The sequence below is a fragment of the Dermacentor variabilis genome, chromosome 1 (assembly GCF_050947875.1).
Source record: "Dermacentor variabilis isolate Ectoservices chromosome 1, ASM5094787v1, whole genome shotgun sequence".
Lineage (NCBI taxonomy): Eukaryota > Metazoa > Arthropoda > Arachnida > Ixodida > Ixodidae > Dermacentor > Dermacentor variabilis.
In genome coordinates this window covers 92,252,272-92,540,629 of record NC_134568.1, presented here as the reverse complement: position 1 = coordinate 92,540,629, position 288,358 = coordinate 92,252,272, and the positions used below count along the sequence as shown (strand labels likewise).

Below are 288,358 nucleotides of genomic sequence, written 5' to 3'. Positions count from 1 at the left end.
TTCTTCAGTCCCCTGTATCTCTCAAGTTGCAGCTTTATTAAACATTGGTAGGAAAAAATAGATTATGCAGCAGCTATATGAGACCCAGTCTTTCTCATCGTATAAGAGCTTTCCGCCTTTATTTATCTCATAAGATTTATCATGTCATTATTTAAGGATAGGCTATTAAGAAAACCATCCTACAGTTCCACACGCATTGATCACCTTCATAAAGTAGGTATGCCATTTTCAAACACTAAATATTATCATTCTTGACTCATTTGTTCGCAGTACACGTTCGTGTTGGAATCGCTTTCCACACAATGTTGTCGCCATTAGAGATATTAATGCTTTTAGAAATACTTCTACGAGCCTGTTTTGTCAATAACTACGCAACTGTTGCATCATCCCTGTTATGGTTGTCAGTTGTATTGTTTCTATTGTTGCTGCTATTGCATTGCATTTATTAACATTATACCCACTCCCCTCTCAAATGTCCTAGGGCCTTGAGGATAAATGAATAACTAAGTAAATAAAACTGGGCGCTAAATATGCCGCCAGGACGAATCCTAAGCGAAGAATAGTTGGCAGAGCGACACTGTCAACGTGCCGAAAAGGCTCCACAACGTTATACTGTCAAGATGTGTGCGGAACGGCGGCAACGACTGCAGCAAATTAGCGATGCAGAAAGTAAGCAACTATCTTCTATTGCAGCGTTGACAATTAAAGAAGTACTTCGTTAATGGTGCTTTCAGTGTGCAGTGCGCGATCGACTGTATAGTTGTATTCGGGCAGTCAGTATCGATAACGTGGGTAAAAATAAACTTACATCAGTGTTTGCTCCACCAAAACATTTGCCTTTAACCATCCAAAACACTACAGAACACGTCCATGTGCGTATCATTAAAAAATCACTGAAGCCTTAAGTATGATGTCTTCACAGTATTGCTAGTACATCCGTCGAGTTTCAGTGATCTACGGACCGTTCAACGGTATCAGAAGGCTATTCGCTTACTGATACTCACGGACAACTGAAGGGAAAGCTACGGGCGGCGTGCCTGCTGGACCTGTGTTACGGTGCCAAGTAGTGCGTGCTTTGCCTCCGTCGCTTTCCCTTCATTACCACAGGAAGTTGTCCGCGAGTATAGATAGTTATCTTCAATAGTTCTTGCATATTTTTTTTCTGAAACGGGCAGTATAACAACTTCATTTTGGACAGAAACGCTTAATTAATGAATAATTGCGCGCTTCTTAACGCAAAACTGTTTGAGAACCTTTCAACGCAAGAACAGTTCGAATGCAACAAAATAAGCGCAAGTACTACGAGCTTTAAATCAGTAGAGACATACCCATCCATTCCGCATCCAATCTACTCGTGCCTATGTGTCATTTAGCGCTTGCAAGATAGCAGATGCGGTGGAAACAAATGATCGGCTCAACAAGCCGCGTGTCCCTTACTTTCGCCTGTGGCGTTGTGAGATGAATTGATGTATCGGCTACCGAGACGTGCACTTTCGATCAAGGAGTGTTGTGCGAGTATTTGCTGCAGTCAAGTGCGGGGAAACCGTGAAATAGTACAGCGAGGTGAGTAAACACCGTTTCACGTAACTTCGTTGCGCGCGGCCATAGGCTAAGTAAGTGCGTGGTGTTTCACGCAGAATGTACTGATATTGATGTTCCGTTTCTAACTTCCTTTTTATTAAACGCAACGAAATCCGTTCTCGCTATCGGCTCCGATGTGCTGCAGCGCCAGACTGATCGGCGGGCAGCCATCTTCTTTTCGAAATTGGGCAGTCCCCGGCCATTTCATTAAAAAAACAGTCATTTTGATTGGCATAATTAGTGCATGTTTAGTGCGCACACGTCAAACTGACGTGGTGAGTTCTCGCTGCCTGTGACGTCACTTGACAGGCAGGCGAAGCTGGCGCGGCCAGAAATGTTTGAGCAATCGCGGAGGGCTAATAACGGAAATGGAGACAGATCGGAATACAGCGTTACGTTATAGCGCCCCAGGCTTGCACAAGCTTGCCTCCAGGCACATGCGCTGCCACGTGTTGCTGTAAGTCGCCAACCTTTTCCCACGATACACCAGCGAAACGGTGCTCTCATCGTGCTTTGTTCCGTTTCCACCACGGAACGAAAAGGCGCGACTGGATGCGCCGTGTACACCTACCTGCACGCTGGGTAGCAGTGCGCTGCAGGCGAGCTCGAAGCGTATCTGGTCGTTGCCCTTGCCCGTGGCGCCGTGCGACACGAAGGCGGCGCCTTCCCGTGCGGCCACCTCGGCCAGCGCCCGGCCGATGCAGGGCCTGGCTAGCGCCGTGCCTAGCAGGTAGCGCTCCTCGTAGACAGCGCCCGCGCTCAGGGCTGGAAACACAAACTGCTCCACGAACTCACGCCGCAGGTCCTCCACAATTACCTGCAACCCAACACTAGCGCTTCTGAGCGCTGTCACTGGGAGGTTACGTGGGCAGCTGGCGCCCTTTTGATCTCCTTATCACTTGGACAGAAGTCAAAACGAGCGCTAAAGTGCATATGCCGGTCGGTGCGGGTGCATAATCGCATCAATTAGCATATAATTGAAGATATGTCGAAATATCAACGGAATTTTTTGCAGCTATCCCGCAGCTGTAATTTTGTTTTCGTATGGCTTGCACTGCGCGTGTGTGCGTATGTGTGTGTGTGAAAAATACACTCGCGCAAACAACACATAACACTGTGCCAGATAGTATCAGAAATGCCACAAAAGAAATCTCAGACACACACTCTGGGGCACTTGTCCTTGACATGGACACTGCTTCACGGCGATACCGAGAATACGAGGAGTAATGCGCGCTCTCCCCAAAATTGACAGCGGCCGTAACACATTTCACTGCAGTCGAATTCGCCATCTCTATTGTTCTGATTGGCTTAGAGGGCGGTCATGTCCTCTTCGATATGCTCAAACGAAGCAGTTCGCCACAACATAGCGAATACACGCAAAGGGCCTCGAGCGGCCAGTCGCGCGGCAATTTTGCGTGCATTTCCGGGCTGCTTTCACGTTCCGAAAAACATTTTTATGTAGCACGTATTGACCAGCAGAAAGCTGTATCGGGAGTTTTTCATGAAGCTCTACAAGTTTCTCATTGATACTTTTCATCTAATTATAGTATTTGAGAAGTTCATTAATTAATTAAGACTAATTTTTCAATTCGGCGGAATGAAAAAAGTTGTTAGAATATCTACAAGCGACGGCAAACAATATTACCTTTGTGCTGTCCAGCTATGTGGCATTTGCATATTTGTAAACTCAGGCTAAAGTTAGCTGGGACATCCTGTAATGTTTTGCGAACACAATAGAAATGCTTCGGCGTTTGTTGAGCCATAAATATTGCCCTCTTTTTTTTTTTCAAGACCGGCTAGAAAGGACGGAAAAAAAAAAGTAAAAGCTGCTGACGCACGCGGACGATGTTCATGGAAAGAAATTGTACTTTGCTTTATACTGGGGCCCAAAATGTGCTTTGAAGCTTCCTTAGTAAGAATTTTGAATGCGCCGTATCAAGCGTGAATGCATAAAAAATGACGTATGGCATCGCAATACGTTATGGTTTCATCACAGCAACAAAAAACAAAGATCAAAAGGTGGTCGCAACACCGCGGCAGAACACAATTCTTCTAAACAACCCCAACATCGTTCCTAAAGAGGAATCAAACGTGTCGTATACAAGGAATAGAAACAATAATGGCAGGCAAATGGTTTCACTGCTAGATTGTTCTGAGGAGGGGTGAGTACCTTTATAAGTAGGGTTTAGCTTTATTAGTTTTTATGTTTCCGAAATTTTTCATCTTTCTTTCTCGCCCGAAATAATTCAACAATTTTTTTCATGCATTTCTTTTTCGGAGAATAATTTTTTTCGCATCGAGCTCATCGTTCTTTTTTTTTTTGCGTTGAACATATTCACTAATTTTGTTGAAGCTCAAACGTGCTGTATAATTGCAGATTATGTTCTTCAACACTGTATAGTTTTATTCTATACACAGCATATGATGATGATATTGCCTTGCTTAATACCTCAGGGGACCAATTGCAATGCATGCTCACTGACCTGGAGAGGCAAAGCAAAAGAGTGGGTCTAAAAGTTAATCTGCAGAAAACTAAAGTAACGTTTAACAGTCTCGGTAGAGAACAGTAATTTACAATAGGTAGCGAGGCACTGGAAGTGGTAAGGGAATACATCTACTTAGGGCAGGTAGTGACGGCGGATCCGGATCATGAGACTGAAATAATCAGAAGAATAAGAATGGGCTGGGGTGCGTTTGGCAGGCATTCTCAGATCATGAACAGCAGGTTGCCATTATCCCTCAAGAGAAAAGTGTATAACAGCTGTGTCTTACCAGTACTCACGTACGGGGCAGAAACCTGGAGGCTTACGAAAAGGGTTCTACTTAAATTGAGGATGACGCAACGAGCTATGGAAAGAAGAATGATGGGTGTAACGTTAAGGGATAAGAAAAGAGCAGATTGGGTGAGGGAACAAACGCGACTTAATGACATCTTAGTTGAAATCAAGAAAAAGAAATGGGCATGGGCAGGACATGTAATGAGGAGGGAAGATAACCGATGGTCATTAAGAGTTACGGACTGGATTCCAAGGGAAGGGAAGCGTATAGCAGGGGACGGCAACAACACCATGCGGCGATGTGGCAGTGCGGGGAATTAAGAGTGAGTGCATTCGATATTCCAGCACGGAATGAGACTTTATTCGTAGCATTACGAGGGCACGCTGCTCTTACGAATATCGCCGAAAAAAAAAAAAAGTGGCTAGGCAGTTACGACCTTGCGTTACGCTCAGTGAACCGTCCCAGTTCGTCCACTGCAGCGGTCGCAGCTCGACGACTGCAGGACCTGGACCAGGACTCCCCCGCCCCTTCGCCGCTTCTCATTTTCGTGGCAGCAGCAGGCAAAACAGGCACACATAACAAATAAAAAGGATCTTTGCTTGAGCGGCAGGTTGATGAGGAATCTTGCTCTCGCCAGGCTCATTGCATCGGAGCGCATGTATACAGGCTCGGGCAAGCGGCGCCGCCCCCCACCCCACGTCGATCGCCGTGTTAGCTCTCTGGTAAACTTCACTGTATGGTGTATTGCGTGCAGCAAAGGTGGTGCACACGGGAACACAAACACGAAAAACAAGAGACCTTGCTATCACTGACCCACTTCGATTATAACCGAATTCCGGCAATAAATATTCGGCGCACTTTTTTTTAGTTATCGATAACGCTCAACTCCAAATGTAGTGTGTGACGCCTCATAGTCTTAAATATTACTTTCATGATCAACGCGTACCGATGTGTAAACGTGTGGAAAGATGTAGCGCATTGTACTGCATTTACCATTGCTTTACTCATTTATTTTATTTATTTAACTGGCAATAAGTTGGCGTTGAGCAGTCGTTCCCGCCAGTGTGACGCCGCAGTGAGCTGCCGTTGGTTGTCTGACAATTTTTTCTATTAAATGACATTATTTCTTGCCGCAGAACGTAGCACTGCATGACATTGGTAGTAATTAAACGCTACATCACCATGTCCTTGAACTCGCGCGGCATTTCACATATACAAATAGGGGAAAGCGTGTCACCTTCTTGGCTCCGATGCGTTTCGCCTTCTTTTCAGCCGCAGCGAAGTCTTCGTCTTGCCCAAGGTTGGCCTGCGCAAGAATACGCAGCGTCGTTTTTAATACCCCATCCATAGAAAATTTATTTTGCTTTATTTCCGCGAGATCTGGCGTCATTTCCACTCTTCAAATAATAATAATAATAATAATTAAGGGGAAACAATCCATGGCCTCATCAAACTATCAGCTGAGAGCGATACAATAATAATGCAATAGCGTACAGAGGATTCTGTCAATTGATGATTTCCTATCAGGCATCCGCATTGAATAGAGCTAAAATTTACCATAAAACACTGGGAGACACTTTATGCGAACATCCCCGAATGTTTTATTTTGATTATTTTCTTACGAGCAGTATTTTGGAGTAAGATTATGAGAGACAACAGCATTTATGAGAACCAGTCTATCACTTATACACTACAAGCGTGTCCGAAGTTGTTTTCGAAGAACCAACCATTGAATTGCGCAAACTGTGAATGGTCATTGCGTGTCCTTCTGATTCCGCTGCCTCCTCGCGGCCACATACCCAATCCCGCATCCTCAATGGCCCATGCCCGCGTCAGACAGGTTCGTTGAAAAGCGGCACACAGGGGCACAGTGCCACATACCCAGCAACCCTAGATGGTCCGACGGTTGGTTTCGAAGCCAGTTCCCGCAGCATAGCTGCCCGACGCGCTACCCATTCGACCATGGACTACCCACATACCCAGGAAATGAACTGTACTAGAAGGGAAACTTGGACGAGTTGGTTGTAATTTATGTTTGAAAAGTAACAGCGCTGAACTGACAAGGGCTTCATGGGCAAGTGAACAGCGACAGTGTCGTGTTGTTCTTTGCCCAAGTCCTTGTCCATTTAGCGCTGTTATTTATCAAAACAGATATCAAGGTTTGCGAGAAAACGGTGAGAACAGACAGACACAGACAGACAGGTACGTGACGTACCCCAAGAATGCTTGTCGCATTAAACATCCGCTGCATTTCGTGTTTCACTCATCATTTCTTAAGTCGAGACTGCCTTCGGCAGTCGGGTTCTGGTGACCACACAATCCCTCTGAATTCACTTAATGCTATAACTTTCGACGCACCAGTTATGCCGCACTGAAAGCTTAAACATTCCCAAAAATCATATTTAGCGGATGTGTGTGCACAGAACGTGCTCTTCAGATTATTTTCCGGCGTGCGAACTGGCAGGACTTCCTTTTAACCTCAGTGTATGCGTCGAGTAGCCTTGACGATGTTATTTTGCTCTGTCCCGTTGATTCGTTCTAACCGTGCTGGCGCGGCGGCCAGGTCGTTTTAAGTGGTTCGCGCTCCATATGCCATTTGTTCTTTTCTTTTTTAATTCCGATAGCAATTATATGGGCACTCTAGGCGGAATCCCGCCTTCATCGTCGACGTCTCCGTGAGGTTCCGTACTAAATGCAAGTGCGATAAGATCGCGCGCCGTATGCTGTAGGTGCGAGAGAAAGCGTGCGAGGGTGAGACGAGAAGGAAGTTAGCTTGATGCGGCAGCGTCTTTCCGCGCGCGCGTAAGGGAGGAGGGCGGGGACGGTGCGCGCAAGCTAGGAAGAAAAGAGGGAGGGAGGGGGGAATATTAGCGAGGTTAGCCAACGCCCCCTAGATAGCAGGTCTTAGCACTCTGCTTTATGACGTCATGCTACTTGGACCGAAATTTCCACGGTCAAGCCCGGCGTGCCCGAAGCGGTGGCGTTAAGATCACCGCGGCTTTTTCGGGAGCATCCCTAGTAGATTCTATGACAGTCGGGTAGAAAGCATGATGTCATGGATCGAAGTGCACAGGCTTTGTGCTACCTAGGAGGCGTTAGGTTAGCGCGCATCTCTACTACTGCGGTCGTGGCATCGCATGACGCGCCTGAGCATGGCCACCCGTGCCCTATTTCGAAGATATATAATCTGCGGGACATCGCTGGCTTCGTGTGCACTGTGTTCTCGCGCGCCTAGTTCACGTTGAAGCGAGAGGCAGCACGAAGGGGAATTCGCTTGCCGCTGCTGCCACTCTTCATCCCGCCACCATTCTGGCCGCGAGTTTCCGCGGCCTTCGAGTGCGATGTGTTCTTGTTCGCCTGTGTGCGCGTGACACCATGCTTGTTAATTTAGTTAGTAAGCGAATGTTTACAGCAGTTTATACAAACGATAAAACTGCTACACTTCGTATAGCTGTCTAATAATCTGGTATCGCAATCAATGTTTCGTCTTTCGGGCAAAACGGAGACTTTGCCCGAGAGCTTATACCAAGTGAAGTCTCTATAACTGAACTATAGGCTGTACCTGCGGATCTCAGTCGGATCCCTTCTTCGTGTGTTGTTTTATTCGGCGCCGTCTTTGTAGTCGTTTGGCGTTAGGAATAAGAAGGAGTGCATGAAAAGTTTGCGGTCTACCTCAAAATTGGGAAGCAAGTATGAAATGTTGGGTTTTAGGCAATGTACTTTTTAAACAACATGTACTTAGGGAAAGCATTGGTTATAACGGTGGTGGAGTTTTGCTTGTCAACCTTTTTGTTAAATAGATTACACAACACTTTTCATTAGTGCCAACAAGTGCCATCAACAACAAGGGCCATCTTGATATGGACGTAATATTCACGAACGCCACAACCTAGGCTTTGCCTTCCGCACTTCGAAATGCAGATGTCAGCGACGCTATGATCATCACCCAGATGGATCACCAACCGCACGCTGTGCCTTCACACTTGCCTTATGCGGGTTCAACTCCCGGCTGCGGTGGCCGCATCCCGATGGGAGTCGGATGCAAAAAAAATCTCGTGTACCGAGCATTAAGGGCCCGTCAAGGAACCTCAGGTGGTCAAAATTAATACCGAGCACCCAATTACGGTGTCTGTTATAGCCAATGAGTTGCCTCGGTACGTTAAACTCCTTAATTTGGTTTTAATCGTTCCGTATTGACCACTGCGATATAGTGGGGCGTGAGTTTAATATACCCTTTTAACTGCACAACGTCTAGCAAAAGCACAAAGCCGACAATTGTTGCACCTGGTTACCCGAGACGTTGAGCGACCTTCGCGTTATCGGTGGTGGCTGAGAATGATAGGAAAGACAATGAAAAGGTGGAAAGTGCGCTTAAGATAAATGCCTATATGTTCTTCTTTGCGATCTAGAAACGGCCACAAAGCGACACTTTTCGCTATAACTCTGATATACGCTTATATTGTATAATAAAAGGCGTGCTCCTCGTAATGTCCGACGTCAACATATATATACTGGGTGTTTCTACGAAGACTAAGTAATATTTAAAAGTAGCTGTACTGAAATAAAAGGACGCTTCCTTCAGGGACATGCCGTAAGTGGTGGTAACCCCGGGTATGGCGGGTGACACGTGGTGATTAGACGCTAATTAACAAAAATATGTTGATAAACTTTACAATTTTTAGTGTCAGTAGGCTCATCGAGATTGCGAAATTGAAGCAAGCTCTCCGTGCAAGCCCTATTTCAAGCGGACATAGTCTGTTTTTCTTATTCCTTTTACCTATCCTGACTTAGACACTGGTCTGTACTCAAAGACCGTTTAGGTTCTTACTGCTAGATTCGTTCAATTTTTCTCAAATTTATATTTGGGCTATATCATCGCCTCATGCTATCCTTGAAGAAAACAAGACGACGCCAGCTTGCCAAGTAAACATTAGAATCCGAGTGCTAGAAGAAGACTAATGAAGGAGAAGCAGACGCGTTCAATCATTTTCTTCACATGTAGAAGAAGTTATCTTAATTTAGGATCGCCTCCTCAACTGCAAAAGCTACGTGCTAGAACACGAATTCGCGGACGCCAGCTCTAGTCAGTACCAAAACGAACAGAGGAGCGAGCCCATAACAGCTATCACTGTAAAAAAAAGTCGCGTAAGGATTTAAAATTTGCTTTCATGAGTGATTATGAAGTGGCCTCCCAAACACATCGTCACCCAAGAAGAGTTGGAAGAGCAACGAAGGCGCCGACCGAGCAAGAATGCCTCCGGTATGGTTCAAAACAGTCAGCTATTCGCTTACATTGAGAATCACCTTCAATGGCTACTGCACAATTTTTTTCTTTCCTTTAACCAGTCCTCCTACTCCCTCCCTCCAGTAGCCAACGAGGGCCAAGTATAACCACAAAAACTTTTAAGCGAGTGTCATACGTCCATTGGTCATCGCCGCAGTGATCTTGTTATCCATCCGACCACTATCATGAGCGGCAGGCAGGTGCTTGATTCGCGCTAAAAATGACGAAACATGTTTGCAGAAGGTTTGTGAAGTATGGTCCCAGAGCTTTCTCGGGCTTGTATCTCTCTCTTTACTCATTATTCTCGCTCTCTCAAATATCCTCATTGCCCTCATCGTCGTCTCGTGAGTCATCTGTAAGGGCTCTTCAAAGGACTTCCCAGATAGTGTTTCCATAGCGGTAGGTCGCTGCACGACCTTCAACGCCAATTCGCAACTCCCGTTACTTGTGTAAGCAGCATTGTCCAAATAAACAAAAAAAGGCCACGATACCCAGCATCGTGGCGGCACTTTCGCTTGGTGCTGTGCTCAAGTTTCTCAATAGTGGCGTCGAATCAAGGTGCTTCGTCGAAGCCGAAAGGATCCTTGCTGCCGATCACCTCAGTGTATTGATCGATCGCAAGGACCTCGGCGACGAAACTGCAGAAATAGTTGCGCTGTGCGTGGAAACGTCCATGCAGCTTGCTCGGTGAGCCGCATAATTTTTTTTTAAGACAAAGAGCCTTTCAAGCAAACCGCAGGTTGAACAAGGCAAGTGTTTTATGTATATAGCGGGTCTCTCCGAAAGGTGCAAGCTCATGCACGCGGCGTTGCTCCACTGCTGCAGGTGAGACAGTTGACCGTTTTCGACCTTCGTGGGGCATCTCCGCGCTGCGACTCGTGTTGCAGTGTATCACATAGCATCCCACATATGTATGCACTAGCGCCTGTCGTCCTTCCAGAAGCTAAATACTAATATTGCGCACTGATAGAACAAGTCTAAAAAACTGTAATAATTGCCTGGTCAGTGTCTCTTTGGATAAAAGCAAATGAGAGTTCCGTTTGTGAGTCGGGGTGCATCTTTCATTTTCGTTCACTTATCCGCGTGATTAGCTCGCCTGCGTCCTAAGACTGGCGCTTGTTCGTGTTCGCAGTACATAGTGTTCCCAGTATAGGTCCCGGGCTTCCGAACAACGCAGACACTCGCCGCCCGCAGGAAGCCTCAGACCCCGGTGAAACCTGAGATGTAAGAAGTGAATAACAACAATCAATCGGACTAAGTTGTTTCTTCCAACGGGTTTCCGAAATTTAGCGATGGTTTATTTTGAACAAGGTCATTGGTATTAGTGTAAATGCATGACTTGTAAACGAAATGAACCAATGGCAACGGATTTTAGCTGCGTGCACAGTGTCGGAAAGCAAACCAGCGGCGCTGTGCGCAGGTCGAATGCTCCAAAGCTGGAACGAGCGCTGTTTGCAATTACTTCTAAATTTCTTGCGAGCAAATAAACTGACAACTCACCGCGTGAAATAAGAAAACAGCATCTTCTGTTGCTTACACCGAAAAAAACTAAAACATGTTATCAAAACGATACGTCACCTCGCGGCATAACGTGTGTTATGATCTACTTCAGGCCTTCCGAGCTAGTTATCGCTCACTGTTACCACGCCTGCGTACAAAAGCATTAGTAACACTAATGCTCGGGCAGAAAGATAAACTATCAAAGCCAAATTAAGCGTAAGCATACATCACTGATTTAATTAAGCGCCTGCCGAAACGAAAGCACACCCTGCAATTTAATACAGCCACGTGATATTTAAAATGTATAAAAAGAAAACAATGTTCTGCTTTCCGGAAAGAAAAAATTACCGACGATTACGTTACTTCCTAATGCGAAATTTGAGCGCAGCAAATAAGCTGTTTCACCTTTTCGATAGATTGAGGCAAAGAAATCGAGCAACACATGTATGCGCTATCACAGAATTTTTTTTTATTTTTCACACGTATTCCTTTAACAAAGACTCCACTAGGTAAGCTTCTGCTTCGGCGGCACGCACCTCTGGATTCTGACGGCGACGGCGCTGGGCCTCTGCTCTGGCAGCTCGTTTAGCAGCAGCAGCAGCAGCAGCAGCAGCAGACGGAGGACTTCCATCGGTCGTCTCGCTCATGGCTCAGAAAGAACTGGCAGATAATTTCGCAGTGGCGAACGGCAGCGGCAATTTCGGCTCGGGCGGTGCACATATACAGATCCGCCGCCACCGATCTGGCTCTCTGATTGCCACCGCACAGGGCGAACGGCAGCGGCAATTTCGGCTCGGGCGGTGCACATATACAGATCCGCCGCCACCGATCTGGCTCTCTGATTGCCACCGCACAGGGGTTGCATTGGAGGAGGAGCGAAGAAAGGAATTAAGTTCGAGCCGGCGCTTTGACAACCGGAGACTCGCAGGAAGAGGGGGGAGGGGGGCGGCGTGTACACCCAGCGGCAAACGATGGGGGCAGAAGCGCGCGCAGCAAGCGGACAACACGATAAAGGGAGGAGGGAAGAGATAGCAGCGACTAACTGATGCCGCTGACGCCGACAGTGAGTCAACCCCAGCTGCGGAGTTGGTTTCAGGGACAACGCCGCCGATGCCGACACAAACAATATGATACCCTCGCTTCCGCAGCGCTAAGAACCAGATCTAGCCGTGGGAAGGTGGTCACGTATTCGTCGACGTGCCGGGGCCTACGTGAAATAACCGGCGCGTCGGCAACTAAAGAGCACCCTATCCGCCACACAAGAACAGGGGGGGGGGGGACCCTTTCCTCCTCTTTCTGCATGGCGGCGACGGTGTTCTATGCAGTCACGTTATCTTGACTCTCTAGCGGCGTCAGCGGCATCCAGCGGTATCAGTCGGTCGCTGCTAGCGCTGGGGGGATGAAAGGGGGGCGGAGCTGGTTACGAGGCCGACGACAACGCCGACGACGACGCGAAACCCAGGAACGGACGCCAAAGAGCTGCGCTCTAAAAAGTCGTGCCGAGTGAAGTGTTTCGAACAAATCGGCATAGTATCAGCCACTTGTTTCCCAATGCGCAAGTTTCTTATACATGTCGCTCACCGATGCGCGTCGGTAAACTTCTTTCGGTAAACGAGGCAATGATATATTGTAGTTTTTCCACCACGATGGCACGCGTAGCGACTCGCAGCAAAAGTATTTCAACATCCGTGTTTCATTTCTTGGGCTTGTGCGCGGCGGCACCACGACGATTTGAGAACTTCGAGGCATTAGCGCACGCCGTACAATAAGAGAACCTCTTTCGCTTCAAGCCTGAACCTGGATAGGCTGGTTCGCCGGGAGGCTACTAGGAGGCGAGCGATGGCATGGGGTCACGAATAGAGGTACCCATATCGAACCTTATCAATCCCCAGGGTCAACGCTAGAGGCCACGTCGAAGTGCCTTAGCATGAAATTCTCAAGGATGGCGATGAATGAGAAAGATCGCGTAAACAAAAAACAGCAGTTGAGCGAATCCACACAAGTGAATTCTTCATACAAGGCGCCCATAAAAAGTCTACCAAATGCTACCACATCGTTCGGAACATCGTACGATTCCCTTTAGTCTATTACGTGTTTAAAGCCACTCTACTGCACTATCCTCCTCAATTTGTCCTGTCTTGCTGCAATTTATTTGGTGTTAGACACACCAACATTTCTGACCTTTTTTTTGTTTTTGCAGCTTTGGCAAGTATGATGCTATAAAGCACATGAAGGCTTCCCCATGTGTCCTGCACAAAATTATCTAAAGTCCACTTTCAATTCTCTTTTTAGCTCCGGCGAGGTCCTCAGGGAAAATGTGCTCTGGGGCAAGGCTACCCACCATGAATGCGACCACGTCGTATCCTTGTTCGATGAGCCAGGCCAGGATGCACGAGGTGTCCAGGCCGCCGCTGTAGGCGAGCACGACCGTCGGCTTCGACATAGCGTGGCAGGCTAAGCTTCTGGCTTCAAATTCAAAATGAGTACGCAGCCTGAAAACGGAAACGCCAGCTAGCAGCTGCAGTGCTCTGACAGCGCCACTAAGCTCACGGCGAAAAAAAAAAGTCAAATATCGCGCATCAGCCGCTATTTACCATGCAGTCCTTGCGTCGCAGCTTTCAAGAAGTCTTTTCGAGAGGTCAGATAAGACTTATCCTTCACGCTTCATTCGCAGACCGCTTCGAGAGAGATAGTAAGTAGTCATGTGATGCTGCTGCGTATTTACAGAGACATATCTCCTTATCGACTCCTTATGAAGGAGTAACTGCCACTGAAAAGGTGTGCGTGCGTGCGTGCGTGCGTGCGTGCGTGCGTGCGTGCGTGCGTGTGTGCGTGTGCGTGTGTGTGTGTGTGTGTCTGTGTGTGTCCAAAAAATAACTGCAACAATTATGAGACCCTGTTCCCATTACAAGAGTGTCGAGAATTGTACCACATTAACAAATTAAGTGTCTATATTAGAGGACACTGCATTTCGTCCAATTAAGGCAGTATTGGCATAAAAATTTTCCCTAACCTTTTTTTTTCCTTTATTAGGTAGCTATCCTGACCGCAGTACGGGGCCTCATTTCCTCTAATGTGCAACATATAATTAATTGTATCCTATTTTAATGCGAACAATTCGATGTGCACACCAAGCATAACGCGACTTTGGGCTAGAAACAGGATTCCTCATATAGCATCACAAAACTCGGAGCGGGTATTCACGTGATATCACAAACAAATGACGCGCGAGTCAGTCTTCCAGGATAGCTCGGCTGGAAATTAGCTATTACTGCTAGGAGTCGCAAGCCCAGCTGGCGAAACCAGATGATGAGGCTTATCACTTGCCAAGCATGAAGTAACATAGTTACGTAAAATGGGAAAATCCCAGAGACGGAAAAAGATTGGCCAATGGGCGGTTGACGCGGCGCCCAGCTGTGTTCTACTTTAGTGTAATTATCTTTCCGCGACAATGCTGCACCGGGCTGACTGAACCACTCGTTAGTTGTCGGTCATAACACGCTACCACCACCTCCGATTTTCGGGATTTAACGAGGAGTCCTGCTTCAAAGCCAAAAGCGTACTTCACTTGACATGTGTTTTCAATTAATTACATTCAAATGCGACGTAATTAATAGAGAGCTTTAGATTATAGGGTGCTCAAGCGTTGGGGGACGCGAACTACCGGGCGTACTCAAAAGAAAGCAAAGCGAGCACGAAAGAGCGCGAAGGGTCTGCAATGAAGTTTGCGTCCTCCGACGCTTGATGTAGCCTGTGCACTCTATTCTAAAACTCTCTAATTGTTCAGAATTCAGACTTCGTACTGTGGTTAACGGAGACAGCTGTCCATTGAATGTTTTTTTTTTAATACGCAGATCCAACACACGTCTTGCAATCTATGTGAAGCGAAGTCTTCGTGAAGTGGTTAATCAAATGATAAAGCACAGAATGGTGCGTACAGCTGTCTTTATTGCCATCCTATATGCAACGCGTAATCTCGTGCAGTATTCAGGTTTGTGCACCGCACAAGTCGCAACGTTTTAGAATCCAGACTGATAGGCACGGAAGAACTCGCGCTATAGAAACCTGACTGGATTGATAAAGTGCCACGTAATGTCGGCCGCAGTTATACTGACGCATCCGTCAGCGATGTCGATAATACAATTCACCGCAGCGGCAAGCACGCGGCAAATCGCGGCATGAATGTCGAAGCACTCCGCGTCAGCCGCATCCGTGGGAAAACAGCACGTTTGTTAATTCACAAAATCATTACTAATGGTTGGAAACACGTTGCTACAAAGCATTTTAAAACAAATCGTGGTTCGAATTATTAGGACGTCCAGTGTGCAAGGCACCCATCTCACAAAACGCGAACAAAGCTGTTGTACCGGTGTCACGTGGTCAGACTTTGCAGCTAGTCAATGGCTGCATGAATGTACACCACACTTGTTTTGCATCTAACGAATTTTGAATTTTCCTTCAAAATGCAGACTTTCGATGGGGGCGAAATGCGAAAACAGCCGTGTACTTAGATTTAGGTGCACGTTAAAGAACCCCAAGGGATCAAAATTTCCGGAGTCCTCCGCTACGGCGTGCCTCATAATCAGAAAGTGGTTTTGGCACGTAAAACCCCATAATTTCAAAATGCAGACTCATCTTCGCCAAGAGGTGGTCTTCGCGTGAAAGCGTTAGCTCGCTCATTCGCCCCTGCGCATATGCAATTTGGGGTCCAATTACTGTATAGTTCAACTCGGTTTTTCCGCGCAGCTGCCACTTGACTGTTGCTGGCGGCTGCGAGCACTGGCGTGTCAGAAACGGGGTGCCGTGACGTCGAGCCTCCAGGATCTCCTGATGCTTTAGGGCTCACGCGCGCTGCGCAGCAGAGCATTAGAGGCCGTCTTCGCGGAGGACACCGATCTTTCTGCCCCGCATAGTATAGGTACGCGTGCTCCCTAGACCCACGCTGATATACAATGCCGGACAAACATGCCGTTCGTGCTTTCACCACACCATTGAGCTGATCGCACTTTGCACTCTTGCATTCGCCCCTTTCTCTCCTTATCTATCTTTTCCCCGCTCGCGCCCCCTCCCCCCCCCCCCCCATGTAACGACAGATGTAGCCACCGATGGGTGATGAGACAATTACTGCGGTTTATGCGAATCATTCTTTTCCTCTTCAAATAGCCACTTCCTTCTCCTACTCTGTATGGTGGTGACGGACAAAAATTATCTCTGCTCTGAAGGAAACAGTAATTCGGATAGGCGGTTACAGGAGGCAGCAGAATAAAAGACATATATACCGGGTGTTTCAGCGAATACCTTCAAAAAAAATTTTTTTTTTAATTACCTGTGGCAGATAGCACAATTCTAGTCATCGGCTGGTCTACTGGAAGAGGCGGACGTTACTTGCACAAAAAAAATGAAATCCGTAATTAAGTACCAACAAAAAATCACTAATTAACATTTAACTAATTACCTTATGGCGCATATGGCAATTTACAAATTCTAGCAGGGGAGTTTGCGAGGCCGATCCATTTGGAAATAATTCTCGGGATGACACCAGTTTCGAAATATTAATTCTCGAACTTTGCGGAGAAATGCATTGGCGTTCCAGTTACTTTTGCGTTTCAATGCATAAAACGACATTTTCTTAAGAAAGTAAGTGGAACGACAGCTCATTTTCACCGCAACTTTTACGGTGCATATCTCGTAAATGGTGTCATCCACACAATTATTTTCAGGTGCATATGCCTTCCGGTCTCACCTGCTAGAATTTGTAAATTGCAATGCGTGCACTAAGGTGATTAGTTCAAACGTAATTGGGGCCCTTTTGTTAATTAGTCGATTATGCATTTCAATTTTTTTTTGCACGTCCGTCTCTTCGAGTAGACCAGCTGATGAACTAGAGTTGTACTATCTTCCACAGGCAATCCCAAAAATATTTTGAAACTGTTCGCTGAAGCACCTTGTTTAATATATATATATATATATATATATATATATATATATATATATATATATATATATATATATATATGTGTGTGTGTGTGTGTGTGTGTGTGTGTGTGTGTGTGTGTGTGTGTCCGAATGGGCGGTCGACTGACGCAGCCTTCTCCTTTTCATTGGAAAGGCTTATTTCGTCTCCCACGCGCACTGTGTTCGGTGCCTCGGTAAGACCATGGTGTCGCTGAAATATGGAGTATGGAGTACAACCGCATTCTCGGCAATGAACTACTTTTTTTTCCCCTTACCGTTTCCCACCTGCCCTGCTACTGCCATTGTAAACGGAACCTGGGGCCAGTCAAGCTGCTTCTCCGCAGCTTTTTTCCCCTTGTTTTTCCGCCACAACCATGTACCTCCTTGCTTGCGGAAACAAATAAATGAATAATAAAAAAAAAATAAATGAGATGGGTTAGTGTCAGCCAACCATGGTTTGTGCTCACTCAGCCTCACGTTGACACACCTTCCGCTTTACCCTATATATATATATGTTTTTTGTTTTTCTTAATGCAGGAAAGTGGTACCTGATATGCTGTGCCAACATTGCAGTCGACATACTTAGTCGCATTCCTAATGCCGCGGGCATTTTAGAGGAATTCTGTTTAACTGCTTAGTTTCTTATTTACCTTAGCACTTATTCCCGACAATTTAATGGGTGAAGACAGGACGACGTCAACTCCATAACGCTTCACAACTTCTTCTTTTTTTTCTTTTTTTTTTAACATGCGAAAGCTTGCGCGCGTATGAAATAACCACACATTTCGGCCTTCAACCGCTTTCTTTATCTTGTGTTGCTTGTTGCTTCGACTTTGTAGATTTGGTCATTCTTTCGCAGGCACTGGAGATAAAGTGATCCGGAAAGCCTGCCTGTCTTAGCCTGTCTATCTGCTCTCCAAATCTAACACACAGACGTACCTTCTAAACACGTTTTCGTTTCTTTTTTTTTTCTTCTTTTTGACGCTGAGCTGATACAAGAAAGCACCATACCTTGACTGATTATCTTAGAGTGGCTGGAACTGTAATTCAATAACGGTTTCAAAGATCTAGGTAGGAATTCCAATTTTAAGTCCAGGAACTGAATTTTTCTTTCTTGCAGCATTCCCACGGTAAACTTAAGCCCCAGTTACATTCTCTAAACACTTTTAGAATGTCCACACAGTGCCGGCTATAATCTAGGCTGCGCAAAATTACCAAGAAATCATCCCCATACCGAAACACATGTTTCACCATTCCGTCAACGCTCACAGCCACCTACCTACCAACACGGCTAGAAAAAAAAATCTCCCTTAATACTGGTGCAACCCTAGATCCTATACACACACCTCTTTTCTGATTGTAGTACATGTGTGTTGAACAACTGTGAATTTGAGGATAAAAGATAACGGCTCGATAAAATTCCCGACGGAAATGCCGCAACTTTCATAAAACGCGTATTCGTTGTTTGAATCCCACCGATGGCAACGGTTGTTGTGGTCGCACCGTTGGTACGACCTGTTGGGAACTCGGCGCTGACGCCCGTGGTTGCACCTGGGTCGCAAGCCCCAAGGGTAGCGTTGGCCTGGCGGCCTGGGGTACAACTGGAAGCATCCGAAGGTCCCGGCAAAGCGTGAGTCGACTGGTAACAACAAAACAACTTGTTTATTTTAACATCGCAAAGAGTTGGCGGTCAGGTTGACCGAAGTAGAGAGACGGGAGAGCACTTTACTCAACAGAAGAAATCGGAGCCCTCCTTTGGCGTCCGGGGGCAGCTGCTTTTATACTCTCGCAGTTGAGGGCAAGAAGGAACCCCTCAATAGACGAGCACGTGATTGTACAATGAGATAAGGTGACGCATACTGTCGTAGCGCCGCCGGACGGGCACAAAGACTGGGAGGAGAAGGTAACTCCTACTCTCGTAGCGCCTTCGGTCGGGCACAATGGCTGGGAGGAGAAGGAGACTTCTACTCTCGTAGCGCCTTCGGTCGGGCACAATGGCTGGGAGGAGAAGGTGACTTCTACTCTCGTAGCGCCTCCGGTCGGGCACAATGGCACATACACTCACACACGCACATGAAGACACGTGGCATCGGAACATGCCTGGACGCGCTTGGCGGGGAGCGTAGCGGCGACGCCGAACGGGCCAAAATGTCTGCCGCTTTGTTGCAGTCGCGCCGGCTAAACCGCGCGTCGTAGGCGAAACGTAACAGACCGCCCCGCCGGGGGAAGGAGATCCCGATGGACAGGGGACTGCATCCGCTGTCCGGAGGGATGTCGCTCGATGATGCTCATAACCGAAGTCGGGCGTCCCTCGACGTTTCTTGAGCGCAGCGCACATGGAAGGCCTCGTTCTCTCGTTCAGGTTCGCACGGGACACTGCAAAGTGACTTCGGGAGAGTTCACATTTTTGTTCTCGTTCCCGGCAAGCGTTAGAACTACGCTGAAACTCAACCGCTCAGTCAGCAAGCACGGCACAACCCTCACTAAGCCCTGCCAGGCTCTTTCCCCTTTTATACCACTGCCTAGTTCCTTACAGTAGTCTAGCATCACTCAGAACGCGTCCACAAATTGGAAAATTGCACTAGAAAGCATATCATCACTTCGAAACACTAAACAAAAGCAATATGTTAAAAAATCCTGCCTCAGGAAGAAAAACATCAGTAACAAACAATTATGAGGCTGATTCCTACGTTAGGGGCTTCGACTTAAGCCATCGGCGTTACCGTTGAGACTCCCCTTTTTGTAACGCACCTCAAAGGAATATTGTTGCAAAGCGAGGCTCCAGCGCAGGAGGCGGCCATTTTTGGGAGAGATGGTCTGCAGCCATTGGAGAGGGCAGTGATCCGTCTCAATGATAAACCTCGAGCCGGCTAGATAGCATGACAATTTCTGAACGGCCCACACGAGACATGCACACTCTTTCTCGGTGGCGCTATACGCCTGCTCACGACTGGTCAGCTTACGACTAGCATACAGGACGGGGTGTTCTACTTCTCCATTTTCCCGTTCGCACAGTACAACGCCCATGCCTCGCTCACTAGCATCGCACTGAACAATGAACCCTTTTGTATAGTCTGGCGATCGTAGCACAGGCTGGCTTGTTAGGGCACTCTTTAGGGCGCTAAAAGCTCTTTCCTTTGTCTCGTCCCAGGCGACTGTTTGAGGCTCTGTCTTTCTTAGAGCATCCGTCAGGGGAGCCGCGATATCAGAGTACCTGGGGATGTACCTCTGATAGTAGCCGGCGACACCTAAGAACGACCGAATATCGGTCTTCGTGCGCGGTTGCGGGAAGTCTCGCACAGCGGCCACCTTTATTTCAGAGGGGCGGCGACAACCCTGACCAATCACGTCACCGAGGTAGACAACCTCGGCCTGTGCTAACTGGCACTTAGGAGCCTTGACTGTCAAGCCCGCTTCGCGCAGGCGGGTTAGCACTGCCCGCAAGTGTGCCATATGCTCAGACCAGGATGCGGAGAATATCGCTACGTCGTCTAGATACGGTAAAGCGAATTCTTGCTGTCCCCGCAACACTTTATCCATGAGGCTTGAAAAACAGTATGGCGCGTTCTTCAACCCAAAACTCAACACTTTAGGACGGAATGTTCCCATTGGTGAAATGAACGCCGCATACCTACTAGCCTCTTCTGTAAGAGGAACCTGCCAATAACCCCTGACAAGATCTAGGGTGGAAATAAACTGAGCGCTACTAACTTTCTCAAGGCGCTCCTCGATGTTAGGGATCGGATAAATTTGATCCTTAGTGATGGAATTAAGCCTGCGGTAGTCGACGCAAGGACGAGGTTCCTTGCCCGGTACCTCAACTAAAATCAAAGGGGAGGTATAATCACTCTCACCTGCCTCAATAACACCGAGCTGTAGCATTTTCTTTACCTCAGCCTCCATAATATCGTTCTGGCGGGGTGACACCCGATACGTCTTGGATCGTACTGGCTCTGGGGAGGTAAGTTCTATATCATGAGTCAGTACAGAAGTCCTACCAGGCCTCTCAGAGAACAGACCTTGAAACTCTTGTAATAGCTGGTGTAGTTCGGTTTTCTGCTCAGGCGACAGCGGTGCTTTACTGATAAGGTCACTAATGACTTGACCGGTGTCTTCCCTGTTCGTCACTGAGCCTAGTCCCGGAAGCTCGACCGGAAGCTCTTCAGGAACGTTTACCATCATGCACACCACTGCTTCCCTTTGTCTATAAGGTTTGAGCAGATTACAGTGGTAAACTTGCTGTGCTTTCCGCTTTCCTGGCAGACTTACCACGTAGTTAACGTCCGACAGTTTCTGAACAATTCGTGCTGGGCCCTCCCACTGCACGTCTAGTTTGTTGTTTAGCGATGTGCGCAATATCATGACCTCATCGCCCACCTCAAAACGACGGGCCCTGGCGGTCCGATCATAATAAACCTTGGCCCTCTGCTGGGCCTTTGCCATTGCTTCACCTGACAACTCCTGTGCCCTTCTTAAGCGTTCGAGGAGCTTAAGCACGTACTCCACCACGACTGGGTCGTCGCCCCTGCCTTCCCATGATTCTCGAAGCATGCGAAGCGGAGACCGAAGCGAGCGACCGTACACCAGCTCAGCTGGCGAAAACCCCGTAGCTGCATGCGGCGCGGTCCTTAATGCAAACATCACCCCAGGCAGACACAGCTCCCAGTCAGTTCGATGTTCAAAACACAATGCTCTCAACACGCGCTTCATGACGGAGTGGAGCTTCTCAACGGAATTCGACTGTGGGTGGTACACTGAGCTGTGTAGCAGCTTTACCCCACACCTTTCGAGAAAAGTTGTCGTCAAAGCGCTAGTAAACACTGTGCCCTGATCTGATTGGATTTCCGCAGGAAAACCAACTCGCGCAAATATGGACAGTAGTGCATTGACTATCTCAACTGAGCTGAGTTCTTTAAGCGGCACTGCTTCAGGGAACTTTGTCGCTGGGCAGATCACAGTCAAAATGTGTCTGTACCCCGTGGCTGTTACCGGCAGAGGTCCCACTGTATCAATAACGAGCCGTCTAAAAGGCTCCGTAATGATAGGTACCAACTTCAACGGCGCCCTCGATTTGTCCCCTGGTTTGCCCACCCGCTGACAGGTGTCACATGTCCTCACGAAATGGTCTGCGTCCCGAAAACACCCTGGCCAATAGTACTCTTGCAAGAGACGGTCCTTAGTTTTCTTAACTCCAAGGTGTCCGGACCACGAACCCCCATGCGTCAAGCGCAACAGATCCTGACGATAGCATTGAGGCACGATCAGCTGATCGAACTCCACTCCTCTGCGGTCTAGATACTTCCGGTACAGGACTCCACCTCTTTCCACAAAACGCGCATTTTTCCGGGCGATACCTTCCTTGACATTGCAGCGCACGTTTTCTAGGCTGCCATCCTTCTTTTGCTCGGCTATCAAAGCCGACCGGCTGACTTTTAGCAACCTATCAAGTCCGTCTGACGTAGACGCGATGAGCAAATCTGTAGATAGCTCTTCTAACTTTCCCGTGTCGGGCATTTCCTCTCCAGTATCTGGCGCCTTCAACGCTACAGGCTCAATTTTATTCAGTTCGTCAGCTTGCTGCACCTCTGACCCTTTTTCATTGTTCGATAACGTCGGCCCCGCAACTACCGCCTTTGCAGCGAGCTCCCGAACCTTCGATCTGGTTAAGGCCTGAACGCTAGCCTCACCAAACAAAAGCCCCTTCTCGCGCAGGAGGTGATCGGACCTGTTTGAAAATAGGTACGGGTACTGGGGGGGCAGCATAGATGACACTGCCGCCTCCGTCTCAAGCGCTCCGAAAGGTCCTTCAATGAGCACTTTTGCTACCGGCAGACACACGCTATGAGCTTCCACGGCTTGCTTGATCCACGCGCACTCGCCCGTGAACATATGGGGTTCTACGTAAGACGGGTGAACTACATCCATCGTAGCTGCGGAATCGCGAAGCACTCGGCACTCTTTCCCGTTCACGAGGAGGTCTCGCATGTAAGGCTCGAGAAGCTTCATGTTCTCGTCAGTGCTGCATAATGAAAAAAACACAACTTTTGGTGTTGTTTCCGGACACTGCGCCGAAAAGTGACCCGGCTTCTGGCACGTATAACACACGCGCGCTTGCCTCATCTCGAACCGCTTTCTGCGTTCGGCTTCGGCTGCCGCCGTCTCTTTACGTTTGGTCGGACTGCTTTCACTCGCATCCTCACTACGCGTGTTCCCCTTTGCTCTCATGGGTGTGAACTTCGGCCTCTCAAACTTCGAGCCAAATTCACCCTTTTGACCGTCCTTAGCTCCGCGAGCCCGACGCGTCACAAACTCCTCGGCTAGCTCAGCGGCTTTAGCCACCGTACAAACGTCTGGCCTATCCAAGACCCAGTACCGCACGTTCTCAGGTAACCGACTATAAAACTGTTCTAGCCCGAAACACTGTAGAACTTTATCGTGGTCACCAAACGCTTTCTCTTCTTTGAGCCACTCCTGCATGTTTGACATAAGCCTGTACGCAAACTCTGTATATGACTCACTTTTGCCTTTCTCATTTTCCCGAAACTTCCGACGGAACGCCTCCGCTGACAGCCTGTACTTTTTTAGCAGACTCGATTTTACTTTGTCGAAATCCTCTGCCTCCTCTCTATCCAAGCGAGCGACTACGTCGGCCGCCTCGCCGGGTAACAAAGTGAGCAAGCGCTGTGGCCACGTTTCCCGAGAGAACCCCTGCTTCTCGCACGTTCGCTCAAAGTTAACCAGGAACAAACCAATGTCCTCTCCAAGCTTAAACGGCCGCATCAGGTCAGTCATTTTGAACAATACGCGTTCTCCTGCACCGTGTGCCTGACTTCCATTACGAGCGCGTTCCATCTCTACCTCTAGACGCTTCATTTCCAAAGCGTGTTGACGGTCACGCTCTTCTTTTTTCTCTTGTTGCTCTCGCTCTTTCTGTTCTTTACGTTCACGCTCTTCTTTTTCTTTCTGTTCTTTAATTTCGCGCTCTTCTTTTTCTTTCTGTTCTTTAAGTTCGCGCTCCTGTCTTTTTGCAGTCTCCCTCTCCTCAATGGTCTCAAGGCATTCCGACAGCTCGTCATCCTCAGCTTCTAACTCAAGAATAGCCTTTAGCAGTTCAGGTTTTCTGAGTTTGTCTGAGACATCCAGACCCAACTCTCTTGCAAGCTCCAGCAATTTCGGTTTGCGCAACGACTTCAAATCCATGGCTGCTCTGAATGCTGCTTTCTCTACTGCCTATTATTGTCTTGCCGCAAACTAACCCGGCAGCAACGACAACCACAATTACCAGCTCTGTTTCTAACACTAACAAAAGCCTGGCAAAGCTCAGAAGAAGAAAGTCCCGCACTCACCAAACCTCGCAGGCAGGAATTCAGCGCAGTCGTTCCGCTGCAGGCAACCAGTCATCACACAGGGCTCGTTGCACTGCTCCCGGATCGTCGTTGAGCTGTTCAGCATGCAGTCAACTGCATCTCTTCGCTGCTGGCCTCCGTTGTCGCGATCTCACCGCTGGCAGACAGTTGTTTGAATCCCACCGATGGCAACGGTTGTTGTGGTCGCACCGTTGGTACGACCTGTTGGGAACTCGGCGCTGACGCCCGTGGTTGCACCTGGGTCGCAAGCCCCAAGGGTAGCGTTGGCCTGGCGGCCTGGGGTACAACTGGAAGCATCCGAAGGTCCCGGCAAAGCATGAGTCGACTGGTAACAACAAAACAACTTGTTTATTTTAACATCGCAAAGAGTTGGCGGTCAGGTTGACCGAAGTAGAGAGACGGGAGAGCACTTTACTCAACAGAAGAAATCGGAGCCCTCCTTTGGCGTCCGGGGGCAGCTGCTTTTATACTCTCGCAGTTGAGGGCAAGAAGGAACCCCTCAATAGACGAGCACGTGATTGTACAATGAGATAAGGTGACGCATACTGTCGTAGCGCCGCCGGACGGGCACAAAGACTGGGAGGAGAAGGTAACTCCTACTCTCGTAGCGCCTTCGGTCGGGCACAATGGCTGGGAGGAGAAGGAGACTTCTACTCTCGTAGCGCCTTCGGTCGGGCACAATGGCTGGGAGGAGAAGGTGACTTCTACTCTCGTAGCGCCTCCGGTCGGGCACAATGGCACATACACTCACACACGCACATGAAGACACGTGGCATCGGAACATGCCTGGACGCCCTTGGCGGGGAGCGTAGCGGCGACGCCGAACGGGCCAAAATGTCTGCCGCTTTGTTGCAGTCGCGCCGGCTAAACCGCGCGTCGTAGGCGAAACGTAACATCGTCATTGTAGTCACGAATGCACATTCTTACGCTTTTCATGGGTTCATCGTGTGGAAGGGAGTAAAACAAACGAAGAAATCAGCGAACAGTAGGGGGAACGATTTGGGAGGTAGTCGGTGGCCAATTTTTTATTATTATTTTATTCATTTTTAATTCAAACATAGTGTGATAATAGACAACAGTGGTTGGACGAATAGTCCAGGGTCCACTAACAATCAGCATGAACGCGACAGACTTTGCATTAGTAAATCACTTAAGTGAGATGCAGTTTTGAGCAGTGTGCTTAGGGCAATACGATAACATATTGCTGAAGCTCACAGAGCGAACTAAGGAAATAAATGCACTCAGGCAAATTTACAAACAATGCACACACTTACTATACGAAGAACATGAAGACATGTTCAACAACCAAACGTCTCCAGAATCTCAGGAACAGTTTTTTTTTTAAGATCAAGTATTTTTAACTAAAATTTCAGATAGCTGGGTGTACCATTTCTTACTAATGCGCCACAGTTCTGGTTACACGTGCTGGGCATCTGAGTAATTAAAAAAACATTGAATCATTATAGAGCACAGTAGTGTTAACTGTTTTAGCTAAGTTTAACTTATATATAGATTTTAAAGGTAAATCACGAATTAATTAAGATATTTCTTTACTCTATTGCCTGCGGATAATCGGCTCGATGTAAGATACGTATGTATATGCATGGCCCCAGTCCCCCAAACAGCAGCATAATAAGTAGCTATGCTATATAAAGCACTCGCAAGATGTTTAAGATAAATCATTGATAAGTCTTTGGTACACGTCAAACCATAAGCTTGCTTGTTACACATAATAATGTGACAGTTCCAATGCCTATCTGGTTCTAACCATATAACAGGACACACGTATATAGCCGCGGCGTATGTTGCAGACGCACAACTAAGATTCGATAACTTTTCGTCTTGAGTGGAACACCTAATAATTCGTTTTTTAATATTAATAGTAAGGTGATTATTTATAAACCAGACAAACACTGTACATATCTAGATATATTTTAACCTGGAGGTCCTCCACTGTTCCCCCTCCCCCCGGGAAATATAAGACCTTGACATCAACGAACGATGACACTTCTGGATACAGTAGAACAAGAAGGAAATTTATTTACAAGGAGACATGCAGGAGCCAGAGAAAAGTCCCCCTGTGAAGCCCCCGGTGCAACGCTTTACAAAGTATAGGTGAGGTCATTAATCATCACCCGATATCGTTGGCCAGAGAAATAGCTTTGCCACAAATCGCGTACTACACCTCTGAAACCATACTTATCTGTTTTCTGCAGTAATAATTATCGATCAACGCGGAGCTAAAAGCTGGCGCCAGCGATACAGATATTTTAGATGCCCTGGACAATTCCTTTTCCAATTTCCTTTGTGAGTATCAAAACAACGCCTCTAAAAACACTTTGTGGAGCCGCTTCAAAAATCTGGTTACTTTGTGCATAAACAATTTCGTTCCGACAAAACGCTACGTGAAACGACCTTCTAACACCTGGATGACGCGGGAGGTTGTTCGTCTAAGGCGCAGGGTTAAAAAAGGCTCGAAAAAAGCACTAGCTACGCCCTTCATCGTCTACCGTTGATAAAACGCCATTAAAAAGGCGAAAGACTACTGCCAAGCCGTTCGCATAAAAGGGTTTCTTGCTTCCTCGCCGCACAAATTCTGGCGTTATCTATTCCCCTGGAAAAAACCACCCATCAGTCTTCTTTTGCAAGGGATAGGTGTGACTGATCAGGCGCTAATCGCTGATGCGTTCAATGATTACTTTTGCTCGGTTTTTACCCGTGATGACAGCAACGTTCCATGCTTCGCTGGTTTCGACGACAAACTACCTATTGACGATGTTCATATAAGCGAAGAGGGTGTCTTTTCACTCTTGCTTAAGTTGGATATCAAAAAGTCGCCTGGTATTGATGGTATTCCTACTGTCTTTCTCTACCGATACGCTTAATAGTGCTCGAAATACCTATGCCTAATATTTAGAACATCGCTCGCCAGCGCTGAACTGCCCCACCATTGGAAAAAAGCCATCATTACTCCCATTCCAAAGGCAGACGACAAGTCACTTGTGTCATCATATAGGCATATTTCCCAGCTCTGTATTTGTGCTAAAACACTTGAGCATATCATATCCAAACACCTGTCGACATTCCTTGAACAAACGACATAATTGACAATCGTCAACATGGCTTTCGCCGGGGTATGTCTACCATTACTCAGCTACTCGAAACTATTCGTGACCTTACGTTGGCCATCGACAAGTCCAGTCAAATCGATATCATATTTTTAGACTTCGAGAAAGCTTTTTACCACATGTCTCATTCTAAACTGCTCTCAAAATTAAGACCAATACTCAATAATGATTCGTTACTCGCATGGTTTGCAGCCTACTTATCCAACAGGTCCCAGGCAGTCACCGTTGGCCACACAACTTCTAAATCTGCCCCTGTGCAATCTGGAATCCCTCAGGACTCTGTACTAGGGCCTTTATTGTTCTTGCTTTTCATATATGATTTGGTTAGGGATCTTCTCGTTGTGGCACGGCTTTTCGCAGATGACAGCATTATTTATCAAGAAATCCGCACTCCGGCAGATCAGGAATTATTAAACAACGCGTTAAATTGCATACAGACATGGTGTTCCATGTGACAAATGAGTATTAACATTAAGAAACCAGTGGCGATGCAAGTAACACGTAAGGTTCAATCTTTTAAGTTCACTTACGTCCTCAATGGTACCAGTCTATCTGAAGTATAGAGTTATAAGTACCTAGGACTATTAAATAATCATGACCTTCGTTGGAATAATCACGTGACCTACATAATTAGGAGAGCTGTGAAACGCTTAGGATATTTACGATAATTAGACACATCAATGACAGAAATTAAACTGTTGGCCTATAAAACTTATGCGAGACCGATCCTCGAATACGCCGCAGTAATTTGGGACCCCCATACAAAAACTAACATTCAAAAACTCGAGAAAGTACGGAGGAAATCGGTCAGATTTATTTATAACTCTTATAGTTGGAAAACAGCCCTTTTACACAGAGCCAATTTGGAGAGCTTGGAGACAAGGCGGTATCGTGATAGACTAAAACTCTTCTATTTGCTGTATCATGACAAATTAGGAATAGATTAGAATTTATACTTTCAACCAATACAGCGACGGCAAACTCGATCCTTCCACTTCAGGAAAGTCGGTGAATATTTGGCCAAAACGAATACATTTAAATACTCGTTCTTCCCGCGTACAATCCGTAACTGGAACGACCTGCCCGCTGAGGTGGTCGAAAGTCCCATTTTTTCGTCTATCATGTGCGCGCTTGATTGTTTCGGATAAGTAATTGCCTTCTATTTATCAAACGTTTTTTTTTTCTTTCATGCGTTTTCATTCATGTGCGTTTGTTCTGAGCTGCGATATCGAATACTCACTTTGTCATGCGCAGTGCCGAGTGCTGTCATGCACAACGTTAGGATGCTGTTCATCCGGAGTTTTTGTATCCTTGTATTGTTTCACTTATTCTTGTATTGTTTCTTGCTTTATATATATGAGCTGCGATATCGAATACTCACTTTGTTATGCGCAGTGCCGAGTGCTGTCATGCGCAACGTTAGGATGCTGTTCATCCGGAGTTTTTGTATCCTTGTATTGTTTCACTTATTCTTGTATTGTTTCTTGCTTTATATATATATGAGCTGCGATATCGAATACTCACTTTGTTATGCGCAGTGCCGAGTGCTGTCATGCGCAACGTTAGGATGCTGTTTATACGGAATTTTTGTACCTTGTATTGATAATTTATTCTTGTATAAATTGTATTCTGTACGTTGTATACTGCCCAAGGCCTGGCGCTCAGGCCGCTAGTATGTACCAAATAAAAATAAAATGTACCAAATAAAGACATTCCTTGCATCTATAGGAAAATGTTTGATAAATGCGATTCGCACGCTTGTGGACAACTCGAATACGCCAACAGCTCGAAGTGCAGTGCGAGTGTTGGATGCCCTGAGCCCAGTGGTTGCAAATCTTGCGTAAGCATGGCAATGGCTCTTCCACTGCCTTCACTTATTGATGAAGTGCGTAGTGCGACAATTTTCCAGTGGAATGCCAGAGGACTTAAATCCCGGGTTTCATATCTCCGCCAATACGTTTTTAAGAATCGATTTCCTTGATTGGTAATATGTGAACCGAACGTGTCAAAAGCGCTAAAACTCTCTGGGTACGAAGCCTTTATGGCGTCTACGCGCGGACAACCGAGCAAAGTAATTGTTTACATCCGTACAGAACTAGCTTACACCCCCCACTCGGTGCATGCAGCCTCATAATGGAAACCAGTACATGTGTCACCGCATTACAAAGAATAAAGTGGCCTTTCCACTTATCGGCGCCTACCTTCCCATCTAGTCGGTTCGACGGCGACCGACTGCGAGACATCCCGACGGCGACTCTGGACACTGGATTATAATGGGTGACTTTAATACTCATCACTTGGCTTGGGGAAGCTCCAGAATAGATTCCAGGGGCCGGAAACTTGTGGAATTCGCTTCCGACCACGAACTCAGCATTATGAGCGATGGCAGTCTGACGAACTTGCGTGGTTCGACCTATAGCAGTTGCTTAGATTTGAATTTGGCGTCACGGCATCTAGGTCAAAATGTTCGATGGTTCTCTGACATCGAGACCCATGGCAGTGACCATATTCCCACTTACTTAAGAATCACTGGATTTGGAAGCTTCTCCTTTTCTACTTCCCGACAAGTAAGGTGATCAACATAAAGGACAAAACGACAGAAAGCCGAGCTAGTTGGTAAGGATTCATTATGCACAAAAAAGAAGTGAGGCGTGCAGACAGGACACAAGAGTAGAGAAGTGCACAACACGAACGCCGGACAAAGGTGGAAGAGGCATGCAAAGGAGGATTTACTTGCACCATCTAGAACCATATTATAATTGTACTGGAATCATCAAAGTACAGCTTTACATCCGCAAGAAAACGTACGGATTTCAACATGGAACTTGAGCGACTTCGAACGATTCGCCGAAAGGCCGAGAGGCGATACAGGCACACCAAGTCAATTCATTACCTTAGAGTCGCTCGACGTATACAGAAGAAAATCCAACATGGTATGGACAGGCTGGAGGAACAATGGTGGAAGACGTTCTGCAAATCACTCGACCCCCGCAAGTCACTGTCTATCATATGGAGGACGGTGCGCGGCCTTAGCTCGTCTCCACAGCAACGACACCCATTCTGCGCCCTAGCCCTCCATCAAGGCTGTTCGCAGGTTGATGTAGCCGAAGATTTCTGTGTGAAGATTGCGGGCAGGGGGGTCACCATCAGTAGCGAAATTCTGGGTGAGGTTCCTGCGACACGCTTCCCAGAATTAAATGTGTCCTTCTCACTTGAGGAATTGGACGCTGCTCTGGCCACATGCAGGAGCTCATCGTCGCCTGGACCAGTCGGCATCACCTACGCTGCTTTATGCCACCTAGGTGAAGATGGCCGAAGTAGACTTCTGGAATGTTATAACCAGTCATGGAATGATGGCGTCGTTCCTGAGCGGTGGAAGTCCAGCCGCTTGATACCACTCCTGAAGCCTGGAAAGTCGCCACTTGACCTAGCGTCCTACCGACCCATTGCGCTGTCCAGCTGTGTTGGGAAGGTCATGGAAAGAATGATTCTCCCACGCCAAGAGTGGTATCTTGAGCGCCACAACGTATAACCCGAGGCCATGGCTGGGTTTTGAAGAGGCCGTTCCTCTACTGACAACGTCATCGACCGCGTGACGTTTGTACAACAAGAAAAACACCACAAGCGTACATCGGTTGCACTTTTCCTTCATGTGAAAAGCACCTATGATAATGTAACGCATGAAGCCATCCTTGATGCCCTGGAAAATAATGGAATTGGTGGACGCATGCTTCGGTGGATTCGGAGCTATCAATTCAAAAGATCCTTCTTTGTGTACAGTGCAGATGGCCCAACCGCTGACCATTACATTTGCCATGGCGCCCCGCAGGGTGCGGTTCTTAGCCCCACTTTGTTCAACCTTGCAATCCTTGGACTTTCCGACGTTCTACCACATACAGTAAACCTTTCCATATATGCTGACGACATACGCATATGGGCCTCGGCAGTTACACGTCTCCAGGTGCGTGCACGGCTCCAAAAAACAGTGACCCTAACAAGACCCAAGGCAGCGTTCTCCAGATCGGTTGCGGCTAACAGGCACTCTTTCATTGAGGCACTCACCCACAACAAGAATGCCATCCCCTCTGTGATGCTTGAAAAGGCCTCCTGTGTACCTTGCGGTTCCAGGAATAGTGAAGAAAGCTAGCCTGACCACCGCGGCTCTCAAGCAGATCACATTGGAACTTTTGCATTGTTCATACGCTAACCAAATCCATGTTTACACGGATGGTTCCGTTTAGGAAAATTCGACGGGCATCATTGTTATACCATCTCAATCGGTCGTCATCAAGTTTAAGACTTCACACGTAACGACATCTACGGGTTCCGAACTGGCCGCTCTTCACGCTGCTGTCGAATACAATGAAAAAGAACCGCCTAACAAATGGGCAATATTTTGTGACTCGAAAGCAGCCCTCCAGAGCTTGCGAGGTGTACGACATGGCAATTATGAACAGCTGGTGTCTAAAATCAACGAAACTTGACATTGCGTTTCTGAACGAGGACATGACATCATCTTTCAGTGGCTGCCGGGACATTGTGGCATCGTTGGTAATCACCTCGCGGATGACGCTGCCCGACCTGCCCAGGCTGGCGCACCGACACTCCTTGTACCTTTCTCGAGAGTAGACGCGGCAGGAGAGCTTCGCAGTCTCGCTCGTACCATCACGTTAAGTTACTGGCATACACCACAGAACTCTAAGCGTCGTTTATACAGCCTCGACCCATCACTGAAACTTAAATCACCAGTGAATCTTCCACGACGTGACGCAACACTGCTGTGTCGGCTGTGGGTAGGAGTAGCATTCACCAACTCCTACAGTTATCGTATTGGAATGGCGGACTCACCAATGTGCGCTAAGTGCAAGTGTGAAGACCATCAGTCATCTTCTGTGCCCCTGTTCTGGCTTTGACAACCTATGTCAGACTTTCCAGTGTGCCTTGAATAGACTGGATGACAGGTCATTTACAGAAGCAAAGATCTTAGGAGCCTGGACTCAGAGTTCATTAGCCCAAGGCAGTTCGAGCGCTTCTTCACTACCTGAAGGCAACTGACTTGAGTGCCCGACTATAGATATCCTACACCTAACTTAGTGCGTGTGAAAGTGCGGTATGGACTCATGTTTTCTCTCTCTCTCTCTTTCACTCCCCATTCCCCTCCCCACGTGTAGGGTAGCAAACTGGACTCAGTCTGGTTAACCTCCCTGCCTTTCCTTCTTCCCTTCTCTCTCTCTCTATAGGAAAATTACGACGTAAAATTTATTATTACCCAATGCAGCACATTAATAAGTTGTGCAAGCTTATAAGAACAGCAGAGGACATACATTTACGGGGGCTTAAAGGGAAGCTGAAAGGCTTTCCAGAAAAAATGAGTGAACATGTGTACATAATGGTTCTCAACCCTCCGAATTCGAATATCGTATCGAAATTGAGCGAAAAAAAGCGCAAATATATTTTATTTCGACGAAAAGTGCAGCAGCGGACACGCCCAGCTCGCGCGTCTCGTTTCCGCCTGTGATTGGTCGGGCGCCTCGTGACGTCAACTCTAGTGACCGACCGCTGCCGCTACACATGAAACGCGGAGCCAGGTAGTTTGGTGCTGTAATGGAAAATTAAGAGGTAATGGGAAATTGCGTTTTCTGATGAGTTCGGCGTTACTCCCAACATGTACGAGCCGATTGCGAAGAGCCGGCCTCTCGAAGAAGCAAACGATGCTGGTGCGAGCAGTGCTTTCGACGCGAACGAAAGCGAAGTCTTGGGATCTCCTCGTGTTGGAAATGCTCTTTGGTGAGTATGTTTTTCGCAAAGCGATCTAGTGATTTCGCCGATCTTTGACCAATCTAGTGAGCTCGTTTCCGGTCAAACAACTGTAGTGTTGTGTTCCTGCATGCCTCCTTGTGGAAAGTAAGCGGGGATGCGATCGTCGGCATTTGTGCGCTGTCCAAAGCTGTCGGCAATCTACAAAGACGGTTCAAACGCGTGAAAAGCTTCCCGGTTCATGCAGTACGTGTAGTGACCTTCATCTGTGCGCCATCCGCACGCTACTCGTAACCGAAGTCGTAAAGGCGGCGAATTTATTCCGTCGGCTACGTGAGACCACTCTACATACACGCAGACGCACCAACAAAGGAATCCAGGGTCGATCGAAGCAGATTACGATGGCACGCACGCAGAAACAAGCACGGTCAGGCACGGTCGCGCAGGCTGCGAAGGAACAAAACACTAGAGTTGACGTCACAACGCCGCGGTTTCCGGTCTCCGCTCGCATCGTCAGCGTCAGCAGCAGCGCGCGGCATTCGACGGGGGGCGGAGCTACAGCGCAATTTTAGCTGCTCGAAACGGCGAGCTTAAGAAGACATTGTTTGGTCGAAAATTTCAATTTCTTTTATTTTGCCTTCCGTTGATAGTGCATGTCTTTAGCTTTAAAAAAAATATATGACACTTGTGTGAACACGGCTTCTAACATGCTTACTTATGTGATTTCAGCTGTCGCGTCTGCCGGAAACTGCGCATGCCTTGTCGTGGAGTCTGGATTCCGTACGAATATTTCATCGCATAAAAAAAAAAGAAACTTGTGTTTCACACACGCTCTAGTGTTGAATTCGCGACTTTCTTTTTCTATGTAGCGCATCTTACAGTCATTAAGGATGTTGCTTTAGCTCCCGTGCGCTCCTCTTTTGTTGGTTTACGGTGGCGCATGCCCTTCGGAGAAGCACGTCGGGTCCACGAAAGACGACTTTCGTGCCTTTTTCGGCGTTGCTGATGGTGAGAACGCAGAGACTGACACGAAAACGCTAGTTTTATAGCAACCGCTATAATTCAAGCGTGCTAAAGCACTGTTGCGTTTCGCCTGCGACGCGCGGTTTTGCCGGCGCGACTGCGGCGGGGCGGCAGACATTTTGGCCCGTTCGGCGTCGCCGCAACGCTCCCCGCCAGGCGTTTCCAGGCGTTTCCAGGCGTTTCCAGGCATGTTCCGATGCCACGTGTCTTCATGTGCGTGTGTGAGTGTATGTGCCATTGTGCCCGAACGGCGGCGATGCGACAGCAGGGGGTCACCCTCTCCTTCCAGTCATTGTGCCCGACCAGAGGCGCTACGAGAGCCGAAGTTACCTTCTCCTCCCAGTCTTTGTGCCCGACCGGCGGCGCTACGACAGTGTGCGTCACCATTAGCCCATTGTACAATCACGTGCTCGTCTATTGAGGGGTTCCTTCTTGCCCTCAACTGCGAGAGTATAAAAACAGCTGCCCCCGGACGCCAAAAAGAGGGCTCCGATTTCTTCTGTTGAGTAAAGTGCTCTCCCGTCTCTCTACTTCGGTCAACCTGACCACCAACTCTTTGCGATGTTAAAATAAACAAGTTGTTTTGTTGTTACCAGTCGACTCATGCTTTGCCGGGACCTTCGGATGCTTCCAGTTGTACCCCAGGCCGCCAGGCCAACGCTACCCTTGGGGCTTGCGACCCAGGTGCAACCACGGGCGTCAGCACCGAGTTCCCAACCGATCGCACCAGCGGTGCGACCACAACAACTCGCGCCATCGGTGCGATCAAAACAGCACGTGGGAGTTACTCCTCCACATCCCTGTGCTTTCACGTGCGCGCTATCGATGGACTCGCGGCGGTAAAAAAAAAGCGACTTTAAGCTAAAAGCAGAAGCAAAACAGCAAAGAAAGGACCGCAGGAGCAGAGAGGAAGGCTACAGGATAATGTAACCTTCCTATATAATGTATAATGGGCGGGCGCCGCCCCCACCCCCCCTTCTAGAGGCCGCCCGCCCCCGGAGCCTCGCGAGCGACGGAAGACGGCGCGCTTCCTTCCCTCCCTTGCGTGCGCGAGATTGAGCCGCGATCGTTGGCTCACCTTCGCACGCTTTCGCTCGTACATACGGCGTGCGGCGACGATTTTATCGTCCTTGTACTTTATACGGAACCTCAAGGCGACGGTGACGGAAGAAATGCACCTGGATGGTACATATAATGGCTATCGCAATAAAACGGGTACTGTTACTTTATTTTCTCTCCGCTAACAACACTCCTTGGTTGGTGCGTGTCATTCATTTTTCGGCAGTCGCATCTGTATGCAAACAATCATTTCTTTTTGTGTGTGTTAGTATGCCTCAGAAACATGACCGTGATCTTTTGCACAACCGATTTCAATGGCTTTCTACACTGCGGTCAGATTTCTCACCAGGCCCAAGCATTTTACAAATAAAACTGCGCCAGAGAGAGAGAGAGAGTGAAAGACAGAGTCAACTTTTATTGATGCCAGCACCAAGGGGGTGGACGCAGCCACCCACCGCCTAGAAGACGGCCGAGATCCCCTGAGTCACAGCGGCGGCCTCCGCTAGCTGGATGGCCAGATCTGGTCTTGCTGGTCTGAGCTGAGCAGCAGGGTCTCCCACTGCTGCCGGTTTTGAATTTTGAGGCCCTTGAAAACACCCGCGTTCGAAAAATTCCTGTTGTGTCACTATAACGCCCTTCCGCTTTAAAAAAAAAACTAAGCGTTAACCCTTGTTAGATCTTGCCGTTGAAGTGCGGGAGTTGGCCGACGTTGAGGTAGACTTTGAGAACGAAAGGCTTATTTTCATTAAGTACAGGACTCAGAAACAAGTAAAATAACAGTAAATAGTCATCGTCAGCCGGCAGCAAATCGTACACTGCGGCTCACGGCAAGAAGCACGTCTGTGAACGTCCTTCCTTTTCCATGGTTCGCTGGCTTATAACCCGTTCAGTCCGTCGGGGTCACGTCGCTTTCAGCCAATCGTCAAGCCCGTACAGGTGTCGTAATTTTCGTCCAATCGGCGAGCCCGCACAGGTGTCGTCATGTTCGGCCAAATGGGGACACTCCCAGGGCTCTATCCTCCATTGGCTGCATCCGTCCTTCGTTGCCTCCTCACCTGGTCGTCCGTGAGCGAAATTTCAATGCTTCAAAGCAACTTTTCTCGGTACTAAAGTCAACCACCTCGAAACCTGCTGCCCTCCATGTACACTTTCGAGAAGCGTCACCCAGGAAGGGGGGTGATGATAATGATGATGATGATGTAATGCGGCTTCACCCTTTCCAACAGGCAGGCACGTCAATTGCACGCCCTGGCCATGAAGAAAAACAAAAAACAAAACATAAATAAACAGAACAGTAAACAAACGACCCGGAAGTAAGGGGGGGGAGGGAAATGAAGGGCCACAGTGGTGCCCACAACCCACAAGTGCAGGAGGGAGGGAAACAAAGGGCCACAGTGGCGCACACAACCATCAACACTTGAACGTTGCTCCTCTTCAACACTCAAAGCGCGGCTTGGTCAGCATTGCAGCATTGGTGTCGACTGCCCCATTCGTTTCCGCGAAACCCAATGCACCTTCGAGGCTTGTTTTCGCCATTACGAGGTCGCCTAGCTGGTTGCAGTTCAACACCACGTGTTCGATCGTTTCGTCTGCACTTCTGCATGTGCGGCACAACACACTAGTCACAGCACTGTCATACATTTTCACGCTCGCAAATGTCCGAAGGGCTCCCGCCCTCTCTCGAACAGCAGCGCGGTTCCCAAGCTGTTGTCGTACAAGCGCGCAGCGGCAATGTTGCTTTTGTGTTAACGGTATAGGGCGAGTGTTGACTTGTCATCTTGTCATTGTTGCCAAATGCGTCCCTTTTCTTCAGCGCAGCTTGTGTGCGTAAGCCTACCCGCCCTCCGCATTCAGCGGTTCCTTGAAAAAAACCGAACAGCTTCTCCAATCGCTGGACACGCCTCACCCACGCCGTACGAAGGCATGTGATCGTCAGATATTCGAACACACGTCGTGCCCATCGATCTCGCTGCATGAAGAGCAGGCACCCGTGAAATGTCAGCTTACTGGCCGCCTCCCGCGCTTCAAAGCTCGACCACCCCATGTGCCCTTGCACATCTTTGTTAGCTACTTTCTTATGACAGCCGAGCGCAACACGTTCCACCTCGCCTTGCCGCTGCTCAAGCCATCCACGGGTGCTGTCGGACAGACAAACAACAGCGTTGGCAAATGGCACGCTGGGTACGTGCACGAGTTTCCATAACTCTCTCACTGTGACGTACTGATTACAGCCCCACAAACAACAGCGACGAAATATGCCCTGGGCCCTGAGTCCAGTGAGGCGAAGTTTTTCGTCATACATATCTGCTGCCGTGGACAGCTGCACACCAGGACATTTGTAGACAGATTGGCGGATCAGCTGCTCTCCATCCTATAGGCCACCGAGATGATGTCACCTGTCGAGTCACCCGCAAGTTAGACCACCGCAGTCTCTTTGGCGCTGAAGAGAAACCTTAGGACCTGAGATCTCCGACTGGCAGAGCAAGGCTTGAAGGTCCCGCGCACACTGTGCCATCTCCACTAGGTCATCTGCAAAAGCCGAGGCCGGCAGTTTGTTGTTCTCCTCTATCCCCGTGGTGGTGCACCTGCGACGAGAGGCGAGGCCCGAGTTCAAAAGCTTTCTCTCAATTCTGGAGACATAAATGATGTACAGCAGTTGCGACAGCAGGTAACCTTGAGAAGACACCTGACCACTGTGACAGGCTCGGAATCAACAGCTGCAAAGTGCGCCGTGACGTAGTGTGGTGATGTGGTGTGCGTGCAGCCGTGTGTTTGGACTGTTTGTTCTATGTTGTGGGATGGTGTGGGTGTGGTCGATGTTGGCCGTGCAGGTGGCAGTTATGCAAGCGAATAGATAATCCTGTTGAAGTTTCCGGCGGTATGCGGTTTCCAGCGGTCACGCCTGTTGCAGGAGTGTCACTCGACGAGGTTACGAGTTAGAAGCTCGAAGCTGTGGTCAGATTCTCTTCGCACGGGCGCGGTATGTTGCAGAAGCTGCTGTCGCGATCTATCGTCGCGACGATAAATCGTTTTTTTTTATTATTACAAGTACTGATCCAGCTGTAGGGCACATGTAACCGACAAATGGAAGTCTCAGGAGAGCACCTGAGATTATAAAAAAAACAGGCGGCGCGGGAACTCCAGGGCACCCAAGGGACAGTGGGGGGATCAAAGCTCGAGGCAGAACGGTACGTAGGTTGGGGCCGCCGAGTCATGGAGTGTTCGCACGCACAGCTCCCCTGGCACGCGCAGCGGTGCCTCGCAAGGTCGAGATGCTTTAAAGGCACCTGCGCCCATGATCTTTCTTTTGCCTTGGTGCTGTGAGCAAGATTAACCAGAATAATATGGAGGGCATCCGGTGCAGTCGCGAATGCGAGTCATGGCAAATGTAGCTCGCGTCGCCTGGCGTGTGTAGTAATATCAGAGTTAGTTGTATGAACTTTATGAATAATACGCTTTGTTGCGATACCTTAAAGGAATGGGTCTAGAGGACGGTGTAGGTACGTTTTTTCGTACCGCCCCAATCCTATATCCCCCCCCCTACAAACACACACATGCCCCCTTTTTTTCCTATATGTATACATACAATTTCTTCCCATGACGGATTGACCAGTTCAAGTTGTCAACTTGTCAATAACTGTCATAGGAATTACTGTAGTAAACACAAATCTACGATCGGATTGTAACAGTGAGAACTACATAGAACCTTATTTTGTATATGTGAGAGAAGTACAGGCCTTTTGCACATGTGGATATCGCAAGCTTAATCTAATGTGCAATACACAGACAAAGCAGCTGCTACAACATGAACTGCATTGAGGGCCACACAACACATATGTAATTAAAGGTGCGAAATATAGAGGAAAGCTTCAAAATACGCTCTGTAGCACTGCAAAGTATTAAATATATTGTACGTGTGCACTAAATGTTCAAAAAGCAATGCATCAATGTCCCATTTGCCTTCAAGTTTATTATCAAGTTCAGGTTTACTGAAGTTTATTATGAGCATATGTACAACAGGAATCTGCTGACACACCCGCAGTCAAGGTGGCTGTTCGAGGTGTGCTGGCTGCCTCAGTGTAAGAAAAAGAAATAATAATAATAATAATATATGGGGTTTTACGTGCCAAAACCACTTTCTGATTATGAGGCACGCCGTAGTGGAGGACTCCGGAAATTTAGACCACCTGGGGTTCTTTAACGTGCACCTAAATCTAAGTACACGGGTGTTTTCGCATTTCACCCCCATCGAAATGCGGCCGCCGTGGCCGGGATTCGATCCCGCGACCTCGTGCTCAGCAGCCTAACACAAGAAAAAGAAAGAAATTAGGTGAATGTCGACACCAGTGTCACTGCTTCTTGCCTCTGACCTGCACGTGCCTCCGCGGCATCTTTGTTGGCGGAGTCTGCACAGATGAGCTGGCGTGGCGAGGCGTAGGAGTCATTCGAGAGAAAGAGTATCGTTTACACGGAGAAGTGGCTGTTCACATTGCCTGTCGCTTTTCCTCAAATGCTTCCATGGCGACTAGGGTGACACACCCGCGGTCAAGGTGGCTGTTCGGGATGTGCTGGCTGCCTAAACGTACGAAAAAGAAAGAAATTGGATGAATGTCAATACCGGTGATATTGCTTCTTGCCTCTTACCTGCATTTGCCTCCACGGCCTCTTGGCTTGCAGAGTCTGCATGGGGGAACTGCTGTGGCTAGGCGTAGGCATTGTCTAAGCAAAAAGAAAAGGTCATTCAAATGGGGAATTATGAAAATAAATGCAGGTCTTATGCCTGCTTCTTGCACTCTTTTTGCCTAAAAGTTTTCAAACATAGTGCCCAGAATACACCAGCACTTTGATTGCTTTTGTTTTTACCTGTAAGTGTTGCTGTGAGATCCTTAGTATGGCTGCGTGCAGCATTGTGACACTTGGTGGATGCATTTGAAGTGGTAGCCAAAAATATAAAGAATCATCCTTGTCTGCATGAATGCTTTCAATTTCTTAATGCAGTGGTAACTACCACTATTGGTGCAAGGCCCCTGACATCTATGCGGCAAGTGCCGTAGCTCGAAACTGAATTTTTCCTTTAGTGTTTCACAAGGCGTCTGATACGTCCACATTAGATGTGATCCGTTTCGTTTTATTTATCCCAGTGTAGAGAGAGCATCATTAAATTATTTTTTTTATTTTTGAGTGTCTTGGTTTTTTTTTGTTTCTGAATTTATCAAGCAGCAGTCTCATGATGCTAAAATGACTTATTAATGACAATCATCAGCTTTTGTTTTGCAGAAAAACCGCATTTCCTGACCCATTGTTTGCCATCCCATCACTTGCATAATTTTGCAGAGTATTCTACCTATAGTGACTTGCTCGACCTCCACTAAAGAGTCTTGCATTTTCAAATACCATTCTTTCCTTAAAATAATTCGACACTTCTCATAATTTCAGTACCTGGGGCTTCTGATACTATGCATTCACCATTTTTGCTTGTTGTTTCTGACTAGAAATGTCTTCTTTAATTTAGAGCTTAAATTTTACCTTTGGAACACACAGAAGGGCTTGCCATTGCATATATATCTACATAACAGGGAAACATGTTTCATTAGACATTTGCAATATCCAATAGAAAATTGATGAATGCAACTTGCAGTGTGGTTTGACTGAATGAGCCATAAAAGTAACTCGTCTCACTTGGTAAATTAAAGCACATATTAGTGTGATGTACAACATATGTTGTACATCACACTAATATGCACTAATGGACAGGACATGTAATGAGGAAGGAAGATAACCGATGGTCATTAAGGGTTACGGACTGGATTCCAAGGGAAGGGAAGCGTAGCAGGAAGCGGCAGAAAGTTAGGTAGGCGGATGAGATTAAGAAGTTTGCAGGGACGACATGGCCACAATTAGTACATGACCGGGGTTGTTGGAGAAGTATGGGAGAGGCCTTTGTCCTGCAGTGGGCGCAACCAGGCTGATGATGATGATGATGACAACATATGTTACACTAACGTGGTGGGTTCTCTTGCTTATACAGCAAGATAATCGGTGGGCGAGAAAAAAAGTTATTTTTGCATACCCCTTGTAAACACTGATTTAAGGAAAATGAGCTGGAGCTGTCCACATGGTCCACTTATTGGATGTGTCCCAGCTGCTTAGTGGTATTTGAGATTATATGTCAGTATTGCATATGTGCGTGTTGCCTAAAATAATTGAATATTGAAAATGCTCGTAGGGATCTGATGTGCATATCTTCAGTTTATGGATACAGGTAAAAGACTCAGCATAAGGTGCAAGTGAACGGTCCCAAAGGCCCGGAGTCGATCATGCAAATAGATTCGCTGCACAAATTTGTGACCAGAAAAGATATGTCACATGAAATGGCATGCAAGGAAGTGTTGATAATATTGCACAGTTAATAAAACGCCTACGCTATTAATATGTGAGTTCATGCACTCGATTTCGTCCGTATTAGGCACTCGCCTCTTGATTGCTTCGTGGCACACAAATACTCGGCATCGGGCTGTTTTTCTGCTGTGGCCTTTGTGGAAGCATGATTGTTCAAAGTGCAACAATTACACGGATTCTAGGACTTGCTTGTCGATTCGCCAGTACAATTCCGGTGCGCTGGTCCGCCTGTACAGCAATTTCCTACAGAAGGGAAACCTACAAATAAGAACACCGCTCCGCATGTAAAAAAAAAATGCTTCTCAAACGATTGTGATGCATCACAAGAGCTGTCTACTCGCGTGATGTTCTGAACAAGAAGATACATTCGTTTACGTACATGTGAAGCTATATGCCAGAGCACTTCGGGGCTTGGGTGGCACAAAAGGCATGAATGTACGTACATACCATAGCGCCCGATGTTGATGCGCGATCGCATGTCGAACCTAAGCTGTACGAAACTACTATGCATCCAAAAAACAAAGATTCGAAACCGAAATTCGTGTCATCCTTTATTGCATGAATGCGTACATCGTGATTTACATAAGTCACGCACTTAGCAGGCGCTTGCCGTAAACTTAATATTAACGCATCACCTTCATAAAGCCATCAAGTATGCGTTTTTAAATGACAAAGCATAAGGTGACCTGTACTTGGTTTCAGCTCTTTCAATAATAACTGCGCTGATCACATTGACCAGTAGCAACGGGGCGGCGCCCAGGCGGTTCCCACTTTTTCGGGCCAGCTTTTCCTCTAGAGTTGGTTATACTAACTCTATGCATATGACCAGTGGCGTAGCAACAGGGGGGGCCGGGGGCCCCGGGTGCAAGGGGCCAGTGGGGGGGGGGGGGGGAGGTGACAGAAGACCCATGGGCCCCGGGTGCCAGACGACCTAGCTACGCCACTGCATATGACATACATCACCCAACTGACGTTAGTACGGCGAGCTATCCGATTGGCCGCCCAGGTCGCGTCATCGATATTTTTTCTATCTTTCTGGGGAACAAATGACGTTCGTAATAGTTGGAATGTTAGTTCATTTGTTTCCATATAAAGACAGTAACAAAAAGAGAATGCAAAAGAACAATTTCTCACTCCGGCACACAGCAAGCGTCGTCTGCTTGTGTTACAACCTGACCCATTTTGACGAGAGCTCCGCGGTCGGAGCCGGTCTCAGTCTTTTCACGAGCACTATGATTCGACTTTGTTACGCCGTAGACTGCAAACGTAGCGACTGGCAACATGTCAAGCTGCGACATCGTGTCCCTCTGCAAGGCAGCTGACGAGTGGACTGGCTATCGGACTGCCGCTATCCGATCAGCGCCAGGATTTGCGCGTTTGCGGCCGCCACTTTACACCGAAAGATTACTAACGTAATAGCGTTTCGCGAGTCCGTAAACGCAAGCGCAAGAGGACAGGGCCTGGCCGTTTGACAGTGCCCTCGTTTCAGGTGATGAGCAGAAGCGCAAATGTGAACGGGCTGCACGGTGCAGCCACCTGGTGGCACAGAGCTCAACCAGAAACAGTAGCAGTAACGAAATGTATTCTTTGCTGCTGGTGTAAATTTTTCGCAGGAGTGTAATCCTTAACACTTTGTTACTGTAAATGTTTAAAATTTTTACACTTGGTCAGAGCAATATTAGCTCTTTGTTTGGCTCATAGAGTTAGTATAATAACTTTATGGCGCATGCTTTGCAGTGAGGCGCGGGACGACGGAAAATACTGTGGCGGCGCTGCGATCGAAGTGAATTGGGCCGCTTCAAGGTCGCGCCGCTGGAAACCGCTGGCGATTCTGCTCGGCGGGGTCGTTCGTACTGCTTCGCGCGCTGGTATATGCGTTCAGAGCGCACAAACAGTGTTTATAATTGCATATGCCATGTATTTATGTCTTCGGAATAAAGGTATTTCTTTCTTTTCTTTATTTCATTTCTTTAATGCCGCTTGGTGATTGCGGCCGCGGTGTCGGCTTACCATTCTACTATGTTAGTGTACGGTTCCCTTTGGAGAACAAATATTTTTCTTGTTCTTGAAGCAGCATCTATCTCTCGTGTGTGCTTTTGCGGATATAGTTTTCCATCAGTAGGTCTTGCGAAACGCAGACGAAAAAAACATGCAAACTTCCTGCTTGCCGTTTCATACAAATAAAACATAATAACTGCAACATCCGGCACCCTGTACTCAGATTTACGGAAATTGTTCTTTAAAAGAAAGAGAGAGAACTGCAGTGCAACATTCCATTCTTGTTTCCATCTTCCTCGCGTAACAGAATGCAGAGTAATTGGTACGGGTTCTTTTATTGCGGTCGGACCTCGGGCGCCGAAAACAGTTTCAGACAGCCATTATATATGCTAATCATTGCCCCGTAAGTCGCGTAAAGTTCTTTGTCACTTCGATGCTCCACAATAAAGAAGGAAAAAAGTGACGCGGTAGCCAGTGGCGTAGCAACGGGGGGTGGGGGGGGGGTGCAAGGGGCCAGAGGGGGGGGGGGGTGTCATGTACGTCGTCTGAAGACACTTCTCTTTCCGCAGGCTTGACTGGGCGCAAATGGCAAAGAATGCTCCGGTATCCAGAAGCCCGAGCTCATGTACCCGATGCGTTGGGCCGCAGATATTGTCGGCTGCAGCTCTAATCAACACCCCACGAAATAATTGCACGAATGTGCGGGCTAAAAAATTTAATTCGCAAAATGATCGCTAAACTACTCGCCTTAGCGGAACGTTTCATGTGGGGAGCGCCCGTGCCGTGCGTTCATGCTGGGAGCAGGCGTCGCTAAACATACAGTAAGGTGTTGAGGCTCTTAGGTCCCTCTTTCGCTCAGAACGCGCAACGAAGACAAACAAACTTCAAAGACAGCAGTGCAGAGTGCAGACCAACAGTAGTGCAAGCTTTCGCTGGCACGGGCTTCATCGCGGCCTTTTCTTTTCTTTTCTTTTCCTTTTTTATTGCGAAAGCAATACTGCTCGAGGTTTCCGCTCTTGGCCGTCGTCCCGAAGAATCCACCATTGAACTTTAGAGTGACCTATGTGTGACGTCATACTAGCTGTGGAAAAGCGGGGCCCCAACTCGGCTCGTCGCGATCGTCCCAGCGAATCCTCCATGCTGCAGCTGCGCGCCGCTGCCGCGAGGGGCGCTCGCTGTACCTGACATCATACCAGCTGTGGAAAAGAATATTGAATGAAAAGAATATTGAATGACAGCTAGCAATTTGTTCAGAGCAGAACCGATTAGCACCCGCGCGTTCTCTCAGGAACTCCATGATGCGCCTGGCTGATGTCGTGGCTGTTGCGCCATGTAAGGATTGGGAGGTCAATCCCACCATTCGTAACCAGTTGTCAAGATTGGAGTCTGGCATGAATTATAGATGGTAGCTGGCCCATGCCGTCGTCCAACTTATCCACGCTGATGACGTTGTTGAAGGGATCCAAGGACTGCTTCTCATCGAGAACGAGGAATATGGGTTTATTTACAGTATCTACATAAGGACGTTGCAGTTCATCAGTCTAGCATGACTACGAGAGAAAAGTACGCTGAGCAGCCGCACAACAGCGGTTTATAAACACTCGGTCCTCCCTCGATCCCTAGGTGAGGGAAACGTTCGACCAGCCATCGTAAACGAGCCGCCTCTCGGCGGGAAGGCTTACACACACACACTTCCGCACAGGTTCACGGTCCCCACCGACGTCAGACGGTCTTCGCAGAACTCGGGGCTTACGTCAGGAAAGGAGCATCTTATTCCCCGAGCTGACCCCCGCAGCGCGGCCACCGGTTCTCCATGGTCTGGCGTCTTGAAAGGCGCGTGGGAAGGGGCCTCCGTAGACGTTCCCTCGGGACCTCCCTTGCTCACGGCAGACCGGGTCGGCGGTGGCGTGTTTAGTCACAAAGCCTGGTTCGTCGAACTCATCTTGGCAATCCCGCGACGCAGAGTGGCGGACGCGGCGCATTGTCCTTGGAACACAGTAGACTTAGTGACGCCGTGAGGCTAGAGGGTTGCGATGGCTTTCAAGGAAAAGTCGACGCTGCTGTCGCAACTGGCTGGCAAAACTGGCACCTCAGCGGGCCGTTCTTAACAGCCAGCGCAACAGCCAAGACATCTCCAGCAGCACAATCATTCGGGATAAGAGTCCTCACTTGCATCGGCCCCTCAAGGCTTCGAGACTTCAAAAGCGCTGTTATTCGTTACATTCGAACGCAAACGGCTATTCAATATTTTTTAATGGTGAATTCTGAAGTTGAATACGATCTGAATAGCAGTGTGAGTATATAGGCACTATATTGTCCCTAACGCTGTTGTTGATATTTACGTCCAATAATTGCCTCAATTGATTCCTTTTCTCGGAAAGTCGATTGATTCACCTGAGGCTGGTGTAGCTTCTAAAAGAAAGACGTTTATTCCAGTCGGGAGCTCTCACTTTTTCAATCAGTGCATTTAGAATATTTGATAATTTTTCTCTTGCATATATGTCGTGGATATATATGTATATGTACCTTTAGATTTTTTTACCTAGAAGTGCATTGGTCATCTGCATCTCTTCGCACCACGCAGTTAATAAACCTGGGCTGTTTCACTATAATATTGTTTTCTTTGGTCCTTGTCCCGTATCAATATTCCACCAACAAGAAACGCACGTAAAATGACACGATAACAATACATTTTCTTACGTAGCTTCATGTTGCTGATAGGCGGCTTCTACGCCAAAAAATGCGTGTTACTTTTAGAAAATAGTGTTAAAAATAGCAGCTTACCTGGCTAAAACCACAATTGGTACCAGTCCAGAAGAGTCGCGGGCGCACCAAAGGAAGTAAAACCATTAACAAATTTTACCGCAGAGACCTTTTGCGAGAAAAACTTCTTCTTCTTCTTCGTGATTTGAGGAGAGGGAAAATACGCTCAGTTCTGCAGCCCATATGGGAGCACCGAGAAAAACTGGGCGTCCGCCAGCGTCCGCGCAACGAACGCGCCCTCGCTAGCGGACGACGCACTTGACAACGACAGCGAATTCGAAGACGTCAAATTGTATAACCCATGCCTCAAATATATATACGCAGCAAAAAAAAGTGTCAATATAAATTTTCAGTTGAAGTAAAGCACCATTATAAGAGCGTACGCGCGAAATCGGTCTCAGTGCCAGCAGCGAAATTACGTTTAATATGCTGCGAAGCGCGTCTCAGCCTCAATCTAGTTCGCTCGCAGCGCCCTCCCAAAATTTTTCCACACGCGGCGCCTCTGTGGGAGAGCGCCGTTCGGCCCATTCCACTATTGTCTAATACACTCTACCCCCATTGCTTTGTTGGTTTTGTCTGGTTCGCGAACGCCAACTGTTTGAATCGACCGGTACTTTCTTCTGTGAATGAGCCATGGAGGAATGGAATCAACGTATTTTATGCGTTCTATTTCTAGGTGCCATAGTTTGATGGTTGTTCTGAGTACACTGTGCCGATTTGAAGAATGGCGAGCCGGTACTGACTACTTATTGTAATTGTGCTTTGTGTTCAAGTCTACGGAAATGGGTTTGTGATGGCGTTAGTTTTAGACCTTTTGTTTTCGAAAGTGCTATCGTCGGCAGAGCTACTGGAGTGGCTGACAAACCCGGAGTACAAGGCAACTATTCCCGAACTACACTCGCTCGATCCGGAGAGGAAAGACTTTATACGAGTTTTCATCGGCTTCATTCATGACCAGTGTCCGCTTATCCAACAGACGCCGTTGCCCGCAAAGCTACGGCAGCCGACTTCGCCGCCCACGAGAGTCGCAAACTGTGACAGCGTCCGTACCCTCAAGCATGAAAGCGTACTTTGCACGAGATCACGATTTGCGCCTGTTGGACGTCGTCAAACTACTGTCAGGGTAGCGGGCAGTTGCAACAAACCGTTGACGCTCCCGACAACTGCCGTCCAACTCGACTCATCCCTTGTTCGTGCTGAAATTTCGTGCTCTGAATTTGCTACGCCGTGCCGTAACGACAAAAGACAAGTTTCCGGGGACGAACTAACGCAGCTGGCAGTTGCTGTGTCTCAGAATGCGCCCGACATTGGCGACCGCACCGTATTTCCTACCGTCAACGCGGTTGTCGAACACACAAAAAGGCCGATCAGACGAATAACGCCAACGCCTGTGAAATCGCATTGGAGAAAGCTCACGCTGAGTGACTTCTTGCCTCCGGAGGTTACTCACGAGAATCAACGAAAGGATAGCCATCGATCACCTAGGCAACCGCACAAAGAAGCCAAGGAGTTCGCAAAGTTCCATTTGAAGAAAACGGATGCGTTGCAGTTGCGCCTGAGCTCAGCATCACAAACCGGCAGCTCTACGCAGCGTGGAAGTGGAAAGCATGGGGCCGTACCAGAGTTTTCCGACGTCGCCATTAATAGGCAATAAGACAATAATAGGCAGTAGAGAAAGCAGCATTCAGAGCAGCCATGGATTTGAAGTCGTTGCGCAAACCGAAATTGCTGGAGCTTGCAAGAGAGTTGGGTCTGGATGTCTCGGACAAACTCAGAAAACCAGAACTGCTAAAGGCTATTCTTGAGTTAGAAGCTGAGGATGACGAGCTGTCGGAATGCCTTGAGACCATTGAGGAGAGGGAGACTGCAAAAAGACAGGAGCGCGAAAGTAAAGAACAGAAAGAGCGAGAGCAACAAGAGAAAAAAGAAGAGCGTGACCGTCAACACGCTTTGGAAATGAAGCGTCTCGAGATAGAGATGGAACGCGCTCGTAATGGAAGTCAGGCACACGGTGCAGGAGAACGCGTATTGTTCAAAATGACTGACCTGATGCGGCCGTTTAAGCTTGGAGAGGACATTGGTTTGTTCCTGGTTAACTTTGAGCGAACGTGCGAGAAGCAGGGGTTCTCTCGGGAAACGTGGCCACAGCGCTTGCTCACTTTGTTACCCGGCGAGGCGGCCGACGTAGTCGCTCGCTTGGATAGAGAGGAGGCAGAGGATTTCGACACAGTGAAATCGAGTCTTCTAAAAAAGTACCGGCTGTCTGCGGAGGCGTTCCGTCGGAAGTTTCGGGAAAGTGAGAAAGGCAAGAATGAGTCATATACAGAGTTTGCCTACAAGCTAATGTCAAACATGCAGGAGTGGCTCAAAGAAGAGAAAGCGTTTGGTGACCACGATAAAGTTCTGCAGTGTTTCGGGCTAGAACAGTTTTATAGTCGGTTACCTGAGAACGTGCGATACTGGGTCTTGGATAGGCCAGACGTTTGTACGGTGGCTAAAGCCGCTGAGCTAGCCGAGGAGTTTGTGACGCGTCGGGCTCGCGGAGCTAAGGACGGTCAAAAGGGTGAATTTGGCTCCAAGTTTGAGAGGCCGAAGTTCACACCCATGAGATTAAAGGGGGACACGCGTAGTGAGGATGCGAGTGAAAGCAGTCCGACCAAACGTAAAGAGACGGCGGCAGCCGAAGCCGAACGCAGAAAGCGGTTCGAGATGAGGCGAGCGCGCGTTTGTTATACGTGCCAGAAGCCGGGTCACTTTTCGGCGCAGTGTCCGGAAACAACACCAAAAGTTGTGTTTTTTTCAATAGGCAGCACTGATGAGAACATGAAGCTTCTCGAGCCTTACATGCGAGACCTCCTCGTGAACGGGAAAGAGTGCCGAGTGCTTCGCGATTCCGCAGCTACGATGGATGTAGTTCACCCGTCTTACGTAGAACCCCATATGTTCACGGGCGAGTGCGCGTGGATCAAGCAAGCCGTGGAAGCTCATAGCGTGTGTCTGCCGGTAGCAAAAGTGCTTATTGAAGGACCTTTCGGAGCGCTTGAGACGGAGGCGGCAGTGTCATCTATGCTGCCCCCCCAGTACCCGTACCTATTTTCAAACAGGTCCGATCACCTCCTGCGCGAGAAGGGGCTTTTGTTTGGTGAAGCTAGTGTTCAGGCCTTAACCAGGTCGAAGGTTCGGGAGCTCGCTGCAAAGGCGGTAGTTGCGGGGCCGACGTTATCGAACAATGAAAAAGGGTCAGAGGCGCAGCAAGCTGATATTCAGAGCACGCCCGAACTGAATAAAATTGAGTCTGTAACGTTAAAGGCACCAGATACTGGAGAGGAAAATCCCGATGCGGGAAAGTTAGAAGAGCTATCTACTGATTTGCTCATCGCGCCTACGTCAGACGGACTTGATAGGTTGCTAAAAGTCAGCCGGTCGGCTTTGATAGCCGAGCAAAGGAAGGATGGTAGCCTAGAAAACATACGCTGCAATGTCAAGGAAGGTATCGCCAGGAAAAATGCGCGTTTTGTGGAAAGAGGTGGAGTCCTGTACCGGAAGTATCTAGACCGCAGAGGAGTGGAGTTCGATCAGCTGATCGTGCCTCAATGCTATCGTCAGGATCTGTTGCGCTTGACGCACGGGGGTTCGTGGTCCGGACACCTTGGAGTTAAGAAAACTAAGGACCGTCTCTTGCAAGAGTACTATTGGCCAGGGTGTTTTCGGGACGCAGACCATTTCGTGAGGACATGTGACACTTGTCAGCGGGTGGGCAAACCAGGGGACAAATCAAGGGCGCCGTTGAAATTGGTACCTATCATTACGGAGCCTTTTAGACGGCTCGTTATTGATACAGTGGGACCTCTGCCGGTAACAGCCACGGGGTACAGACACATTTTGACTGTGATCTGCCCAGCGACAAAGTTCCCTGAAGCAGTGCCGCTTAAAGAACTCAGCTCAGTTGAGATAGTCAATGCACTACTGTCCATATTTGCGCGAGTTGGTTTTCCTGCGGAAATCCAATCAGATCAGGGCACAGTGTTTACTAGCGCTTTGACGACAACTTTTCTCGAAAGGTGTGGGGTAAAGCTGCTACACAGCTCAGTGTACCACCCACAGTCGAATTCCGTTGAGAAGCTCCACTCCGTCATGAAGCGCGTGTTGAGAGCGTTGTGTTTTGAACATCGAACTGACTGGGAGCTGTGTCTGCCTGGGGTGATGTTTGCTTTAAGGACCGCGCCGCATGCGGCTACGGGGTTTTCGCCAGCTGAACTGGTGTACGGTCGCTCGCTTCGATCTCCGCTTCGCATGCTTCGAGAATCGTGGGAAGGTAGGGGCGACGACCCAGTCGTGGTGGAGTACGTACTTAAGCTCCTCGAACGCTTAAGAAGGGCACAGGAGTTGTCAGGTGAAGCAATGACAAAGGCCCAGCAGAGGGCCAAGGTTTATTATGATCGGACAGCCAGGGCCCGTCGTTTTGAGGTGGGCGATGAGGTCATGATATTGCGCACATCGCTAAACAACAAACTAGACGTGCAGTGGGAGGGCCCAGCACGAATTGTTCAGAAACTGTCGGACGTTAACTACGTGGTGAGTCTGCCAGGAAAGCGGAAAGCACAGCAAGTTTACCACTGTAATCTGCTCAAACCCTATAAACAACGGGAAGCAGTGGTGTGCATGATGGTAAACGTTCCTGAAGAGCTTCCGGTCGAGCTTCCGGGACTAGGCTCAGTGACGAACAGGGAAGACACCGGTCAAGTCATTAGTGACCTTATCAGTAAAGCACCGCTGTCGCCTGAGCAAAAAACCGAACTACACCAGCTATTACAAGAGTTTCAAGGTCTGTTCTCTGAGAGGCCTGGTAGGACTTCTGTACTTACTCATGATATAGAACTTACCTCCCCAGAGCCAGTACGATCCAAGGCGTATCGGGTGTCACCCCGCCAGAGCGATATTATGGAGGCTGAGGTAAAGAAAATGCTACAGCTCGGTGTTATTGAGGCAGGTGAGAGTGATTATACCTCCCCTTTGATTTTAGTTGAGGTACCGGGCAAGGAACCTCGTCCTTGCGTCGACTACCGCAGGCTTAATTCCATCACTAAGGATCAAATTTATCCGATCCCTAACATCGAGGAGCGCCTTGAGAAAGTTAGTAGCGCTCAGTTTATTTCCACCCTAGATCTTGTCAGGGGTTATTGGCAGGTTCCACTTACAGAAGAGGCTAGTAGGTATGCGGCGTTCATTTCACCAATGGGAACATTCCGTCCTAAAGTGTTGAGTTTTGGTTTGAAGAACGCGCCATACTGTTTTTCAAGCCTCATGGATAAAGTGTTGCGGGGACAGCAAGAATTCGCTTTACCGTATCTAGACGATGTAGCGATATTCTCCGCATCCTGGTCTGAGCATATGGCACACTTGCGGGCAGTGCTAACCCGCCTGCGCGAAGCGGGCTTGACAGTAAAGGCTCCTAAGTGCCAGTTAGCACAGGCCGAGGTTGTCTACCTCGGTCACGTGATTGGTCAGGGTCGTCGCCGCCCCTCTGAAATAAAAGTGGCCGCTGTGCGAGACTTTCCGCAACCGCGCACAAAGACCGATATTCGGTCGTTCTTAGGTGTCGCCGGCTACTATCAGAGGTACATCCCCAGGTACTCTGATATCGCGGCTCCCCTGACGGATGCTCTAAGAAAGTCAGAGCCTCAAACAGTCGTCTGGGACGAGACAAAGGAAAGAGCTTTTAGCGCCCTAAAGAGTGCCCTAACAAACCAGCCTGTGCTACGATCGCCAGACTATACAAAAGGGTTCATTGTTCAGTGCGATGCTAGTGAGCGAGGCATGGGCGTTGTACTGTGCCAACGGGAAAAGGGAGAAGTAGAACACCCCGTCCTGTATGCTAGTCGTAAGCTGACCAGTCGTGAGCAGGCGTATAGCGCCACCGAGAAAGAGTGTGCATGTCTCATGTGGGCCGTTCAGAAATTGTCATGCTATCTAGCCGGCTCGAGGTTTATCATTGAGACGGATCACTGCCCTCTCCAATGGCTGCAGACCATCTCTCCCAAAAATGGCCGCCTCCTGCGCTGGAGCCTCGCTTTACAACAATATTCCTTTGAGGTGCGTTACAAAAAGGGGAGTCTCAACGGTAACGCCGATGGCTTAAGTCGAAGCCCCTAACGTAGGAATCAGCCTCAAAATTGTTTGTTACTGATGTTTTTCTTCCTGAGGCAGGATTTTTTTTAACATATTGCTTTTGTTTAGTGTTTCAAAGTGATGATATGCTTTCTAGTGCAATTTTCCAATTTGTGGACGCGTTCTGAGTGATGCTAGACTACTGTAAGGAACTAGGCAGTGGTATAAAAAGGGGAAAGAGCCTGGCAGGGCTTAGTGAGGGTTGTGCCGTGCTTGCTGACTGAGCGGTTGAGTTTCAGCGTAGTTCTAACGCTTGCCGGGAACGAGAACAAAAATGTGAACTCTCCCGAAGTCACTTTGTAGTGTCCCGTGCGAACCTGAACGAGAGAACGAGGCCTTCTCTGTGCGCTGCGCTCAAGAGGCGTCGAGGGACGCCCGACTTCGGTTGTGAGCATCATCGAGCGACATCCCTCCGGACAGCGGATGCAGTCCCCTGTCCATCGGGATCTCCTTCCCCCGGCGGGGCGGTCTGTTGCGTTTCGCCTGCGACGCGCGGTTTTGCCGGCGCGACTGCGGCGGGGCGGCAGACATTTTGGCCCGTTCGGCGTCGCCGCAACGCTCCCCGCCAGGCGTTTCCAGGCGTTTCCAGGCGTTTCCAGGCATGTTCCGATGCCACGTGTCTTCATGTGCGTGTGTGAGTGTATGTGCCATTGTGCCCGAACGGCGGCGATGCGACAGCAGGGGGTCACCCTCTCCTTCCAGTCATTGTGCCCGACCAGAGGCGCTACGAGAGCCGAAGTTACCTTCTCCTCCCAGTCTTTGTGCCCGACCGGCGGCGCTACGACAGTGTGCGTCACCATTAGCCCATTGTACAATCACGTGCTCGTCTATTGAGGGGTTCCTTCTTGCCCTCAACTGCGAGAGTATAAAAACAGCTGCCCCCGGACGCCAAAAAGAGGGCTCCGATTTCTTCTGTTGAGTAAAGTGCTCTCCCGTCTCTCTACTTCGGTCAACCTGACCACCAACTCTTTGCGATGTTAAAATAAACAAGTTGTTTTGTTGTTACCAGTCGACTCATGCTTTGCCGGGACCTTCGGATGCTTCCAGTTGTACCCCAGGCCGCCAGGCCAACGCTACCCTTGGGGCTTGCGACCCAGGTGCAACCACGGGCGTCAGCACCGAGTTCCCAACCGATCGCACCAGCGGTGCGACCACAACAACTCGCGCCATCGGTGCGATCAAAACAGCACGTGGGAGTTACTCCTCCACATCCCTGTGCTTTCACGTGCGCGCTATCGATGGACTCGCGGCGGTAAAAAAAAAGCGACTTTAAGCTAAAAGCAGAAGCAAAACAGCAAAGAAAGGACCGCAGGAGCAGAGAGGAAGGCTACAGGATAATGTAACCTTCCTATATAATGTATAATGGGCGGGCGCCGCCCCCACCCCCCCTTCTAGAGGCCGCCCGCCCCCGGAGCCTCGCGAGCGACGGAAGACGGCGCGCTTCCTTCCCTCCCTTGCGTGCGCGAGATTGAGCCGCGATCGTTGGCTCACCTTCGCACGCTTTCGCTCGTACATACGGCGTGCGGCGACGATTTTATCGTCCTTGTACTTTATACGGAACCTCAAGGCGACGGTGACGGAAGAAATGCACCTGTATGGTACATATAATGGCTATCGCAATAAAACGGGTACTGTTACTTTATTTTCTCTCCGCTAACAACACTCCTTGGTTGGTGCGTGTCATTCATTTTTCGGCAGTCGCATCTGTATGCAAACAATCATTTCTTTTTGTGTGTGTTAGTATGCCTCAGAAACATGACCGTGATCTTTTGCACAACCGATTTCAATGGCTTTCTACACTGCGGTCAGATTTCTCACCAGGCCCAAGCATTTTACAAATAAAACTGCGCCAGAGAGAGAGAGAGAGTGAAAGACAGAGTCAACTTTTATTGATGCCAGCACCAAGGGGGTGGACGCAGCCACCCACCGCCTAGAAGACGGCCGAGATCCCCTGAGTCACAGCGGCGGCCTCCGCTAGCTGGATGGCCAGATCTGGTCTTGCTGGTCTGAGCTGAGCAGCAGGGTCTCCCACTGCTGCCGGTTTTGAATTTTGAGGCCCTTGAAAACACCCGCGTTCGAAAAATTCCTGTTGTGTCACTATAACGCCCTTCCGCTTTAAAAAAAAAACTAAGCGTTAACCCTTGTTAGATCTTGCCGTTGAAGTGCGGGAGTTGGCCGACGTTGAGGTAGACTTTGAGAACGAAAGGCTTATTTTCATTAAGTACAGGACTCAGAAACAAGTAAAATAACAGTAAATAGTCATCGTCAGCCGGCAGCAAATCGTACACTGCGGCTCACGGCAAGAAGCACGTCTGTGAACGTCCTTCCTTTTCCATGGTTCGCTGGCTTATAACCCGTTCAGTCCGTCGGGGTCACGTCGCTTTCAGCCAATCGTCAAGCCCGTACAGGTGTCGTAATTTTCGTCCAATCGGCGAGCCCGCACAGGTGTCGTCATGTTCGGCCAAATGGGGACACTCCCAGGGCTCTATCCTCCATTGGCTGCATCCGTCCTTCGTTGCCTCCTCACCTGGTCGTCCGTGAGCGAAATTTCAATGCTTCAAAGCAACTTTTCTCGGTACTAAAGTCAACCACCTCGAAACCTGCTGCCCTCCATGTACACTTTCGAGAAGCGTCACCCAGGAAGGGGGGTGATGATAATGATGATGATGATGTAATGCGGCTTCACCCTTTCCAACAGGCAGGCACGTCAATTGCACGCCCTGGCCATGAAGAAAAACAAAAAACAAAACATAAATAAACAGAACAGTAAACAAACGACCCGGAAGTAAGGGGGGGGAGGGAAATGAAGGGCCACAGTGGTGCCCACAACCCACAAGTGCAGGAGGGAGGGAAACAAAGGGCCACAGTGGCGCACACAACCATCAACACTTGAACGTTGCTCCTCTTCAACACTCAAAGCGCGGCTTGGTCAGCATTGCAGCATTGGTGTCGACTGCCCCATTCGTTTCCGCGAAACCCAATGCACCTTCGAGGCTTGTTTTCGCCATTACGAGGTCGCCTAGCTGGTTGCAGTTCAACACCACGTGTTCGATCGTTTCGTCTGCACTTCTGCATGTGCGGCACAACACACTAGTCACAGCACTGTCATACATTTTCACGCTCGCAAATGTCCGAAGGGCTCCCGCCCTCTCTCGAACAGCAGCGCGGTTCCCAAGCTGTTGTCGTACAAGCGCGCAGCGGCAATGTTGCTTTTGTGTTAACGGTATAGGGCGAGTGTTGACTTGTCATCTTGTCATTGTTGCCAAATGCGTCCCTTTTCTTCAGCGCAGCTTGTGTGCGTAAGCCTACCCGCCCTCCGCATTCAGCGGTTCCTTGAAAAAAACCGAACAGCTTCTCCAATCGCTGGACACGCCTCACCCACGCCGTACGAAGGCATGTGATCGTCAGATATTCGAACACACGTCGTGCCCATCGATCTCGCTGCATGAAGAGCAGGCACCCGTGAAATGTCAGCTTACTGGCCGCCTCCCGCGCTTCAAAGCTCGACCACCCCATGTGCCCTTGCACATCTTTGTTAGCTACTTTCTTATGACAGCCGAGCGCAACACGTTCCACCTCGCCTTGCCGCTGCTCAAGCCATCCACGGGTGCTGTCGGACAGACAAACAACAGCGTTGGCAAATGGCACGCTGGGTACGTGCACGAGTTTCCATAACTCTCTCACTGTGACGTACTGATTACAGCCCCACAAACAACAGCGACGAAATATGCCCTGGGCCCTGAGTCCAGTGAGGCGAAGTTTTTCGTCATACATATCTGCTGCCGTGGACAGCTGCACACCAGGACATTTGTAGACAGATTGGCGGATCAGCTGCTCTCCATCCTATAGGCCACCGAGATGATGTCACCTGTCGAGTCACCCGCAAGTTAGACCACCGCAGTCTCTTTGGCGCTGAAGAGAAACCTTAGGACCTGAGATCTCCGACTGGCAGAGCAAGGCTTGAAGGTCCCGCGCACACTGTGCCATCTCCACTAGGTCATCTGCAAAAGCCGAGGCCGGCAGTTTGTTGTTCTCCTCTATCCCCGTGGTGGTGCACCTGCGACGAGAGGCGAGGCCCGAGTTCAAAAGCTTTCTCTCAATTCTGGAGACATAAATGATGTACAGCAGTTGCGACAGCAGGTAACCTTGAGAAGACACCTGACCACTGTGACAGGCTCGGAATCAACAGCTGCAAAGTGCGCCGTGACGTAGTGTGGTGATGTGGTGTGCGTGCAGCCGTGTGTTTGGACTGTTTGTTCTATGTTGTGGGATGGTGTGGGTGTGGTCGATGTTGGCCGTGCAGGTGGCAGTTATGCAAGCGAATAGATAATCCTGTTGAAGTTTCCGGCGGTATGCGGTTTCCAGCGGTCACGCCTGTTGCAGGAGTGTCACTCGACGAGGTTACGAGTTAGAAGCTCGAAGCTGTGGTCAGATTCTCTTCGCACGGGCGCGGTATGTTGCAGAAGCTGCTGTCGCGATCTATCGTCGCGACGATAAATCGTTTTTTTTTATTATTACAAGTACTGATCCAGCTGTAGGGCACATGTAACCGACAAATGGAAGTCTCAGGAGAGCACCTGAGATTATAAAAAAAACAGGCGGCGCGGGAACTCCAGGGCACCCAAGGGACAGTGGGGGGATCAAAGCTCGAGGCAGAACGGTACGTAGGTTGGGGCCGCCGAGTCATGGAGTGTTCGCACGCACAGCTCCCCTGGCACGCGCAGCGGTGCCTCGCAAGGTCGAGATGCTTTAAAGGCACCTGCGCCCATGATCTTTCTTTTGCCTTGGTGCTGTGAGCAAGATTAACCAGAATAATATGGAGGGCATCCGGTGCAGTCGCGAATGCGAGTCATGGCAAATGTAGCTCGCGTCGCCTGGCGTGTGTAGTAATATCAGAGTTAGTTGTATGAACTTTATGAATAATACGCTTTGTTGCGATACCTTAAAGGAATGGGTCTAGAGGACGGTGTAGGTACGTTTTTTCGTACCGCCCCAATCCTATATCCCCCCCCCTACAAACACACACATGCCCCCTTTTTTTCCTATATGTATACATACAATTTCTTCCCATGACGGATTGACCAGTTCAAGTTGTCAACTTGTCAATAACTGTCATAGGAATTACTGTAGTAAACACAAATCTACGATCGGATTGTAACAGTGAGAACTACATAGAACCTTATTTTGTATATGTGAGAGAAGTACAGGCCTTTTGCACATGTGGATATCGCAAGCTTAATCTAATGTGCAATACACAGACAAAGCAGCTGCTACAACATGAACTGCATTGAGGGCCACACAACACATATGTAATTAAAGGTGCGAAATATAGAGGAAAGCTTCAAAATACGCTCTGTAGCACTGCAAAGTATTAAATATATTGTACGTGTGCACTAAATGTTCAAAAAGCAATGCATCAATGTCCCATTTGCCTTCAAGTTTATTATCAAGTTCAGGTTTACTGAAGTTTATTATGAGCATATGTACAACAGGAATCTGCTGACACACCCGCAGTCAAGGTGGCTGTTCGAGGTGTGCTGGCTGCCTCAGTGTAAGAAAAAGAAATAATAATAATAATAATATATGGGGTTTTACGTGCCAAAACCACTTTCTGATTATGAGGCACGCCGTAGTGGAGGACTCCGGAAATTTAGACCACCTGGGGTTCTTTAACGTGCACCTAAATCTAAGTACACGGGTGTTTTCGCATTTCACCCCCATCGAAATGCGGCCGCCGTGGCCGGGATTCGATCCCGCGACCTCGTGCTCAGCAGCCTAACATAAGAAAAAGAAAGAAATTAGGTGAATGTCGACACCAGTGTCACTGCTTCTTGCCTCTGACCTGCACGTGCCTCCGCGGCATCTTTGTTGGCGGAGTCTGCACAGATGAGCTGGCGTGGCGAGGCGTAGGAGTCATTCGAGAGAAAGAGTATCGTTTACACGGAGAAGTGGCTGTTCACATTGCCTGTCGCTTTTCCTCAAATGCTTCCATGGCGACTAGGGTGACACACCCGCGGTCAAGGTGGCTGTTCGGGATGTGCTGGCTGCCTAAACGTACGAAAAAGAAAGAAATTGGATGAATGTCAATACCGGTGATATTGCTTCTTGCCTCTTACCTGCATTTGCCTCCACGGCCTCTTGGCTTGCAGAGTCTGCATGGGGGAACTGCTGTGGCTAGGCGTAGGCATTGTCTAAGCAAAAAGAAAAGGTCATTCAAATGGGGAATTATGAAAATAAATGCAGGTCTTATGCCTGCTTCTTGCACTCTTTTTGCCTAAAAGTTTTCAAACATAGTGCCCAGAATACACCAGCACTTTGATTGCTTTTGTTTTTACCTGTAAGTGTTGCTGTGAGATCCTTAGTATGGCTGCGTGCAGCATTGTGACACTTGGTGGATGCATTTGAAGTGGTAGCCAAAAATATAAAGAATCATCCTTGTCTGCATGAATGCTTTCAATTTCTTAATGCAGTGGTAACTACCACTATTGGTGCAAGGCCCCTGACATCTATGCGGCAAGTGCCGTAGCTCGAAACTGAATTTTTCCTTTAGTGTTTCACAAGGCGTCTGATACGTCCACATTAGATGTGATCCGTTTCGTTTTATTTATCCCAGTGTAGAGAGAGCATCATTAAATTATTTTTTTTATTTTTGAGTGTCTTGGTTTTTTTTTGTTTCTGAATTTATCAAGCAGCAGTCTCATGATGCTAAAATGACTTATTAATGACAATCATCAGCTTTTGTTTTGCAGAAAAACCGCATTTCCTGACCCATTGTTTGCCATCCCATCACTTGCATAATTTTGCAGAGTATTCTACCTATAGTGACTTGCTCGACCTCCACTAAAGAGTCTTGCATTTTCAAATACCATTCTTTCCTTAAAATAATTCGACACTTCTCATAATTTCAGTACCTGGGGCTTCTGATACTATGCATTCACCATTTTTGCTTGTTGTTTCTGACTAGAAATGTCTTCTTTAATTTAGAGCTTAAATTTTACCTTTGGAACACACAGAAGGGCTTGCCATTGCATATATATCTACATAACAGGGAAACATGTTTCATTAGACATTTGCAATATCCAATAGAAAATTGATGAATGCAACTTGCAGTGTGGTTTGACTGAATGAGCCATAAAAGTAACTCGTCTCACTTGGTAAATTAAAGCACATATTAGTGTGATGTACAACATATGTTGTACATCACACTAATATGCACTAATGGACAGGACATGTAATGAGGAAGGAAGATAACCGATGGTCATTAAGGGTTACGGACTGGATTCCAAGGGAAGGGAAGCGTAGCAGGAAGCGGCAGAAAGTTAGGTAGGCGGATGAGATTAAGAAGTTTGCAGGGACGACATGGCCACAATTAGTACATGACCGGGGTTGTTGGAGAAGTATGGGAGAGGCCTTTGTCCTGCAGTGGGCGCAACCAGGCTGATGATGATGATGATGACAACATATGTTACACTAACGTGGTGGGTTCTCTTGCTTATACAGCAAGATAATCGGTGGGCGAGAAAAAAAGTTATTTTTGCATACCCCTTGTAAACACTGATTTAAGGAAAATGAGCTGGAGCTGTCCACATGGTCCACTTATTGGATGTGTCCCAGCTGCTTAGTGGTATTTGAGATTATATGTCAGTATTGCATATGTGCGTGTTGCCTAAAATAATTGAATATTGAAAATGCTCGTAGGGATCTGATGTGCATATCTTCAGTTTATGGATACAGGTAAAAGACTCAGCATAAGGTGCAAGTGAACGGTCCCAAAGGCCCGGAGTCGATCATGCAAATAGATTCGCTGCACAAATTTGTGACCAGAAAAGATATGTCACATGAAATGGCATGCAAGGAAGTGTTGATAATATTGCACAGTTAATAAAACGCCTACGCTATTAATATGTGAGTTCATGCACTCGATTTCGTCCGTATTAGGCACTCGCCTCTTGATTGCTTCGTGGCACACAAATACTCGGCATCGGGCTGTTTTTCTGCTGTGGCCTTTGTGGAAGCATGATTGTTCAAAGTGCAACAATTACACGGATTCTAGGACTTGCTTGTCGATTCGCCAGTACAATTCCGGTGCGCTGGTCCGCCTGTACAGCAATTTCCTACAGAAGGGAAACCTACAAATAAGAACACCGCTCCGCATGTAAAAAAAAAATGCTTCTCAAACGATTGTGATGCATCACAAGAGCTGTCTACTCGCGTGATGTTCTGAACAAGAAGATACATTCGTTTACGTACATGTGAAGCTATATGCCAGAGCACTTCGGGGCTTGGGTGGCACAAAAGGCATGAATGTACGTACATACCATAGCGCCCGATGTTGATGCGCGATCGCATGTAGAACCTAAGCTGTACGAAACTACTATGCATCCAAAAAACAAAGATTCGAAACCGAAATTCGTGTCATCCTTTATTGCATGAATGCGTACATCGTGATTTACATAAGTCACGCACTTAGCAGGCGCTTGCCGTAAACTTAATATTAACGCATCACCTTCATAAAGCCATCAAGTATGCGTTTTTAAATGACAAAGCATAAGGTGACCTGTACTTGGTTTCAGCTCTTTCAATAATAACTGCGCTGATCACATTGACCAGTAGCAACGGGGCGGCGCCCAGGCGGTTCCCACTTTTTCGGGCCAGCTTTTCCTCTAGAGTTGGTTATACTAACTCTATGCATATGACCAGTGGCGTAGCAACAGGGGGGGCCGGGGGCCCCGGGTGCAAGGGGCCAGTGGGGGGGGGGGGGGGGAGGTGACAGAAGACCCATGGGCCCCGGGTGCCAGACGACCTAGCTACGCCACTGCATATGACATACATCACCCAACTGACGTTAGTACGGCGAGCTATCCGATTGGCCGCCCAGGTCGCGTCATCGATATTTTTTCTATCTTTCTGGGGAACAAATGACGTTCGTAATAGTTGGAATGTTAGTTCATTTGTTTCCATATAAAGACAGTAACAAAAAGAGAATGCAAAAGAACAATTTCTCACTCCGGCACACAGCAAGCGTCGTCTGCTTGTGTTACAACCTGACCCATTTTGACGAGAGCTCCGCGGTCGGAGCCGGTCTCAGTCTTTTCACGAGCACTATGATTCGACTTTGTTACGCCGTAGACTGCAAACGTAGCGACTGGCAACATGTCAAGCTGCGACATCGTGTCCCTCTGCAAGGCAGCTGACGAGTGGACTGGCTATCGGACTGCCGCTATCCGATCAGCGCCAGGATTTGCGCGTTTGCGGCCGCCACTTTACACCGAAAGATTACTAACGTAATAGCGTTTCGCGAGTCCGTAAACGCAAGCGCAAGAGGACAGGGCCTGGCCGTTTGACAGTGCCCTCGTTTCAGGTGATGAGCAGAAGCGCAAATGTGAACGGGCTGCACGGTGCAGCCACCTGGTGGCACAGAGCTCAACCAGAAACAGTAGCAGTAACGAAATGTATTCTTTGCTGCTGGTGTAAATTTTTCGCAGGAGTGTAATCCTTAACACTTTGTTACTGTAAATGTTTAAAATTTTTACACTTGGTCAGAGCAATATTAGCTCTTTGTTTGGCTCATAGAGTTAGTATAATAACTTTATGGCGCATGCTTTGCAGTGAGGCGCGGGACGACGGAAAATACTGTGGCGGCGCTGCGATCGAAGTGAATTGGGCCGCTTCAAGGTCGCGCCGCTGGAAACCGCTGGCGATTCTGCTCGGCGGGGTCGTTCGTACTGCTTCGCGCGCTGGTATATGCGTTCAGAGCGCACAAACAGTGTTTATAATTGCATATGCCATGTATTTATGTCTTCGGAATAAAGGTATTTCTTTCTTTTCTTTATTTCATTTCTTTAATGCCGCTTGGTGATTGCGGCCGCGGTGTCGGCTTACCATTCTACTATGTTAGTGTACGGTTCCCTTTGGAGAACAAATATTTTTCTTGTTCTTGAAGCAGCATCTATCTCTCGTGTGTGCTTTTGCGGATATAGTTTTCCATCAGTAGGTCTTGCGAAACGCAGACGAAAAAAACATGCAAACTTCCTGCTTGCCGTTTCATACAAATAAAACATAATAACTGCAACATCCGGCACCCTGTACTCAGATTTACGGAAATTGTTCTTTAAAAGAAAGAGAGAGAACTGCAGTGCAACATTCCATTCTTGTTTCCATCTTCCTCGCGTAACAGAATGCAGAGTAATTGGTACGGGTTCTTTTATTGCGGTCGGACCTCGGGCGCCGAAAACAGTTTCAGACAGCCATTATATATGCTAATCATTGCCCCGTAAGTCGCGTAAAGTTCTTTGTCACTTCGATGCTCCACAATAAAGAAGGAAAAAAGTGACGCGGTAGCCAGTGGCGTAGCAACGGGGGGTGGGGGGGGTGCAAGGGGCCAGAGGGGGGGGGGGGTGTCATGTACGTCGTCTGAAGACACTTCTCTTTCCGCAGGCTTGACTGGGCGCAAATGGCAAAGAATGCTCCGGTATCCAGAAGCCCGAGCTCATGTACCCGATGCGTTGGGCCGCAGATATTGTCGGCTGCAGCTCTAATCAACACCCCACGAAATAATTGCACGAATGTGCGGGCTAAAAAATTTAATTCGCAAAATGATCGCTAAACTACTCGCCTTAGCGGAACGTTTCATGTGGGGAGCGCCCGTGCCGTGCGTTCATGCTGGGAGCAGGCGTCGCTAAACATACAGTAAGGTGTTGAGGCTCTTAGGTCCCTCTTTCGCTCAGAACGCGCAACGAAGACAAACAAACTTCAAAGACAGCAGTGCAGAGTGCAGACCAACAGTAGTGCAAGCTTTCGCTGGCACGGGCTTCATCGCGGCCTTTTCTTTTCTTTTCTTTTCCTTTTTTATTGCGAAAGCAATACTGCTCGAGGTTTCCGCTCTTGGCCGTCGTCCCGAAGAATCCACCATTGAACTTTAGAGTGACCTATGTGTGACGTCATACTAGCTGTGGAAAAGCGGGGCCCCAACTCGGCTCGTCGCGATCGTCCCAGCGAATCCTCCATGCTGCAGCTGCGCGCCGCTGCCGCGAGGGGCGCTCGCTGTACCTGACATCATACCAGCTGTGGAAAAGAATATTGAATGAAAAGAATATTGAATGACAGCTAGCAATTTGTTCAGAGCAGAACCGATTAGCACCCGCGCGTTCTCTCAGGAACTCCATGATGCGCCTGGCTGATGTCGTGGCTGTTGCGCCATGTAAGGATTGGGAGGTCAATCCCACCATTCGTAACCAGTTGTCAAGATTGGAGTCTGGCATGAATTATAGATGGTAGCTGGCCCATGCCGTCGTCCAACTTATCCACGCTGATGACGTTGTTGAAGGGATCCAAGGACTGCTTCTCATCGAGAACGAGGAATATGGGTTTATTTACAGTATCTACATAAGGACGTTGCAGTTCATCAGTCTAGCATGACTACGAGAGAAAAGTACGCTGAGCAGCCGCACAACAGCGGTTTATAAACACTCGGTCCTCCCTCGATCCCTAGGTGAGGGAAACGTTCGACCAGCCATCGTAAACGAGCCGCCTCTCGGCGGGAAGGCTTACACACACACACTTCCGCACAGGTTCACGGTCCCCACCGACGTCAGACGGTCTTCGCAGAACTCGGGGCTTACGTCAGGAAAGGAGCATCTTATTCCCCGAGCTGACCCCCGCAGCGCGGCCACCGGTTCTCCATGGTCTGGCGTCTTGAAAGGCGCGTGGGAAGGGGCCTCCGTAGACGTTCCCTCGGGACCTCCCTTGCTCACGGCAGACCGGGTCGGCGGTGGCGTGTTTAGTCACAAAGCCTGGTTCGTCGAACTCATCTTGGCAATCCCGCGACGCAGAGTGGCGGACGCGGCGCATTGTCCTTGGAACACAGTAGACTTAGTGACGCCGTGAGGCTAGAGGGTTGCGATGGCTTTCAAGGAAAAGTCGACGCTGCTGTCGCAACTGGCTGGCAAAACTGGCACCTCAGCGGGCCGTTCTTAACAGCCAGCGCAACAGCCAAGACATCTCCAGCAGCACAATCATTCGGGATAAGAGTCCTCACTTGCATCGGCCCCTCAAGGCTTCGAGACTTCAAAAGCGCTGTTATTCGTTACATTCGAACGCAAACGGCTATTCAATATTTTTTAATGGTGAATTCTGAAGTTGAATACGATCTGAATAGCAGTGTGAGTATATAGGCACTATATTGTCCCTAACGCTGTTGTTGATATTTACGTCCAATAATTGCCTCAATTGATTCCTTTTCTCGGAAAGTCGATTGATTCACCTGAGGCTGGTGTAGCTTCTAAAAGAAAGACGTTTATTCCAGTCGGGAGCTCTCACTTTTTCAATCAGTGCATTTAGAATATTTGATAATTTTTCTCTTGCATATATGTCGTGGATATATATGTATATGTACCTTTAGATTTTTTTACCTAGAAGTGCATTGGTCATCTGCATCTCTTCGCACCACGCAGTTAATAAACCTGGGCTGTTTCACTATAATATTGTTTTCTTTGGTCCTTGTCCCGTATCAATATTCCACCAACAAGAAACGCACGTAAAATGACACGATAACAATACATTTTCTTACGTAGCTTCATGTTGCTGATAGGCGGCTTCTACGCCAAAAAATGCGTGTTACTTTTAGAAAATAGTGTTAAAAATAGCAGCTTACCTGGCTAAAACCACAATTGGTACCAGTCCAGAAGAGTCGCGGGCGCACCAAAGGAAGTAAAACCATTAACAAATTTTACCGCAGAGACCTTTTGCGAGAAAAACTTCTTCTTCTTCTTCGTGATTTGAGGAGAGGGAAAATACGCTCAGTTCTGCAGCCCATATGGGAGCACCGAGAAAAACTGGGCGTCCGCCAGCGTCCGCGCAACGAACGCGCCCTCGCTAGCGGACGACGCACTTGACAACGACAGCGAATTCGAAGACGTCAAATTGTATAACCCATGCCTCAAATATATATACGCAGCAAAAAAAAGTGTCAATATAAATTTTCAGTTGAAGTAAAGCACCATTATAAGAGCGTACGCGCGAAATCGGTCTCAGTGCCAGCAGCGAAATTACGTTTAATATGCTGCGAAGCGCGTCTCAGCCTCAATCTAGTTCGCTCGCAGCGCCCTCCCAAAATTTTTCCACACGCGGCGCCTCTGTGGGAGAGCGCCGTTCGGCCCATTCCACTATTGTCTAATACACTCTACCCCCATTGCTTTGTTGGTTTTGTCTGGTTCGCGAACGCCAACTGTTTGAATCGACCGGTACTTTCTTCTGTGAATGAGCCATGGAGGAATGGAATCAACGTATTTTATGCGTTCTATTTCTAGGTGCCATAGTTTGATGGTTGTTCTGAGTACACTGTGCCGATTTGAAGAATGGCGAGCCGGTACTGACTACTTATTGTAATTGTGCTTTGTGTTCAAGTCTACGGAAATGGGTTTGTGATGGCGTTAGTTTTAGACCTTTTGTTTTCGAAAGTGCTATCGTCGGCAGAGCTACTGGAGTGGCTGACAAACCCGGAGTACAAGGCAACTATTCCCGAACTACACTCGCTCGATCCGGAGAGGAAAGACTTTATACGAGTTTTCATCGGCTTCATTCATGACCAGTGTCCGCTTATCCAACAGACGCCGTTGCCCGCAAAGCTACGGCAGCCGACTTCGCCGCCCACGAGAGTCGCAAACTGTGACAGCGTCCGTACCCTCAAGCATGAAAGCGTACTTTGCACGAGATCACGATTTGCGCCTGTTGGACGTCGTCAAACTACTGTCAGGGTAGCGGGCAGTTGCAACAAACCGTTGACGCTCCCGACAACTGCCGTCCAACTCGACTCATCCCTTGTTCGTGCTGAAATTTCGTGCTCTGAATTTGCTACGCCGTGCCGTAACGACAAAAGACAAGTTTCCGGGGACGAACTAACGCAGCTGGCAGTTGCTGTGTCTCAGAATGCGCCCGACATTGGCGACCGCACCGTATTTCCTACCGTCAACGCGGTTGTCGAACACACAAAAAGGCCGATCAGACGAATAACGCCAACGCCTGTGAAATCGCATTGGAGAAAGCTCACGCTGAGTGACTTCTTGCCTCCGGAGGTTACTCACGAGAATCAACGAAAGGATAGCCATCGATCACCTAGGCAACCGCACAAAGAAGCCAAGGAGTTCGCAAAGTTCCATTTGAAGAAAACGGATGCGTTGCAGTTGCGCCTGAGCTCAGCATCACAAACCGGCAGCTCTACGCAGCGTGGAAGTGGAAAGCATGGGGCCGTACCAGAGTTTTCCGACGTCGCCATTTCTGTGCAGTCTGCTGAAGAACTGCAAATGGAAAACTACATTATACCAGCTCCAGATTGCATTACTGAACGGGAAAAGCTTGACGCTCTGGCTACTGTGTATGCTGCACTCTTAAATAAGGGCCTTGTAGTGAACCTGACCATTGAGCTTTTCTTCCTGCTGCAATTGTTGACAGTGAAGCAAAAAGTTAAACTTGATGAAAAATGTTCTACAAAACTTCTACATTCGGTACACAATTGCACTCACTTTGCAGCTGCTGTATTACAGAATATTCTGCAGTGGCTTTGTTTCTTGGACAAGCCAACATTAAAGCTGCTTTCAAATGTCGAGCAGATAACTACGTTTGCACCACAGTTGTACTCAAGTCTTGTGAAGCTTGTGGAAGGTGTGGAGCCAGTTTCAAGAGGCTGGTCCTCTTCAATTCAGGGTGTAGCTTTTGACAATTCTACTGACAGCCAGAAGCATTTTGCTTCTGACAGCAACTTCCGGGCATTCAGAAAGCAAAGAGACCTGTTCTATAGCCTTTTTCGTGACTGGCAGCGACACCAGTTTGGCTCTAGCAAAAGCTTTGGTAACCAGTTTACACATAGGGTTGCAGAGATTCTTGATATGTGCAATAATCCATGCAACTTGTCACACTTGGCTCGCCTTGTTCTTGGACAACTCATGACTAGCTGCTGTGGAGGTCTAGAATTTGATGACCAAGGAAACCTTGATGAGAAGTTTCTTTATGACTTGAAAAGCACCTCCCCAGGAAAGATGGAAAAGTTGGAAGAAAGATTTCTACTGCCTTTCAAAGTTGGAGGCCCCTGTCCAAACCCATCATTTACAGGTTCCCAAGTTTTCTTCTATGAATTTATTAGGGCTGCCACAAATTCCATCTTTTTACAGCACTTTAAAGACCAGTGTATAGCAAAAATTGTGGAATTTGAAAAGGATAATCCTTTTCAAAATTCTGAGCAAGTACCAAGTGACGATGTTAGGAGAGCCCTCATCGCAGCAGTATACAAGTTCAAGTTACTGGGTCTCTTTCTTGGTGTTGTAGAGTTTCTTCCATATAGTACCATTGAAAGCTTACCTAGGCAATATCAAGATACACAACAGGCCATCAGAAACCTTAAGCCTTTACCTCTAAACATTACTGGTCTCATCAAGGAATCTGTACAGAGCAAGCAGCTTGCTGCAACATTGACATGGGTTGTCAACTTTCTTAGCATGATGGATCCTATTGCAAGGACACTCACTGCTTACAAGGATGTGCTAGGTTTGCTATTTTCCATTTACAGATCAACTGCATTGCAGCAAACTAGTAGTGCTGCATTTTTTGCTAGGGTATTGCTTGGCTGGTTGTTTGAGGTGCAGTCCATTCAATCTGATGTTTTTGCTCATACCTCAAATGGCATTCTTAGAAACGTTGGGTCACTGGGTAGCTTTGTTGATGGCTCCATTATTTACATGTGTTGCCCATATCTTCGTGAGTTGCGCTGCATTCTGCTAGAGCATCTTGCTGGCAGGAAAACTAAGTTTGGTGAAATTCGCAAAATCACCCCCATTTCTGCAAGTGAAGGTGATTTGAAAGTGCAACTTGCAAATCAACTTGAAGAAAACTTTTTCCATATTCACCCTCTGTCTGTGAAAAAAACTGTTGAATTTGTTGCTGACAGAGTTTCCTCCACTGTTGCAAAACGCTTGAAAAAAGATGTGCAAGATACCATTGCATGCTCAAGAGACATTCTTATGCAAATGGACCTTGCAGCATATGATGAAAATGAGGAAACCAAAAACATTGCCAGGATTTTTCAGCAGATGAGTGAGAAAACTGAAAAGGCAGCACATGAGCAATGCAGCAAGTGCATCCAAAAGCTACTACCTGCACTACTGCCTCCTGACATGGAAGATCAGGCTGTGAGAATGTGCTGCAGCCTGAGCACAAAGAGTGCAATTTCGAAAGTACAGCAGTGGATAAAGGCAAATGTCACAGAGAAAGCTTTGAGGCAAGGAATATCTGCTGCATCATGCACAGCCAATTTGGGACAGGGCTCCTGCAGGGATAAAAGCAGCATATCTCACTACACTGGCACATCAGCCTCCACTGTCCTGGATAGCCTGCAGGACCACATGCAACAATTGCATTCTGGAGAAGGATGCACAACTGAGGAAGCCACAAAGCTGCTAGGGTTGTGTGTGAAATCTATGCACCTTAGACTGGAGTGGTCACCAACTGCTATTTCAATCTTGCAGCAAGCATCTTTTGACTTTGTGCTTTGCCTCGCAGTTTGGTGTCCAGATGTGTGCACATGTGAAGTCTTTAATGCTGCTCTGCCATTGTGGGAAAACAGCTCTGCAGTCAAGAAGGCTTGCAAGAAACTCTACTGTGCCAGGAATCTACATCTAGCATTGATGAGTGTTGATACCCATAGTACGATGTTGAAGTTTGGACAGCTAGCACAGATTTTGCTGCACTTCGGCTTAATGACTGTAAAAGACCTGGAAAAAAGCCTGAAGGACGTGCTTGATTTTGAACTGCCTGGTGTTGTTCTAGAACCAGCTGTGTGTGTGATCAGCAGTGTTTTGGAACTTTGTAAAATCAGTAACAACTGTGCATCAGTAAGACCAGATCAGCATCACTAGTGTTTAACTTTCAATTCTGAAAAGTGCCTCTAGAATCATTGCTGGTAATTGTATAGGCTGCGACTGTGAAGTGGTATGTTGTGTGTCCTGCATATGCACATGGGCAAATATAGAAATCATGAGAACAAAAAGACTGGGAAACATTTTTTCTTCACTGCTGTTAGTACAAATAGTCAGCTGTCCACAATAGCCAAGGTAAAACAAGCTTTGAAACTAAAGCATTCTGCATTCTTGTGCATGCATGATTTCATTTGGTAGTTTTAAGAGCCAGACCAGCGACTTAGCTCACGAATGGAACTGTCAAATGCCAAAGTAGTAATGTACAGCCTGCTTGCTCTTTTATTTATTTTTAATTTCTCAATACTGCGGACATCTGTCCAAGCAGGAGGGGGCTACCTGTGTAAATAAAACAAAAAGCAAACATTCAAGTTATACAAGGGTCACGAAAAGCGAGAGTCAACAAAATGCATCAAGTGAGTGGTCGTAACCAGTGGAAATTTCCGAGCGAGGCATTCAAATCATCGATTGTTTCTTTTTTAGAAAAAAGAAGAGAGTACTTAAAAAAGTTTGTCGTGGAAATATCGGTTTAATATACTGGCTGTGTTTGCAGCAGGAAATTCATGATGCGTCCTTAATAACACTCTTAGGCAAAGTTACACCCTTTGGGGTGTATCTCTGCCACACAACAATAATCGTCATCTTCCTTGCTTGCGTTTCCTTTCTTGAAAACGCCGCACCTGCTACTTTCCTGTCGGGAATGCTATGTCATGCTGATAACGCGCATGCCATTTGTTACTGGAAAGTACCGGTCTCGCCGCGTTAAAAAAAAGGAAATGCGGACAAGACAGATGATGATTATTGTTGTGTGGCAAAAGGGTTTTGCTTAAGAGTTAATATAGTCATGTGGTTGTATTCCTAGCTTCCCATAATATCTATATTAAGTGTAGATATTTTTAACCATTTCTGTGACATTTTCATCTTGTTAAAGGGACCCTGAACGACCCCTTGGGCTTGGTGAAATAAAATAATCTGCAGGTAGCATATGCTGCTGTAAAATCTCAGCCAAGTTTTGCTGTCGTACACGTTGCGTGGAGCTCGCAAGTGGATTGCGAAGTCACCTTTCTCTCAAACGCTCTTTCTTCAACAAAAGGCCCTGTCCTCACTCTCTTCTGGACGCTTTAGTTCATCATGGGATGCCTTATTTCGTCATTCTCATAGATGGCTGCTATTGGTCGATAGCTGACATTAAGCTGTAGTAGGCTACATGGTGTATATACCGCGGTCGCTGTGGTGTGCCGCCACGAGTCCGCTGGCTAAGTGCACTGGGCTCACTGAGGACAACCGTGTTTGGCTTATGTTTAACGTGTTGTATGCACCAAAGGCGGAAGTCGTGGTGTCTATGTTAACATCCAAAATGAAATTTGAACTGTGTGCCACGGTGACACTTAGAAGGCAGAGCGCTGTGGGCACGCCCCACTGCGCCGTAGCCTTCGCAGTGCAAGGCATTGAAGAAGGAACAGGAGCAGAGTGGAGGCCATGTTTGATTGCCAATAACTCCACTTCTGCTGAACGCATCGAAGTACTTTTCGTGGCAAAGTATTCCTGAAATAACCCATTTTCACTTCAAATGCCTTTCTCCACTTCGATAAAAAAATGGTTCAGGGCTCCTTAAACAGCAGTCAGGCCATGCAAATGAGTAGTGCATCAAGCGTTTGCATACACTAGAAAAAAAAACCTGCTGACTGTTCATGGTATTGAAAACTGAATGGAGACAGAGACAGGACAAGCATTTCAATACCATGAATATCTACAAACTAGCTCAGCTGTCTACCCTTCTACACTCCTGACTGTGCCAAGATGTTGCCCATTGTTTTGTTAATTGTATAGGGGAAGTACTTAATTTTCTCCGAAATTTGAGGTTTTTTTAGGCATTCAAAATTCACAACTTTCACAGGTGGTGGTGGTTCCACACAGTTTCTCCATGACCCAGCAACGCGATTATCAGCCTCTATGGAATGAGCTACTGCTGCATTTTCAGGCACATATAGAAGTGCCAGCGGCTTGCTTGTGAGTCGCATTTCTAAAAATTGAAGGATATTCCAAGAAAATGGATATCAATTTGTACATTAAGTCGGCAAAAAAATTAATTTGGCAAAGATCGAGTAAACAAAAGGAAAGTCTCGGCGGCCAACATACCAAGGATGCCTCATATAAAAGGAGGCATTATGAAAGGTCCACAAAGGTAGCCTTCTTGTTCGCTTCAGTTATATCACAGCTCTAGAGGCACAGTGCTGCCATTCGTCATAAAATGAACTGGCTATGGTAGCAGAGGCTTGATGCAAGTAGAGACTGTTCCTAATGATTCTGCTGTTGGAGTGCAGCTGTTGAGCTGAGAAACCAGCCCCTGATTGAATGCATGGGACATATAACCTCTGCTTAATTTCCTGCTGTTTAAGAATGCCTAGTTTTTAGGCAGCCTAATTTGTTTTCTCAATTAAGGCAAACCAATTTATTATTAGGAGAGTCTCATCATATTTGCAGCCATCAAAAACAATGTGCAATGCTGTTCACACTTCTCTACTTCAACAAGCACAACACTCGAGGTGCACCTGGTGATGTACAGTTTCCTTGTTTCATTACCATCATTATCACTGCACACCAGAAAGCTGAAAACAGCTGTTTATAATTTACAAACTTCTCAGTCAACCAGATGTCCAATTGTGAAAGGTATTACATGCTTGTATCAAATATTGTAAATTAGCCTCTTTCTTCGCCCTTCTTTTTTTTTTTTTACCGGATTACCTCTGCATAAACTTTACATTTTACTTTGTTTAGAAATTATGAAATTTTATTATTTGAACACCCCTAAAAATAAAGCATACACATCTTTTGCAGTGAGGCTTATGATAATGAACTCTACCAGACTGCTAGGGTAAGTTGATGCTTTGAAATTGCAGCGGTTTGGGTGCAACACCATACAGACATACACAACGATGACCAGGAACAAGGCAAAAATGCGAGGCATTTGCTCCCATTTGTTTTCTCTGTATGTGGTGTCATGTCCTATCTGCCATGGCAGCATGGAATTGGCTGAAACTGACCTTATTTTAAAGCACCTGCAAAATCTGCACACCTTTCAACACTATTGCCTACCCACCGTGGCTGCTTAGTGGCTATGGTGTTGGGCTGCTATGCACAAGGTCTTGGGATCGAATCCCGGCCACGGCGGCCGCATTTCGATGCGGGCGAAACGCGAAAATACCAGTGTACTTACTAGATTTAGGTTCACGTTAAAGAACCCTGGTGGTCCAAATTTCCAGAGTCCCCCACTGCGGTGTGCCTCATAATCAGATCGTGGTTTTGGCATGTAAAACCCCATAATTTAATTAACACTATTGCCCATACAGTCGCTGGCAAGAGCAATGCCAGGTTCCTTTATTTTAATAAGAATATGTGGCCATGTCTCTATAATTACCTGCAGCATGCCACAAGGAGCAAGAAGAATCCTTAAATAGAAATTACGGCAGATGCACTTCTTTGCATGTGACAACAGTGTCCTTTTCTAAAGCCCAAGACAATAGTACAGCCAGAAACATTAACATGGCTGGGTGGGGTTTGAACGCAGTTGTGTTTAGCTTTCTAGGTTGTTACAAAATGGGCTTCTTAGATAAGTCGCAAGAGCAGAGCGCAGAAAGGTCAAGCATGGCAACAATGCAATGCAGTCATTTGACAATCTGAGAAGCCAGTCTCGGACTTCACAGCACTGTGCAAAATGCAAAATTTGTGAAACTGTGTTAGTCTTGGAGTAGTCAGCAGTGGGCAGCCAAGGAAAGTTTCGGGTTAGAGCCATTGTTTTGACAAGGGCATTTGTCTTCATCAGGACATCAACTGCTTTCCTAGGTGGCATTTATATACGTAGCTCACTCTCCCCCCATGTGTGAGGAGCATAAGCTGATACAAAAAAGTATGGTGAGGGAACTTGAAAGGATGGATTAGTTATGGTAGCTATGGGAATGTAGTGCAGGTTCTTTTATTAAGTAAGAATGACGAAACAAATGGTAAAAAAATTTGACATGTAAGCAGGCATTGTCAACTTGGTAGGCGTAGTTTTCCCAGAAAGCAGGAAGTAAGCAGAGATAGGACTTGGACAGTGGAAAAACGTGCCATAAAGGAGTTGTATCAAAATTTATCTGGTTAAAGAGTGAAATGCATTAATAGGACAAAAAGAAAAGTAGAAGTACATGTCCTATTGGAAATAGCCTCACTCCTTTGTACCCGATTATGCTCCTTGCCCCTGGGGAAAGAGTGAGTTATGTATACTATATATGCTGCCAAGAAAAACAGTTGTTGCCCGACGAAGACAAGTTCCCTTGTCGGAACACTGGCTTCAGCTCAAGAGTTCCCTTGTTCACCCACTGTTAATCACTTCAAGTCTTCATCTTCCTGTGAACCCTTTGCGCGGCAGACTGGGAAGCCTACGAATTTGTTCCTGCTTGCAAGGATTTTTACTGCATCCCTTGCACCATTGCATGCCGCCTGCCGATTTTACAACTCCACTATAACTGCAATGATTACCAACATCTACACTGTCAGTATAATTCAGGAGATCGCTCCGATTCTCTACATACATATGACATGTGCAGCTAAGCAACACAGCTTTTAACAAAATTTGAGATAGTGGAGGGTTTAGCACTTGTCATAGCCCTCCAGTACACTTTGATAAATCCATGATGAAACATACGTAATGGTGACACCAATGAGATCACAAGCTCTATATATTTTAACTCTACACAACTGTTACAGAGTTCATCTGCACAAAGTTTTGTAACCGCAGAATACTTAATTGGCACTAATCATTGCGACGCGCAAGCAAACAGTCACATAGTGTTCCAATGCAGTATCAAAAAGAAGGCTTGGCATCTCTATGGTTGCACTTCACATACAAGGGCCACCGCACCACGTTTTTATTTTTGTTTGAACTTTCAAATTACAAAATTTGTAGAATGTCCAGCAACATATTGCCGCTAAATAGCATTTCATTTTTAAAGCCTCATCATGTGTTCATCATCATCAACAAGAGCAAGAGCAGCAGCCTATTATTATGTACACTGCAGGACGAAGGCCTTTACCAGCAATCTCCAATTACCCCCGTCTTGCATTAGCCAACTTGAACATGCACCTGCAAATTTGCTAATTTCATCAACCCACCTAATTTTTTGTTGTCCTTGACTGCGCTTGCCTACCCTTGGCACCCATTCTGTAAATCTAATGATCCACCAGTTATCGACCCTGTGCATTAAATGGCCTGGCCAGCTCCATTTTTTTGTCCTAATGTAAACTAGAATATCGGCTGTCCCCATTCGCTCTCCGATTCACACCTCTCTCTTTCTGTCTCTTAACATTATGCCTAACATTTTTCATTCCATCGCTCTTTGCCCGGTCCTTACCTTGTTCTGGAGCTTCTTTGTTATCCTCCAAGTTTCTGCCCTATATATTAGCACTGGTAGAATGCAATGATAATGTGTTACTTAGACCAAAATTAAATTTGTTGCATTTTGGAAAATTACCCAGTACCCAGAGGGTTAAACAACAAATACAAGTGAATGCCTTTCACACTGTCAAGTATATATTGGCCATATTATGAAAAGAGAATTGCGCTGTTTTAAAAGCAAGTCGCAGTTTCGTCCGAAAGGTGAAGCATAGATTGTGATAACAAATTAGTCGGCAGCTAGCTATACAAAGTAAAGATAGTTGTTTTACCGGCCGTATAACTTGTAAACATAGGCATACTAACTAAATGGTGTCACGCACGCACAGGCAAACGTGAACGTATCTCTCTCGATGACTGTGGAAACTCGCTGTCAAAACATTGGTGTGAGGAAGCGCGGCAGCAGCAGCAAGCGAATTGACCTTCGTGCCTAGTTGCGCATCAACGCAAACTAATCCGTGAAAACACAGCCCGCGGCCGGACTCTGTCCCCGTTGCAGATGGCTTTCAAGTTGCTATGGCCCACCTCCCTACCCTCTCCCGGGATCTTTGCACACGACGGAAAACGGCACACTTCCTCCCCACTTCACTCGCTTGCATGCGCGAGATTGAGCTGTAATCACCGGCTCACCCTCGCACGCATTCACTTGCACATACAGCGTGCGGTGGCGATTTTATCGCCCTTGGACTTTATACGGAACCTCACGGCAACAGTGATGGCAGAAATCCACCTGGAGTGTCCATATAATTGCTACCACAATGAAAAAAAAAAGGGTGAACTTTAATATTAACTTTAATTTATGGCAAAGCTTAACTTATACACAAATGTAAACAGTGGGAAAATTCACTACAAGACACAAAGTGCTGCTGAAGCACCACTATGACTGGTTGGCTTTGTGTGCAAGCAGCTTGTGTACTGATGTTTTCACAAGTCCTGACACGAAGTCGCTTTGATAGCACTGTGTCGCAAGGGCCTCCCGAAATAACTTGGCCAACTCCTCTCCAAGAACTGAAGTTTTCATCCACTGGCTCACATCAACAAGTAGCAATAGCTCCTGCCTAAGACACCGACTTGGCAGACTTGACAGGGCAAATATCAGTGCCAGAAGAATTTCATGTAGATCTTCCTCTGAGAGCTCCTTCGTCATCTTCAGGCACTCCTGCAAGCAATCAATGGAGGTTCAGCTTTCACAACTCACACAGGCACATACAGTTTTGTCTGTCTTAGCCACAGCAACCTACAAGTGAACATTACAAAAATTTGCAGACTTCTCAATCCTGGTGTACTGTTGCTAGTTCTTGTTCCAAAACACATTGTAGTACAGTCCAGTAAGTAATGTAGCATGCTACATTGTTCCTTAATTGCCATGTCACAAAAACATTCATGGAGTTTTCAAGCTAAAGTGCCAACTACAATAGCATATTTTAAGTGCACTACCACCTGCAGGGCCCATTGCTTGCCCCCCCCCCCCCAATTGCTCACTTACTCTAAAAAAAACTCTTTAGACCTACTCAGTATCTACCCTACACTGTAAGTTCCAATATAAAGAACACAACCAATATGTCATGGAGAACACAGTAAGCATGCTGATACTATACCTCTGACAATGCAAATACATATTCACTTGTCAAAGAGCACAGAAAGCACTTCCAAAAGGCACTACATACGTTTCATGTTGCACTACCTTATGCTGCAAACTCGCTACACTATAAATCTAAGAAAGCAAACTTTCTAGGACACAGTACAGAAGTAACGCAGGAGTGCAAAGCCTTCAATGATGACAGACAAGACTAGGTCATCACGCTTCAGTTTCATTGCCTATGACACCAATATGTGCCACAAATGCCTTTTGCTAACATCCTTTTACATTTATTATACTCGATTGAAGTTGGAGTGGCATTAGCATACATACCTTAAACCACTGAGGCTCACCACTGCACATGTACGGCAGCAATTGAATGTTTAATTATTTTTTTTTTCAGAGCAAAGTGCCGTCTAGCATTGCTAGGGAGGTAACTTCTAGAAAAAATTCTCATTGTGCTGCCACTCCACTCCTCAGCTTCCACCCAAACTGATTTATTGCTTCACTTTATGGTGGCTGCCACCATGGTAGTGTGGGAGTGTTCTCACTTTGCCTAGTTTACTGCTGCAAGCTCAGGCCCGCTCTTGCGAACTTTATAATGGGCGTGCTCGTACATTTAATCTTGACTTACAGGTGTCAAAAAAAGTGATTTACATTTTGTTTCTTATCACTTACAGCGTTACCATGAGATGCTTGCCAGCATGGCTCTCCAATAGGCATGCAATTACTTTGGTTACAGGCGGGCACTCACAAGCCGGGGATAATGCCGCGCATGCATCTCTTTTTGCCAGACACAGGAGAATTGATAGAATCTCCTCTAACGATCAAACAATTGATTACAGCAAGTTTCCCACTCTGTCCTTCTGATGGGTACATAGTACTGAGTTTGCATGCGGCCGCCCACATGGCATGGTGTGTTTTTGCTATGCATGAGCGAGAGTATTGGAGCCTTATTATCTAGCAATCCATTTAATTTTCCTTTCTTCTGGCCCTGTGTCATTCATTCAGACCTGGGTTGGTCGTTGCAGCAACACCGTAGATGCTGAGGTCGCACCCTCGGCATGGCACATAATAAAAATGGAAAATTACATGGAAAGTTTTAAAATACAAGCCCTAATTGTGACAAAGCTATTTAAAACATAAAAATAGGCTGTGTGAAATTTATTACATTTGTAAAAAAATTATTTATGCAACTTCACGCATGTAGTCAACAATAAGCCATGTATAAAACTGCATACATTTAACACAATTTTTTCACTCGTCACTTAAAAAAATTATTTCCTTGTTTCTTTCTCAAAATAAGTCACTCTGAAGAATTTCGATCTGCAATAAAGAAATGTGTCCTTGGGGGGCCGCATTTCCCGAAAATAATGCGACCCTCAAAGGGTTAAGAGGCACGAGGCACTGCCATAAACTTGTGGAAGAAGACATAAAAAATCCCCAAATTTCAGTGACTCGTTTTTTCCTTTAAGGGGAGATATGGTGCTAAAATCGTGATTTTTACAAGAAAAACACATTTTCTATTTTTTTTTTTCGATTGCTAAACATATAAAGAAGCTTTTCACCAAATTTGGTCATCTGCGCAGTAGAAAAAAATTTTAAAAATGGCTTTTTTTTTACTCGCTGATGGCGCTCGTTTCCCGTCAAAAGCGCCTCCGAATGCTGTTTTAAGATGTGGCTGTAGAACGAGAGAGGAGCCTCACGTAAAGTAAATTCACGTTTGTTTTTCGCGCTTTCTAGTGACGGAGGACCTGCTGTTGAGAGTATTAAAAGACATGAAAAAAAAAAGAAAGGCACATTTCTGGACTGCCTGCGAAACTGAAACTGAAGTATGGGTTGGTAGGAATATAACACGACATCTCAGTTTTCTCACCAGCAGCGTTTTTGTGCCCAGCCTTGTTTTCGTTATTGAGAAGATACATTGGAACGAGAAGAATGTGGGGCAGAAACTAAGGCCAGCATCTCATGAGCCCAGACAAGAGTGCTAACAGCTCGAAAGCTTTAGAGAGAGAGAGAGAGAGAGAGAGAGAGAAAGCTTGAAGCAATTGCCACTGAGAAGCACTAAGCTAAAGGGAGTGCCTAACCTATGCAGCAGGGACATTCAATTGAGCACCGTTGCTTGGAGAATAAAATAGCATGATTTGAAATATTTGAATCGATTTTTCTGTTTGCACTTTTTATTTAATTTACAGCTTTAGGAAAACTATCGCTTTAGGCTGAAAATTTGTGAGGGACAAGACTAAGGATGTCTTTAATTTCGAAACTGTTTCTATCAAGAAAAAAAAAGGACAGATTTATCGATTTTTGCCAGCAGCAGCAGCATTGTGTACACATCATAACTGTACCTCTGTGAATTTGCAGTTGCCGCTCAGCCGTGCAGTTACACTCAAATTGGGTCTTCTTCGTGCCTATGGCTATCGCCTACAATCGCCGAATTCCTACTGAGATGCTTCGAAGTGCCTGCCTTCATCATCGTTCTTCGCCTGCCCTGCGGTGCCCTTGACTGCGTAAGCACTAGGATTCTACCAGCCCCAGATAAACCCCGTCCCTTGGCTAGGAAGCCATTTGGCAGCAGCAGCAGCAGCGCCGTGTACACATTGTAACAGTACCTCTGTGAATTTGCAGGTAAATGCACTGGTTTATTTGCCTTGGTTACACTCCGTTCTTGCCGCGGTTTCTGCTGCTGCTGCCACTGTCATTGTCTGCATGTGTGCTCTGCGACCCTGGCATATGATACTACACTACTGATAGTGCAATGTCAGACACATGTGCATCATGCGAAAAGTCCATTTCCACTAAAGGAGTGAATGTGAAGTGCACCGAATGTGGCCATAAATACCACTTCGGTAAATGCGCCAGACTGACCAAAAAATCCTACAAAGGCAAAAAAGAGGCTGACAGAAAAGCCTGGCGTTGTCCGACATGCCGCGCTGAGCAGCATTCCAGTTCTAGTAAAGATGGTAATTGTGACACTGATACGACGCTGATTCTTGAGTCTATCAAACAAAACCTTGAATGCTTACCTGCCCTGAAACTAGCAGTTGAGAAAATGGAACAAGCTATCGGCTTCATGTCAGATAAGTTTGATGAATTTGAAAGAAAATAGACAGATAAGAGACCTAGATAAAAGCACTGAAAGCGAGAGTTGCAGACCTAGAACAGGTAAATGATACCAATGAAGTCGTGCAAGCACAACTCTACCAAGAACTGCATGAGCTCGAATTCAGAAGTCGACGTCAAAATTTGGAAATACATGGAATTGCAGCGATACCAGATGAAGACCAAATTGCTTTATTAAACACTGTCGCTGAAAAACTTGAGGTTCCGCTCATCACGCCATGTGACGTTGTTTCCGTTCACAGGCTACCCTCTAAAGGAGATAATATTCCAGGCATAATAGCTCGATTTGCAAGGCAAATGACGAGAGATGCATGGTTGGCAAATAAAAGCAAACTTAGAGAGAGTACACCACGTGTATACATTCAGGAAAACATGACTCGGCATGATAAGGGACTACTAAGATCGATAAAGGTTGCGGCCAAAGAAAAAGCCTATCGCTATGTTTGGCATGTAAATGGCAAGATTCTGGTGCGAAGAACTGATGGAGCCAGAGCCATACATGTCAAGAGCACCGAGGACTTCAATTGACTGTAATGGGCATGCACTTTTATTTGCCACATGGACTAAATGCTGTCGTGTCACGGTTATTACCTGCTTCTGTAAAGTGCATACACCTAAATGCTAGGTCTGTTAGAAACAAGATGTTTCCCTTAGAAGAGATGTTTGCTGAATTCGATTTCTTATTTTCGGCAACCATGTTGAGTGAAACCTGGTGCACAAATGACCAAGATGTTTTTAGGCTGGAGCATTACAAAGCATTCTACCTAAACAGAGTCGATACGCGAGGGGGCGGAGTTGCTGTCTTGGTTCACGAAAATATTGAATATCAACTTATGGATTATTACTGCCTGATGACGTCTGACTTTGAAGTGCTTATGCTGCATACGGGCAAAACAGTACTTTCTGTCTGTTACCGCCCACCGAACGGCAGCGTTACTAAGTTCTTGGAATTTCATGACTCTTTTCTAACCTTTATTACTGAAAATAATTTTGTTCTAATTGCCGGTGAAGACTTTAACATTGATATGGGCTCTAATGACCAACACGCAAGAGATTTTTGTACTGTTATCACTTCCAATGGTTTCGACAATGTAATCACTGAACCCACTAGAATCACTACTGAGTCCAATTCCATGCTAGACCTTCTTATTACAAACTTGCAACTATGTACAGCGAAATCTGGAGTGATATCGTACCATATAAGCGACCACCTGTCTGTGTTCATTTGTGTGAATGGTAGTAGACTACACACAAACAATAATGAGGAAATGTACTATCAGACAATAACAGATACTACATTTTACAGGTTCCACGAAGAGGTTCTAAAGGCTGACTGGACAAATGAAAGCCAGTTAACTGACGCAAATGAAGGGTATAATGTATTTCTTGATCAATTGAAAAAGTTATATTTATCTCACTTTCCTTTAAAGTCTCACCGCAGAAGTTGTAAAATACGGAAGCCATGGGTAACAATGAAATTAAGGCACGAAATAAAAATAAGGGACCAGCTTTACCAACATTTTCTTAGTCCACAAACGTCTCGTGACCTAGCCATTTTTAAAAAAACACTGAAATAGATTGGCCATGAAACTGAGATGCGCACGAAAACAGTACCACCTTTCTTTTCTAAGCGTGGAACATGACAGACATGATCTACTATGGTCTCGACTTAAGATGCTCCTACACCGCCTTAAGTTTCACACCCAGCCTCCGATACTACAAGTCAATGGCCAAGAATTACCTGGAAACAGTTTAGCTGACACATTTAACAACTTCTTTTGTAAGACTGGAACAAGGAGTGGCTTGCCTGACGCCTTAGAATACATGAACATTCTGAACAGTGACTCTATATTTCTGCAGCCTGCGACAGCTCAGGAAATATCTTTGATACAGAGCCTCAAAAATAGTACATGCCGTGATATTGATGACCTCCAGGTGCGCCCTGTGAAACTTGTTGCTGATATCATAGCACCAAGTCTTGCTAACATATTTACATTCTTTACGATAAAAATGCAGATAGCAAAGGTAACTGTAATATATAAAAAAGGCAACCAAAATGCTTTGTGCAAATATAGGCCAGTGTCTATACTGCCTGCGATGTCAAAGGTGTTTGAAAAGCTTTTGCACTTGCATTTATCCAAATTCATTAACAAGTACATCAACATGGCTTCATCACAAATAAATCAACTGAACTGACACTTCTTGCACAGAAAGAATTTATACTTGAACAGTTTGAAAAAAAGTGTATGGCACTTGACGAATTTGTCAATTTTTCAAAGGCTTTCGACTTGGTGGATCACAACATATTGTTATGAAGAGTGTTATTGCAAAAATTACATGAATATGGAGTTCACGGTAAGGCTTTACAACTAATATGGTCGTATTTATCCCAGAGAAAGCAAGTGGTTCAGCTACCTAGTTCCTGTTCTGCAGTTAAATCTATCCAAACTGGTGTACCACAAGGTAGCACACTAGGACCTCTCCTCTTTAATTTGTACCTTAACGACATTGTAAACCTAAATCCTGATTTAAGATTTATTATTTATGCAGATGATGCCACTATGTTCTTCTCAGGAAAAAATATCTCTGAAATATCCGCATGTAACAATATCTTGACCGCGCTAGGAAAATGGGCAATATCAAACTTTATGCGTATAAATGAACAGAAAACTAAGGCAGTCATTTTCCGACCAATTAACAAGATCATGCCACCACACCAACCCGTAGTACTGAACTTCCGCAACATAGATATTGTAGAGAGTTTCAAATGTCTGGGCATAATTTTCTCTTGTCATATGTCTTGGGACGATCACATAAACTATCTAACGACAAAGATAGCCCCAATCACCGGTATGATAGGTCGATTAAAACATCAGCTATCAACATGAACTAAATTGCTTTTTTATAACTCCCTTTTTTATTGTCACCTCAACTACTGTCAACTAGTATGGAGAACCTCAGTGCCCTCTAGCCTGCAACGCATTCATCTTTTGCAGAAGAAATACATTCGTCATGTTTATAATACACTGTATAGATCCCACACAGCTCAACTTTTTCACAATTCCAGAATGATTAGTATAGACAACTTATATCCGACTGAGCATGAAGTTCAAAACAGAAATAAGACATAACCTCAATAGTTTACAACTTCTTGCAAATTTGCAAAACAAATTAGCATACTACCCAACTAGATATGCAGAAAGCTGGTTAGTAAATACTTCTCGTCTTACTATTAGACAACAGTGTTTGTCCTACACATTACCCTCTCTTTTGAACGCCTACAAAGCGGATAACTTTGATTTATTTTCTTGTTCTTACCAGAATCTTCGCCTTATGTACAGTGCTTGAATCTGGATACTTCCTTTCGCAGTGACTTCATGTTATTCTGTGGTTTGTATTGTGATTAGAATCTGCTCCTGTTCGATCATTACCCTGTATTTATATTTGACTCAGTAGCAGCAGCATCAGCTGCTGCTGCTTTGTTTTGTTTGCGTACTTTTGATGTTTTGCTGTGCTTGCCAAAATAAACAGACCAGGGGTTGTGGGCTCGTCAAGCTGCCTGCGAGCAGCCTTTTTGTTTCCGCCCTCCCATCTAACATGTATGATGGCAAATAAACATTATTATTTATTGTTATCCCAGTAACCACAAAAAAAAAAAACACACACACACACACACACACACACATAGTTCTCAGGTGATGCGTTTCATACAGAAAAAGGCATAAAATTACAAGTGGCTGCTGCTATCCTGTAATATAATATAGGGTGTTGAGAAGATAGTTATTCAGAAAAATTTTAACCATCTTTAAAATTTTTTAAATGATAGTTTTCCTAAGGTGACACACTCATTTGCTCAATGGGACATGCACAACTTTTTTTTTCCATTTATGCTGGGACAGTGAAATTTATTACATGTTTTAGCGACAACGAAACCAAACATGCGGCCAAATTTTCTTAAAATCAGCATGTAAGTTCAAAAGCTGACCTTTTAGCTTTGCATCCTCCTAAACTAAATGACTGTAAACAGCAATTATGAGCCCAGACTTGATATGTGACCACGTGATCCGCTCAGTACTTTTGGAAAACTGCAACAAAATTCCAGTGCCAACTGAATAATTCCTGGACAACATTAAGAGGCTCCCCTGGAAGCTAAAAGCTGCATGCAGCCTACATTCAGCAGCAGATGCACACTGGTGTTGCGTGTGTGTTTGTTCTTTTTCTTCACTTTTTTTTCTTGTCTCATTTAGTGCAGCTATTGCATTTGCTTCACAAACCTCACAAATAGCAGTTGCACCGCAATGCAAACACCAATAGAGGGGAAGGGGAAGTGTGATGCAGTACACGTGCATTAACGTTACAGGCTCCGCATCTCAATCAATGCTACAGTATAGTGGACTAGATGAGTCCCCGGCAGAAAACCAATGGCATTTGTCAGCACCCAATTCAAGCATTAGCTGTTCATTCACACAAAGTTGCCATTGTGTATTGGTTAGAATGCCCCGCTTGAAACCACAACATCATTGATTTGCTCGCATCTGCTGTTTGCAATTAAAGACCTACAATCAGCAAAACAAAAGTGCACCAGCACAACCACTGAGTGACCTATCATGCTGGATTTCAGAACTGCAGAACAGAAGTTGGAAATGTGTGAAGAATGTTGCCCTTACAATCACACCCTTGTAGTCTGCATCAGTGGTAAGCCACTGATGCAGACTAAGCCATCCTAAGCCAGAAGACATTAAAAGAGTCATGCTTTCAGATCACCAGCACAAAATGCAGCTCAAATTCGCTTGTGAAGGGCCTTCCTTAAAGTTCCTTAATGCATATATTGCATTTAAAGATGCACTGCACTCACCATGACAGTATTGGCAAAGCATGTGAACAAGTAGCTCCAGTTCCCTACGGCAACATAACTCTTGCAACCAATGAGGCACATCACAAGTTCCTGGATAAAAACGGCAGCAGACACACTATGGCCTGCATCAATATTCAGTGCTCTCCTGAGCTGAGCTGATAAAATCTCCCATTCCTCAGAAGTAGCGCCTGCAAGCCACTGAAAATAAATAAAAAAGTTGCTATACTAATTCAAACATCTTGGACAGGCTGCACAGCCATACACAATAGGCTTGTTTCAATCATGCTAATTACCTGAATAAATTCCTCCCATAATTATGTGGCTTACAGCTGTCGCTGGAACCGTATACCAGCTCAGCAACACTTTTTGGACACAGCAAATAAGCTATACCAGACACAAGTTAATGCTGTCATGAACATGGGAGCCAAATACTCCCTTGCATGTAGCAAAGACACTGTTCTAAAGACTGCTCATACTTTCCTGGAGCATTTTTAAACCACCATTAGTTGGTCTGCCTGCATGATAATGCCAGGGTCACATTTTATGTATGTTAGCCAGATTCCCTGAATACATCACAAGAAATCATCACAAAAATCGATTTCATATTCTTTGATGCTACCTCAAAGGGGCCCTGAAACACTTTTTGAACACAGTAAAAAAATGTTGCCAATCTGTTGACGAGGCTCCTGTGAACATGTGAGCCAAATATTACACTGCATGCAGCAAGGAATTTACAATCTCGTGTCAAAAGCAGTGAACAGATGCTTGCTCTCGCATCCGTAATGTTGTCATCGAAAGCTGATTGAAAGCAGTTGGCCAACCAATGCTGTTGGCCGATTTCTTGATTGCAAGAACATTCTCAGTAATACATAATAGCTAATTTTGAGTTAAACAAATGAATAATATGTGTCTGTTATCTCAAAAAGACAGAAAAATCATTTCATCTTTAACGTGTGCGTTAGCTGCATCTGTTGCGTGTGGTCTCCGACATGGCAGTGGTGTGCTGTGTAGTGTAGTCTACCGTGGCCACCACAGAGTGCGGCGATGAGCCCTTTCGTCGGAGCAACAGTAAACTTTTGGCCAGGGCTTTGCCCCTTTTGGCTTCTCTGCTGTGTAGCTTCCAGCGTGCTAGTGGAGATGAAAAGAGAGAGAAAGCCAGGCATCGGTACGATAACTCCACTTATAGATTAAAAATTCGAAAAATTTTCCGGCCAGAACTTTTTCACAGTGCGAGATTCATGGGACAACATACTGTAATAGCGAGGCTATTCTATGATTAGTTAGAAATGTTTCTCCGGGCCCCTTTAAACATGACCTGCTAAATCCATTTTGCAATTCAGAATAGTAAAATTACAATGCATATCCGCCCTGCCTTTTTTTTTTTTTTTTTTTTGTACAGGCAGTGCAATGTCATGGGGAAGTATCACAGCCGTGCCTTTACTGGTTGGAACTGCAACTGTGAGAAGAGAATAACAATCTTGAGCATTGCTTAGGCAAATTGGGAGGTATAACAATTTCGAATACAATGACCAATATTGAGAAGGATCCAATTTCATGCGTGGTGCACCTTTCATATTTTGCCTCACTGTGCTGTGCTTTTTTGTACAGGCAGTGCAATGTCATGGGGAAGTATCACAGCCGTGCCTTTACTGGTTGGAACTGCAACTGTGAGAAGAGAATAACAATCTTGAGCATTGCTTAGGCGAATTGGGAGGTATAACAATTTCGAATACAATGACCAATATTGAGAAGGATCCAATTTCATGAGTGGTGCACCTTTCATATTTTGCCTCACTGTGCTGGCAGAATATGAAAGGTTACACGATTTTGAACCAGACATGATTGGATGAGAAAAGAAGACAAGGTGTGCAGTTCATTGTTTAATCTGCCCTTGTGTACTTAAATGTACAATACCAACAAAAAGAAGTTTCATATTTTTATGCTACCTTTGTGTGACCATAAAAAGCATTTTCTAGAGCGCAGTAGGATTTATATCAATTGTGGTGTTTAAGACCCCGAAACAGCACAGTGGGCTACAAGGGAAGCCATAGTGGGGCTCTAGAGTAATTTTGACCACCTCAGGTTCTTTAACGTGCATCTAAATCTAAAAAAAAAATTATGGGGTTTTAAGTGCCAAAACCACAATTTTATATAAGGCACACTGTAGTGGGGGACTCCAGAAATTTGGACCACCTGGAGTTCTTTAACGTGCACCTAAATCTAAGTGCATAGGCATTTTCGCATTTCACCCCCATCGCACCTAAATCTAAGCACCTGAGTGTTTTTGCATTTCGTCTGCTTCAAAATGCAGCAGTTATGGCTGGGAATCAAACCCGTGACAGGTCACAGTAGAATTATAAAGCAATTATTTTTACAGCAAAGCTGTACATGACTAGCCGATTCATCCATCCGCCCATCCGTCAGTCCGTTTGTCACCTGTATGCCGAAAACTCCTCCGGCGCAACCCCATGCACATGCATGAAAAAGAGAGAGAAAGAGAGTTGTGCGATTGGCTGTGCCAGTAGTGACGTCATTGCTCTCCGTCACAGCCGAGCGCACGCGCAGCAGTTTCTCTCCGGCTCCAAAATGGGCAGGCCACGCGTCATATGTACTCCCAAGGAGCAAACAGCTTTTGATCAGCAACGCCGCGAGCAGAACCAGGAACGAGCTCGTCTACACCATGCCGATGCTGCAGGCTGGGCACAAGATAAGGTTCGTGCAGCCGAGCGCAAGCAGCAACTGCGCACCGAGGATCCAGCAGCCTACCAAGCCTTCATTTAATGAACCATTGGGATTAATCCAGTGATGAACACCGGGGCTGCACGTTTCAGCTTCACTAGTTAACCATCTGTACGGAGTACTTGGGCGGTGATATTTCCTTCTTCATGAGATGGGAGAACAAGACAAGGAGGAGTGCTGCTTGCTTGGTTGGTCTTTGGGTACATTTAAGGCATAATTTCAACAATGAAAGAAATAATTTTGTATTTTCAGATGCGCCATTTTTTACTGCGACTCATTCAAACCATTTTGTGAATTCAGAGTGTGAGCCCATAACACAACAAATCTTTACCTGGAATGAAGTGCAGTTGTGGAGCAGTGCTAGAACACCCACTTCAGAGTCATGGGGCTCTTGGTTCGAATCCACACAAATTCGTGAACTTCTTACTTTATTTTAGTTTCTGAAGCTTTGACCATGATTTTTCAAGCAGCCATGATGTTACAAGGATGCATGATGATAGGAGGATACCTGGATACCGAGCTCATAACTGCTTAGCACAGTAAAGCATGGTAGCACTTGGCAGCTACAACTGTTTCAGAACTTCTTTCATACCTGAGTCTCAGTCTTAATTCCAGACATGCAGACATAGGTACATGGCTGAGGAGAAGGGGAAAAAAGCCAGTCGCAGCTTGACGGTGCTCCCTTCCCCCATGTATAGATCGGTACAGCGGTATGCGCAAAAACATAGCCAGCACAGGCCAAAGCTTTTACAATGAAGACTCAAAACAAAAAGAACATGCAGTGCAGCATAAAATGAACCACACAACAAATACAATAACACCTCATTGCAGACATTCAATACAAATTAGAGAGAAACAGCAGCCAGGCAATGCAGAGAAAAAATGAACGAAAGATATTTTGAAGGGAATTATAAGAAAATTCATGGATCGAGGTGTAAAATAAGCCAAACCTGCTCAGTAAAGAAGGCAAAGTATGTTTTAGAGCTTGAAAACAGTAGTTTGTACGCAGGTGGGACAAAGACCAGCCTTCATGGTCTACTCAGATTCATACAGGGAAATATGGTTCACATATTCTCTGACTCACACATGAGAATATGTGAACCAACTTCAAATTCTAAGTATCCAAGACATAAACATACGAATTCTTTCACATGCAGAACATTTCAGACATACAGTCAAACCTCTATAAAAGAAACATGGATGTAACGAATTATCTGACATAACGAAGTAAATCTAAAGAGTTTATTGCTGCTATCAGTGTGCAGTGAATATATGCTTGTAACGAATATCAGATGTAAGGTACTTTTGCAACAGATCTGACTTTGTTATAACGAGGTTCAACTGTATTAAGAGAGAGGACTTAGTACGAGCTGAGTAAATGAAGAAAAATAAACTACTCATTTTATTACTCAACATATGATTTTGATGGATCGCTTTGTCAAATGAGATTCAACTCTGCTACTGCCACATGCTCATACATGAAAGGTAAAGCAGCTAATCTTTTACATTACGAAAGTTACATCATTACACTACTTTCCCTTTTGACATACTGAAGTGCTCCTGTAGAGCTATGGCTTGCAGTTACGGCTATTTTCGGTGTTTACCATGTTTATTATTATTGCCTTTTCTTCTTTATCAGGCCACAATCTACAATAAACCATAAAATACATTCAGTGTGCTGTAACTTAAGAAATATAACAGTACTGCCTAGTTCTACAATAGTACTGCACATCCATGAAGTTAGTTTACCTTGTCTGAGGAATTAAGAATGAAGTGACAAGGTCCTTTTCTCAGACGAGAATCAGAGTAAAATGGGCACTCTACAGCCATGATGCAAGCAGTTCCCAAAACATTTGGCAGATTCAATCACAGATGACAATTATGTAATGCGAAGCATTACACAAATTGTTGCAGCATGAGATGCTGACAAGTGCCGAGCTGGTAGGGCCCGACCAACCCAAGATGCACTTTGTCATTTTCCTATTGCATAGTGTTTCAAGACGAGGGGAAACCGAATCAAAATTGGGCTGATGGGGCCCTAGTGGCTCGAGACACGCATCCTCGTTTTCCTATTGCCTAGTGTTTTAAGACACTGTGGGGGAACCGAACCAGCTCATTCGCAGCTAATACAAACTAGTGGCTAAAAGGGTGCGATGCCGGAACATGATGCCACCAGAGCGAAACTTCCAATTCACTTTGTGCCATGCATCAATGCCACTTGTCAACACCGCTCATACTCAATTTGCTTGGCTGGTTCTCCCTTGTAGTCCCACGAGTGGCCACCAACCAAAGCGTCAGCTACTTCCTATCCTTGGTTACAGATGGCAGTAGTTGTCTGTTCATTCACCCACGAAAATGACAAGACAAGATAGCAACGAACTGGCTTGACTCATAGAAGAATGCTTCACATTAAAAGGAGTTTAACGCAAATAAATACTGTTGCAAATGACATTACACTGTTCGTTACCTTCCATGAGTTTGTACAGTTCGAATAAAAAACTTTAGTGTAACTGTCAAACGTCAGCACAGCATCCACTTGTTCCTACTGTATCAGATTATTATGCTATATATAAAAATTATTAGGAAACCATGTGCTAATCAATGCACAATCATTATTACTCTAACCTGCCTAGTGTTATTTAGTAGATGATGAAAACAATTTTGGCGAATTAATATGTAAAACACAGATATGTAAAAATCTGACCACAATACTTACAACACAGAAGTGTGGCATCAACAGCTCAGTAAGGGAACACTCAGGAAACTGAGATGCAACTTTCTGGCACAAGTTTCCCCATTTTTTCGCATCTAACAGCACCAATTCCTCCTGTTCAATGGGCACACCTGGTTTGACAACAAGCACACATAATTATGGAACACTTAATTTCTTGTACAAAAATAAAACATACAACAGGCACTCTTGAAAGACAGAAATAACAGCAAAGTTTACCCCATTAAAGGGACCCTGAAACGATTTTGACGATTTTCTACAAACTTACTGAGTCGTTAGAGTAGCTCCTTCTGATCATTAATTGACACATCTAAGTGCTCCACGTAAAGCGTGTAATTTATTATAAGGTTTTAAAAATGCACATCGCTACCGATTACAGCACACTGCTCGGCGGAATTTTAAGCCGCCCCTACCTATATGACGGAAATCGCCCATATGACGTCAGTGGGGCAAGCTATCCGATTGGCTGACCAGAGCGCGTGATCGATAATTTTTCCAACTTTATGATAAACAAATGATGTTCGTAATAGTTGGAATGTTGGTTAACTTGTATTTATAAAAAGAAAGTAACATAAAGGGAATGCACAAGAACAACTTCCGGCACACAGCAAGTGTCGTATGCTTGTGTTACAACGTGCTCCGTTCTTGACGAGAGCTCCACCGTCAGTGTCGGTCTGTCTTTTCGGAAGCGCTATGGTTCGACTTTGTTGCGTTGTGGACTGCAAACGTAGCGACTGGCAATATGCCCAGCTGCGACATTGTGTCTCTCTGCAAGCCAGTAGACGAGCGGACTGGCTGCAGCGCATCGGACTGCCACTATACGATCGGCGTCAGGATTTGCGCAATTGCGGCCGTCACTTTACACCGGAAGATTACTAATGCAATAGCGCTTCACGAGTACAGTATTAGGGCAAACGCAAGCGCAAGGTGACAGGGCCTGGCCGCTCGACTGTACCGTTTAACGGGTGAGCAGAAGCGCAAATGTGAATGGTCTGCACGATGCAGCCACCTGGTGGCATAGAGCTCAACCCCACACAGTAGCAGTAACGAAACGTATTCTTCTTTGCTGGTGGTGTAAATTTTTCACAGGAGTGTAATCATGAACACATTGTTTTTGTAGATGTTTAAAATGTTTTCCACTTGGTTAGAGCAATATTAGCTCTTTGTTTGGCTGGTTAAGCTCTGCGACAACAAGCGGCTGGACCGTGCAGACAGATCAGGCCGCTCACGTACGTCTACGCCAAAGTTCCTTCATCAGCTTGAGTTTATGCCTACAGCCATCTGCCGAAACACCTAGCCTGCCTGTGGTTACCTGAATACCAGACACGGTCGGCGCTACGACAGAATGCTCGCAACGCACGCTGCTGCGATAGCTCTCGCTTGAGGTCGACGGCCAAGCGGGTAGCGGAGAGGTTTCGCGCGGGCGGGGGCGGGCTCCAAAACAACCGGAAGTGGAGATGTGACGTCGCATCGGGACGCAGAACCAGTGAAGGCGGAGCTTAGCCCCGATCGCTTGGCGAACGAGTTGAGGAGGAAAAGCATGGCTAGGGAGGAGGGTAACTAGTAATAGCTTGTAGCTTCATTAATACGTAGCGCTTCACTGAAATTGTGGTGCGACTGTTGTACTTAAGCTGTACCCTACGCGTCTACAAAATTTGTGTGAACCGTTTCAGGGGCCCTTTATATTTATGTAGAATAATAAATATCAGACAAGCTACTGAAATTTGCCTTTCAAGTGGTGCGATTTGCTTCGCAAAAAGGGGTGAAAATAAAAACGAGGCTATTTCAATCAAATAGTAACTCAGTGAATATTTTTCGTCATCACTTTCTGGTTGGATATGAATTAACAAATACCCAAAGCTGCTTATACTAAACCCAGATGTTCATAACATTTCCCATAAAAAGCAGGAAAAGTATGTACTCAAATATTCACTGTGGAAGTAAAGATTTCTGCTCACCCTCATTAAGCCTCAATTCATAATCGCATTGATTGTAATACTGCATTATTGCACTTTGAGTGCCTTATTAAATTACGGATGGGACGGGCATGTTACATAAATGCACTATCCAAAGTCGCACCTGGAAACTACGTATGTTACAAACGCTCCAAATGTAAGAATAACAGAAGTATGAACAAACGTTCTCAGAAACACAAGAGAAAAATGTTTGTGAAATATAAAAAACATATACTCAAATAATAACCATAACCGAAAAGGCAGCAAACCAGAGGCTAACAATGAGAACTACTCTACACTATGAATAATAGTTATAGTGTTCCTAAAACTTAATGAATAAATTCAAACGAAACAAAAGGTTCACAAAAAGGCGGAGACTTCAAATAAAAACCTATGGGTGACCAAGTGAAGCCTCAACCTGGAGCTAATGCTTCAACAAGGAGACTCACCTTCACTATGGCAACAACTGCTTTCCTTAGCAGCATTTCTATGCGCAGCTCACTCTGCCTCGACCCAAGGGGCGAGGCACATAAGTGGATACACAAGAATGAAGTGAGAGTTCAGGAAGTTGAGATGTTCAAAAGGAGGGATCATTTATTATAGTGAGTGGGGCGAAGAGGTAAAAAATGTGATGCAAGTCCTCCTAAGAGGTGGGGATGACAAAAAAAAAAAGATAGTGATGGTAAAGAACTCTGACGTGTAAGTAGGCAGTGTCAATTTGGAAGGCTTCTTTCTTTTAAAAAACAGTAGGTATGCAGAGATGACAGAGAGAGAACTGTCTCATAACATATCAATTAAAAGCAAAATGTTCCAGTAGGAAAAGTAATCACTAGGCACAAAATACAGTCGAACGCCTCTACAATGAATGCCTCCACAAAATGACCTCTATAACAAGGAAATAATTATATCCTGAACAAATTCCCACCTTTCATGTGGATTGTGAATGTCTCCTAACGAAGGCTACTACAACGAATTTGCCTGTACAACGAAGGAATTTAGGCATCCACGAAGGCTGAATTGTTGCTGTACAACAAACACCACATACACTGGTGCTGCCACTGCCATCTGCAGATGCCATTGAGCTGGAATCAGCACTAGCACTAACGGCAACACCACAGATGCACTTGAAGAGTGTGCCAATGTCAGTGAAGGCCTGCTGTACTGCTTCAGAAATCGCTCAACTCATAAGCTGCTAGTTGTAACACAGCAGCGGGTGCGATGGCTGATAAAGAAGTCACACTTAATGACGACGCGATGATCAAAATCATAACTAACCACCGACGAGGTCTTTAAAGCCATCTAGGGCAGAAAGGATGTGAATGTCAACGCAGGCAACAGTGATGAAGACCCTGCAAACAGACCGAGAATTTTCATGCCAAGGGAGGCAACAGCGACATTAAACAATCTGCAGCTTTATACAATGCGTATCTCCCATGTTTTGCCAAGCTGCACGCCCTGAACTTCAGCAAAATAAGGTCGCTTGAAGTTGCACATTCTGTCAGATGAAGTGTACACAAAACAATTAGCGACTTATTTCACTAAGACTCTCTTTAATTCATGTTAAATAAAGCTTTCTCTTATTGAATGTGCTCAATCGCACTATTGTAAGTGCAGCGGTGCACGATCTTTACAATAAAGTGAGCTGCACAACGAAGGATTTCGAGGGTCCCAAGCAATTCGATATAAAGACTGTAATGTCTTGTTAACCCTTTGAGGGTCTATCTTCTTTCGCCATATGCGACCGCCCGGGGTCGATTTCTTTTATTGCAGGTTTCAATTCTTCTTAGGGACTTATTACGAAAAAAATTTACCGTAATTTTTTTAGGGTGACCGTAAAATGAGAAAAAAATATCTTGCGTTGGTATATATGTAGTCTACATTCATGAATAGCAACAATAAAAAGCAAATAAAGTTATAAGAATAAAAAATGTGATGCATTGTTATACACATAGTTCAAGGCACTGAAAATGCGCACACAGAATATTCCACAAATCTCACCTGTTACTCCTCTTACACTAATATTTACGTTCATATCGTAATCGAACTGCGTAGGTGAGCGCACTCAAGAAAACTGTGTGGTTGTGTACCCGTCAAAAAAGCAAAACGTGTGATAAATTTCTGCTAATCTTCATCTTATCGCCAACCAGAGGCAATTAGTTTTCGTGCGTCTCCAAAAAAGAAAAAAAGAAAAGAAAAGGAAATGCATGCACGGCGGCATCCTTCCTATGCGCACCCCTGTGAGCACTAAACGAGCGAGAAACAGGTGGTTGCCCTTTGAGCAATTAGTAACGAGATAGCGATCAGTTCTGCGAGCGCAAGAAGCCGAAACTGCCTGTGGAACAAAACCCAAACTGCCGCCCCCCCGCGCTCAAGCCAACACGCAAGCGGTAGTATATAGATGAGCCGGAGCAAACTAGGTCTAAAACAAACCATGCAATGAAAACCGAGAGGGAGGTGTGAGAAAAAAATTCCCTGTATTCCCACGTAGTGGCTGCACATGCCAGAAAAGAAAAAGTTAGGAAATAGGCGCGCTTTATAAACGTGTGGTCGGCGCCGTTAATATATGGCATCGACCATTTTGGGCCTGTTCGCGGCGCCGTATATTTACGTCACTGACCCTCAAAGGGTTAAAGAGAAGGAAAAAAAAGTAGATTGTCCAAATATAACTACTAAATGGCAAAAAAGACACTAACATTCAAAGAGGGATGATAATAGATTCAAATAGAAATTAGTAAAAAAAGAAAGAAGCATGCATAATAACGCAATAAAATATAACAAATAGGGATTAGGGGGATATGATGAGCTCTGTTCTGACCAGGCGTAATACTGCAAAAAGTTAAGTGCTGCTGTTGAAATTCTTGCCATTAGTATAACCAGTAGATTCCAGAGTTCCATTTGAAACATTAATGAGTATTGGTTGCAGTGTGCTGAACTTGCAGATGAGATATAGCTCTGTAATTTCTGTCACAGGAAGAACAAAAGTATGACTACAGAATATAAAGTTATAAGTTCCTTGATTGGGACCAGACAGTTTGAAATGTTCAGTGACTGCTTTGGGAAGCTTCCTGACTGTATCTGTATGCCTGTTTAATGTAATATTACATTAACATTATCGTTTATTAAACAGGCATCATACCGATTAAGCCAACAAATGTTCCAAAGTATTAGTGACAGCAGACCTGGATTATGAAAAGTAATTTTCCAGATACAAAATAAAAGAAAAAAAGAAAAGAAAGGTTGGAGCACATATGGCAGTTGCTCCCAAGTCATGACTTCATGACTGGCAGCTCATCAATATCCTCAAATAGGAAAGTAAGCAATCAGAGCAATCTACCAGAACCAACCTATGGGACTGAAGCTTAGACCGTAACAAAAAAAGCTTGAGAAGAAGCTAAGGCCTGCACTATGAGTCATGGTACAAAAAATTATAATCATCCCAACAACAGACAGGAAGATGACAGTATGGATTTGAGAGAACAGGTGTAGCTGATATTTTAGTTCACAGTAAGAGGAAGTAGAGGTGGGCAGGTGATGTAACCTATAGAGATGATAACTGGTGGTCAATTAGAACAACAGAATGAGTGTAAAAGGCAGAAAAATGCAGCCGAGGACGGCAAATGACTAAGTAGTGTGGAAGGATTAGAAAATATGCAACCACAGGATGGTGCCAGCCAATGCAAAGCAGGGGTAATTGGAGATTGCTGGGAGAGGGTCAATCAATAAATTAATCAAACAATAAATTAATCAATTAATTAATCAATCCTTAATTTATGACTGCCCAGGAACATCCAGGGGTCTGAATACTGGCACACATAGAAATACTAAAAGAAAGGTAACACAACTATGACCAAAAGTTATTGCATAAGAAATAGAATGAAAAGAACAGGCTAAATAGATACATAGTGAGCAAACATTCAACAATAATACAAAATTGATACATAATAATAATATTAATTCATTAATTCATTCATAAGCCTCACAGGCTCCAAAATGAGTATTACGTGAGGGGGCGCAAAAGAAATACAAGTGATATCTTTACACAAGGTAGACATGATACATTGTTCCACAAGAGGAACATCGTGAACATACAAGAAATAAGTTGTGCAATAGTTAGCAAGGACTAGAGTGAAGTAAACAAACAAGGCAACTAAAAGACTATAAAATATTATGGAAATATGGTAGTAGTTACTTTTGATCTAAACATCACAGGGTTGTGAATGTCAACAATATTGTCAGGAAGACCATTTCATAGCTTAATGGCCTGTAGGAGGGTTGACAAATTAAATGCTTTTGTGAGCTCGAAGATGCGCTTGAAACTACGATGATTGTGTAAGCGACACAAAATACAAGGTGGTTAGGAGAGGGGTAGGGTACATGAATGATGGCTGGAAGTTATCTTATGCAGTGTACTAAGGCCCATTTTTCCATGTGAATCGAAAGAAGGTATTGACTGAGACTTTATGTTGGTAATATTGGACTACTGGCTGCAGTTCTTGGCAATGAAATGCACAGCACAGTTTTGAACTGCTTCAAGTGTATTAGGTAGTCCTGGAATAGAAACCAGATGGCCAGTGCATAACCAAGATGGAGACAAATAAATGTTTGATGTGCAAATTAACAGGTTAAGGTAGCGGTTCCATGAAGGTTAGGTTTACCTATCTATTTTATCTATATGAAGCTTCTGGGACAGGCTTGGTGTTAAATGTATGCCAAGATATGGGATGTCACATGAGATGAGTCGCAATTATTAAGTGAGTAGTTGTGAATAAAAAAGTGCTGCCTGAGGGTGAAGGTCATTACTTTACATTTTTTCACACTAAATTACATTTGCCAGTGTGAACACAAGTTGGTCATAAGACCAAGATCATTTTGGAGAGCTAGGTGGCCAGAAGATGAATGGATTTTACGACACATTATGCAGTCGTCAGTGAAGAGTTGATTATTAGAGAAGACAGGAGATGGTAGGTCATTAATGCAAATAAGAAACAATGGCATGCCTAAAATGCTTACTTCGGGAACACGTTGATATTACATCTCTAAGGGGAACTGAGAAGGCCATCAACAACAGTAAACTACTGTACGAAAGAATGATTTCTCACCTAGGATGATGCTTTAAGGAATTCATGCTTAGCTAGGAATTTAGCTGTTAGTCGAGAGTGAGCAACGCAACTGAAAGCTTTCAAAATATCATTAAATGTGATACAAACATCCAGATTCTCATCAATGTAGATAAACAAATTGTTAGTAAATTCTATGAGTTGTGTTTCGCAAGAAAAGCCTTTTCTAAAGCTAAGTTGATTTATGTGGTGAATTGGGCGTGTTGGCACATATTTGAAAAGGCGGCAGTGCAATAAAGACACGGACAGAGACAAGACAACAAAGACAGGTGCTGAACTTCCAACAACACGATTGTGAATGGTTCACCAATATATACGTGCTGTCCGAGCCAGGGGTTATCATCTGCACATGCGTAAATATGCCAGCTCTTTGTCTGCAAATGTGATGAAGACCATGCTGACACATCCTTTGCCAAGTCTAGAAATCCATATAGGTTCTGTGATTTTCCTTATCACACACGTTTTACTCTTCTTGATAACAATAGGTTCGCCCGACCTTGTAAACACTTCTGTCATCAAGGAGAGGCACACCTTCTGGTGGGCATATTTACTGGCATATTTACGCATGCACAGATGATAACCCCTGGCTCAGACAGTATGTATATATTCATGAATGACTCACAATCATGTTGTTGGAAGTTCAGCGCTCGTCCTTCTCATCTTGTCTCCGTCCGTGTCTTTTTTGCACTGCAGCCTTTTCAACTAAGTTGATTTTGATGGAAAAAGTTGTTTTGGAATGCTGAGCAATGTCACAGGCAATTAGATCTTCGAGAAGCTTCATTTCATTTCATCATGATCTTTCATAAATACGAAAGATGGTGAAAAGGTGTCACTCACCAAAGGCTTCATGAACAATGCACTTTTTCTTGAGAAGGCATTTTGTTGCTGCATGACTTAGGTTGCTACTGCACAGCACATCTGTTTGGGAAGTACATCTATCTGTAAAAAGGAAACCATAAGCAAAACACTCATTTATTAACAAATTCATTGGAAATTTCAAGCTTCCTCCGTTTCCTTCAACCTTAAAACCGCCATTATCCATACAAGTATAAACTGGCACTAAACTGCCATATAAGTAAAACGAAAGAAGCGTTATAAGTTTCTAATAAAAAGGCACAAGTTGCTAAGGAAATAAAGTATATCCTTCCATCACAACCAACCAGTTTCATACTGTAAGACAGCACAGACAAATCGTGAGAACATTTGTTTCACAGCAAATACTAATCTCTTTTGTATTTCCCAAAGAGTAATAACCTGACACATTTACACAAGATACAAAATAGCCAATGAACTGCTACTCCAGCTAAGTATATTGCTTCTAAACTTATGGTCTCCTGCATAATAAATGTGCCACAGTAATGGTCATTAAACTTAGAGAAAATAATTTGTATGTTGTAAACTTGAAATAATTGTATAAACTAATTAATTTGTAATTAAGCTTTAGAACTAAAATTAATTTACCACCTATCTTAAAAAAATAATTAAATGTACAATGTTTTCTTTGACACATTACCAACTATGTTTAATTATTTACTTCGTATGGAAACAGACTTCCCAGTAAAATTTAAATCAAAGCAGAACATTAAATCAAACAACACAAAGGACACCCAAACCATTTAATCACAAAACAAAACACATTAAGGGCCAAGATTAAACAACTTTTGTGCAATTTAGTGCAGCGTCGTGTCAAGTAGATTGATTAAAATCAAACTGGTAAAGAGTTCTCAACAATTTCATGAAGGAAGACACCACAGTGTTCAACAACCCCTTACAGCTGACGCAAGGCAGTAAGGTGTTGACTTGGGCTAGATGTTTCAATGTTTAGGATCCATAGTGAAAACAATAAGAAAGACGGATGAGTGAAAAGACAACACACACACTACTGGCAATTGAAGGGTTTATTTTGCATTTAGCAAAATATAGTGGGACAGAGACTGAGAACACAAAAAGGAACACATACATGAAAAAGGCAATCATCATGGTCACCCACACCAGCAAAGGGGGCACCACATGCCTGCCTTCACAGAATGCACATTTGTAAAACATCATGAGGCCATGCGAATGCTCAAGATCATAAAGGCATTCACAATGGACAAAAAAAAAGTCAGTCATGTGTTAGTAAACCTTTTATTGAACTTCTATAGACGGATGCTACACTGTCACTTTCCTAAAAATGTTGTTACATTTTGTAACCATGTCTTTTGTTACTCACTTTAACCACAAATCTGCTGTTTTGTCCTCCTTTTCACATGTATCGTTTTCTGTCCTCCTGTCACAGTAATTTCCTTTTCCTATCCCCTTCTTATAACATGTTTTTAGCCTCTTCTCTCCTCTTTTCTTTTTATCGTTTTCTCTCATTTGTTTTTATTCGCTGTTTCGGCTTTCTCAGTTCTTACTGTAACAGCTGCTTTCTCTGTTTTGTTCTTACCTAACTATCTAGTGTCCATTGCGATTCCCATCGCAACCGCATCATCTCCTCCCAATTATTATTCAATGGTGCCCTACTGCTGTAGTGCATTTCTAAGCACCACCGCAGTAGGGCACTTAGAAACGTTAGATGATGCGTTTCTAAGCATTCACACACACCGACGCACCATGCATTTCAGAGGCCACACACAGGCTTGGCGGCGGCGACGCTAGATGGTGGCAAGTGTTCTTAGGGAAGCGCAAAAAAGGAGTCGCGCTGCAGTACATGCCTCATATATAACCTGTTTCGGTGGTGGCAATACATTATACCACTATACTGATTCATTGCTAAATGCATTACCATCGACAGTCATCGTGAGATGGGTGTTTTGCCAAATTTTTTTTCTTTCTTTCTTTGCCATCCATCCATCCATCCATCCATCCATTCATCTGTCCGTCCATCCATCCATCCGTCAACCTGGCTCACTGTGTAGCCCATGGTTGAATGGTTATAGCATCACGCTGTAGTGCTAAGGGAACATGGTTCGAAACCAACCACTGTACCACTGCCAATTGGCCATTGCTGCAAACGGATGCAGGAATTCGATGAGGAAGAAGAAGACCATCTGCAAGCAGCATCCTGAGCTTGACTAGCCTTTGTCAAGTAAGTCTGTTTCCTAATCGTCAAAAATATATGCACGTGAGACAGGCGGCTATATACTGTTCTCGATCGCGCGCACCTCGTGGTTTTTCTTGTTCACATGGAATCCAGGGGCCAGAAAACGTATAACAATCACAGTCTGCAGCAGGGAACGGTGGCACGTTCCGGTTATCGCCTATTAAAAGCTTGCGGTACGCTTCCGACGGCACCACGCGCTGTGAAACAGATAGGCGAAGATGCTTATCATGATAGGATTGGCGGTGACAGGTGTGAATGCTGTGTGCAATGACCCCAGAGATTTGCTGGTACCGAAATGAGAAACTGTGTGCACGCCAATGTTTTCACGTAAGACGGGTGGGCGACTATAGCGGTGAAGCTGCCGCGGCGGGTAACTACATACTGTTCTTGATCAAGCGCGCCTCACGCATTTTCTTGTTTACGTGGGATCTAGCAGGCGAAAAACATATCGTACAATTGCAGTTAGGTGACGTACTGAACGTCGGTGCCGAAAAAAATGTGTTTTCCGGGAAAGTATGAACCAGTAAAAAATTAGCAACTCTATTGGATAATTTTTTGTGTTCTCGATTGCGAATGTTGGCGCCGGGAAAACGTACGTAACGGGAACGTATCAACAAAATTCTACCGTATATGTACACATTGCCATATAGTCCAATTGTTGGTTTCGAACCTTGTTCCCTAAGCACAGCAGCCCGATGCGCTACTCATTCGACCACACACTACCCAGTGAGCCAGGTAGGCTGGGAAAAAGGTTAGATACAAGCACATATAGATATAAGCATACATAGATACTTGGCCCCTGGAAAGTGCGTTGGTAAAGTACTCAAGCATTAAAATTTCTATGTTACCCTGATCTATACTTTCTCTTTCAAGTTTTTTCTCCCTCCCATCTGCTTAACCGCCAGCTTCTTGGCCAATCCCACGTATTGGGTAAGCATAATGAAATGAGGAGCAACTAAGCTAGCAAGTAAGGAATTGCACAATGCTGTCTCACATGCCTCGCTCAAAGAAGGTGCTTAACACCAAAAAGTTAAAAAAAGGCAGCAGCACGGCTTCGGCAGGCTATAGTAGTTAATATTTGCCAAATTGGCCATTCGCACAAGCATTAACAGGAGCTCGTAGAGGAAGAAACTGTTTGCAAGCATGCAGTGCGAGCGCAAAAAGGAAGATAAAAGACTCCATGGCCACTACCACCACTGCACTGTGCTGTCCGCCATGCATCGCCCAAAGGAGGTCCTTACTGCCAAGGAATTGGAAGAATGCAAGCAACAGCGTGCCGAAGCCATTTGCCGCTGCTATGCAGCAAAGACGGTGAAAGCACATGGCGCTCAGCTGGAGCAAATGCGGTAATGCAAGCGCCACTGCCACGTCAGGGAGATGGACGAATGGGCAGCAGGTTGCAGCAAGCATGGACTACCGAACACCAGCGCTGCACCACGGAAAGAGACTGTACAGATGTATAGGACATACATATCATCTCAATATATTCGAATGTATATTATTGTTCTTAAACATGTATATAGAAAGCAACTAAACCACATAACAATAAAGAAACATTCTGCAATTGAATAAATAATGCAACCCTGTCTCTGTCTCGTTAATTCCACTTTACAAGTTTTGATAGCACATAATCGCTAATTACAGACTGGTCACGATAAATAATGCTAATTCCATTACCATCGCCCAGCATCTCTGTAGAATGAATGCGCCATCAATATTTTGTTCCTCGTACCTTTCCTGGTTAATGACACCATTGGCGCTTCCACTGCCATTACAGCAGACCTTGCACTTGTCTTATATCCTCCCATCTCGCTGTGCTGCCATTCTCGACAGTGCTGAATTTGTTAGTTTGTGTCATATGCCACTTTTGCTGGTGCTGGTGACAAAGATGACTGCCTGTATAAGTTCCTTTGTGCGCCCTCATTCCTTCTTTCACAAATCTTGCCAAATGCAAAATAAGTGCTTCAGCTGCCAAGAGGGCTTGTGTTGTCCTCTTGTTCGTTCACATCTTTTGCAGTTTTCCCAAGATAAAAGCTGACCCAAAACAAATGTTTTACCTAAGCTTAGGTAGGCATGCAAAAAATGAAGGACTTTCTGTTTTCTTGCTCCATTGAGTTCAATGCAGGCCTTATCCAACATGTGAACCAATATCCGAGCCACAGGAACAATATAGTGCATAGAAATTTTTGGTGCAATGGCCTGAAACACAAGAAGTATGCACAGTTAAAAAAAAACAACACAATTTTTAGCAACACTAAAGGTCTCCCACCAACACTCCAAATGTTGCATTAATATTCATAAGAGCAGTTCTGAAAACTTTTCCACATTTTCTGTTTCCCATAAACACTACAGCCCAATGTGCGTAGCACCTAATTTATTTCATGTAGAAGCATACAATAGTCAAGCACTGGAACTAGAATGAACACTATTCGTCACCTTAAAGCACTGAGTAAACTGCACATGCTGTAACACTATGCATTTAAACTACATCACACATGCAAAGATTAAAAATAACCGACAAGTTCTTACCATGGTGACTTGAAGAGGAAAAAAGCTGTCAAAGTATTGATCACCAGCACCAAACAAGTCAATGCAGTAGGTGATTTGAACCAGGAACCAGTCACAATTCAAGACGTCACTGTGCTCAACAAGTTCTTTGATTAAGCACGTAAAGTTGTCCTGGTGCCTTGATGTTTCGCTGCAAAGCCTTTGAAATGTATCTAGAGCAATGCTTCCAAGGAGGTCTTGCCCAGTATCACACCACTGTTGTTTATAGTGGCAAACAACTCTAAGGTGTATGAGGAGCTGCAAATGTGGTAGAGAAAGGTATGCAGCAATGTGAGAAATCTATAAAAGTAAGCATCTCAAATAACACCTTGCTCGATAGTAGGTACCTTCAACCTTGCACAACAAAATGTAAAAATGAATGCACTGTAAGCCTGTGCTAAGTCACATAAGTGGGTAAGCACATCACAGAGAAGTAGGCCCTTAAGAGGAAGCTTCAGCTCGGGTGCTATCCAAATACATGTAAAACGAGAATTTGTTTTTCTCAGCAACCACTGCACCAAACTTGACGAGGTTTGCTGCATGTAGAAGAAAAACATAAAATCTAATGACTGTTGGATTCGAATTTTCGATTATGTCACTTTTTACTAAAAATTGGCAACAATATACACAGCATCTGTCTCGACTGGTGCATATAAACTCTCTTGCAAAAACAAGTGGGGTGGGCTAACTGTAGAAGGAAAGCTATTTTGTTTAGCCTGAAGAATTTCTTCACTCATGCACACCCAAAATTCTTGAACTGTTTCGTTCTCAACCAGCAACCTCTTTATTTTTTGCAGGTTTGCTGCAGGTACTATACAAGAATATTGGTTCAATTTTGGGTTCGGTTTCACACTGATTCAAGCACTTAAAGATGCAATGGTTTATTAGGCATTCAGATGCAAAGTCCCGAATCTCCTGCATTTAAGGGCAGAGATTGTATTGCCACGTTTCATTGATAGATGACTTCTAAAAGAGGCCATTAAAGCAGGAGTCGTCCAAGGGGCAGCGCAGCACCGACAAAAGACCAAGGTGCGAGGTCATGAGCCAGCCCGTCCTCGTCTTCTTCTGGGAGCAAGTGGCCCAAGTGCGTAGCGTAAGTGCGTGGTGCAAGTGCGTGGCATTACCCCTCCTCCCAGAAGAGCATCGACTCGATGCTAAACAAATCGTTGACGGGAAGAAAGACTTGTCCCAGGACAAACGTAATGGTCCGAGCACCATGACTATTATGGTGTGTGATATGGTTTTAACCGCACAACGTGCACAATCTCGGGCCACAGTTATCGGCGGCGTGCTGACTGGGTGCCATCCAGAAGAACTTCATAGTTGAGGTCACTCACTCGCCGAAGCACTTTGTAAGGGCCGAAGTACCGACTAGGAAGTTTTTCTGAAAGGCCTTTACAGCGGACGAGGGTCCAAACTAACCCTTGGTCACCCGGTTGGTAGTCAACTTGTTGGCGGCAGAGGTTGTAGTGTCGCGCGTGAATACACTGTTGTTTCCTGATGTTCACGTGAGCCAGTTGACGTGCTTCCACGGCACGCTGCACAAAACTCTTGGTGTCTACATAAAGACTGTCAGAATCGTCACATGGTAACATGGCTTCTAACATCATCTGAACTTCATGACCGTAAACAAGAGAAAACGGCGTGAAGTGTGTGGTCTCTTGCGTAGTGGTATTGTACGCAAACGTGACGTACGGTTGTACCTCGTCCCACGTCTTATGCTGCACGTCTATGTACATCGACAGCATGTCGGTCATCGTTTTGTTAAGCCTTTCCGTCAAGCCATTTGCTTGCGGATGACAGTCTTTCGGTGTGTGGTGTAACTCAGTTGAAAAACTTCTTCAAGCAGTCTTGCTGTAAACGCTGTCCCTCAATCTGTGATGACACATGTTGGGGTGCCATGATGTAGTACGATGTTCTGTACGAAAAACTGTGCAACCTCAGAAGCTGTACCTTTAGGAAGAATCTTTGTTTTAGCATAGTGGGTTAAATAGTCTGTGGCGATGATGATCCACTTGTTTCCGGAAGTAGACAACGGAAACGAGCCCAGGAGGTCCATACCGACTTGATCGAAGGGCCCTCGAGGCGGCTCGATAGGATTCAGCAATTCCACAGGTTTCACATTGGGTGACTTTCGGCACTGGCATTCACGGCAGGCTTGGCTTTTAACACAATTGTCGAGTTTCAGCCAGTAGTACGATTTTCGTACCCTAGCAAGGGTTCGAGTGAAACCCAAGTGGCCGGACGCAGGCTTGTCGTGACATGCAAACAGGATTTTATCACAAAGCTCTGCTGGTACGACCAAAAGATAGGTTTTGCTGCTGGCAGCAGAATTCTCCTTGTATAAAATTCCCTGTCGAAAAGAACTTGACGACAATCCACGAGCAATTTGTAGGCGCAGACATACGTTGCGGCCTTCTAGGTGTTCGATGATAGGTTGCAATTCACAATCTGCTTGCTGCTGTGTAGATATGTCTCCCTTGCTTATGGCACTGAGAAAAGCGCTGTCAACTTTGTGTTGATTGGCAGGTTCAACAGGTGCGCGCGACAATGTGTCGGCATTTTTGTGTGTGCGGCCTGACTTGTACACGATGGTCATGTCATATTCCTGCAGGCGCAAGCTCCACCATGCCAGTCGTCCAGAAGGGTCTCTTAGGTTTGCCAGCCAACATAACGAGTGATGATTTGTCACGACCCGGAATGGGCGGCCATAGAGATAAGGTCGGAACTTTGCAAGTGCCCATATGACGGCAAGACACTCTTTCTCTGTGGTAGTGCAATTGGACTCAGGTTGCGATAGGGTGCGACTGGCGTAAGCTATGACCCTTTTGTCGTTCTCCTGCTGCTGTACGAGCACCGCACCCAGACCAATATTACTGGTGTCGGTATGAATTTCCGTTTCAGCTTCCTCGTCGGAATATCCAAGAACAGGGGGCGATGCCAGGCGGTGTCGAAGCTCAGTGAAAGCCGCTTCCTGGTTCGGAGCTCCAGATGAACAGCGTATTGTCTCTAGTGGTTCGGCAATTTTAGAAAAACTGCATATAAAGCACCAGTAGTATGCGCACAGTCCCAGGAAACGTCGAACGCTTTCCTTGTTGGTAGGAGTCAGGAAAGCAGCTACAGCGGAAGTTTTCTCAGGATCGAGACGAACGCCTTCCGAGCTCATGACATGCCCAAGGAACTTCAGTTCTTCATAACCGAAGTGACATTTCTGAGGCTTTAAGGTGAGGTTGGCCGATCGGATTGCCTCGAGCCCTTGCTGCAGATGCTTAAGATGTCCAGAAAAGCTGTCTGAAAATACGACCTAATCATCCAGGTAAACGAGACAAGCTTGCCATTTTAGGTCAGCTAGCACAGTGGCCAGCATCCGTTAGAAAGTTGCCAGAGCAGAGCACAACCAGAATGGAAGTACTCGGAACTCGTAAAGTTCATCCGGGGTGACAAAGGCTGTTTTCTCCTGGTTGCGCTCGTCTACCTCAATCTGCCAGTACCCACTTTTCAAGTCAAGGGAGGAAAAATACTTGGCTCGCCGTAGCCGGCCGAGATAGTCATCTATGTGCGGCAACGGATAGACGTCTTTCCTTGTGACGTTGTTCAGTTTTTTGTAATCAACAAAGAAGCGGAGAGTGCGATCCTTCTTCTTTACCAGGACAACCGGTGACGACCACGGACTGTTTGAAGGTTGGATGACGCCATCGTCCATCATCTCCTTGACTTGTTGAATTTCTTCGCATTCTTTCTGCGAAACACGATACGGCTGCTGGTGAATAGGATGTGCATCGTTGTAAGTAATTATCCTGTGCTGCGTGATTGGCGTCTAACTGACTTTAGACGATCGAGCGAAGCAGTCCTTCAATTCACACAACAGTCCTCGCAGTGCCTCCTTATTGTCCTCTGACAGCTCATTGTTGATGTCGATATTTGTAACGCTTTCTTCATCGCTGCCACTTTCCTCACAAGTGAAACACTCAATGACATCCTCCAAGGCTTCAGTGTAAGCTACAGCAGTGCCACGGAAGAGGTGTCGGTGTTCATTTGTGAAGTTAGTGATCAAGATGTCAGCTTGGCCATTCCTAACGTCAACGATTCCCCGAGCCACGCTTATCCTGAGGGTAAGTAGAAGGGAGACGTTGCACTCTGCGAGTACTTCGCCTTCGCATGTGCCCTCGGATGTTACTGGAATCATTACACTAGCACGAGGTGGTATCGTGACACTGTCGTCAGTAATTCGAAGAGTGGCTCTATGGCGGCAGGCGTCTCGCGTCGTCGCTTTCTAGAGAATGATATACAGCATCGGCGGAGGTCAATGATGCCACCATACTCTCAAAGAAAGTCAATTCCAAGTATCAATTCACGAGATCATTTTCAGAGAACAAGAGAACTGATCAGAAACATATAATTTTGAATTTGTACACGAGAAGTGCACACACCAAGTGGTTTGACGACATGTCCGCCAGCTGTCCGTATGTACGCCCCTGTCCAAGGAATAACAACTTTCTTTAAACTGCTTGCCAGCTTTCCACTGATAATCGAGTAGCCAGCGCCAGTGTCTATTAAAGCAGTAACATTTCGACCGTCGATCAAGGCAAGTATGTTCATTGAAAAGTTGTCTCCAGCCTGAGACACCGGTGTCGTCAGGTACCCGTCTGTCTTAAGTCGTGTCGATTGGAGATTTTGCGCACGTCGAGTGTCAGTGGCCTCACCTCGAAAGGTTGCTTACATTAGTTTTCCAGACGAGGGCTCGGAGATCGTCCTTGCGACATCTGACTTGTACCTCTCGAACAGAATGGTCGTGCTGACGGCGATCGCGGCTGGCGCCTTGATCACGGTGGCGCGCGCTGTTGGCCGATAAAATCTTCCATCTCAGGTGGCCATTGTCCGAAACGGGGTCGGGGTGAATGAACAGGAAACCCCTGGAGTCCAAGGCAGCGGTACTGGCACTCTCGGTAGACATGACCCGCCTCCCCACAGTGGTAACAGAGCGGTCATCGGTCGGGCATGCGCCAAATGTCCAATTTACGTGCGGCTAGACGAGCCTCTCCAAAATAAGGAACTGCATCTGCGCTGACTGAAGCATGGCATACAGGGTGACGGCATGTACTGGCGCTGGTGCAGGGATAGGGTGCCCTAATGCGTCGGCATAAGTGACATGCTGGTATTCGCTCACAGTAGAAGGTGTCACCGGTGATAGGACGGTGCCTCTTAAAACGTCAGTGTATGTTGTGCGTCATGGTTCAGTTGAAGTTGTGAATGCGTAAAGCGGTGTAGCGGCCTGAAATGGTCCAGGGGGCTGAAGTGGCGGAGCGGCCTGAAGTGGATGCTTCGTAACATGGTATGCCGAGCGCATGCTGCACTTGGTCACACACAACGCTAGCTATTAAGTTGGCTGAAAGCTGCTGCAGCTCATGAAGCTGTCACAGCTCATCGCAGACTATCGATCAAATAATCTCGCGAGGTGACTCGACGTCAGTCGTGAGAGCTACTAGTCCGCTGGTAACGGAGGAGAGATTCACTTGCCGATCGTACTGGTGTGAGCGCTGGTGCAGGGCCTTCTCCATGGTGACGGCTTCAGTGAGAAACTCTGCAACCGTCTTGGGTGGGCTATGAACGAATCCACCAAAGAGCTGCTCTTTCACGCCTCGCGTCAAGTGACGCAGCTTGTTGTCTTCAGACATGGTAGAGGTCAGCTCGCCTGAAGAGATGCACTATGTTTTCCACGTACATAGCCACATTCTCACTGGGCTTCTGAATGTGAGATTGTAGGGCCCATTCTGCTCATTCCCGGCGATCGGAGATGGCGCAGGTGTCCAAGAGGCTGCGACAGAACTCACGCCATGATGTCAGAACACCTTCGCGGTTCTGGAACCACATGCGAGCACCGTCCAAAAGGCTGAAGTAAACGTTTTGGAGCTTCAACTCGTTGTCCCATCCACTGAACTCCGCTACGTGCTCTAAGTACGCCAGCCAGTCTTCCACGTCTTCAAGAAGGTCGCCATGGAAGGGAATTGGCATGCGTGGTTTTTGCAGCGTGTAATGAGGAGGCACCAGAGCAGCCGTCGCAGGGTTCATTGTGGTAGTATGGGATGTAGCATCCATACCTGCCGTCATTGTCGTTGTCCTTGCAGGTAAAGGCTCCAACTCAGGCACCAATCCCAGGGTTCTCCGGCTGACACGGTGTACTGGCGTGAGCTCCGGTATCGGTCTAGCGTTCCTGCTGCTAGAAGGGGTCTGTTGCATGGGTCGAGATTACCCAGCACCTCCATCGGAAAAATGTCATGTTTAATTGATAGACGACTTCTAAAAGAGGCCATTAAACTACCAGTCGTCGAAGCAGCAGCACAGCACCAACAAAAGACCAAGGTGCGAGCTCGTGAGCCAGCCCGTCCTCGTCTTCTTTTGGGAGCAAGTGGCCCAAGCACATGGTGCAAGCGCGTGGCAATATGGCAATCACATAATCGCTACTGTGTCTAGTCACTAAATCTGGCTTGTTCAGTCATATGTATTACACCATATTGGCACCCCTTGCTTTACAAAATTTTGCTATCTTTTTTTTTTACTTTATGGCCATTAATTGAAGAAAACAGCTTTTTCTTTAGAACATAAAATGATCTTCTGCATCTAATCTGGGATAAATAATTACACTGTATATGTAGATGGTTTACTTCTGTATAGACCAAACACAAAAGACTGACAGACCTAACATTTCAAAGCAACACAGAGCTTCAACCTTGGGTTCTTTAATGTGCACCCAATGCTCCATTCACAAGTGTTTTTGCATTCAGCCTTGTTTAGAAAGTGGCTGCTGTGAATCACTGAGCCATCGCAGTGGGACCAGGCCTCTTGAACTACTAATAAAATGTATTTGACGAAATAGCACTGATATAGCCTAACTTAGCCTTGAGGCATATACAATGACACCATCAATTACACCATCAACCCATTTGTGAGTTTCAGCAAAAATGCAACACGTGACATGGTTCATTTGCGCTAAGTAAAAGAGCACTGGGCTTTTTGGTATCATACTGTACTTCCTATAGCCTACCTTTTCAACACTTGGAAATGCAAGGTGTCTATGATTTGCTTTAAAAGAGCTCTACACCATTTTTCAAACATGGCATATAAACATTCCCAGTCAGAAGACAATGCTGTTTTTAACTCTTGAGCCAAATATAGTTTCTGTACAGGCACAAAGGGCAGATGAGGCATGCTTGCTCATGAGTGGTTAAGTATGTACAGCGAATGCTGCTTCAGCCTGGGCACACCATTTTGACCATAATGAAAGAAAAAAAGACAGCACAGGGAAAGTAAAGCAAAATCTAAGTAGGAAGAAGTGCAGCAAGCACCTTTAAGTAACATCACAAGAAGCTTGTGATTACAATAACAGGCATACATACTTGTGAATTTGGCTTAATAACAACTCACCTGTGCAACAGCCGTGGTGCACCCATCAGTAACAGCCATGTCAACAACTGCTTCAACGACTTCTGAGGGAGATTGCATGCAGAGGCTTGCAAACTCACTTAATACCTGTGCTTTGTCCTTTTAACCAAATAAAAAGAACAAGAATACAGAGCTGACATCAGCAACTTTCTACCTGCATTACTCCCAAGTACTTCGTATGTTAAAACACTAATACTAAAAGAAGGTCACAGACACGGCACTTCGAAAAAAGAAAAAGGGAAGAAGGCTGTACAAGCACAATACAATAAAAATGCTGAAATATAAGAGGGGGGTGGGGGGGAACACAGCAGGAATTAATTATCCCAAGCTGTAAAAAACAGTGTCAACCCACAACACATTAAACAAGAGTAGCAACATGAGTAGCTCTGGTGACTGTAAACATAGGACAAAGAAACATACTCACAAAAATCCCATATACTGTAACCAGATGGCAGCGTTCTGCCCCTATATCAAACCCTCATTAAAAAAAAATTAAATTGTGTGGCTTTACATGCCAAAACCACGATCTGATTGTGAGGCACGCCGTAGTGGGGGCCTCCGGAATAATTTGGATCCCCTGGGGTTCTTTATTGTGCACCTAAATCTAAGCACACGGATGTTTTTACATTTCACCCCCATTGAAATGCGGCTGCCATGGCCAGGATTTGATCCCACGACCTCGTGCTTAGGAGCCCAACACCATAGACACCAAGCAACCACGACAGGTGGCAAACCCGCATTATCTGCACAAATAACCAATCTCACAAGATGCCAGGGCTGCATCAGGCTAGCCTTCTCAAAGTGCTTCTATTGCACTGCCATGACTGCTAATCACATGAAGGAGCTGCCTTCAAACAGTGCTAACAACACTACAAGTTTTCCCACTCAATTTAATCTGTACGTCAGTCATTTAATCCCACGTGCCAGCCAATTTACCCTAAGTGCCATACAAATTAATTCAAGAGCTGCTCATTTTAATTCAAGCACCAGTTAATTTAGTGCCAACACAAATAAATTTAATCCATACACCAGTGAACTCAATCTAAACACAGTATAGGTAAAAAGCCTTTGAAGTTCAAATCAAGTGAATTTTTGTGGAACTGTGAGGAGTTGATACTTTTGCTTTAAAATACAAAGGCAAGGTGGATGACCAGTAGCTTTCTTCCCACATGACCTGACAATATCTTTAATTTTTTTTTTTTTAAGAGCGGCACAGCAGGCGGCAACTCATGTGTAAGAAACTGCTAATAAATGTTAGCATGAAACTAAGGAGAATCCAGCTGGTTTTCAAAGAAAAGAATAGCTTGAATAATGAGCAAACCTTCATTTCTTCTGACTATAATATATAATTGCCTTGAAATACCTGCACAGACACCTCACTGATAATGGAGCTGATTGCAAGCATAGAATCAAAACAGAAATGTCAATGCGATAGAAGCAGTGTGTCATCAATCTGCTTGTAGTAGATTGATGGGAAGAAAGCCGTATGGTTTTTCGTAATACTGTTTCGTAGCCCTTCCTCGCATCATCCATTATGCCAGAACTCATTTGGAATGTTAATGTGCTAAAATGTTTTCAGACTGCCAGGAAGCAATTGATGCTTCTGCTTCATTTGCATCCAACGTTCGATCTACCAAACATCACCCAGGATATATGGGGCACAGTAGAGGAGGGCTTCTGATTCCTTCTGACAAAATAGGATTATTTAACCTGCACCTGAATAGCACATGAGTCTTTTCTATTTTGCTTCCACCTAAAATGCTCTTACCATTGCTAGAAATCAAACCTGCACCGTCATGTTCAACAGATCATGATGGCCACTGAACCACTGCTGAGATTAGCCAGTAATTCCAGACATTATTAATTCTTATAACAATCTTACACTAGCATTTCTAGCAAGTCTTCAACAAGTTGTCATCGGCTGTGTTGCTCTAATATATTTTTAAAAAAAGCAAAAAGTTTGTGTCACATGCAGGCTGCCCAGAAAGCATACCCAAACCGTAATTCTAGCTGAAACTGAACTCAAACCCGAATCGATATTCTTAAAACATGCCTGAACCCAAGCCGAACCTGAACCAAAAAAAAAGTAATAATGGTTACAGTTTAATCTATGCAGATCACAATCGATCACGCTTAGGATGCTTCAGACGAGGTCATATCCCTCCCGAAGTTTCTTAAGCAGGATTTCTCCAGAAATTGACCGACAGTGCCCGGATTGTGGGCAGGTTAGCACTCTACCTCATATGCTCTGGCAGTGTCCTGCGTTACGGGATACGTCCCTCACCAGCGAACGGGACTGGGACGAGGCCATATCTAGCACGCAACTTAAGCTCCAGTCCATGGCCGTCCAGAGGGCCCGTGAAAGAGCGGAGAGGCTTGGCCTCCCCATTCCGACATGGGAGCAGCCAGCGGCGAGCCGGGGGCCCCAACGGGTCTCCACCGGCTAGTCCCTCAGGACCTGAATAAAAGTTCATTGTCTGTCTGTCTGTCTGGTTACAGTTTGGCACAAAACGGTTCAAGCATATAGGGTGCAAATGGGTGCTAAATACATCAGTGATTCTTAGAAGTAATTACTTTCAAGTCGGCGTACCCCACAAGAAAATTCTTACAGCTCGCAAGTTGCGTTTATGAGCAAGAATTTGGATAGACAATAGGCGTGTGCTGATGGCTATATTACCACCTTGGCAGAGACGCTTGCACTTCTGAACTGGGCCATGCCAGTTGTGCTTTGCAGCTAAAACATTGCTTCAGGGGCACTGCATAACCACTGTTTCTGCTGAAGCACCCACTTCGGCCGTTAGGCCAGCTCGCTACTATTGCTACTATTACTAGATAAACAGTAAAACACACATGCCAGGACACACAGGGAGCACAAAAATATGGTGACCTCAAGAACGGAAAATAAGAAAACCGCTAGTTGATCTGCTCGGCTTGTAACAATAACACTGAGGTCGCTGATGGACGCCATCATCTTCTCAGTGCGCAGTGAGAACGGCTGTAAACAGCACAGGAAATTTGCTCTTGTTGTGTGCCATAGTTCACTGCACATCTGACACCTCCAAGCAGAGTAAAATGCACTCTTCGATTTCTAAAAATCAGTCCTGGGATACAATGTGCTCTGTTTGGACAATTTTGTCCGCGTTTAGTCAGCACAAGGCTCTGCACCACGTGTAATTGCACAAAGAAGATCACTGCAGTGTTTAGCACAAACTGTTCTTGTTCACTGTTCCAAAGCATCAATGTCCTCACATGCTTTTATTTTAAAAGGAACTATAAATTGAGGAAAATCTGACTTCCTTGATTCTTTCTTTGTTACAGACTAGAAGTATGGAGTTGTAAGTTATGTAATACAGTGTGAATCTGCCCTGTGTCACATGCCACAGTTAACTCACCAACTGTCCCAGTAGTAAGAAACAAGAGAGAGAGATAGTGTAATGTTGCAAAGCTGGAGAGGTCAACCTGAAGGACATGCTTCTGACTTGCTGATCCACACAGAGGTAAGGGGACGATAGGGACAGAAGCGGAAGAAAAAGAAAAATTTCCTGACTCTGTTGCTGTCAAAGCGTGGAAGTTTAAGCTCACCCTATGCAGGCACAGGCATTCTCACTAATTATAAGTCTGTCTTTGATATGTACGTAACAATTTCTCCATACCCGTGCACTCTATTTGTAAACTGCGCATAGTAGAGGAAAATGTCGCTACTCATTCTTATCAAGGGGCTTCTTGCTAAAATCGTGGTGGTGGAGGCAACTTGAAAAGTTTATCCAAACAGCGTGCCTCATGCTTCGAATGAGTGCATGAAAAAAAGAAAGAGAGAGAAAAAAAAGAAAGGGACCCAGCAAGGAACCACGCAGCCACTACCCGCATTGTCAGCACCTAAAAGCCCATACCTACATTGCATCCTCGTATTCGATTCAATTAGTAAATTTTGCTGTTTGAACCCCCCTATAAGCTTCCACTGTTTTCCCCATACTCAGTATAGATTACAATAAAAGCAAACGCGAAAAAGAGTGACAACACGTCAAAGCACCACCAGCAAGTACTGCACACTCTTGTGATGACATTGCCTAAGATAACCGTCCTTATGTGTATGGCTGCTGTAGCTGCACAGCAGTAAAGTTCATTGACATTCACACATAAAAAACATCGATTTCTGTCCCCCATGTGCCAGGGAGCCCACTTCTTCCACCTCCTGACAAAGCCTGCATGTGCGTCGTGTGTACAAGTCGATAGCACTCTGCAGCATGTCGCCATAGGGCAGATAAGGTTTACTGTGCCGAACCGGTTCCGTGTTGTGAACCAGTTTGCGAACTGATAACATTTTTATTTCTCAGAACCAGAACGAAATTGAAGCGCACTGAACCTGAACCAGTACTTTTTCCAGTTCAACACCCTGGTCATGTGGGAAGAAAGCTACTGGTCCCCCATTTTCCCTTTTATTTTAAAGGAAAGATACCAACCCCTAACAGTTTGAAGATAATCGCTCCACTTGACATTCAATTACTTTGAGTTACAATCTGTCTGGATTAAATTCACTGGCACTTGGATTAAATCGACTGGTGGAGGGACTGAATTAACTGGCACCTGGGTTAAAGTGACAGGCAGTTGGATTAAATTGAGCAGAAAAACTTGTAGCTGCATGACATTGACCAGAATTTTTCTGCAGCTCCAGCCATGTAGACTCAGTGAAAGCATAAGTTGATAGTACAAGAGAGATGTAGGCAAAAACAGGAAGGGGCAAGAATACCAGAGTCATATTTTGAGAAGTGAATGCACAAGGAATATCCATACACAATGGATGTCTCACACAGCCTGTGCTTGTATGTAATTGTTCTATGCATAGCACATGTGTTGTAGTTGGTGGCTGAGGTGGAAAAGCCAATTCCACTGCCCAACACACTGCAAGTCATGGGTGCACTGACAGACAGATTACAAGTTATTTATATTTCACACAGTAAAATTTCATCTGTCACAACATCCACAAAATACAAGGCATGCACAGAAGTTTCAATTATATCTCCCATGAGCATTATACAAGGTGCGGTCAAAAAGAGACCAGCATAATTGCACAGCGTCCAAACGAGTGAACAAAATGCACAGTGGCTAGTGGCACTGACTAGCATCAGCCTTTGGTAATACGTTTTTTGCCGCATCATTCTGTCACCGCCAGTAATAAGCAAGCAACAGCCGCTGAAGGAATCAGGTGCAGTGACCAGTTTGCGATTTTTTGAGGCAGTGAAAATAAAGGACTTCGAAAAACAATGTGTGTGTGTGTGAAATCCTGCTTCAAACTTGAGAAAACTGTGACAGAAATGTGAGAAACACTACAAGCTTTCGGGCCCAAATAATTCAGCCAATCGCAGTGTGCTGAGAGGTACGGTCATTTCAATATGGGAAGAATGTCAACTAATGATCCCCAAAATGTACAACCTTCCACGTTAACAGGTAAGGTTCACATCAATGCAGTTCATAATTTGGTTCTCCAAAATTGCCATTTGACTGTCAGAGAGATTGCTTAAGATGTAGGCATCAGCTTCAAATTGTGCCAAGCAGTTCTTACAAAAACCAACACACATCGCAGTGTAGCAATATTTGGTTCCAGAGGACTAGAAAGCGAACCGTCTTAACATCAGTCAAGAACTGCTTGATCGTGCCAGGTTTGATAAAAATTTTTTGAAAGCTATCATAAAAGGAGACAAAACCTGAGTGCGCAGGTGCGAAATCAAAACCAAGGCCCAGTCATCACAGTGGAACAAGCATTGCAGTAAAGCCAGCATCACAGCGCAGCAAGTATCGCCCTGACTAAAAAAGCTCGGATGAGTCGATCCAACATGAAGGGCAACGAGCATAAGTTGTATCTACCAAAAAGTTTTTATTGCAACCGTCTGGACTTCTTTTATCACACCTTGTAAATGCAATAAAAAGTGACACATTCATATGCTTTGACATCTCCTTATTGGTTAACACTAAAAACAAAGGTCTATAGTCTGGAACAGACTAAAAAGCCAATAATAAAACAATATCCATCTATCTTCAGTGAGCTAGTCACACATCTGCAACATGCAGCCCTCTGATGCTATTTTTCCCATGAACTCGGAGCACTCAGCGGCATCGATTGTTACAAGCAGATTTCACACCCTGAATTTATTTTTGACTCTCTAATACCTTGTCAGCTTTATTACAGCAGTCTATTCTGGTAGAGACAAATATAGTGTCTGTATTTTATCTTGGCAACTCTACTATGTGCCTTCAAATCGCAAAAGAGCTACGTACACATAACAGATGTAATAAAGTATCACCTCAGAATCCATTCTCAAGTCGGCATCAGAGATAAGGTTCAGCTTCTCAGTAAGCAGGCTTTCAAAGTCCGTCAGCTTCAAAGGCAAAGAGTCATCCCTGAAGCTCTTGGAGCTAAATACATAAAACAACATAGCCTCTTGCAACTTCGGTGGTGATGCACTGCACATCTTGAGCACCAGCTGTAAATAACATGCCAGAGTTGATTTACAACCATAGTTTGGCTTTTCTTTCACAAGGAATAGATGACATGTCCCCATTTGTCTTATCAAGGGCAGGTGTTAACTAGCAAAACATATTCAGCATGCCCAGGTTGCCTTTACAGTTGAGCCATTTAAGACCAGCCTCCTCAGCAACTACGAAGGCAGACAAGGGTAGGCAGGTTACCACCGACAGCCACAAATGAGAAAGTTACTTACTGGGAGAAAAAACTTTTTCATTTATGAGAAATTAATGTATGGTTATATACATACCTCGCTTGTGAATCACTGTTGCCATATGAAAATTGTGGAGAACTAAGTGAGTAACGCTGCCACATGCTAAACAGCAAGACCTCTGTCACAAAACACCGCCACTTCCTCCTGTTTCTCACAGACCGAAAAGGTACTAGTACCATCACAAGAATGCCCAAGACACATGAGCAGCTACGATGCTTTTTTTTTTTTAATTCGCTTCGCTCAATGCACGCTCTGCTGCCAATTTTGTTTCCTTTCACTACTTTCTTCCCACTCAGTTGCTTTTGATGCCAACTTCTTCGCCTTTAAGTAGCAGACTTCTTCAATTTTCTATTGCAGACTTCTTCACTGGTTGGTCTCTTGTTCTGCTTGTCTATGCAGACAATTACAGTGTCTCATACCCATTCTGGGGGGTTGGCCAATAATGTTCACCTATCCAGTGCCACACGCCCAGTGGCGCATGCCAGTGGCACATGCCAGTGGCCCAAGTAGTCTACTCGGGCACATAGCCAGTGGCCGAAGTTGTATAATCAGCAAGACAGCAGCAGCCAACAACCAGCACCCGCAATGTGTGGGGAAGAGGTAAAGAAGGTACTTAAAAACAAAATGTGTGCCAATCCCCGTGTTTCCCCCCCACTGTCCCCAAGCCAACACAACATAATTGAGCCAAGTTTAAAGCATTGCAAGGCACTGCCAGTGCCTACTGTAATGAATATCATTTGTAGTTATATAGCACATCATCAGGCATGCGAGCGACACAAATGGCCATTTTTTAACACAATATTATTTAAAAAACATGCATTCTAATGATCTTATGACCCATAACATGTGTTGTAGAGACACTGAATTCAATTTATTGAAGTAATTTAGATTAAATACAGCGCTGTCTTTAGTGCATCTTTTAAGAGCTAGGGCATCATGGCAGCACATTCACATGCTGCTGGCTGTGCAACAAAAGCATGCACAGAAAACAAATCTGTAGAAAAATTTCCTCTGGCACCTTTTTTATGCACGTGTTTGCATCACTGCACAAAGCAGCTTGGCACAGGCGACGAAAGAGCTCTGGATGACTTAACAGCTTCTGATGGTCGTTCAGTATATCACAGATCCTGGGAGAGCAATAAATATATGTGGTAAAGTACGATATTCTGGAAATAAGGTTGGGTGCTGACACTACAACTGCATACCGAGTTTTCTAGCTTGTGAAAGGAACAAGCAAGTTACCCTAAACACCAGGCTGTAATGACACACACACCTTATACATCACTTAAATTTATATGAAATGTCTAAATCATGTGGTTCTCTGTTTTGCACCAATCAGAAAATCCGAGATATTTCGCAATACACTATAGTTATTCTAACACTAGTACTACAACTTACCAGCAATGATACTTAAAGGGGCCCTGAAGCACCTTTTCTAAGACCTGCGAAAATTGATTGAATGTGGGGTCTTTCAACGAATGTAATGCCAAGAAAATGTTTTAAGAAGACTTACTATGAACGGAGTTATTGGCAGTGCAATATTTCCATTCCCCATTTTCTTTACACTTATCTGTGCTTCTCAGTAGGAGTGGTGTCGATAACAATGCCCAGCCTATCATGCCTCCTATATTTCTTTTATTCTTTTATCTTTTTTGGGCATGCTTATGGTAACCATTCAAGATGGGCCTCTGACAAAGATCCCAGTGAATGACAAACAGGCAGCTACACATTTACAAAAGTTGCTTTCCCATTTCCTAGTGAACTTTGAAAGGACTGGCAGGGTGTACAGTCGAGTGCAAAAGTTTAAAGAGCAGATTTGGCACTAAATTTTTTTTTCGTCTGTCTAGGCATAAAGGCTGAAATCAAGTGTACTGCCTATGTGCACCTGCTTGACCAGCACCATGCTTTTACACAATTTCATGTTGCATGGGTGTGCTAGAATTGACTTTTTTTTTTTGTATGTGCCGTGGTCTCTAGGCTTTTGCACTCAATTGTACATGCGTGCAAGCCTGTGCACACAAGTAATTTGTGGTCAAAAATGGTCACCCAACCAGTGTCTATGAGCTGCTGCCCGCGACTTCAGTGTCCGAGTCTTTCAAGTGCCTTCTTGCGTCCCTTCCCTGTATGTGCTACAATAGTACTCCAAGTCATCTGGCAGTCAGTCAGCAGTTTCAAAAATGGTGAGGAGGAACCCTCTGTTCAAAAAGAGCCGGAGCTGTCTTCACATGCTGTTTGTTAGCTCCATACTCCACATTTTTAACTATAACACTCGGCTTCAGTGAAATGTTTGCAGCTCAGTTTTTTACCCGCAATTCGTGTTTGCTCAGAAAGTACTAGGAGTGGTTAAGAGCTCCTTAAATATCACACTGGCATTATTATTTTTTTTTAATGCAAGACTAGGTCTTTTAAATCAAACTCCCATACAATTCCACAACAATGCCCACTACAATGCCACCACAAGAAAAGCCTTCGAACTTGTATTAAACAGCCTTTAAGCAGCGCAACACAGGACACAGCAAAAGAAAGACAGGACAGGAACCTTAGAAATTTGTTCTAGCCATTAAAAAAAACTGATCTTACCATTGATGTGTCAGAAGTGATTCATGGCTTACAATCCAAATTATCAATGCTAGAATAAAGGGAGGGCAAACGATATTGCAATGACAAATATCAGTCTCTATCACATATATTCAATAACAGACCCTGAACATTCACATATTAGTGTTGTCATTTTGCTGAAATATCACAATAGGACCACGAATGGTAGTGCTGGCACTGACATCTTCTGATTATATGTTCAACCAAACTATAAAAATTTCTTATGTCATGCCTAAGTGTTCTTCTATCTGCTGTTGCAAAAGGTCTGCAGCAGTAATAGAAACTTTATTTCTCTATACCACCAAAAGTGTTGCACAGCAGCAAGAAATTCCAGCACATTCTAGTTGAACACAAAGTCGCAAGATGCCACGACTAGTGTTGTTGCTCATGGCTCTATCTTGGTATTCCACTAAAACTGCAGCTTTAATATGTGCACATCTAGGCTAAAACACTTCAATAAGCCAACTTCCAAAGTGGTGTTGCCTCAATGTTTCAATCATGCAACAATCAGTAGTACATCAGGTATGTGTGCACTACTGTTCATGATATTTGCTTTCTGTACTGCAGCATTTTGCAGCTGAAAAACAATCTGCAAGGTAGCACACAGCCTGGAGGGAATACTGCTTACCAGCCAAGCAGCAAAAAAAAGCCAATATAGCTAGCTGCCTGTAAACAATGAAATACTAAGATGACAAAAGGCAGTCCAAGAACAAACTACACATTTGTGAACCACAACAACAGGATTAAGTACAAAATATTTTGCAAAATGTTAGCACCTTGGCTGAGAGATGTTTTCCCCATGAGAACCTCCCATAAAGAAAAGGCCACGAGACAAGGTTGCGCATTTCAATTAACTAATGCCCTACATTGCAAGTTTTGTTGTCATATGGACGTGTATGAAAATATACCAACTCCATTAATTAACTGATTACAGACTGGCAATTGATCACATTTTAAATATTAACCAACACCCTACATTATCAGTCTGTTGCTTAGCCAGGCACTAGGCAAGGGTGTCAGCTTGCTCTGCAGGTGGTGCGTCTGTACGAGTCATTTACAGATATGCAGTGTTTCAACATTACAACATTACTAGATATGCATTTGCTTTTCTTGGAAAATTTGTATCTTGTTTTCAGCTTAAGTCAACATTATATCAACCTTTAAGAAATGCTTCCATAGATGCAGGTGAAAATATGATGCCACTGTTTCCCACCCCCACCCCCACCCCCCAAAATGGCCCTTTACATAGAAAATAGGCCACAGGATCTGATTAAAAAAATTGTTGTGAGGCTCACAAATACAAACCACACATCAGATTAAGACTTAGGGAATGCACAAGGCCTTAATTCTCAAATGAGCTAAATTTAGAGTTTGGCCTCTGCCCCTAGGGAAGAAAGAAAGAACTGCATGAAAACCAACCTGAGGTAGGTGGAATAGTTCCTTGCTTGAGAATGCTTTCAATGGCACTAATTTGAGTCTCTTTATCACACACAGTTAAGTCCACTCCTTCATGATCCCACTTCTCAACAAAATCCTTCAAGCCAGCTAGAAGGGGGCTCTGTACTCCACAATGTTCCTTCACAGTTTCAAGTGAGTTGAGAAAACATTGCATCTTTCTGATCAAGTGCCACAGGTCTTCATGTACCCAAACCTTAAATGAAGCTTTCCTTTCACTTCCATCAATCAAACTAAAAGCACAAAAATCATGAGTCAGACACAGAGAATGCCTAATGCTCTGTTCTTGAGCCAATGTCTCTCCAAAGACTATGAGGGCCTTTTTAACTTCCCTAAAAAGCAAGCAATCAGCATGGCTCAGTAGCTGGCAAACATCTGGCCATTCAAGGCCATTTAATATACGAAAGCAGCACAGCGAAGTTAAGTAGAAATCCTGCTCTGCCTTTTTTTCTGTGTTTCCAAAGTTTGTAAGCCAGAGATTAGGGTTCAAAAGACTGAACTCTGTTGGTTCAAACACACTTTCCAAAAAATCAAGGCTAACATTAACAAGTGACAAAGCCCAATCCACCATTTTCATATCAGACGAGCTGAGATTCCCTGACAGTTGTACAAGGAACTGAACACTGTCTTCAAGAAGGCATTCTTCTGTTGGTGAAGCTTCATTTGATGAAGGCAATGCCTGTAGATTGGAAAGGGCAGAAAGTATTTCATCTTGGCTCACGCTAATTCCTGTAAAAACAAAACAATAATATGTTAACAATAAACTGACTAAAAACAGAATACAAAAAAAACATCACAGGCTCAGAAAATAAAACAAAAAACATTTTTGCTACAAGTACCAACATGCAATGAAGGGCCTTTAAAAAGCAAAAGCCACTCATTCGAAAAAGTTAGACAAACGTGGTGGCTCTGAAGCACTGGAAACTATGAGGCAAGAGTATAGCTGTTTTCAAACCCTGAACGTGCTTTGAGGGTCTTTATGTTTCTTGAGCAGATGGCACTACAGCATTAAAGTAACACTGCCTTGCAAACATTAGCTTGCTCCATTTCCGTATTTAACCATTGATGTACGCTCAATAGTCTGAATATATTAAACAAGACTGTTCAAAGTATATTGCCAATTGCAGGTTAAGTTTGATGGCAACTGAACTTATTTATATGGGTCAGTCATTCAAGTTTTCAGTATTATGACCCAGACAGCTACACTGAAGATCGAACAAAGGATGACTAAGTGGCATTTTTAACTTGCACAATGTTTTTAACCCATGCCTTAAAGCTTAAATAAAAGAATCAACATTTGTATAATCAACATTTGTATAATTGTCTGCTTGCTCGAATGCTACTTCAATACTGTAAAAACAACATGCTTCTTGAGACGAAGTTGTTCAGCTATCGTCTCACAATTGTGTTCAATAAATTACTTAACAACTTTAACACAAATTCATTGATTACAAGATTCTTATTAATAAATTTATCATTACATTTGCATATAACTCCAATTTCCTGCTGCCCAAAGTTCACTCTATGAAAAGTTGACACATTCAGAGCTATAAAACTGCGGAATGGTTTACCATATTTCCTCAAAACTTCATCATCCTTTCATGCATTTAAACTTCGGCTGAAGCATTATCACTGTGTGATATTTGTATGTATTGTGTTAATCTTCTTTAGAGCACAGCTCTTAGGCACCCATTCCTGCATTGAGTGTCGGTGTGCCACATCCTCCCTCGGCGTAACCGAACAAACGAGCACAGCAAACGATGAAAGAGCGAACTCGGAGTGCAGCAGCGGATGAAAGACGGCACGAGCAAAGAGAGCGTGAGGAGGAAAGCAGAGTAGGAGGGTGCAGCGGAAGCATGAGGAAAGCGGAGGAAGCCACCTTGAAGCACCACCAGATGGCGCTCACATCTGCGTATCCACGGTAGCAGCTGCCGCTGCTGCCGCAGGGGACAGAAATAAACGAACCAGAAAGCTCGTCTTCGCGCACAGCGTTTGCCGCAAGCATTATCCAGTAAATATAAGCTACAGTTGCGGGGAAGTGGCAACTGTGCGGCCAGCCTATATATAACGCCGTGCGTCGCAGCTCTGCCAGTTGGAGCGGTGATTGGTATGATGGCTCAATATATCACGAAATGAAAACACATATAGAGCTGTGCTCAAATTTCACAATAGAGAGTATCGTAATCTTCGATGAATTTTTCATGTAATCATAGCATTGTATTTGACTTCGTTTGTGGAACTTTTGTTACTACATATATCATGCGATGGCTTTGGCAGTCCGCTACTAAGTACGAAGTTGCGGAATCAAGCCCCGGCCGCGAAAGCCACATTTCAATGGAGACGAAATGCAAAAATGCCTGTGTAACAAGAATTGAGTGCGCATTAAAGAACCCAAGGTGGTCCAAATAAATATGGAGTCCCCTACTATAGCGTGCCTCATAAACAGATCGTAGTTTTGGCATGTAAAACCCCAGAATTTAAATATCACGCATAGTGTTTCTTCTCATTCTTTTTTTCTTTAAGTTTTTGCTTGTAATGTTGTTAAAGTTTGCAACTTTTTCAATATGTTTCCACATTCTTATTATTAACCGAGAGTCCCACTGCAGTCTCTGACTTTGGGACCCTCGTCTGTATTTTACCTATAATCCACTCGCTGTATGTTGAATGAATAATAAACAGAAACTGAATTATCTTACAAAAAATATATATACCACAAAACTCAGACACAGGTACAGCAGGCAAGCCCCCAGCATCGTCATCTTCAGAATAAAGCTCAAGCTCTGCTTACTCATATTCAGGCAAATCATTGTAAAGATCATGGGCTATGAGAAGACAGACAGTTGCACTAATGCACATTGATGTCTTAGCTCAGTACACAGTCACTTTCACAAAACACTTATAAATTTTATTCTGAAGACTACTGATGCGTTCCTGCACAGCAAAAATGTTTAGCTCTTATTACTCATCTATGTCTTTTCTAGAAATACACCTACCATGGCTTGCATGTATTCCTACTAAATTTGTGCCTCATTCACTAAAGGAGAGACAGTGCATGAGGTGTGCCCGTTAGATGTTCCCTGCAGATTCAGCATCTCCTCAGAGCGACAGGCGACAGGCCCAGCAACGTGCCCCGTTTAGGTGTTCTATGGTTATGAACATGTATGCAGAGTGGACCCCAGAGGGGCTGGTGTTGCAACAAGTGCAGGGGCATAAAGTTGTGTCAATACATGTCCAAAAGTCCACAGACATGAAGAAACACAAGCAGAAGGTCCACGGTCTTTACTCAACTGAACTGGTGGCCTTCTTTTTACATCATAGGAACTACAGTTTCCTACAAAATTTCTAAATGGAACTCTGGTGCTAGTGTCTATGGAATAGGGTTGGTAATATCGATGAATGAGTAACTGATTAATTGTTTAAATGTATCCCACAACACGGGATACAACACGATTAACCCTTTCATGGTCAATGAAGTAAATATACGGTGCCGCAAACAAGTCCAAAATGGTCGATGCCGTATATTTACAGCGCCGTCTGTATGTTTAAAAAGGACGCCCATTTCCTAACTATTTCTTTTCTGGCATGTGCAGCCACTACATAGGAATACAGGGAATTTTTTTCTCGCGCCACCCTCTCTCGGTTTTCGTTGCATGGTTTGTTTTATAGCTAGTTTGCTCCAGTGCGTCTATATACTACCACTCGCGCATCGGCGCACGTGCAGGTGGGCGGCAGTTTGGGTTTTGTTCCGCTGGCGGTTTCGGCTTCTTGCACACGCAAAACTGACTGCTATCTCGTTACTAATCACTCTAAGGTCGGCTGCCTGTTTCTCGCTCATTTAGTGCTCACAGGGGTGAGCATAGGAAGGATGCCGCCGTGCATGCGTTTCCTTTTCTTTACTTTTGGGAGGGGGGGGGGGGGGAGACACGATATCTAATTGCCTCTGGTTGGCGACAAGATGAAGATTAGTGGAAGTTTGTCACACGTTTTGCTTTTTTGACGGGCACACAACCACATAGTTTTCTTGGGTGCGCTCACCTACGCAGTTCAATTATGCTATATACGTAAATATTAGTGTAAGAGCAGGAACAGTTGAGACTTGCGAAATATTCTCGTGTGCGCATAATTTAAGCCTTGAACTATAACGATGCATCAAATTTTCAATTCTTGTAAGTTTATTTCCTTTTTTTATTGTTGTTATTCATGAATAAAGAGTACATATATACGAACGCAAAATATTTTTTTCTCGCTTTATGGTCACCCTAGAAAAATTATGGTAATTTTTTCTCGAAATAGGTCTCTCAGAAGAATTGGAATCTGCAATAAAAAAAATCGACCCTGGGCGGTCGCATATGGCAAAAAAAATCGAACCTGAATGGGTTAAACTTCATTGATGACCACCTTTTATTTAGTAGCCTTAATCAATTAGGCCTGTTCCGTTAATCATTTCCGACAGTTCTACAGGAGTGGCGCAAAAATGTTGAAATCGTACTGGAATGGAGGCGCACGAGCAGTAACTGTGCGGCTTTTTTTTTTTTTTTCAGTGATGCCAAGCCAAGTGCTTCCCCTCTCTTCCCCCACAAGCCGCCTGAAACCAGGTACTTGAAATGCCCTTGTAATTCAAGGCACACTATAGCAACCCAGTCATTAATCGTCGTGCCCCTCCCAGTCTACTAAAGATGTGGCACAGCATGCATGCTGGTTTGGAGTATGTATTTGACATAGCGATGGAGTTCACATCAATTTGAGAAAACCAATAGCATCCGAGCATCTATTCTCGCATGCTGGTTGTGTGGCCATTTAAAAAAGGTGAAGGTATCGGTTTCACCAAAACATCCCAGTCGATTCTGTAGAAAAGAGCACGAGGTTTAAAATCCTGAACCCATATTTTTTTTTTCCCCTGTTCATATTGCAATTTCTTGCAATTTCAGTTGGACTTCACCTTACACTTTTGCCATTTTTCTTATTTCTTGTTTTACTGTACTGTACAGGTATTCACTAGTGTAATGCATCTTATTAATTCTGCGCTGCCATTTTATAAGATATATTGTTTATCTTTTCAAAAGCCACTACGGCCAAGTATCATCATCATCATCATCAGCCTGGTTACGCCCACTGCAGGGAAAAGGCCTCTCCCATACTTCTCCAACAATCCCGGTCATGTACTAATTGTGGCCATGCCATGCCTGCAAACTTCTTAATCTCATCCGCCCACCTAACTTTCTGCCGCCCCCTGCTACGCTTCTCTTCCCTTGGCACCCTTATTGACCATCGGTTATCTTCCCTCCTCATTACATGTCCTGCCCATGCCCATTTCTTTTTCTTGATTTCAACTAAGATGTCATTAACTCGCGTTTGTTCCCTCACCCAATCTGCTCTTTTCTTATCCCTTAACATCACACCTATCATTCTTCTTTCCATAGCTCATTGCGTCGTCCTCAATTTGAGTAGAACCCTTTTCATAAGCCTCCAGGTTTCTGCCCCGTAGGTGAGTACTGGTAAGACACAGCTATTATATACTTTTCTCTTGAGGGATAGTGGCAAGCTGCTGTTCATGATCTGAGAATGCCTGCCAAACGCACCCCAGCCCATTCTTATTCTTCTGATTATTTCCGTCTCATGATCCGAATCCGCCGTCACTACCTGCCCTAAGTAGATGTATTCCCTTACGACTTCCAGTGCCTCGCTGCCTATTGTAAATTGCTGTTCTCTTCCGAGACTGTTAAGCATTACTTTAGTTTTCTGCAGATTAACTTTTAGACCCACTCTTCTGCTTTGCCTCTCCAGGTCAGTGAGCATGCATTGCAATTGGTCCCCTGAGTTACTAAGCAAGGCAATATCATCAGCGAATCGCAAGTTACTAAGGTATTCTCCATTAACTTTTATCCCCAATTCTTCCCAATCCATGCCTCTGAATACCTCCTGTAAACACGCTGTGAATAGCATCGGAGATATTGTATCTCCCTGCCTGACGCCTTTCTTTATTGGGATTTTGTTGCTTGCTTTATGGAGGACTACGGTGGCTGTAGAGCCGCTATATATATCTTTCAGTATTTTTACATACGGCTCGTCTACACCCCGGTTCCGTAATGCCTCTATGACTGCTGAGGTTTCGACAGAATCAAACGCTTTCTCGTAATCAATGAAAGCTATATATAACGGTTGGTTATATTCCGCACATTTCTCTATTACCTGATTGATAGTGTGAATATGATCTATTGTTGAGTAGCCTTTACGGGGAATCCTGCCTGGTCCTTTGCTTGACAGAAGTCTAAGGTGTTCCTGATTCTATTTGCGATTACCTTAGTAAATAGTAAAACAAGATAAATAGTAAATAGTAAAACAAGATAAAGATTATTCTTTATTAAATGTTTATATACTTGCGCTTCAAACTTATTTCTGCCTCTCTAACATTAAAATATGGCCCTACAATATATGATAACTATGTTTCAAGCTTTTTAAAAGTGCCTGGCAAAAATTTTTATTAACCAATAATTCTATGAAAAATCCCACGATTAATCGATTAAAGGCTAAAATGATGAATGATCAATCGTTCATCAAATACAAAAATTAATCGACCATCCCTAGTATGGAAGTGGAAGTATGGTGGTCAAGCCAGCGTGAGAATAATGGGCATTATGTACATGAATTTGCCTAAACTTCATTTTTCTAGCTGCAAATGGATTTGCGTCTTTACAAATTGATCATGTTCAACAAAATATTGCATTATAAATGCAATTATTTGCAATGATTACGCATGTGGGCAGTGACTAATTGCCTTAATGTGTTTAGTAAACTATTTGTGCTTGGAAATTTAGAATGATAAAGCGTAATAGGCCACGTCACAAGAACATTTAAAGCCACAAGCACAAAGATCACACAAATACATGTGCTAACCACTGTTCTTATGGTAGCTGAACGATCACAATGTCGGTGTTACTTCTAGTAATTTTAGTAGGAAACTCAATGTTAAGAATCAACCAAGTATCCTCCAATGCATGAGAATCAACGTCTTTAAGAAAAAAAAAATTATGGGGTTTTACCTGCCAAAACCACTTTCTGATTATGAGGCACGCCATAGTGGAGGACTCCGGAAATTTCGACCACCTGGGGTTCTTTAACGTGCACCTAAAGCTACGTACATGGGTGTTTTCGCAGAATTTCACCCCCATCGAAATGCGGCCGCCGTGGCCGGGATTCGATCCCGCGACCTCGTGCTCAGCAGCCCAACACCATAGCCACTGAGCAACCACGGCGGGTGTCTTTAAGAAAGTCCACAGGCTACCATGATGGGCATAAGCATCACATATAGAGAAGAAAATATTGCTTTGTTGCTAAAGTTTCTGAATACGTAAAAGTGAATCTTGTTAATATTCATTCACTACTTTAGGTGTACAAAATATGCACTTTAAAAATCTGAATGTTTATGACATTGGCTGAATAACCTTACCGATTTTTTAAACAAGGACGTAGAAGTATACATACCCTTTATAGGTGAAATACACAATGACCATGTTAATGCAGACACTATACAGCTCCAAATGTAAGGCAAGGTCTTAGAAATGTCATGCACTGCTTCAAGCACTCTAAGCCTAATTCTCGGAGAAAGTGCTTTCAGATTCTGCAACAAATGCAAATACAGTAACAAAAAACATTTAAGAAAACAGCACAAATGTTGAGAAATGTGTGAAATATCCTAGGATAGAGGGGCACAACCAGGTTCAATTTTGTCAGCATAGAAGAAAATGGGGAATGGAGATGTTGACAAAGTTGATGAACAGCCAACAAATCGAAAGAGGACTGCTTAATTATTGACAGCCCAATGAAAAGCCCAGTATGCACCTGCTGGTTGAAACTAAACCAAAAGGAGCTCATGCACATGAGCTTAGACACACGGCATAGCAGATCCACACAGCAAAGCTCCGATTGGTTTAATTTAATATTCCATTACCCAAGCAATGTTCCTCGATTGGCACACATTTTAGCCCACAAAAACCAGGCACCAGTCCACATCAAGAAAAATTGGAACAATGCGTTCATCTTTATTTCTGACCATATTGAGTACACCTATAGAAAAAGGAATTAAATGTTACTTGCGCAAGATATTTATTAGTATAGTAATTAATTTGTAATTGGTTTGCTGAACTGACAACTGACGAGTCCCTCCAGCATATAAAAAATGTTATTGTGGACTTTGTCTAAAGTTGTTGCCCACACTTAAGAATTTTGAGGTATGAAACTCGGTGTAGCAAAAACAATATGGTGATCTTTGTGGGGTTAAATATGCTGTAGTGCCCATGTTGCTGCACTGGATACCGCGTCATGGCACATTAAGGAGTGAAAGCAATTAAATTAGAATCGGCTGCCTAGCCTAACACAGCCCACTTAGGTCAGCCTTCCTTGCAGCATGAGTTAGTTTGCCCAAAGCAACATATTCCATGACAAAAAACTTCAGTAACTATGCTAACCAGCCTTTCCAGAAGCATAAAAATATTGTCACAATCTTTTTTATCTAAAAACTGTCATCTCAACTTAAACCAAGCCCAGAAGTATGAAAGAGACTGAAGGTGCGTAGGAGTGCCCCTGTTCTAATTACCTGAATAAAGTACTCTCTCCAGCCACATGCTGATACAAGTTCCGCATAGAAGTGCCATCCAATACGTGGGAAGTCATCGAGCACAGACTCAAAATACTCCAGTTCAGCCTCTCCTACAATGTCATTGGCCCTAAAAACAACAGTGTTGAGTTTGTCACAGTGCAACATAACATATTTTTATGCAGTTCCTACATGCAAATGATCCGACAGCTGCATTTTTACAAAACTGTGCAAATATTAGGTTGAGCTAAAGCACACAGTGTAACAGTCATGGCAAAATATAGAGAGAGTACATACACCAATCTCACAGTATAAGCTGTTCCAGAACATGCAAAGCCAAGCGAACACTAAACAATCTATGACTTGGTAGCTACATTGCAGTGTGCAAGCACAGTGCTGAATTGCACAGTAAGATATGCATTGAAGTTAATGAAACAAAGGTAAATCCCACATGCTTTCTTATGTACACACATGCTCCAACAATAAAGTGTAGCAGGTTGGCACAGAATTTCAATCCATTGACATGTTGTGCAAAGCCCATCTTACTGACAATAAACTGTGGAGGGTAACAAGCCCTACAATAGAGGTGACATATATGTTATGCTGGAAAGGACATATCAGTCTCGATGTACACCTACCCTAGGAACCATAAAAGTAGAGAAGAAATTTTTCTTTTTAATGAAAATAAATGCACAATGAAACAAGGAAAACAAATACTTCCAGGAAATCATATAATTTGTCATTTGTATACACAAATGAACTAATGCACATCATAGAGAAATTTCATCATGTATAACACCTGGTTACCACATTTAGAGCAGCTCTTAGGCGTCCGTTCCTGCGGCGAGCATCGGCATGCCTTGGCATCGCAGCTTGGCGTAATTGAGCAAACGAGCACAGCCAAAGACAAAACTGAATGCATAGTGCAGCGGCGGATGACAAATGCAAGGAGGAAAGTGGAGGAGGCTATGGCGAAAGCGTGCAAAGAAAAGCTTCATGTCGCAACAATGACTACGAGATGGTGCCAGAGTAGTGCGCATCGTCTGGGAGGTCTGACGGCAGCTGCTGCTGTGAATCACTCCGGCTCTCGCAATCTCCCTATCAGTGAGGCAACCATGCCACACTTCACTCCATTTGCAACATGCTGCACGAGACAGATTGCCTGTGGCAGCCAATGTATCACGAAATGAAAACACGTATAGAGCTGCGCTCAAATTTCGCATTAGGGAGTACTGTAATCGTCGGTGAACTTTTTTTTACATACATTAACACAAAATGTAGAGACGTAGTGTGTGGAAAATTCAGAATGCTCGAAACTGACAAAGTCATACAGAAAACAATTCATACTCCTTAAAGGAGCATTGAAACGCATTTCTTCAAACCTGAGAAATATGCTGGAATGAGTGCAACGACTTTCAGTTATACTATATTCCCAAAGACATTTTTTTAAAGACCCTAACTTGAATGACGATACAATCAGCACAATATTTACTATCACATTCCCCCTGAACTAATCATAATCAGTTCCTCTCAGCTGGGGCAGTGCTGCTTTCTTTTTCTTCTCTTTGTAGTGCACTTATGGTAACCTTTCAAAGTTGGCATCCGACAAAGGTGCCTGAGAGCAACGAAGGAGAGGTGACAGGATGGGCAAGACATGTTAACAACTCCCACTTCCACGTGTCCTACAAGATCTGGAAGTGTGGGCATGTGTGCATGAGCTTTTGTTTGTGAGTAATTAATTGTCATGGATTAACCCATAGATGCCAAATGGCTGGCGTCCATGGGCCATCACAGTGGCTTTGACATCATCACTGACATTAATATATGACGGAAAAGGAGTGACGCTGCAGGAGAGAGCAAGCAATCTATTGTGCAAGATTGCGGGTTCCCTGCTGCATGCCGCATATTCACTTCACATTCACTTCCACAGGACCTTAACTTTGAGTTCTTTGCAAAGTCAGTTTTGAAACCCACATAAGCCTCCCCAAGACCCCTAAACAAAATCAAGATTAAGATTGACATTATCTAAGCAAATGCATATAGAGCAGCTCAAAGGCAATGAGCTTTCACTGCTCACTATTTTACTCACATCAGTCCTCTAATCATAGACGATAATTTGATCCCTTCAAAATACAACTTAGATATGCTCCTTACAATTCTGTGTGTATCCACTATCAGTAAAAATTCAAATGTGAACAATTCTGAAAGTACTCTTATGCTTTGCTCTATTTCGATGTTCACCAGCATTTGTAACAGTGACTTAATACAGACTCCAAAACATACACTTGGGACTACTCCATGCTTATAAAGCAGCTGCAGAGCGATCACACATTGCACTTCCATATAATTACACATAACAAAAGTTCTGACCAGTTATTTCTTGTGCATGTTTCAATTTATGCTGGTAGCACATTTAGTCAAGAAAACATAAGCAATCATGGTGCTTGGCACACACTCATGAAGGTTGCCTAGAAAGGGGAGAACACAGAAGGAATGTCTAAGGTTTCTGTGATAACAATACACCAGCCAAGTTTAACATATAAGGCAGTGTACAACTAGCAACGTTGCGTAGATGAAACAATTTTAATGACAAAGCATAATGTTCAGAAGATGAATTTATGAGCAAATAATAAATTACTAGGTTTCAGCGCAGAAGTGAATGACCAAAAAGAAATAAACAGAGAAACGGGACAGGTGCTGCTAACAACTATTTATACATTCCATAAGTCCCAGCCAATATCATCAATGTCACCACCTTTGCCTGTTTCACAAAACATATCACTTCAATCCTGTCCTCAGTGTTTACCTTTTTCTCCAGCCATCATACATTTTGTTGCGCAACGACCACTAGCATAAAGTAGACAAGCCAAACAGTCTTACTAATCTGCATTCATGCTCCCCATAGTCCCCAAAACTAGCACTGACTGGAACCGCCTTCGCCCCTCTGTCACTTCAGAAACCAATATTACTGCCTTCAAGATCCCCATCTGGAATTACCTTAACCCCTTCATATGCCAATTAATTCTGTTCACTGAAAATTTAGTTTCACCCCATCTCCTGTATCTCCAGAATCATAAGATGCGTACAGATGTAGAATGGTTTGAGAATTTTTCCGTCCTTTGATGGAATTTTGTCAAGGTTACAGAACATGGACCCCGTGCGAGAATTCTCTACAGGGATGTCAGATATGAGAATGTAAACCGTTTCTTGTCTAGCATACTTGGAAAGCACTTATCCGGCCACTTGAAAAGTATATCTGATGTAAAATATTGTGAAAAACAATCACTGAAGAGATCCCACTACATGACAAGATACTGACACCCAAATGTCTGCCTTCCAATTCATTTTACTAAGACACTCTACAGATATTAGTCAAACTTGCAGCATGGGTCCAATCATAAGTGTGTTGAAATGCATATGCCAGGTTTTAAATATCAGTATTTTCTTCAGTGAACTGGCTTTTGATGCATTTTCATGGCATGCACAATTGTGCACATAGCACCCAAAGAGGTTAATTAACTTGATTGCACACATATATATGTGTGATATACGATATGCCATGTGATACATGCTGTGATATGTGTGCGTATTCGTGTATTTATATATATTGTCTTTTTTCATAATTTCCCAATCCTCTTTGCAACGTTCTATGTCCTAAAAAAATAAATTAATAACTAAATAAATTAATTGCAGTGCAATGAAAATGAATTGTCAGCATGTGCTTGCGTACAAAGGTGAATACACGTTCGCTAGCTTGCTTTCAAATAAGCCCTTGTTAGCAGCACCTGTCCTGTTTGTGCATGTATTTTTGTGGTCACGTGCTTTTGCATTGAAGTCTAGTAACTCATTAACATGAACTGAATAGTCCAGGAGCAGGTTCTTCTTGTGAGTAGATATCAGTTTTGCATTCTGTAGTTCGATTTTTTTAATGACTATTACACTCTGTAAAGTGTTGGCTTAGATGGTAGACATATCTAAATATGTAGCTGAAATCACTATCCTGATAGATACGTGGAGCAACAAGGAAATATTGAGTTGGGTTATCAAATCCAGGGGGTGGTTAAGGTGGCTTGGCACACAAGCCAAAGCGCAAAACCACATGGACAGGAAGGACACAGCACTGTGTTGCTTTCACGCATGTTACTGTTATTGTGCTGAGTCATTGCTGCTTGTCTATGTGGTTTTGTATTATAACCTACAAAAGTGTGATACCAGCAAGGCTGAAACATTTGACAAGGTCCCACATGGAAGGCCGATTCACAAGAACAAAATGTTGTGTCGAATATACAAGAGATGGTGCAGTGAACAGCCACCTGCAGCAAATTAATGTGAAATGCTGGCACATTATACCAATGAGGGGCACAGCACTGCAAGTTGGCTGATACAGACCTTTCACCTCTTGCCTACAACTGCTAGCTAGAAACAGCAAATATTAAAAAAAAAAAAGATGTGTTTCATATGTTACAGGAAACACTGCAAGAGTTCAACTGCATTAAGACTACATTCATGTAAACAAGCGCATGTCAAAAGCAAGGATGATGCATTCCTTTCTTGACGTGCAAGACAGTCAACACACATTCATATGAGTGCATCTACAAAACCTACAAAGTTTCAGCTCAAATGACTAAACTAATGGCGAGTTTCCAGAACAAACCAACACCATGCATACAGGTCACAATCCCACTTACAGAAGCACATTTACAAAAATTGCAGTATGCAGCCTTGAATTGGTAACAGCCAACTCAATTCCAGCACTGCCGGCATTTTGTATCCTATTTGACACAGTCACTGCTGCAGTTTTAGAGTGCCTGTGGTCCAGTGAAAACAAAGTCTGGCTTGCATCCTGCAGAAAGAAAGGTATACATACTTCAGCCATGTTGATTCTTTCAAAGTTGCTGAGAATACACACTATACCCAGAACAGTGGCAACCTTCATGGCAGCAGCCTGACACAGTAAATAAATCACAGCGAATGCAAGGAAAGTTCCTTGCAGAAGAAACAAAAGATAATTACCCCGATTTATCCACATGCATGAACCAATTCGATACTGTGTCTAGCAGCATGCATACATTAATGGTATGGTGTACTTCTTCTCTGAGATAACTCAATAGCATTCTGCTAGTGCACCATCCATTCAAACACAAAGTAAAAGCAGATACAACTGCCTCATGCTTGGCCAGTAAAGGTACACACACCTATGATTCAATTACATGCGTGCTGTAGAGATTCTGAGGCATGTTAATTGGATAATGTGAGAGGCTCGCAAATTCTTCATAGGTGAGCAGCCCTCTGCTGTCTTTGCAGTCACGGTTGGGCCAACGTTATTTGCTAATAGGAACACCTATAAACTACATAACATGAAGGGCTTCTAGAAAAAATTATATAAAAGTTTAATTATATTTTTTTAATCTTTTCATCGGCGGCAAAAAACGTGGTGCCTTTGTCATATCCAAGAATTGGAAAGCTTGGCCGAAAGCGCTTGTTCCATAACGCCTCGGAACACCACGAATGCCACGCTCCGGAGCCAATCCAGGTAACGTGCGCATTGGCATTTCTTCGTGTGCATTTATTGTTCGCTTGAATCAGAAAAGGACAGTGGGGAAGGAGAGTGGACGCACTTTACACAATTTTTCACCGTTTCCCTTCTGACATTATACACGTCTTTTTTTTTTTTTTTTTTTTTTTTGTACTCTGTAATCTGGTGCAGCCTTCCTGGTGCTATCACGCAGGTTTTCACACTTGCTTGCAACAGTCCAGCGCAGTTTACAGCAGATTGGACAGATGTCCACGAATTCATAGCATACTTACCTCCTGCTGAAGAATGCGCTCCGCAAAACGAAGTGCGCTTTTAAGCAATGAAATGTCCCGCCCGTATTCAAAGCTGCGAAAAGCAGCCATTGCAAACGGCGACGTTTCAAGGAAATGGGACAGTGAAAATGGTCGAACTGTGGCCTTTGAGATTCGTTTCTTTGTTACACTGAGGGACGATGAAGCACAACGTTCCCTACTGAAATTTTTGTAGGAAATTCTATGCATTGAAATACACTGTAACTGAGGTGCGGTAGCCATTATAACAAAAAATAATGGTATGCCAAAAATAATAAAGTCTACAACATGGAGTCTATGACTTACTTATAACGTTTGCAATCTCAAAAGCAAGGCCTTTGAGATTTGCATTTGTTACCCAGAGAGAGCCACGGCTGTGGCGTGGAATTACCACATAATAATTACAACTATATTTTATTTTTACAATTATATTTTTAGTTTGTGTTTAATTTAAGAATTAAGTGCCTTTTAAGAGGCACATACACGCAAAAAAAGTGTTGAGCGATGGTGGCGATTCATCGGTACTGAGATCGCTGCCTGCTGCTTGCTTTCCTGCATTGATGCAGTAGGAAACTGGTGGGCGAAGGGGCATCGGAGGCGATGGATTGCGTCCTAAAATTTTTGCGCACACGCTTACCATAACTCTAGTCAAAACGTCAAAAAGCAGACACTTTAGATCGATCCCTCCTCACCTCAAATGGCATCTTCTAATAATACTATAGTGGCGATTGCTGGCATACTGATGTGCATCGTCGGAACCACTACCGAAGCCGTAACCACGGAAGAGAGAGTCGAATTGCGGTGAGTTCCTCGAACACATATTAACTTTCGCTTGCGTACTATTAACGTCATTGTCGTAGAGCATAAAGCTCTTGCAATTTTGACGCGGCTGTTTCCTTGCTGTCTGATATGATGCTTCTGAATCGGTCATCGAGCCCTGCACCTGTCAGTCTCTCCTACTGATGACGTCTCGCGTTTTGCTAAAGCGCACTTGTTTGCCCGTTGTTCACTTGCTACTTCGCGGTGTTCATGTCTGCTGGTCAAATAATTTGTTGACATAAGTGTTGTGTTGTTCTTATTACTTCTCAAACCTCAGAACCAGTGTGTATTGCTTCGAGAAAGCAACGCAATTCATGTGATATTAGAAAGAAAAAGTAGAAAAAGAAACAAGCTTAATTGGGAATTTTTACGTGCTCGACATCCTAATAAACGACCGTGATGTGAACGTGCATTTTCGCGCCTGTGCATGTGCTCATTGATAGGAAACAGGGCACCTTGCAACCATTACAGATCTCTCCATTTTTTTTTACTTTTGTCTCTTCTTGCAGGGAACAAGTTAAAGAAATGTTTTATCACGCCTACCGGGCTTACATGGTATGTGTTATAAATCGAAAATCCTTGGCTGGGTACTTTCTTGCACAATAGTAAATGTTTCCGATTGTTTGTATTGCTGTGAACTAAGCTGAATCAATTAAAACATACCAGTTTATACACACTATGTTGCATAAACCTATAACCTGTGTAGATGAAACCATATTACAACAGAACAGTTGTTCCTCACTGATGGTTACATAAAGACTGGATGTTCACTAGTCATAGTCTTAAAGTTTAAGCATTTTACATTTGTTTGCAAATATGTATGGGCTGTTTTGAAAGTGCACAGCTTTATTTCACATTTATTTTTCATCCGAACTTGCTAAAGTACATGAGCAGGTCTGGTGAAGCGTGCTTGTCAATTGCTCTGGCATTCATCTTTTTTGTAATAATTTGAGCTTTTAAGAGAGTGGTAAGGCTGACCATTATATGCACAATCCATTCCTGTGGTGGTGGCCCAACAAAAACTGCACACAAATGTGCTCGCTTTTTAAGAAAATTGCTGCTATGCAAACTGATGCACATGCCAATCAGTCGTCTCAAAAAGCTAGTTGGCATTGCCACAAGAGAAGTATGGGTAGAGCATCGGTAGAGAAGTATGGGCCTAATGGGTAGAGCATCGGGCTGTTGGGCTGGGGAGGCCCAGGTTCAAAAATCCCATCACTGAACGCAACCTATCCACCTACCTACCTACCGCAAAGTGCCTGGTATGAGGCAAAGGATGCTTCGCATCAAAGGAAATGAGGCACATTCTGGATACAATACAAAATTATCTTTTGCTCGAGTCCTCCATGCTTGGGGTAGAAATGTCTGCAATTGAGAAGTGTTTTGTTTCAATAAAAAGTAGCAGAGAAGTCAACTTTGCAGAAGAATTTGGAAAACGTATATTTCACTTTGTGTACAGTGAAATATACAGTGTACAGCCTGTTTGTGTCTGTGGTTGGGGGAAGGTTACCTATGTGTCAGCCATGTGCTCTTTCAGAAATGACAGCTGTTCCGGTCTGTATAAAATGAGGGCTCCAGGAGCAGGATTTGAAAAGCAGCTGCAACTCTCAAGTTTTTTTTTTTTTGGCAAGAGCAAGGAGAGCGAAATAAGCTGGCAAACACTAAGTAACTTTAATGCACATAGAGATTGAAGTCACTTGACAGTATAATTGGTGCATGTTAGTGTAATATTTACTCTTACTTAAAAAGAAAAGTTGGGTACATTTGTAGAATGCAGTGCGAACAAACCATCTGTGTGCTGGTCACTTCCTGCAGGACAATGCATACCCAGCTGATGAGCTCATGCCTCTGAGCTGCAAAGGCCGATACCGAGGAACAGAGGCCAATCGGGGGGACATAGATGATGCATTGGGAAAGTAAGTCAGCCTTCCTACGTGCACTCAGAGCATTGCACTGTATTGTATTCAGAGCCTTGCACTGTACTGTATTGTGACTTTCTTTTTATTGCCTTTGCAGTTTTTCATTAACCCTAGTGGACACCATGGACACATTAATGGTAAGTGGCAACGTGGAAAAAAAGTCAGGACAGAGAAAATTTATTTTATATTGGGCACAAATGTACAAGAGTGGACTTTGTGGGTTGTTGCCAGTACAATGAAGCATTTTTTTTTTTAGTTACAGCATCACGATAACATCTTTTAAAGGGACTCACAACTAGCCAGAATGTGTTGCGAGACTTTCATGGGAATGAAATTACCCTGACTTATAGTGATAGAATCCAGCATGCTGTTAGCAAATTAAGTAGGAATTATAACTTTGAAGTGGAAAAGAAAGAGTGAAAAACCAGTAAGTGGCACGAACTAGCTGTGGAGTCTTGGCAATTTATATGTAGTATATGATATTACAGTGTACAAGTTGGCTGTTATTAACCCCACAAAGCCCGGACACCATTCCGTATGTCAAAGAAACTGAAACAATTTGCTCACATGTATTTCTGGCCATGGAGAGTATATTGGTATGAAGAAAACAGTGAAATGATAATTGAGTAAAAGTTAATGAGTATAGTAATTACTTAATAATTCATTTGCTGAACTATTCACAACTGAGCACTCCCTCCAGAATATCAAAAATGCTAGTATGGGCTGTATATTGAGTTTACAGCACTTAAGTCCGAGTTTTCAGGCATCAAATTCAGCGTATCAAAAATGATAATGTTGTGCTTTGAGGGGTTAAGTAGTGCATACATATTACTTAAAATTGCACTTTGCATATGATTAGGTTTTTGCTCTTTATTCTGTGCATATTATGAAGTAAAATATATCCACACTAACGAGCGGCGTTCGCGGCTCAATGCATGGCGGCACACATGATTGCTGTTGTACACGCGCGAAATTCTGAGCACGCGGGTGAGCTGAAATACTTTGTTCCAGCTCACTAAAGTCATCGAGAGACGACATGCTTGGGAAATCAAAAGCAGACGCGTGGCTACGGCAACACACTGAACTGCGTATCACGTACATGTAAAAGCGACGTTTCACTGTAGAAAACTTAACTTGGCTTGTCTAAAGAACACCCTTGACTTGCTAATGACAAAAGCTGTTGGACAGAAAACCACGAAATCCATAGCTATTATTGTAGAAATAATTTAAGACTTGGTCAAAATTTAACATGTAATCAAAATTGCTTCCTATCATAGCTGCAGCATACTTGAGGAACGAACATACATACATACATACATACATACATACATACATACATACATGCATGCATGCATGCATGCATACATACATACGTACACACACACACACACACACACACACACACACACACACACACACACATACATACATACACACACACACATACGTGCATGATGTTTCAGTGAACACTTTCAAAATTTTTTTTATTTGCCTGTGGAAGATAGCACAATTCTAGTCCATGAGCTGGTCTACTCAGAAATGGAGATGCACAAAAAATTGAAATGCATAATTGATTAATTAACAAAAATACTAATTAAGTTTTAGCTAATACCCTATGGCACATATTGCAATTTACAAATTCTAGCAGGCGAGACTGCAGGGACTGTCTACTCGAAGATAATTGTGTGGATGACACCATTCACGATATGCGCCATCAAACTTGCAGTAAAAATCCACTGTTGTTCCACTTACCTTCTGTGCAAAATGTCATTTTATGCATTGAAGCACAAAATTAACTGGAATGCCAATGCATTATCTCTGCAAAGTTGAGGAATTAATATCTCGAAACTGGTGTCATCCTGAGGATTCGTTCCAAGTGGATCCGCCTTGCAAACTCTTCAGCTAAAATTGGGAAATTGCAACATGTGCCGTAAGGTAATTAGTTAAAAACTTAACTAGTTAATTTTTGCTAATTAGTATATTATGGATTTCAGTTTTTTACCAAGTGATGTCCGCCTTTTCGAGTAGACCAGGTCATTGACTAGAATTGTGCTATCTGCCACAGGGAACCTAAAAAATGTTTTGAAAGTGTTCACTGAAACACTGTGTGTGTGTGTGTGTGTGTGTGTGTGTGTGTGTGTGTGTGTGTGTGTGTGTGTGTGTGTGTGTGTGTGTGTGTGTGTGTGTGTGTGTGTGTGTGTGTGTTTCGCTGCTAAAGTGTTCGATATAAAGTAAGTTTTTCTGGTATTAAGACTGAGAAACCAGTCAAGTGGCTCAGTTTTGTTTTATATGCCTTGACACTTAGGTTTTAATTGAGTTTGTTTTAATGGATGTGTATTGTACTTGTTTTCTTTCCTCATGTAAAGTTCAAGATGTGAGAGTGCCAATATCACTGTGCAACCTCTGCGAAGTAATTGGCAACTTTCATTAAAATGTCACCTGTGACAATATATTTAGACATAAAGCCACAGCTTCCCTTTAGTATACATAAAGCGATAAACACAGAAAACAGCACATGAACTGAAAACAAGTAGAAGCAATTCCAAAATTTGACTCGGACTAACACACAGGGGCCTTGATTTTCCTTTTGTTATGCCTGCGAAATATTTTGAAAACAGCTAAAACATTACATAATAAACACCAACTTGAAAGAACGCTTTATGCCTAAGAGGGAAATGAAATGTATTCAATTCTACAGAGTGGTATTTGTACAAACCATGCAAGCAGTGTGCGTGCTGTCTGTAAAAGTTAACAAACATGGTTGGCCATGCATCTTGGACCTTCTCTGTTCCATGAGTACCACAAAGGAAGGGATATGACATTGCTGCTTATAAGGAAGGGATGTGTTTGTAGTTCTTTTGAAACTTTCACCGTCTCAAAATTGTTTCTGCTCTGCTCTACTCTGTGTAGCGCACCTTTAAGTGCTTAGAGTCATGTAAGTATGTACATTTTAAGTTTTTATGGTTGAGTGTCTGCTAAAGTATGTTCTGCAAGCAAAAAAAGTGTTTTCTGTGGTGTGCATTGTTCAGTGCAGATTGGGTGCTGGGCCGCCTGCTCAAAGTAACATAGAATAAAAATGTGGCAATATGCAACAGCTTTATCATATGGCAACTGGGAGACTGACAGTTTGGCATGACATGCTTTATTTTGCAAAACATTGTGTTCATAAAAAATATAGTTTTAATTTTACCAAATCTTTCTGATGTTTCTAGCATGTAAAACGTAAGTTTTGAATTCATTTATGGTGAATTTATTCATTTGGCACTTTCATGTTAGGCATTTAAGAAAAAATGTACCGAATTCGCAAGGTATTTGAGGACATAATGATGACTTCACGAACGGCAATAATATTTCAGACAAGTCAAAACATTCATTCCAAATTTACATTCTTTCTTTTACTTTTGTTTTCTAAGACTGTTAATAAAACCATCGTCAATCTGAATTATTGACTGAATTCCACTTTGATCACAGCTGCATGCTCGGATCAGATAGTGTGTGCTGATGTTGGACAGCGCTTTCACAGTAGCAGCCTTTAGTGAGTTTTTATCACTGTGTGGCTGTTTGTTAGTCTCCCTCTCAGTGCTACCGCCCACACATAGCAACATAACAGTTTTATATTGGGAACTCGAATGCCATATTGAGGATGATGTAGCTGCAGAAGTCCACAACCAGCCCCTCTTCAGTCATGTAGGCTATTTGGGAGCAAGCAATTCGGGAGTGGAATCCATTGTCCACGGGAAACTTGGCTGAGCAGTCTGTCACTTGAAGCAGGTTCGCAGTGACTATAATTGGTGTTTCAGGGTTTCTGACTCACCATGGCTTCCACCTGCTGGAGAAACTCATCTGCTTGAATGGCATCTGACCACTGGCAACAATTATTTCTGTTAGTCTCAGATGATAATTGGGCATAAACTGCTTTCTAGTAAAAAAAAATAATGGATTTTGGCGACATTCAGGAAGGTAGCAATCTCCAGGTACCTGTGGTCAGTGTGTAAGGCCACTAGGGTGGCATATGGTTTCATCTCCTGTGTCAGTCTGGAAGCTGATACCCTGGAATAAATGTGCTTTGTAGGTGACAGAGGAACTGGTGAAGACAAAGTTAAGTACCTAGACTAATAGAATGTTATTTGTCTATGGCCATTGAAAGCTGTGTCCTCGATACCTTGCATCGCGAATATGGCTGTTTCCTCAGCAACTCAAAATCTGCCTCTATGCATAGCCAGAAAATTGAGCAGCACACCATGCACCACTTTGTTATAACGAGGTTCTACTGTATTTCTGCAAACAAACAGGAATTAAAGTAAATTCAAATGAGCTGTATTAAGGGGATATGAAAAGGATCGTGCTGGAAGTTGACCTTTACTGTTTAAACATGTTATTGAAATTTTTTGAAAATACTCGTCATGATTTTTGCAGAACGTTGTCTTTTTCCTTTCTGAATTAAGGGACTGTATTCAATATGTCCAGATATCCAAAAAAGTCCAGTAAGAAAGCAGGAAGACTGAAGTGTTCTACTTCAGTCTTCCTGTTTTCCTGCTTTATATAGTCGAACCTCTATATAGTGAGCACTGATATAATTAAAGTAAATCTAAAATAAAGTTGGTCATGCTTTATTATTAAGTATTCTCCTGCTATGATGAAACCCAAAATGCAAGATCTGAAATGTTATTGGTTATAGTAAAGCAAACCTTTGTTTCTACATAGCTCTGAGTATGCATTCTTGAAAGGAAGAAATTGTCGTCCACCAAAAAAAAAGAAGCATAAAGCTACAAAGGGAACCCATATAAGTTTCTCAGAAAGAAAACTTCGTAGTTGGAGAAAAATTATTTCTGGTTCAGGAATAGAACCCGAGACCAACACTTTTCTGGGGCAGTCGCTTTACCATCTGAATTAACCAGGAAGCTAGCAGATAGCTCAGCAAGGGCATGCTAATTTACAACTTGAAACCAAAAGAGAGTGAATATGGCAAATGAGTCCTGCAGAAATCTGCGAGGTGAGGCAAGATTTAAGAACCGAAGTAATCGTCATCCATGTGAGAGTAACACAAAATTTCAAAGAAAGCCCATGCAGGTTTCTTTTCCTCTGCCTTGTGGATTACTGTGGAACTTGCTTGCATATTGCATTCTGATAGAAAAATTGCGAAATACAGTCACTGGTGGATTTTTCAGATGCCTGAATTTTCTGACCTGCACGGTTATTCAGACTTCCCCGTATCATTGCCACCTAACCCTAGGACCAATGTCCTATAATGTGAAGTGCAATTTCTGGCACTGCATAGTGTGCTGCTCAATTTTCTGAACATAGTCCAAGCACGTGATCTGCAAACACAGCAGCAGTGAGCAAAATTGCCACCATGTCTCCTTGACACCAAAGTCCGAACCACAGCATTGGTTGCCAACTCCCAATGATGTAGCGGGGCTGAGGCCTAGCAGCCTAGGCAGTAGGGCAGTAAAAAAAATTTGCTGATGGTCCGTGGAGTGGCTGTCAGCAAGCAGTCACAAGACACTCACCATCAATATGTTCATACCAGCAGACCTCATCAGCGAATGAACATGAAACTACATGCTTGGGCTAGACTGACAGCCGTTGTATGGGAGATTGGGTCTGCATGTTTGCTCCCAGTGTGCCCGAAAAACTGGTCTGCGACTTCTCAGCAAAAGCAGATCTTGTCTATTGTCTAACCACACTTTTCACGTGATTGTGTAGCATCCGTGCAGAACATGTAATTTGGTGTTTCCGTACCACAAGCTGCTGACAAACCATCAAAATCCACGGAGACCCTTTGGCGGCCTATCGGAGGAATCGCACATTTCTTTCACATAGATCTGATTGCAAATTTTTTAAGCTTATACATGTGTATATATTCTTAATATCGTATATAATGAAGGTATATTAGCGTTGGATGCAACTTTGTTATAATGAGGTTCTACTGTATTTCTGCAAACAAACAGGAATTGTAGATTAAAGGAAATTCAAATGAGCTGAATTAAGGGGATGTGAAAATGATCATACTGGCAGTTGACCTTTAATATTTAAACATGTTATTGAAATTGATAGAAAATGCTCATTATCATGATTTTTTCAGAACGTGGTCTTTTTCCTTTCTGAATTAAGAAACTGTATCCAAGATGTGGGCTTTAGAAACTAAAATTGCCATTTAGTAGTTAGCTTACGCCTTCTGGAGCTGGCAGTGTATTCAATAAACTCCCCCCGCTTGAAAAAGTTGGCAGAATTAATACCCGGGACCTGTTCATTTGATTGTTTTCCCTTTTCTACCTTCATAAAAGCAGAGCAATTACTAACTCAAGCTACCTGTGTATTTGTTTGAAAGGCACTCCTTGAATAACCATTAGATATGTGATAGCGTGGGTGTTCATGCTAATGCTTACCATGTATTTATATTTATTTTATATTTATTACCATATATGCCTTAAGTTCAGGCCTGTCTGTATGGACAACTGGGCAACTTGGTATTCTTGCATCATATGTCTCATCTAAGCACATGTCTCTTCTTCCACTCCTTTTTTTTTTTTTTTATTACTTTTACGAAGCTGCACACTCGTTCTATTCTGGCCACTTTGCTTGTCCGCAGTAGTACTAATCTCTGGCAGCTATATAAAATTTTTAATATTTAGAACTGCTTTCATTATATGAAGAGTTTTTATGGGTGAAGGCAAGAAAGATCTATATTTTAATTCAAGGGACCCTACAGCACATGAAATAAACATGATTAAATATTGCATCACAGGATAAATGGAACATATTAAATAAAACAATTAATATAATGTTTCCAGGCAGTGCTTTCATGAATGCCTGAGCCAAACGTTTTCCGAGCACATACAGCAGTGTACCTACAGTTTCACTCAAGAGTGCCTGCAGTTTCATTCTACTTCCTGAAGTCCCAGAGTGGGGCACAATTATAGGCGGAGCATGGGAAGCATCATTCTGTATGGGCATGGAAGAACAGTTTCTAGTAAAGTAGAAAATGTGAAAAGGAGGCGAAGGCCATGAGGGCTTAACAAGTGCAGCATTTTATTGCTGATAATTATATTGGTTGAAGAGTCGTTCTAAAACATTTAGTTGGAAAAGATTCACGTGGAGATGCCTTTTCATACCAAGCACATTCCATGTGTTTGATAAAAGGTGTTGCATAGCCGCTTTAATTTGCAACCCCACAAGTACTGCAAGACCATTTTATGTGTGTTGGAGGTAATGACCATATAGTACAGTTGATCCCACTTATGACTACCCCACTTAAAGCAAACTCTCTTACAGTACAAACAGTTCAGATCCACCAAGAAAACTTGCACAAAGCCTTCAGATCGCCTTACACTTATAATGACGTGTTCTGTGCACCAGCTTCATTGAAAAAATGAACTGTGACAGAGTAGTGGCACAGCCAGCCAACATCTAAAGCAAGGCATGCATCAGAAGCCTTGATTCCCTTCATTCAGAAAGTGATGAGCCAGAATGTTAAGGGCACAGGAGATTAAAAGGCACAGGAATGCTTAAAATATCAAAATGGCCTACCTTGTGCACTGGACATTTTAGTTCCAGCTGCCTCCAGAGGGTTAGTGTGGCTAACAGCATTGCGCTTACTTTTTCTCTAATTTTTCACCATCCATTGAACTGCTTCAGTTCATTTCTTTTTCTGTCTTGTTTTTTTTTTTTTTTTTTTTCCAAGTGTGACATACTTGAAATGTTCGTGCTATGTCTTTAGGCAGCGCAGAAAAATTGCTAAAGTGGTGTTATTTGTTATATTTGTAATTATTGGAGTAGTCGATTGTTCAACGCTAATATTGGTGCAAAAACTTAAGTAGGCTGTTTGTGGAGTTCCTGGCTAGTTTCTCCACATAGTGGCTGTTCACGTGTCACTGGTATGGCCTATGCTTGGAGTGTAAACTAAGTTCAGCACTCTGGCCTTTTGACATATGGCGACTACATGCATGATTGTCGTGTAGGCTACCCACATGTAACCTCTGTGGTTTCTTAGAAAGCCCAAGTGTTGAAAGGATTATCTGCTGAGTCTTAATCAGTTCGCACTGTACAGGAAAATTGGCTATAATTCCTCTCGTAACTCTTGTTTCTGCAGCTAACTGTTAAGAGAAGCCTGCTGTTAAACTTTTTAAGCATTTTCATTGCGGGATTCAATAAACATTTGTGACAGAAACCTTATAGGAAGTAGATCTCGCGTGTACATGATAAATATAAGTTATGTGATTAATTTTTGAACTGACACTTAATGGCAAAAAGTAAAATTATAAAAATGATGTGGTTCCTAAAAAGAAAAAGGAAAAGCCATGCTTCCTCTTTTGTGGTGTGTATATGTGTAGTGCTATAAGCATTTAATAAATTTTATAAACCAAGCCTTATTTTCTCTTTCAGCTATTAGGTGACATGGAGGAATTCGAAAGGGCTGTTAAACTTGTGATCCGGGATGTCAGCTTTGACAGTGACATTGTCGTATCTGTATTTGAAACCAACATCAGAATGGTTGGGTAAGCACTTCACTGTAAATGTGTCATAGAAAGTTGTCCACTTTGCATTTCGTTTGCATAGACTTTAGCCTAAAAAGCCAAATGCCTCTGCAGTAGACTTTTGTTAATTTGACTCCATTAATTTGTTATTCACTCAGTTTTTGTAACGTGCCAAGAAAGACTATGCTTACAGCAGCATGGCCAGTGCAGGAAATGAACACAGGTTTATTGTGAGCGTGGCTTATAAAGACATGATGCAGCGTGCTGATATAATCACTACACGTCTGATACATCCTCCCTCGGGTAACAAACAAAAGATAGATACATATACACATTTGCCAAAGCTTATGACACTTGCTGAAAATGTTCATCATAATGAAGCTTCTGGGGAGGCCGGATGGCATGAGTCAATCTTCTAGTAGCATGCGTCGGTTGGATGCCAGGCGAAGGATCGCTGTCACTTGCTGGTAACATTGATCCTATGGCTGTGTCTAGAGATGACGCCTTGGAGGCTTGCACTGTTGGTTCAGCTGGTGCTGCAGGCGCCGGCGCACAGGAGTTTTCACATGGTGGTCTCTCCTCACACTCGTCATCACTTTCACCGCTGTACTGTTCACTCATCCTAAGGAGATGTCGTTGGTTGCTCCACAGCACACGGTGATCTTGAGTTCGTGCCAAATAGGAACGTGGAGCAGTTTCACCAATGACCTTCGCTTTTGGGGACCACCCAGTCACATCCTGAAGCCTCACCTTCGTGCCTCTGCACAGTATTTGCAAAGGCTTCCCAGCCTTGGCTTGGCGGTGCTTCCTCACAGGGGTCTGGGACACCCTGCCGAAGTCCCATCTTGGGAGAATGCCCATCTTCCAATGGTGTTGAGCAATAGGCTAGTAAGCCCAGCCAGAAGTTCTCCCTCGCCTCTCGAGTTTTTTTCAGGATGCGCTTTACAATTTGCACACCTTTTTCAGCCAAGCCGTTCGGCTGCGTATAACGTGGGCTGGAGGTTACATGGTTGAAGTCATATGTTTTGGCAAATCTGGCAAATTCATGGCTTAAAAACTGGGGTCCGTTATCCGTGCAAACTTCTACAGGTATGCCGTACCTGGTGAACAGGGCGCTAAGGGCTGTGATCGTAGTTGCTGCAGTTGTGTCTTCAAATTTCTCAACCTCAGGGAAATTTGAAAAGGCATTGTAAGCAACCACGTACGAATTTCTGGCATAAGAAAAGATGTCTACGCTGACCCTATACCAAGCACATTTTGGAACTGGCCACATTAGAAGTGGTTCAAGTGGTTGCCTGTACGCCTACTTTCTGCATGTTGTGCAGCTTTCTACTAGCGCAGCAATTTCGCCGTTCAGACCGCGCCAAAATACAAGAGTTCGGGCCCGCTCTTTGCACTTTTGCAACCCGAGGTGGCCAGCATGTATTCTTTTCAGGATGCTTTGTCGCATGCTCTTCGGTATTACAACTTTCGAGCCCTTCAGCACTATTCTATTAATGACTGACAGTTCTTTCGCAAATGGCTTGAGTTCCCCTTTCACCGGCTGCCCGCTCGCTAAGCTCTTCCTCACGGCCTGTAGGTATACGTCGCGAGATGTTTCTTGCTGCAGTAACCGCTGTGTTTCGGAAGTGACCATGTAGCCCAAGGACTGCACCACATGGATCTCCACGTCGTCTGTGGTACCAGAAGTGGTGCCAACTTGGTCTTCGCCCTGGTCAGCCGTTGAGCATGACAACATGTCAGCGAGAACCAGCAGCTTTCCGGAAATGTGCTGCAAGACAAAGTTGTATTTTAGCAGCTGCAAAAAGAATCTATGGACTTGTGGTGGCACGTCAACGATTTCCTTTTGCGCGATCGCTACAAGCGGCTTATGGTCTGTTTCGATCACCACTTTTCTTCCGTACAAAAACTTGTGAAACCTTTCTAAGCCAAAACAAATTCCGAGTGCCTCTTTTCAATTTGTGCATAGCTTTGCTCGGCTCGGGTTAATACACGAGACGTATATGCTACAGGTCGTCATTCACCATTGTAGCCTTGCAATAATGCTGCACTGACACCTTCCTTTGATGCGTCGCACGTTATCTTGGTTTCTCATTGCGGATCAAAGATTGCAAGCAGGGGGGCAATAGTCAAAACTTGCGTTAAGAGTTTCCACTCTTGCGCGTGGTTTGCTGTCCATTGGTACTCTGCACGGGACTTGATAAGCTCTCGTAAAAGCGTTGTTCGCTCTGACAACCGTGGCACGAATTTGCTGAAACAGTTAAGCACTCGCAGCATCCGCTGGACGTCAGTCTTGGACGTTGGTGTCGCCATTTTCGCCAAGCTTTCGATAAGCTTTGGGTCAGGCGATATGCCCATTCGGTATATGATGTCACCAAGGAATTTGACTGATTTCACACCGAACTTGCATTTCTGCACTTTGAAAGTCAATGCTGCTTTCTCGGCAGCTTTAAGTACTTCTGTCAACCGTTCATCGTGTTCTTGCTTACTGGAACCCCAAACTAAAATGTCGTCAATGTATACTAACTCCCAGGTAGGCCATCGAATACTTGACTTATGGTTTGTTGAAATACGTCCGGTGCAGATGAAATGCCAAAGGGCAGAAGCAGAAAATGGTATCTCCCAAACGGTGAAGAGAAAGTGCAGATCTTAGATGTCCGTTCATCAAGCGGTATCTGATGATAGCCGGAGTTCGCATCGAGACAGCTGAAGTACGCGGCATTGGTTAAACAGGCTTCCAAATCCTCGCGCCTAGGAAGCGGGAAGTGCTGCCACTTGATGTACTTGTTAACAGCTCTGGGGTCCATGCACACCCTTAGCGTGCCATCTTTCTTCTTTGCCAGAACTAAAGGACTGGCCCAGTCGGTAGGCTTGTTCACTTTAACAATTATGCCAGCATGTACCATTCTTTCAAGTTCCTTCCTTAGAGACTCTGCCAGCGCCAAAGGAACTCGTCGAGCAGATTGCACGACTGGCACCGCTTCAGGTTTCAGGACCATGCTGTAGGCTTGCTGCAAACAACCTAGGCCCTCGAAGACATGCCTGAAATTCTTGAGAAGTCCATCGCTGGAAATCCTGTCTACGGCACCTACTTTACGCTGGACCAGCCCCAAAGCCTCACTAGCTTTTAGTCCAAGTAAAGCCTGCCGGCCATTCTTCACAACAAAAAATGTGATTGTAGCAGAAGTACTACCAAGCCTTACTTCCTGCGTAGACGTTCCAAAGCATGATATGGTACCACCATTATACGCCCTCAGCACCGAATTCGTTGGCTTCAACTCTTCAGCACTCTTCAGTTGGCGGTAAATTGACATGTGAAACAGGCTTGCCTACGACCCGGTGTCCACTTTAATGCTTATCTCGCATTTGCGAACTTGGGCTTTAACCGTCCAATCCCTTTCGTGACTAGCTGTCGTGATCTCGAGAATGTCAAAGTCCTCGTCTTGTTTTTTTACTTTGCTTACTACCGCTGACGTGCAACCACTTTGCAAAGTGGTTCAGCTTGTGGCACAACCGACACCTGTTTCCAAACGCTGGGCATTGCTTCGGTTTATGCCAGCGGTTGCACTTACGACAATGAAATTGTTCTTTTCCTTGCTTCCGCTCTTTTGAGGGTGGCGCCGAGCGCCTCGATATGGCATCGACTCTGTCTTCCTCGCTACGCCATACTTCGTTTTGCTGTGCTGCCGTCTCTGCTGCTTTACACATTTCTTCTGCTTTTTGCAAAGTCAGTTGGCTGTCGCGAAGCATTTTCTCACATAGTCTGGGATTGTGTGTGCCAAATACGATCTGGTCCCTTGTCATGGATTCTTGCAAAACGCCAAAATTACACTACGCTGCTTGCTTGTTCAGGTCACGAACAAACTTTTCAAATGGTTTTCCCTCTACTTGCTTTCTTGAACGGAATACATATCTCTCGTGCACTTCATTGCTCACTTCGGCGCAATAGGCATCAAACTTTCTCACCACAGTACTGTAGTCATGTCTTCATCCGGCGCGAACTAGAAGTTGCTGAAAATGTCCTGCGCGTCGTCACCCGCCATGCTCAGCAGGAGGGCTGCCTTCAATGCTTCCGTTTTCAGCTGGTCCTTTGCCGCCGTTGCCTGCAGAAATAACTCAAATTTCTGCTTAAAACACTTCCAGTTTTCCGTGACGTTACCCATCAGCCACAATGGCTGTGGTGCCTTCAGCAGGTCCGTAATGCGTTTTTCGCAGGTACGATTCCCCTCAGGCATCGACGGGCAGCGGGGCAACTTTTGACACCATGTAACGTGCCAAGGGAGACGACGCTCACAGCAGCATGGCCAGTGCAGGAAATGAACACAGATTTATTGAGAGCGTGGCTTATAAAGACATGATGCAGCGTGCTGTACATACTGCACATCGCCGATGCGCATCCGCGTTGATATAATCACTACACATGCCCGATACAGTTTTGTTTTGTTGGAAGGTTTGAGCTAGCAGCAACACATTCCTGTGGGCTGAGCCATCCACTATTTGTGTAGAAAAAGTGCTACATGTCAAGTAATTCAAGGTAGGAATATGTGTATGCATACACATGGTGTTGTCATAGGCAACTGAAAGCATGTGCCATTATGAAGATTGAGAGAGAAAAAGGGAGTGTGTCATTTGTGGCATGAGCAGCACAGTTGAAGTTCACTTGTCTGTTTGTGGTAGGGGGCACATTATATATATATATATATATATGGTAGTGGTGTCTAAGTGCTCTAACGAACAAAGGACACAGTAGTGCAAACAAAGACAAAAGGGAATTTATTGCACCTATTATACAAAAATTCCAGCCATTCGAACTACACACGAGGAAAAGAATCGCTGAAAAATCTAGGGAGTTCTACTCGCAACACAAGAATAGAATGTTTGCGGGCCAGATGCCAGTGCCCAAGTCATTCGCAGGTGCAGTCACGTGAGTTGGTCCCACGGATTCTTGGGATCACTTTTAGTAAGGTTTCATGGTTATGGCTATATCATTGTCTAATTTTTCTAGGATGACATGTGGCAACAGCAGAAGTAGTTCTCATATCAACCTGCAAAGTTTCTTATACAAATATAGCCATCATGGTTGCTCAGTGGCTATGGCATTACACTGCTGAGTTCGTGGTCACGAGAACGATTCTGGCTGCAGTGGCCACATTCCGATGACAAAATGCAATGGCACTCATGTATTGTGCATTGGGTGCATGTAAGAACCTTACGTGGTCAAAATTAATAGGGAGTTGCCCACTGCAGCATGCCCCATAATCATATTGTAGTTTGGCATGTAAAATCACAGAATTTAACTTAATTTTCAATTTCTTATACAGCTATGATTACCAGATACTGTTGCAAAGAGCATTCATTGGTGACCTTGGTCTCCTACTTTCATGCACTTCTATGCAGGGGCCTCCTGAGTGGGCACATCCTGGCTTCATACCTGCAGGAACGCCATGGTCTCATGACCTGGTACAGAGGCGACCTTCTGCTCATGGCTAAGGAGCTTGGCTACCGGTTACTGCCAGCCTTTAATACCACCACAGGCGTGCCACACCCTAGGGTAAGGCTGGCCTCTGAAATCAGCTCATTCAGTTCCAAACCAAATTCAATATAAGCTGCTCCATTTATGTCTAGCAGCTATATGAGGGAGCTAAGAAGATACTACTCCCATTGCACATGGTTCAAAGGGATATATTTTTTTGCCAAATGTGACCTCCCAGAGTCTGTTCGTTTTTCTTTTTTCAGATTTAATATCTTCAGACTGGCCTATTTCAAAAAAAATTTACGGCACTTTTTTTTAGAGTGAGCATAATGAGAAAAAAATATATATATTTTACAGTGGTAAACATGCATTGTTTATTCATGAATACAGATGGGCTTGCATAAATATTTAGAATGAAAAAGTAGATACACTGAAATAGATATATTCCGATTCGGCACTTGGGCCCTTTTCGGTTGAGTTTTTGGTCTGCATCGGATAAATCACCGCTTGACTCTCTTGCAGCAAAGCAACTGGTGCGCACGGTCATAGCGTAATTGAACTGTGTATGTGACCGTGCACAAGAAAACTCGATGGTCATGCGCCCGTCAGAAAAAGCAAACGAGTCAGGAACTTGCAGTAATCCTTAATCCCATCACCAACTAGGGGCAATCAGTTTTTTCGAATTGCAAGAAAAGAAACTCTGGCATGGCAGCATCGTTCGTATTGGCATCATCGTTTGTATATATCAGCGCCTGCCTGTGAATGCATGTAATTGCACCCTTCTAAGCAATAAACGAGCTAGCATCTAGCAGTAACCCTTTGAGAGATTAGAAACCAGATAGACATCAGTTTTTACGAGCACAACGAATAAAAAGTGCTCATGAAACGTATTCAAAACTAACTGCCGTGTGCCCATACAAGCACGGATGTGTGAGCGGTCACTGAAACGCCAGCCTAAAGAAGCCATAGAATGATAACCAAGAGACTACACAGCAAAAAAAAAAAAAAAATCATTGTATCCAGCACTTGATGGGCAACAAAGAGTTGTAAAATTGGTGCGTTTTTCAAGCATAAAGATGGCGCCATAAATATATGGCATCAACCATTTGGGACTTGTTTTATGGCACCTTATGGGTACGTCTTTGACTCTCAAAGGGTTCATAGAGTAGCAAAAGAAATATTGGCCTATTCATGTTTAGCATGAAACGAGATTAATGGTTAACTGTGTCTTATCAAATGCGAGTGCCTCCCCCCCCCCTTCCATTATTACTGAAGAGCCCAAAAAATGGGAGCACCATCTTTATATGTGAGTACCAGCTATTGACATTCATGCCAGAGTCATAGTTTATCTTTTGTCTTTTGTTAGCACTGTATCACAGAGTTAGAGGAACTGAGGATAATTTGCTGTTTGATAGCCAGAGAAGCAGGAGCAGCAGCAGTGTATGTGATGATGCATGTGGTGATAGCAAGCAGTCCTTTAGACTGCCTGACCATGAGTTTATTGGTGGAGCCAATGTTGGTGACAATTACGGGAGGATCACCTTGCGAGTTTATATGTAACATTTTTTGCAGTTACTACAAGATTCGTCCATGCACCTTAGAAAAGAGAGCCTGTTCCAGCACCAAATAGATGCAGAAAGCAATTCAGAGCAGTCTAAACACATCCAAAAGCATCACAAAATGGTTTATGTACATCAACAGCACGACATAACATTACTATGCATCGTGATTTAGCAATGAAAATTGATCTGGGTCAGCCCAGTATTGCATAGACTCCAAAATTGGACCACGCAACCTGGAGCCATTTTCTTGACAGCTCCAGTTGTGAATGGTGGTTTCATGTCGTCATGTTCAGGATTCAGAGGGCTTTAGGTGTCTGCGCCATGTCCATGACTTCACATCTGTAGGGGCATGGGAGAGGCAACAGAAGAGAATAAAAACGGTGCTTGCAGGGCTTCCTCTCCAAGAATCATTACATTATTCTGGCCAAAATGTTGAGCTGCTTTGGGATTCAATTCTAGGAATTTCTACAAAACAAATCTAAACATTCTGCCTTTTTCAGGTTTCTCTTGCAACCTATCCCTTCTTTAAACATTTTTTGCGTAACACTTGATTTTGGCTATTTGTGCTTACAAAAAAAGCATTAAACTGATAAATGTTAACATAAATTAAAATAAAATAAGAAAGAAACAAATAGAAAACCTCACGTGTTTTGTGTGGAATGTGGCAATGGAGTGTAGCCAGTCACTAAACATAACACAGCCTCAGAACTCTGCATCCACTAATAAATCACTAGTGTTGCCTATATTGACAAGCATTTAAATGCACAAACGCATTCTCGTAGTTTATTTTTTTGTTCACATTTTTATTTATGCTGATAGAACAAAATATTCAGAGAATCTCAGGGGCTTCTTGTAAACGCAGTTTTGTAGATGAGGATTTGAGGCCTTAATTTTTCAACAGCATATGTAAAAAAAAAAAATAAAGATGTCAATTGTTCTTACGCACTCAAGGGCCACCTTTCTCAGTAATTCCAGTTCAGATTATTGTTGTGCACTGTAGTTTATTTTCTGTCTTAGTGGTTCTGGAACCATTTGAACCAGAGTATGTTACATGTTGTATTTCACTGAAAAAGGAGATGGAATGAATAGACATAGTCATAACTGGTGTTTTCCTAAATGTAATTCCATTTCTTGTCATGCTCTTTCTTCCATTTGTCTTATTTCTTTTTTTTCATGGACTTATACTTTAACATGTGTGCAAGCTGATCAATTTCATTATCTTGTTACAATATATTTCTCTTTTTTTTCTTCTTCCTTTTACAGATAAATTTACGGTTAGGCCTGAAGTCACCCAAGCTGGGACAGGTGCATGAGACATGCACAGCGTGTGCTGGCACAATGATTCTAGAGTTTGCTGCCCTGAGCAGGCTCACTGGGGAACCTGTTTTTGAGGTAAAGGCAATGCCTGCCTTGAAAAAACTGCTTGTGCTTACCTTACTCGTTTACTTGTAAATGCGGTTCAGTGCACCTTATAAGGTCATGTGCCCCTACAGTGCTGTTGATTGCGGCAGCTGTCGTGTTGCAGGTTCAGGGAATGCAAGGCAGTTTCTGCTTTCAGAGGCTTTAGCCTGTATGTGGTTCTTGTAAAGCACCTGTGTGCATGTTGCATATGAGAATTTATGAATGCTTGCTTTTCCACAATAACTGTCCGGGTCGGCAGGAGCTCACTTCACTCATTCTATTATATCGGGCAGTACCTTGTATATTAAAGAAAGTATTAATAAGTGTTTGTAGGGGGGAGGGGGGCAGTTAAGGCAAAACGATCCTGGCATTGCAGAGGTAAGTGTAATTATAAATGAATACATAAATAACAAAAAAGGTGTGCATGCTGGGATTGAATTTTCGTCTTTTTGATTCTGAGAATGGCACTTAATAAACTGCACCCACATGACATTGGGTGCTGTGACCATATTACCGTATTTATCCGCATAATGATCGTACTCGCATGATGATCGCACCCCTGAATTTTGTCGTCAAAATTCAACTTTTTTTCTTTTCCGTGTAATGATCGCACCTTGCACTTGTCGCAGCGATATGTCGTGTGCCAAGTCTGGCTAATGATGATTGCTCTTACCATCTGTGGAATGCTATGCAAATGACTCTTGAAGACATACCAAGCGGTCTGCACACACCCAACATTCTTAAGCAGACGCCCCATTTCATTCCTTTCATCACTTTCCGCACTTCCATGAAAAAAGAAGCTACAACCAAACTTGCCTCGGCTTTATTATTTGTAAGCTTCATAATGGTTTTGGTCAACAACAACAACATAAAGGGCGTCTTTCGATTCTTCTCATCTGCAATCGTGGGCACGCAATAAATCGCAATCGGCAACGATAGTGGCCATGTTTACACCGATACATTAAAAGTGTACCCTATTCATACATCGACGCTTGTAACGCAGCTAAGATATTCGCTCACCCTTAGCGGAAACGTGCCATATTACGATAGCAGTGAAAACAAATGCCGCAGTTTCCGCAGCATGCTCGCTATGTGTTTCTATGTCACTAGCAGCTAAGCGCGCCCATCTCTGTTTCTGTCCCCTGAAAGTGGACTTGCCCATATTAACACTGATATTCATTACTGATACAGAAGAAACTGTTTCAATGCGCGTTATGTACTCGCGAGAAAAAAAATAATCACGTTCGGCTTGCTCCTCCGGCCGCCATTTTTGTTTTGGTGTCCTGCGCTGACAGCAGCAGCCGCCTGCTTGTCATCCCGCAGCAAATGCGGGATGAAAAAAGAAAATGTTGCTTTTCGTGGGAAATTTAACCCACGTAATGATCGCACCTCTGAATTTGCGTCAATTCTTTTGACAAAAAGTGATCATTATGCGAGTAAATACGGTACTTCATATGCCATGTACATGCGTCATGCTATATTATGGTGCATGCTAAATTAGAATGTGGTATGTATGCTGAAGACTGAAGATGATAGCAGAGACCAGTAGTGCAGTGATAGCAGTAGCCAGTGGGCAGACTAGGGGGATTCAACATTCACTGCCAGTTTTCACTCGACAACTGCAAATCATTATGCTATTTCATTTAACCTGCTGCTCGCTGTAATCCTTTGCATGTGGGAAGTCTCGGACTCAATTGCCACTGGCAGTTAGTACTGATGATGTAATGCTGAACAGCAACAGCCAGCAATCTTCTAGCTTGCGAAACACAGCCATAATGTTTGCACTTCTAAGCACCTCTTGTGCCACATATGGCAAGGCTTAAATGATTAGTTAAGGTTTGGTCCATGTCTTTTTGAACGTGTACCCTCAACCACAATAGTTTTTAGAGTCTAAGACCTGCGATAAAACCAAATTTCATCACTGATAATGTATCCTCCTCAGAAGAAAAATGTCCAGCGTATACTTCCCCATGTGGGCTGTCACAAATTGCCCCTGAATTCGAGCTTCACAGCTGAAACTGCTACAAAATTGAGTTTTTTCTTTAGTTCCATGCTCCACATGATGACGCATGAACCAATGGATATCATGGTGTGAGATCCGTTGGTTCATTTGTCATCTATGTGTCATTAATGTGACCATCCAATTTATCCGTGTGGCCATCCATCGATATGTCACAAGCTGAGCCACTTTATGACAGTTGTCTGCGTGGGCCATGTCATGTTGCTCCTTAATTAATATAGCTCCTGGGCTAGTCACTGTTATTTACATTTTGTGAGAAGTATATCCTGTTTTACAACTTTGTGCAGGGAACATGCTCTGTCATTCTCAAAGATGCTTCATATTGTGTTTCTAGTGTGTTGCATTCATGACATGTGCAGGCAAAGGCACGAGCTGCCATGGACTACTTGTGGCAGCAGCGCCACCGGTCAAGTGATCTCATGGGCACTGTCCTTAATATTCACAATGGTGACTGGATACGCAGAGGTGAGCAGAGATGGTACTGCTTCCATGGCAAGTTACGACAACAGTGCAGTCTGCTGCCTCTTCACAGCAATGCATGGTCTGTTTAGTGAAAATGAGGCAACAGTGAGTTTGGTAGAGACGTGTGATTATCCTTGGAGGCAGTGTTAACTGCCACCTACTGGGACTGGCCTACTGTCTCAGTGGGCATCCCCTTTTACATTTTATGAGACTTCAGCGCTCTGTGTACAAATTGTTTAAAATTTTTTTGTATATTGTAAGGAGCCCGCACATAATAAACAGACAGAGTACCTTTCATGTCGCCATTGCTAACTTCTTGTTTATGCTCCTCTCCCCCCCCCCCCCCCTAGCCCCCTTAGTACGGATTCTGTATTTTCTTCTTCTTCAACTGCCTGAGCACGCTGCACTCCCCCCACCTTTGTTTTCATCCCTCCTGGGATGGTATTTAAAAAGTTTGCTATAGAGGCTAATTCAAAGGTCCCATTGGGGCCTACATACCAGACAGTCTTTAAGATTCCTTGTTGGCTTGCTGTTGTGACAGCGGAGAATGGCCCTCTGTGATTTGAGCACGAGTTCAACAGCCCTTTTCACACTAGCACCAAGTCTCCAATCTCTATTCTTGGTATCAGTGTGTTTTGTTTTTTGTCAAAGTTCCTTTTCATTCTTTCACAGTACTTTGCTCTCTTCGTTTCTTCTTTCTTCTGTCAGTTCCAGCACTGCTTGAATTCCTAGGGATGTGTCGGCTTGTAAATAGGTTGGATTCCCAGTAGCAGCAAAAAGCAGTGTGCATCCCAGAGCTGTTGTATAGGAGCGCTTATGATGAGCTACTGCCACTTCAAGGCAGCACTTCCATCCACCTGGAAAGTCTTGACTACATATTTATGTACTGTTTGATGTCATGAATAGCTCGCCCAGCTAGCCTATTAGCTGCTGGGTGATACGGTACTGTTAACCTGAGCGTAACTCCACGTCACTTGGCCCATTCCTTAAGTTGACGGCTCCAAAAGGCAGGTCCATTGTTTGACACTAAGGCTTTGACGTTGTCAAACATCTTTCAGCTTAGAAAGGAAATCACACTGTTGGCGTCCTCTTCCCCGGTTTGGCTGCCACCATCCGGGTGCACTCATCCACATACAGCAGGAATGCATACGTTTTCTTCACACCTACAGATTTTTTTTGGAGTTCAACGAAGTCCATGTGAATAATTTGAAATGGCATGCTCGAGTGCTTTGGTAGTGTCATCTGTTGAGTTGGTTGTTTAAACTTTACTTTATTCACCTGGCACTTGGGACATGACTGTACGTATCTTTTCATGTCTTCTTTCGTGCGGGGCCATGTGAACCTTTTCGTCAGTTTCATGTAGGTCCGCCAAAAACCATCATGACCACCTATTGTGGTAAAGGTCCAGAATTTTCGGAACCAGTGTAGGAGGCATTGCAATTTTGCCTGTCTTTTTTGTCTATTGTAAAGGTTCAGTTCCTTCCTAAATTTTGGCGGCACCTATTGCTTCGTGTTGCACATCAATGATTATGCCCAATCTAGACATGGCGTCCGCATCTTTCATAGAAGCTCCTGGACAATGATTCACTTCAGAATCGAAGTGTTGAAGCTCGCTGACCCACCGTGCGACTTTTCCTTTCGGCTCTGCCATTTTCAAAAGGTGGGTGAGCGCCTCATGATCTGTGTACAACTTGAATCTGGTACCTTCCAGGTAGGAATGGAAGTACCGAATTGCCTTTAAAATGGCTAGAGCTTCTTTCTTTGTTGTCATGTGGTTCAACTCCGCTTTGTTAAATATGTAGCTATGGTAGCCAATTACGCTTAGTTGGCGATTGTTCGGCTGACTTGTGTCGCACTGGTATAGTATCGGACCTGTTCCGTAGTGCAAGGCATCTGTATTGAGCTCAAATGGTAGAGCAAAGTCCGGAAGTCTGTGGACTGGATCAGACGAGATAATTGATACCTGCTCTTAGTAGGCTACCTCGCAGTCACCCGTCCAACAGAATGGTACATCTTTTGGTGTTAGTCTAGTCAGACACCTAGTTTTGAGAGCATAGTCTTAGATAAATGCTCTAAAATATCCTTTCAAACCCAAGAACATGCGTAGTGAGTGAACATGAAAAGGTTTCACGAGTTTTGCAATACTTGCGACCGGTTCTTCCTTTGTGTTCTTTCTAGTGCCATCCAGTACTACTCTGCCCAAAAAAGTTACCTTGTTCTTGAAAAATTCACTGTTCTTAAAATTCACCTTTAGGTTGGCTTTCGACAAAGCTGCGAAGACATATGCCAGGTATTGTTCATGGAGACGCTCACTTTTAGAATACACAATAATATTGCCTATGTAGACATTGCAGAAGCAGCCAATGAGCGGATCCAGAACCATATTCATCATTTTCTGAAACCAGCTGCACCAGCTGAAACCAGGGCCCAATTTCATCCGAAGTGGAGGTGGTTGTATTCGTAGATGTCAAATGGAGTTATGAACGCCGTATACTGCTTTGTATCCTCTTGAAGTGTTACTTGCTAAAAGCCTTTACAAAGGTCCATTCTAGAAAACCAAGTACATCCACCTGTGTCATCAATAATTCCATCTATTCTTGGCATCGGGAACGGAATGAGCTGTTTCTGGTTGTTAATTGCTCTGTAGTCCATGCAGTCGTAGGCTTCCATCTTCTTTGGGTGCTATGGTTATCAGCTATGCATATGGTGATACAGACGGACGGATAACACCTGCGTCTAACATCTTTGCAAGCTCTTCTTTAGCCATGCTTTCTTTTCTCAGGTGAGGTTGTAAGGTTTCTTCTGTACTACAGTTCTGTCATGTAATTTAAACAAAACTTCAAACTTTGTAGTACCTGGAGGATAGCCTCTGCAGCAGTATAATTCAGGATATATTATAGGAATTTGATCTCTTTCCTTCACAATGCAAATTTCTTTCCTTTTTCTAACAGGTTGCGGCTCGTGCCCATCTTGGCTTACAGACACTGTGTCATCCCAGTGTATGTTAAGCTTGAGCAGTTTCATATCTGGATAGGAGAGTAGAAAGTGATACTCAATGCCTTCTGTAAACCAGTGCCAGTATTTCTGCAGTTTGTGAGTGGTACTTAAGCTTCAGGCACACACATTCACAGTGTTCCTTCTCATGCCCATCATAGCATCGCACAACCCAAAGCTGCACTGTCTACAAGAGCTTGCATTATCTCACCGTCCACTTTGAGTTTTATATTATGCAATAAACTTGATGACACAAGTTGAATGGTCTCATTTGCTGTAGAGACGTCTTTAGAATTTCCCTCTGCTTCTTGCTCTTCATGTTTTAACTCTGCGGGTTTCTGTACGGGAGTTATAGGCCTTGCGATGCTCGCGCCAAAGTTAGACCTGACACCTTCTAACATTGACGGACAGTTTTTATCCAAGCAATTGATGCTTGGCGTCCCTGAAAAGTCTTGTCTAGTCTTGTAGCTTCGCTCAGTCCAGGAATGCGGAAATAGCTTCAGGAGCGATAAGAGTGCTTCGAGCATTTTTGGGCCTTTTGCTAGAACCTGTCGTAGGAAATCTCTAGGTAAGCCGTGGATGATAAATGCGAGAAGCGATGACAGCGACATTCCCGGTTCAGCGAGACAAAAAAGTCTTTTTTCCAGAAAATACTCGAGTGGTGTGCTGGACTTGAAATGGTAGAATAGTGCCTCATGCTACTGGTCAACTGGATTCTTGCTGAAAGTCGGAAGAAAACTCTCCTTCTTTAAACCAATATTCAGGCTCTTGTGAAAGTCGCCACTCCTGCCACTTTCTTGCTATCCCGCTAAGGAATGGTCGCATGTTGATCACTAGGTCTTCATCAGATAGCCATCCATTGTTCTTCGCAGCTTGTCCATAGAAAGTTATCCACCCTTCTAGACTGTCCGATGAGCCGTCGAAGGTTTCAGGACATACTATTTGTGATGGATGGTTTGCCTACTTGGTTAAAGCAGTAGCCAGAGTCTCAATAATAGAGTTTTTCTGCGAAATTTGCTGTTGTTGAATTGATATTGCTCGAAGAACTGTCGGTAGCTTGTCAGATGAAGCTTGCCGGAGCATGAAAGGTTTTTTTCTAGCTGTTTCAACACCAGCTTGTTGAACATTCAGTGCAGTGGAATATTTACTTTCACTGAATGTCGCTCCAAAAGTTCCTCTGTAGACACTGAGGCTTCATCCAGAATGAGATTCAGAAGCTCACCTGTAATGTGTTCGGGAAGGTTAATGGCGTTTAGTCCTCGACTTGATATTTCTTGAATACCACAGAGTTGCTGCAGTTCTCCACAAAAAAAGTCGCCGACATATTGGTTCCTGTCATTGGCTATGCCAAATTATGTAACAAGCCTGCAGTACTCTTCACGTCGCCATTGCTAACTTGCTTTTTCTCCTCTGCCCCCCTGGTCCCCTTACTACAGATTCTGCCTTTTCTTCTTCTTCAACTGCCTGAGCACGCTTTATATATATATTCACAAATGTACTCATTCCAACTTCTCTGGCATGGCTTATTTTGCAGACAGTGGCGTCGGGGCCGGCATTGACTCCTACTATGAGTATTGCCTCAAAGCATACATACTTCTTGGAGATGACCTCTATCTAGAGAGGTTTAACAAGGTAAATGACACTGACTGTCTTTCCTTTTCTCTTTCATTTTTTTCCTGTGTATTCTCTGCAGCATGCCAGTGACAAAAAGGGTTATGAAAATGGTTGCAATTCTGCTGCTGATGCTACCCACATTCTGCCCATGCGACGCATGTACAGTCAACAGATTCTTTAACAGTACTGCGTGAGCGTCAAGTGGCCAGCTGGTCAGTACCTTCTAACGGCGCAAAGCGACAAGATCAACAAGAGTAGCGCATGCACACAAAGTTAACTCAAACCGTAAGTTTTGTCTGCTAGGCTCTTCCGCAGGTATGACATCGCCCCTGTCGCGATTAACTCAGTGGAAGCTTGCCTTCTTCTTGGAGATGGCAAGTATGCATGAAGCCGGATGCGTCTTTTTTATAATATATGCCGCTGTAGCTCGCATGCACCGTAAGATAAAGAAATTAGCATTAGCATTTAGCATTAGCATTTATTAGCAGTTGGGGCGAAGGTGGCATCGGGGTGTTATAAACTGCTTCAAGCACGTGACTTTTTTGACACAAGCACATTACGTATTTTATATTTCTCCTTTATCCACAGTCACCTATCATACTGTCTGGAATCATGGGGATGGACCTACAATAGTTATCTCCAGCCAATCAGAAAATTGCAGAAACGATCATTACGAATAATAACGCAATCTAAGCAGGATCACCCCAGCAACCCATTATTCCACGATCTACGCATATTACCCTTCGATTCACTACGCCTCCTAAAAACAGCAACTGTCGTAAACAGTATCGTAAGAAACAACCACCCCTTCCATATGTCCCTCTTTCATACATCATCGCGTACTACCAGAAATGTATTATTAGGCAACTTTAATCTACCTCCCACGCACAACGTTTATGGAGAACGACGGCTATTATTCACTGGTGTTCAGATATGGAACACTCTTCCACAAGAAATAAAATACGCTCAAAATTTTGCACTTACAGCTAAAAAATTCTTTCAGCGCATGCTTTAAACAAGTTACAAGATATCTGCTGTTTACATTTCATTTATTATATATAGCGTGCACGATGTTTTTGAATTGAATCAACTGTTTCTTGTTATGCCTTGTTTTTTTCATGTGTATTATGTATATATTCCCCTCTCCACTTTTCCAAGTTTTTATTGTTTATGTGACGAAGTGTCTGCATTAGATAAATTCATTTCTTGGACCCATAACTAGCCTACGGCTACGGGTCCAAACAGTACTGGACACACTTTTATTGTATTTTCATTGAAAAATAAAGAATTTGAATTTGAATTTGAATTTGAAAAAAGCATGCAAAAAAGGAGAAATGATTGATGCAGCACATTTGTGTGAGAATAATGATTTTATTTTCGCAATTTTAGCACATTGCTTCGTGCACATGTTTAAAATCAGATTTTTTCAGATGTGTCATGTGGCTTAGTAGACCTTGGTGTCAGTTCTTCAAAGTTAGATGTCGTTCGACAGCTTGAACTAGCACAAAGAAAAAATCATGGTTTGTAAAAAAAGTTGATTAAACCTCGATATAACGAAGTATTTAACTTTTCGTAACCTCTTGTCCAAAAACGCCATGTATTTATAACCTCAATATAACAAAATGTGTTTGTATGTGACTTCAGCATAACGAAATTTCACTGCCGCCACAAAGGAATGCTGAAACAATAAATAGAAACTTCCGCAGACGCAGATGTTCAAATGATTGAATTACAAGTGGCTGCTTGCAAATGCACCTCTTAAATCGTGCCCTGCGCGACAAGAGTGACGACCAAAGTGGAGCCGCATCATGTTCCATATAAAGTCCAAATGCGATAAGATCCTATTGCGCCCTGCACACTGCGTGCCTTAGGTGCAAGTGAAACTGTGCAAGGGTGATACATGAAAGATGGTGGCTTCACGAGTACCGCCTTCCCACGGGAGCAAAGGGAAAGAGGGGGAGGGGAGTGAGCTCCTGGTAATGCTATCAAGCGTACGTGAAGGGGCGTAGGGAGGGGCAAAGTAGAGGGTAAGTTGGTGCGCATCTCAATTTCCGGCATGTGTCTCGGCCATGACTGCGGATGGCTGTAAGCGCGGCTGAGCGCATATGCAGGCGCGCACCCTGCTTTAGAATCTACCGTGCGTGCAAAGAGTGGGCATGCCGAGATGGCGTAGCACCATGTAAGCTGTCTTACCGTGCATTTAGTATTGAAGGTTGCGTAATCTCAAGTATCAGTGACCCGTTGAAGTGAGAGGCGGATGAAGCATCTGCTCCCTGCTGCCGGTGCTTGCTTTTCCTGATAGCATAATCCCAGTGCGAGCGACGCTATCAGTCATGGGGGCAGAGTGCATGCGAAATCGTGGCTGGCTTTACTTAATTCGTACCACCCAGAAGATACATTGCGAAATCGTGGCTGGCTTTACTTAATGGTTATATTGTGCTCAGTTTTTACACAGACAATATTAAGTGAAGGACAGGACGTGGACGGACGTAGCGCAAACTACCAACTGTTTAATACTGTTAAAAAACGTGGTTATATACAAGGAGATATGGTGTGGGGGGGAGATATGTACTTGCTATTGTTTTAATATGAAGCATCTTTCGCCCCATACCAGGCGCATTGCAGCATGTATGTAGGTTCTTGTCATGCCTAATTCCGGGCCTCTTTGATAGAAAATATATTGTGTGCAATGGTGGGTTTTCAGCCAAGGTCTCCAAATACAACAGTCTGATGCTCTGCCCATTGGGCCACGCTACATGCATTCTTCTCTTGTGCCAACGGCATCTAGTGCTTTTAGATGATTAGCACATGCGTCACATAGCATTAACAACAACTTGCTTCAAAAATCGAGGCAATGTGCACCAATTTTTATTAGGCTACAGGCACTGGAATAAAATGCATGAGTGAACGCATTCTCTCTAAATGCTCCGCTGTTAACCTTACCACTCTCCTTCGCCTGTATCACATCACATAGGTAGTAAGCAGGTGCTTATAAAAGCAAAAGCATGCGAGTTTCCATCACTCTTCTTTAGTAGGACCTAGCACTTTGAGACATTGTGACTTATTGACTTCAGGATTTACCCAAGCAGTAATAAGGCAGGCTTTAACATTTCTTCGTTGGTGTACAATAAATCACTTGCATGCCATCACCATTGCGGTCATATTATTGCCATCGCCTTGCTGTTTCTATCAGACACACGCTCGCATAACATGTGCAATTGCTTGCCTTACACTAACATGTTAGGTAGTCCATCTGGTAACGTTTTGTGGAAACTCAAACGACGCTAGACAGCCAGCTACTTGCAAAATGCTTCAGATAACATCGATTATTAGTGTTTGGGATCTGCATAATTTCTTTATATTTGGTTCAGGTAAGGCCACCAAGACATTAAGACTTAGTGCAAAAATAACAAAACGGGCACTTTTATGGGCACTTTGTTCCTTAATTTACATCGCATTGTGCCTTCTGTAGGTAAGTACGTGTATTCTCTGGTTTTTGCTTGAGCTGTACTACCAGTTAATATGTACTTCCCATTCTCCTGGTTATATATGCTTTAATGAAGTTCTACTGTGTTAGCTGCATTCACTCAGGTTCTAGCAGAATTCCTACATGAATCTGACTGAAATACATATTTTTAGCACTTCTGATCAATGGGGAAGAAGTTGACCACATTACTTTGTCATACTGCTTTTCATGAAGATCATACTGCTTCATAGAGTGATGTACAGGATACATGTATATTTTCATGAAGCTCTGCTTTAAGCTTTCCCATGTCCCACTGCTTTCTTACTGACTTCTCTAAACACCCCACCCCATACTTTTGTTTATTGTAGCACTACACTGCTGTGATGAAATACATCAGCCAGGGCCCTATGCTTGTTGATGTGCACATGCATCGGCCCAATACTAACTCAAGGAATTTCATGGATGCCTTGCTGGCCTTTTGGCCAGGGCTGCAGGTGAGCATACTTATTTTGACTCGCACTTCCAAGCCATGCTACTCATGGCATGCGGTAACAGTAGCACTGGTTTGTAAGAGAATAAATAATTAGCATAAGCAGGTGTATTGCATTCACACTACTAATAGCAACATTTCGAGGGCAAACTCAGTTTAACCACTTTGCTTGAAAGGTAGGCCAAGTGGCATTCTCGTGATCTACACTAAAGCCTTAGCATACAACAAAGAACCAGGGAAGCCAAAATCGTTGCATTATAATTGATAACCGTTACTTCATTATAATCAATGTGTGCTCCACAGCCAACATTGCTTATCAGAGGGGTTAGAGGTGTAGGTACTTCTAGGTTAGTCGGTGCCAATGCAGCAGCCTGTTATGGACCGCTAAAAAGAACAAAGAGTGCATTTCTGAATTTATTCTTCCACCAAATCGATAAGGCAGTCACTTCGCTTATCAGAATTTTGTGAGTATGCCAGTGGGGCATTGCAGTCCTATGACTGCACACAATAGTCATTGCTGGATGCGAGTGTACACTTCTTAATGGCAAAATCAATTTATTTACTCTGTCACCCAGTGATGAACATTGAATGAAATCAGAGGCTTTCATCACTACACTGGCACGCTCAAGAAACGTCTAAGCCAAGTGATTGTCGAAAATATAAATGCAGGATATCTAACTCAAACGAAGTCATTTGCACTCATGCAGCAGTTTATTGTGGCCATAGTTGCACCAGGTAGTGCGTACTAGTAGCCATGCACGCTGCTGGCATTTTGTTCATTTTGGCATGATAGTGCACAGCATTCAACCAAGGCACAGAGAGTGGGAGATGGTAGCAGTAGAGTGCGGGGGTGGCTGCAGTCTCGGCAGAGCAGCCGCTGTTGGTCGAGCATTGAGCATTGCCAGTTGGTCGAAAGCTTGTGGGCGTTTAGGCCCGCCACATCAGATGAGTTATTAGCAGTGCTGCATGGGATCATATCTCAGCCTTATCAACACAAAATGATCAGTAGATCTCTGTTCTGAACTAAATATAATTTGTTCTATTCAATACTTGTAAATTCTTTCTCTGTTAAAATAAGGTCTTAAATGGATGTGTTTCTGTTCTGTCAAGCTCTCTGTGATAGCTTTTTGCCTGGGGGGCCCCCAACTTGTGTGTTGGAAATAAAGTAGATTCTTCTTCTTTAGAAGTTTCAAGCAGACTGTACAAGTTACGAGAAAAAATGTAATTGATTGCAGTGACTAATTCCCTAAAATGTAATTGAGCAATTACTAAAATATAATCTCTTACTTTTACGTTACTTTCCTCCACACGTTAGATGTGGCCGTGACTGAACGCTTGAGCCAGGCATAAGCCTATATTTTGTGCTGTGTAGCTTTACGAAAACCAACTAGCTACTGCCAATTAAACACTCATAACATCATTTGGGGGAGGTGAAGGGTAAGCAAACTACAAAGAATCTGTACTCCTGTAGTTGTAATGCCCAACGGCCGAGCCTTCCTGTGGGATCTTTAAGGGTTCATAGCAGCCAGCAGAACGCATGGTGATCTGTAGCAATTGCCAAAGGATGACCATATAGGTACAGCCGGAATTTCGCGATAGTCCAAACGAGAGCTAGGCACTCCCATTCATTAATTGAATAATTCTGTTCCGATGGAGAAAGAAGGCGGCTGGCGTACACAATGACACGATTTGTGCCACTCTGTATTTGAGCGAGGATAGCACCGATGCCATGGCCACTTGTGTAGGTGTGAAGCTCCGTTCTGGCGGCTGGGTTAAAATGAGCCAACACAGGTGGTGATATGAGGGCAGATATCAGCACTGTGAAGGCATATGCTTGTTCTGCACCCCAAGAAAAGGCAACATTCTTTCTGAGGAGGTCACTGAGTGGCCGTGCGATGTCCGTAATGTTGATGACAAAGCACCAGAAATAAGAGCAGAGCCCAAGAAAACTGCAGACCTCTTGAGAAGAACATAGAACCAGGAACTCGCGGACAGCACAAACTATGTCGGGGCCTGATTGTACACTGGTAGCGTCAACAAGATGGCCGAGAAGTTTTATCTGACGATGCCTGAAGGGTCACTTAGAATAGTCGAGCTGGAGGCCAGCCCAGTGAAAAACATCAAAAGTAGCGGACAGGCGAGGGAGGTGACTTTTGAACGTGGGCAAGAACATCATCAGATCGTCCACATAGCAAAGGCAGGCCAACCATATAAAACTACATAGAAAGGATTGCATTCTGCACTTGAAAGTGTCAGGAGCATTACACAACCCAAAAGACATGACCTTAAACTGGTATAGAGGCCGTCAGGGGTGATAAATACAGTCTTCTCATGGTCGTGGTCGTCGACAGAAATTTGCCAGTATCCAGACCGGAAATGGAGCGATGAGAAATACTTGGTACTGTGGAGACAGTCGAGCGCATTATCAATTCGTGGAAGGCCATGATCGTCCTTCTTAGTGATATGATTGAAATGGCAATAATCGATGCAAAATCACCAGATAGTGTCCTTTTTAACAAGCATGACAGGTGATGCCTAAGACCTGGAGCAATGCTCTTTGGCATGCATTTTCTTTACCTCCTTTTGTATAACCTGGCATTCAGAAGGGGAGAACAGGGTAAGGGTGTCAGCAAAGAGGGCTGGCATTGCCAGTGTCAAACAATGGGTTACAACATGTGCTCAGCCCAGAGGACAATTCCCAACATCAGAAGATATCAAGGTAGGACACTAGAATAAAGTGACGTGCTTCGATTTGGGAAGGTCATAGGTCCGGAGATTTCATTTTTTCCAGGAATGCCCTAATTGGCGTATTCGTGGAATGTAAGGCCGCAGGCTTAGCTTCAGGGGCAGAAGCAGAAATTGTCCATTCCTCCAAAGGAGAAAGCTCTGCTACTGAGATCCCTTGAGGAAGAACTTTGGTGGAATTAGAGAAGTTGAGAACAGGAAGGAATGTTGTGTTGTTGGCAAGAGCTACAATGGTGTAGTATATACGACTTTGCAGGCAAGGATCACATCAGTAAGTGGAGCTACTATATAGTCGCCATCAGGGAGTGATGGGTATGGTGACATAGGCACATGGGTGGAAGCACATAGGCTTGAGGTGAAAGCCGAAGAATCTGGTTTTTACAGCTTTGAGTTATTGAGGTTTTACTGTATGTCAAAGACCATTCTGCAGCATATGTGACTGGCAACATTTGTGTATAAAAAAAATTAAATAAGTAAAATTTTGTGCTTCCAACACAGCCTTGTAGAAACGAATTAGTAGGCTCCTGCTTGTCACGATCTTGAGAAACTGAAACTTGCAGACTTCTTGGGTAAGCTTCAGATAGGCATATTTAATATTTTGAATTATCAATGTATCAAACTATTTCACGATACCCTTCGAGTATGATATACCCAGGATCGACTGTATTATGTGTGACTAGATTATGCGATTATTTTGCGAATAGGATGTTTGCAAAACCCATGTAGCCAAGACAAAAAATTCACGTAAACTAAATAAGGATGCCTGCTTTTTTAAATGCTTTATCAGCCATGGTTTACAGAATTGCTTTAACTTTCCTGCTTCGAAGCTCTTGAATGATGTATCTTTTTTCATTAGTTCTACAAGTTTCTTATGCTCTAATTGACCAGTAGAAACTACATTTCATTGCAAAAAAAAAAAGAAATTCAAAGGCTCAGTCGTTTTATACGTAAGCATTTCTGTGTTTCACATGTAGTTCAGTGGTTTTTCATTTGTAATCCTGGCATGCGTAACTGGAACCATGACTCGGCTACAGCACTTCGAGTGTGATCGCTGCTTGCACCTTCAGGCTGCGTCAGCTAACATATGGAGCTGTGAAACTAAGCTTGGTGGTTCTAGTAACGTTGGATAACGCTGAACTCTTCCTTTCGTGTTCTTAAAAGGCATGCACTGAGCACGAGATAGTGATATTTTTCTAGTAATGTAATTAATAAGAAGGCCTCTGTGCTTGAGCATGTGTGTGCAACCTGTAATAGTATGTCTAGTTTTCTCAGTCCTAGAAATGGTTTATTCCATTTTGCTGTGGTTGCATTTGAGGCCATTGTTCTAAAAATTTGTTTCATTACAGTTGAATACCACAACAATCTTCTTGTGTCTGACTCTTGTCCTTACATGTCTCTGATTCTGGACAGGTGCTCAAGGGTGACATCAAGCCAGCCATTGAAACACATGAAATGCTTTACCAAGTTATGCAGCTTCACAATTTTCTTCCAGAGGTGAGAGCTTATCATTGCCAGCATGAGCTTAGTATTTTCTTTCTCTCTCTTCTTAGGGTTGAAGGCGGGGACGGGGGATTATTTTATGTGCTCTGTTAAACTAAAGAATGTCACTGTAGGAAGATCAGGGTGTCTACCAACCAGGAAAACTGGGCATTCTCAGGGATGTTGAATAGTCTATAAATACTTGGGGAAAACTTGGGGATTTTGTGCTTCTATAAAGGAAAATGAGCTGCAATTTTATTGAAAGGAAACGAAAGTCGCGATAATGCTGGCTCGAGTAACAGAGACGAATCGTAATGAATCGTTTTTGATGCCGGCCGGAGGAGTTGCTAGTGTATAGTTAACAACCGATTTTCCAGACACCCGATAATTCAGATGGCTTCGCAGCACCACCACATACCCCATAGAGTCAATGTATATGAACGTCTGAAATTTCAGACACAAGAACCCTTCGCCGTCCAATTTTCTGGACTTTTTGCCGTGACTGCAGGTCCAAAACGGCATTAACCAAAGCCACCACCACCGCCATTTTGATTATCTCGCCACCTTGAACCGGCGCCCATGCACACAGATCCGCTGGCAGCAGTAGCCACCACCGCAGCAACGCTAGGCCTAGCTGCTTCCACATTCGCTATTAAGTATCTTGCCATTCGGTGCCGTGTTTTACATTGAAAGAATTTGCCACTGTCAGCAATGGCACAGGCTCCGCCTTTGTGGTCCTCGCGATTGGCTTATAAGCTTGGAAAGCACGGCAAGTTGCATAAGGCTGGTTCACAAAAGTCAGCTTCGCCTCAATACTACAATGTTATGAGGTCAAGCTTATGCTAAAGTATTGCGGTGAAGCATATGCGTGGGAAGGGGCAATTGTCACGGGACACAGTATGTATTCCTTAATTACACACGCGTGCGCCCGCCATCTCCTGTCACAGTACGAGCACCAGTATGCCTAATAAGTGCACTGGCGGGCCTTCAGAGCTTTGTCAGATGTGCGTATGGAGATTTAAGTCCTTAAGCGCAGTAAAAGACGTGCATTCATTTTTTTTAGAACTGCACGATTTTTCTGATGTTTTCACAGCTCTTAGGAAGTCCGAAAAATAGGATGTTGACTGTATAACTGACCAAGAAGATGCTTCAAATGGTCCATGGGGCGAACGCGTGGCGGAAGGAGGATGAGAACAGAAAGGACCTATGCATTGAGGAATGAACGAGAAAGGAAGCATACCGCCGCTTCTTTGAAGGAGCTGGAGCTCAAAAAAGAAAGTGTTGGCTGATGCCGAGATGTAGATGTCCCTCATCCAAACCAAACTAAACTCTTTAAAGCAGTGAAACGCAATACTGAGTCGTCATGCGCAGGTTAAGAGTATGTCAGGACAGTTGAAGTTGATTTACCAGCTGTTGAGAGAGAATCTCACTTGTGACAAAGTTCAGGCCTCAGACCAATGAGCTTGCTTTAAGTTGATAGAAATAGCTTATATTCGAAAATATTTGCTCCTTTATGCATCTCCTTTTTATGAATGTTTGACTCGATTTGCAATTGGTTTTACCATTTTTTCCGTAGTTATTCGCTGTGTATCTTACTAAGCCCTCCCTTCTGTTTTCTTTTTGAATAAAATGATAACTACTCCTGACTATTCATTATATTTAACATGCTTGCTAGAGAGTGACTGCTTCTGGCGACATGGTGTCAGCAGGTCTTGACATAAGCAGAGTTCTGTGTCACTCAGGGAATTTTGCAAAAGCACCCAGGGAAAACCTGGAGAACTCAGGGAATTTGGAAATGTCAACTTGGTAAACACCCTGAGGATAGAGTGAGTCATAATGAGAAAATGGTATGGTTGGCAGGAAGATTTGCTAGGTGCACACAGTGATGTGACAAGATTACACATCACAGTTTGTAAATGTTATCAATGTACTAAAACATGATGAATAGAGTAGAATTTTATTATAGGATTAAATGTCTTTGAAGTTCACCAAGATTGTGTTAAAACACTCATTTCGAATGAAGTTGCAAAATTTAGCAGGATGTGCGTGTTCATTGTCAACCACACAGCCATAGGCTGTGTGGCTGACACGCACATGAGCTAGCTCTTAGCTCTGCAATCCAAGCCTAAGCAATCCACTACAGCGTTGGCGTCCTTGGAGTGTGGGTGTGTTTTGTGTCATAATTGTAACTAGGTTACAAGAAAATGAAAACCATTTTGTGCTCTACAATGCATTACGAATGTTTTATAAAAGTGTTACGCATTTCCATATATGGGAACCAACTAAAGATGATTTGAACAGGCACTCATTTCATTGGGCAGTCAAGAAGCAAAGTCACGCTGGATGAATAAGGTTGTACAATCTGCTCAGCGTGTAGCTCATCAGTTTCGTTATACATTTTAGCACTCGATTTTGTGCCCAATTGGTACATCGATTAATAGGTGAACGCCGTGCGTGTGACATTCTAAATATATTTTGCACATGCACCACATCCAGTCGCCGAGATGATAGTGCGGTACACCCACAAACGACCTGCTTGCTTTCATGAAACTTCTTGGTCGCAAATATCCAATAGCAATGGCAATTGTCACTCAATTTTTCACTCGGGGTCACTGTTTTCTGCTCGGCCACACCACATAAAATCAGGCTCTTGCCACCACAGAAAGTAAGCCAAGGATCTAGTTTTGTATTTAGTCAACCTTAGCGTCCAAATCATGGTCGTAACTAAAGTTTGGCGAAACTGCAAACCTCCAAAATTGTGTTTGCAACAACAATGTTCACGACGCGGCTTGCACAGGCAGAGTCCAAAATTTCTAATTAACCATTGTTCAGCGTACGAAATATTGATTGCCGTTTTACACTGGCTTTAATGGCGCCTGTGGGGGAACTGCGAATAAGCTCGAATAATCTAGCTAATTCAACATATTGGTTGACGTCGCAGACTGGAAAGCCAGTGAACATTTTTATCTCTTTATTGTTTTCAAAAATATCTTAGAGCTTTTTCTCAACAAGTGCCGTAGAAAATACTGGAAAATGTGCAATTACCAGTACATCACTTCACATTTATTGTGTGATATTCTACTATCTTAACTGAAGGTCGCCAAGAAATAAAAATTACCTGAGGGCATATGTGAATGGCGTTCACTGCCTTGATGGGTGTTGTTCAGGTGGCCACTGTGAATATTTTTTGTTCATTCTGCATGAATAATTTAATTAACTAAATTTATAAATTTATCTAATTGATGAGATGTCAATGAAAAAGTTGTGGATGACGTTGAGAAATGACCGATAACAGCATCTAAAGCAACCTAGGATTCGTGTGGATGTTTTTGAATGAGAAAGAAAGTCCGTGAAATAAAAAAGAAATTTAATAAAAACAAGAAAAATCTCGCTGTGACCATGACAGTGCTTCTGTGCACCAAAGACTGTGTCAATCTTTATGCGAACTTTATGCGAATTAGGTGTACTGGAAAGGAGCAGCCTTGCTTTTTTTTTCGTCGCATCAGCAGTTTTTGCCGTGCATGTACAGTTCCTATCAAGCGCAATGTAGCACGATTTTCTATCGGTTGCCTTTCCAAACCATTACAAGACCGTGACACAGGTTTGCACGTTCATAATATACACGATTCACTGATAACGATGTTTACGTCTGAGACCGCTTATATTATTGGTGCGGGGATGCGTTGTCACATAAATTTTTTTGTTAATTTCACAGGCTTTCTTTCTTCCGGAAAAAAGAGCCACACAAAAGACCTAAGTCACCAGATATACTGTTATCGGTAATTTCTTTACATATTCCACAACCTTTGCATCGACACCTTATTGAATAAGTAAGGTAATAAATGTTAGTTCATTAAAATTAAATATTAGTTGCTTGTTGTCAATTTAATTGAAACTCTACTACCATTAACACAAGCCTATGAACATAGAGCTGGCACTGTTCACGGAAAAACTTCGGTTCTTTTTTTTTTTTTTTTTTTTGGCCACATTTAGTTGGTACATTTGGTATGTAATGTAATGGTGGTTCCTGATAAACCTACACGGGTTTCCTTTGTAGCTTCATGCTACAGTCGGGTGGATGGCAGTTTTTCCCTCGTGAATTTTGCTCACCTTGGCGGGCTTCCGCAGAACGGATCTGCCGTAATATAATTGTTTTCTGCAAAGTCAAATAAAGAACACCTTTTCTTCTTCATATGCCTATATTTCACTCATATTGACCTTTACTGAGCTGCTCCAATATGGAAAATTCATGCCCCAAACCTGCTCCAAAGTGCCAAATTTTGCTGCTCCAAGAGCTGCTCCAAAACTTCCTTGGCCGCTTCCACCCCTGCTTTTCCTAATTCGCAAGTGCACTTTTCTATGTTGCACATTTGTCCAACTAATGGTGGCACTGGTCATGATTCAAATGAAGACGAAGTGCTGATGGATGTGCTGATGGCTTGTCTCTTGCGCATCGATTCACCATAAGAACAATTTCTACATTTTACATCTCATAAGACAAGCAAACTGTGCTTGTAAGCTTCAATTGCAAAAATGAGTATGACGCCCTTAGCTTGGCAAACTGTCTCACAGGAAAGCTAGCTCTGCGTTTATGAAAAGCGTCCAATATAATTTGTGAATTGTAGTCAATCACTCAAAGTAAGAAGATAAATATGTTACATTTTAACATGTCATGTAAGAAATTGGCATTTTGGTCAATTTATTTAGTTTGAAGCACCAACGAGGAGAGGATGCATATGTGCAACTATAAAGAGGTAGGGGCATGGGCGAGCAGAGCATGGGGCATCAGCAGCAGAGTGGGTTGACATAGGAATATTTGGAGTAATTGCACTTCAAAATGTTCTTGCCAACAAGTGACCAACTACAAAAGAATACCTAGGTTTGCTATTGGCATGTTTGAGCAATAACTCAACATGATTTCAGTGTTTGCAGGCATTTGTTTTGTTACATATAAGTGCATACATTATTTTTTATCTACAGCTCGGACAGCTTATAGTGTAACTGCTTATGCATAGTGCAGGACAAGATATAATGCTGTCTTTTCTTTTTCCCGCTTACCCTCCTATAAAACAAACCTACTGTACATGTGCTGCTGACTGTGCAGCCACACAAGACGAAATACAGTAAAACCTCATTAAACCGTAGCCGCTTAAACAGTAGTTTCGTTTCAAAAGCAGTAAAGTCAAATCCCCGACTCAGCGGTCACTGAACGTAATGTGTTTTGTATCCGCATAAACCGTACCAGCTTATTTCGTACGTATCGATTAAAACATAGTGTTTCCACTTTTCGTCGCGCAAACACGGCGGTGTGTCGTCTCCATCAGGCAGCCTGGCAGAACAACAAGCCTCAGAGATCAGCACAACGACCTCCAAGCGCCCTTTGCTTTTGCGCATGAAGCCACATCAACATCATTTCGGCGCCATGCCAGAGAGCGCTGTAGCGTCGTGCAAGCGAGAACTCGCGTCATGCCGACACTCGGATAAAAAAGAGGCCGGGTGCTCAGCATAGAAGAAAAACTAGACATCGTTCACGTGACACGAAAAGTCTGTGCTGGCACGCGACGTGCGTCTACTGTTGACTACGGTGTGTGGCATTTGGAATGTGAAGTTGCTCGGCAGCGCTGCTGTGACTGCGAAGAGATGTCGGCTACAAGGTTCTACTTTTCACCATCGTTGCCTCAGTTGTTGCCGAAGTGTCGCCTAGCGACAGTGATAAGGACGACACGGAAAGCGGCAGCAGGGGCGATTCAGGCCCGACAGTGGCAGAAGCTGCGCGTTACATCAGCCTCATGAATGCAATCGTCGCGACGAGAACAGCACCCCGCAATGAAAAGGTGCCCCGTGACTTCTGCAACGCTACCGCGCCTGTGCACGGAGAATATGCAATGCCAACGAAGAATCTGCCATGCGAGTGTTTGCCGAGAAGACGGGGCTGGCTGAAAGGCTGGCTCACAGCTTCAGCAAGTTTGAGATCGCTGCTAGGCCGCCGCGGCATGAAATGAAAATAACGTGTTTGTCGCGCGAATTAAATAAATACTGCATGTTTTTTCCCCTTTCATTGCACTCTCTCAGAGTTCCGTTTTTGACAGGTAAGTGGGCGATCTCATGCCATTTCGGTTAAGCAGTACTACAATTTACTATGTACTTTTTCCGAGCTCCAGCCAACTACAGTTTAACGAGGTTTCACTGTACCAGTTATAATGTGGGTACCAAATAATCCTGCAGACAAGTGAAGCTGCTTGTATGGAGTGACATAGGGGAGAGCAACAGAGACATGTGGAGGAGGAGGACACGCACAGCGAATAAACAGGGAGTAGGAAAAGAAGAGCACACCTGCCATGCCAGCAGTGCATTGTATAAATCACATGATGTGAGGGGCTCTGCAGATACGGGCTCTGCGGACTCGTGAGTGTTGCCTAGACGACGGAGAAACCTCTGCTTCAGCCCCTTGTCAGCAGTGGGCATTCCACACCAGACTCCGCACTGAATGAGTGCGCATTGTCACTCTTCGTCTTTTTATTCTGCATGTGGAAAGTAAATACTTTCCTCTCTTGCTTTTTTTTCTATTACTATATGTGCTTTTTGGGAAAACCATCTGTCAAGGCCAAACCCCTGGCATTTAATTTTCAACATTTAAAGAGATACAAATGTCCCAGTTGCATGCTTCAGTTGTAAGGTATGTGCAGCTGCCTGGTCTACACATCTTCATTGTGGGCAGGCTTTGAAAAATGCTGTTTTGGTTATAGTATAGTACCGCTTGTAATGCAAATATTCGCAACTCCAGCAACTTGCATTATAAGCACTCTACACTGTATACAAAAACAGCAAGATTCCTCTACTACTGTATCCAAATGAAGCATGAAACTTAGGCTTAGCAGCTTTTGTCTTGTGCTATCAGTTGTATATCTGAACATAGCGTCGCAGGCTTCACTTTTATTTTCTTTCTTTCTTTTTTCTTCTTCCCCTTTGGATACTTTCAGGCATTCACAACTGACTTCCAAGTGCATTGGGGTCAACATCCACTGAGACCAGAATTTGTTGAAAGCACCTACTTCCTCTTCAAGGTGAGAAAGCGCATTTCTTGCTATAAATTAACCCTCTGAGGGTCATCGTCGTACATGTACCAAACTTTTGATAAAACTCGCCTTTTTGGAACAAAGCGCAGCCTACTGTCACTTCGGAAGTGCTGCAACCTTCCATGACTTTAACAAAAAAAATTTCTTAAAGGGGCCTTAGACCACTTTTTATCGAAGTCAAGAAATGCATTTGAAGTTAAAACAGGCTAGTATTTCAGGAATACTTTGCCGCAAGAAAATACTTCAATGCCTTCAGCAAAAGCAGAGTTATTGGCAACCAAACATCATCAATAATTCCCTACGCGATGCTCCAGCTCCTTGTTCAGTGGCCACAACACTCCGCCTACTGAATGTCACCATGGCACGCAGTTTAAGTTTGATTTGGGACGTTCATATGGACACCATAACTTTCAATTTTGGTGCTTACAACAAGCCAAACTCTGAGGCTATCCCCAAACTGACTGTGGAGTTTGCGCTGTCTCATTCCTTTACTGTGCTACAGTGTACTAGGTAGCTACGCGCAGCTTTCTCGCATTGAGTGGCAAGTAGCACATTTCCTTTCACACTTATCTCTACAGCAATCACATAATTTCCGAGAGTCAAACAAACTTTATGTTCGCTTGTGCAAGTGCACCGTCAGCTCGCACACTGGCTAAGCTTTGGTGGAAGAATATGAGAGGTGTATGAACTGTGCAGTGGTGCCATGGAGAGAGGGTCTCCGCAAGTCGCTATTGTTTCTGGTTCTCAGCTGGTAGATGACGTGAGTAGGTCGGGGCCTGCGAGAGGCCTGTCTTCTACATTGAGCTAATGCGAAATGAGAGCACACAGTCATTTTGCACACACTTTCCCAGCTATGTGTTAAGCTCTTTAGCACATACTGGGGGAAAAAATGCTTTGTCACAAGAGTGTGACACTGCACTTGCCAGATCATGGCCTCAGAGATTGCGTAATGTGTGCTACCAGATCTCTGAGGCCATGATGGCTATGTTGGCATAGGCAGAGTTGGTGCCATTGCTGACAGCGACAAAATCGCTCAATGAAAAACGTGGCACTGAACAGCACGAAGCTTGGTACCAAACGTCAAAGCAGCTAGGCCTAGGCGTTGCTGCAGTGGCCATGGTAGCCAGCGAATCAGTGTGTAAGAACACTGGTTCAACGCTGCAAAATAATCAAAATTGCGTCAGTTTTGGCTTCGATTAAGGCCATTTTTGAACCTGCATTCATGGCAAAAGGTCCAGAAAATCTAACTTCGAAAGGTTTCAGTGTTCAAAATTTCAGACGTCCTTATACACTGGCTCTATGGGGTTTGTGCTGGCGCTGCAAAGGCGTCCGAATTATCGGGCATGTCTGAAAATACAGGCATTCGAAAAATTGGTCATTTACTGTATTTGGCAAACTGCTTCGCTGGCTGCTTCTTGCTATGCGCAGGGCGTGATTTGAAAGGTGCATTCACAAACCTCATGTATTTAAACTATTTGACCACTGGCACCCACAATATTTTCCTTTTATTGCCTCAGCTAGTCATCATTCACGGCAGCTGTGAAATTTTGTGGTATTGAAATCACAAATAAGTGCACTTCATTTTATTAAGGTTAAAAATACATGGTGTTCTAAGAATATGAAGTTATGAAAGGTTAAATAATTCGTTACATTGAGCATTTCGTTATATTGAGATTTAACTGTATTTAATAGCCTACTTTCCTGTTTACAATGGTGCATCAAGGGGAGAAAGCATGAAAAAAACAATATGAATGTGCTGGGAAAGCTACTAATAGTTAATGAAAGAAGCTGATGTTCGTGCCGAATGGATTACAGTCAACAAATGTTCCAGTAAGAAAAGAAGTGTTGAATAATGTTGAATGTGTGTTCACAAACGGCTTCATGCACTCCGTGATTCTTGAGTGTTCATCTGTAAGCACTACCGAAATTATTTTGAGCAGAAAGAAAAACAATGTTTTTTGTATCAGACAGACTGCACCTTTGCACAGTCTTTCTTGACAGCTGCTGCCACACACTTGGGATTCATTAACCTTGTGTTTTGGTGCAGTTGCTGTGTCACGACTTATGTACTGTTCCCAGGAACTCTTCCTTAACTCTATAACCATCAATGATGAATCAACATGTCATGACAATGTGCATCCTCTGGTGCCAGTAACAAGTTAATTCATTATGAACTTTTCACAAATTTTTCGAACTGTTCAATATAATTAAAGTAAAAAAACCACTTTTCCACTGCATAAATATGGTAAAAAGGGCCTTTTTAAAATCATTTAGTCTCTCTCTCTCTCTCTCTCTCTCTCTCTCTCTCTCTCTCTCTCTCTCTCTCTCTCTCTCTCTCTCTCTTTTTATTTTTTTATTTAATAGGCAGCCAACAACAGCCTGGCTGAAGTTTTGTTCATGAAAAATGCATTTTAACAATGGTGTTGATGTCGTGGGCTGTGTGTGGCCATAAAACAAGGTGCAAGTTTTTTTGGCAGTAACGATCACTCTAGTGATGATTTTCAGTTGCTGGATGATCAAAGTGATGAAGATTTTAACTGATCAATCATCAGTCAAGCATTATTAGCACAGATGGCAAATCAGACCATATGGCCAGCGCTTGGATTGGGGGTTGGAACTGGGTTCTGCCTCCTGAGTCTCCAAGGTTGGCATTTATTGGCTCACCTGTATGCTATGCGGTCAAAGTACCTTTCTGCAACTCTCAGTTTCTTTCTTTTTTGTATATATGCAAATACAGGTTGCACTATCTTGTAATTCTGACACACTAGTAACACGCAATGTCTTTTGTTAATATTTTGAACAAGAACAGTAACAGCGCTATAGCGTTCCTGGTATCATATTTAAAGAAAAATGGCAAAAAGAAATGTAGGTTTAAAATAATTCTGCACTCTTCATCAATTTTTCAAAATTTCTCATGGCAATTGAGGAGTCAAGCAGTTTTTGTATATTGTAGTTACTTTACTCTTCACAAGATGTTTCCCTTTTAGTCACAGGTTTTAGTACAGGAGTATGTGTCTCCGTTAATTTAATTAGTAAGCGAATGTTTACAAGTTTATATGGCCAATAAAACTTATATGCTTACTTCGTATAGCTATCTACGAATTTGCTATTGCTACCGCAATCGGTGCTTTGCCTTTCAGGCCAAACTGCGACTTTTTTTTTTTTCTGCTGTAGTTTGGCCTACTAATTTGATTAAAAAAAATATGGGAGGGTGGAGTGAGGGGCAGAGTTTATTCCTCATCTATTGCACAGTTTAGATGAGTTGTCATCAGCTGGTATGTCTGTGCAACGAGAAAAGGAGAGGAGACGACGAAAAAGGGGACCGCGTATCTACAGACGACAGTATTTTCTGCAAACTTTGCGTGCCTCCACCTAACACACATGCACTGCAATCTACAGTCAAGTCTTTCCAAGCTACAGTCTACCTTTCTCTCTCAAATCCCCACCTGCAATGTCACATGAAGTTGCGCATCCATTGCTGAAGAAGGGGACTTTTTGGGACATCTTCTCTGACATTACTAATGAGTGTCTGGCAGATGGTAAGAGGCCCTCAAAAGCTCAGCTAACGTTAAAAACACTGGCATTTATTTGTGAGGCCACACTGCTTGGGGTCTTGCAATTAGCAACAGAATCTGCCAATGCTGCCAGGTCTTGTGGAAAGAAGCAACTGGATGTGCTTTGAAACAAAAAGAGCTCCCTAAAAAAAGCATTTTCATGTGCAAGAATAGGCATACATAGGCGCAAGAGACTGAAATTTATAGGCACTACAAAGTAAGTGCTAAACCTTTCTTTAACCGATAGTTTATGCTCATACACCAAAATATAGTAAGGCCCTGTCATGCAGGAACAAATAGGCATTTGCCTATAATTCGATCTCTACACAACTCTCAGTAATGACGCTCAATTTCAAGCATGCATTTGAAACATACATACACTTATTTGACTAAAAAGAATATGGCAAGGTGGAGTGATGGGCAAAGTTTATTCCTCATCTATTGCAGAGTTTAGATGAGGCATCGTCAGCTGGTACGTCCGTGCAACGACATACCAATTATAATTGTTATAACTGGGTTGCATGAAAAAAATCAAAATAGTGGATGGCAAAACTATTGTGAGAAAACTCTAATGGCGGGGAGGCCGGTGCCCCTCCCCACCACCTTCTCCATTCGTCTGCTGATTGTGTTGATTCGTTTAACTGTTTAACTCTGCTTCCTGTGGACTCCAATCGCGTGTAAAAAGCTGCAGCTGTCAGCATCCAAGAATGGCACAGCTATAACTGCAAAGCGGGATTATGGGCAGCAAGTCACATGCGAGCTCTCCCGAGGCATCGCTTTGGTGACCTCAAAAGAGGCCTTTTAAAAAAATCAGTGTCTAAAGGTACGTCAGACATACCCGAATCCGAGAAGCTAAAGATATGTCTGAGCTTCCGTTTCGTGAGCTCTGTGGCTCTCGCCTACCGATTTTTGCACATGTTTTTGCACAAGAATGTTTTAAATCAAAAGGGAGCATTAACCCTTTGAGGGTCGATTTTATTCACCATATACAGCTTCCCAGGCTCGATTTTTTTTTATTGCAGATTCCAATTCTTCTTAGGGACTTATTTCAAAAAACATTTACCGTAATTTTTACTGTAAGTAAAGTGAGAAACATACATTTTGCATTGGTATATATGTACTCTTCATTCATGAATAACAACTATAAAAAAGGAAATAAACTTATAAGAATTAAATATTTGATGCATTATTATACACATAGTTCAAGGCTTTTTTTTTTTTTTTTTTCGCAACTCTCACTTGTTCCTGCTCTTACACTAATATTTACGTATATAGCATAATCGAACTGCGTAGGTGTGCGCACTCACGAAAACTGTGTGGTTGTGTGCCCGTCAAAAAAGCAAAACGTGTGACAAACTTCCGCTAATCTTCATCTTATTGCCAACCAGAGGCAATTAGCTTTCGCGAGTGTCAAAAAAAAAAAAAGCAGCAGAAACGCATGCACGGCGGCATCCTTTTTATGCACACCCCTGTGAGCACTAAACGAGCGAGAAACAAGCGGTCGCCCTTTGAGCGATTAGTAATGAGATAGCAATCAGTTTTGCAAGTGCAAGAAGCCGAAACTGCCCGTGGAACAAAACTTAAACCACCGCCCGACCGTGCGCGTGCCAATGCGCGAGCGGTAGTATATAGACGCGCGGTAGCAAGCTAGCTCTCAAACAAACCATGCAACGAAAACCGAGAGGTGGAGGCACGCAAAAAAAATTCCCTGTATTCCCACATAGTGATAGCACACGATAGAAAAAAAAAAGTTAGGAAATTGGTGCACTTTTTAAACATACAGACGGCGCCGTAAATATACAGCATCGACCATTTTTGGACTTGTTCGCGGTGCCGTATATTTACATCATTGACCTTCAAAGGGTTAAAAAATGCTTTTGAAAGGCCACGGAGAGCAGCATACGAAAAGCCTGGCACGAGCGAAAATACTGCTCCAGGAGAACAGCCCCAGTCTCTACTGTGGCCCCTACTACTCCCCTGGGAAAATCAGTGATGTCATGTGGAAGGTAGAGCACCGCAAGGTGCGAGAGAGGTATAATCTGGCATGACTGGCTCAGCATGAGTGCCACAGGCACGAGCAAGTCTTCATTCTGGATATCCAACGTACCTTTAGCTTCTGGGATTCACGTACATCCAACGTGCTTTTAGACACAGCATTTAAAAAATGCGAGAAGGTTGCCGCACAGCTTCTCAGCTTGAGAAATCCAGAAGAAACGCCGGGGCGAGATCGCTGCAAAAATCTCGCCACGTACTTCTCACTGGCGTGCATGAGAAAACCACATGTCTGTCAACTTTGCTTGCTTTATGTGAAGCTTGTCGACATCCTTCTCCAAGGCATCCACGTGCTCCACGTAGTGCAGCGGAAGGTCCGTCGCGAAAACGAAGCCCCGGGGGGACTGAATCATCCGCAGGGCCTCCTGCAAGGACAACGTTGAGGCAGCCTGCCCTACTGCGCCATCGTTGTCGTTGTCACTGTCACCATTGCTATCCGATCTAAGCAAGTTTGCCACGATCGCCGCAATGGTTAGAAGCACTTCGTTTCCAAATTTATTGCAGTGCACTTTCTTTTCACTGGCAACATGGTGGATTGCCTGTGATCAGCAAGCAGATCAGCCATCTTACATTTCAGTGACGAGTCAAACCAGGCTAAGCAACCATGTGGCCAGGAACGACTTCGACGCAACCAACAAAGACAAGCACAAGTGGCTTAATCCATTGGCAGAATTGCGCAGAATGAGGGGCCAGCAAGCAATCTCGGAGCAGGGCCCAGCGCTGTCAGTGAAGTTGGCACAGTCTATCGTGTTTCAGAGGGTGGCATGGCATAGATTTAGGGGCACAGCCCATTCATATTCGGAGGGGTGGAAGGGCGATGGGCACGCGAGGCTGGCGATTGCAGAGAAAACTAGAAAACGGCGCATGGTGGCGTGCGGCAGCTCGAATTTTTCTTTTCCTTTTTTCTCTTTTCAAGGATTTCGCATTCCGTTACTTTTCGGCACGGACACCCAGTAGCCAGACTTCATCGTTATAACCGATAATGAAGCATGGGGGCATTGTAGTAAGTGGGTTACTTTACCATAAAAAACATACGGAAGTTGGCAGTGCAGCAGCTTCTCAATGTTATAACCGATATATTGTTAAAACCAGTATCGTTTTATCTGGGTTCGACTGTATTAATAGCTCCACATTGTTGATTTTTTTCCTTTTTTCGCCTTTAATGTGCAGGCAACAGGGGACCCCTACTACCTTGAAGCTGGCCGTAGAGTGGTGGAGTCATTGCAGAAGCATGCAAGAGTGCTTTGTGGATTTGCAGCTGTCAAGGATGTTCGCACTGGAACACATGAGGACAGGTGTGTGATAATGGCAGGAGCATGATGTCAGTTGATCACCTTTCTGTGCCGTGCTTCAATCACACTTGTCCCGTACGCAGCTTATAAGCATTTGAGGGCCCCAAACCACTTGTGACATTTTAGCTCGTTTGAAGTAGACATGTGCATCATCTCGTTCATACATTTTAGGAGAAAAACGCAAGAAAGAACATACTAACTGGGAAAACGTACAATCCAATGTCACTAAAAGATTTGGCAACTGAACTGTAGTTGGCACTACATAATATATATGTGAAGCACTGCCCAAATTACCCGCCGTGGTTGCTCAGTGGCTATGGTGTTGGGCTGCTGAGCACGAGGTCGCGGGATCGAATCCCGGCCACGGCGGCCGCATTTCGATGGGGGCGAAATGCGAAAACACCCGTGTGCTTAGATTTAGGTGCACGTTAAAGAACCCCAGGTGGTCAAAATTTCCGGAGTCCTCCACTACGGCGTGCCTCATAATCAGAAAGTGGTTTTGGCACGTAAAACCCCAAATATTATTATTATTATTACTGCCCAAATTGTTGCAGCGTGAGATGCCGGTGTGCGCCGATCTGGTGGCACCTGAGCAACCCAAATTGCATGTTGTCGTTTTTATGGCTTCAGCAAGCTTATGTTCGTTTTCCTAGAATGCAGCCTGGGTCAGCAGCTTCTTGGGGCAAAGCATTTTGGCGGGAAGTTTCCACATGTTCACTTGGTGAGAATCAAATTGCTGAAGCACGAGACACAGACTTGTCAGCCCGAGCGATCCAATATGCACATTGTCGTTTTAAAACAGTGATAAGAAATCCAAACGAAATCAAGCTGGTAGACAATGCAGAAATACGATTCCACAATGCCGCCAGAGCAAAACATGACGCTTACTTCATGCTGCCTGCAGCAGAAAATGGCGGTGCGCATTTGGGTTATTGCCTATTAAAAGCATGCAGTACACTTCCTATGCCACACACACTGTAAAACAGAGATGAACATGCTTATCACAATGGGTTGGTGGCAATAGCTGTGAATTGTAATGTGTGATGACATGAGGATTTTGCTGGTACCGGAATAGGAAACAGAGTGTGTGGCCGCATTTCTATGTGACACGGGCAGGCGAGTACTGCAGAAAAACTGCTGTTGCAGGGGCCTGCCACTCTCAATCGCATCTGTGCCTCGCACCTTTTGTTGTTTACATGGGATCTAGAAGCTGAAAACGTATCTATGATTGCAGTTTAGCAATATACTAAATGTTGGTGCTGAAAGATTGTGTTTTCTGGGAATGTAGTAACCAGTAATAAAGAAGCGTAACTGTATTGGGTCATTTTTTTCGTTCTCGATCACGAATGTTGGCACCGGAAAATCGTATGAAACTGTATTATGTCAACGAGGTTCTCTTGTACTGGGATAATAATCTTTTCTGAACATAGCATGACGGCTCGCCATGGGGAAGCCACCAATTCAAAAAACAATCTTGTACTCCTCTATGGGCTTTTGAGTCTCTTCGGTGCATGTTGTGATTGCAGCAGCGTTGTGCATGTGATGTCATCAGGGTAAAAGCTGTTGATTGGTCGGTCGGCCTGTGAATGAAAGCAGCAACATGGCGAGAACCAGCTGTGTGTTCTGAGAAAATTAGAGGGTTTGCCCTTCCATGAAGCTTCTATTCAGTGGGCGTGTCTCATGGAAGGCAATCTGAGGTGGACAACGGAAGAGCCTTTCTTCTTGTGTGTTTACTTGATTTGTAGATTTCACATCACTGGAGTTAGTTAGAGTACATAGCAAGGAGGAGATAGTGCCTATGGGGAGAGTGAAGGCAATAGAGAAACTGTAGCAGACATGTAGTCATTCATAATCCATAATCCCATAATCCAATTCAAATTTAATACTTCTACCCCAATGTGATGTGCCATGGGAGGAAATGACAATGCTCAACCCTCTCAGAGGTTATAAAATATGGCGTACAACAACGCCTCAAGCAAACACCTCTCCCTGTGTGTTCTGTGGACTGCGCAGACGAGCACCAGTGGTGCACGCAAGGTAAAGTTTAACCTCAACTTACCACTCTTGTGTTAGCCTAAACGTTGAAAAAATTAAGCTTTAGTCGGCAATATCACCGCTAATTATAGTCAATCAAAGCATCCAGCACGGAAAGCTTCACTTACATCGATTCCCGCAGTACATGGAATCTGCAATGACTTTTTCCCCCTTTTGTTCATTTCTTTCTCTCCCATATTTTGTTGGCTTTTTCATGGCCCAGAAAGAACCACATAAAAGATAACCACATGAAAGCAATTTTGTTTGGTGTTTCTGAGCATGCTCTAGAACTTTTCACATATGACTTATGCCCTAAAACATTTTTTTTTTCATTTTGCATGATTTACCAGAACTAATTAGCCAACTAATCACATTTCAAAAAATTGTCTCGGTAACTCAAGACCACTATGAACGCCATTTCATTCATCTCATTCATCTAATATTTATTACAATAAAGTTTGGTTCAAGTATTGTGAGGCCCCTCGTATATATTTTTCATGAAAATTACCAATGTTGTCTGGACATGCCTGACTGATATTACCTAGAATCAGCCTACAGCTTCCATTTGCAAGTGTAACAGAATGTAGGCTCTGACTTTAAGTGGCACAGAGCCACATTCTGATTACCTCATTATGATCGAGTAGTTTGTGATCTGGTTTGTTTTCGTTTTTATGTAATATACCATATGTAATGATTACATTAATTAATTGTGGCAGTCATAGGGAGTTTGTGGATAAACATGTCGATGGAGAAGGAAAGAGAGGGTTCTACAGTTCTCTCTGGGAAGGTTGGTGGGTTTCTCCAAGACCAGAAAGTTTGAAAATTTATTGTTTATAGCAACATTACTCTAGGTGAATGTGCTTTAGTCCACTCTCCATTTTAGGTTCCTGATTACTTCCCATCTGACATTCTTTTATGGCTGCTTATGCACAGGATGGACTCGTTTGTGCTAGCAGAGACGCTCAAATACCTGTACCTGTTGTTCGCGTCGCCAGAGGACCTGCCTCTAGACCTGGACCATTTCGTCTTCACCACTGAGGCCCACCTTCTCCCACTCAGCCTAGCACGCATCAATCGCACACATTTTGACATGGTGAGTCAAGGGTGGCCACAGATAAAGAAAAAGGACAAGTACACTTTGAAATAGAGGTGAATTTGGGACTACAAGAAAATGTTCCTCAAGTCTACTGCATCATTGCAAATGTGGAAAACCAAATATGATAAGAAAACTTGCAAGGAAGGGTTTAAAAAGCATAAAGCATTACATGTCCATGCCAAGCTCATTATTGGCACTTTCCTTTTCAACGTGATGACAGGTAATATTTCTTGGTGTAAATTTTCATGGTTTTTGTGTGCCCTATGCACTTATTCTTTCTGTGTGCAATGACTCTTATTTTCTCAAATCCTTAAGTTGGCTTTCTATTGAATTTGTCTCTTTCTTTAGTTCTCATGCTGGCTTCTTATGTGTTTATTCCTGTTTTAGGGTTCATAACATTGACATCCATGTTCAATTTTTTTATGTATGCACATTCATTCTTGCTGTTCCTTGGTGTGGTCATCTTGCTGTCCTTTTGGTCTTCCTATGCTTTTTTTATTATTGTAAGATGATAAATTGTATTATTTAGTAATCTTTTTAACTTGGTTCCACTTTCTTTTAGACGACAGGCGAAGCTAGCAGAAGTATGCTAGTCTCGCTACTATTTTAGGAAAAAGTAGACATGTTTGTATTCAAGCACCACTCGCATCTCTGGCTGCAGTATGAAAGGTCTTCAGAAATGTCAAAACACTGTTTGGAGTTTAATACCCTGTTCTCTCCTTTTCTCTATTGCACCTGGGATCACAGATGCAGTCACCACGAATGATGTTCTACGCCCCGGAGGAGGAATTCTCACATAGCTGCCCCAATACACACTTCCTGTTCCCCAAGAGCAACTATGCACACACTGTGCGACAGCCTCTCAAAAACCTGGTCGAAGGTGCCTGTCCAACAGTGGCCTCCAGGTACTTCCAGCCAACAGCTGCAGTGGGGCCCTGCGGCCAAAACGACACGCGCTGCTACCTGCATGAGTAGCCTTCCAATAAAGCCCTCCTGCCTGCCTTCTCCTCCTGCAAATGCTTCTCTTCTTCATAACGATAATAATAATACAGCTTCTGGACAAAAAAGCTGCACATTGCGAGAGACTGTGCACTGCACTGCTGTTTTAATGTAGGTCACCAGAAGTGCTTGAACATGCCTTGAAGGTGCGATGCACTCTTATTTTGCCACTGCTTTGGTGTTGTGGTGCAGAAACCACCATTTGAATGCATAACACAGTAGAACCACCAGTTTGATACCGATCCTGAGGGAACTAGTGCTCCATTCTCATGACCTTTTACGGACAGTGAACCTTTTCTTGCGAAATTTGCGCAGCCAAATTTGTTGTTGAGACAAGGAAAGTGTTCAGGTCAAACACACAGTAATTCATTGTCATTCATTTCTGCTGTGATATTCCAGCATCTACACACTTTATATCCAATTAGAGGCACTATGTGCACTGGGAGTAACTAGTAAGGGAAGGATGCATGCACTTGGACAAGTACCTGGTGCAGAAGCAGCTTAGCCTTTCGCTTACTGCCTGCATGCATGATCACCACGGAGTGCCGTCATTCCTCCTTGTTTTTGGCACACAGTTTTCTTCCTGCATTTCTGCTGGTACTTCTGTTCATAATATGGCCAGTGACGCTTCTGCCTGCTTCTTAACATTTATTCATGTGAGCTGTGTTATTGCTACGTGTATTAATTTGTGCATATGTTCATTTTTGCCTTGCACATGTAGTTTGAAAAGGCTGAATTACAGCCAATTTGGTAATCTTTTCAGACACAACTGACCATTATGTTGTTTTTTAGCTAAGGCTTTAGACTTGCTATGACCTGGCGTTTGTGCCAGACCAAAATGTTGATGCAAAACAATGCCAATCTGAAACACTACCAGACTAATATATAGCCTAGAATTTCTTCACATTGCACTGTAGAGTGACTACATTTTACAAAAAAAGTTCAGCAGCATGTTACACTGCTCTAATACGTTAAGGCAAAAGCCTGCTGCACACGTGGTAGTGCATTAAGTTATATGATCAGAGGGGCCAGACTTCTTGCAAGACACAACCAGCCGCAATGTGAAGTAAACATATGGCGCTGTAGGTATAACTCCTCAACAACACATGTGAGCACCTAATGCACTACCTAAAGGTGCTTTCGTTCTTTCTTTTGTTCTCTCTTTCTTTGTTCCTTTTCCTTTCACTCCTTTCTTTCTTTCCTTCGTTCATTCATATTCAGCCATTGCATCTCTGCTTGCTTACAGGGGTGTGAGCCATCCCTGATGAGATGATATTTTTTGTCTCGCTGTACTAGACGCCACTTTTTTTGGTTATGAGCCATTGCAATGAGCCACTTAAAGGAGTACTGACACAAAAATTCGAGGTCGAGTTAACGTGTGAGATCGATTTATGTGGGCACACACACATTGTCTGCAAAATATAAATGGCGAATATAGGTTGAAACATTTTTAAAATCAATTTTAAAGTACGCGTGCATGCAGCCAACCGCAAAACGTAGCACCTCACAACATCGACATCAAGGAAGGAATGTAAACAACTGAGAAAACGCTACATCACGAGTTTGCGCTGCTGGCGGGACGGGCCCTGCGAGGAAGTTTCTCCCCGCTCCGATAGCTGTGGTGTTTTCTTTTTCTATGTCACAGTTTTGTGCAGTCACGTGCCCAGCTGTGTTTACATTCCTTCTTTGGCCCACCTCGTTGCTCTCTGAAACCGAAACTTGGACTGGTCGCTACAAGCAAGACTCCAAATAATTACCTGTCGTGCTTTGAAGCAAATGATGTTTCATGCCATGATTACTGGGTCATTAGCTACTTATTGCAGTGGAAAAATCAAGATCAAAAATTTTTGTGTCAGTACTCCTCTAAGGCTTGTGCCTTAAAAGCAGTTGTATAACTGAATCACTTCAGGTTTGTAATGCGGATGCACATATCAGAACCTGCAACATATCTGTATATGTACTTCCATGTTCCACTTCTGCCTGAAAGTGCCGTGCTTGTTTTGGTTGCTGCCAAGGAGGCTCTTGGTCAGCAGAAAGTAAAAAGTGACATTTATGTAAGACATCGTGGTATTGTGGCAATTGGGTGTTAAACACTTGATGCTATAGTAGTACATGTATTTATATTCCTTGATCTTCATCTTCGGCTGCCTTGACAGAAACACGCACTGTCTGCTTTTTTTTTTTATTCATAACAGCTTGATTTTTCACTTATTCTCATACCATTTGTCTGATGCTCATATGTGACTGTTTTAGAGAAAATTATAGTCATGGAACATTGCATAATCTTGAAAAGTGTGGTCTACTTGCAAAATTTAGTGTTTATGATATGTGAATGGTGTATATAAGTAATATAGAGCATTCAACTTTTATTTTTATTTCTGCATACTTAATTTCTGCTTGTCTTGTCCTTATGCAGCTAATTCCCCCATGTTGTGCTCCAAAAAAGGTTGCATGCTGATGTTTTTATTTATTGAAAGATCACCAACTGTGGCATATGGGAAACAGAGAACAAAAGTGAAGAAATTGCCCATTGCAAAATGGGGCTCTTGCAGTATTGAACATCTCATGCTACCACGTCCCATGTCACATAGCCACTTTCCTTACTGTTTCCCAGGAAGAATCATGTTAGAAATAGTACACTAATGTTTATTTATTTGCTAAATGAAACAATTAAATGTAGGGCCTCATAACTCAAGCAAGAAACTCAAAAAGGGGTCCCTTGTACTATTAGTTTCGAACTTAAGAAGTAGGTTAAGCATGGTGTCTATTAGGCACAGTTATAGTTGAGATGCAAAGCCATTATTGAGTATTAAATTCAGTGATCAAAATATGAACTAATGCTTATTGCATATATTGCACTTAAGCAACATTTAAACATGCATAGTGTTATGTGTATTGCATGGCACGTCTGTCAGCTTTAGCTATATGAAATTGTACTGATAAACTGCTGTTACATTGCTTCATATATCAGTCCCATCAGAGGAAAGCACAGCACCATCTTACTATTCATGTGAAGTCTAATAAGCATACCCCTTTCCCATGTTTGTGTGCTTGAGGTGGGGGATTGCATGCATGCGTGTGTATGTTTGTGTGTGTGTGCATGTGAGACAGAGATGAATCCACATTCTCAACTTTTATAGATTCATCTTTGATTCACTATTGTTGCTTTCCTTTAATTATTTTGTACTGGTTTTTACTGAGCAGCATAATGGAAGAACATCAGGCCAGGTACTACTAGTGTGTAATTATTGATCAGATTGTGCATGTTAATAAATTGCACATTCGTGTGTCATGTTCCTTTTAATTTGGTTATATGGATACTTTCAGTTTGTCACAGCTAAATTGGCCTTGGTTGTTTTATTATATTTTAAAACAAACCTGCCTTTATAGTCTGAACTAGCAGCTGCATGAATGACCCCCAACAAAGTAGTTATTAGAAGCCGCTTGAGGCTGCCACATTTGCACCCAATACAATTTATGGTGGACACTCAGTAACTCACTGCTTGGTGGTATTAACAAGGCTTGGTGCTGGAGTAGTGGGTTCATGGTATGTAGTAAAATTTAAAATGTAATTAAATAATTTTAAAAATTATAAATGGGTATGTTGCATGTGACTGCTAACTTGGTCATTCAATTTTTTTTACGTCATCATGCTTTGGCTGTTGAATCTGGATGGCCTTCGAGTGTATTTCCTAGGTAGTGTACAAACTTTCAGTGCTAGTCACTGTGCTTAAGCATTATGAGTGGTGGCATATGGTTAAAGAAAGGATGACTTGTGTGACGATTTTGAATGTACAGTTATATACTGCTATAAACATTCTTAGATGCAAATGCGTGCCTCGATTTAGCTAAGCCACATCTATACTGGTGTTGTGACAGTGTTCTTACCAGGCAGCTAACAGATTATTGGCTGGCTCATTTTCGCAACCTGAGGCTGTAATCCTTCTGTAAACATGACTTAAAAAGGCTTTCTCTCCTATAGAGAGAGAGAGAGAGAGAGAACAACTTTAGTTAAAATGCCTGCAGAGTCGGTTAGGCTCCCTCCACGCAGGGAGCACAGAAATGACACAGACTGCATAATGTTGATGTACTAGCAAAGATATGGCAACTTGGTATAAGTTGAGAGCAGTGTTTCAGTGTGATTCGGTATCAAGGTTCTTATTTAACATTTGTTCACTAGGTCAATGCAAGTTATAGCTCATTTTTAAATGCATACTTTAATCAAGAAGTCATGGCTTTCTATTATTTGTAAACATTAGTGTGTATTCTTGTGCCAATGCATTTGCAGCAGTTAAGCCTTTACCATTTCTTGGCCATTTATAAAGAAACGTTCTGCTCTTCTTTACCTTTCAAGTACTAGGAGGCTCCATGCATCACAATTTGAGGCGAACAAGAAGGAGCACCTGAACTTGGTGAAGAAAATGGGCGTATTTGTGACACTTATGTCTGATGGCCGCATTCAACTCATCCACAACGCTGCGCAGGTAGCACAGCTTGATGCACCTTTTTCATGCTTTGTTGGATCAAGAAGCTAGTTCCTTTTTCATGCATATTGGTCTGAACTTTGCGACAGTGAGGTATTTTGTATTAGAAAAGGATTGTAGGGGTATTTCTCAACTGAAGCAGTGTAAGTTCTTGTTAATATTTAGCAAAAGAAATTACATGGTTTGTTTCCACACAAGAGCCAGGCCTTTTATGGCTTTGGTTGTTACTACACAGTAAGGAAGTAAAGAAAAACCTGTGCTGGTTAAGTGAAATAGCACAACAAAGACAACATGGACACAGTAAGGTACAGTAGTAAGATGAAGAATAAGAAAATCAAGGCCTGATGGACTCATAAATTAATCAACCAGGGCATTTCACCTTGTTAAGTAGGATAGCTTTGTTTAGCCTTTGTGTGATATGAATGACTGAATCAGGCGAAGAAAGAAAGATTGAAAGAAAAGTTGGAACGGAGTTGTATATCTGTTTACAATTTTTCCCTAGAAGTACAGGACCTTTTTCCCCCTAATTTTAATGCTACGCACAAGTACATATTTAATTTTAACTGTGAGTTGTTCATTACTGCCAACTTCATTTGATGTGGGCAGCTGCTCAAAAGGGTGCATATGCTCCCCTGGATACAGTGTCATGGTATATAATATGGTTACATTGCAGAAGTCGCATATAAAGATGTGTTTACAATATTTACAAGAGACGACGACGCATAAACAAGACTGCTGTCGAGACTGATTCCACCTCTACACATCAAATCGTCTTCTTACTGGTGCTACTCTTGGTTGCATCGTAACAATAAGCATATTTTATGGTTTATGTGGAGTCAGAACTATATTGTTTCTGGAGGTGTATTCTGGCAGTTTATTTCAGTATACAGAACAAGCACTTAATGAAGTTGGTATGCAAAACCTAAACCAAAAAAAATTGTGTGTATGTGTGTGTTTTGAATCTGCACCTAATTTTTCAAAATTGCCTGTTGCAGGTAGCACAATTCTAACACTTGGAAGTAAATTACTTGACAAGGCGGGCATTACTTCTATGTGAAATTAAAATGCTTAATTGAATAAGTAACAAAATTACACAACTTAATGTTTCATTAACTACTTTACGGCATCTAATCTTATCTACGAATTGTAGCTGGTGTGTTCGCAAAGCATATCTACTTCGAACAAATTATCGGGATGACGGCAGTTTTGAGATATTCATTTTCAAAGTGTGCAATGAAATACGTTGGCATTGCAGTTACTTTTGTGCTTCAGTGCATAAAAAACACCCGTGTACTTAGATTTAGGCGCGTGTTAAAGAACCCCAGGTGGTCGAAATTTCCAGAGTCCTCCACTACGGTGTGCCTCATAATCAGAAAGTGGTTTTGGTACGTAAAACCCCATAATTAAATTTTTTTTTGTGCTTCAATGCATAAAATGGTGTTTTCTTTTAAAAGTAAGTGGAACAACTGCATTTTTACTGCACGTTTGCAGGTGCATATCTTGAAATTGGTACCATCCTCACAAACAGGTGCCATCCTTAACCAGTGCCATCCTCAAGTTGATATGCTTTGCAAACTCACTAGCTAGAATTGGTTAATTGTAATATGTACGTTTACTTAATTATTAAAAACTGAATTAGTGATTTTTTTATTTAGTTATGTATTTGCTCATGGAAGTAATGCCTGCCTCATCAAGTAATTTAGTTCAAGGTTTAAAATTGTGGTGCAGCTAAAAAAAATTCCTTATATATGCCGGCAGTTTTTTTGGTAAACAAGTGTGTTGCTCGTACTAACTCCGTAAGCATAACTATAGCTAAAGTATATCAAGTGTAAGCTGCAAGGAATTTGGCTTAAATGGCTAGTGTTTTTACATTAAAAAAGTGTTTTTTCATATTAAAAAAAATTCTTTGTTTTGTGTTACAAGAGCATCATTCTTTAGTATAGCCATGACAGTGACAAAAAGTAAGCATAAAATGGGTGTGGAACAATATGTTGCTTGTGGTAGGTAGCGCGCATTGGAGACATTTATGCCAGAACAAGTATGGATGCAGGTTGTAATTAAAGTTACAGAGAAGGTTGATAGCTATTTCCCTAAAAGCTGTTTGTTCATTACCATAAAAGTCGCATTTCAAGGTAGCTGCCACTAATGTTGCCAACCACCCTGGATATTGTGGGACACTCTTGGATAGGATTGAAATGTCTCAAGTCCCCATTTGTCCTCAGTTGAGGCTTGGTGAGACTTGGACACTGACTTTCTCTGCCAGTACAACTACTGCGAACACCTTGAACATCTTCCTCACCTTTGCTGAATCTCCTTTCTGTTCATGTCAGCAACATTCTCACAAAGATGACAGCATAGTTTTTTCTCTGTAATGAAAAGCTTCTTGAGAGATAGCTGAAATCAAATGTGTAGAGCACAGTAAGGTGAAGCTTCAAGAAAGTCAAGCTGACCATCTGCCCAAAATGGGAGAAATTCCTCAATTGCTTTTTATGTAATACTGTATTACAAGCAGTAAGAAATCGAGGAAAGTATTACTTTACACCACACAAAATGCCTTTAAAAAATTTTTATGCGGATTTTGCCAGCACACTCTTTTAATTTCCCCCATTTTCACCCGTCCCAACTTTCTGCAAGGGAGAGTTGGCAACTCAAGTGTCGCAGCTGGCATTCTTGTGCATCACTGTATATAGTTTTTCTTCTTACCTTCTGGGGGTTCACTATCGTGAATGCTGTATTGGTTGTTTGATTGTAGGCTGAGAGCCCTGAGGATGCCCAGGAGGGCCTGCTGTTCATGCAAGAGATGATAGAGTTGGCAAAGCAGCAGAACCAGCAAGGTGTGCTTGTCGTGTATTATAAATATAGACACTTTTGCCTGTATTGTTTGTGTCTATTTTCACGATTTTTAAGTGCATGCAGAGAGCCCAATAATCATTAGGTATTCATGTGTCATATTTGAAACTACTTAAATTGTTTTAATTAGTTACATAGTCTGAGGTTATCTTGTGCAAATTTCTTTTCATCAAAATTCCATTCTTAATAAAATTTTAAGATTCCAAGTTTCTGCGGCTTGAAAAATTAGATTAACCAGAACATTTACGTGAGCCTGGTTGTGTCACAATGTACCTTGTTCTCTAACATTTAGAATTCGAGTTTTTGTAGCACCCGCAAAGTTGTGAATGGCCGCAGATGACATGTTAAGAAGAAAAAAAAACTTCGTATAAGTGTGAAACTTTCCTATGGTGCACAGGAGTGATGCTTGGGAGGGAGAGAGAAAGCGGGAGTGAGGGGGGGGGGGAGCTGTTCAAAGTATGAAAGATAGAATAAACTTTATTTTCCAACGGATAAGGTGGTCTACCCACCCCCCGACACGCAGGTCAGGGGCCGAGTGCCGCTGCCTCAGAAAGTAATTTTTCTTAAATACCCAAAAAAGTTGCTCTTTAGCAGTGTGATATGCTAACCCTCATATGCCTAAGCTTAGGCAAGAAAAAAAATTTTCTTCTATGATTATTTAGGGTTTATTATTCGTGTCCCTCAAAATTTAAACAAAGAAATTGGGTTTTGGAAAGATGCATTCCTTTGGTACATGTGCAAGTTTTAAATAATTATGATCATCTATACGCACAATGGTGACAGAAATGCAAACTTATAAACAGAATGCATGAGTATACACACATTTCATTTAATTTATTTCTCTACATTTCTTTGTTCCGAGCTCCTACAGGCCGTGGTTAAGCCTCTTGCTTTCCTTATTTTCATTTTTCCCCCCATCTGAGCTCCAATGCAGTGTGTCACACACTGCATTTGTTGCCAGTGCTCAGTCGTGGTCTTAATGTCCTTTGAGAGTTTCTGCTTATGGCGAATTCCATTAAGAGAACAGGAGTAGAGCTTGGCGCAGTGCGGAGTCGGGTGGCAGCAAAGTGAGAGCCGGAACTCTCAACCCACCACTGGAATGTGGCGTATATCCAGAGAGCAGGTTAGAGGAGGACGTGTGAGGAGAAATGTACCATGTGACACAAGCAATCAACGTCCCAGCATTCTCTGTGGGAGAGCGGCAAAACACATGTAACCTTATTGTGGTCGTCAAGTGTTCACCGGTTCGCGGCCGCGTATACCATGCATTTGTGCAATGCCAACGCATCCTCCGACACATCTGGTGACTGTAGCTTTCGCTGCTGTCACCGTCGAGCGTCTCAAGCACTTCAGCAAGGCAAAGATGCTTGGCTGCCGCTGTCCCCCGCGTATCTGACGAGAAGCAAGGTTGACTAGAAATGCCAGTATCTGTCGCTGAATCGTTGCGAAGCTCGTTCACATCAACGACGTCAGTCACTGGAGCCAAAACAGAGCGACTATGCTTGGCTGCCGCCATTGCCGCCGCACTCACCGGCTGAAGCAAAATAAATACAAATGTGGAGGAGATGACGGCTTGAATCACGTGACTTTCTCCGTACTCCGCTTTTCAGGCGAGAGCAGTGCGAACTGCTCCCAGCTTCTCTCGGCGCAGCACAACTGCTCTTGTTCTACCACTGGATGTCGGCACTCCCACTCCTGTTTGACCACTGAAACACACCGTGCCTGGAAAGAGCACTTTCAGCGTGCTTTTGAGTGCTCCTGTTTTCACACTGGAATTCACCATTAGAGTAGCCAGAAAACCTGCATGGGCACATAAGACTTCCACATTGCATCCTGTTTTCAGTTTTGCTCCTGTGCCACTCCCAACCACAAATTGCCACTACTGCTCCTGTTTTTAGGTGTAGGTGAAATTTTGTCGACCCAAGGGCACCTTTGACAACAGAAAGTGGGGGTGCTATTAACATGGGCACTGTCAATTTAAAATGGCTGTATTTCCAACCTTACATATCTGCTAATTTACTAAATTTAATTTTTGTTTACCTTATTGTCACTAACTGAATTGACTAGCATTCCTAATTTCGAGCATGCTGTGAAAACAAACTACAGCCACAACAAATGGGTTTCACTATTGTTGACATTGGTACTAACTGCTAGAATGAGTCCAGTTTGAGCTTGTGGATTGAAGAGTTAAAGCACTCAGCCCTTGTTGTCCCATATACGTGTTTCATAAAAAGGGTTGCCTTTTTTTTTTTATGAACTATAACACTCACTCTTTCGTGCGCCTTTGGCACATTGCCAAGTTGTACTTTAATTGAAAATTGAGTTTCGGTCATACTTGAGTTACAGTTGGGCTAATTAAATGCTCAGCCAGGTATGCAGCTGTTCTTAGGTTGAAGGCATTCATAGCTCTCATGTAAACGATTTGCTTCAGTTAAGTTCAGTATGTGAAGTGTCAGTGTTACAAGTAAAAGGCCTCCAGGTGGCATTAAATCCACTTTTAACTGTTTGAAAAAATTTAATTCATAACTCACTCCTGATGACACCACAGGATAACCAGTCTCCAATGATCAAGGGTTCGTTACGCACCACAATATCGTTGGACTTGACACTCTTTATAAGTATACAGCTCAAAAATTGCCCTTTTAGTCACATTCCGTTTTCGTCAAGTGCAGAATGGTTCTGGAAAGATAAACTCTGGCCATTAATTGGAACTTTGTCAGGTAGTGTTTAGTGTGCATTGCTCTTCATGAAACAAACTGCGCCAATAGTACATTTCGTCCTATTCCGGTGCAAGTGGTTCATATAACAGCAATGGTAAAGACTAGGTAGATGGAGGCATTAGATAATCAGTTGCGACAAAACAATTCATCGTAAACCATGTGTCACAAATGCTTCATGTTGAGCACCTTAGCACATGCTCCAGAGTGAGCATCATTTTAGCTTTCATGCTGTGCTGATTTGGTACACACATTTAAAGGGACACTAAAGGCCAATATTAAGGCAATGTGGATTGTTAACACCATTCCAAAAACCTTGGAGCGCTTGTTTTATGCCAAGAAAATACTTAGTTCTAGAGACAATCACTACCGAAGAAGCTGAATTCCTCTAGTCACCCATCACGAGTGAGGCAGCGTGGCACTGCATACATCATCGTGGCCATTTACTGCCGTCAGGGACAAAGATAGCACCCAAGAACCGGATCTATGATTTTTTGCTTAAAATGCAAAAGCGTGGCTAGAAACCGAGTCAAGACAGCCAACAGCATCCCAAGACACCACATGGACGTGTCATTTTCTGCTGCTTGCAAAATTTTCACTTATTGCCAGAAAGTCTGGCCGTCGGTTTCTACCAGTTACTGCGTGATTGCACAACAACATGGCAGCAACCAGTTCACTCGCTTCAATCTGAATTTTACTCTTGCTACTTGCTTTCTTCTGTGACAGAAATGGTAAAATCAGTCTTCGCTTTATCTCATCTTGCACAAAGGACAAACTGTCGGCAATGTTTTGTCATTAGAGAGATTTAGATTAAGGTGCCCAAGTGTTGGGTGATGCAAACCGCCGGGCATGCAGGACAACGAGCATAAAAGAGTGAGAAGGGCCTACCATGGAGTTTGGGTCCCCCAACACTTGGGTGTGGCTTGAGTACCCTATTCTAAAACTCACTATTATTGAAATCAGCTGTTTATTTTGATACTGTTAGGCCTGAGAAGCCTCTTCACTGCAAAAGCATTGCAATTTCTATCTACCAGATGGCATCCAGCATTTAGTGCTGGTGACGTGGAAAACATTTTTACTGGCGATGACGGCATATTAAACCTAGATCTAGTAGCCTCTGGTTAAAGCGTTGGCCTTGTGGCATATTTGCAATTTGTTGGCCTGACCTGATGTGCCTGGCATCTGGCAGCTCGTGGTTTTCCTGCTTTCAGAGCCTGCTTTCAGAGCACAGCTCACTTTCCAGATTGTCCAGTCCTGAAAATGGCCATGTGCTTAGGAAACAGAACAAATAAAAAAATCTGAGTGAGAGCGACTCTAGGTCTTTTACAGAAAGAAGAATAGCACATAAAGTAGACATTTATGCATCACCTGCATAGTGCACCTGTGTTTCACCTCTATAGTGTGGCTGCTGCTTCATGTGAAAAACCTGTTGCAACTGCTAACCTTGTGACCTACCAAAGATCAAACAGCTTTTCTTTGTCCCCCTTCAGTCATGGGGTACACTTTTGCGTATCTGACTTGGGTCAGTATAATGTAAAACCATTCCAATCTGTTTTTATTCCAAATTGGCCATTAGCCCTCCATGATAGGTCAACATGGTTCACGCTCTGCTTATATGGGCGGCCACCATGCCCATATGGGCAGAGTGCGAAACATTTTGACCTGTCGCGGAGGGCTGATGGCCGATTTGGAATAAAAAGAGATTGGAAGAGCTTTACTTAATAGCAGCCTTGTTTTTGCCAGTTCTGTTGAGTGCAGGCAAGGAAGAAACCACGAACATTAAACTGCAGGCAAATTGAACCCTCTCCTTCTCTGTGTGGCTTCACTTCAGTGTAGAAAGTATTCCTACACACAACTAGTGATGCGAAATTTCGTGAAATTTTTAACGAGAGGAAAAAAAACTTTTTTTTTTTTTCAGTCTTCAGGAAATTTCGAAAGTTTTCATAACAATTGAAACTCCAGTAAAAATAGCATTATTCCAGCAATGAATAATTATCCTTAAATACACATGATAATTGTACAGAGAATGCAAAAGCAATGTAATTAATACTTTGTTCTCTTTTACTAAATAGTATTGCTAATCTGATAACTGAGAAAAAGGTCATTCAGTGACCAAGTCACTCACGCTAGGCACATTTGCATTAGACTCGATCGCGCCTGCTTCTGCATTCAAATATGATTGTACGTAGATGAGCCTTCAGACACGTCTTCTTGTGTGCCTGTTGCGAAGCTTGTTATGAACATTTCCAAACAAAAACCAGTTTCGTTCATAACTGGCAGATGGTGAAGGTGTCTACTGCGGCCTAGAAGCTATATAGAGTTGTGAGCGGCTGATTAGGGCAAAGGCTTTGCCATGAGGTTGACAGTTCCACATGCTTCGCAGAGTCCCAGACACCAGTTCTTGATCAAAACGCAGAAAGCGTCCTGCATTTGGCTACATTTGAAAGTCAAAACGAAACTGAAACCATACATATATAATGTAGACACTTGAAAACTGTGCTGCCGTTTCCTTGTCATCGACATTTTTTCTAGAGTATGCTGCATAGCCGAGAATGGCAAGTATAACTGTATGTAGAAGAAAATTTCAGTAGTATTCTTTCTTTCTCCATTTTGTCTGCTGGAAGAAACAAGAAAAAAAAAACTTTTTTCCCCAATCTTTACATTTTTATTCCTGGCTCTTTGATTTCTACACACAACCAATTTATTGATGGCACTACCATGTTGACAAGATGTTCGATGTGTGAAGTTCCTTTGACAGTGGTGAAATTACAGGGTCTTTTTTCACATTATGCATTCAACAAATAAATAAATTGTGCATTTGCTTTAGATGGTGGTCGAATTCTTTTTGTGCAAAAATGCCACATGACTGAGCATCCAGTAAACCTAGATTTAACCACTGTGTAATTATGAGCACTCATTAAAGATACAGAAAGGTTCGTCCTACCCCCATTAACTTTGTTTCTTTCAATGGAATCTGCAGCTCCTTCAGATAACATTGTGGAACCTTGACACCACCAACAGTGCATCATAATTCATGACTGAAGGAGTTATGATATAACTTACAGAAGTAAAAGCCATAGGCATAGCACACACTTTGTAGGTCAGATGCTTTAAAATCATGTAGTGTTCATGTAGCCTCAAGTGCTTCCACTTGCTTATGCAATATTCATTGTTTATTTCAGTTTGTTCTTAACAAATTCAGGAACTTTCTTACTGGTTGCTTGCTTTTGTTTCATTCACCAGACACGACTGGATACTCTTTGATATAACTCTCTATCCATGACAGCTAGCAGCAGCTCCTAATGAATGGGATCTACACCTATTGAAAATTGGTATTTCTTGTTATTTAGGAAACTATCAATTCACTCAGTGATAGCTTTAGTCCTAACCGTTTATCTGCACTTCAGCAAACTTGGTGTCATAACGTGAATCAAAATGTTTCCACAATTTGAGTATACAAGATGGTTGCTTAACAGACTGTTTTTTGCACATTAAATTCCATGTTCCATGTTCCATTCCATGTTCACTTAGCGATGAATGTAGCACACTTTTGTTATAACTTTAAATGTAATTGTGGCTTGATGGATTTGTGGATACAACATCTAAAGCCTTACACATATGTATCAGTATATATCAGCACATTAAAACTCTGCTCTTGCTGGAACTTGTATTTAAACACATAGCAGATTTTACTATCCTCCAACTTGGTGGTTTTGATCTGGAGAAGTTGCTCCATTAAGAACCTATTGTTTCATTAAGCAGATTGAATCAGTGTTCATTAAATACGAAATCTATGGCCTGTAGGTATTTGTGTCTTATTATTATTATTTGCCCTTGTTTGTGTGCAGAGCAGCATGTGCGGTCTGTGACATTCACACTGCCTTCTACCAAGATGCATATGGTTCTACAAGCGGGGCCGGCCCAGTTTGGCAAGGACCTTGGCAAGCCCACTAATGAAGTTCGTGCTCCACTTGTGCTGCTTGACCCTCTGCGTGGCTGTGGGGAGTTGCACAACAGTCACGAGCTTAAGGGCAAGATTGTCATCATGGAGCGTGGCGAGTGTATGTTTGTAGAGAAAGTGAGTGCACTGGAGCTCCTTGCAACTTTTAAACACTATAATAGATATTTTTTTTTTCACAACTTGGACACTATAGTAAGGTCCAGGTTTTCTAGGGGTTTTTAGGTGGAGGCATGTACTCATATTACTTGATAATTTGCACTGCCTTGGCATGATCAGTAAGGGCACGAGGAGCCTGATCTGCAATACCTAGGAGTAAGGACAACTGCTCCTCCCCGGAAGTGATCTTGTGGGAATGGAGAGTGTGCGGTGGGTACAAATAGCATGCCTAGGGCATGTGGTCTGGTGAGGGACAAGCCTTTCAGTTTTGACAGGGTGGTTGTCATGTTGCTCAGAAATCTTGCGGAGTTCGTGTGGTGTGATTGAAGTGAATGTGTGCCTGTCCAATGAGTGCAACATCCGCTCAGCTGAATCTATGCAAGAATGGGGATGAAACAAAAAAAAAACAACTATAAGAACTATGTGAAACCTAATCATTATTAATACACTGAAACGTCAATGTAAAAAACATGGATAAAAAAAATTATTGGATATAATGAATATAAAGTTTGGTTGGTCATGCTTTATTTCAATGGGTGGTGTACTGCTATTACGAAACCGAAAATTCGAGATCTGATACAATATCGATAACAGTCGAACCTGGATATATTAAACCCACATATAACGAATTATTGTGTATAACGAACAGCAGTAAAATTCCCTTGAAAATTTTTGTGTAAAATGTTCCTTTTTTTTATATTGAATTTCCTATACATAGAACTTTTTGTGATCCCCTTTTGTTTCGTTATATCTGGGTTCAACTGTGTATCATCATCAGCAGCAGCAGCAGCAGCCTATTTTATGTCCACTGTAGGACGAAGGCCTCTCCTTGCGATCTCCAATTACCCCTGTCCTGTGCCAACCAATTCTAACTAGTGCCTGCAAATTTCTTAATTTCATCACCCCACCTAGTCTTCTGCCGTCTTCGACTCCGCTTCCCTTCTCTTGGCGCCCATTCTGTAACCCTGATGGTCCACCGGTTATCTAACCTATGCATTACATGACCTGCCCAGCTCCATTTCTTTCTCTTAATGTCAATTAGAATATCGGCTATCCCCGTTTGCTCTATGATCCACACTGCTTTCTTCCTGTCTCTTAACGTTACGTCTAACATTCTTCGTTCCATTGCTCTTTGCACCGTCCTTAACTTTTTCTCGAGCTTCTTTGTCAGTCTCCAAAGTTTCTGCCCCATATGTTGGCACCAGTAGAATGCATTGATTGTACACCTTTCTTTTGAATGATAATGGTAAGCTTCCAGTCAGGATCTGACAATGTCTGCTGAATGCGCTCCAACCCATTTTTATTCTTCTGTAAATTTCCTTCTCATGATCAGGGTCCCTGTGAGTAATTGACCTAGGTTAACATATTCCTTCACAGACTCTAGAGAGGCTGACAGGCAATCCTGAACTATTGTTCCTTGCCAGGCTATTGATCATTATCTTTGTTTTCTGCATATTAGTCTTCGACCCCACTCTTACACTCTCTCTGTTAAAGTCCTCAATCATTTGTTGTAACTCGTCCCCAGTGTTGCTGAACAGGACAATGTCATCTGCAAACCGAAGGTTGCTGAGATACTCGCTGTTGAGCCTTACTCCTATACTCCTAAGCCTTCCCCGTTTGATAGCTTGAATACTTCTTCCAAGCATGCAGTGAATAGCATTGGAGAGATTGTGTCTCCTGGTCTGACCCCTTTATAGATATCTTTCTACTTTTCTTGTGGAGAATTAAGGTAGCTGTGGGATCTCTGTAGATATATTGCAAGATATTTACGTAAGCCTCCCGTACTCTTTGATTACATAATGCCTCTATGACTGCTGGTATCTCTACTGAATCAAATGCCTCTTCGTAATCTATGAAAGCCATATAGAGAGGCTGACTGTATTGAAAACGTGAGATCCAACACGGTATCATCGGAGGCATCATGCTTACTTTTCTTTCGCATAGACATGCGAGCGATTTTTTTTTTCATCAATATCAGCATGTATGCGTATAACGAAGGCATTTTTGTGTTGGATGCAACGTCTTTATAATGATGTTCAACTGTAGTTGATACTCATTACATTGAGCCATAATAATCCAGCGAAAACTGATGTGTCTTCAGCTGGCAAACCAGGACAGCATCCGGGACTCTAGGCACGTGACGTGTACATCATGGACCTCCTATATATAGCCGCGCAGAGCAAACAATAAACATTCCATTTTTCTATGTTCCCCATGTAGTCCTTTTGTATACCAGGGCGCGACGTATCAGTGACGACGAGGAAGAAGACAAACTCATTGGGTTCACAACACAGAGAAGAATGAGCCTCAGAAAACCACCTGTGTTCGACGGCATCAAAGGCACATAAGCAACCTTCAAGATCCGACTCGAAGTGTACCTGGAAGTGCAAGAGATAACAGACGAAGCGAAATGATGCGCCATCTTGATATCCTCATTACTAGACTCGGCAGTATGCGTCATCCAGGGAAGAAGTCACTCAACACAAGTCCATGCCTTTATATACAAAGAAGCCATCACATACTTACAGGACTACTACGAGCCGAAAATCAATGAGATCGCCGCAAGTTACGCATTTTTTATGCTGGCACAGCTACCCGGCGAGAATGTGCAAGACTTCATTGCAGAGATTCAGCGGCTGGCCTAACGGTGCAACTTTGGGATCTCTCTGAAGCGCATGCTACGGGATCTAATCGTCTGCGGGGCGGCAGATGAAGACGTTCAGCTGCTTTTACTCACATGACGTAACCTGACTTTGTCGAAGGTGGAAGACTTCACCATTTCAGTGCAGAACGCAAGTGAGAATGCCAGAAACATGCAGACATTGGAACAGGGGCTGGTTCACTATACGAGAATGCCTTCTCGGGAAGGATGACATCAGCAGCGTGTCCGACAATGCCCAAGATGCGGAAGCGACACTCGTGAAGTAGAAGCATGCTATCACCAAAACATAGTGTGTCGGAAGTGTGGTCGACGTGGGCATCTCGCCCGGGTGTGCCGTTCTGGAACGCGAGGTAAGTCCCGCATAGCTACGTTATGTTGGCAGATTCTGAGCACCGATTGCCCGATCATGAATCACTTTATACCATCGTGGCACATCAAGACAGTAACCAACACACTGTGAAACTGGTTTTTAAGGAAATTACTTGGAATGGTGTACCTCTTCGCATGCTCGTGGATATCGGTTTGCCAGTTAGTGTTGTGTCTACAGTAGTGTTTTGGCAGCACTGGCACAACTGGCCACCGTTAACCACTACGACTATTCGACTTTCCTGTTTTTTTGGGAGAGCTTCCCGTGATGGGTCAAGTACGCATGACTGCATCGTGTGATGGACAGATGGTAGTCGGAGCTTTAGCGATTGTAGACACCCCCGGCCCAGCGCTTTGTGGAAGAGACATTATAAAGACATTCAACCAATGTGGGGAAGCAATGCTGAACCACAACCTTGTATCGATGATTCAAGCACAACCAGACCAAGCGGAGAAAACACAACAAACTTCACTTGATGACTTCATAGATGTATTTGACTCAGGAGTTAGAAGATTTACCGGCCCAACAGTGAAATTCCAACTCAAGCAACAGGCAACACCTCGTTTCTGCAAAGCTCGTTCCCTATCTTATGCCTTGGTAGACAGGGTTTCAGAGGCATTGGATCGGATGATGGCGGACAGTGTTTTATCACCTGTAACGATGGCCGAATGGGCAATACCTGTCGTTTCTGTCGTGAAACCTGATGGATCCATCAGAGTTTGTGGAGATTTCAGTCTGACTGTGAACGGAGCTACAGTTACTGAACAATATCCTCTGCTACGGGTAGAAGTCATTTTCGCACGACTAAACTGTAGTGAAGTATTCACCACCCTCGACCTGAAACAAGCCTACAATCAACTACCGTTGGATGACAAGGCTAAAGAATTAATAGTGCTCAACACACACAAGGGTCTATTCCGATTCAACAGACTGCCCTTTGGAGTAAGTTCAGTGCCAGCCATCTTTCAAGGACGAATGGACTTGCTCTTCAGTGATCTTCCAGGTGTTCAAGTTTACCTCGATGACATCATCGTAGCGGAGAAGAAAAACGACATCAAACTGTTGCAACAAGTGCTTCAACATTTATGAGAGAGTGGATTTAGGCTGAACCGCAACAAATGTACATTTTTCCAAAGGGAAGTCACCTTTCTAGGTCACCGCCCGGATGCTTCTGGCCTCAAGCCCAAGGATGACAACATAGCAGCTGTCATAAGAGCCCCTACGCCTACCTCAGTGACCGAACTCAAGGCATTTCTGGGATTAATTAATTATTATGCCAAGCTTTTGCCTAATTTGTCTACACACTTGGTGCCATGTACGACCTTCTAAAGAAGGGGGCCACATGGGAGTAGCAGAACAAACAAGAGACAGCCTTCAAGCACGTAAAAGAAGCCGTCCAGACTTCAAGGTTTCTAGCCCACCTTGACCCGAAAAAACCATTGCGTTTGGAATGTGATGCATCAGCAGTAGGAGAGGGTGCAGTTCTCTCCCATTGGATAAATGGAATCGACTACCCCATAGGATTCCGTTCCAGAACACTTAACCAAGCAGAATGAAACTTGGAAAAAAGAAAGGAAACTGTGGCACTGGTTTTTTGGGTGACCCGGTTTAAAGGCTGTTTGTATGGAAACAAATTTTTCTTGGTGACTGATCATAAACCACTGACGGGTCCCTTCAATTCGAACAAAGCCATTTCAATACAAAGATGGGCCCCCCTGCTGGACAATTATCAGTATATCAGTGGGCACAGTGGACCAGGAGCTGCCATGAGACCGACAGGAGCCTTGTCCTTCATTGTGCAGGGCTTTCTTGGATTTGCCGTGGTATCAACTTCTGTTCATGAACATCTCGGCAAACATCGTTTCTGCAATGTATGCATATGCACCATCGGCAGTGTTATGGCGCCTCCAATCTCATCGTCATCTCCAAACGCAACCCTGCTCCTAACGATCCCTTTTGAGTGCAGCGCTGTGATGTCATCGGTGATCACCCGTATAAAAGAAGCGCCACAGGAATTTTCCTTCTTTGGGCACAGTGGACCAGGAACTGCCATGACACTGACAGGAGCCTTGTTCTTCATTGTGCAGGGCTTTCTTGGATTCACCGTGGTATCAACTTCTGTTCATGAACATCTCGGTGAACATCGTTTCCGCAATGTACGCATATGCACCATCGGCAGTGTTATGGCGCCTCCAATCTCATCGTCATCTCCAGACACAACCCTGCTCCTAACGATCCCTTTTGAGTGCAGCACTGTGATGTCATCGGCGATCGTCCGTATAAAAGAAGTGCCACAGAATTTTTCTTCTGTGGGCACGGCGGACCAGGAACTGCCATGACACTGACAAGAGCCTTGTTCTTCATTGTGCAGGTTTGTTCCTATACAAGCTCCTTGCGTAGCGATTATCGTGGTGTTTTATGGTCCTGCCGTGCCCACGGCGATGCCTTGCTATGGCTTACGAGTGTCTCGTTGTGTGTAAGTTGCTACTTTGCGGTGATGTTGAAGTAAATCCCGGCCCTACACAGACCGAGATGCTTAAACAGTTATTAGAGTGGCAGGATACTCTTCGTAATGATATGCAAGAACTGCAAATGCATTTCTTGAAAACTGAGAAGCTGGTTTTGGAACTTTACAGCCAGTTTAACAAAATGCAGACACAAATCACGCAAACAATGGATACCTCGGTAGAAAATACCCATAGTTTACAGTCTATTGAACATTTTATCAGCTTCCAGGCTAAAAAGCTAACAGACCTTGAGGATCGAGGCCGACGATCTAATCTGATCATTCATGGGATACCTGAAATTCCAAATGAGACAGAAAATGCACTCAAAGATAAAGTTGTTAAGGATGTATTTAATAAAAAATTGAATGTATAGTGTGATTCTGTCGGTCAGATTCACAGATTAGGAAAGCAAGGTGACAAGCGACCGGTAATTCTATATCTTCAGAATTTTAATGAAAAGAAAGAAATACTGCAAAATGCAAAAAAAAAAACTGAAGGGAACTAGTATTTTCATCCAGAATGACTACTCTCAATCTACATTAAAGAAGCGCAAGCTTCTGTGGAAAAGTGCTAGACAGGATAAACTTCAAGGAAAGAAGATGTCACTTATACACAACAAGCTCAAAGTAGACAGGCATGTTTTCTTTTGGGACGAATCGCAAAACAAACGGGTACAGGTTGCAGATAGTCGCTCTCAGCAAACACAGTCGTGAAACAATGAGCCTTCAAGGAATATGCAACTATGATTATCAAATATTAATGCTAGGAGTATTGTAAATAAAGCAGATTCCTTAGAAATACTGTTGCTTCAACACGACACTCAAATTACTGTTATTACCGAAACTTGGCTTCGCGAGGATATTAACGACCAAGACATCTTTCCTCCCTCCTATAGTTTTTATGATGTGGATAGGTCTTCTAGGGGAGGAGGTATGGTGATCCTAATTAAAGATCCAATAGATGATGTCCTTCTGGACATAATAGGTACCTATGTTGGAATGTTTATGCATTAAGGTACCTCTTTGGGATTGTACCCTCGTTACATTCGCAATCTACAGACCTCCCGACTCCCCTCCTGAATTTTTTCATGAATTACGGTCTTGTATGAATAAATATTTACACAGTAAGATTATTCTGCTAGGTTATCTTAATTTGCACGGTGTAGACTGGATGTACCTTCAGCCTGGGCCACATCACAGTCACAATATTAATGTACCCTTTGATATCATGTTAACACAAGATCTCAGACAAGTTGTTCTTGAGCTAACACATGTGCAAGGTTCTTCATCTTCAGTTTTGGACCTTTTTTTCTTAGCTCGGAAATTCGCTGAATCACGGTGGTGATCGAGCAGGAACTATCTGACCAATATCTTGTTTGTGTTTGCTTACAGCTTGTTTCCTGTGCTAAAACTAAAAAATCATCTGTCCATTTTGTTAAAGATTATTCACGCGCAAACGACGCATGCGTGATTGATTACTTGGAAAATTGTCCTGCTGATTTTGATGAAAATAATGTTAACTTACTTTGGACCCGCTTTAAGGATATGTGTCATTTTTGCCTTGATAAATTCATACCAAATAAGAAAAAACAAGTTCACAAGCAAACACCATGGCTCAATCGCAACATCATTCTGAAGAAACGTAAAATTAAGAAATTAAAAAAGGCCTGTACGCAGCCAAACTTAATATCTAAAGTACAAGACAAGCTTGCCCTGGCCATGCGTAGATCAAAGGATTATTATTTTAACTCATCTCTGCCCCATTTTATTACAAACGATCCAAGTAAATTTTGGAATTACATTGCTAAGAAGAAGAAACCAATATCCCAAATGACAATAAATCGACAGATGGTTACGGAGGAGGTTGAACTTGCTCATCACTTTAATATGTTTTTTCACAGAGGCTTCTCGAATCTCAGTGAAACTGCCTAGTGTACGAACCGTTTGATGTGAATTTTATATTGTATGCTGGAGTACTCTCTATGGTGCTGAACCTAAAACTGAAATGTTCAAGTGGGCCTGATAATATCCCTGACTTGTTTCTCCATAGATATGCTGTAACCTTATCAAAGTTTCTTGTTATAATATTCCATGCTTCAGTATTCTCTGAATTACCGAGTGATTGGAGAACAGCCCGAATAGTATGAATTCATAAAAATGGAGACCGTCTACTTGTCGAAAATTACCGTCCGATTTCTTTAACGTCATCATGCTGCAAACTCATCAAACATATCATAGCAAAAAGCATAACCACATATCTAGAAAAGCATTCAATTTTAACTAACTTTCAGCATGGGTTCAGAAGAGGGTATTCGACTGTCACACAGCTGGTCACTGTAGTTCATTCCTTTGTATCAACCCTTGACAAGAACGGACAAATAGACATAATTTTCCTTGACTTCCGTAAGGCATTTCATACGGTCCCTTATGATAAATTAATTCTAAAGCTTGAAAATGCAGAAATCCCTCGGATGTTTATCTCTTGTGTTTCTGCTTATTTGTCTAACCGGAAACAATTCGTTGAGATAAATGGCAAAAAATTGGGTCGCCTTCCAGTCACATCAGGTGTTCCCCAGGCCAGTGTGCTCGGTCCTCTTCTTTTTGTTCTATATATTAATGATATTGTTAACACGGTTGAAGGCGGTGTACAGATTCGATTATTTGCCGATGATTGTGTGCTGTTTAAAGATATGAGGAAGGCAGGAGATGAAAATTCAAGATGAAGAACAAAACGAGAACAAGGTGAAAGCAGGAGCCAACGTTTCGGCAAGTGGACTTGTCGGCAGAAGGCAAGTCCACTTGTCGAAACTTTGGCTCCTGCTTTCATAATAATAAAATGGGTTAAAGCTATATTTCTGCCATTGTGGCCAACCCAAGCGTGTCTCCGCCGCCAGTGGCACAAACATCAACTATGATTTGTTTTTTGCACACTATCCAACAGCATAAATTGGTTTTAATTTTATCTTTCCTGGCAAGCGACGACCACTCTCAAACTTCTAGCATGAGTAAAATCTATGATGCAAGGCAATGTGGCGAATTCAGCATGTTGGTGCACATTTGAAAAGGCAGCAGCGCTAAAAGGAAACGGATGGAGACCAGATGACAAAGACGAGCACTGAGTCAGCACTTGTCCTTGTCGTCTTGTCTCCATCCGTGTCATTGTTGCGCTGCTGCCTTTTCAAAGATGCAAGGCAAGTTCAACTCAGAGCCCACATCCGGCTCCTCAACTTCACTCTTGACACTATGAATAACCACTGCCTATCTTCTGTTTTTGTGCACATTTATGCATTGAGAAATAAGGTGTTCTCAAGACAGTGCAATTTGGGAAAAATGTGCTTACAGACTGTCATGCCCAAATGGGCCATGAAGAACAATTCAGGTAGTACAGGGTGGTGCCCCTTCCCCCTGACTTATTAACAACTGCACCTGTTAAACTCTGGCCAAGCAGCACAGTTGGGGGCAAGTGGCTGCTGCTTCATTCCTTTGTCTCATCGACCAAGCACTTCTGATTGGTGGCCTTGCTTACAGATTAACAAAATCATTTTACAAGGGTTCTAATTGTTATACATTTAATTCAATTTTACTGACTTTTGCATATTTATAGAGTGATTTTTGTCTCTGTTTCCAGGCAAGAAAAATTCAAACATTTGGGGCTGTTGGAGGCATAGTCCTGGGTAAGCTTCAGCTGCTCCTTTCATTCATTATCACTGGAACGTAACCAATCAAAACTTACACTTTTATGGTTTGTTTGTACCTCAATAATAGCCACTGGATCAGCAGTCGTTACACCTCTGCAGTTATGTTAATGTTATCACATGAAGGTTGCTGAATTTTGTTTCGTACCCTATTGTTGGTAACAAGCACATGTCTAAAACAGCTCATGAATAGAAGCGGAAATTCTTGAAACATTCTTGTTTCAAAGAAACTGTGTTGACTGGTAAAAGAAAAGCCATGTTGAGAGGGAGGGATGTTAACTACACCGCCAAAGAGTTATGTGCTGCACTTATGACAATGCAATAAATGACCTCGGGAATTGTTTTATTGTTGTAAAAAAATAATCATAATCGCATCATTTACTTAGTTTAAAGGGTCTCTGAAATGGTTCAGACAAATTTTGTTGACTCGTAGGGTATAGCTACAGTAAATCATTCGCACCACAATTTCTGTGACGTGTCTCATATTAAGAGAGCTACGGAAGGTTACAACTTACTCTCCTCCATAGCCATGCATTTTCTCTTCAACTCGTTTGACAAGTAATCAGGGCTAAGCTCCATCTTCACTGGCTCTCTGTGTCATGATGGGACGTCGGGTTGTCTACTTCCGGTTGTGTTGCAACCAGCGCACGAAGCCTCTCCAACCTCTCCGCAAGCCGCCTAACTGTTGATCCCAAACGAGTTATCAAAGCAGTGTGCGTTGCTAGCATTCTGTCGTACCGCCGAACGTGTCCAGTATTTAGGGAAACACAGGCGAGCTGGTCGTTCTGACGGATGGGTGGAGGCGTAAACTGAAGCCCCCCCCCCCGCTCCCATACTACTGTTGCTGTGATAAAGTAGCCTTATCATAGGCGTACATGAACGGCCTGATCGGTCTGCACAGCCCAGCCCCCTAGCGGTGCAGAGCCTAACCAGCCAAACAAAGAGCTAATATTACTCAAACCAAGTGTAAAACATTTTAAACATTTAGAAAAACAGTGTGTTCACGATTGCGCTCCTGCTAAAAATTTACGCCTGCAGCAAAGTAGAATACGCTTTGTGACTGCTATATTAGTTCTGTGTTTGGTTGAGCTCTATGCCACCAGGTGGCTGCACCGTGCAGATCGTTCACGTTTGTGCTGCCACTCATCCCGTGAAATGTTGAGGCTCAGTTCGCGTGTGCTTGGATTTATTCGAATACTGGACACACGAAACACTATTGTAGTAGTAATCCTCCGACGTAAAGTCACGGCTGCAAACGCGTAAATCCTGGCGCCGATTGGATGCCGACAGTCCGATGCGCTGCAGTCACTCCGCTCGTCTGCAGCCTTGCAAAGGGACACAACGTTGTAGCTTCACATATTGCCAGTCTACATTTGCAGCCCACAACATAATGAGGACGAATTATGGTGCTCCTGAAAAGAAAGATCGATACCAACACTGACCGCGAAGCTCTCGTCAACACGGAGCATGTTGTAACACAAGTTGATGACACTTTCTGTGTGCCGGAAGTCTTGAGTGTAGGGATAAATTGTCCTTGTGCATTCTCTTTCTGTTACTTTCTTTTTTATCGAAACAAATTAACAAGCATTCCAACTATTATAAACAACATTTGTTAACCATAAAGTTGGAAAAATTATTGATGACGCGCCCTGGATAGCCAATCGGATAGCTCTCCTTACTGGAGTCATATGGTCACTTCACGTCACCTTGTCAGGGGTGGCTGAAAACTCAACCGAGTGGCATGCTGCAATCGGTAGCTATGCACATTTTTAAAACCTTATAATAAATTACCCACTTTATGTGGCGCACTTAGTCAATTAACCCTTTGAAGGACGATTTTTTTCACCATATGCGACCGCCCAGGGTAGATTTTTTTTATTGCAGATTCCAATTCTTCTTAGGGACTTACTTCAAAATAAACTTACTGCAATATTTCTAGGGTGACCGTAAAGTCAGAAAAAATACTTTGCGGTGGTATATATTGACACGTGTACTTATCTTTGTGGGCGACCACATTTCGCCGCCTAACAAATGTTATCGCACAGCGCGGGACGTGCCTGCATGTATCCGAAGTTTCTGGAAAGTATCGATGCTTCTATCCGCTGTCTGTTGTCGCCGAACCTTCTGTTATCTGATTTCATCGCCTGACGCGAATGGTGTAGAACTTTGTGGAAGGCACGCGGGTCCCAACGAATAGTCTGGAACATTCGACGACTGCTGTATAAAAGCCAATGCGCTTGACCCGCTGATCAGATTTTCGGCGATCGACGACCGTGTTCGCCGCTATCGTTGAGCTATAAGTGTAGCCTGTTTTTGTGGGCACAGGTTTGCCCAATAGTTTTGTCTAGTTTTGTCTTTGATTGTCTAGTTTTGTCTTTGATTAGTTTTCTCTTTCACAGTATTGCTACTGTGTTCTTCGTCACCACCACGTGACATCTGGTGGAGGTGCTTTTCGTCCATGTACCGGACGCCCCCGACAAGCCGTGATCCAAGCCCGGACCATAAACAGAGCACCAACGTAGTCACGGACCATTGAGCAAGCCGTCGTCTATAACAGCTACCACGCAGTCACTGCCTTAGTAGACACAGGAGCCGATTACTCCGTCATGAGTGGACCCATCGCCGCCCAGTTGAAGAAGGTTAAGACTGCATGGGAGGGCCCCCAAATTCGGACCGCTGGAGGACACCTCATCACACTGACTGGAATCTGCACGGCAAGAATTACCATTCACGACCGGACTTACCCCGCCACCTTCGTTATCCTCCAACAGTGTTCACGAGACGTCATTCTCGGCATGGACTTCCTGAACCAACACGGCGCAATCATCGACCTGAAGTCGAAGTCAATAACGCTGTCGGAAGATCAAGCGATACCGTCGGAGAGCCCTTGTAGTCACCACGCCTTGAGTGTGCTCGAAGATCAAGTGAGCATCCTGCCTCGCTCCAGCATTGTTATCTCGGTCGGCACCAAAACGCCCACTGACGTAGAAGGTGTCATCGAAGGTCACCAACGTGTACTGCTCGACCGTAAAATTTGCGTCGCAAAAGGGATCGCCCGACTGCACGGAGGAAACACGAAAGTATTACTGACAAACTTCAGCCAGAAGTACAAGCACATCAACAAGGGCACGACGATTGCATACATCGAGGAAATTCTGGAAACCAGCAATGCGTTTGTCCTCTCGGATTCTGTCGCATCTACCCCGACGACCGTAGTTCCCGAGCCAGACTTCGACATGAATCAAAGTTTCCCCGTGATTAAGCGGCAACAGCTCAGAAGTCTGCTTCGACGATACAAAGACTGCTTTTCGACGTCATCGAGGGTTCGACAGACACTAGTCGCAAAGCATCGCATAATAATCGAAGAGTGCGCTCGACCACTCCGCCATAGCCCTTACCGAGTTTCGACGCGAGAACGCAAAGCTATAAGACAACAAGTCGACGAAATGCTGCGCGACGACATCATCCAGCCGTCGAAAAGCCTGTGGGCATCTCCAGTTGTTTTAGTGAAGAAAAAGGACGGAACCCTACGTTTCTGCGTTGATTATCGTCGACTGAACAAAATCACGAAGAAAGACGTATACCCCCTCCCACAAATAGACAACGCATTGGATCGGTTCTGCAATGCTAAATACTTCTCATCGATGGACCTCAAGTCTGGCTACTGGCAAATAGAAGTCGACGAAAGGGATCGTGAAAAGACCACCTTCATCACGCCAGACGGCCTCTATGAGTTCAAGGTTATGCCATTTGGACTGTGCTCGGCGCCTGCAACGTTCCAGCGCGTGATGGACACGGTTTTAGCAGGATTGAAGTGGCAGACCTGTCTTGTTTACTTGGATGACGCCGTCGTCTTCGCCGGAAATTTCGACGATCACCTTAAGCGGCTTGCGACGGTATTAGAGGCCATCAAGTCATCAGGGCTCACTCTGAAGCCGGAAAAGTGTCGCTTCGCTTACGATGAGCTTCTATTCCTAGGCCACGTCATCGGCAAATCTGGGGTACGCCCCGACCCGCAGGAGACAGCTGCCATCGCAAAGTTCCCGCAGCCAATCGACAAGAAGGCAGTGCGCAGGTTCCTTGGCATGTGTGCCTACTATAGGCGCTTTGTCAAGGACTTTTCACGCATCGCGGAGCCGCTAACACATCTAACGAAATGTGATGTCGAGTTCAAGTGGGAAACACCGCAGGCCGGCGCATTTCAAGAACTCAAACGACGCATGCAGTCGCCGCTGGTACTTGCACACTTCGACGAAGATGCCGATACTGAAATCCACACTGACGCCAGTAGCCTAGGCCTCGGTGCCGTCCTAGCCCAGAGGAAAGACGGACTTGAACGGGTTATATCTTGCGCTAGCCGGTCGCTGTCAAAAGCGAAAGGCAATTACTCTATGACTGAAAAGGAATGCCTCGCCATCATTTGGGCTACTGCAAAATTCCGCCCTTACCTCTATGGCAGGCCATTCAAAGTCATCAGCGACTATCACGCGTTGTGTTGGCTAGCTAACTTCAAGGACCCTTCAGGACGGCTGGCGTGGTGGAGCCTCCGACTGCAAGAATATGACGTCACCGTAATATACAAGTCCGGAAGAAAACACTTTGACGCCGACTACTTATTACGCGCCCCCATCGATCCCCCGCCGCAAGATGACGAGGACAACGACGCCTTCCTTGGAATAATAAGCGCGGAAGACTTCACTAAACGGCAGCGAGCAGACCTGGAGCTGAAAGGCCTCGTCGAGCATTTGGAAGGGAACACCGACGTTGTCCCTAGGGCACTTAAGCGCGGGTTGTCTTCGTTCACACTACAAAACAACCTGCTTGTGAAGAACTTCTCACCAGTCCGCGCCAGCTACCTTCTTGTTTTACCATCAGCGCTGCGTCCAGAAGTACTGCACGCCTACACGACGATCCAACCGCTGGGCACCTTGGATTCTCCCGGACACTGTCGAGGATACAGGAAAGGTATTACTGGACGCGTCTGACCGCCGACGTCGCCCGTTATGTCAAGACATGCCGAGACTGTCAACGACGCAAGACACCACCAACAAGGCCAGCAGGGTTACTACAGCCGATCGAACCTCCTCGTCGACCATTCCAGCAGATTGGGATAGATTTGTTGGGGCCGTTTCTGACGTCAACACCCGGGAATAAGTGGATCGTCATGGTGACAGACTATCTCACCCGCTTCGCTGAAACTAAAGCTCTACCGAAAGGCAGCGCAGTCGAAGTGGCGAAATTTTTCGTCGAGAACATCCTGTTGCGACATGGTGCTCCAGAAGTCCTCATCACCGACAGAGGAATGGCTTTTACAGCAGAGCTCACACAAGCCATTCTGTAATACAGCCAGACAAGTCTCAGGAGGACAACTGCCTACCATCTGCAGACGAATGGTCTCACGGAGCGCCTGAACAAGACCCTCGCCGACATGCTAGCAATGTACGTCATCGTCGAGCACAAGATGTGGGACACGGTCCTGCCATATGTAACCTTTGCTTACAACATGGCGGTGCAAGAAACAACACAGATCATGCCGTTCAAGTTGGCTTACGGCAGGAACCCGACGACGACGCTCGACGCCATGCTGCCGCACGTCACTGACGAGGAAAATCTTGACGTCGCTACCTTTCTCCAGCGCGCCGAAGAAGCTTGACAACTCGCCCGCGTACGGATCAAGAACCAGCAGCGTACTGACAGCCGACACTACAACCTCCGACGACGCTTCGTCGAGTATCAGCCCGGCGACCGTGTTTGGGTTTGGACCCTGATACGCCGACGAGAACTCAGTGAGAAACTACTGCGGCGCTATTTCGGACCCTACAAGGTCATCCGATGTATTGGCGCACTGGACTATGAGGTCGTGCCAGACGGCATTTCGCATTCACAGCGGCGCCGCGCATGATCCGAAGTGGTTCACGTGGTGCGCCTTAAACCCTTTTACGGACGCTGACAAACTTCCTTATTTTGTTGTTTTCTTTGCTACAAGTGTTTTTCTTTATTACTTTCGTTTGGTTGCAGCATAGGGTGGATGCTTTTTAAGAGGGGGCTATTGACACGTGTACTTATCTTTATCGGGCGACCACATTTCGCTGCCTAACAAATGTTATCGCACAGCGCGGGACGTGCCTGCATGTATCCGAAGTTTCTGGAAAGTTATCAATGCTTCTATCCGTTGTCTGTTGTCGCTGAACCTTCTGTTATCTGATTTCATCGCCTGACGCGAATGGTGTAGAACTTTGTGGTAGGCACGCGGGTCCCAACGATTCGTCTGGAACATTCGACGACTGCTGTATAAAAGCCGACGCGCTTGACCCGCTGATCAGATATTCAACGATCGCCGACCGTGTTCACCGCTATCTTTGAGCTATAAGTGTAGCCTGTTTTTGTGGGCACAGGTTCGCCCAATAAAATTAATTTTGTCTTTCACAGTATTGCTACTATGTTCTGCAACGTCACCACCACATGACATCTGGTGGAGGTGCTTTTCGTCCATGTACTAGACGCCCCCAACAAGCCGTGATCCAAGCCCGGACCGTAAAGAGAGCACCAACGTAGTCACGGACCATCGAGCAAGCCATAGTCTACAACAGCTGCCCCCGGATCACGGACTTCTACCTGAGAAGACCAAGAAGATTGTGGCCAAGACAACCACAATGGCTGCCCCAGTGTCACCCATCGTACTTCAACAACCCAGAGAGCCCCCTACCTTCCGTGGAGCTACGTCGGAGGATCCTGAAACCTGGCTCGAAACCTTCGAAAGGATCTCGACCTTCAATAACTGGACCTCTGAGGATAAGCTACGATACGTGTACTTCTCCTTGGAAGATGCCGCGAGGACTTGGTTCGAGAACCGGGAGTCCACCCTAGCAACATGGGACCTGTTCTGCAGTAACTTCCTGAGGACGTTCACAAGCGTTGTCCGAAAAAAAAAAAAATGGCCGAAGTTCTGCTGGAAACCCGAGGCCAACTACCCAATGAGACCATCGCCATCTTCACAGAAGAGATGACCCGCCTTTTCCGGCACGCCGACCCGGAAATATCCGAAGAGAAAAAAGTGCGTTTCTTGATGCGAGGCGTAAAGCAAGAACTTTTCGCCGGACTAATCCGAAACCCACCGAAGACCGTAGCTGAGTTGCATTTTTATGCATTTTTATACACATAGTTCAAGGCCTTGAAAATGCGCACATGAGAATATTTCACAAGACTCAGCTGTTCCTGCTCTTACACTAATATGTACATCCATGGCGTAATCGAACTGCGTAGGTGTGCGCACTCAAGAAAACTGTGTGGTTGTGTGCCCATCTAAAAGCACAACGTGTGACAAACTTCCGCTAATCTTCATCTTATCGCCAACCAGAGGCCATTGGTATTCGCTAGTGTCAAAAAAAAAAAAAAGTATTGGAAACGCATGCACGATGGCATCCTTCCTATGCACACCCCTGTGAGCACTAAACGAGCGAGAAAGAGGCAGTCGCCTTTTGAGCGATTAGCAACGAGATAGCCATCAGTTTTGCAAGCGCAAGAAGCCCAAACCGCCCGTGGAACAAATCCAAACCGCCACCCACCCGCGCGTGCGCCAATGCACGAGCGGTACTATATAGATGCGTGGGAGCAAACTAGCTCTAAAACAAACCGTGCAATGAAAACCGAGAGAGGGAGGCACGCGAAAAAAATTCCCTGTATGCAGCACATGACAGAAAAGAAAAAGTTAGGAAATTGGCGTGCTTTTTAAACGTACAGATGGTGCCGTAAATATACGGCATCGACCATTTTTGGACTTGTTCGCGGCGCCCTATATTTAAATCATTGACCCTCAAAAGGTTAATGATAAGAAGGACCTACCCTAACTACTCAGTACATTTGTGCAAAATCGTCAAAATCATTTCAGGGTCCCTTTAATAATTCCAGCTTTATTCCAGCAATGCTTTATTTTTAAACCATTGCATAAAAGGCATGAATGACTTATGTTTGATATTAATATACAGGGCTACTATTGCGGATTTATAATCTTCAGGACAACTTGTTTCGGGAAAACATTATTAAAGCTTTTTTCAAGCGACAATAAAGCAGCAAAAATATTTTTGTGTGTAGCATATACGGTTTATTCGTCAGTATATAGATACACTGTGTAATGAGTATTCTTTCTACAAATATGTGGCAAAATTCACACAACTCATTTTTATCTTAAATAGCTTTGAAACAGCCAGCATGCATGGCCATAGCAAAGGCGAGGTACACAGGTGAGCGCCCGCAAGTAAACTCTGTGGTTGCATGCCAGCCAGAAAAATCCACGCAAGTGAGAATTGTGCAATAATTGACGGATCTCTAAATGAGATACAATCAGTTCTTGTGATTCTTGAGAAAAGAAACACACTTGCAGTGGTACCATCTGTTTGCAAGTGCCTGCCTGTAAATAAATTTTGGTTGGAGCTTCTTCAATCTTTAATTCAAATAATGTAATTGTGTGCCTGTGAGTGAACCATGCTGGCAAACATCTTGTGGTTACACTTTGGCAGATAGAAGTCACTTTTTGTGATGCTCGTATCAAGAAAAAGCGTTCGCGCGCCGGCATGAGCATGCTGCAGCGAACAAAGTGAAGCACAAATGCTCCTAGTCACCATAGGGGTAGCCACCATAGCACAATGCAAAAAATCAGTCTTGGCAGTGCAATAAAAAAAAATTTAAAAAATTAACTTTTTTAATCCCATGGCAGGTAACATCTTTAGGGATGACTGTGCATGATTACTCGTTTCACATAGGCAAAGTGATTGAAATTTGCAGTTGCCACGATACATGTATGGCAGTGGCCATCGAAGGGTTAAATAAACATTTTTTAATTTCAATGGGTGGGTGACACCTTGCAGATAACCAGGCAGGCACCAATGCACGGCAGTCACCTGTGTTTGCCATGTCCGGCGATGGCACAGATGATGTTACTATCCCACTTGTGTTCCTCTTCACCGAGGATGGCCAACTACTGCTCAATGCATTCAAAGAGCACCCTAACCTTGTGGTCACCTTGTCGGACCTGAGCATCATCTCGTGTAAGTGGCTGCACTTGTTTTGAATTTTCCTCGGTATGTGGAGGTCTCCTCAGCCGGCTTTTAACCTATCAAAACTTCAAGCTGTCTAGCTGGTTTGCGCCCTAAAACATCGTCATCAGCCTATATGTCCACTGCAGGACGTAGGCCTCTCCCAGCTATCTCCATTCACCCATGTCTTGCTCTAACTGAGGCCAAGTTGTGCCTGCAAATTTCCTGATTTCATTACACCACCTAGTTCTCTGGCATCCTCGACTACGCTTCGCTTCTCTTGGCACTCATTCTGTAGCTCTAAAGCCCACCAGTTACCTGCCCTATGCATTGTATGGCCTGCCCAGCTCCATTTTTTTTTCTCTTAATGTCAACTAGAGCTGGTATTTTGTAGCGATGTCTTTTCCCGATGCCAATGCCTTTCGGCACTTTTCGTGTTCGTGAGTAGCCACTTTCGAAGCTCCACCCAGGGTGGAGCGTCACTTGAACAGTCGTGAATTCGAAAAGTGCCGAAAGGCATTGTCATTGGCAAAAAAGCATCGCTATGAAATACCGGCCTAGGATATTGTCTATTCCTGTTTGCTGTCTAATACACACCACTGTCTTCCTGTCTCTTTGTCCCTTATTGTTATGCCTAGCATATTTCGTTTCATTGCTCATTGCACGATCCTTAAATTCTTGTCAAGCTTCTTTGCTAACCTAACCTCCAAGTTTCTGCCCTATGTGTTTGTACCAGTAGAATGCAATGATGAGAGGATAGCAGTAAGCTACCCAAGCACTGAGAATGCTTGTGTGAAAATGGGAGGGTCTTTTCTTTGGGTGTTAGTGTGTGTGTGTGTGTGTGTGTGTGTGTGTGTGTGTGTGTGTGTGTGTGTGTGTGTGTGTGTGTGTGTGTGTGTGTGTGTTGTGTGTGTTGTGTGTGTGTGTGTGTGTGTGTGTGTGTGTGTGTGTGTGTGTGTGTGTGTGTGCGCGCGCGTGCGTGCGTGCGTGCGCATCTGTGTGTGTGTGTTCTCTTGCACTCTGAAACAGTTTACCTACTCTTGCACTATCTGAGCTAAGGTCCTCAATAATTTGTGGCTAATCAGTGTTGCTGAACAGGACAATGTTATCTGTAAACTGTAGGTTGCTGAGATATTTGCTGTTAGTACTCACTCCTAGTCCTTCCAAGTCTAATAGCTTGAATACTTCTTCCAAGCATGCAGTGAATTGCATTGGAGAGATTGTCTCTCCTTGCCTGACCCCTTTCACGATAAGTATTTTTCCCCATTTCTTGGGGAGAATTGAGGTAGCTGTAGAGTCTATATAGGTATTTGCTCACATATGCTTTCTATACTCCTTGATTACACGATGCCTTCGTGACTGCTGGTGTCTCTACTGGTATCCTAAAGTGTAACAAATGGTAATTAAGATCCTTTGACAATTGCAGTAGAACTTTGTTTATACGATCCTGTTTCGTACAATTTCCTGGTGGCAATGTTAACGATTGAGAAAACAAAAAATTATCCAATACAGCTACACTTTTATGTTTCCAGTTTGTAAGTTTCCGCTAAGCATTATCTTCTGCACTAACGTTAAGTACTACATTGCCAAAGCATGGTTGCATGATATGTTTTCCAGCTGCTAGATCCCATGTAATCAAGAAAAGGCGCCAGGCGCGATGATTGAGAACAGTAGCCGTCCACCGCAGCAGCTTCCCTGCAGTACTCACCCGCCCCTGTCACATGAAAACGCTGGCGCACACTCAATTTTCTATTCCCATACCAAAAAATCTCCTCGCTAGTCATCGCGTGCCAGCAGCGCTGCGTTTACAGCTACCGCCGCCAACCCTATTGGGTAAGCATCTGCACCTATCTGTTCACAGCATGCATGGCATGGTGCCGATGAAGCCATACTGCACACTTTTAAAAGACGATAACCCAAACCAGCTGCCATTTCCTGCTGCAGGCGGTGCGAAGTGTGGATGATATTTCACTGTGGCAGCATCGCATTCTGGCGGAGACCACCTGTTCGATTTCATTTTGGAAAGACTACGCAGCAGAAAAACGACATTGCTCATGTCGGGTGGCTCAGGCCTTGGCAGCTCAATGCACATGGGCATCTCGTGCTGCACGCCAAGTGCACATGTCAAAACTTACCGCCAAAATGCCCCGCCAGAAGAAGCTGCTGACCCAGGCCAATTGTGATATGCGGGAACATAAGCTTGCTGAAGCCATAAAAATGGCAGCGCATGTCTCAAGCTCTCAGGCCCCACGAGCTCGGCCTGTGTCGGTGCCTCACGCTGCAACAATTCGCACAACATTTTGCGTTACATAGATGTTGACTACAGCTGAGTCTGCCAAATTTTTTAGTGACTTTGGATCACGTTTCCTGGTTTGTATGTTTTTTCTTGCATATTTTTTTTTCTAGAACATATGAACAAGGATTTACTGTATATACCAATGCATTCTGGGATATAAACTACTATAACTGCACATTGGTTCATTAACCTTGCAAAGCTGCCGAGTTTGCTAAAAATTCTTATTTAAGCATGGGAAGCTTAAAGGGACTGACAACCAATTTTTATGGTATCCATTCGTTTTAGTGCAATGGAAAGCTCACCAGTCAGAGTGTCTGATCATGAAGTCGTAACGCGGAAAATGCCATGGAATATTCTTTATCCATATTTTTCAATCTGCAGTGAGGATGTAGTCATTTACTGGAAGCATGCTGAAAACAGTGATAGGTAAGCGCGATAGCGATTATACGCCGGCATTGGTGGGAGGCAGACAACAAATGCAGCCATAGCTGTGAGAAGGTATTACTTTGTTTGCCAAGCTGATATTCCTGCGATTCCTGTTTTCCAAAGTGTTAATTATTTCTACTGTAGTAGCTATGCGTTTTCATGGTTTCCAATCCAACTGCTTCGGTCATTAACCTGTCAAGAGTGTTTTTTAGCCAAGCCAAGTTAACTTCTCAAAAGCAAAACGATGCTTTTACACATGCGGTTCAACGTGTTGCCGTAGCCACCCGTGTACTAATATTGTAGTGCACTGGCACACAGTTACGGCACAACTAGTCGATGGCATGTTGTATCTAACAGGGAGACCACACAACTGTGGGTACTTCCTCGCAAACTTGTGCGCGTACAACAGCATGTGCGCCACATTGCTTTGGGGAAACATGTGCCCCTCATTAACGTGGGCTTTCTTTACTGCGTAATACGCATAGAAAAAGCACAAGCATCTAATAATATATGAACTGGAATTTTAAGCAATAAATATGCTGCACCTAATAACAGCCGACTTACGTACAGTAATCTTATATACTACATCCAGGGTACCAATATTTCACCACCAGGCCGCGCCACTTCCTGGTTTTTTAGACTTTCTTTGCCAGTTTAAAATTATACCTTCTACTTAAATAGCGAGCAGCGTGCTGGATTCTATCACAATAAATCATGGTCAATTTCATTTTCATAAATTATTTTTTTATTATTTTCAAATACTGTTGGCTGTCTTGGCCGTAACAGGGTGGGTACAGCAAGTTTGCACATAGTGTAAAAAATGTAAACACCTTACAAACGTAAATAGGACCTGAAGCAATGAATGTTGGAAATACAATGCAAAACAAATAACCAAATACAAATACAATATTTTGGCTAAGAAATACATGTTTGTAACATTGTGACAGTGATATCGGAAGCAGCATAAAAGAAAGACTAATGTATGTATTTCTAGAATAGTGTAACAACGTTTGCATGACACTACAAAGATTCAATTTCATAAAAGGTTTTTAACGCGTTCCTCAAAGATTTTAATGCTACTCGACTGCAAAACAGATGCCGGCAAACTGTTCCATCCCTTAATCGTTCGCGAAAAAAATGAATAAGCGTACATGTCCAGATATGCTTTTGGAATTGAGAACATGCAATGATTGCTTGACCTGACGTTTCTAGCCTGCCTGGGAACAAGATAGGGTGTGGTTTCAATATTGAAGTGGCCTTTTGATAACAAAAAAAGAAATTTAAGTCTAGCCAACTTCCGCCGTTGAGCCAGTGGAGGCAAATCAAGCAACCAAAGCATTTCGGAAACAGAGTCAGTACGATAATACCGGGAAAGAATGAATCTTGCAGATTTTCTCTGTATCTTCTCAATGCGGTTTATTAATCCTGATTGAAACGGATCCCAAATGACACTGGCGTACTCTAACGTCAGTCTAATGTAAGTTAAATATGCAAGTAGTTTGACAGGTGTGGTTGCTAGCTTTAATTTTCGACCATAAATGTCGCACAACACATTCTGGCCAGTTGTTAGTCCCTCCAGTGCAGGGTCTTAGTATTGTTTTTGATACACTGTAGTGAGTTTTCAATTGTGGTTAGTAGAAAACCAATTGCTGAGTAAATTAAAGTTTCTACTCGGGTAGCGTTTGATTGTTATTTGTTGTATTAATGTAGTCTCCATAGCCAGAAATAAAGGTAAACAAGTTCTGATTTTTCTTGAAGTGAAACTGTGCTTAGGGATTACAAGGTTAAGGTAAAATGAGTTGGTGCAGTTTGCCATAAAGCTGCCTCATTTGCCAGAACACCATGCACCTGGTACTCTTTACTTCAATGACCATACTATGCTGGCTGGCACTTGTCTGGCTTGCAGATCTGCCTGCACAGCATTCGTAGAACAGCAGTGCCACATGTGGCTATGGAGGCAGTACAGATCACTACTGAGCTGGTGCAGCCATTGCAGGCCAGGTTGAATCTATGAATAAAAGAGTGCAAAGAAAGACGCCAACAAGACAGAACAGAACAAGAGCTCATAACGTTCCCCTGTGTTGTCAATGTCTTCTTCCTTGCATTCTTTTAATTTATTTCATATCATGAACTAACTCGCCCAACAGCACGTCAAGTTGAATGTGCTCGCACCAACCACGTTTCAGTTAACCTAAAGGCTTTGCTACACTCATATTTACCTTCACAGCCTCGTCTTCCAACACCGAGGGCGAACCTGCTGAAGAGGCAGCCAACCAAACATCAGGTGAAGCCAAGAAAAGCAAGAAGGCCTCCACAGCCATCCCCACAGAAGGTGGACCATCTTTTGCAGAAGCTGAACTGCTACGCAAGGTGCAACTCTTGCGTCGTTTGGATGCATTAGGTCGGCTTCACGGGGAGACAAATGAGCTACTAGAGAAAGAAGCTACCATCCGCCGTATGCTGGGAAAGTTGCTTAGCCAGCACAAGCTTTTTGAAATGGATATTCGCAGCCTTCTGGAGCGCCTAGAAGACTTCACTGCTGAAGCCAAGACAAGGCATTCTAGTGCCGATGGATTGTGCACATCACCTCCTGTGCCTGCAACATCATCAGTCAACCCACTTTCCAGTGCAAAGGCCTTTGTCGCATTCATCATGCTACACCACTGTGAATATACTACCGAGGCATCCCGATGACCATGGGAGGTCTCTTACTCAAACGATCCTGCCAGGAAGTGCATTTCTTTTTGCTCTGCCAGTGCTGCTGCCTCCTGCTGCTTCGTTGTGGGTAACTGGAGTGCACTCCATGCCAAGGTGGTTTAGGAGTCTCCCATGTGGTGATGACTTCAGTTAGGAATGTGAAAGCTCCTGATCAGTGCACGACTCTTGGTTGTGGCCTAGTGAGCCTGGGTGAAGCATTTACATATATTGTCAACACAAAAATATTTTGGACTGCTTAGCTGTATTGTCTCTTGAAAATTACCTACACCATCAATGTTGCTGCATCTGGTCATGATTTGATGAAAGTGTCAACTAAGTTTTACATCCATGTGCCATACCTGCCAACTCTCCTGAATTTTCCGTAAAGTATATGAATTTGGGCTTGTTCTATGATTTTATTAATGTTGCGTCAAGTTGTACAAAACATGAGTTGAACTTTAGTTCAACTTGCAAACTTTTGTTGGACACATTGACTGGAATCAAGATGTGATGTGCAGTAGGCACAAGTAGGAAACACCCGAGGTGTTGACTGATTGTTTAAGTTTCACGGATCACAGTGATAATGCTGGAGATTTTGTCATTCCCCATGGTAATGCTGAATGCCAACAGACATTTAGTAAACAGTACTGCAAATGAGAGCCAGAGTTTTGCTCGGTCTTGAACCATACTCTTAAATGTCGCCTCGTGATGAAAGGACACCAGATGTGCACTTGCTTCAATCAAGTTTATTCCGGTAAATTCCTGAAGCAGGCAAAATTCAGAACTGCAAATTCTGATTTTAAAAAAAACGCCACTGTGATCTAAAAATTTGGCAGAGACACTTCAGACTGCTTATGTGTGGGAATACGAAAGCATTATAGTCCCTTTGGTGAAATGTTTCTTTCTACACGTTCCTTGTCCGCACAGGCTATCACCTACATTCTAACTGTGCCTCGGTAAGCCCAAATCAAAATGCACAAAGCATCTCAACACACTCGCTTGCCCTCAAGGAGTTAATAACTTGAAGGATGCATGCACTAGGCACACCTTTAGTCTAGCAGAACTGTGGAGCCGCTGTTGCGTTGGGTAAGCGTGCTCGTCTTGCACCCCAGAAGCCCGGGATTGATTCCCACCCAGACCAAAATTTACCAAATTTTGTTTTCAAAGCCATTGATTTACTTTGTTTACAGGAACCTTCCTGAGAAATTTGACGTCAATCCAAGCATTTTTGAGGCGTTTTTACTCTTTCCGTCATTGGCCATTTTCGGTACCACCGCTTGATGGTCACACCGACGACGACAGATTTTCGCGTAATGGGGCATTTAATGCTTTCTTATTAAAACAACGCCCCTGCTATTCGAAGTTTGCTTCGTTAATAAAGTCTGTACACATCCATCAAAGGTGTGTGCTCAGGCTCAGAGTAATCTTGTTAAAAATTTTAATATGTGCTATTCCTCCCTATCTCCCCTCGTGTCGTGTCCCAAGGACGTTTACGAATTTAAAGTTCAAGGGTTGGCAGGTATGATGTACACGTGCTTTGAGCATGTGTATATAGTGTGTGCACTGATGTACAGTTCTGAGCAAGATGTATAAAAGAAAGCATTGTCAAGCTATGTCATACGCACAAGAATGGATGTGTGATCTTCTGGCGCAGCCTAGTCAATGAATGTACAAGAATGAGCACCTAGGATAAAAACTTTTCTTTCTTTTTTTTGTTTAGCTGCTAGTTCTTTGCTCAGTCTTCCACATGTGGGCATCTGATTTGTGTCATTTTTAATTAGAGTGCTTTCAAGTGTATGCTTTTGTTTTCATGTGCAGCTCTGAAGGCAACACGCTCAAATTCTCAGAGTTTTATCATTTGTTTAGGACATGAAGGATGGGAGTTATCATGGCCTTCTGTGATATCATGATAGATCATGATTCTATTATTATTATTGACAGAGAGGTTACATAATTCCATTTGATCCTTCATCAGCCATTATATTCCTTAAAGATACTATTATTATTATCTTTGCCTTTATTGTGCTTATTATTTTATGTGATAACTGGCCAGACTACAGCACCAGATACTGTGGTTTCTGCAGCAGCAAGAACTTAATGTGCCAGCAGTGGGAAAAAACTTCAGAGAAACTTAAAACATATTTTTTTTTAAATTCAGATAGATTCATACCTGCAAAGATTATTCTCAAAATATAGGGCCTACAAAGCAACTTGAGGCATGTACAGCAGTGTAGCAATCATTTGTTCATGGTGACTGATATGAGGGAATGTTTTCAAAGTCACGTAACCACCAGCTCACTGGGCCACAATCAAAGTACTGAAAACAATGTTCATTTATTCAGTGAAGCAATCTGTCAGCAGGTTCATGTTTGCCATTTCTGATTAGTTTTATATAAATAAGTGGTGTCAGAGTATGTCCCTCTGGCCTGAGTTTCGTGGATATCATACTGAAATGGCAAGCAGCAATCGGGAAGTTCCACTTCCTTTTTTTCCTTTTTTTTGAATGTCAAAAATCTGTTCACTTTTTTTTAATTTGAAAATGATAGATAAGTGAGACCAGTCATTTATTTCATTTAGCATGACATGTACTTTGGAAGAAACTTGCCAGAGGTCAGATATAGTGTAAATATTCAGCACTGTCTTTGAGAACTTGTTCAAGTGATGCGTACGTTTAAATAAGAGGTTACCTGGGGCCAGTGTCATCTGCAGATGGCTACCTGTTCATGAGAGCTATGTGAAGGAAGGGCTGTTGTGTCAAAAACAACATGCGCTGTTTACTGCCCTTTTAACAAGCCATGCAGTGTTTCTATGAACAGAATGAAGTCAGTCTTTAACGAAGGTTATTAAGGTGCTGTTTGAAGTTTTTTTCTAGCATGAAGTTAAGGTCACGGCAAAATAATGTGGCACGTGACATACATATCTGAGGTATGATATATTTATAGTGACAATGTTTTGTAATGTGAAAAAGTAGAATAAGGTGAGCTGAAAAAAAAAAAAATGTGCCACTGCACATCAGGGAACCTTGCTCTTCTGCAACATGAAAAGTAGACTGCCCAACTGAGCACTGGCTTAAAATTCTATGTTTCTATTTCTCTTCTTAATTGAGATATATTTAACTTTTATTCTTGACTGCAGCTTATCTCATTTTTTAGCCTGCTTTGTGTGCTCTTTTTCTGCAAAAAACACACCTGCGAGATTACCTTTATGCAGGTTGGAGTAGTATTGTGCATGATTTTTTTAATTCAGAGCTGCTTTTATGAACTTTATTGTATGGAAAAGAGATTTTGAGAGGTATTTTTGTTTCAACTGTTTGGCCACCTATGGTAGGCTATCTGCAATATGTATGCATGTGTATATAAGTGTGACGTGAAATCTGCAGGAACTTCGGAACATGTCTGTGTGTTGTTCTTTCTTGGAAACCAAGGATTCGTTTCATTTGTGCATGATGATTCTGGATCATAGTCTCATGAATATGAGAATGCAGATGAATGTGAGAATTCAAGTGAAAAGCACTGCAGAATTTTGGCTTATGTTCTTCGTTCCTTTTTCTTCTTTTTAATATATGCTAGTTTATCTTCAGAACAGTGCCTGATAAGCAAACAAAGGATTTATATATGTGTTTTTGTTTTATAAGTATGCATGAAGGATGAACTAGGGCATGATAAATGTCTGAATGTGGCTGTTGCTGTGATGGTTCATGTACTTGCAAAGCAGCCACCCTTCTTTTCATTTACTAATACTGCTATAGACATAGCATTTGCCATTAAACTGTGAATTGGAGCACCTCTTCATTTCAGTTTTGCTTAGTGTGGGAATTTTGTTTGTGCTTCTGATTGGTTATGTTGTCGCAAGGCAAGTGTTATGGCACGCCGAGCATTCCCTCTCATCATCGTCTGTTCGTGCATCTACACTTCTTGCAGGGAATGAATGATGCTGATATGTATTTACGTCCATCCACATTTGCCAGAAAGAAGTGTTCTAGACTCTCTCGTGTGCAAGTATTTTTTTTTTCCTTGGTGCTAAATAGTGATCCTATCAAGGACTTGTCTTGAGACAGTTTGTAAAGCAGCGTTTTACATTTATGTGAAATCTGTGACACATGTTTCTCTATTGTTACAGCATATATCAAGACTCCAAAGATGTTATAGATATCTCCTTTGTGCACTCTAATTTGCGTCATTTCAAATTTGCCTTTATTCTGTTGAACGTAATCTTCTAAAAGTTACTAAAGGTCTGTTACATGCTTGCTTGGTTTTCTCGCACCAAAACATTTGAAACATTTTGCTGTCATCTGTTACATGCTTGCTTGGCTTTCTCACGCCAACACATTTGAAACATTTTGCTGTTGAATACTTCTTGTACAGTGTAAAATTATAGCCATTTGGCTTCCTGAACAAGGAAACAAAAAAATTGCTACTTGATTCTGGTTATAGCAATGCATGATACGGCACGAATTTCATTTGAAAGCTATTTAGGCACTTCATGACATTTGACACATTCTTTTCTAATTAAGGTAGGATGCCTTGAAAAGACCTGCATCACCTCTTTCTGTGCCATATTGGTTTATGTTAGTCAACCAGTGTCCTGTGCTGTTGGTGTGCACTGTCGAGCAGTATCGTCACTGCTTTGTTATGCCATTTTGTGGATAGGAAACTGTCAGAGACTGCTTGGTGGTACACATCAATAACCACATATGCTGAAACCCAAGCATAAGGCATCACAGCACAAATCAGGTAGGCACAACAGAACATTTATCAGTGATGTTTTGTCACCATTAAGGTTTCTCACCCTGTGCATTTTTTTTTAGTCTCCCATGCATCTGATAGTCATAGCCAGTATATTACTATTTATTCTTTCCCTTTTTTATCTTCGTACCTTTTTAGATTAAGTAGGCAAATGCTGTTGCCAAGTGATATTAGATAGAGTGCATCATAAAATGCCATCACTCGGAGATTTTAGTGTGAATGAGTCAGCAGTAATTATTGATTTAGAATGCAGTGAACCATTATTGTAACTGCTGCATGGCAAAATATTTCGTAAAAGTTATTCAGTGAAAGTAAGATAACCACAACATGTGGTTATATATACATTGCAACATGCGGTGTACTTTAAAGCAGACACTCAAGCAGTAACAGTATTGACAACTTTTGCAGTATTTTTATATATTGATAAAAGAAAGCAATTCTTGTTGAGTTTACTGAATGCATTTTCTGATAATCACTGTTAGAACATCTTTAGACATTGGTTTCTTTAGGCGCCAAATAAGATATTTCTACAGTCAAAAGCAGCAAATAAGAGATGGCTCTCATCTCTGTTTTTTCTATATCCTTTCTGGCCATGGTGGCTGCATTCTGTTGGTGGCAGAATACAAAAATGCATGTGTACTTAGCCCTTTAAAGAAACCCCAAGTGTTCAGAATTAATGCAGTTCCAATGTCACCAAAAGTCGAATGCGCCGCTTCCGTGTGTTCATTGCATAGCCTCGGAGGTGGCAGTGGCATGCCTTAGCAAAAGGTGCACCAGCGCAATCTTAGAGGCCATCGTTTGCTGCTGTGCTGCACAGGTACTGCCCATGGCGTCTGGGGGGGGGGGGGGGGGGGGCACTGCAGCAAAGGGGCCCACCCGGAGCGCAGCTGCCTGTACTATAACGAACACTATCTGGCCAGCGCTCTCTGTTACTGTGTCAACATTGTCAGCCATTCTTACACTGTGGTTTGCACTATACCATCAGAGTCTGATTGCAAGGGAGGAACTTCTGGAGCAGTGGGCTGTTTATACTTTTTTTTTTGGGGGGGGGGGGGAGGCGTGAGGAGAGGAACACTGACTCATATTAGTACATCTTCATACAGGCTTGTGCACCACATTTCTTCTTCACCTGTTCCACTAAGTTGAGGCCTCCGAAACGCTTTGAAAAAGTCAGAAGCAAAAATTTTTGTTTTTTTTTAATGAAAAATTCTTACTGCAGTTTTCAGTCCCCATAGGCTAGGTTCTGATGTTTTGAAGAAATATCACTGAGGTGGGGATGGCATGAAACTGTTAATAGAGTGCTAATTAAAGATGTATTCTAGTATGGTGAAGGTTTACCGTAGTTATTTAAACTCTTATGTACTGGTATTTACCTGGTGCACCAAGCTGAAGTGAGTATAAGGGACTGTGTTGGTGTTCACATTTTCTTTTCAATTCTTAAGCTACTGCAGTAATGTTTTATTAAGGCGTTTATGAGAATTTGAGTTCTACTTAGAGTTCTAGACTGACATTAACACCACATTTATGGTAAAACACCAATCATTGATAAGTAGAATAAAGCAGATGGGTTTTATGGGGAAAAAAGGGTAGGACAGCTCAAGATCTTTGATGTCATAGTCAGTTACCTATAAAAAAAAATATAGTCTAGTGCACTAGCCTTTCATACAGAGAGTATGGAGAGGAAGGCAGTGAGGTTAACAGAGAAGTATCCAAGCCCTGCACAGGTGAAGAGGGAGGATGGAATAAAGTGAAAGAGAAGGTTCCCTGACACACATGCACACAAGAAATATGCCATGAGGTCAGAGACGATCATACAAGCCTGTTGGTCTAAAAGAATTCAGTAGTGACTTCTGAACTTTGTACTTCCATGGATGGCAAGGTCTTTATTCTAGAACCCCATCTGTAAACAAAAGCCAATGGTCAAATTGTGCTAATACATGGGAGAGCGACTATCACTGTTCATCAATTTGAAGGTAGTCACACACAAGTGGTCTATAGACTCAATGCAATCACAGACAGTGCGCGCAGCACTGTGAGCCATTCTTGTGAGAGTAGAGTAAGCTTTCGTAAACAAAACTCTGAGCCACAGCCTACAGAGGAGAGTTGCCTTGCCATGAGGGAGTCCAGCTGGTGGTCAGAGCTGTAGTGACTGGATCGGGGTGTGCAGTCCCGTGGACATATGTGGGCATTCCCACTCCTCTAATGATAATGAACAGACAACCATCGAAGTTGACTAGCAGCATCAGTCTTGAAAGTGAAATCGTAATACACTAAGTCTCTTCAAGTGACATTACAGTGGCTTCGTCCTCACTATCATTGCCAGTTATGCCCAGTTATGCCACAGTGAGCAGGCAATTACTGAAAGATAATTCCATGGCCTCTTAACAAAATTCCTTAATTTCGACTACCAACTATTCTTGGTAGCTGCATTGAAGGGCTACCTGCAGACGTAATGGTGGTTTTGAATCCCAAAATCTTACCCAGTGCTTCAGAGGTCCTCACTTGATAAAGTGAAGAGCGCCACACAGGGCTGCAAGTCCCACACTCCTTGGTGTTGTGACATATAAAGTCTTCACTTGAATACTTACCTTGATTGGACAACCATAGTGCTTGCTGAGCTGGTGGGAGTAATTCTAGCCATCAGTGTAGGTATGCATGTGGTTACAGTACTCTGAATAAAAATAGAACTAACTGTATTGAAGTGCAGCAATGCTTGGATCAGACTTTTCGGTTTTCAGAATTGCAGGGTGTACTTGAGGTCATTTAATGAATCACAGAAGAAGTAGTAGTCTTGCTGCTGGCAGGAAGTCCAACTTAATAGAAGCATGGGGTGTTGAGCAGTCATACTGAACACTGTCTGTGATCTTATTTAGCTTAAATTGGCAAGGTGATGACAATGCATCTGGGCAAGATGACCGACATGCAGTTGCATTGTCTCAACAGCGATATGTATTCTGACTGGATTACCCTTAGCCATAGCTACATTTAATGTCATTGATGCATTCTGCGGCAACCCAAGACAAGTCCCGAGTGCCTGAGCTTGGATGCTCTCAGTTGTGTGGAGGTTAGTTTGACACAAGCTCAATATCACAGGCAGGCTGTAACACAGAAAGCACCCACATAGTGCCTGATACAACTACAGCATAGCCTGCATAGAAGTACCTTATGTCTTTCCACCAAGAAATTTGAGACCACAAATTGCTGTCAAATACTTCTTGATTTCTTTCTCATGAGGACTGCAGGAGAGGTCCGTGTCGATAATAATTGCTATCCAATTGCATCAGGGTATATCTCCAGAGCTTGGTCACAAAGGTACGTAGATGTCAAGGTGCATTTCTCCTGCTGTGCAGTTTTGGGATGTTAAGCCCCACAATTTAGGTGGTATTCACATGGAGGAGTCTCGACTTGAAGGGGAAATTGACGTCATGAGCCGCCACACTGCTTCATGCTGCTCCCCCGCTCACACGAACTGTGTGAAGATTGAGGGATGTCAGTGTGTAAGCTTGGGCATGAGTATGCTGTGGTGAGTGAGATGAAAAGAAAAGTCGCTTCAATGCTGAGCTTTGACATATCAGTAGGTCTTCATGCCACTGACAAAAAAAGCCCCAGAAAGCAGACAAGACCGCCAAGCACCCGCGAAGGCAGTGGCGATTTCAATGCTGCCAGTGAGCACAGTGCAATAGGTTACTGGGCTAGTCCGCAAGATGCCCGCTGTCTCTCCTGCCAAGACTGGATGTTTTGTACCGGTGCAGAGAAACGTCGCCTGTCACTCGGCAATGGCTACACCAGCCCCTTGGCCCCAGAAAGGTGTGATGTTATTGTCATATGTGGTACACACCCATTGCGAAACAAGGGATTTCTCCTCCATATGAATACTACTTCAAGATGTCGAGGTGACCACTTTTAGAAGCCGTGCATGCAGTTGAAGTCTTGTCACATCCAAAGTCCAAATGTAAATGCCATCGGCATACATGAATTGATAGTTGGACTGGGTTTGGCAGTAGTGGGCGAGTCCAATAAATCCTGTAACTAGTGTCAGGCTCGGTGCTCTGCTCTGAGGAACCCCATGACTACAGTAGTGTGTGTGCTGTCTTTGGGATGTAGAAAGAGCTCGGGAAGTTGCATGCCCAGTTGTATATCATGTCGCGAAGTCCTCCACCAATGTGCTAAAGATGACTTCATGTGAGACGTCACATTGCCATGCAGTGCTGAAAATCATTTGCATGACTCGTGATGTACATATTTCACCACCCCAATTACACAACCTATAGAGGAGTGGCCTTCATGAAAGCCAGCCATAGTGTCTGGGTAGATTTCATTATGTTCTAAAAAACATTCCGGACATGTCAGAACCATTGTCCCCATTACTGTCCCAACAAAACTATGTGATAGTGACTGTGCAGTGCCCCGCAGAGTGCCTTTGTTGGCATCCTCTAGGTCAAAGGACAAACCATCTCGACATCCATCTCTCATCCTCTATTTAAATGCTGACCAGTCGGCACATCTCGTGGAACCAGGTAACTTTGAATTCATTAGCCTTTCAACCCTTAGGTAAGCAAGGTGGTCACTTCTGCAAGTCTCGGTGTCCATAAACCATCGCACCTTCTGGATAAAATGGCAAGAAACAAATTTCCAATCAAGGCAGCTGCTGTATGCGGAATTGTGCAGCTAGACGAATATACAGGGTGCTTTTTTTTTAGCTGCACCAAATTTTAAAACTTTCCTGTGGCAGATAGCATAATTCTAATCCTTGATCTAAATTACTCAATCAGGCGGCCATTTCTTTTATGAGAAATCAAAATACTTAAATAAATAACGTAATTACCAGGGTGTCTACCAACCGGGAATTCTCGGGAAGTTGTAATAGTCTGGAAATACTCGGGGAAAACTAGGGGAATCTGTGCTTCTATCAGGGAAAATTAGTTGTAATTTTATTGAAAGGGAACGAAAGTCGCAGTAATGCTGGCACGAGTAACAGAGAGGAATCGTAACGAATTGTCTTTGACGCTGTGTCGCCGGCTTGAGGAGTTGCGAGTGTACAGTCAACGACCGACTTTTCGGACGACTGCTAATTCGGACGGCTTTGCGGTACCACCACGTACCTCATGCATAAGAAGTCTGAAATTTAGGATGCAAGAACCTTTTGCCGTCCGATTTTCTGGACTTTTTACCGTGACTGCAGGTCCGAAACGGCATTAATCAAAGCTACCACCGCCGCCATTTCGATTACCTCGCCGCCTCGAACCGGCGCAGTCGTAGCCACCACGTACCGCAGCAACGCTAGGCCAAGTTGCTTCGACGTTCGCTGTTAAGCTTCTTGCCGCTTGGTGCCATATTTTTTCATCGAAAGAATTCGCCGCTTTCAGCAATGGCACCGACTCCGCCTTTGTAATCTTCGCGATTGGCTTCGAATCCTGGAAAGCGCGGCGCGTTGCGTAATGCCGGTTCCCGAAAGTCAGCTTCGCCTCAGTATAGCAATGTTACGCGGTGAAACATGCGCGAAAGTATTGCGGTGAAGCATAACAATCGTGGGAAGAAGCAATTGTCACGGGAAACAGTCTGTGTTCCTTCATTATACACGCGTGCACCCGCCATCCCAGTACGACCACCGGTATGCCTAATAAGTGTACTGGCAGGCCGGAGCCTTTTTGAATGCGCCTGCGGCGAGTTTAGCCTTTAAGACATGCCTTCATTTTTTTCCGACTGCCCGATTTTTCGGAGGCTTTCGCGGCCCCTAAGGAATCGGGAAAAATCGGATGATGACTTTACAACTGACCAAGAAGGTGCTTCAAATGGTCCGTGGGGCGAATGCGCGGCGGAGGGCGGACGAGAACAGAAATGACCTACGCATTGCGGAATGAACCGGAAAGGAAGCGTGCGCTGCTTCTTTGAAGGAGCTTGAGCTTAAAAAACTGTGTTGGCTGATGCCGAGATGAATGTGTGCCTAATACATACAAACCAAAATAAACTCTTTAAAGCAGTGAAACGCAACACTGAGACGTTGTGCGCAGGTTGTGAGTATGTCGGCCGGATTGTGGTTACCAGTTGTTCAGAGAGAATCTCACTTGTGACAAACTTCGGGTCTCACACCCACGACCTACTACTGTATAGTAGGTCGTGCTCACACCAATGACCTTGCTATCAGTTGATAGAAGCTAGTAGCTCATCTGCAAAAATATTTGCTTCTGTATGCATCTTCTTTTTATTCGTATTTGAGAATGTTCTTTACCTTTTTCGAAGATATATTTCTTTCACTGTGCATTTTACTAACCCCTCCGTTCTGTTTTCTTTTTGACTAAAATATACATTTCTTCTTACTATTCAAACTGCATTAAGTCACGAGCAGTAAACACGAACCAACCAGCCCAAATGCGTACTCTTCTGGATTAAGCCGTTTATTTTTTAACATGCTTACTAGAGATCATAGAGCGACATGGTGTGCAGCCCAACGTGATGGTGCAGCCCGTCTTGACATAAAACGAAGTTTTAGCTGTGTCACTCGGGGGAAACCTGGAAAAGTCAGGGAATTTGGAAACGTCAACTTGGTAGACACCGGTCCTGATTATGCTAATTAACTTTTTCATTATTAACATTATGGCCACTGTTTCAACCTACGAATTATAGCTGCGAGTTCGCAAGGCTTATTCACTTTATAGTTAGTTCTTTCTGACGAAGTAGTCTCGGTAGATCGACCTGTCCGCGGAAGCCATATTGCGATCATACAATATAACAGAATTAGCATCAAATATATAAGTAAGCCTTATGAAGATTATTTTAAGGTTTTGAAACTATTGGTAATGGTATTGGACCCACTGTCGGAACCCGAGAGTGGGTCCGTGGGGGGACATGCCGGCAACTACCATGAACGCTTTCGCGAAGTTTGTTTTTGTGCTTACTGGACCGAATGGAGATAGCTCGCGTTTAGACAGAAAGCTGGTGTTTATCTGTGCCTGTTTTTTTTTTTTTTTTTTTTTTTGTATGCGAAAGCATTATGTGCCTCATGAAGCGAGAAATCCGAAAATGACACTTCCACTCCTCTCATTTTGTCTATCCTAAATTGTGGGGTGCTAGATTGGGAAATATTATGCAGGATTAATCAATCTGAAGTTTGCAGATGACATTTTCATGTTTGGCAACACTGGAGATAACTCGCAAAGAATGGTGGAGGACCTGAATCATGAGAGCCTAGTATAGGTTTTAAAGAGTCATATGCTAAAAACTGCAGTAATGCTCAATTGTATGGCAGAGGAAAACAATTATTGGTATAGTCGACCTCTTGAAGCTATATCTATACGTAGGCAACTACAGTTGCAGGGGATTTGGACCATGAGAAGGAAACTTCCAGTTGAATAAAAAATGGCTTGAAGCAGCTGATATTATAGCAGGTACATCCCAAGTCATAATCCGCAGCTCACCATATTCTACCTGTACTATAAACTATGAGGCTGAACAACATGCAAGAAAGGGCTAGCTGGTATTCCATTGATCAACTTCTACACTCTAAAAACAGTTGCACCCTTTGGAATGTATATTTGCCACACAACAATATATATATTCATCTGTCTTGCCCGCATTTCCTTTCTTTAACGCTAAGAGCCCGCGGTACTTCCAAGTCACGAACGGCATGCGCGTTATCAGCATTACAGAGCATTCTCGACAGGAAAGTAACAAGCGCGGCGTTTTCAAGAAAGGAAACGCAAGTAAGACAGATGACATTGTTGTGTGGCAAATATACACCCCAAAAGGTGCAACTGTTTTTAGGGTGTAGTGTGCACGCATGCACACAAACACACAAGAAAAGTTACAGAGGTACTTGCGTCTCCTTATAATTATATGTGCATTGAATGCAAACGCATCAGTACGACTCTTCCGCGCGATACTTTTCACTAAGTCATGTGCTCGAACTGGGCAAAGTTATTTTTTGTTTAATTGTGTGTGTGTGTGTGTGTGTGTGTGTGTGTGTGTGTGTGTGTGTGTGTGTGTGTGTGTGTGTGTGTGTGTGTGCGCGCGCGCGCGCGCGTGTGTGTGGGCCACCGCAGCAGGTCCAGCACCGGGAACGTGACGTCAACACTCAGTGGGTTTTGGTAGATGTTAAAGGGACACTAAAGGTTAATGTTAAAGGGGTTGAGACACCAAATTTTGAGGCTATAAAAAGCGTGTTGTAGGCTGCTTCCGTATGCAAGGACACCCAGATTGAGGTATTGGACGCTGCAAACATTTCAAAATAATTTTAATTGAGCTCCAAAGAGTCATTAAAAACTCCTTCTCGTAGTCGAGACCCATCGCTAGCGCGGCAGTTACTACGTCACAGAGGAGGAACGAAAATATTGACGTCATAGCACACCAGCACAAAAACGTGACGTATGATGAGTAGCGATGAAATGCCGATTACGGAGCCTGCTGAGCCGAGCAACCGAGCATAGCCTCCACTACGACCGAGCTACAGGCATATAGAAATCCTTTCTTAATGCAAAGAAGGGGTAAGGCGTGCAGACACGGACACAAGAGGAGAGAAGTGGACAACACGAACGCCGCACGCCGGCCCGCGAACGGCAAACTGCGTGCGGCGAGTTGCCCTGCGGACGGGCCTTACACGTTTGAGTGTAACACTAGCCGGCCGACTCCGAAAGGGACCAGGATATGCGGCGTTCGTGTTGTCTGCTTCTCTCCTCGCATAGTCGCGTAGTTCGGCAGCTCGGAGCGGACTCTCCTTCGCTTGGCCTTTCCACGTTACCGGCCCGTCCACGTTACCGGCACGGAAACTCGCCGCACGCCGTTAACAGTTCGCGGGCCCCCGTGTGACGGCGGTTTTGCTCGCGAACGGCGAGATTTCCTTGCCGTAGAGAGGACGGGCCCGGGACCCATTTGTGCGGCAGCCGTAGGGCGAGGCGGCCAATCAGCGACCGAGGAGTGGTCGCTCTGGCATCGACGGCAGCTTCACCGCCTCTGATCGTTCGGCGCCGCCGATATCGTCGCTAGGCCTTTTCCGGTTTACTTCAAAGCTAAAGCTTACGGCGCTTCGGAATGAATCACCGACTCTCACAAGCCGCAATATTTTCTTACCGTTGTTGTCGCTCTTCGCAATAACTATAATAATCACGACATGCACTTCGAATCGCCAGTGATTGACCCCTGCTGGCAGAGCACGCGTATGCGCGAGCAGACGACGCAGCATAGTTTTACGTCACTATTTTTTGTGGGCCACGTGACCAAGCCATGTTGCGTTTCCTCCTCTGTGACGTCATAGCATCCCTCGGAGCCCAGAAACCGAAACCGAAATCGCTCGGTATAATAATGCTATTATTAAATTATTTATCGGATATATATGAATCCCGCTGTGTGTATCGTGCTCCCTGAAGCATGACGCAACGTTTGAATCAACAAACGCATGAACGAAAATTTTGATGTCTCCACCCCTTTAAGTCAACGTGGACCGTTGAAATACCATGCAAGAAACCTCGAAACGCTCGTTTCGTGCGAAGAAGAGACTTATTTTAAGAACCCGCCGTGGTTGCTCAGTGGCTATGGTGTTGGGCTGCTGAGCACGAGGTCGCGGGATCGAATCCCGGCCATGGCGGCCGCATTTCGATGGGGGCGAAATGCGAAAACACCCGTGTGCTTAGATTTTAGGTGCACGTTAAAGAACCCCAGGTGGTCAAAATTTCCGGAGTCCTCCACTACGGCGTGCCTCATAATCAGAAAGTGGTTTTGGCACGTAAAACCCCAAATATTATTATTATTATTTTAAGAGAAAATGCGTTCTGAAGCGTCCGCGTATCTCTAGCGCAGTTCAAATCGTCCGCCCTCCGATCGAGGAGTGGTGACGTCATGGTCTCATAGTGACGTTGCGCCGTCGGTGAGTAAAACGGCACCCGCAAACTGCGCTACGGTTTTTCTGCGCAAAACGCAAACGCGCGGCCAGAAACAGAGCCAAGACAGAGCCGACAGCAGCGCGAAAGCGGAACTATGGTGGCTAGCAGAAGGGAAAGCGCGCGACGATAAGCCAGCTGGTTCTTTATTTTATGATGCCAACTTCGACGCTCGTTGCAATAGACGACCCTGACAACGACACACCGGATCGCGATGTTGGGCTCGACTGATGAACGTGACCTGCTGCTGAGGGCTCGCGCTGCCGGCGTCGTTGCGTACTACTACGACGGCAACTGTATGTCGTGGCTGCACATATTCGCACATTTGTAGCTTTTTCTTCGTGAAAACCAAGTGCCGCACTCACCGCCCCGCATAGTGTGCAGCGAGCACACTATGCGGTTTTTCGGCTCTTTGCCAACGCGCTGTGCCAGAGGTACGGCACTTCACCGCTTCGAACAGAGAGGTTCACTCGTTGGCACACAGTGATAAGTAACGTTGGATTCGCCGCTGCAACTGCCCTTGGCCAAGTTCCGCGGGCCGTTCACGCATCCCATGACATCACATGGACGTGACATTCTCGCTGCTTGTTCCAAATGCAAGTTTCGCGAGCCAGCAGAACCAGCGCAGCACGACGCGATAACGAAACAACTGAAACTCCAAAGCGCGCGCGGCGCAGAGTCGAGCGCGCAGAGTCGAGCGAAAACGAAACATTTCGACCACCCATACCACAGAGTTCCCTACAAAAATTTTTGTAGGAAACTCTATAGACCCATTGGCCTCGAGCTCCACCACTGGAAAAGCTGGCGCCACCGTCGGCGTGACGTCCTATTAGGGATCACGTGGACATAGCGGCCGCGTCGGCTGCTTCGGGAGCGCCGAAGCGAGCTGAAAACGAGAGTTTAAATTCCCTTGTACGCTGCGGTCCTCATTTAGTGGCGAGATTTTCCCGCTTCGAGTGTCTCCTTTACAAAGCTTGAAAGCACTACAATAGGTAGTGGCTGCCTTTGAAGGCGCGCAACGCGGCAGACTACTGCTCGGTGCCGCAGTGCCGGACGTACGCAACGGAGCCCGGTGTCAGCCTTATTCACACGTAGCCGCAGGACAAGCTGCGTGAAGCTTGGCTCGCGAAACATAAAACCGACAAACAGTCGTCGGCTACAACTCGGGTATGCAGCAAGCAAAGGCGCGAGGAAGATTTCTGCTACGGCGCCGGGTCTGCGATGTTCGGAAAATGCGCACTGAGACGCTCGCCCGAGTCCGCCGCCCGACTAATGTCATGACGGTTTGGTCTATGAACTTGTCGATGCTATAGATACTGGCAAGTTCACTGGAGTGGAAAGGGAGTGGTAAGAAGCACATTTTAAAAAAAAGCATGGCATATGGTCATGTTTGTGTTACGAACTAATGCACTGGGTTACAAAAAAGGAGCAGCGGGGAATTGCACGATGAGAACACCGATAAACATACAGTGCGACGCAACTCGAGAAATAATATTGAAACGTCCAAGAATTTAGAAGAAAAAAAAAAGATTGAATCGTCGCGACGGCACATCACAATCCCCGTAGGCGTCGAAGTCTCTACAGTGAAATTATTTTTGAACAGCTCTGATAGCGCCCACGCAACGATGGTTGCTTGTATACTGTCAAATGCTCATATTCTGCGGCCTAAAGCTCATGACACGGTGGGAAAACGCGCACGCGGTTAAAGCGAAACAGTGCGCGGACAAACATGCAGGCGCGCAGTCGGTCGCTGCGAATCTGTGCGACCGCTGCATTGAGGCTTCATTCTATTACGCTCGATTTAGTTATACAAACACTATAAGAATGTATTTCACATAGTTTGCTCTCAGCGTTTACCTATCTTTCACGCAAGGAGGAGGTTCGGGAGACTCTATCGCGGCGACCGCGCGCAGTGGCGTTCACTGTAGTATTCGGAAAAGAGATAGCGTCTGTAAACGATTCTGTGCTTTCAGTTTGCCCAAGATTATTATTTAGACAGTAAAAAACTTCTCTCGTTTCGAAAGTACGTACAGAAATGTCCGGAAGAGCTCGTGCGTGGTGTTTTCAGTGAGCGCTGACAGCAAAACCTATAAGGAGCTCGCCCCGTGATCCCTCATACTACGCCAGCGAGGCGCTTCCGATAGATGGCGACTCCGTAACTCCTCACCGCCAATACTACTCAAGGGTAACGTCAAAATGTTATTTTTTCTTAGAATCGAATAGAAGTAGACAAGTAGCATTTTCTTCCGTCTTATAATCTAATGAAATGGTCTTTTTAATACGAGTAGTTGAGTACTAGTGACATAAATTATGATGAGGAGTGCCTTTCATCGGGCTAGTACCGGAATGTCGCTGAGGGGTCTCAAATCGTGTGATGCATTTACCTCAATTTCTCGGTTACTAAAGCTCTCTTCGCGATTATATTGACGCCTTAGACGTTCTAGAGCATTGCTTTATCACTTTAACTTAACTTCATAGTAGCCTTTAGTGTCCCTTTAACGGGAGACGTGAACAACATTGATTCTTGGCTGTACGGACGACAGGCCTGGCTCTTCGGGAGCGACCTCGTACGTCACATCCGAAAGCTGTCACAGGATTCGGTAGGGACCAGCATATCAGGACAGAAGTTTTTCTGATAGGCCCACACGACGAGATGGTGGTAGTGGTACAAACTTTATTTAGTGAAGGTCAAAAAATGAAAAGAAAATTAAGATGCCGCCGTTCCGTGGGTGGCTTTCAGGCTGCCGGTCGTGGCCACCAGATCGTGCCTGGCGGGGACTTCCACTGCCCAGATCGTTAGCCGTAGCTGGACATCCGGCTCCGAGCTGGCCAAAGCAGCCTCCCACAGCTGCGGACTAGATACGTGCCAAGAGGCAGGGGGCGAGTGTTTCGGGCATGAATAGAGAATATGAGCATAGTCTGCTCGTGGGTGTCTGCAGAGAGTACATCGGGGTGAATAAGTGCAAGTCGGGCAGGAGAGAGGAACGTGTGGGCCTGTAAATGGCGCCACGTGCTCTGTTGGAGCTTAGACAGGGATTTGTGAGGGGGAGGGAGGGATAGGCGAGAGTTGCGGTAATGAAGGGTGATGTCATGGAAGGTGAGGAGGGAGTCACGCGTGGCCATACCGGAGTGAAGGGGGCCAGCTCGGTCTGTCATCTCGCGAGCGATGGAATTTGCCGCGTCGTTGCCAGGGAACCCAGAGGAGTTGGATACGACGAGAAGGGGGAGGGAAGTGCTCAAGGATGCTGAGCGCAGAGGAGGAGATGCGACCCTTCGCAAAGTTGTGGACTGCAGCTTTGGAGTCGCTGAATATGAAACGGGCCGTGGTAGTTGCAATGGCGAGCGCAATAGCTGCTTCCTCTGCGGCAGTGGAGGTGGGGGCAGGTATAGTGGCAACGGTCAGGGGAGAAAGTGTATGGGAAATGGTGGCAAGGGCGTAGGCGGGGTGGGAATTGTATGGCAACGCATCGAGATACACAGCATTATACTGTGTCGTACTGGCGCCAGAGGGTGGAGGCGCGGGCAGAGCGGCGGGCGGCGTGATGCTCAGGGTGCATGTTCCTGGGAAGAGGGTCGACAGTGAGCATGGAAGATACAGAGGAGGGTAATGGGTGGGTTACACAGGTAGGGGACACAGGGGCAAGCGGAGGGAAGAGAGAAGGGCTCTACTAGAGGGGGTGCGAGAAAGGCGGTCGAGTTGTGCCGTGCGATGGGCATCCACAAGCTCTGAAAGAGTATTGTGGACGCCCATCGCTAGCAGACGAGAAGTGGTGGTGGGGAGCGCAAGGGCCGACTTGTAGGCTTGGCCGATGAGACAGTTCACCTTGTCTTCCTCGGCACGAGAGAGAAAGAGATAGGGGAGGGAGTAGACAAAGCGGCTGAGAACGAAGGCCTGGACAAGACGACGGAGGTCGTGCTCATGCATGCCGTGGTGCCGGTTAGCGACACGTCGAATAAGTCGGACGGTCTAGTGGACGGTGGTAGTTAGGCGGGAAAGGACGGCAGTGTGTTTGCAGTTGGATTGGAGAAGGAGACCCAGAATGCGAAGGCAGGAGACAGAAGAGACGGGGTGCGCGTCAATAATGATCCTAAGGGTGGGGGATGAGGTGGCGGCCGTGCCTCGAGGCGGGAGGAGCAGAAGCTCTGACTTTGACGGGGAGCAGGCCAGTCCGACAGCGCGAGCATGACCGGCAACTATGTATACGTCCGCGCCCGCCTGGAGGACGGCCTCCATCTCTCCAATAATGCCGGTGGTCACCCAGAGAATGATATCATCGGCGTAGAAAGCATGGGACAGGTTAGGAATGGTAGCGAGAGCGCGTGCCATGGGGAAAAGAGTGATGTTGAAGGGGGAAGAGGACGGAACCGTGGGGGGTGCCCTGATTTCCAAGAGTGAAATTTGGAGAATACAGAGGGCCGAATGAGATCTCAGCCGTGCGACGGGCAAGGAAAGCCGTGATATAACCATTGATACGAGGACCCACGTTAAGGTTGGAAAGAGCATCGAGGATGGCGGAATGGAGGACGTTGTCAAATGCATTCGTCATGACCAGTGCCAAGACCGCACGAGTGCGCTTGACGTGAAGAGGGTGAAGAACCTCTTCGGAGAGCTGGATCATGACGTCATGGGTAGAAAGGGAAGGGCGAAAGCCGAACGTCGATTCGGGGGAAAGGTGGTTCATATCCAGCTTTTCTGGATGGATGGATGGATGTTATGAGCGTCCTCTTTGAAACGGAGCGGTGGGTTGCACCACCAAGCTCTTGCCATTATAGTTCCTAGTGTCCTACCTAGGTTAAACAATGAAAAAAGAAAAATAAATACACTATGAACTACCACGCCCAAATTTTCTGGTCCCCTATTGCGAACTGTGCTTTTGTACGTCTCCGTCTTTTGTCGTTTCCCTACTTTTCTTCCACCAATCCTCCACTCGCCTCTTACTAATGCCTATCGCGGACATGCTTGGTTTACCACTGCTCCCGCTGAACCCAAGGGCTTCAAGGAGGCCAGTGGTGCCTAAATCGACCGCTGGGTAGACATTTTCACATTCTAATAAAACATGCTCCACAGTTTCCCTAGCTTTACCGCAGCAGGCACATGATTCTTCCTTCTTATATCTCGCTTTATAGGTGCGTGTTCTAAGGCCTCCCGATCTCGTTTCGAAAAGTAGTGAGTTTCCCTTTGAATTATCATAAATGGTTTCTTTCCTGATTTCGTTTTTTCCTCTTAAGTAGATACTCATGGCAAGTTTCTTTTCCATTGCCGCCACCCATGAGATTATTTCAGCCTCTGACTTTCTGCTTAACCTTCTTTGTTGCTGTGTTGCCCACCCTACATGCCGCATACTTGCTGGTTAGCTTCCTAGTTCTTTTCCTCCCCTGTGAATCAATGTTTTTCCTGTACAGATACCTGAACACACTGCCAGCGCATTTACTTTCTTCCATCTTCCTCAGCCGTTCTTCATACTCAATTTTACTGCGAGCTTCCCTCACTTCAAAACTAGTCCAGCCCATATCACCCTACACAGCTTCATTTGTAGTCTTCCCGTGAGCGCCCAATGCGAGGCGACCCACTGACCTTTGGTTCCCGTCGAGTTCTGATTGTACTTCTCATTTAAAGCAAACAACCGCATTTCCAAAAGTAAGTCCTGGAACCATTACACCTTTCAACATACCTCGGAGGACCTCGTACCTATTGTATCCCCATAGCGCTCTGTGCTTCATTATGGCTGAATTTCTATTGCCTTCGTTTATCCATATACCAAGGTATTTATATACTGTTACCCGAGGTGTTTCCTGGCCCTGTATCTCCACTGTCTGTTCACTGTTTTCATTGAATACCATAACAGCTGATTTTCTTACACTAAATTTGAAACCTAAATTGTTGCCTTCCTGTCCACAGATATTAGCCAGACGTTGCAAATCACTTTGCTTGTTACCTAGCAACACAATGTCGTCCGCTTAAAATAAACCTGGGAGTTGCTGCTCTACTACTGTACCCGCCTGTCTGTATGAGAGATTAAACCCGATATTACTTTCCACTAGCGCCCTCTCCATCCTCACCATGTACATCATAAACAGCAGCGGGGATAAAGGGCACCCCTGCCTCAGTCCCTTGTTGATATGAACTTTCTCCTCGCTCCTCATCCCTTCCCGTTCAATTATTTCCAATTATTTTCCAGGTAAATCTCTCTCAAAAGCTGTAGACAATCGTTACCTAAGCCTTCCCCTTCCAGAATATCCCACAAAATGTTGCGGTCTACGTTGTCGTAGGCTCCTGTAATGTCTAAAAAGGCCACATACAACGGTCTGCTTTCTACTTTGATATTTCAATACAAGGAGTAAGAACAAACAAGTTATCATCCAAACGCCTACCTATTATGAAGCCATTCTGAAGCTCTCCCAAAATGCCATTATTCTCTGCCCATGCTTGAAGCTTTAATTTGATTGTCTGCATTGCTAGCCTGTATATTACCGATGTAATGGTTGAGAAGAGGTTTATTGGCGGCTCCTAACGCAAAGGCGCAGCGACCGGGAACGGCGAGACAGCCCGAAGCACTGTCCAAAAAGACGACAGTAATCAACAGCGCGAGCGGAGCCGAGCCGCGCGTTGGCGATGCGGCTGTGCCGCGAGGCGCGTCTTCTTCTTCACAGTCTCCCCCCATACAAAAAGAGCCATCCTGGCGCCTTAAGAATCAGGAGGCAGAGGGTCGTGGTAGGGCTTGAGACGCGAGACGTGGACAATGTCACGTCCGCGCCGGCGCAAGTCTTCAGGTGGTGACAGTGGCTCAATTAGAAAATTCACCGGAGATGTTTGCTCCAAGATTCGGTAAGGCCCTTCGAATTTTGGGACGAGTTTCGAGGAAAACCCCGGAGTCTGGAAAGGGACAGACAACCACACAAGAACGCCTGGAGCGTAGGTGGTGTTTGGAAGCGTGTCGGTGCGGTTTTCTTTCTGGCGCTGCTGTTGCTCTGCGGTAAAGGAGCGCGCTAGCTGGCGGCATTCTTCGGCTTGTCGGGCGACGTCGGACACAGGTAGACACTCGGAGGCGTCAGAACGGTATGGAAGGAGCGTGTCGATGGTATGCGTAGGCTCGCGGCCATACAGGAGGAAGAAAGGTGAAAATCCCGTAGTGGCCTGGATCGCGGTGTTGTACGCGAACGTGATGAATGGAAGGATGCGGTCCCAGTTACCATGATCAGATGCCACGTACATCGACAGCATGTCACCAAGTGTGCGGTTAAATCGCTCTGTGAGCCCGTTAGTCTGGGGATGGTATGCCGTGCTTGTCCGATGAATAATACGGCATTCCGAGAGCAAACTTTCGACGACTTCGGAGAGGAAGGCGCGACCTCGATCGCTGAGGAGTTCTCGAGGTGCGCCGTGTCGAAGCACGAAGCGATGTAGGACGAAAAAGGCTACATCCCGCGCTGTAGCACTTGGTAAAGCAGCAGTTTCGGCGTAGCGTGTCAAATGGTCAACAGCAACTACGATCCACCGATTGCCGTCTGGCATCATAGGAAGCGGGCCGTATAGGTCGATGCCGACGCGATCGAAGGGTGTGGCAGGGCACGGGAGCGGCTGCAGGGCACCAGACGGGCGTAAAGGCGGCGATTCGCGGTGTTGACAGTCAAGACAGCACCGAACAAACTTTTGTACAAAATTGTACATGCCGCGCCAGTAGTAGCGGTGGCGAATTCGTTCGTACGTCTTGAAGACTCCGGCGTGGCCACACTGCGGATCGTTGTGGAAAGCGGCACATATTTGTGACCTTAAGCTGCGGGGAATCACCAGAAGCCACCGACGGCCTTCAGGAGAGTAATTGCGTCGGTGGAGCAGCTGGTCACGAATGGCAAAATGAACTGCTTGGCGTCGGAGGGTTCGGGATAGAGGGATGGTCGATGATCCAGATAGATAGTCGAAAAGAGAAGCGATCCATGGGTCACGACGTTGTGCGGTGGCAAAGAAGTCCATGTCGAGAGATGACATGGAGTGTGCGGAAGCTGTTCCGCAGGCCGAGTCTAGAGGTAAAGGTGAACGAGACAGGGCGTCTGCATCGGAGTGTTCGCCCGCTGCGGTATACGACGCGAATATCGTACTCCTGGATGCGTAATGCCCAAAGGGCTAGGCGGCCAGTGGGATCTTTCAAGTTGGCAAGCCAACAAAGCGCGTGGTGATCTGTGACCAAGTCGAATGGGCGCCCGTACAGGTATGGTCGGAACTTGCCAAGTGCCCATACTAAGGCCAAGCACTCTTTTTCGGTCACGCTGTAATTGGCCTCAGGTTTCGTGAGCGTGCGACTTGCATAGGCGACTACGTATTCGGGGTAGCCGGGCTTTCGTTGGGCGAGGACGGCGCCGAGACCGACCCCGCTGGCATCTGTGTGTACCTCAGTTGCAGCTGACGGGTCGAAATGGCGAAGAATAGGTGGGGAGGTGAGAAGACGACGCAGCGTAGCAAAGGCGGAGTCACATGCAGGGGACCAGGAGGAGAGGGTGGTGTCACCGCGCAGAAGCTGAGTCAATGGCGCCATGATCGATGCGAAATTCCGAACAAAGCGCCAGAAATATGAGCATAGGCCCACAAAGCTTCGAAGTTCTTTGATGGTCTGAGGCTTCGGAAACTCAGCGACTGCTCGAAGTTTTGCAGGATCGGGTAGAACGCCGTGCTTGGACACAACGTGGCCTAAAATGGTGAGCTATCGCGCGGCGAAGCGGCACTTCTTGAGGTTGAGTTGGAGGTCAGCTTTCGTTAGACAGGTCAAAACGAGTCTGAGGCGGAGCAGGTGAGTCGGAAAATCAGGCGAGAAAACCACGACATCGTCGAGGTAACACAGACATGTAGACCACTTGAGGCCACACAGCGTGTTGAGTCGTTCAAAGGCGGCAGGGGCGTTACAAAGCCCGAACGGCATTACGTTAAATTCATATAAGCCGTCAGGCGTAATGAATGCGGTTTTCTGGCGATCGGCTGCGGCCATCGGTACCTGCCAGTACCCTGAACGCAAGACAAGGGACGAGAAGAAATCTGCTCCCTGAGGACTGTCTAGGGCGTCATCGATGCGCGGCAATGGATAGACGTCTTTGCGCGTTACCTTATTTAGCCGACGGTAGTCGACGCAAAAGCGAATAGACCCGTCCTTCTTGCGAACGAGAACGACAGGTGATGCCCAGAGACTGTGTGAAGGTTGAATAACGTCACGGCGCAGCATATCTTCGACTTGGGTGGTAATGACACGACGCTCTTCGGCAGAGACGCGGTACGGTCGTTGACGTAACGGCTGATGTGAAGCGGTGTCAATGTAGTGCTGCACTTCTGATGTGCGGCCCAAGTGAGGTTGTGAAACGTCGAATGAACTTCTAAAGTGGTGCAGGAGATCAAGAAGGTCGGCGCGTTCGGCAGGTGTGAGGGTATCGGCGATGGCACTCGAGAATGCATCCCTGGACGTCTCCTCAAGCGCGGAAATCGATGATGACTGGCCGGAGTCGACATCAAAAGAGTCTCCGGGGACGTCAACCAAAGACGAAGAGTCGAGGAGTTCCACGAAGCCAAGGCATTCACCAACGAGCAACGTAATAGGCGCACAGAGGGTATTGCAAAAGTATATATTGCTGCAGCCGCAAAGCCATGTCAAGTGTTACGAAGGGTAGTGGGAGAGATTTACGGCTCATGAAGACGTCGGACGGTGTGAAGAGGACCGTTGCATCAGTGATGGCATCGCAAGAGACGGGTACGAGGGCGAAGGAGCCAGGTGGAATATCTGTGTCCTCGCGCACGGTAAGTTTAGAAGGGCGGTCACAATCTTCGTGCAAGGGTGCGTCACAAGGAGAGAATTCAACTTCGGCGCGTGCGCAGTCGATCACGGCTTTATGACGGGATAAGAAGTCCCACCCGAGGATGACGTCATGCGAGCAGGTGGGAAGAACAATACACTCGACTATGTAAACAATGCCGTGAATAAGCACACGTAAAGTACAGGCTGCGTGCGGAGTGACGTGCTGCGTGCTTGCCGTACGAAGCGACAGTCCAGAAAGCGGCGTGGTCACCTTGCGCAGTGAACGGCACAGTTTGGCGGCTATCACAGAAACGGCTGCGCCGGTATCCCCAAGAGCGAATGCAGGAACACCTTCTACACAAATTTCGACCACGTTAGCAGGACAGGCGCGAGGACTTAGACAGTGCGAATGGGGCGCAGTTCTTGCCTCGTGAACTGCGACGTTCAGTTTTCCTGGTCAGGTGGTGCGGGTCGCCGACGCATTGGGGAGAGCGAGCGTCGGCGATGGGATGGTGAGTGACGCGAAGGAAATTCTGGAAATTCTATGCACGAGCATACGGTTGGGGGGAAGGAGCAGCGTATATTGGCGAAAGGGCTGGCTGCCGTACTGGAAGGGCCGAGAGGCGTCGCCGAACGCTTGAGGCCGACGGCGGCAATATCGGGCGACGTGTCCGGGAGTGTAGCAACAGATGGGACGGTTGTCAGGCGTCCTCCAAGGATTAGCTCTCGGTGCGGTGCAAGATGCAGCATGGGCTTCCGCTGGCACCGGTTGGGAATGGGTCGCGAAAGACGCAGGCGGATGCGCGTACTGCCTGCGCGTACGTAAGAGGCGCGGCCACAGGCAGGACTGGCTGCGCATAGGTGAGAGGCGTGGCGACAGGCTGCACTGCCAGCGCAGAGTTGGGATTCTCGGCTGCAGCAGCTGATGGTGTGCGGAAGGGACAACTTGGGAGACCTCTTCGGAAATGAGAGTGCGGAGCGTGTTTGGAAGACGGGAGGTGGGCTCCTGAGTGAAGGGGACTAAAGAAAGTTGGCGGGCAAAAGAAAGTTGGCGGGCAACTTCCTCACGCACGAAGTCCTTGACCCGTTGAAAGAATGAGGATGGGTCGTACATGCTCAAGTCGTCGCTTCCCAGAGCACGCCGAGTCGAAGCGCGTTGCTTCCTTAACTCATCATAACTTTGGCATAGGCTCACGACTTCGGAGACAGTGCGCGGATTCCTGGCTAGGAGCATCTAGAATGCGCCGTCATCGATGCCCTTCAGTATATGGTGAATTCGTTCAACTTCGGGCATTGCGGCGTTGACGCGTTTACAAAGGTCCACGACGTCTTCAATGTAGCTCGTGAACGTTTCTGCCGTCTGCTGTGCTCGGGCGCGCAAACGTTGTTCAGCGCGCAGCTTGCGAACAGCGGGTCGGCCGAACACTTCCGTAAAGGTTGTCTTGAAGATTGACCATGTGGGTAGCTAGGTCACTTTCGTGGTTGTGAAACCAGAGTTGGGCAACACCAGCCAGATAAAAGATATCGTGGGTTAACTTCGCTGGATCATCCCACTTGTTGTGCGCGCTCACCCGTTCATATGACGCCAACCAGTATTCTACGTCTTCGTCGTCTGCACCGCTGAAGATCTTGGGGTCCCGTTGTCGTGGAACGCCGGTGCAAGTGATGGACTGTGGCGTCGGCGCCGTTTGGGATGAGCTGTCGGTCATGGCGGACGATAGCGTTCTTGATCGCAGCTCCAGGGTTTCAAGCGACGGGGTTTGAGTACCCCGCACCTCCACCAATTGAGAAGAGGTTTATTGGCGGCTCCTAACGCAAAGGCGCACCGACCGGGAACGGCGAGACAGCCCGAAGCACTGTCCAAAAAGACGACAGTAATCAACAGCGCGAGCGGAACCGAGCCGCGCGTTGGCGATGCGGCTGTGCCGCGAGGCGCGTCTTCTTCTTCACATGGTCAACTGTCTATACGAGTGAATTCTGTCTTTCTCCCCCTTACCTTTATAAATTAAATTCATTCTACTTTGTCGCCAACTGTCTGGTATTCGTCTATCTTTTAAAGCTTTTTCCACTGCTTTCACCAGAGCTTCTTTACTTTTTGGTCCTAGTTCATTTAACAGCCTAACGGGAACCTCGTCTAGCCCTGTGGCTGTGCGCTTAGGAATTTTCTCTTCCGCTTTCTTCCAATTTAAATTTATCAGCACCAGCTCCTTTTCCACTTGGGTCTCTTTCATGCTCTTTTTTTCTTCAAATAAAACCTCGTCATTGCCTTGGAAAGATTCAGCTGTTACTTTTCGGATGTAATGTATTGCCGCTTCTCCTTCCAGTCTGTTTTCATCTTCGTCTAGGATATGTTGTTGTATTGTTGACTTCCTGCCTAATAATTTTATGTGGTTGCAAAATATTCTAGGTGCGGCCTTCTTTTTCTCACAACCAACGTTCACTTTCACCTTTTAATTTTGCTTGCACCAGTATTTCAACCACAGACTTTTTCTCCCGGTATATTTCCCATTTACTGGCTACTTCATCCTGCGGCAACTGCGCCTTCTTTGCCTGCCTGTGCTCTCGAGATGCTTTCTGTCCTTCGGCGATCGCTTCTCGTATCTCCTTGTTCCACCAGCTTTTCGGTTTCTTTTTTCCTTTCCAATGAACATGTTGTTTCTCTTTCTGTATTTATGTCATTATTACACTTAGCTCACCATATTCCCACTCTTTACTTGGCCATTTGCCAAGTTCTTCCTCAACTCTAGTGACTATATTTGCTATTTGTTCAGCGTTCAAATTTGAACTGGCCATTTTGCGCTCCTTGCTCTCTTTCCCACCTACATATCCCATTTTCAAAATGATGCGTTTATGGTCACTCCCTATGCTGCTAAACCCTTCCTCATCGATGACCATCTCTCTCAGCTTATCATGAATTCCTTCTGTCATCAGACAGTAATCAATGGTCGATTGCCGGTTTCCCACTTCCCACGTGATCTGCCCTTCACACTTAGGCCCTGTATTCACGACAACGAGGCTATGTTGCTCACAAAGCTCTAGGATTGACTTCCCGCTATTGTCGGTATAGCCATCTAAATCATGTGGGCATTCATGTCACCTAATAGGACAATTTCAGCACCATTCCCGAAACCCTTAATATCAGCGCTTATGCATTCCACTAACTCTTTATTCTTCTCTGTGCAATTTTTTTTCGGTCCACAAATACGTAACGCCCAGCCAAGTTTCTTTCCCACTCATTGTACCTGATAACCACAGATGCTCTTGACATTGTGAATTTACTCTTTTCCATTTGGCTCCCTGATGGATGAGCATTCCGACTCCCCCTCCCTTTCTTTCCGACTTGGTTCTGTTGCACCCTTCCCAAACATAATTCTCAACAACTGGCGGCTCTTCTGAGTCTCTAAGGTGCGTTTCTGTAACCGCATACACCCCTATTTGTTCTCTATGTAACTGCTCCTCAATCTCCGCCCACTTTTCCTTTCTTCTGCCGCCCTGCACGTTTATGTAGCCTATTGCATGGCGAGTTCTTTTTTTTTGCTTTCCTCCTTTTTCTGTTATCGACGGCGATGCTCTTCTGATGTTCCCCTAGGGGACCTTCTTCATTACTATCTACTCTGGCCTCTTGAGCGCCCGCGGGCCCCCTAAAAAAGCAACAGCGCGACAACCAAGTCGCCAGCCCACTTCTCGTACCAGCCTGTAATTGAAGTGGATCTCGTCTCGTTTAAAACCACCAAAACTTCTCACTTCCCTGTTTACTTCGACAACCTCGAAGCCTTTCTCTCGGCTTATTTTCCATATTGCCTCATTAGCAGCCACTACGGCTCTTTGTACGTGACTGTCACGTAGAGGCACCTCCGGCCCCGTGCACACCACGATCTGCACCTGAGGGGATAGCTCGCGCAAGTCGTCCACCCCCTTCGCCAAGCGCTTGGCTAGTCCTGTCCCTTTCCTGTTTAGGACGTCATTTAGCCCACCTGATACTATGACAAGGTTGCGCACGTGGGCATTTTCCGCGAGCTTTTCTTTTGCTCGCTCCATGACAGAACCCAATGTCCGCCCTGGAAATGTCCCTATCGCCACTCTTTTGTCGCCTTTCACCCTCTCCACAATTGCTTTTGAGCACCCAGCCAGGTTTCAGTCACCGGCGATAATCACCCTTTCACTCTCTCCTACCTCGCCCTGCTTCCCTTTGTCCTTTTCCGCGTGATTCGGACTCGACAAGGGGCATTGTCCCCTGGGCCCATGCTTTTTCCGCGTGGCGGCCTCAAGGTAGGTGCCGCTCTTTCCAGCTAACCCTTCATCACGCTGCATGCATTCCACGTACTTCGCTGACACTCCCTCGCCTGTGGGGGTCTGCGTTCCATTGTCATGCACATTCTCGTTCACAATGGCGGCCCTGTTCAGCTTTCCCTCGGCTGCTTCAAGTCTCTTTTCAACTACCTTCTGTGCATCATGCTCCCTGTTTAGCTCATTTTTGAGCTCTTGCGCCTGCTTGAGAAGCTCTTCCTGGAAAGCCTCCATTTTCTGCAGCCTAGTATCGACATCACATTGTGTGCCGGTTGATTCGATGCCCTCTCCATTCTCATCGGTCTCCTCATCTGCCTTGAGGGACCCCTCGGGCACTGCTTGCTTTCCGGTCTTTCACGCCATGTATTGCACGGCTTTTTGCAAATACAATACTATAATAATGCTACTACTGATGCAAATACTATAATACTATATCAATGCAGGGCGCGTGCCTTTTAGCAAAGACCGATACGCACAGGACCCAAATCCTCAAAATGTCGCAAAGCAACTCTCACCACTGTTTCAAAAGCAATCAATGCCGCGGAAACCCAAGGTATGACACGCTCTTGGACTCGCTCAACCACGCGGTCACGCTCTCACTTTCCTACCAAAACACGCACAGTAAAACCACTAATAGCTATTAGTCTTGCCACCTCCAAGGTACCACTTAAAGGCTAGAAACACTCAACGTCCCACCCGGCTGCACGTGTGGAAGCACGCGGCGCGAAAGGACGCTCTAACCATCCTGCAAAACCAAATGTACACGAAGCACACCCGCGCACCCGAAATAAGAGAGACAAAAAAAGGGCAGAAAAAGAAAACCACTCAATTACTATTTAAAGGCAAAAAAATCAGCAAATAAAAAAACAGAAGCAAGCTCAAAGCATGCACAAAAACTTATCATTTCGTCGCCGCCACGGAGCCCCGAAAAGCACGTCCATTCGCCACACAATCCCACGGATGCGTCCACGGAGGAAGGAAACTGAGAAAAGGCCCTATCCCCTCCGCGCTAGGAGAAAAGTGTGGATGAAATGACATAGTATGTTCTCCTTTTGTGTCTCCAGTGCCCAAGCAGAGAAAAGCAAGTAGAAGGCAGCGATAGGTGACCTTTAAAAAAAAAAAAACACGCATGAACGGGGCAGCGGCCGGTACCTGCGGTAGATGAGGACAGTTCAGTTGGCTGGGCTTATAAGGCATGCTTATTCTCGTAAACGCTGGCAAAAGGAGCCGATTCGACCTCACGATCCAATTTGCGAAGTTCATGATGAACTTGTTTCAACATGACTTCGGCAACGGCAACGCAATGAGACATCGCGATTGTTTAGTACTGCTGCGGAGCGCGCGCGTCCGAGCAGCCCGGTTGCGCGCAGCGCGGCGTGGTTTCGCGAGAAATGTAAACAAGAGAGGAGAGCTGGCGCGATAGGCGGAGCAACGCCATGAGCAACGCCAACTTCCGGCTTCACTTTAGCTTATATATATATATATATATATATATATATATATATATATATATATATATATATATATATATATATATATATATATATATATATATATATATAGTTCGTGCCTTGTACTAGCATGGGCATACTCAGGAATTCCGGACATCGCGCCTTCACCATCTGTAGAACTTCACGCCAATGCACAAGCGTAACTGAATGGCCAAAATTTTAAACAATTTTATTTGTGTAATAGCAGAGTATCAAGGAGTTTCAACTGTCTGCGTCAAGAGGGTAGTTTTTGTTAACAACATATGCCTTTATGACACTTAGTCTGAGCATTGGTCGTGCGTTAAAGCAGTGTTTTGGTCGCAGATGGGCGATTATGTCACACGAAAGGAGCAAATGGTCTTGCACTCTCTCAGCAGAGGGCACATAGACTTGAAGAAGCGCGAAATTTAAACCGTAAAGCGATTTATTACAGCTGGAGTTTTGAACGGTAATTGCTGAGCGAGTGCCATTTTGTTTGCATGCGCATGTTTTTACGAGACAGCAGAGAAGGAGAGGGAGTGTATATCCGTGCACACGCCTTGGGCGTGCGTGTGTGCGCTTGCATTTGCGTGTGCGCGCGTTTGTGTCACCGTATTTCAATCTGCGTGCATGCGCGTGCGAGCATACGCACGTATGTGTGTGCATGCAGTTCCGTGTGCCTGCGTGCGTACCTTTTTGTGCGTGTGTGCACGCGTGGACGCGTATAAATGTTAATGCGGGCGAACATGTGTCGTATCTCTGTGTGTGTGTGTGCGTACGTATGTGTGTGTGCGAGCCTGCGTGCGCGGGTGCGCTTGTGTGTGTGTATGAGCACTTACACGCTTACGCCTACTCTCAGGGACGAATGGGATACAGAGTTCAAACCCATATTTAAATCTACGAGACAAGAACGAATGAATCTGCATTTATAGTACTATCTTTCTGAAAGCGAAATCAACGCAAAAAAAAATCGCCTGAGACGTCAATATCGCCGCCCCAAATTTCGTCACGATGCCGCCATTGATGGCACCATCGGCACGGCTCTGTGAGCTGTTCACCTTCGTTATCTTCCTTCCCACGGCGGCAGCTTATTGTCTTCGAGCCCCGATAGGCGGAGCAACGCCATGAGCAACGCCAACTTCCGGCTTCACTTTAGCTTCACAAATAGTGACGTCAGGGCCTCTCCTGAGTTTCCTTCCTCCATGGTGGGTTTAATGGTGTTATAAACATTTGACGCCAAAGGTGCATTGACTTTTATAAAGTCGTACATCGGACCATACAACGAGACAAGCCAAATCAACACACTATCAGACAAGTTGACTAGAGTGTACTACGTTCTTTATTCTATGGTACTAAAGTTGACAAAGCACGCAGTGAGGTCTGATATGAGACGAAGCGTTGTGGTGGTTCATTTGTGCTGTCATGTCACAGAAAAGAATATCAACATTTTTTTTTTCACCTGCGCCAAAGCATCCATGTGAAGACACTAAAGCCAGCATAGGTAACTACATTTTTATTTATTAAGGCGAAAGCCTTTCTAGGCTCATGGTGTAGTTAGTGTCAGCAGACCTGACCGCCGGAGTGTCCACCGAAGTGTCATCGCGCCATATGAACACAGATTAAAGAATAAAAAAATTACTGATAGTGACAGTTAGTTAATGATAATGTTATAACAGAGATTGGTAAAGGTTATTAATGACTAGTAATGACTAATAATAACTCCAAAATGACCAATATGTCTAACGACAGCTTGTAATGACCACAATTGATTACATATGACTAAAAATGCTTACTATAGTGAGCAATGATGACTAATAATGACCGAAATGACTTGTAACGACTAACAACACCTTGCAACAACGATTAGAAATGACTAAAAATGCTTAGTAATGACTGAAATGACCAATATGTCTAACAACTTGTAACAACTACAATTGATTAGAAATGACTAAAAATGTTTAGTAATGACTGAAATGACTACTGATGACTATGATATGACCAACATGTCTAATGACAGCTTGTAATCACAATTGATTACAAATGACTAAATATGCTTAGTAGTCAGCAGTGATGACTGATAATGACACAAATGACTTGTAATGACTACAAAATGACCAATACATCTAACAACTTGCAACGACTACAATTGAGAAATGGCCAACTATCTTTAGTAATGACTTAAATGACTTGTAATGGCTACCAATGACTATGATGAACAACATGTCTAACGACAGCTTGTAATGACAATATATTACAAATGACTAAGAATGCTTAGTAGTGAGCATTAGTGACTGAAATGACTTGTAACGACTAGTAATGACTACGAAATGACCAATATGTCTAACGAGAACTTGTAACAACAATTCATTACAAATGACTAAAAATGCTTAGTAATAACCAATAATGAATGAGATGACTTCTGACTACTAATGAGTACAAAATGACCAATATGTCAACGACAAATGATTACAAATGAGTAAAAATGCTTACTAATGAGAAGAGGCAAAGAGAAAGAGGCGAATGATAAGAGGAGAAAGAGTAGGCTTTCATCATTCACCTTTAAGAGAGATCTTAAGAGACCCTCTAATTTTTTTTCTACTTTGACTTTTATTCGCGAGGACCCCCCACATTGAGCCTCTTCAATTTTCTTGTTCTCGCTACCCACGAGCTGCGAGAGCCAGCCAGAGCGCATGCATTTTTCTCGTGTTGCCCCGACCACCGCGCGGCGCACTTTGGTGCGCATTCATTTTTCTCTGGCCGAGTGGATTTTCGCCTGGCGGAGTTTTGGACGCTTTCTGGCTAGAGACGAGAAAAAGAAACAATGTTTGCTTGTCGCCATCACTGTGGGGACTCGATGGATTGCAGTGCATTCGCTTGAGTGCAACCTCTCCGGAAACTCTTGTCGCACCGGTGTAGTATACCGATCAGTATGCGTAGGGTTCTTTGTGGACTAAACGTCTCATGTTTTCTTAGGTATTCCTTTGGTAGGTGTCCAAAGTAGGCATTCGATTGTGGTCAACATGCTTTCGTTCACGTTTTTTCATTTCGGTGGCATGACACTTCAGTTGTTGGATACTCTTATTATATTATTGCGATAGCAATTATGTGGAGACTCTAGGCGCATTCCTGCCGTCGCTGTCTCCGTCATGTTTTGTATAAAGTCCAAGGGCGATAACATTGTGACTGCGCGCCGCATGCTGCATGTGCAAGTGAAAGCGTGGGGGGGGGGGGGGGGGAGGGTGGTGGCACGGGTGAGCCAACGATGGTGGATAAGTCTTGTGTGCGCAAGGGAGAAAAGCAGGGAGGAAGCGCACTGCCTTCTGTGGCGCCAGGGGGAGTGGAGGGAGGAATGGCAGGCCTTAGGTTTCTTTGATCTGCGATTTTGCAACATGTTTACTTGCCTTGTTTGACGCATTATATACAGTGACTTTCTCTTGGGTACCTAGATTTATTGTAGACTTATATGTATATTAAATTTTCTTGTTGGGAGGTTTTGTGTATACGTGCAGTGAACTTTGTTTCCAGTGACACTCTTTTGCCCTTTATCAAGCTGTATCTTCATATTTGTATATTCCATTGTATCTTCACATTTCTAATGTACGAGGGCGAGTCAAATGAAAGTGAGCCAACCAACCTCGCGCAATAATGGTTCAGTTCATTATCTATGAGGCATGTGCGTAGCACACAGGCATCTCTCATTTACCAAAGTAACACACAGGTGTGAGGATAAATGTTCTTTAATGCTCCCATACACTGGGTTGAACATGGTTGCGTCGCATAATGGACGCTCCAAAAGTTTAACAGCATGGTGTCGCGAGGTTTTTGACAGCTGAAGGTGTTTCCCAAAAAGAAATTAGTAGCCATATGGCTGCCTTTAAAACTGAACATTGCATTTCATTGGCCGCTGTGAAGTGCTGGAGCAAACGGTTCAAAAAAGGATGTGAAAGTTGCAAATACAATCCAAGACCAGTCCAAAGCCACCGTGCAATCACCCCCAACACAACTGCAAAGGTTGATGAGCTGATTAGACAAGAACGGAGGATAAGCATAGATGAACTGGCAGAGCGTGTGAACATCAGTCATGGTTCGGTTCACACCACAATTCATAAACGTCTCGGTTATCGGCTCTTGCGTGTGCAATGGATGCCCAACATTTTGAACCACCGCCAAAAGACGGAGAGGTTCAGCGTTGCCTTGACTCATCTGACTCGGTATCACAATGAGGGTGACGACTTCTTGTCTGCAATTGTGACCGGGGACGTATCATGGAGCCACTACTACGAGCCTGAAACACGATGGCAAAGCTTACAGTGGAAACATTTGAATTCACCACCCCCAAAAGAAAGCAAAGGCCGTAACTTATGCCAGAAAGGTGTTGCTGACTTTCTTTTCGATCGTCAGGGGCCATTACATTGAATTTGCTAAACCTAGAGACTATCAACAGTTTCCGGTATTGTGAAACGCCGGATCGGCTGCGTGTAGCAATCAAGAACAAACAACGTGGAAAATTGACAAATGTGGTCATCTTGCTCCACGACAATGCCCGTCCTCAGGTCGCTGATGCGGTTACATAAAATTGGCAAAGTTCAAGTGGGAAACGCTGCAACATCCGCCATAGAGCCCAGACCTGTCGCCTTGGGACTTCCACATTCTGGGGCAATTGAAAAAATAACTTAAGGGAACCTGATTCGTGTCGTACGATGATGTGAAAGAGTCATTTACAGACTTTTTGAGCAAGCAACCTAAGGAGTTTTAAGAGATGGGAATCACTCCACTTGTTAGTCAGGGGGACAAATGTCTAAATGCTCACAGAGACTACTTTTAAATAAAGTACTCCGTCAGTCATATATTTGCATTGCATCACTTTCATTTCACTTGCCCGCTTATATTTTGCAGAACTTCTGCTTTTTATGTGTGCTTTCTGTTGCCACTATAATTTCGGTGCAATTACTCACAATACATGACCGGTGACAGCTGCTCCTGTGCAATACATTGGAACAAAGGACAGCATCACTCACGTTTTTCCCTGGCCATTGCATATGTACAAAAATGTAAACAAAGTTTTTGAATGACAAAGTTTCATTAAAATATTTGTCCTCAACTTGGTTCATTTCATGGCCATTACATTTTTTATGTGAGCAGCATGCACTGCTTTGCTGGTTTCGAACTGATATATTTCATAAGTTTACGTGATAATATCTTTACTTATTAAATAGACAAAAAAAACATAGAAGCATTGATTTTAGTCATTTCGGGCACAATTTTTGGGACATACGAGTATATTCTTTCATAAAAAAATACATATTTTACTTGTCTTGACAGTGCATAGCGTTCAAGAATTCGTTTGGAGCATCTTTGGCAATGGCAATGCAGTTATTCACGTATTTGATCCCTCGACAAATTCTATAAGGAGGAGGCCGAGCTGCAAAGTGAGCCCCCCCCCCCCCCCCCCCCCCCCCCCCGAACGACATTTCTGGCTATGCCACTGCTAATCACCCGCCGCAGTAGTTCAGTGGCAATGGCACTGCGCTGCTGAGCTTTTTGCTTGCTTGCTTCGATATAGGTGCACATTAAGTAAACCCAGGAGATCAAAATTAATCCAGAGCCCTCCACTACAGCATGCCTCAAAATCAAATGTCTTGCAGTGATGGGAATGGCCAAGAGTGTTTTGGAGCAGGTTTAGCAGCAACAAATATGACAATTTGGAGCAGGTTTTTGTACCAGTCAACAATGATGATTCTGAATGACTGTGGGCCAGACACTATTCCTGCAAGTCAAAAATGGTTTGGGAGTACTGGCACACATCATTGCGAATGTTCTCAAGAAAGATAATCTGCATATGCGACCACTCACGAACAAATTACAACCATCATGTGGCTACACTGAGTCAACCTGCATGCTCAAAAAAAAAAAATACTGCACATCCTTAGCAGTAAAGCAAGCCACCCAAAGGCAAAAAAAAAAAAATGACAGCAATACAGTCACATGGTCTGCATGATGGCCATTCGAGAAATTTTATTTTAGGCCTAAAGTAGTCTAGCTAGTAAAATGGCAGAGCTACAAATCCGCTCCATTGCAAGCGCACACAGATAATCACGACACAGCAAAGAAGCCAATAAACATGAAATGGGGCAAGTTTTAGTTTTCTGAGCGCCATGACACAGCAACCATGGCAAATGTATGAAGTCTGCGCTGTCGGTTGGGGAACACTTCTCCCACCAAGGCCGCACCGGTGGTACAAAGTGCAAATGCGACAGAACCTCATCCCAAACTATGCAACATCCGCGAATATGGCACATAGAGTTTCCTAATGGCAGACCACAAACATGCACGTGCGTGCACTGGATTAGGTCAGTGACCCTTTCGCCCATTTAGCTTTATGAATGGCAGGAGGTGAGAGGGAACTCTTTGCATAAGGTGGTGACGGCCACCACCTGGCATCAACCATAACTCCTCTTCCTTTTTGAAGTGGCCTCCGAGATTGCATGGCATGCCTCGTCTTGGAGCAGCTTTGGAGCAGTTTCTCTCATTTGTAGCATGGATGTAGCAGCTTTAAGGGAATGCAGCAGATTGGAGCACTTGTAGCAGCATTCCTACCACTGGTTTTGGTACACAAAACCTCAGCATTTAATTGCTATATAAACTGAGTACCCCTAATCGAGGCTAGAATTTAAGCTACTGCAGAAATAAATCACTTCTTGCAAGAGGGTGCACAGTAGTGGCATTTCTGCACAGCACCCGACAAAAATGAAATAGTTTCCAACCAGCATGACTGCAAAGTGGAGAAATATTAATAACTGTAAATGGCCAAGAATTCTTTCACTAGATTTCCAAATCCTTTAACTAAATTTCAAACCAGCAAGCTACTCTGCATTAATAAAGAGGACCATAAGCTTGGTCAAAGAAGATACCTTGAAACCGTATTTTATTCACTTCCAATTCACAACATCAGCATCTTCTCCACTGACATATTACAAGGCCATAACAAAAAAAAATATAGGAAATCACCATATCGTAACTAGCCTTGGACACTGAGATCCACTGTAAGAGGAAACATGAGAGCATGGCATCAGCTGCATACTCCTCTTGAATGCTACCACTACAAAGCAAAGGCCATATGCTTCATGTTCCCTATGACAATAGATCGCTGTGTACGTTTACGCACTCTCTCAACCACACAATTGCAGGAGCAAGGCAATGTGCAGACACCATGGGCTAACATTAAATGCTTTGTCCTGTATTCAGAACACCAACTTGTCTGGCAGAGGCACGTAAGTTGTTAGCAAATCTAGTTTCTACTCTAGATATCATGGAAGGCCTTTTATCGCCATAATGCAATTAAAGTGTCGCAAATACATGCCAGCACGACCAACTATGAAAGATTTCAGCGCAAATCATAATGTTATCTGATATTTGGTATTGGTACTGATATTGATGTCTCTTTTTTAAGACCTTGAGTGTCTGGTAAATGCAACTCCCTGGCAGCTTGCATCACCAATGCCTCGAGTACAGTGATAGAGGTTTATGAAGAAAAAAAAGCATACAGAAAAGAGCTTGGACACCGGTCCTGTCGGCCACAGTTAAGTTCCATTATTACACCGGAATGAGTGAGCGAGAGATGTCAAAATACAAAAAGCTGCCGACATTAACAACAATGTACAATGCTCATGTAGATGCACATAAGAATTGCACATACATTTTAGGAAATGATAGGAGAGATAAGAGTTGCAGTACATTCCACCATGTTACATTCAGTCATGCTGCAGTTCCATCACACAAAACAATTCTCAGTGCGAGTGCTGAAAAATTCAAGAATAGCCAAACTTCTGCACCACCTTGGTTAAATTTACTGTATAATATATATATTATAACATTTTTGCTAGTATCATAAAAAAAAGAGAGAAAAAAGGACGGTACAGCACACAACTGGGCTAGTTGGCTCATAGCTATCGATATATAAAGGCGTAACACAAGAAACAAGATAAGGCAGGCACTCCCCCAAAAAGTTAATTGAAATGACTGTGTATGTTTACACTCAACACACAATGCACAGAAGGCTACGTAAAAAACTATTCCAGGCCTTATCATTCACATCATTAACATCACATCACATCATTCACATCAGTACACATCATTAACCCTTTGATCCTACTTCACAGTGGTAAATGCGACCAGAGTTTTCATTAATTGCAACAATATATTTATATGAATAAAAAATCACAAAACAATATAGGAGAAAACGTCCTGTACAGCTTTCTGTGCCTACTGTACTGAGCGTAAATAACTGGTTATTTTAACAAACCTTACTATCACTAAGGTGCCATTCTGCCTCTTCTTTGTGTGTTTACGTCAGTTGCACCATTCATTTGATAAAGTATATGACATTGTGCCATGTTCAAATGAACTTGTCACCAGTTCCCCATGACCAACTGTCCCAGCCCGCCTGCATCGAACGAAATGCTCAGAATTCTTATACAATGCCATTCAATAAATAATGTGTACGATTATTGTGAATAAAGTAAGTTTAAGACCAATGCATTACACTTGTTCAACAGAAGTGATTCTAACTGTAACATTAGGGAACATAACACAGTTCACATGCAACAGTGGCTCCCTCCCATCCCAGCACCTATCCAAACAAAATGTAACATCCAACCATGCGACAGTATTCTTTTGTGCACTTTGGTTTTTCCCTTCAGCTATGATTTACTCAAACTGGGTGAGTAGCGCCATCATGGACACACCAAGCAGCAGTGCAAATATCTCTTTGACTGACTGCCACAGTCGTGTGTTCTCCAGCAGCTCAGGAATGACTGAGACGGTCGCAATGTAGATGAACCCACCAGCAGTGAAGGGCAGCACCCATAGATTGGCACTGCTGCTAACCCCATCAGCAATGAGGCTGCACAGTGTGCCACTAAGGCAGCCCACTGCTGTCACCAGCTGCATGCACATTGCCTGCAAAATAGGAGGCAACATAGTTAGGGCACACACACTAATTCTACAAATCTAGTAAAGTGCCATAAATCTTACAACAATGTGCTTCAACTTTAGTGAACTGGAAGTATTAGGTTTGGTGTACTCATTAGGGGAGGCAAATCACTGAGTGTGCAAAAGAATACAAAAAGGTATACAAAAGAGCACAAGCGGGACATGGGGCATCGGGTATATAAAGATGCTAGAGTGCACTATTTCTGAAACTCCCTAATACTTTCATATGAAAAGGAACATGAGATAAAAAAACACACAGACATTGGGCAGCTTATCGAAGTGTTGTGTGTTGCCGCACCATTGAACAGTTTGGACTTTTAAAGCAAAGCTTTCTTTACCTCTTCCTTTGTCTTTCCCACTGCTGCTGTGGCTGCTGCTGTTTGGCACACCCCGGAGTTGGGGGTGTTACATTACAGGAGCGAGACAGAGAGGAAAGGTGACGCGAGGAACTAATTTAGACCCCACCGCATTGAATGTGCACAATACTCTTTGGAGCTCCCTGGACATCGCCACATTAGCCTCTTGACGGCTGTAATTATCCCTGACCCCCCTCAAAAGCATCAGAGTAACTGCAGCGCTTCCCATTCTACTAACGTGCGAGTCCACAAAGGTCAAAGACAGAACTGTAGAGAGGAGGAGCAGAAGAGGCAGTTCCCATACAAGGGGGGTGATGTGAGAAAGCAAGGGAACCCTACTAGTATATACGACAGCAGTAGCAGAGAAACTGGATAAGCTTAAAGGTACAGTACAGTACGTTCCTGGTATTTCTAAAAAATAAACACCATGCAAATATGCCAAGTGGACAAATTACGCAGGGCGTGCTGAAGAGAGCCACATTAATGAAAGCGTACAGCAGGGTACAGGCGAAATAGGGAAGCGGTTGACCACCAAATCGATACTTCTGTGCCTGCCTCGGTAGCTTTGCGGCTATGGCATCGCTAGAGGTCACGGATTTGATCTCGACCACGGCAGCCACATTTTAACAAGGGCAAAATAGAAAATGCACGTGTACTTGGATTTTGGGACACGTTAAAGAACATCACGGTGTCAGAATCAATCCGGACACCGCCACTATGGCATGCCTCATAATCCAATTGAAGTTTAATACTTATGCCACAATCCGATGTGCCAGGTGAGGTAATGACAATGCTCAACCCTCTCAGAAGTTATGAAATATGGCGCACAACACCTCAAGCAAACATCTCTCCCTGTGTGTTCTGTGTACTATGCAGACAAACAGCAGTGGTACATGCAAGGTAACGTTTAACATCAACTAACCATCTCGTGTTAGACTAAACATTGAAGAAATTAAGCTTTCGCTGTCAAAATCACCACTAATTGTCGCCAATCAAAGCAACCCGCACAGAAACCTTCGCTTACATCGATTCCCACAGTGCGCGGGATCTGCATAATATTTTTACAAAGTGAGTATTGATCATTACATTATAGGCATTACTATTTAGTGCGCGAATAATTTTTTATTAGTTGCTGAGGGCTCTTACCAGCCAAGCCGTAAGATTACCTCGACTGGAACTTACAGAAATGTTTTTTTTTAAGTTGAGGAGAGCAGCTCAAAGCTTGCTGAAGGTTTCAGTCTCAATGGTGGAATTCTTATAATTTACTGCCTGTTCAAACTAATTGTTGGCAAGACTAACAATAATGGAAGGCTTTATGTGAATGGCAGTCACTGTGTGTTAATGGCTGTTGTTCATGCTAGTCATGGGTATCTTTTTTTTTCATTTTGCGGACTATCTAATTACTAAGTTTTTAATTAATTTACCTAAATGATAAGGCACCAATGCAAAAGTTGTGGGGGATGTCAAGACATTACCGCTAACACCATTTTATAGAATCAAGGTCTTGCGTGGTCCTTTTTTTCCGTAAAAAGAAAGGAGGGGGGGGGAAGAAAGCCACTGAGTTTTTGAAATACGTGAAAATATTTCTACACATTAGGATTTGCAGCACTTTCAAACAAACCTCGTAAAATACAGGCACAGCCTATTACACTGTGTATAAGATGTGCAGTGCACTAGATGATGAGATTTACATTTCAGACCGCTGCTAAATGGCGTGCAAGTGCATTATCGGATGATATTCAGAAAATTTTGTGGGCTTTCTTCTTCTTTTTTTTTTTTCGTTGTTGCTGTTGTAAAAAGGGACCACAAAAGGCCTAGGTTACCTTAAATGCTGTTATCAGTCATCTTTCAACTCTTTCCACAACTTTTGCACTGATGCCTTCTCAAAAAGGTAAGTTAATTAAAGTTATCTAATTAAACTTACATATTTAGCAAAATGAGAAAAATACAGATGACTAGCATGAATAATAACCAGCAGCATACAGTGATCGCCATTAACATAAAGCAAAACATTATTTTTAATTTTTGCCAACAGTTAATTGGGGCAGCAGGTGTGCATTTGTGTGCATGTGTATTTGTGCGTGTGTGTGTGCATGTCATTTTAAGACTTTAAGACAGCTCAGGAACATAATTGCTTTCCGAATCAGTTTTTATTACTGACTGGAAGAGCGTTTTTTTTTGGTTACGCGTAACTGTTGGATGCCAGAAGCAGTATCCCCATGTACACGGACAAAGTAACCATCTCCTCATGTTTGATACAGTAAAAACTGCTTTTCTTTATAGAAATAAAGATAACAATGCAACCTTGTGTTGTTGCTTACCACGTTGACACTGCATCCTGGATTTTTATGTAACTTCACAATATTCGAAGCGCACTTCACGGTTCCTTTTCATCATCTGTGATGACACAACAGCCTATATAATTTTTCTCGAGGGCTGTCCGCAAGCATATAACTAAACCACTTTCACATAGCTCCGCATGCATCTGGCATCAATACAGGGTGGAAATGTTATGTAATTGATTCACAGACACTTTTGAGGAGGATTGAAGGCAAAGTGCAATGTAATGCACAAGCAGTCTCGAGAGCATGCATGCATGCAAACACAAGAGGTTTTTTAGACTGAACATAATATTGAAAAATTGCCTGTGCTGATAGCACAATTCTAATCTTACAAACTGGATTGCTTGCGGAGCCAGACATTTTTTTTCCCCACTAAACTGAAATGCATAAGTGACTGATTAAAAATTTTCACTGAAGTTTTTAACTGATATAATGAAGCCAGTAAAACCGGCGCCTTACTCCATTGTATCAAAATTTCATTACTTTCAAATTAGACCTTTTATGCAAATAAGCAGTCACCAACCAATTTTTATTACATGAAAGGGGCCTAAAATGGTTCCCAATTATTGGGCAATTGAAAAAAAGGATCCCAATGAGAAAGAAAATAATTTTGTTGAATTTGAGAGTCAGAGACCACAGATATGATTTCGTGCTGTTTCGACAATATCTTCACATTGGCGGTACGAAGCTAAGTCAGCAAAGCTTTTGCGTCCACTCCGCCGCCACCGCAGATAGTGTCGCCCACAGTGAGACGACACATTATGAGAAGCACAGGAAGAGGGGAGCGAATGCTTTGTCTGCCTCTCGTTTCAAAACGTCTCTGAAACTGAAAATTACATGACCTCCAGCACTTACACATGGGAAGAAAGCACATATGAAGGCAATGGCCATCTCGGCTCGCTAATCTTTGCACCCACCGCAGGTTACCTCCAAGACAGGGCACACAGGCTGTGTATGTGCTCAGCCATGGTGAAAGTCATGTGAAGTATTGCCGGGCTAGAGGAGATGCATGCCCACCTGCTCCCCAAGTCCCTCCCTAGTGCTTGCATATTCCCCTCTTCCTCGTCCCCGTGGGAAAACAGTGTGCGCCTCAAGACACTGTCCTTTTCGGCTCACCCTTGCACGCTGCCCTTGCACCCACAGCATAAGGCACACAGGGCCGCAATAGGATCTTACTGCATTTGGACTTCATACAGAACATAATGGCAAGAGGGTCTTGCTGCTACGCCGCTGTGCTTCGGCAACTGTTTTGTCACACGATTTGAGAGGCGCGTTCACAAACAACCGCAGTTTCCAATGAATACCTCTATATTCCTTTGTGACAGCGGTGAAATTTCATTATGCTGAAATTATGTGTAAACATGCTTCGTTATACTGAGGTTCAAAATACATGCTGTTCTAGGGCAAGAAGTCATAAAAAGTTAAATGTTTCATTATACAGTTAAACATTGAGTCGACTCTCGTTACAATGAACCCTGATAATCCGACAAAAAACGTCCGTTTTATCCGAAGTCCATAATATCCGAAGCGCCTCACTTCCGAAACTTTTGTCGCGATGTCCAACAATTTTATGCAAAGAGTGAGTGATGAACATCCAAAGTAAAAAACAAAAAGTCGCAGTTTCGCCCGAAAGGCGAAGCAGTTACAAGCTAATTAAGCAAGATAAGCGCGGCAGCAGCAGCGGGCGAATTTACCTTCATGCTTTCTCTCACTTTAACGCGAACTAAATGTCTAAAGCACAGCGCATACGAAGCTACCGGCACTGGGCGCTCTTTGTCCACATCGCTGATCGCTTTCAAGATACGGGAGCCGCGCCGTGTCTATAAGCGTGTCTATAAGCATGATGCACATGCCTATGTTTGAACAATGTTTTGAGCATACTTCTGCCCCATAATGTGCAAAGATGTTACCATTCATTTGCATAAGGAGCTAAAGTAGAAACAGATGGCTTCATTTCTGCTAATCTCCCTATCATCAATGCAAAGCAAATTGCATCTCTACATAGAGATGTCATGATTGGAGGGGTTATTTCTATTCCTTGGGGTCATCATCTTGTGTTGTAAGCATGACAGCAAACTGAAGGGAAAATGGCTGAAATTTGACATGAATCCCTTAGTGTCGCCATGGTTCAAGCAGCATTGTGAATGAGTTAAAGCTTCAAAAACAAACATGGAGCCAAACAAAATCTACTCTACAGCTTTGTGCAGAAATGTTAGGGACATGGTCGACAGAACAGTCAGTGAGAAAAAAAAAATGCAACTAATTCATTGTTGTATACTGAAAGGTTGCATGCTCCTCACCAATAGTGAACTACCAAATAAATATTTTCCTTACTTTGCGTTTGCTGTAGCCTGACTGCACCAGGATTGCAAAATCTCCAATTTCATGTGGAACCTCGTGCAGGAGGATTGTCACTGTAGATATAAAGCCTGCTGTGTTGCCAGCAATGTACGATGCACCTATGGCCAGGCCATCGGTGAAATTGTGAGTAAAATCAGCAGCCAAGTTCAGGTAGGCAGCTACTTTGATGTCTGATGGCCGTTTTTCTGGAGAGAACAAATGCAGCAGTTAGTTACATAACACATTTACAAATGCTGAACCAGTATCCCATTAAACCCCTAACATGATACAAACAATAGTTCCCCTAAAAATCTGTAAAGCTTGGAAAACACATTTCATGTCCATAATGATTCCCTAATGCAATGAGACTATCTACAGCAAAGTGCACTCATGAGCTAGTTGGTGACTTAATCATGGTAAAGAAGCAGCACGAAGATGGGACAACGGCAACAAACAGCAGCACTTGCGCCTTGCATCCTTGAGCTGTTGCCCCGTATTTGCATTACTTCTTAGCCACGAGATTATATGTTATACGTGTTAGTTGTAACATGGCCACCGTAACTGACACAAACACATGATAGAAACAGTAATGACTATAAGACTTTCTGATGCCTTAATGTTATGCATTGTTATACAATTATGATTCTGGACATTCATGACAAAAAGGTAGTCTTAAAGGGACACTAAAGAGAAAAATGATTTCTTCTGCATCAGTAAATTACCTCTCTAGGACACCCAAAACACCACTCTTACCACGATAAGATGCTTGGTAAGCCAGAAAAAGCGTAAGAACGAAACATGGTTGCCAAGCTTGAACTTCCCGCACCTGGTCGCTGTGACGTCATGGATTCTGATGGCATCTTCTAGGGCCTACATAATTATATAGCAGTACAGATTGACTACATTGTGTTCTAAAGGAACCAAATATTAAACATGGCAAGTTTCAGAAACCTTTACTCAGCCAATGCGACCCAAATGCAAAAGCATACTTTGGAATCCCTGATGTCACACTGACGTACCGTCGTCAGGGTTTAGACGCGAAGTTCAAATACTGATACTTCGACCTTCATTTTCTCATCTAATAATCAAACTATTATTTTGAAATGCCTGCCTGCAGTGTTCTCAAACAATGCTTTATTAGTCTACACTGATTTGTTGTTTCGCTTTTAAGTTCAAGATTACACGTTCACTGCAAACCCAAGACAAGTACGTACACCTACCTTACAAATATAACCTCTCTGTCATTACATTCATTACATGATGGCACTCAAGTAATATTTGTTCACAACAAGTTCTACCATGCAGGTAAGTGGCACAAGTTGTCTTACCAGCAGTTTCATACATGTCAGCAGAACACATCAAACTCAAAATTTATTTCATCGACCCTTTCATTACCCAAAGTAATAACTTTCTTTAGCGCAGAATAAAGAACACAGGACTGAAAGCAACCCTTATTCATTATCCCCTAGCTACACCATAAGTTTCAATGATGCATAAAAATTATCCTGATACATCTACTCACAAAAACCTATGATACATTAAGCTGGATTCACACAATGGGACAAATCACCTGATCAGTCCACAGACGAGTGTGACAATGCTGACCTGCAATGAATCATGCTGCAAGCAGCATGTCAGCAACTTCCTTTTCTCTGTCGCCATTCGGCGGCAATGAGCCCTGCCATGCCTGTCGTCTGCATACTGAACCGGCGATCCACCACATTGTGTGAATCCAGCTTTAAGTCACTGTTTCAGGGCTCTCAATGTCACATTTCTATGATGGTGTGAAAGTTATTTTCTGCAGTTTCTAATGGTTTCTTCATTCTGCATAGTTTCAGCCACAAATTTATCTTTACAGCTTTGAGAACATCTTTTAATATTCTGTAAGGCAAACAGACTTCAATATGTAATTTCCCATTTCTTAAGCAAGTTGACTGTTATTTGCAGTTATTGTACTTACTGACTGCCTAGTTCCCTTCTGTAATCATATCTACACAGCAAAGCAGGACATGGCTGAGAGAAGAGGGAAGAGAAATATGAGCCTGCCATAAAGGTCTGTTGTTCAGGCCTTTGACAATTTTAGCAGGTTATTTCAAAATTAACATAACAGGACAGTGTTAGCTTCAATCGGCTGTTAAAATATGTCCCATGCATCTACCTCCTTGGTTCACCCTCATTTTAATCCGTTTAAACCTGCCTTCTAAGATGGCTGTAGACAACTTAAATATATTTCTACTTCCTTGCTTAATCCTTTCTATATTAAAAAAAAAAAAAAAAACATGGAGGGTAATGATACCAGTGTAACTTCATGCATATTATTACCATTTGCTATCTGTTGCATTTCTTCCTTTTATATCGATGGCATGAGTTGCAAGTACACTATTATATTAATTAATACCTTATCTGATTGCACAAATGCAATGTGCTGTCAAGTGGCCCCTGCTCACTTTAGCATGTTCTCTCGGTCAATGAAAATCCAGGATATCAATGATAAAACTACGACATGATTATGAGGCACATTGTAAGGGGGACTCCAGATTAATTTTGGCCACCTGGGGTTTTAGGTTAGGTTAGGTTAGGTTAGGTCTTAACTGAGCAACGCCAAAGCCACTATGGCACCACAGCGGGTATGTCAATGATTCTATGTAAAATTATGATCAGAAGATCATTATACTTATGGGCCCGTATTTCTTTAGCTCTTTTGCATCATCTGTCTAGTGAAACAGTACATCACAAAAGTTTTACTTGCCAGTGGCACATTTCAACATAACAGGAATTGCAAGTACAATCTAGTGCAGTACAGTGCTTTCCCTGTGTTTTAACAGACCAATGACTAAATCATCTTCCTTTTTGCTAGTGTCTCTTCAATGTTTAGATTAGTTATGCTGGAAAGTTTTGTGTCCTTGTCAGTGTTTATAACATGTGATACCTTCTGGCTTAGCATAGGCATTGTGCGATATTTGTATGAAATACATGGCTGCCCTTTTCACACAATAAATGTTTAATCCAACTCATCTAGCAGATCCTCTATTGCATTATAGTGACAGGTCAGAAATTTAGCGCCAACATTCCTTATAGGGAACATGTATACATGCACTAGCGAACAGTCCTGTCCGATTCTAATTCCTATCCACATCCCTGTCTTCACCTTGCTCAGGCACTGCCACGGCATGGACCTCCTCACTCCATTAGAAGAAGGGGTTGCTCTTGGCTGTGACACACAGCTAACCGTTAACACTCCCAAGGGGGATAGCAAGACGTTTCTTTTAACATGAGGTCAGGATAATCCCTCCCTTAATCTTTTTTTTCTGTCCTCTGTATTACTGCATGTGTATGTTCATGCTATGAGCTGTCATTGTCATTCCAGCATTTGCGATGCTTGCCATTTGCTGACCTTGACATCTTCTTTAGAAAAGGCCACCCATGCTTGCATTGAAACTCTCTGATAGCCAAATTACACTATGTTATGTTGTTGCGTTCACCCTTCAGTGTGCAATGAAATGTAAATTTAGATTTTCAGGGCACAGTCTCAAACTCTTTAAAAGGTTTTAAGATAGCATTAAATAGCCATACCAAAGATCAACGCTATCAAGCAAAGTAGTAAATGCAAGCATTATTTCAAAGCTACAGTGTGTGACAAGAACAGAAGGCGTAAAAGCGGTAAAGTAACGCTCTCACTCCCACTGAAGCACATAAGTTTATTCCAGCCGTGCATCTTGCCAGCAATATGGCACAAGCACGGGAGTGGGACACTCACCACCATCAGTAGCACTCTTTTTGTCCATCGCTGTGCTCTCTAGTTTGGCTTTCTTTCTGTGCACCAGAGCTGCAGTCGACTCGTTCTTGGCGTCCTCCGCGCCGCTGGACTCTCCGTCACATTTTCCAGTGGGCCTTGTGTCAGCTTCGCCTGTTCCCGACGGAACCCGGTCGTCGGCACGATGCTCCTCGTGAACATGCTCGTGAAGCTGTTCATGGCTATGACTGTGACCACCCTTGATCATACGCACAAATTTTTCAACCATGAGGAAAGCTAGAATACCGGCAAGCACCCACAGGCCGACGCTCATGTCATGAGGCCCGTGAGAATGGTCGTGACTGTGAGAATGGCTGTGGGCATGACTGCCATGGCTATGGCCGTGACCTGTGTGTGCAGTACCGGAGACCTCTTCACTGCTGTGCGGCATAAGTGCGTGTGGAATAAGGTGGAGGAACGCATCGCCAAGCAGGCCCCCCGAGGCGAAGCTGAGGAGAACCTTGAGCAGCGACTCATGGCCAGAGCGCGAGTCAATAGGAATGAAAAATAGGATCAGAAACGGTGCGACACTAATCAGCAGTGTGGAACCGAGAGCGCGGCCCCAAAGAAATGCAGTCTCTTCGAATGATCGGATCGGTTTCTTCTTGGGAGCGGCCGATGCATGAGAATGAGAAGACGATGCTACGTGTCCATGGGAATGATGGTGGGCCTCGCTGCCAGCTGCAGCAGCTGCGACGTGCGGCTCGTTGGCTACGCGTGAGTACTTGAACGCTGCGGGTTCTTGGCCGTGTTCGTGATCATGGTCATGATCGTGGTCATGATCGTGTTCACTGTGGTAGTGGGCCCCTACTAGCTGGAGTTCGGCACTGACTAGCGCGACAAGCGTTACTAACAATGCTGTATTACTTCGAAACATGCCTCTAGTTTGTGGAGGCGTCTTCACTAAAGAAACTTGAGGAGCGCGCCCACTACAAGAGCATGGTATCTAAACTAGTTTACAAAAGGGAGACTTCTCGGCACTCCTCGGCTAGGCGGGCATCATACCTCGACAACTCTTTGCCGACGTGTTTTTAAATGAAGGCAACGACCATCGGCCCCCTGGCGGCATTGTAAAATGCACAAAAATAAGGAAAATCATTATTATAATTTGTTCGATATTCGGCATTAATTTTGCTAATATATAAATGTCTTATTCCGTTACTACATTTAACCGTCTTATTCATTATATTAATTGTTTATTCAGGAAATTTAAATTGTAAACGTCAGTAAAACCACGACCTGAGAAAAAAAGAAAAGAAAATATTGTGAATGTTTCGTGTACGTACGTACAGTCACGGTGCGTACATGTACGTGTACGTGTACGGCGTCAGCTCTCCACCGCGGCCGGCCCTCCACCGCTTTGTCGGCACGCCACGGCACGTTCCGGTATCAGCGGCCAACCGCAGCCCACGAACTTAAAAAAAAAAAAAGCAGTTGGCAACCACGGCACATGGACCACGCGGCTTCGACGCGGCTTTGTGTTACTCCGCTAGCCAATCACAGAAGCAAACAAAGTCGTCGTCATTCGACGTTTTCAAAATGGCGTCGTGCTTGATACCAACATTTTCTTGATACCTCGGCAGCGTCTGCTGTTCTTGAAGAGTCTTTTCATCGGCGGAAGCGATGAGGTGTGCAACACACATGGACAAAGTGTATGGAGTCTGAGCATTTCACTTTTCAAAAGTCCTCGGTACAGTTCATTACCTTGTGCCCATTTTACTCGTCAAACTTCACTGCCAACTGAAGTGAAATTTGACAGTAAATAGTTGCAGCGAAGCAAGCGTTTTATTTCAGTTCAGTAAAAAAATTAGGCTTTTGCCGTTCCACTATAATAGACGAGTGGAAACGTATAAAATTAAGAGCTTATAACTTTATTTTTGTGGTTACCGCCTTATTTAGGTAACAGGAAAAGTTTGAGTACGAACTATTTGCAGCCTTGCGGAGGAACAGTGGCTGGCGGTTATGAGGGCGGGGCTTCACTGCAGACTTTAGTTGTATACGACTAGAATAGTGCCGTATAGGTGTTCTGTGATAGTGCACTATAATTGATGCGAAAGCAATACAGGGTCCTGAATATTTCGCTGCGCTTGTTCGAAAAAAGATTTTGCACTCACCGCTGCACTGTTCGTGCTCAAACTTTGGAGGACGATCACATTTTGGCGTCGACTTTGGTATAAAACTTGGCACAGTTAATTGCCTGGATTTTAGGAAAAAATGCAAGCTTGCCTGCACTTATACGGATGCGAGCTGCTGCCATGACGGTGCAAGCATAAACTTGTATTGCCGTCTGCCGTCAACTGCAAAAAAGCAGCGTTTCAGGGAGAGCTGCCGCGTGTTGCCCGCTCTTGGAACAGGCGATATATATATATTACAAATTACTATTACAATAAGTGAAATAGCCTGGGAGTGCTTCTGTCAGCATATTTAACAGACAGAGACCTATCTATCAATCACACATATGGTGAACCACGGGGGCCCAAAAAGTGATCTGAATTTGCATTTATCTCTTGCAACGTATAAAATCTCAAGATGATACAGGGACAAAAGGCAATGAGTGCTCCATAGTGGTCCCGGATCCTGCCCAGTAGCAGCAGTACAGTGCACATAAAGAATGCACATTTGCTACAAAGAATTTGAATTGAACAAATAATTGTACTTGCCGTTTAAGTCTACAGTATGAATGCATTGCTAGTTTAGGTAATGGTATTGTCGAGGTTATACATAACGACATACAATAAACATAAATTACTTGCTATATTCACACAAAAAAAGTTGACTGGCCATCTCGGCCCTGCGACAGTGCATGTCCAGCGAATCTGTTGAAAGCCACCACTATAACTGCTGAGGGGGGCATGCAATGCTTTATTGCTTTATAACGCACCCTCCCCCCCCCCCCACGCACAATTTCTACTAGATTTGATATCTGTTGAATTCACAGCTCTTCCAGGGTAAGGGGATGAATTCTTTGTTCGCAAAACAGATTCATAAAGCTTCAGATAGCTTACATGCATAATTTACTACAAATGTCATAATTAGTGCCCTATTTATGAAGTTTACCTACATATTGCCCATAACGCGCCATTTATTTTCGCTAAATATAAACAAAATATCTTGTTTAGTTCACTGAGGACATTGCTGAAACCAAGACGGAACATGTTATGACGTCTGAAAATAGGGAAAGAAAAACGACGGCTCATTAATTATTTGCAACGCTTCTAACCAGACCAGGAAAGTAAAAATTTTGTTGCACATTGCAGTTGCCATTTCCCCCCTCCCCTTTCCACAAAATATAAAACTTGTGAACTAAGGCTATGTCTGGACACTAGGAAGCATAGCTGATAGTGGCAATATCACACGCTCTAACACCTGAATAAGAAACTGTTTACAAAGGCTGTGTTTGGTCCAATCGCATTTAACTTCGCACAAAGAGTTTCTACAGTGTGCCACCAATTTTCGCTAAATTTGTTTTTGGCAGCTTTTATAGTTCTGCCAGGGCAGCGGGCTCCATTCTTCCCCGCTGGTTAGACACGCTCAAACACTCTAGAGTACTTGCATACGTAATTTATTGCGAAAGCCCCAATTGCCCTTCTATTTTGAACTTTACCTCCACATCACCCATTAACTTGTCCTTACAGTCACCAGACATAACGAAGCTGCCTCCTAAATTTAGTTCAGTGAGAACACCAGATGAACCTAATATATCACGCATGAAAAAGTAAGAAGAAAAAAGATGAGGGTTCAATGATTATTTGTAACGCTTCTAAATAAGCCAGAAAGGTTAAAACTATGCAACACATTGCACTTAAAATGCTGCCTATTCCTTCAAAGTATAAAACATCTGAAACGCAGAGTTCTCTTGGGACGTTGGGAAACCTAGCTAATAGCAGTAGCATGATACTTTCGGACACTTGCTTACAACTTTTTTAACGCTGTATTTGATCGACACATATTTACCATCGCACATGAACTTGGTGTATTGTTCCCCTTATGTTTGCAAAATTTGACCTCAGTTGTAATTATTCCAGTGCAGCCGTCCAAGTCTTATACCACTCGCAAAACAGTCTAATAATGCTATGGACCACTTGCATACATATTTTACTGGAAAATGCGCATTTCACCGACCCATTTGGAACATTGCCCACACTTTTCCATACCATGCCCTAACTCTCCTTAGATATAAACAAGATGCTTTGTTCACTCACCAAGGACACTGGAGAAACAAAACTACGAATCTCGTAATATCCCCTTCAGTCATGCCATACACGTTGGTGAATGCGACTTATTTTTGCCGTTACTGTACGGTGGTTGCAAGGAATAGACAATGAACATCAGGATTTTAGTAAATTGAACATTCTGCATTCTTAAAGTACACCCATTTCACTTCTCAGTGAAATGTATTGCTTCACATGACTGCTTTCATGAAGGCACTACCGTCTTTGACGGGACGTTTCAAGTGGAGCGTTTTGGTAGTAATCGCGAAAGATTATTTCTTCCCTTGTTGTAATGGTTGTGCCCAATAATTAACCTGTGCATGTAATTTGAGCAGGTGATTCCATATGTTTAATGAAGTAACGTAGCATGGCTGACTGTACAATAAATGAATATTTCATTACTATGTAGTTATGATGGGTCACTATAAAATGCACTCCGTGCATTTTATAGTGACCCACATGCTGCCCAGGACACTGAGAAGCTGCACACGCCAATGTCCATTGGCCGAAGGCTGCACCTCGGGCAGTGCTGCGTAGCACGGGACGACAAATTTTTTAGGCCAAATCGAAAGACAGGCACTTTTGGCGAAAGATAATGCGTCTTTCACTTATGGCCCCATAGTGCCGCCAAGACAGATCTAGGCTGACACCAATAGGGTCCTGTGCTTTCACGCCGACCAGTCAAATTCGAATTACCCAGTGGGAGTAATTTCAGGATCGAAATAACGAAAGTTTTGGCCCATATGGTATGGCTGCAGGCCGGGACCAGTCGGAATTGAATTACCTGTAGTCGAATTAATGAACAATTAACATGTCTACTAAATTACTGCTACAGACCAACACAGTCCCCATGGTTTAATGCAAACTTAGAGGGACACTAAACGCAAATACTAAGTCAAGCTAAAGTGATAGATTAGTGCTCGAGAATATCTAAGGCATCAATATTATCACAAACAGAGCCTCAATAATCGAGAAATTGAGGTAAATGCAGGACATTATTAGAGACTCCCCCGGGACATTCAAGCACTTGCCCGATGACAAAAGCACTCCTCAGTTAAATTCTGTCACTAGTACTCAACTACTAGTTCCAAAAAACATCCTTGTATTATAATATGAAATAAAATGCTACTTGTCCAGTTCTATTTCATCTTTAGAAAAAAGAACTCATTGAAATTACCCTTGACAACGATGCGAGAGGTCAAAAGGGTTTGTTTTCGCTTGACTAGCCGCCCATGCTTTTGCATTTCAGTAGTTTTGTTATCACGTACTGCTGCGCTGATTTTGCTGGCTTGCGAAACTCGCACAAACTGCAAGTAGCGGAGAATTAAACTTCCATGTGATTTCACGGGATGCCCAAAAGGTCTACGTCACTTGACCAAAAAGCAGCTGCAGCGGCGAATCCACCACTCTGTCTTGGCTCTGTACCGCCGTCTGTCAGGCGCCGCTTTACTCACCGACTGCAGCAAAGGGTGGTGACAGCGTATGCAACATCACCAGTCCACCGGTTGGGTGGTGGGAGATTTGAATTTCAAGAAAGGTATTCGGGCCCTTCAGATGCAATTTTCTCGTAAACCAAGTTTCTTCTTGGCACGAAACAAGTGTTGCAAGGTTTCTGAAATGGTATTTAAACAGTCCACGCCGACTTAGTATTAGTCTTTAGTGTCCCTTTAAGGGAAATTTTTGATCCACCAAACATTCTAATTTTAGTTTTGCATAGACCAAATATTGCACTGCTGTAAACCAGCACATTGTACAACTGAACAAGCCAAAAAGGACTTTCACTATAATGCTCTTATCATCAATGCTATGCAACAACCCCAAATGATTCCGGGATTCCATTAAACCTAACGAGACAATTATGTATAGTAGAATTTTGTTAATTCAATCAAACTCTAAGGGGACGAGAAATTTATTCAAATAAAAGGGAATTTGAACAAAGGAGAGCCCCGTACATTAAATATAGCACCTGATCAATTGCACGGTACAGCACACAAAACCAAAGCCATCCCTGGGCTTGCATGTTGAAAAAGTCATCTTGCTTGTTTCTCCCATCAGCACGCAACATGTGCCAGAAGAAGCCTAGGTTCCATATAAAGTCCAAATGTGATAAGATTGTGCCTCGCATGCCATTTACTGTAGGTGCGAGGGAAAACGTGTGAGGGTGAGCTGGGAAAGTTGGTGGCTTGATGCGTGCCATCCTCGTGCGTGCCCCTGCGTTGGAGATGCGACCGAGTGCATGCTAGGATGGGGGAGCACACTCTATGGAAGCCATCCACGGGTGAGCATGCACTAGGGGCACCTTCCTGCTCCAGTTTGGTTTCTGTTCCCTGCACATCTTTCCTCGTCATTTTTATGTCACGCAACATTACGGTAGCTAGCGACGTATTGAACCTTCACTTTTAGCTTGGGTTTCTCCGAAAAGTGGTCTATGAGAGTGAGAAATTTCGTTTGATATAACTGTTGTGCCGTTTTTTAGTTCAAATTTGCGGGAGTTTTTTTTCTATTCAAATACATAGGCCTTTGCCGGGACCGACAAAGCAGTTCAAGTTATCCGTCAATTCAAATTATCAGGATTTCACTGCAATTTCATTATGCGATACTAATGGCTCCCCTATACTTGAATATAAAATCAATAATGTCTTGAATACTGCATCAGCGATTCTACTAGTAACCTGTCAATACTTCACCAGCAATATCATCATGGAATTAACCTTCCATTCATTCCATCCTATGTGCATCTCCCGATAAGATGTATTATTTCTTGGATCATTGGTGTTGCTAACATGAGTGATTTCTTAATATACAGAACTGGTGAGACAACTGGCTATAATATTTCTCAATATTAAAAAGACTTCTCTAATGTCCTTCACCGACATCATAATTACACAGCCATATTTACATCCTTTATAATTGTCCTATAGTACCTACCGATGGGCTTAATACCAAGGTACTCAAATTTTCCTGCTCTAGTGTTGTCGTAAACTTTGTTATCCACATTAATAATTTTGGCAAATCAGTTCTCAGGAAATCTGCAAGGTGCTTCACAAAAGGGAAAAATTTTAATTCCCCAGAGAGAAGTACGAAGTTACAAAGGAGACCCATATCGGTTTCTCTGACAGACCATAGTCACTTTAAAATGCAATGTCTTATCTGCATGAACCACTTAAGCTCTCGTTGAGACAGAATCATTGCAAAGCACTTTGTCAACAACCCTTAAGTTGCAATAATTCCCACAAGTACTCTTTTTCCGTCGGCCATCTCTCATTAGAATACTCTACACAACATTGTTATGTGTTGCAATGCCATTGATTCCTTTGAGACCACATTCAATATGCTCAACTCTCATGCAATTTTACCATTGTTAATAATTACAGAAAAATTTGTGTCATCCTCATAAAAGAAACCTGTTCAAGTACCCCCTCCTGCACTGGCCCTGATGGGCTTGCAGTATGTTAAAAAAAAATGCCGTAAAACTCGCAGTTGATTTATCCTAGAATGGAGGCTGAGCATAAGGTCAAACTTTTGCAGGGTGATTGCTCTACCAGCTCAACTAATCAGAAGGCTAGAATAGCACTTTGCAGAGTAAGGATAAATAATTCAACAACTCAAAGTTCAGGGACACTGAATATGCAATTAGTTTCATGGAAATTCCCAAGATGTAGAAAGTTTCATGAAAGGAAAAGCTGCCATTCACTCAACAATAGCATAACACCGCAAAAAAAAAAAAAAGCCATAATGTTTTCTGGGAAAGAGAGCTTACCAGTTGGAAGATTCCTTTTGTAACTTCATGCTACCGTCGGGCAGATGGCAATTCTCCCTTTCATATGGCGTTTACATAATATATTTTCTGCGCAGTAACAGCTTTATGCTAATGATGTCAGCACAGTACAAACAAATAAGTTGGAGAGATGTGCAGTCGTGCTCAAGCAAGATGATTGGGATGGAGAATGAATCCAGACAGCTCAGTAAACACTGCACAAGGAGAAAATGCACAGTGCAGAATATTGTGCATATCATAAATGAGCACAAGCTTTAGACAGCCGTGTCTCCCAAACATGAACACACTAGGAAACTGGGACACAGAAGTATCTGGCTTCAACCTAAATTGCCTGTTAAGAAAATCAGATGTGCACCCACAAACATTCAGTACAAGCAGGGGTTTCCCCAGGAATTGAAATTAGGGGGTTGTCTAAATTTCTACTGGGGGGTGGGGGGGGGGGGGGGATTGAGAGTGGAGAAGTAGCAGTAATCATTACTTCATTTGACACAAGGATTAAAGTCATATTTATGAACAGACAAAACTAAAGAACAAGCACCATATAAAATGTGTTCTCTGCATAAACACCACTACATCTTCCACCACAAGCCAGCTATGGACGATGTGTCCCTTCGAGTGCATGCCTTTCTTTCAGCGCTATTAAACAAAATTCCCCGTTGCCTGTAAAATTTTTTTTCTTTACAAATAAGAAGTACCGTAAAAAATAACAAGAGGGTGTGTAGGGAAACCACTGAGTACAAGCACAGCTATGCCATAGACAGTCTTAAAAGCGATAACTGGAGATTTACGTGTTCCAGCTGACAACTGTGTCAAGCAAGGAGACAGAACCTCTTTATTGTTATTATGTGCATGTTTACAGGAAACATACAAGATGCTACATTTAGAAAGAATAAAGATAAGGATTAACAAGGAATATCTCAGACACATGCGATTTGCAGATGACATTGTCCTGTTCAGAAAACTTAAAGATGCTTTACAATAAATGCTTCGAGTACCTGACCATTAAGTCTGAGAATAGGTTTGAATAATTCGCGGAAAATTTAAGTAATTTTCAGTAGCCTAGCAAAGGAACAAGGGCTTGAATTGGTAGTCAGTTTCTTGAAGCAGTGGAGGGGTATGTCTACTAGGACAGGGGAACTGGATCACGAGAAGGAAATGTGCATTACAATAAAATATATTGAAGTGGCATATAGCAGGCACTCCCGAGTTACGAATTATGGCTCACTAATATCCTTGAAAAGAAAAATATACTGCCAATACTAACCTAATGGTCTTAAACTTTGAGAATAGCTAAGAACCTTGAAAATAAGCTGACTGTGTAACGGCTGATGGAATAGAAAATGACATGCATATCACAGAAGACAGCAGTATGGAATATAAAACAAACATGACCAGACAATATTTTAATTGAGAATATTAAAAACTGCACTTGGGCAGGTCATAGGCATAAAACAGACATTGGTATATTATCATAACAGAATGGATACCAAAGGTAAGAAAATGCAGTGAAAGGCAGGAAAGGATCAGACTGAGTGATAAAATAGGGAAATTGTAGTCACGGAATGGGTTTAGCTGAAGCAAGACTTGCAAATGGAGATCTAAATGAGTTGTTGACGTTGAAGGGTTCTTTCATTCACTGTCATGAGCCGAAAGTGTGCTGGTACATTCACAATGCACAACATGGCACAAAATTACTAGTAGTATGTGAAAGGAAAGTGACATTCAGAATACTGTGCTGAGAGACGATTGCCATGTAGAGCAAAAAAAAAAAATTGCAGCATGTGCTTATACAAATGTGACCAAAAGACGCCACTTCTGGTTTAACTCAAAGCTGCAACTGCAGGTTTTGTTATACCCATGGTCATTAAGGGAACAGATGTAATCAGAGCCAGCCACCCAAAGTGATGTCCAAGTAGCTGGTGGTAACCCATGTTTGTCTATTTCAAGGTGAAAGAAAGCACATGCTGCAAACCACTGACACTGATACTTGCATAGCAAAGATGGGAAAATGTCCCTACACGTCACTCCTGACGTTTCCTCTCCACATGGTTTCATGGGCTCTCCAAGCCTTCAGTTTCTCTCTGTTAAAATGTGAGAGGTTCTTATGCTGCTAGACTTGAATTTAGACTATTATCCATTTTATTGGTAATATTAAACTGTCTCCTAGGCAGCTGGAAAATACTTATTGTGAATGGCCACCTAGAAGCGGCAATTAAAAATGAAAGCAGTGCTTTGCACTAAAGGGGCCACGGTACCAGGCAACTACAAACGAGAACGCTTCCAAGCCCGGCGCTATTGCATAGGATGTACCCAGAATCGTGCTGCAGGGAGACGGCCACATTCGAGCACATACTATGGGATTGCTCCTAACATCCAAGCGAAGCTAACTCAGGACGTATACCGCCACAGCAACGACCAAGAAAAACAACTCCAGGCCATCCAGCAGGTCATTGAGGCGCTGGCTAGACAGGAGCCTGGCAAGCCGGCAATGGCGAGCGGGGTTCCTCACAGAGCACCCGCCAAGATGATAACGTAGGCCACACCTGAAGCGTGCCTGCGCACTTTACTGCAGGCTCAATAAACGTTTTCCCAATCCAATCCAATAGCTTGAATTGTTGATTGCATGTTGAGTGCTATATTTGCCCCACAGATTAGCTCGCAAAATTTGAGTGCGTTTGATGTGCGAGAAAACTTGTATTTGAATCTTTTTATATTGCAGTTTAAGCATACGGCACTCCAGTGACAGTGATCGGTGATGAAATGAAGTGGGTTCTCTTTCAGTGTGTGTGATATACATATGCATGTCGTCCGGCGGTCAGCCCAAGATAGTTTCTGCAGATGTTTACTGTTTGTACTGCCTTTATTATGCGAGTTAAAAAATTGCAGGCACAATGAAATGGCAACACCCTTCTATGCCAGTGGGGGCAGAGCGTGCGAAGCAAGGAGAGTCCAATATTCAGGTTTTCGAAAGAGCCCATGAAATGTAATGTGTGGGAGCTGAACATGGGGCAAGAGGACTGCCAGGCTTTGGACCCTCCAATGTTGTGCTCTGAACACTTCACGTCTGAAAGCTAGACATTCAGCCCGCACCTTCTTGCCGAGCTTGGGTGCTGCTTGAGAACTCACACAGTTGTGGGCATGCACTCTCTAGGCATGGTGCACCCATTACTTCGGAATATTACAGTGCTGACGACAGCAGTGACCAGCACTTCTTGACATCGCACAAGCCGTGCCAAAATATTGGTAGCTGTCGGTGGGAGGGGTTTAGGCAGTAATTTCAAATTAAAATTTTGGGTTTAAATTTGTGCTGAGAGCAGTTTTTTTGTGTCTATAACCATATTGGCCCTTCTACTCTCAGTTACAATGATAAACTGAGAATTGTAGGAAGACCATATCATGGCCTCTTCAGGTGGTGGTAACAACTTTATTTCGTCAACAGAAAGGATTTGGTTGACTTTAATGGGCTTCCAGGGTGCGTGAGGTGGCTGTCTGATCAGTTCCCCTAGTGCCACCTGTTATGGTCGTGAGGCCCTGCCTGTCGGCGACTTCCAAAGCCCAGTTGACAACCTGCAGTTGAACCGCCGAGTCCAAGCTGGACACCGCATCCTCCCACTCTTGCTTGTTCGAGAGTTGCCATTCTCTATTCGGTTTTAGACTGTTGCATTCGAATAAAATGTGTTTTAAATCTGCCTTTGTGACCCTGCAGTGCTTACATTCAGGGGTGTAGACTCCTGGGTAGGCCTTGGAGTATATATAGGGGTTGGGGAAGGTGTTAGTTTGTAGCTTCCGTCATGCCACTTGCTGATGTTTATTAAGGCTTTTGTCCGGCGGCGGGAGCATCCTTCTGTTGTTTCTACAATATAATGTTATCTCGTGGTAGGTGGTCAAGGTCTCTCTGGACAACCTCAGGACCAGCTCGCCCAATGCCCGGTTGATGAAACCTCAGGCTAAGTTGTGGGCCGCCTCGTTCCCAGGATGCGACGCGTGGGCTGGAATCCATTTGATTCTAATGGGTCTGGCGTTGAAATTTTGCGGTTTTAGGATTTGTTTGGCGGGTCTGTGGACCCTCCTTTTTGCAAAGTTTCGAACGGTTGTCTTCGAGTCGCTACAAATTGTGTTGGCTTCAGTGCTTGTAATGGCTAGGGCGATGGCCACTTCCTCCACCTCGTGTGCCTTTTTGCTCCACACAGAGGCGGTGGAGATTGGTCTTAGGTCCATGCCCACGACGCCTATCGAAAAGGCATCGTGATCACGGAGCTCTGCAACGTCCGTACAGACTGCCTCCTTATGGTTTGAATATTGCCTGTGGAGGGCTTTGGCTCTCTCCTTCCTCCTTTCTGCGTGGTGTTCGGGATGCATGTTTTTCGGGATTGGATCTATTCTCAGATACTTGTGTATGTCTCTAGGCATTTGCATGGCATCCATCCCTATGCATTCTTGCCTGATATCCATGATCCTTAGAATGTGTCTTCCTGTGGGTTTTTTTTTGTTAGCGTGTCATACTGTGCGATTCTGTGTGCCTCGACTAGCTCGGGAAGCGTGCTGTGTATGCCTAACATTAGCAGCCTTTCTGTTGATGTATACTTAGGGAGATGAAGGATGCCTTGTATTATTGTCTTATGAGGCATTCAACCTTGTTCTTTTTTGTTGCCTGAAGTTTGAGATAGGGGAGAGAATATACTATATGGCTGAGCACGAAAGCCTGCACTAGCCTCCTCAAGTCTGTTTCTTTCATTCCCTGCTGTTTGTTAGCTATTCGTCTTATGAGCCTGCTAGTTTGTCCAATGCATGTGACTAGTTTGTTTAGCGTAGTTGTGTTTTTCCCGTTGTCTTCCCCCCCACACACACACACACAAAAGACAATGTTGCCACGCAGCAAATTGTCGCATGCTGAAAGTTCGATTTTGTTACAACTTTTGCGAAAAGTAATGGGCCATAGGACTCTTCACTTGCCGGATACTCTTATTATATTATTGCGATAGCAATTAGGTGGACACTGAAGGCGCATTCCTGCCGTCGCCGTCATGTTCCGTATGAAGTCCAAGGGCAATAACATCGTCAGCGCGCGCCGCATGCTGTATGTGCGAGTGAAAGCGTAGCGGGAGGGGGGAGGTGGAGGGGGAAGCCTACGATGGTGGGTCAGTCTTGTGTACGCAACGGAGAAAAGCGGGAAGGAAGCGTGCCACCTTCCGTCGCGCGCACGGCATCGGGGGAGTGGAGGGAGGGGGGTGCGGGCCTTAGGATTCCGTGATCTGAGAATCGGTGATTGCGCAACATGTTTAATTGCCTTGTTTGACGCATTATACAAGGTGTTTTAGCTAACTTTAGCCAGAGTTTAAAAATATGCCGATGCACTCTAAGACGACGCGACCAAATGCATGTATCTCACATTTGTATGCACTGGGTAGCGATTTCTGTGTTTTATTTAACTAGAAAATGAGTCAAGATTATTTACTAACTTCTGAAGCAACGAAGCTAGGAAAAAAATTACAATTAGAAAGTTTCAGAGCGCTTTGCAAAGCGTCCGAATAAACAGTTTCTGTCTTTCTATCTGTTAAATATTAGTGTTTTTCAGCTCACTGCGGATTCCCGCGAAATACACAAAACACAACGCGACATGCCCGTCGTGATTGCACTGCTCCCAAGCTTTCCATGCACAAACAGCCATAGGTGCACTAGCTGCCACTTAAAAAGCGACAGAGCAGCGACGCAAGCGTTGGCTGTTCGATTTAAGCTAGCAACCGTTATCTCCTGTGCTGTGTAAAGCGACTGACGGACGTGGTTGTAGTGGTAGGTGGTAATTCCAGACAGTGATAAACAGACTATCGTGCATCGGCCGCTAAAGCGCGAGCAATTTCGTGATGCCTTTTTCCAACGAGGAAAAAGCAAACATGATCCTTGGCCCAGTAGCTGCAAGCAGACAGAGACGGTAGGCTGCAAGAATATTTCAAAGCTGGCACCCGAGTACGCGACTGAGCCTGATGACAATATTCAACACCTAT

The 288,358-nt window shown here is 44.4% G+C and overlaps 5 protein-coding genes and 1 long non-coding RNA gene across 6 annotated transcripts in view; 2 read left to right on the top strand and 4 right to left on the bottom strand.

The window, feature by feature from the left end:
* The window catches only part of Ass (argininosuccinate synthase), a 68,627-nt gene extending 54,892 nt beyond the window's left edge, over nt 1–13,735 (bottom strand). The window contains exons 1-3 of the mRNA XM_075691164.1: nt 13,485–13,735; nt 5,597–5,665; nt 2,153–2,398 (exon numbers count right to left, since the gene is read on the bottom strand). Of these exons, the coding sequence (XP_075547279.1) occupies nt 2,153–2,398; nt 5,597–5,665; nt 13,485–13,586 (417 nt within the window). The 5' untranslated portion in view covers nt 13,587–13,735. The remainder of the gene's footprint in view (nt 1–2,152; nt 2,399–5,596; nt 5,666–13,484) is intronic.
* A 52,204-nt stretch (nt 13,736–65,939) lies between these two features.
* dlt (codanin-1 like protein dlt) lies at nt 65,940–72,376 on the top strand. The gene has a single exon (XM_075691163.1). The coding sequence runs from the start codon at nt 66,185–66,187 to the stop codon at nt 69,662–69,664; it is 3,480 nt and encodes a 1,159-aa protein (XP_075547278.1). The 5' UTR covers nt 65,940–66,184; the 3' UTR covers nt 69,665–72,376.
* A 3,535-nt stretch (nt 72,377–75,911) lies between these two features.
* Nucleotides 75,912–135,676, bottom strand: LOC142580652 (uncharacterized). Its single transcript, XM_075691161.1, has 15 exons — nt 135,512–135,676; nt 134,392–134,546; nt 129,704–129,833; nt 128,593–128,728; nt 121,075–121,839; nt 119,638–119,686; nt 118,076–118,184; nt 116,623–116,802; nt 110,306–110,422; nt 102,866–103,141; nt 102,394–102,535; nt 98,089–98,190; nt 90,165–90,292; nt 84,710–84,907; nt 75,912–76,311 (listed from the first exon to the last, which is right to left on the bottom strand). The coding sequence occupies exons 1-15, from the start codon at nt 135,599–135,601 to the stop codon at nt 76,030–76,032; spliced, it is 2,859 nt and encodes a 952-aa protein (XP_075547276.1). The 5' UTR covers nt 135,602–135,676; the 3' UTR covers nt 75,912–76,029.
* Nucleotides 135,677–136,072: 396 nt separating this feature from the next.
* Nucleotides 136,073–230,754, top strand: Edem2 (ER degradation enhancer, mannosidase alpha-like 2). The gene is made up of 21 exons (XM_075691162.1): nt 136,073–136,330; nt 136,858–136,903; nt 138,164–138,264; nt 138,365–138,404; nt 146,653–146,765; nt 152,142–152,295; nt 155,043–155,171; nt 157,560–157,665; nt 162,191–162,288; nt 166,105–166,230; nt 170,382–170,465; nt 177,431–177,514; nt 184,303–184,427; nt 187,392–187,551; nt 188,302–188,459; nt 192,908–193,037; nt 195,790–195,871; nt 202,453–202,682; nt 211,885–211,930; nt 220,816–220,995; nt 225,933–230,754. The coding sequence occupies exons 1-21, from the start codon at nt 136,227–136,229 to the stop codon at nt 226,397–226,399; spliced, it is 2,763 nt and encodes a 920-aa protein (XP_075547277.1). The 5' UTR covers nt 136,073–136,226; the 3' UTR covers nt 226,400–230,754.
* A 6,755-nt stretch (nt 230,755–237,509) lies between these two features.
* LOC142580641 (uncharacterized) lies at nt 237,510–278,944 on the bottom strand. Its single transcript, XR_012827807.1, has 4 exons — nt 278,570–278,944; nt 276,594–276,664; nt 275,654–275,781; nt 237,510–237,657 (listed from the first exon to the last, which is right to left on the bottom strand). It is a non-coding gene; the product is annotated as an uncharacterized LOC142580641 (long non-coding RNA).
* Nucleotides 263,454–275,408, bottom strand: LOC142580579 (zinc transporter Slc39a7-like). Its single transcript, XM_075691158.1, has 3 exons — nt 274,332–275,408; nt 270,569–270,780; nt 263,454–265,503 (listed from the first exon to the last, which is right to left on the bottom strand). Exons 1-3 carry the CDS (start codon nt 275,242–275,244, stop codon nt 265,252–265,254), a joined length of 1,377 nt encoding a protein of 458 aa, XP_075547273.1. The 5' UTR covers nt 275,245–275,408; the 3' UTR covers nt 263,454–265,251.
* Nucleotides 278,945–288,358: the final 9,414 nt, after the last annotated feature.

What these genes read in the sequence shown, in the direction of transcription:
- LOC142580579 (XM_075691158.1), bottom strand. Translation starts at nt 275,244, where the DNA reads ATGTTTCGAAGTAATACAGCATTGTTAGTAACGCTTGTCGCGCTAGTC. An exon ending in AAAGAGTGCTACTGATGGTG is followed by an intron (nt 270,781 to 274,331) that starts GTGAGTGTCCCA and finishes TGTTCTCTCCAG; the next exon opens with AAAAACGGCCATCAGACATC. An exon ending in CAGGCTACAGCAAACGCAAA is followed by an intron (nt 265,504 to 270,568) that starts GTAAGGAAAATA and finishes CCTATTTTGCAG; the next exon opens with GCAATGTGCATGCAGCTGGT.
- dlt (XM_075691163.1), top strand. Translation starts at nt 66,185, where the DNA reads ATGGCGTTAGTTTTAGACCTTTTGTTTTCGAAAGTGCTATCGTCGGCA.
- Edem2 (XM_075691162.1), top strand. Translation starts at nt 136,227, where the DNA reads ATGGCATCTTCTAATAATACTATAGTGGCGATTGCTGGCATACTGATG. An exon ending in ATAGATGATGCATTGGGAAA is followed by an intron (nt 138,265 to 138,364) that starts GTAAGTCAGCCT and finishes TTGCCTTTGCAG; the next exon opens with TTTTTCATTAACCCTAGTGG. An exon ending in GGACCTGAGCATCATCTCGT is followed by an intron (nt 220,996 to 225,932) that starts GTAAGTGGCTGC and finishes TTACCTTCACAG; the next exon opens with CCTCGTCTTCCAACACCGAG.
- LOC142580652 (XM_075691161.1), bottom strand. Translation starts at nt 135,601, where the DNA reads ATGGCTGCTTTTCGCAGCTTTGAATACGGGCGGGACATTTCATTGCTT. An exon ending in GCACCACGGCTGTTGCACAG is followed by an intron (nt 103,142 to 110,305) that starts GTGAGTTGTTAT and finishes CCACATTTGCAG; the next exon opens with CTCCTCATACACCTTAGAGT. An exon ending in CATTGTTCATGAAGCCTTTG is followed by an intron (nt 90,293 to 98,088) that starts GTGAGTGACACC and finishes TTGTCAAACCAG; the next exon opens with GTGTGCCCATTGAACAGGAG.